Source organism: Anoplolepis gracilipes, chromosome 2, assembly GCF_047496725.1.
Source record: "Anoplolepis gracilipes chromosome 2, ASM4749672v1, whole genome shotgun sequence".
In the NCBI taxonomy this organism is placed as follows: Eukaryota; Metazoa; Arthropoda; class Insecta; order Hymenoptera; family Formicidae; genus Anoplolepis; species Anoplolepis gracilipes.
In genome coordinates, this window is record NC_132971.1 from 10418125 (window position 1) to 10620000 (window position 201876).

General features: G+C 32.6%; 15 protein-coding genes and 1 long non-coding RNA gene across 50 annotated transcripts in view; 9 read left to right on the top strand and 7 right to left on the bottom strand.

The window, feature by feature from the left end:
• The first annotated feature begins 1236 nt into the window (after nucleotides 1-1236).
• On the top strand, nucleotides 1237-47642 carry Ptc (protein patched). Of its 4 annotated transcripts, none has more exons than XM_072910620.1 (12): nucleotides 1239-2536; nucleotides 14966-15158; nucleotides 32179-32368; nucleotides 32720-32789; nucleotides 36516-36613; nucleotides 36829-37057; nucleotides 40977-41384; nucleotides 41516-42160; nucleotides 42461-43660; nucleotides 44116-44604; nucleotides 44748-44871; nucleotides 45282-47642. In XM_072910620.1, the coding sequence occupies exons 1-12, from the start codon at nucleotides 2336-2338 to the stop codon at nucleotides 45419-45421; spliced, it is 3987 nt and encodes a 1328-aa protein (XP_072766721.1). In that variant the 5' UTR covers nucleotides 1239-2335; the 3' UTR covers nucleotides 45422-47642. The 4 variants fall into 4 exon arrangements, with proteins under 4 accessions (XP_072766724.1, XP_072766721.1, XP_072766722.1 ...); XM_072910621.1 differs by having other exon boundaries at nucleotides 36847-37057; XM_072910622.1 differs by having other exon boundaries at nucleotides 36850-37057.
• Nucleotides 47643-50519: 2877 nt separating this feature from the next.
• Nucleotides 50520-51851, top strand: Cox5a (Cytochrome c oxidase subunit 5A). The gene is made up of 2 exons (XM_072886937.1): nucleotides 50520-50823; nucleotides 51456-51851. The coding sequence occupies exons 1-2, from the start codon at nucleotides 50622-50624 to the stop codon at nucleotides 51704-51706; spliced, it is 453 nt and encodes a 150-aa protein (XP_072743038.1). The 5' UTR covers nucleotides 50520-50621; the 3' UTR covers nucleotides 51707-51851.
• A 524-nt stretch (nucleotides 51852-52375) lies between these two features.
• Ewg (DNA-binding protein Ewg) lies at nucleotides 52376-63207 on the bottom strand. 6 transcript variants are annotated; one of them, XM_072886927.1, is made up of 8 exons: nucleotides 63070-63207; nucleotides 61243-61533; nucleotides 59856-59980; nucleotides 59161-59586; nucleotides 58559-58861; nucleotides 57634-57774; nucleotides 56576-56723; nucleotides 52376-54760 (listed from the first exon to the last, which is right to left on the bottom strand). In XM_072886927.1, the coding sequence occupies exons 2-8, from the start codon at nucleotides 61415-61417 to the stop codon at nucleotides 54429-54431; spliced, it is 1650 nt and encodes a 549-aa protein (XP_072743028.1). In that variant the 5' UTR covers nucleotides 61418-61533; nucleotides 63070-63207; the 3' UTR covers nucleotides 52376-54428. The 6 variants fall into 6 exon arrangements, with proteins under 6 accessions (XP_072743028.1, XP_072743030.1, XP_072743031.1 ...); XM_072886929.1 differs by lacking the exon at nucleotides 63070-63207 and adding an exon at nucleotides 62565-62701 and having other exon boundaries at nucleotides 61264-61533; XM_072886930.1 differs by lacking the exon at nucleotides 63070-63207 and adding an exon at nucleotides 62565-62701 and having other exon boundaries at nucleotides 58661-58861.
• Nucleotides 63198-65599, top strand: Coq7 (ubiquinone biosynthesis protein COQ7, mitochondrial). The gene is made up of 3 exons (XM_072886936.1): nucleotides 63198-63370; nucleotides 64823-64977; nucleotides 65062-65599. The coding sequence occupies exons 2-3, from the start codon at nucleotides 64827-64829 to the stop codon at nucleotides 65493-65495; spliced, it is 585 nt and encodes a 194-aa protein (XP_072743037.1). The 5' UTR covers nucleotides 63198-63370; nucleotides 64823-64826; the 3' UTR covers nucleotides 65496-65599.
• On the bottom strand, nucleotides 63816-70985 carry Shf (WNT inhibitory factor 1). Of its 3 annotated transcripts, none has more exons than XM_072886932.1 (6): nucleotides 70829-70985; nucleotides 70326-70568; nucleotides 68178-68366; nucleotides 65927-66079; nucleotides 64658-64753; nucleotides 63817-64558 (listed from the first exon to the last, which is right to left on the bottom strand). In XM_072886932.1, the coding sequence occupies exons 1-6, from the start codon at nucleotides 70983-70985 to the stop codon at nucleotides 64332-64334; spliced, it is 1065 nt and encodes a 354-aa protein (XP_072743033.1). In that variant the 3' UTR covers nucleotides 63817-64331. The 3 variants fall into 3 exon arrangements, with proteins under 3 accessions (XP_072743035.1, XP_072743033.1, XP_072743034.1); XM_072886933.1 differs by having other exon boundaries at nucleotides 63818-64558; nucleotides 68229-68366; XM_072886934.1 differs by lacking the exon at nucleotides 68178-68366 and having other exon boundaries at nucleotides 63816-64558.
• A 3749-nt stretch (nucleotides 70986-74734) lies between these two features.
• Nrg (Neuroglian) lies at nucleotides 74735-89383 on the bottom strand. 7 transcript variants are annotated; one of them, XM_072886920.1, is made up of 13 exons: nucleotides 87937-88076; nucleotides 86766-86841; nucleotides 85726-85858; nucleotides 83442-84857; nucleotides 82905-83365; nucleotides 82390-82746; nucleotides 82019-82277; nucleotides 81602-81922; nucleotides 81297-81516; nucleotides 81049-81205; nucleotides 80697-80969; nucleotides 80088-80180; nucleotides 74735-79824 (listed from the first exon to the last, which is right to left on the bottom strand). In XM_072886920.1, exons 1-12 carry the CDS (start codon nucleotides 87967-87969, stop codon nucleotides 80089-80091), a joined length of 3798 nt encoding a protein of 1265 aa, XP_072743021.1. In that variant the 5' UTR covers nucleotides 87970-88076; the 3' UTR covers nucleotides 74735-79824; nucleotide 80088. The 7 variants fall into 7 exon arrangements, with proteins under 7 accessions (XP_072743021.1, XP_072743020.1, XP_072743019.1 ...); XM_072886919.1 differs by lacking the exons at nucleotides 80088-80180; nucleotides 87937-88076 and adding an exon at nucleotides 89345-89383; XM_072886918.1 differs by lacking the exon at nucleotides 80088-80180.
• Nucleotides 89384-92201: 2818 nt separating this feature from the next.
• LOC140662850 (uncharacterized) lies at nucleotides 92202-95553 on the top strand. Of its 2 annotated transcripts, none has more exons than XR_012046183.1 (8): nucleotides 92202-92454; nucleotides 92610-92707; nucleotides 92893-93039; nucleotides 93202-93286; nucleotides 93396-93525; nucleotides 93602-93782; nucleotides 93887-93999; nucleotides 94098-95553. It is a non-coding gene; the product is annotated as an uncharacterized lncRNA (long non-coding RNA). The 2 variants fall into 2 exon arrangements; XR_012046182.1 differs by having other exon boundaries at nucleotides 92610-92735; nucleotides 94098-95552.
• A 4661-nt stretch (nucleotides 95554-100214) lies between these two features.
• LOC140662774 (scm-like with four MBT domains protein 1) lies at nucleotides 100215-104853 on the bottom strand. Its single transcript, XM_072886401.1, has 7 exons — nucleotides 104629-104853; nucleotides 103246-103658; nucleotides 103065-103154; nucleotides 102371-102882; nucleotides 101347-102197; nucleotides 100594-101246; nucleotides 100215-100450 (listed from the first exon to the last, which is right to left on the bottom strand). The coding sequence occupies exons 1-7, from the start codon at nucleotides 104672-104674 to the stop codon at nucleotides 100280-100282; spliced, it is 2736 nt and encodes a 911-aa protein (XP_072742502.1). The 5' UTR covers nucleotides 104675-104853; the 3' UTR covers nucleotides 100215-100279.
• An 874-nt stretch (nucleotides 104854-105727) lies between these two features.
• On the top strand, nucleotides 105728-124483 carry Lerp (lysosomal enzyme receptor protein). 2 transcript variants are annotated; one of them, XM_072887260.1, is made up of 16 exons: nucleotides 105728-105980; nucleotides 106251-106470; nucleotides 106558-106712; nucleotides 106992-107263; nucleotides 107771-107918; nucleotides 108028-108179; nucleotides 108277-108392; nucleotides 108485-108726; nucleotides 108811-109017; nucleotides 109139-109282; nucleotides 109628-109801; nucleotides 110099-110276; nucleotides 110360-110430; nucleotides 123585-123711; nucleotides 124034-124182; nucleotides 124258-124483. In XM_072887260.1, exons 1-16 carry the CDS (start codon nucleotides 105924-105926, stop codon nucleotides 124348-124350), a joined length of 2505 nt encoding a protein of 834 aa, XP_072743361.1. In that variant the 5' UTR covers nucleotides 105728-105923; the 3' UTR covers nucleotides 124351-124483. The 2 variants fall into 2 exon arrangements, with proteins under 2 accessions (XP_072743361.1, XP_072743360.1); XM_072887259.1 differs by having other exon boundaries at nucleotides 105729-105980; nucleotides 123585-123720.
• Nucleotides 111774-122156, bottom strand: Tl (toll like receptor). The gene is made up of 6 exons (XM_072887258.1): nucleotides 121796-122156; nucleotides 116484-116714; nucleotides 115037-116034; nucleotides 114639-114957; nucleotides 113885-114484; nucleotides 111774-113646 (listed from the first exon to the last, which is right to left on the bottom strand). The coding sequence occupies exons 2-6, from the start codon at nucleotides 116670-116672 to the stop codon at nucleotides 112516-112518; spliced, it is 3237 nt and encodes a 1078-aa protein (XP_072743359.1). The 5' UTR covers nucleotides 116673-116714; nucleotides 121796-122156; the 3' UTR covers nucleotides 111774-112515.
• A 287-nt stretch (nucleotides 124484-124770) lies between the features above and the next one.
• LOC140663237 (thioester-containing protein 1 allele R1) lies at nucleotides 124771-139802 on the bottom strand. Of its 4 annotated transcripts, none has more exons than XM_072887253.1 (28): nucleotides 139597-139802; nucleotides 136521-136603; nucleotides 135935-136127; nucleotides 135519-135743; nucleotides 134891-135141; nucleotides 134429-134587; nucleotides 134025-134196; nucleotides 133742-133933; nucleotides 133557-133658; nucleotides 133352-133485; nucleotides 132995-133115; nucleotides 132756-132899; nucleotides 132506-132625; nucleotides 132366-132420; nucleotides 130101-130320; nucleotides 128837-128954; nucleotides 128452-128638; nucleotides 128181-128341; nucleotides 127952-128090; nucleotides 127608-127726; nucleotides 127390-127529; nucleotides 127029-127248; nucleotides 126536-126913; nucleotides 126276-126428; nucleotides 126025-126200; nucleotides 125563-125734; nucleotides 125329-125431; nucleotides 124771-125195 (listed from the first exon to the last, which is right to left on the bottom strand). In XM_072887253.1, exons 2-28 carry the CDS (start codon nucleotides 136583-136585, stop codon nucleotides 124990-124992), a joined length of 4425 nt encoding a protein of 1474 aa, XP_072743354.1. In that variant the 5' UTR covers nucleotides 136586-136603; nucleotides 139597-139802; the 3' UTR covers nucleotides 124771-124989. The 4 variants fall into 4 exon arrangements, with proteins under 4 accessions (XP_072743354.1, XP_072743358.1, XP_072743357.1 ...); XM_072887257.1 differs by lacking the exon at nucleotides 130101-130320 and adding an exon at nucleotides 131915-132026; XM_072887256.1 differs by lacking the exon at nucleotides 130101-130320 and adding an exon at nucleotides 131915-132053.
• Nucleotides 139803-142289: 2487 nt separating this feature from the next.
• Nucleotides 142290-150667, top strand: Trf2 (TATA box binding protein-related factor 2). Its single transcript, XM_072911799.1, has 5 exons — nucleotides 142290-142426; nucleotides 144649-144937; nucleotides 145873-146123; nucleotides 146415-146509; nucleotides 148349-150667. The coding sequence occupies exons 2-5, from the start codon at nucleotides 144656-144658 to the stop codon at nucleotides 148585-148587; spliced, it is 867 nt and encodes a 288-aa protein (XP_072767900.1). The 5' UTR covers nucleotides 142290-142426; nucleotides 144649-144655; the 3' UTR covers nucleotides 148588-150667.
• Nucleotides 150668-152695: 2028 nt separating this feature from the next.
• Nucleotides 152696-159193, bottom strand: LOC140675834 (centromere protein I). Of its 3 annotated transcripts, XM_072910450.1 has the most exons (19): nucleotides 159063-159193; nucleotides 158036-158153; nucleotides 157836-157893; nucleotides 156736-156793; nucleotides 156471-156549; nucleotides 156190-156315; nucleotides 155886-156032; nucleotides 155635-155723; nucleotides 155395-155525; nucleotides 155138-155318; nucleotides 154918-155030; nucleotides 154667-154821; nucleotides 154307-154507; nucleotides 154134-154240; nucleotides 153718-153906; nucleotides 153508-153632; nucleotides 153316-153433; nucleotides 153084-153254; nucleotides 152696-152972 (listed from the first exon to the last, which is right to left on the bottom strand). In XM_072910450.1, the coding sequence occupies exons 2-19, from the start codon at nucleotides 158037-158039 to the stop codon at nucleotides 152904-152906; spliced, it is 2121 nt and encodes a 706-aa protein (XP_072766551.1). In that variant the 5' UTR covers nucleotides 158040-158153; nucleotides 159063-159193; the 3' UTR covers nucleotides 152696-152903. The 3 variants fall into 3 exon arrangements, with proteins under 3 accessions (XP_072766551.1, XP_072766560.1, XP_072766570.1); XM_072910459.1 differs by lacking the exons at nucleotides 156736-156793; nucleotides 157836-157893 and having other exon boundaries at nucleotides 152701-152972; XM_072910469.1 differs by lacking the exons at nucleotides 156736-156793; nucleotides 157836-157893; nucleotides 158036-158153; nucleotides 159063-159193 and adding an exon at nucleotides 156640-156691 and having other exon boundaries at nucleotides 152701-152972.
• A 1447-nt stretch (nucleotides 159194-160640) lies between these two features.
• Nucleotides 160641-171325, top strand: Ap-1sigma (AP-1 complex subunit sigma-2). 3 transcript variants are annotated; one of them, XR_012048496.1, is made up of 7 exons: nucleotides 160643-160881; nucleotides 160953-161131; nucleotides 161253-161361; nucleotides 161471-161608; nucleotides 166098-167340; nucleotides 167421-167707; nucleotides 167883-171325. XR_012048496.1 is itself a non-coding variant. In XM_072910498.1 (5 exons), exons 1-5 carry the CDS (start codon nucleotides 160879-160881, stop codon nucleotides 167925-167927), a joined length of 474 nt encoding a protein of 157 aa, XP_072766599.1. In that variant the 5' UTR covers nucleotides 160641-160878; the 3' UTR covers nucleotides 167928-171325. The 3 variants fall into 3 exon arrangements, 1 of the variants encoding a protein (XP_072766599.1); XR_012048494.1 differs by having other exon boundaries at nucleotides 166098-167707; XM_072910498.1 differs by lacking the exons at nucleotides 166098-167340; nucleotides 167421-167707 and having other exon boundaries at nucleotides 160641-160881.
• Nucleotides 171326-176440: 5115 nt separating this feature from the next.
• On the top strand, nucleotides 176441-194915 carry LOC140675354 (diacylglycerol kinase theta). Of its 9 annotated transcripts, none has more exons than XM_072909743.1 (18): nucleotides 176441-176576; nucleotides 182720-182799; nucleotides 183136-183241; nucleotides 183391-183611; nucleotides 183864-184035; nucleotides 186245-186388; nucleotides 187961-188092; nucleotides 188183-188317; nucleotides 188424-188541; nucleotides 188721-188908; nucleotides 189019-189231; nucleotides 189318-189452; nucleotides 189684-189858; nucleotides 189959-190278; nucleotides 190409-190697; nucleotides 190796-190955; nucleotides 191061-191168; nucleotides 191595-194915. In XM_072909743.1, the coding sequence occupies exons 1-18, from the start codon at nucleotides 176441-176443 to the stop codon at nucleotides 191688-191690; spliced, it is 2928 nt and encodes a 975-aa protein (XP_072765844.1). In that variant the 3' UTR covers nucleotides 191691-194915. The 9 variants fall into 9 exon arrangements, with proteins under 9 accessions (XP_072765844.1, XP_072765818.1, XP_072765827.1 ...); XM_072909717.1 differs by having other exon boundaries at nucleotides 192262-194915; XM_072909726.1 differs by having other exon boundaries at nucleotides 187961-188083; nucleotides 192262-194915.
• A 726-nt stretch (nucleotides 194916-195641) lies between these two features.
• The window catches only part of Dnaaf6 (Dynein axonemal assembly factor 6), a 6381-nt gene continuing 146 nt past the window's right edge, over nucleotides 195642-201876 (top strand). The window contains exons 1-5 of one of the 2 annotated variants that reach the window (XM_072910489.1): nucleotides 195642-196850; nucleotides 197957-198165; nucleotides 198653-198780; nucleotides 198975-199143; nucleotides 200603-201876. The exon at nucleotides 200603-201876 is cut by the window's right edge and continues 146 nt beyond it. In XM_072910489.1, coding sequence (XP_072766590.1) covers nucleotides 196736-196850; nucleotides 197957-198165; nucleotides 198653-198780; nucleotides 198975-199104 — 582 coding nt within the window. In that variant the 5' untranslated portion in view covers nucleotides 195642-196735 and the 3' untranslated portion in view covers nucleotides 199105-199143; nucleotides 200603-201876. Of the gene's footprint in view, nucleotides 196851-197956; nucleotides 198166-198652; nucleotides 198781-198974; nucleotides 199865-200602 lie in introns of those variants that run through there. The other variant, XM_072910483.1, reaches the window with a different exon arrangement.

A 201876-nucleotide genomic window follows, 5' to 3' on the forward strand; every position in this document is an offset into this window, starting at 1 on the left:
TGTAAATGAAATGTTATTTTAACTATTTGTAATCATTTCGTTTGTACTCGCCTTTCCCGTTGTGATAAAATTAGAAATTACGCGAAGCGAGGATTTAACGCGCAGCTTTGTAGATTTTTTTTCGCACATTTTAACTTGGTCTCTTGTTTTTTAAATGCTTGACATTATTCTGCATAAGATATTTCTAGATATATTTAAAAAAATTTATTCAAAGAATAATATTTTTATTAAAAAAATCTATTGTATTAAAAATCGCTTCAATTTATCAAAATATTGCTATTCGCGAAATCTTGTATCGCAATTTCTTATCAACCAGCGATTACACGAATATGCGTATGGATTCAAATACATTTAAGATAAAATTTTCCAAAAAAAGAAGTTGAAAGTTTTCGTCCATCTAGGCACCACTGTGTGCCGTGTCGATCCGCGCGTAACGCAGCTGTGTAACGTCATGTGCGTGCGTGCGTGCGTGCGTATGTGTACATCTCGCGTCTCAATGTGTGGGTAATGTTTTTGCTCCGAGGAAAAATGGGAACGCGTGTGTGGTCTAGAGTCGGCTCCCCTCGCTAGTCCCTGGGTATCCTAGCAACGCGGACGCCAAACGCCTCCGCCAATCGTCTCCGAGTCTCCGACACTTCGGTCCATCTCGGCTCCGTTCGGCTCAACGTCATCTCCGCGCGCAGTAACGCATCGATCCGTGGGTGGATCTTCATTCGCCATCCGAGCCTCGATCGATCGATCGATCAAATATGATCTGTGCGAAATATATGTAAAATTTCTCAGTTTATGGATTCGGATCCACTAATCGATCAATATAAAAAAAAACAAAAAAAAAAAAAACAATTTTCCATACTTAATTATATATATCGAGACTTAATTCGTCCTCTTTATTTTCATGAGGAAGAATGCTATAGATATACCATTTTAGTATACTTATAGTACATAGTATACAAGTATGCTAATATAGTATTCTTGTAAAATAACATTCTTGGTATATTATATCAATATAATTATGTATATTCTAAAAATATGAATATATACTAATATTTTTCTTAATATATGTCAGTATATACGTATTAATGTTTTCTCTTACGTATTGAAAAATAAAAATAAATTTTATACAACGCATCGCGAGACGCGCGAATGCAGGTAATATATGATAATAAATGTTGATATCGAAGATACGGGGCCGGGGCTCATGGCGTACGAGCCTGAATGTTTGCGCAGCCCGATCGAGCGCGAGCGCCGTTCTGGAGAAGGGGTGGGGAGGCCGTCAACTATGGCCGGCGCGGCAGGGCAGGCAGCAGGCAGGCCACGAAAGAAATGTGGCAGCGCGTTTCGCTTAGTACCGACTTAGACTGCTCTAAGTGGCGGTCGTGTGGACGCCGGCGCCCGTCGTCGCACCATTACGCACGAGTACGCATCACCAGGACGTATCAGGGGCCCACGCAGAGGGGCCCGTCGCACTCTGCGAACGCGTCCGAGCAGCGACGACGGCGGCAACGACGACAACAATAACGTTCGGTGGTGTGACAGTGTGACAACGAGCCGGGCCCTAAACGGGCCCCCCCCCCATCCGGCTATCCGGCGGATTACGACACGTGACGCGGGAAAAAAAAATTAATCGCGTCGCGTCGCGCGATACGTTTTCTTCGCTGGCGCGTTCTCGGCTCCGTTAGTGAGAGCAAGAAAAAGAGAGAGAGAGAGAGAGAGAGAGAGAGAGAGACGAGTGTTTATCGCGGGTAACCTAAAAACCGATCTCGTCGGCGCAGAGTACGATACATATATCGGCAGGACGCGTGCGCATGCGCATCGTGACACGCTATCCTCGTGCGCGAATTTCGAGCGAGGTCACGTGGTTATTGTACAAACCCGCGGACAGTGTTGGTGAACAAGTGCTCCCGAAAGGTGTTACGATTTCTCCAGCCAGTGAGTGCGAGGGTGAGCGTCCCGCGGGTCGTTTCGGTCCCACGTTCGAGTTCGCGACGAGATCGAGAGAGAGAGAGAAAAGAGAGACAGCTCCGAAAAGAATACCGCGCCCCGATTTCGAACCAGATCGTTCGAGTCCCCCTTAAAAAAAAAAAAAAAAAAGAAAAAAAAAAGAACCGATATTAAAACGTCAACGCGAAGTTATTTATTACCTCGAGGGTTGTCAGAGAACCTCTAGCAAGCCGCACAACGAGATCCGTAACGAGAGATCGATGAGAAATTGAAGATCGGTCGGTCGGTGAGAACGAGGGAGAAACGACGGATAGAAAGAGACGAAGGGGGCGAAGGTGAACGGGTTCGTAAAATCGTAACCGCGCGTGGCGTGCGGGCGAATGCATGACAGACCATGGTTTCCGCGTCTGGCCCTATATCCACAGGGATCCTAGCGGAACGCCCTTCTGGATCGCAGGGCCCGCGGCAGAATGGTGGCGCGGAGGATGAGAAAGACTCCAGGGCGGCGGAAAACGCCAAGATCCGGCACGAGTCGGATCTCTATGTCAGACCCAGCTGGACGGACGCTGCAATAGCGTTAGATCAGCTCCTAAAGGTGAGCCTTCACGTTGCATCGTTTCCCTTTATATAATTCCTCCTCGACTTCGCGACATCGTTCTATTTTTTTTCGGAACGAAAATTTCATCGCGAAAACAAAGTAATTTTCAACAAATTATCTTCTTTAATTTCTCCTTTCCATATTTCATTAAATTATCAACTATTTAATATTAAAAATTTATTACTTTAGTTTCTTACAAAATGTTAGTATATATGTATATTAAAATCTATCAGAAAAAATTATATAATATAATATATTAAAAAAATAATTAGAGCGAAAGGTATTTTTAAGTTTCCGACGTTTTCGAATTTTGAAATTTGGAGATTCTTTTTAATCGTATTTAAATGTGGTCATAAGATTCTTTTCATAATCTAAAAGGGGGATTATATAAACATAACTACAAACAAGATTATGCGTTTATGAACCCGAGCCTATTTATCCTTTCTTGTGCATGTGATATTTGTAACATACTAATTAGTCATGAATATGATTAAGAATGTATGATGTATTATAATCTGTAGATAGCAAGCGTCAAACAGATCAAAGGATCGATTGTCTAGTTTCATCGTCATCTAAAAGATTTGAAAAAGGGAGACAAAAAAAAAAAAAAAAAAGATGTTAAATACATATTTGTTAACCGAACACCTTTTACAAGGCATTTAAATCAAATTGTTCGATATCGTTTTTACTCACGCACGTGCGAATCGCATTATATAAAACAATATCTTTTTATTTCTCGTAAAAAAAGCAACCAATATAGCAAGTTTAGTTCCGCCTCACATGTGGCGTGGAAAAAGCGTATATATCGCGTAAAATTATCTTGGACGTTATTTACGCATGAAATACTACGTTAATGTTACGTTCTTCCGTGTAGATACCGGGACGGCTAATTAAGACGGTTAACTAATTTAGCGGTTCGCCGCGTCCGTGGAACGAGACTCGCTCCGCTCCGTGAGGTCTATTCTTTTACCCCAACACAACTAGATGTAGATAATAGCGCGTCACACGCACTTGTATTGCGGGATTCGGTTCTCCAAGGAGAGATAAGCGCATGAATTTGATGCAAATTATATTGGCCGTTCGCCGATAACGGCGCCGTTACTTCCTACCGGCGCGGCGGCGTCGTGTTATCTCCGATCGCTGATTAACGAGGCGCATTTTGACGATCGAGAAATGGGTTTTAACGGCGGTTAGCGCTCCCGACCCTTATCGTCGGCGAAGGGCCTCTCGAAAAGCGGTATTACCGATGATGCCGCAATCTGCTTGTGTGCAGCCACGACAAAATCATACTTTCCCAAACCACTCCTTCTTCTTCCCATCGCATCTCGATCTTGAATCGTTTCATTTTATCGCCTTGTACAGGTCGATCCGTTATTTGTGGTACAATTGAAAATGCAGGATTTCGTGTAAAAAATATAATAATCGGAAATGTGCGGGATAAAAGCTTTCAACGTACAATTTTATTTTCGAGAAATTTTTATCTGAAACATAGGCAGTTGTTAATAGTAAAATTGATTAGAGGGAAAGATTCGTTATTAAAAACCGAGGGGTTGGTCACTAACAGTTATAATGTACAAAAATTACCCTTTGATACGGATTACCCTTAAATTATACCTCGGATTATTTAAGATTACCTAATAGTATCTTAAATAAAAAATAAATTTTGAAAAAGAAATTTTACTTTAAATTATTTGAACGCTAAAGATTATTTAGATTTAGCAAAAATAACCTTGGATTAGCCAAAATTTTGCTGGGATTGCCGCTGAATTACCTAACCCTTGTACAAAAATTACCTCAGTGACCAACCCCTCGTTAAAAACCGTCTCGTGTTGAAAATTCTATCTCTTGTTTTGAAATACAAAAATTAGCCGAGCTCATCTCGATCTTGAATCGTTTCATTTTATCGCCTTGTACAGGTCGATCCGTTATTTGTGGTACAATTGAAAATGCAGGATTTCGTGTAAAAAATATAATAATCGGAAATGTGCGGGATAAAAGCTTTCAACATAGAATTTTATTTTCGAGAAACTTTTATCTGAAAGATAGGCAGTTCTTGATAGTAAAATTGATTAGAGAGAAAGATTCGTAATTAAAAACCGTCTCGTGTTGAAAATTCTATCTCCTCTTGTTTTTGAAACATAAGAAATTAGCCGAGCTGAAAGTAATATCGTTAATTGTGACGATGATAACCACACCGATTTCCGAAATATCCTCACGGACGCATGAGGTTTGAAGGAAGCTCGCGCACTGCGTTACGCATTAATAATTCGACACATACGCATATTCACAAGCACGCCAGTCTCTCTAGAACTACGCACTGACTAATTGTCTTGAATTTTCACATACGTGGGTGGCCCCGAGAAGCCGGTTCTTGAAAGTTTCAAATCAAAGGCTCGACTTCCTGCCGCGCAGGAGTCACAAATCTAAGACGTGTCATTCTTGGCACATCTTTTGTGCAACCGAAAACATCTTGTAGTATTTATCACTGGCAGAGAGATCGGGGGACTCTCAGCCGAACGAAAATGTGCGTGGCACGTGAACCGGACGATATTATTTTTCAAGAATGCTCGCTTCGATACAGGACAATCGCGGATACTATCATGTTCTTTTTTTCATTAATCGACTTTGGTAATTTTGACTTTTCTGCACGATTAGCCTTGCCATTACTTGGTCGTTTTTATTTATAAGCTTCAACATTTTCGCTAAGAGAATATTGTTTAAAGACAATTAAAGGCAATATTGATATTTCAAAGTACGAGAAGAGAATATATGCACTCCGAGGGGTTGGTCACTTAGGTAATTTTTGTAGAAGGGCTAGGTAATTCAACGGCAATCCCAGCAAAATTTTGGCTAATCCAAGGTTATTTTTGCTAAATCTAAATAATCTTTAGCGTTAAAATAATTTAAAGTAAAATTTCTTTTTCAAAATTTATTTTTAATTTGAGATACTATTAGGTAATCTTAAGTAATCCGAGGTGTAATTTAAGGGTAATCCGTATCAAAGGGTAATTTTTATACATTATAACTGTTAGTGACCAACCCCTCGATGCAATCCTTTCGCATATATGTATATTTCCCGTGTATTTATTTCGCGAGATTATTGCATATTTAATTTTGTTTTTGTGCACAGATATATATGTTTTAATTTAATATCCGTCATCTTTAATTTTGATTACGCTACATTAAATCCGTGTTGATGCTATTTTCAATTGCGTTCGACGTATCCCGGCCGATGGTCCGAGAAACGCGCACCTATAATAAGAGGCAAAGCGGAGTAGCAGGCCTCGCGAACTTTTTGCTCGCAATAATCGTGCTGGGTGGTCGCACGAGCGATTTCTACATCGCGGATGTACCGGGTCGTTTCGTTGAAATCGGTTACGTCTTCGTTAAAAGCAACTTTGCCATTATCGAATCGTAATTTGTAGCAATAATAAAAGTAGTAATTTTTATTGTAAAATTATTAAAATATACGCTCTATGTATAGTGATTTTTTAAAAATGTTTATGACATATTTATGCACGTAATTTTTTTTTTTTTTTTTTTTTCACATTAAGAGATGCAAAAAATTTAATGAACAATTATTGATATTCAAAAGTTAACGTTTCTTAATTGAATGAAAATATATCAATTAAATAATATTTTATTTGAATAGAAAGTAATTAAGTATAATTTTTAAACTGAAATTTTTATATTATACACAAAAATTGTCCGACGATTCATTTTTGTTGAAAAACTCGGACTCTCTTTACGCTGATTGGATTGTCTCACGAATTATCATATGACTCGCGATAGAGCGAAAGGATTTTCGGAGATTCCTTGCGATTGCACAATCGAGAGCGCGATCACCGATGAAGCAGAGAAGCGATGACAGTCGGGATGAGCGGCACAAAGAGACCAAAATTCGAGGTCGATGCTCCACTTTTCTTCTCGACGAGGCGGCTCTCGGTTGAAGAAGAGAATCAACCTCTTCGTGCTTCGCGTTTATGCCGAATGAGTCAGTGAGTCAGTGGCCCCGGCCTCCACAAGGCGAGCGTGCGTGTGTGTGGCGTGAGTGCGTGCATATGGAGACGTATGCATACGGGGTCTGTTTCCTTCTCTTTCTTTTTTTTTCTCCCTCTACAAAGAAGGGAGACTGACTCTCTCGGGAGGATTTATGTGCGGGATGATAATGGAACGTGATGAATTAGTTTCGTCGGGGAATATCGAAGAATACATGTGTGTATGTGTATGAAAGTACGGCATATGTTTCTTTGAAAATAATGATATCACCCTATTTTTATATCTTTATTGTATATGCTTTAATCTTCTGTGAGTCGACTTAATTTAGAGCAATTTGTTTGATAAGACAATTTTTCTATGCAAACATTGAATAATTTAATGTGGAGAAAGGAAATTTGATGAGAGAGAAAGAGAGAGAGAATTTATCAAAATTATTTGATTGTTTCTACTTTGTTAAATTAATTTTTTTTATCTTTTATTACTTTTACTACACGTGTACAGGGTGTCGGGTAATAATTGCCCGACCTTTCATGGGCAGATGGAGCAGGTCAAACCGAATAGAAAAGTCCTTTATCATTTTGCGATTTACGCAATAATTATTAAACTATTAATTAAAAACGCTCAGCGAACGATATTACATATACAATACAAAGTGTCCGGTAATAATCACCCCACCTCTCTAGAGCTGATAGAGCAAGTCAAGCTGAACATAAAAGTCCTCTACCATTTTGCGATTTTCGCAATAATTATTAAAATATTAATTAAAAACGTTCAGCGTATGCTGAGCGCTATATGCGCATATTAATATTTTTAATTAATATGTTAATAATTATTGCGAAAATCGCAAAATGGCAAAGGACTTTTACGTTCAGTTTGACTTGCTCTATCAGCCCTAGAGAGATGGGGCGATTATTATTTACCGGACACTTTGTATTGTATATATAATATCGTTCGCTGAGCGTTTTTAATTAATAGTTTAATAATTATTGCGCAAATCGCAAAATGATAAAGGACTTTTCTATTCGGTTTGACTTACTCTATATTACTGCCCATAAAATATTTTCTGTCCCATGTATCAGACATAAAAATGATTTTTAAAAATTTTTCTGCTGTGGAAAAATTATACATTTATGAATTTAGTGTGCGTGTGATTGATATTTAAAACGTTTAATCTTTTTTAATTTTTTGTAATGTAAATTGTTTTGCATAGCGAATGTTGATTTTTGATTCGTATATTAGGAAGATTCGGTGCAATTTTGCTTTTAATCAAACGATCCATAAACGCTCTGATCGAAATTGATTTATTCTCATTGAGAATGTGCAACTCGATCGCGCCGGATCAACCTTGGCCTTGCGTCGCATGTGATGCATGTGATGCATGTTTGCGCGCCCCCTCCCCCCAAAATGTTTACAGAATACGCGGATCCGTTATCATCATCACGTCACACATACTCGCGCGCGCGCGCGCGCACGCCAGAGTTCATTTACTCCAATTTGTTTATGTTCACCAGAGATTCAGCCACGTGTATGTACTGGCCTCGACCTGCTGCACTATCTCGCGTTCGCAGATATCTACGTATGCGTGCGTACACAGAAAGGACGTGTTGTTGCGGTGGGGGGGGGGGGGGGTGCGAGTTATTAGTACTCGTATGAAAAATATTTACCTAATTAAATTACCTTTTAATTAATTTTCAACGAAGTAATTGATTTTGTCTTCTTAAAAAGCAAACTGCGAGATTCTCTAGAGGTGCGTTTACGTTTACGAGAAATTATTATTAAAGAATTATTTTAATTATATATACAATATTTTTGGAATTTTTTATGAAAATAGAAAAATTATTTAACATAGCTTAATCGATTGAAAAATTTATTTAACACAAACATTTATTTTGGAAAATTCACAATTATTGAAAACTAAAACGTACACATTTTTTTTTATTTGTAAAATGGAATTCGTGTGAAAGAGACATATACACATTGTCAGGGCTTACTGTCAGTAATGACTTAATAGGATTTGGTGATTCGATGGCTCTAGCAATATTTCCGGGAAGAATCTTAAATACATATATCGCCGCATGTTCTACCACTACTGACAAATCCGAAAGACGATAGCCCATAAAGATCACGATCGAAGATAAACGCTGAATTCCAGCGGCACGAAATAGCGTATAGACGCGCTATACCGTAATCTGTATCTTAATTTCTGGCAACTTTGAAAGCGACCATCGTCGGTGCGGCCCACAATACCGGGCATTCACGCACGCGTGCTTGCGCTGCGAGCGTACGTGTGTGAGATTAAAGGGCGCCGACACTACGCGTGTATGAGAGAGAAACTTCCAACACTAATAATACCTACGAGAGGGTGGAGAGACGTGCGGCGCGCGTACCGCCTTGAAGGCGACCCGTGGAAACTTGCCCACGTACAAGGTGTCCCAGAATCACCGAATGTTTCACGTTGTAATTTAAAAAGAAAATTCAAGAAAAAGTTCAAGTAAATAATTATAATGTAATTTCTTTAAATTTACTATAAATAAAAAAAAGAATGTATGTGTCAGTTTCTCTTGAGAGGATTTAGGTAAATTAAAAGTTAATTTTTTTATTTTCGTTAATTCGGCAACGTCAGATTAAGAGAAATTGAAAGTTGAAATAGTTTATCTGAATATGAGATGTTTTATGAAAATAATTTATCTGAGTTTGTAGTGAAATATATATAATGCAAAATTTTTCTATTTCTTTCTTTGATTTGAAAATAAAAAATTAATGACAGATGATAGTTTCCCTTCAGTTTTCGTCTCGAAAGAAAAGGGAATTCCAAATTTACCGAACCTGTATATCGCTGAGAAAATAAGCCGTATTTCTAACAATATCTGCATACAGCGTGAGTCATGGAACAGGCGAAGTATCTCATTCTTCAGAGAAGGAAGATGAAACCCCTCTTCCGAACAGAGTTTAAATCTATTTTTCCTAGAAGTTCATCTCCTCGCCTTGCACGGCCCCAGGGAGAATGCGGTCTTTCTTCTTTCACGTAAAAACCTACATATCTCGCACACATACGTGTATTTATTTATAAACAAGGAGAAACTAAAAATGTCTCCATTAAATGTCTTTATTTATAGATACATTCTTTGTCTTATGCAATAGAATGATTTAAGACGATTCTGTCATCGAGTCACGATTGAAACATTTATTTTTTCTCGAAAGGAAAAGGTGAGGAAAGACGAAGAAAATGAGTCGTAAAGTTTCATTACCTGTCCCTTTCAGATCCGAATACAGATGTAATCAATTTTTACAAGTTTTCCCGTTTGGGTTTACAATTTTTGTAAAACGACGGGAAGCTTTCACGCATTTTTAACGCGTGAAAAATCTTAAAGAGACCGACCGTCACGCTTTTCATCAAATTTCATCAGTTTTGCCGATCCGCAAAGGAGAAGTGCGCCGGACATCGATGCACCTATAAGAGTCGGTCTGTCCCTTTCATCCTTGCTGAAGGATGTACGCCCACACGACCCGGCGTATCGTTCGGACGCCTTTCATCTTCCATCCTTCGCGCTTGTCCTCTGTACCTGCAGCTCCCGTTATATATATATATATAATATATATGTACATGTATATTCCTGGAATTTCAAATAGAGTTCTTGATGCTGTCAATTTTGTGTTACAATTCGTTTGGAGTCACAGTTTTCCTTCTGTATTCCGAGGCATTGACAGCTTCTTTAGCGTTATAACTTTATCCAAATTGAGAAGAGCGCTTCTTTAGATGGGATTTTTCTCAGCTTTTTCTTTACTTAAGATTTTCTTTTCGGAAATTTGAGTTTTTTTTTTTTTTTTTAAACACTTATTCCATACTGGTGGGTTATTTTTGTCCGTGATTTTTCGAAAACGAATAATCATAAAATAATATATTTAAATAAATTATTTTTCAAATTTATTATTTTGGTCTTTATTTAGAATGCTTAAAGAAAACATATAAATTTTTTTAGATTTTTTTGAAAACACTTTTACATATTAATAAACTTATCAAAAAAGGGTTAAAAGTTCTTTCAGCTCTTTGTTGATCTGAAAAGATTATTATTATCAATTTTCAGATAAAGAAAATATACAGCTGAAACCTCGCGTGTCTTTGGTTTTTATATATATATATATATATATATATATATATATATATATATATATATATTTACAATTAATTGCTAGAAACTTTTATTAATAATTTATCAAGAACTTTATAGGTTTGTGGGAAGAAGAGCGAAAATTATTAATTACATGGAGATTCTGTAAATGATGCGTATCGTATAGAGGAAGGAGTCGCGACCGAGGCTTGAAATATAGGAGGGAGTATTTGCGATGATCAAGAATCTCGAAAACTCGTTACCAAGTCCAATCTTTGGGTTTCCCTTTCGGATAGACATTGCCGTGGAATTCCTCGGTCGATTAGAGAGTCGGGCCAGATCGAGTTTCTTACTACGACACTTTCGAACCGTACCTACCACAAGAACCTCTTCGTTTATCCGGCCGAGCCGCGTGCGTAGCGTACCGCGTGAGTTACGTGCACGCGCATACCGAGTATCCTGGAATTCACAACATGACTGAAAGAAATTCCTCAAGCCGACGGTATTTCGCAAAATGTGTTAATTTTCAGAGTAGACGTAATATCAGATTTTTTTTCCCTTCCAATTAAAATATGAAATTTTAAAAACTCTGATATTTTCATAAGAAATAGAAAAATATTAATAATCAAAAGAATTGTAGAAAATAGGTATTACTATTATCTATTTCTGTATTACATACGTCTATTAGTACAATATATTAGTATAATTGGCGGACGATGTGTAAAAGAATCACAACGAAAGTAGAGGCGCGAAAAGACCCGACAAAGCGAGGAGGATGAGAGTGTTCAAGTGGTCGATCGGGCTCGTCTCTCTCTCGAGGAGGAGGAACACTTGCGAGAGAGACGAGTCGCGAGAGAAGCGAGGCGATCACCGCCGCCGCGCTTAACGAATTTATGTTACTTGTACTTTTAATGTTTTTTATGGCGCGACACGAGCTGTGCCGAGAGATAGCAGACAGCATAACAGGATCTTATGTCAACGACGGTGGTCTCCGCGCCGCGAGCTTGTAATATGTAGATACTGCCCAACCGCCGGCAGAAACCCCATAAGGCCCGCGGTGAGAGAGACCACTTACGGGAAAAAGGGGGGAACCGTCTTTGTCCCCCTCTTCCTCCTACCTCGTTTCCCTCTCTCGTGCGCTGCCACGTGTGTGCGTGTATGTGTGTGTACATGTGGACGTTATATAGACGTCTCGAGAGCGACTCGTGGCGTCTCGACTTCCTTTTACTTCTTCTTCTTCTTCTTCTTCTTCGTCCTTTCGGTTTCTTTCTCGAAACGGTCGGTGAAAATACCGGTGTGCGCTCTCTCGGTAGTATACAGGGTGTCTCACACTGCGCGACCTTCATTGCTAAATTTGCAGATGACCTTTAGAGTCGATTTTGCTTTTTGCTACAATGTTATTATGGTTGGTCATATATTTGCTCTTATATATATAAAAAACGTTTTTTATATAATTAAACCTTGAAATAAAATTCTAAATTTACCTATATTATTCGATACTAATTGCGATAAGAATGATAAGGACGCAATTGTATTGGAATAATGTCAAGTATTTTCTTTTATTTTTCTTAATTTCTGGATGTTTAAAAAATAACCTTTAAAATTTTATAGTATACTGTCTTTAATTACTTTTCATTTCTAATATTCTTGATTAGATTTTTTTTTTTTTTTTTAAATGATTTTCAAAGAAACTTTAAGCTATTTTTTACAGACTTTCCTCTAAACCTCTTAAAATTATGTATTCAAAAGTAACGATATTATTTTTCATTTAATAATTTCCATGAAAACATTTCTTTCATTTTATTTGAAGTACTATACATTTCCCATAAAAATTGTATATTTTTATTATATATTAATTAATATCATATAATATATAATGTATATTATATTTTTAATAGATAGGATCATATCTTATTATATTCAATATCGAAATGTGTGCTGCGTGTTGAGTATAATATATTTAAAATAGCGTGGTTTTGAATGCACACTACGAGTTGTAGCTCTTATAATCGTCATATAGATCTTTGCGAGGAAAGCCTAGGGGGCAAAAGTCACGCGGAAACACAACGTCGAAGCGCGCGTAGCGCGGTGGACCCCGCCGCGTGTTAGCGGGTCCCTTCGCGGCACACCATGTGGCGGATGTGGATTGTCCGCGCGTCTAGAATTACCCCCAGGGCCCGTGCAGCCGCAGGCCCGCGTCACGAGAGAGTTAATTGGCTGGAAAACCTTGCTATCCGATACTCGCAGCTACCGCCCCGAGATACGTGGCTGCGCGTAATCCATATTTTCATCTGTCAGCCGTTGTAAACGCGCACGCGCGCGCGTATATTGCGCTCAAGATAACTGTACCTCGCGGTGTGCAAAAGACGGTGTTAAACAGATGTAACGAGCGTAAAGACTTTTTATATTTTGATTAGCGGAAAGCATAATTAGATTTTTTTGATTTTTTTTAATTATAATTTTATTTGGAAAAATAAATATGTATTACGTAATAACTCGAGTAAAATAATTGTAATATATATATACGATTAATAATATATTTGCTATAAAAAATGTATGTATGTATATATAGCCATGGTTGCAAAAGTATTAGGCACCCTTAAATTTTCCGTGTTTTTTATTTTGTTAACAATATATAAATACTAAAAAGAGTAAAAAATTTTTAAAAACTATTGATAGCACTTTAAAGCTGAAATTTCAAGCTTTAAAATGATTTTTTAATTTATCGTTTGCAATAATTTATCGACATGTTTCAAAATTATGTATCTCGGCTAAAAAAATTGTAGGAAATTTAAAAAAAAGGATTTTGTAGGCAAAATGTTGTAGTTTATGGAACTTAACTTAAATTTTTTTATCGAGTTACAGAGTGTCAAAATTTTTTAATGTACTGATAACGCATTAAAGTTGCTATCGGTAATTAAAAAAATTTTGTATTTTCCTTGTTCTGTACTTAAAAAAAAAAAAACATTGTTGTGTTTCTTAAAATTTTATTGTATTTTTGACACTCTGCAGCTCGATAAAAAAATTTCTCTCGAAAAATTTAAGTCAAGTTCCATAAACTACAATATTTTGCCTACAAAATACTTTTTTTTTAATTTTCCTAAATTTTTTTGGCCGAGATACATAATTTTGAAATTAAATCTGTATTTTTCAGACATGTTGTCGATACCGGGTGAAAAATTATCGCAAACGAAAAATTAAAAAAACATTTTATAGCTTGAAATTTCAGCTTTAAAGTGCTATTGATAGTTTTTTAATCTTTTTACTATTTATATACTATTAACAAAATAATAGATAGGGAAAATTTAAGGGTGCCTAATACTTGTGACCAAGGCTGTATAATACTATGTGTCTTGTTTACAATTATTTATCACAGATCGAATAGAGTGTTTGCCTATTTATTTGTCGAACGAGAGAAGAAGCAGAGATGAGGAAGAAGCAGCCAAGCTCACACACAATCGACTTCTCTCTTTTCTTTTCTTTCTGGATTAGACATCTTTCTTTCTCCTCCCACGAAAGATAGGTATTGTTGCGGGTGGTCCATGGTACATATTGTCAGAGCGGCCACCAGGTAGTGTGGCAGCGTTGCCGCTTGCAATGTTGCAAGCGTAGCTTTCCCTCCCTCCTTCCTCATCCCCGGCTTCTTGTACGATCACTTCTCTCTTCATAACCTTTTCCCTCTCTCTCTCTCTCTCTCTCTAAATTTCTTTTTTTTTTTCTATTAATTTTATTTAAGCAGCGATAATCTCACTCTAAAAGCTCGAATCTAACCACCACATCCTCAATCCGTTCTCTCCTCCTTTCTCTTTCTCCCTATTTCTTTCTATTTTACTCTCACTTTATTTTCTCTCTAGTATTTTCGCCACTTATTATTCTACAAATCCACGCAATGAATTTAAAAGCCTCGACATTTTTGACCTCACTTTCGTGTCGGTGACGGGTGCATTTACAGATTTTTCTCAGAAACCAGCTGTATCCGTTCCTATTCCGCGTAACGTCAGAATTATTCTGGGTTACAGGTCGCATCAAAGTCAGATTTCATAAAGCTTATCTTGAAAGATGTATAATAGGACTATTCTTTATTTATTTATTTATTTTTTTAATATAGATTTAAAATTCTGATTATTCACTGAAATCACATCGATATCATTAGAGAAAAATGTGAATTTCTTTTTATACATCTTCGATTAAATTGGACAAGTATTTAATTGATATTTACGAGAACGTGATAATTCTTACGTAATAAAAAACACAATGTACATGACAATTATTCCGTGTGCAACGAGATCACAATTCTGATCTTTTTTTTTTTTTTCAGGGGAAGGCGGAAGGTCAAAGGTCAGCGGTGTGGATCAGGGCGCGACTCCAGGATCAGCTGAGTCAGTTGGGTTATTTTCTACAAAGGCATGCTGGGAAAGTGCTCTTTGTGGCTGTCCTCGCGCTAGCCACGTTTTGCGTCGCCCTCAAATCCGCACAAGTCAATAGTAAAGTCGATCAGTTGTGGGTGCAGGGTAAGTGACTATATTACACATACTTTATTTTCATCCCTCAAGACGGCATTGCTGCGTTCTTTAACGACAACAATGATACAAAAAAAAGAACTCTACATTTCCGTTATTTTCTGTCGATCTAAAGATGTGAAATATGTAGAGGAATTAAGATCACCGGGATAAAAAACATACGACGGAGAAATATTTTTTATCGCATTTGTATGCATATTTTTAAAATTTTATTTCATAATAATAAGTCTTGCAACTGCACATAATATTTCAAATTATTAAAAGTTTTAAAAATGAAAGAAGATTTTCCTTCAATATATATATATAATTTTATTAATTCCTCCGTAAGAAAAAAATAATAAGTAAATTGATACACAATTGAATTATTCGTTGTACGAAACCTGTTTGAAATGCGTGAAGAAAATGTAGCGACGGAGGGAAATGAATCAATGTGAGAAAATCGTGTCGAATAGCATCAGATGGATCGATTATTCTCGAGCGGTAAGCCTTGATTTTGCCTCTTCATTTGCCAGAAGCGCGACCGTAAATTTTCACGGCGCGCGGCGTGGAAAACGGGCGAGCAGAAGCAAGAAGGATAGAGAATAAATCGTCCGCGGGGAGGCACGAGGTGGAGGGGAGAAGGGGAGGAAAAAAGGAGGATACGCGTTGCGCTGGCAAAAAGAGGGAAACGACTCGAGCGGAATCTTTACCCCACCACGCGCTACATTAGTTGCACGCTGGGTGGCCCCTCTATATTTACCCATGGCCCGAACGTTAATTCGAACACCCGTTCCTAACTTATATATGACGGCGTGAACGAGGGCGGCCGTGAGGAAAAGTCAAACGTTTCGGGGGATTTTTTATTCCATTTGCATATAACGACGCAATAGCGTTCGATCATTTTATCGATCACAAATATGTTAAATCTATCGAAGTCTATCCACGTGTCTGATCAACACTCTATATATATTGGATTTTCGCACTTTAACCCTTATTCCGTACTGATGGATCATTTTTGTCTGTGATTTTTCTAACAACGTCTCAATTTCTCGAAAACAAATAATCATAAAATAATATATTTAAGTAAATTATTTTTCAAATTTATTATTTTAGTTTTTATTTAGAATGTTCAAAGAAGATATATATATATTTTTCAGATTTTTTAAAACACTTTTACATATTAATAATTGAAAATACGCTGACCCACCTGTACAGTTAGAAGGTGCTAAAAATAACAATACGGAGTAAGGGTTAATATTAGTATTAAACTACGGAGAATCAAGTGCGACACAGATAAAGCATAATAATACAACTGAAGCAGATTAGGAAAATCTTATATTTTATTTAAAAAATTTATTAATTTTCTGAAAAAAAAACAAACTATTTTATATATGTAAATTATTTTATTATTTTATTTTTATATATTTTTTCATACTATTTTTATATCACATACAAATAATCATAAAATAATATATTTAAGTAAATTATTTTTCAAATTTATTATTTTAGTTTTTATTTAGAATGTTCAAAGAAGGTATATACATTTTTTTCAGATTTTTTAAAACACTTTTACATATTAATAAACTTATCGAAAATACGCTGACCCCCTGTACAGTTAGAAGGTGTCAAAAATAACAATACGGAGTAAGAGTTAATATTAGTTATATTAAACTACGGAGAATCAAGTGCGACACAGAAAAAGTATAATAGTACAACTGAAGCAGATTAGGAAAACGTTAATATTTTATTTAAAAAATTTATTAATTTTCTCAAAAAACAAAAACAAATTATTTTATATATATACGTAAATTATTTTATTATTTTATTTTTATATATTTTTTCATACTATTTTTATATCACATATACGATATTAATTTGTATAGGTCTAATAATTATTTAAGTGCTCGACATACACACATACACATTTACTTTAGAAAAAAAATATTTTATTTAATAAAATAAATAATTAATATATTAATGCAGCGAATTATAAATAAAATGGTAACAAAAAAAAAATTATTTACAAAAAGATTTTCACGAAATTTGATACGATGATTAATTTTGGAAGACTTGAGATGTGCTCTTTATACTTGAGATGAATTTCTCGTTCAAACGGACATTCGCACCACAAATTGATGGAACATTCCGTTGGTCGGAGCTATAGAGAGAAGATGCCTCGTTGATGTCACGGGTAACTGTATATAGAGATTCTTTCGTTGCGCTCGACTTGGCACGAAGAAAACGCCAAGTCGTGTCCCGATTTTCGATCGGAGGGAAGATATTATCTTTGGGACCTCCTAGATTGTATTGTCCGAGGACTAATACGTCCTCGAGCGAACATTTCGACATTTGACTTTGAAACTTCACACCCGAAACAAGTGCTTTTCTCGTCAGTATTTATTCTCCCGGTAATAACGGAAAGCGGAAGATCAGCGTAAAAATCAATCGATCGCAAAATATGTATAAAATTCTTCGAGAAGATCTGTGGACAAACAGCTATGTCGAAAGTTAATAAATAAATAAAATAAAAATTTACGAATAAAATAAAAATTTTAATATTCTGGACGAAACTTTTAACTTACAAAATATGAATTTAGTATTTTAAAAAACTAAAAGCGTTTTGCGTAATGTGAAATTCATGAATGTCGAATACATGGCGTATTACATATTAAATTTATTAACTTTTGACGTAACCGATTTGATCCGTCCCAATTCCTTCTTAATTTCAATGGCTAAATTTTGACAATTCTCAATTCGAGAAAGAATTCTAAGAATTTAATGGATGAATTTTTTTTTTAGCAACAAACGTATTTGTTTGGAAATTAATAAATTAGAGGATATTTTTTCGAGGACAACCATACTTTAACGAACGCTTTGTACGTTGAAATTTTCCAGCGATTCGTTTCTCGGAAGCACGTTTCACGCGTAAAACCACCATTCTTTCCACCTTTCACGACCGACGACCGTTCAACGATCGGTATGCGCCCGATCGGTTCCCGCAACTATACGAAAGTCGCAACCCAATCGCCGTTGGCAATCACGGCGATAAACCCGCCGCTGTTAAGGATTTATAAGGATCGTTAAAGGAGGCGCGGAACGCGTTGGATTTGCGATCTTGGCCCGAGGCTCGATCTTCGTCTTTTGATATTTTTCTTTTTCTTCTCTTTTTTCTACCATTGTACGATTGCGTGGCTTGACGTTACGGCCTTCAAAGAATTTGTATTATTTTAATATTGCATAATAATGATACGTACATGTATGTATCATATTATCATTCTGTTGCATGACTTTTTTAAAAGTAGCAATTATGTATTGTATAATTTGATACATTATATATTTAATCTCTAATTAAATTTAATCTTTAGAGATTTAATATTTTAGAAGCTTAAAAAAATACAGCATTTTCCTGGAAAAAGTATTTAAATGAGGAAATATATTCTTGTAAAACAAAAAGTATACAGCCTTTGACAAATTTATTAGGCATCCTTAAATTTTCCGTATTTCTTAGTGTATAAATACTAAAAAGATTAAAAAATTATCGATAGCACTTCAAAGCTGAAATTTCAAGCTATAAAATGTTTTTTTCATTTTTCGTTTGCGATAATTTTTCGCCTAGTATCGACAACATGTCTGAAAAATACAGATTTAGTTTCAAAATTATGTATCTCGGTCAAAAAAAATTGTAGGAAATTTAAAAAAAAGGATTTTGTAGGCAAAATGTTGTAGTTTATGGAACTAGACTTAAATTTTTCGAGAGAAATTTTTTTATCGAGCTGCAGAGTGTCAAAAATACAATAAAATTTTAAGAAACACAACAATGTTTTTTTTTTTTTAAGTACAGAACAAGGAAAATACAAAATTTTTTTAATTACCGATAGCAACTTTAATGCGTTATCAGTACATTAAAAAATTTTGACACTCTGTAACTCGATAAAAAAATTTAAGTCAAGTTCCATAAACTACAATATTTTGCCTATAAAATCCTTTTTTTTAAATTTCCTACAATTTTTTTTAGCCGAGATACATAATTTTGAAACATGTCGATAAATTATTGCAAACGATAAATTAAAAAATCATTTTAAAGCTTGAAATTTCAGCTTTAAAGTGCTAACGATAGTTTTTAAAAATTTTTTAATCTTTTTAGTATTTACGAAATAAGAAATACGGAAAATTGAAGGGTGCCTAATAATTTTGTCAATGACTGTATTTTATACTTTAGTTATTTAAAATCGCGTCATAAATCAATTATTTCAAATATAGAGATATAATTTTTTTTTAACAATGAAACAATGAAACATTTTAATAATAATACATAAAATTGGCGTCAAGAAAATAATACTATAGTATTTGCAATTGTGGGAGAATATCAGCGGCCAAAAGATCAATCACATTCTGATTATTTTCTTCCGTTGTACGGTAGCGATTTAAATCATCCCTCGATTGTACGAAAGGACCTAATTCGTCGTCGTCCATTCCGGACGAGCGGCTCATGACGGCTCGATCCAGCCCTTCTGACAATGAAAAGACTGCGCCCGCATGTTCCGACCGAATACGACGACGCAAGTCACCTCACGGATATCCGGTATCGGATAAAGGCGCGCGCTCGCGCGCATACGTCGCCGTGTCGTAGCACCGGGCCCTGCTTTTGCTGAAGAGGTGCTGTATCCATTTAACGTCGCATAATTCTTACACCATCACTTTTCTTCATCGATAAATAATCGGTAAATAATCCACACGTGACGGACGAAACTTACTCTCCTCAGGAATACGGTTGACCTTTGAGCGGGAAACATCCTTAAACTCTTTCGCTGGATTCTAATAATATTACAAAAGAGTGGATATTTTCGACATTTTAGTACTTTCTAAATTAGTGTAATATGTAATCGTCAATTATTATATAATATTAAATCAGTCAGAAAAGTTTACAATTTTTTCTCGAGATGATTTCATAGGAGCACTCATTGATACATTTTGACATTAAACACGAGACGTACGTCTGTGACATTCAAGGAAGCCCAGCAACGAGAGATCGGTGAATGCAACTGCAACATCCGGTCTGCAAAGCGCGAAGTATCGGCTTTCAATCACCTGCTCACTCGTACCTATACCTATACGAGCACTTCCTTTCGTTCCGAATTCTTTGTGCTGTTCTCGATGTGAGAGAAACGGCGTAGTTCGAGTTTCCAAGCGGAAAATAAAATACCGTCTCTCTAGCGATCGATGTAGGAAAGCCATAGCAAAATAAAAGAAATTATAACAGAGCAATAAAAGAAGGAAAAATATTCTGAAAATAAAAAAAAAAAGTCGCGTATATCGTTTTCTACTAAATGTAGTATTTTTATTGTATCGTATTAAAAAAAGATATTCAATAAAATATTGAATGAAATTAATAGACGCAAAATAATCAATATAAGTATTTCGAGATGTAAAAATATAATAAAAATCGTTTACCTTGATTATTAATAAACATGAAATTGCCATTTACATTTTGTTCGAAGAAGAATAGTCTCGTTTTGATTGAATCGCGAAATCCGGTGAATTCTAGAATAACAATACACAAACGCGATTGCCGGAAGGTTAAACAGAAACGTGAATGGCACACGCGCTAATACATCCGTTTTCTTCTTTTTCTTCATTCGGACAACTGCGTGTGGCGGGAAGCGTTTAGCATTCACAGAGGGGAGACTGGAGAACAGTGCGATGGAAAAAGACGAGAATAGCTTATTTTACCTCCATCTCAGATAAGAGAGCAACAATATGTATATACAGGATGTTTCAAGAAAAATTCGCTTTTTCAAAATAATACAAAAAAAATTTCTTGTTACTTCCGAAATATTTATAACGTTCCCAAATTAACAAGCGAAAAATTCATTTACTCATTTTTCTTTTTTGAAAGAATTAAAATTTAATTTCTCTTATGAGATAAAAATTAATTATTTATATTAATCTTTGTTAGTATTTTAAATTATTCATACAATATCGCGCTTTAAAGTATTATATGTCCTTTAAAGATCCGAATTTAATAAATGCCATATTTTGTTTTCGTATTTTGCAAATTATTATTTACTTTATATATTTTTTTTTTATTTAAAAATGTCACGGATGCAATGAAAATTGCATATTTTTAAAGAATCATTCATGTGGATCGAGTCATTTTTTTCTAAATAAATCCAAGTGCGAATAAATGTAAATACTTAAAAGCATTATATTTAGAATTTAAGAAAGAAAAAGAGAAATGCAAAGCGATAAGAATAATCAGAGTAACAAGTAAATGTTCTGTAATTATAATCCCTATTCTTGATATTATCGTCCATTAGGTAATTAATTTTCTTTTACACAGTATACATCTATCTTATTTGTAAACTCGGTCTTATCGTACAGAGAACTTCTTGTAGCAACACGAAAAGATTGCAGCCTATAAATTACAATTTCTTCATAACACATTCATTACAGACATCTCTCATAACACATTCATTAGGGAATAATTTGCATTCACTGCCACTAACTGCAGGATGCAAGGTCGAAATGAGAGAACTAGGAGACACTCGTCAACCGGTCTTCCTCTCGGGCGCTTTAATATATGACTTAATCCAGAATTAGAGCCGATGTGAAGAAATTATACAGCGAGTGACTCGACACGCAGCGCCGAACAGAATTATTCACATATCGACGCACTCCGAATGCATACAGGGTGTCCCATATCGCGAGATCTTCCATCTTTCCCCGCTGTCTGACATTTAAAAAAAATTAAACTAACAGTACAAGATATGAGGTCAAAATTAAAATTAGGGTAGAGGGCCATAGTTTTTTAAAATGCAACAAACACACTTTTATTTTTGTTATTTTTTAATAGTGCTTGGCATATTATCTTCGCTGAAGCTTAAATTACGTAATATTATCGAAATTAAAAGGAAAATATTTCATAGAAATTTTATATTATCAAAATAGTACGACATAAGCATTGGCCATCTTAGTTAACTTTTAAGGAAAAGATGACCATAGTATTTATAAAAAAAATAGTGAAAACGAAAATAAAAATTATAGGTCATATAACAATTTACATATCTTTATAATATGTCTAACGTCGATTACGATAGCTTAACTGTCATTTATTTGACGTTATAACAGTTTAGTGGCCAAATAAAAAACTTTGCATGAAGATGGTCAAAAGTAAAAATATGATATAAAATTCACATTATCGATTATCTTTGATAATAACTAAAAAAGCGCACATGTAGCGATTATTGAAAAAATTACAGCCTATGGTCATCATATCCCCAGTTCACTCTATCCTTCTCTGATATATAATTGGTTTTCGGCGGTAATTTCCATTACGCGTAATACATTACAAAGTCGGAAGCTTACTAATTATCGCCCTAATTGTGTCGGGAAAAGCGCGGCAAAAGGTAAACAGTTTGTGTATATTATACCATTGCCAAGTTTCGATGTCTGTAATGCGTGCGATATCGTCGCGCGCGCGCGCGCACGCACGCACGCGCGTGTATAGCGGTCCACGCGCGTGCAACAATGTACAGCGAGTAAACAGAAGATGAGATCCTCTGTTTATACGGCCGGTCGGCCGTCCGTCCGTCCGTCCGTTCGTCCGTCCGTCCGTCGGTGCAACAACAACAGATTCCTGGTGGGTCTTTGGACGACGGTCTCTTCCAGCTCACTCTCGCCGGCCTTTCTCGCTCCCTTCTCCTCCCGCGTGCTCTTTTTCTTCCTCTCGGCTTCTCCTTTCTTTCTCTCGATCTCCCCCGGAGATCGTCTGCCTCTCTCACCTCTCTCTCGTCCACTGGAAGGTATGGAGGCCTAATGAAGATGTAAGCACTCGGGCCGGCCCTCTCGTGCACGGTCGTGCTTTCGTCCTCCGACCGTCCTTGTCGCACTAACGCGACAAGGCGGCTTCCTTGGCCCTGTACAGGTCTTTCCAAGTACGTCAAGTTGATGAGGCCACTTTTCTAGTTCCTCATCTCCGATAAATTATCATTTTCTGTGGCGCGATTAATTAATTAATTAATAATATAAATCGAGATTTTATATACATATATATAATTTGTAATTTTAATAATACCCGTCTGTCTTTCTTAGTAGCTTTATCTAATTTTATTCCTCGATATAGAACTCTTATCTTTGTTTATAATGTATTCCATTGATCTCTTGTAGATGAAGTAGATAAGAATGAGAGGCATATATCTGTTAAGTAAATTGATCGAACATAAGTACAGTCGGACCTCTTATCCTACGACAAAAAATCCTCTCATGCTACGACCGCGAAAGGGGAATTATACCCCCACTCTCAAATTTTTGTCGTAGGATCAGAGGTTTAAGGGGAAGATTCCGGACCGAAAATGTCGTAGGATAAGAGGTCCGACTGTACATTATCTTATTAAATTTCTATCTCCTTAATTAGACATTTGACAAAATCTAGTAATATTTTTTAAGCCTTTGGTATTTTTCGGACGTATAATCCTCTCAGGTTTCAATGGGATTAAGATTCGCTATCGCCTATTATAAGGGCACAACGTAAATAGTCCTTGAATGCAGCGGGTGTTGTTTACCAACCGTTAAGGAATACAAGATTATAATATTTCCGAAACGATCAGAGTAGATTTATTTTGTTTTAGACCAATACTTATTTAAATACATAATGTTATATTTGCAAATTTCTTTAATCATAATTGTAAACACATGTGTTAACGTAAAATCGACAGATTCATTGATGTATTGAATAAATAAAAAAATTAAATTTTTAAAAGATAATCTGTATACGATGCACTGTATATGTGAGAGAGAAATTAAAGTTTGATACGCAGAAAAGGCGGTTATCAACGACCGGTATTTATTATGATCCATTCAACTCGATCTTGCATATACAACCCCGTTATTAACGAGATAAATCAGCAGAAGAGATCGTATATGAAACAATAAATCAAAATAATATGCGATACTTTGTTTCTCGAGAAAAGCGTCTTTGGAAATTTAAAATTTCGTAATTTCTTTTTTTCTGTTTTAAACGATTTTTAACAGCATCGTGCCACAAGTCGAGTCCGTTTCAGCAGGTAGCTATCAAGAAATGAATGTGGAAATATGTACACATATACGTGTAATATTTTGTTTAAAAAATGGAGTAATCTTGATATTGACAAATAACTCATTCATGATTTTTTACTATTTTTTTTTTTTTTTTTTTTTTTTTATAGAATGTCAAATTTTATATTTATTATTGATAACATTTTCTGTGTTTCCTTCAATTTTATGTTTCAACAAAATTACGTTGTGAAAGTACATTAATCTTTTACGCATTTAATGTAACTTTGTTTTTCCCTCTTCACCAAGTTTGTAGCTTTAAAGTCATAACAAAGATGCACTTATTTCTAGGCTTTGCACCCTCAGAAAAGTATATAAATTTTGTATTTCGTATTTCATTTAAGCTACCTCTATGTTTTGTAAACTCCAGAATACGATCTGGCTTAAATAATATTTTTGAAATGAAACAAATCTCTTTGGCTGAAAGATGAATCGAATTTTCCGCGAAACGTTCGCGGATGAATGGTCGGTACTGTGTGGGATTGATGCGCGCTGATGACGGATAGCAGAGAGAGGAGTCGTGCAGGACGGAGAAAGGAAGCGTATACCGGGAGAGGGTGGACCAGCTACTCGGTATAGGAACTCTCCTGTGGCCCCTTTAACCGACTATTCCTGACGGAGTGTCGAGAGAGAGAGAGAGAGAGAGAGAGAGCGGCGGAGAAGCGAGCGACGACGATTGTGAGCGGCTGGCGCGGAAGGGGTCGGTCGGCAAAGGGGGCGAACACCGGGCCCCGCGACGAAGCTGACTCTGCCGCTCGACTCCAGCTCGACTCGGCTCTCGGCTCGACTCTCCGGAGAGAAGATCCGAGAGACTTGGCTCAGGCACGCAGGCCCCACCGCTGGTTGGCTGGCTGGCTGGGTTGGCCTGGCGTACAGAGAGAGCCCACCGGGCCACCCACCGCGACCATTCACCGGAACCGAGCCCCATCCATTCCCAGTGACTCTCATCTGACCGCGGTAGAGATCCGCGACTATGAAAGTTTCAGATAGGAAAGACACGGGGAGAACCGATCTGTTGATTATTCGCGGTAGAAGATGCTGTTAGGGGGAAATAATTGAGGAAATTTTTTTTAATCTAATTTGCTTTGTTGTAAATTGTCTAATTATGTTACATTTGTGTATATAGGGTAAACTCGGGTAAGATGGCCATAGTTTTTTTAAATGCAAGAAACACACTTTTATTTTTTTAATAGTGTTTGGCAGATTATCTTCACTGAAGCTTCAATTGCGTAATATTATCGAAATTAAAAGGAAAATATTTAATAGAAATTTTATATTATCAAAATAGTACGACATAAACATTGGCCATCTTAGCCAACTTTTAAAGAAAAGATGACCATAGTGACGGAAAGATGGCGATAACATTTATAAAAAAATAGTTAAAACGAAAATAAAAATTATAAGTCATATAACAATTTACATATCTTTATAATATGTCTAACGTCGATTACGATAGCTTAACTGTCATTTATTCGACGTTATAACAGTTTTTAGTGGACACGTGAAAAACTTTGCAGGTAGTCAAAAGTAAAAATATGATGTAAAATTTACAATATCGTTATTTCGAATAATATATGCACATAAACTGCTGTAAATATCGATTATCTTTAATGATGACTAAAAAAGCGCATTATGTAGCGATTATTGAAAAAATTACAGCCTATGGCCATCATATCCTAGTTTACCCTAATAATTTTATATATTTTTTTTATGTATATTTTTGCGCCAAAACCGCGGATTATGCAACATCAAAATTTCTCATATATAAGGAATAATATGATTACGCGCGTATGAATTTTTCAAAAGCTAAAGACTTTGGAAACAATTATAAATAATCAGAATGTTTAAATAACGTGGTTCATCCTATATATATATGTACGTATAAAATTCACTGACATTTGAATTCTGCTTGCGCAGTTACAGGAATGCAACAAGTGCTATTCCCGTTTCATATTATATGTTGAACGTGTAGCTATAAAATGTTTTTTTCTTCTTTTTTCTTCTGAAGCAAGTAACTCGCTTGTAATTTTCTGCATTCGACGATTACAGCTAGTATAAGAGTTTGAGTACAGTAACCTCGATTGTTTAATATTTTATTTCCAATCATATAAATATTTCACAATATATTATGGAAAAAATATATATTAATATTTGTACAATAATCAAGCAGCATATATTCTTGAAAGGAGAGATAAACTATTATATAATATCTACATTTCATCTAAATCAGTCATAATTGTTCGAAGGAAGAATAATTAATGCAACTATTTTATATAGTTTCCTAAAATTAGAGATACGCGAAAAATCGAATAAAATCAAACAAGATAAATATCCTTATCTGATAATTATCTTAATTAACGCGGTTTATACATTTGGGAATTTGTGTTTTCGTCGACCGATATTCGATGGAATTTCGTTATACAGGAAACGAGAAATTGTACGTCTGGAGGAACCGTTCATTAATCTTACGAAAAGGAAAGCGGGCGGCCACGCTCTTCTCACGTATGAAAGGAATTTCTAAGCATTTCCTCCGAAGGACTCGAAACGCGGCGACAACCAGCCAAGGCGTGTCGCGGGAACAAGAACCCCTAACGAGGCTGCGGCCACGTGGTTCTTACGTTTTCACACGCCATAAAGCTGTCCGCACTTATGCGCCGACCGGAGATGAATAGATCCGACTTTGATGTGAGGAACCATCGATCGATCTAGAATAAATAATTGAGATAGTATCAGTGCAGAGAAAGAGTATTTCAAAATCATTTATATTTATATTTATATTATATTTAATATTTATCCTCGTCTCTTACATTAAAAATTCTTATTTTTCAAACTGCATATTGGAATTGTTTTTGTTTTAGCGACTTCTACTTTTTTGATTCTTCGAAAAATAAAAGCGATTGCAATAATTAGTAAACATATAACTTTTAAAATTCTCTCATGAAAATTTTATAATTATTGTTGCGATTGGAAAGGGAATTAAAAATGAAGAAATTTCTGTAAAATATAAAATATTCAATTACAATTATATATTTTAATAATATATGGAACGTGTATATAAAAAAAAAAAAAACAAATTAAATAAGTCAAAAATTAAATATACATATTAATGAATAAAGTTAATAAATCTCGTTGTCAGAAATTTCAGTTTTCGATATGTTTTTAATTATTATTGAAATAAAGGGGGGCAGATTGATTTGATTGAACTAATGATTATATCAATTCTGGCGATATCGATTTAAATTAATTAACGCTTGAATATACAAGACAAGAGAACCGAGAGAGATGAAAAAAAGAAAAGCTCTCGAACTATATATATACATGTATAAACAAGGGGGGAAATTTGCACGCACCTGCCTCCCCTCTCTTCGAGAGGCATAGAGGAGACAGCGCTCTCGTTATGCTTTTCCTGGAGAGGACTTTCGAAACCTTCGATCTCGTACATCTCGATCTCACAATCCCAATAGTCGAGCTGGGAAACGTTATTCCCGACCTAATAGAGTTCTTTCCCGTACAGCAATTGGAAGATGCGATCGTTAGGCTTCACGATATCGCATTAACGTCGATGACTGACCCCCAGTCTGACCCTGAAAGAGAGAGAGAGAGAGAGAGAGAGAACTCCTCTAAAGAGAACGAGAGAACCCCCCCCAGGACTTTTGTGCCGCGAAGCGAAAGAGAGAATGTAAAGGGAGGGATCGTTGCGCGGGAAATCGGGACGTGTCGCGCGTATAAGATGTTCCTTCCCCCACCCATCCTTCCCGTCCTTCGGGATATGGGGAGTTTGCGGAAACAATAGGAGAGGAATGGTGAATGAGAGGCGCGCCGACAGAGCTGAAAGACGACGCGGCCATTCAAGACTGCCCCGGAGCGAGCGGGACCGATGCCGCGGAGAGAGGCCGCAATCACAGTAGCCGGAAGGGTGCAGATAGACGGGATGGGAAGAACGCAGTTTGCCGCTCTTCCCTCCCCCCCCTCCCCTTCCCTTCTTTCCTGTGAACGAGACAGGGACGGAGAAATAATTACAGAGACGTCTCGTCGATAAATCAAGCCCGGTGTTCTCTTTCCATCTCCTTCCCTCTTTCCTTCCGTCCCCTCCTCTCGTTCTCTCTCTCTTTCTCGCTGCGTGCTAGTCCCCCTCCCCCCCGCCTCTAAGCGTCTCCGTCGATGCGGCCCTTTTTTACTATCTCTCTCTCTCTCTGTCTCTCTCTCCTCCTCTTTCTTCCCCCGGCTTTCCACCGTTAAGCCACGTTTCTTGCTTCGTAGAGCACGGAGTAGTGTCTTTATTACGCTTGATGCTCGGCCGCATTCTACAGGCCGACTCACAAACTCACGAGCTCGCTGTCAGTTACGTCACGAAAGTTGTCACGCGAGTGACAGAATCGATTAAAATGATCGGAATGTTTGTCATACGTTAAACAGTAAAAACTATATCATTAGCGCTTTGCACTTTGTAATTCTCATATTACTGAACGAATAAAATTGATAATGAAATTATGCAGTTTTGAAGTAATTTCTAATCGAAATTATTATTGTCGATTTCCATAGAATTTCTCTAGTTTAGCTTTTAGAGAGGGGTGTGATTCTCTTTGAGAGAAACTTGAAACTATTACTGTTAGCTATACTAGAATTTGATAGATATAAGAAATGGGCCGCACGAAAACGTTTCACATCGATTTATTATTTAACAATTTTCATTTAAAACCGTGTGACAAGAAAATCACGATCTAAAAAAAATAAATTCCGCTAAACATGATTTTAACAAAAAATAAATTTTCCCGATTGTACACCTCGATTTGTTGTATACCATAACTAAAAAATTATCATTATTATAGTTGGAAAAATGCAATTATTCACGGACATGTTGCAGAATTCAGACCGTAAATAATTGAAAACCTGAAAGAAATTAAGCCGGAGATCCGTTTTCTTTCCAGTACCCTTATTACCTTCTTCATGGAGAATGAAGAGTATTTAAGAACTCTTTCGCCGGATGTAACAGGATGAAAAATCTCTAAATTTCGCATAATCGATACTTACTTTTCTTCAATATTTTCGTGACTACTGCCATTATTTTGCAAAACATCAAATATTGCTTTATATAATATATATTATTTAATTATTAGCTATTATTATATTAATTTGATATAATTTCGTATTTAGATTTTTTAGATAATTTTTATTTATCCTTTCCTTTAAATTTTCATCGAATCAATTATGGTATAAGATCTTTAATGTAATCTATGTTATATATATATTTCTTAAATAACAGATAACAAAAATAACTTTGAAAACGTAATTCGAACAGTATACTGTTGCATACGTATCTTGCAAAATCGCGTCGTCTTTTTTCTCTTTAACAAATCAAACAATAAATTTACAATTAATTTTCTTTATCAATTAAAAACAGCGAAATCGTATGCTTCTGTCACATTGTTAAAAAACAATTCATCTTCCCTTTTTTTTTTTGTATTTTGAATTTTTTCTACGTATATACACTTTCCCGATCGCGGTTTCGAATCAATTGATTTTTAATCGCATTTTAGGAAGTCGAAAAAAGTACAACTAGCCCTTACTCCGTATTTTTATTTTTGGCACCTTCGTATTTTCGATAAGTTTATTAATATGTAAAAATGTTTCAAAAAATCTGAAAAAAATGCCCTCTTTGAACATTGTAAATAAAGACTAAAATAATAAAATTTGAAAAATAATTTACTTAAATATATTATTTTATGATCATTCGTTTTCGAGACATTGAGACGTTGTGTTAGAAAAATCACAGACAAAAATGATTCATCAGGACGGAATAAGGGCTAGGAATGTTTCGTCGTCTCATAAGGAACTTGGCGTCGTCCGCAAAATGATTTCCGCGAGATCGCTGTTTGAGAACCACTTTTGCGCGGCGAGCAATACGGGTGGTCCACGGCGACCGCGTCGTGGCGGAACGAGCAAATACGCCGTCGGCATTTTTGACGGTGAAATCTGACTAGGTGGGATACCAGGGTACCCCGCGCGCTCGCGCGCGCAACGGCCATCATCCTCGTGTGCCCCTCGTCCATTACTACTACTCATATATATATACGGTGTATAACTCCTTTAAATCGCGCAGCGCGCGCGTCGTCGTTCCCCCGTAAAAACGACGACTCTCCGCGGCTTCTTATGTCTCCGGCTTCTTCAAATCGTTTATAAAAAGTAAGGGAAAAGAAAGAAAAAAGAAAAGAAAGGATGACGAGAGGAGAGATCCGTGCTGGATGATACTCATCGTAATTTCGAGGAAAAATATAACGTCTCTCTCGCGAGACGTCCACCTTTTTTTAAAACCACTCGAATTTCTTTCGACACTTTTTATTTTTATTTCGAAAGAAGAGCAGCTGTGATACTGTCAAATCACGAGAACGCTCCGATGTATTTTTTTTTTCTAAAGTTAAAGCTGTGCACGATGTCTCCCTTCCTGTTATTCCGGAAGTTTTCTCTTCGGAGGGTCGTCAGAGGCAAAGTATCGTATAAAGGACCCCGCGCAAAACCGCGGTAAATCTATTGCTTTCAGTGGATTTAGCTCTAACTTTGCTACTTTGTAGTTCAAGTGATGATGAAGTAATGCAACCAAGGATGATGAGGTCAGATAAAATCAAGTGAATAAACATAAGATTTTGACAATTTTTATGAAAACATAAGTTTTTACTTTATTATAATTCTACAATATGCAAAGGATTATCTCGCCGAGGCCTATTTCCAGCATCATTGATAGTATTAATGAGTTTTGTTGAGGGATATCGAATATTTTATTCGTACCGTGCATACCCAAGAAACCATAATATACTGGCTACATGTGTGTGTGTACATTATTTATCACAATCTTACCTTCGTTGGTTGGATTGGCCTCACTTGAGCACATTGTTTAAACAATTCCGACACACACGTAAAATAGTTATCTTAGATTCTGAGCAATTATAATAGTCTTGTTCCCGAATTAATTCGAAGAGCGGATCCTTCAGTTGCATCTAGCGCAGAACACTATTGTCGATTTTGATATCATTATCTCTACAAAAAAATTGGTTCATAGAATCGACACGATAATGATAACTTTTCATCAGCTCCACTTGAACTACAAAATAGCAAAGTTAGAGCTGAATCCACCGAAAGCCATTTTACCTAGGTTTTGTGCGGGGTCCTTTCTTTCCTTTTCTCACACTAGACGTCGGAATGGATTATAGTTTCACGTGCAATTACTTGTTTTTCGTATTTATACTGCTACGCTGGTATTTCGAATGTACAGAAGGGTACCTGTAATCATGTATATGTAGGGAAACCAATGAGCATGGGGTAGCAAGGATGATCTATGGCAGCCAGATTGCGCGAATCGTCTCCTCCCTCCGTACTTTGGACCGCTATTTTCACGACCGTTTCTGGGAATGTTTTATTAGTAGGCTGCCAAGAATTTTTGCGCCGGTACAAAGACGCACGAGGATACGTGTACGTTACGACACCGTCTCCGATGTTTCTCTTCGGAGAACTGCGCTGGCCGCAAACATCGTCCGCTGGAAGGCTTAAAAAGTCGTTCGACTGAAGGGACACGTGAATTTTGCGATACTTTTCTCTCCTTTTAATCTTCATAAAAATCTTAAAAAAAAACCCTACTCGTAAAAACTGAATTTTGAACACATATATCGCTCATCTTGTTCTCAGGAAGAATCCACTTCAAGGACGACTCTGTTAGTTCCAAGAAAAAAAAAAGCATTTGTCAAATAACAGCTATTAATCGAATAACTGAAACGAAAGATGATAGAAGAAAATACATAATGTTATAATACGGAGGAAATTAATTGAATAATTAATTGAACCGTCGCTCAATATAAGCTACATCCTCTTGCCGATGTGTGTAATATCGATTAATTTTATGATGCGATTGGAAAATTGAAATCCTTTAATTAATCGCTCGCTTTGCTTGCAGAAGGTGGAAGGCTAGAAAGGGAGCTGACCTACGCTTCGGAAGCGCTCGGCGAGGCTGCCCCCTCGACGCACCAACTCATCATCCAGACACCGAAGCATTCCGGAGTGAATATCCTACATCTGGCTGCGCTCAAGGAACATTTAGCCGTCCTGAAGGCTGCGACACAAGTTACGGTGCATCTGTTTGATATGTGAGTTCTCTTTTCCGCATATATATATATTTTTTTTTATTTGTATGAACAAAAATTTGATTTCACATGTTCACACACGTTTTCATATACATATAAGATTGTCAGCTTCCTAATGTATGTTCCACTCTATCCAAATATCGCTCTTTGCGGTTCATCGCACGCTTTGAGCATCGGTATATGATTTCTCAATTATACTTACTAATATTCATTTAGTTATTTAACATTTATTTTTGACGTATAGATTGTTTCACAAATGTACGTTGATAGTGTTTAAAATGTTTGCTTTGTAATTTATTGCTACTTGAAATTGATGCAAAACCAAGATCACGCGAATGTATGTGTCATTTGCAGCACGTGGAGGCTAAAGGACTTGTGTTACGCGCCGAGCCTACCTAACTTCGACCTGCACTACATCGACCAGGTAATAATTCAAACAAGCGTATATATACGACGTATACTCGACCGCAGACACGCGCATGTATAGCATGAATGGCGCGCGCGAACGCGTGTTTACGCACCGTCTCTCGGGATCCCATTAGACCCCTAGCGAAGGTACGAGTATATCAGCGCGCGCACGTGACACGTACGTGACGTGTGTCTGTTAATAAAGTATCAATATAGCTGTTGTTGTGAGAACTAGCGACATTGAAATCTTCAAGCGCGGTAAAAAAATCATCATCTCGTATTATAATTATGTAATTGTTAGCCTGAACCTTTTGTTAACCCTTTGAGTCACAGCGGGTCACCCAGAGACCCACCTAGTTTTTTATTGTTTTAACTACTTTTTTATCAACAAATACCGTATTTTTTGTTTCTACAGAGTTCTCTAGAACATCAATAAGTGTAAAAAAAATATGAACAGTCATTAATTGTTAATTGCAAAAATACCATATATAAACAAACAGTCAAAATTAGTACTTTTTTAAAAAATGCATTTTCTACTAATCTATTATGACAATAAATACGGCAATTTTTTTATAATCTTAGTACACTTTAAAGTATTTTTCAGAATTTTTTTTAGAATTTTTTTTAGAATTTTCCACCGTGTTGTTTTTGTTAAAGCCTCCTTTTTTTGATAAAAAAATATATAAAAAACAATATTTTCTGTTCTAAATTGAAAGTAACAGTTGTATTCTTTTTTAAATTTTTTCTCTGAAGGTTTTTTTAGATTGCAGAATCTGAATCTAAAGGAAAAAAAATTTAATTTCCAAAATTTAATATAGGGATCCAATATGACGAAAGTAAAATTTCTGCCATATCGGATCCGCTATCTTGAATTTTGAAAATCTGACAACGGATTCGTAATCAGCGACCCCAAAAACCCTTATATACCAAATTTTATAAAATACTGACAATTAGAAAAATTTGTGACTCAAAGGGTTAATTGTAATGGAAATTATCTCTTAATAGAGTTTATATCAAAAGTGTTTAATTAATACATTAAGAATTAACGCGATCTTATAACGTCTGATTTTTCTGAAAGAAAAATACCGATTAAAAGATTGTTTAAAATTTGTGACAGCTCTGTCACATTCGATGGCCTTCACCGTCGAAATATAAGATATGTGCACGTGCTTTCACATTGCTTCACACGCAACTAACGAGTAAAACGAGAATCGCGGTGAAGGCATTTCAAGAAGAAAAACTTGAATCTGGAGATTTCATCACGAATCAGCAATGTCTTACTTCCGGGACAGTATACAGATAAACACGTTCCGCGTGAGGGACTGCTTTCTTATGTACCGCTGAAACTCTCGTTAACGACCGAGAGAAAGAAAAAGAAATCTTTCTTTCGACATGACAAACCACGCGATACATATATAATTTTACTTTACTTTTTATTTCTAATTATTTAGAAAAGTAGAAATTTAATTCCAGGATATCTTGCGAAATTTTTATATCACAATATAATCAATCTAAGATTTAAAGAAGCACACTTAGAAATTTATTTTAACAAAAAAAAAAAAAAATCGGACGCGAGAGAATGATTTGTCTCCCGTAAACAAAATCTGATCCTACTAATATTCGACTCCGACATTAACGGTCGTCGCACGGTTTTTCTGGGTACTAGGCCATTACGAGGGCCCACCTTTGGGTTCCTGGAAACTCGAATAGGGCGGTCCACGTTCTTTCGTAACCCTCGCGCGCCTTACATCTGACGGCACGGGATAGGATCATCTTAGATTATACCTTGTATCTAAGCGCTATTTAAACAGCTCGGCGTGCTCGCGTTTCCTGAATGACGCTTGAGAAGCAATCTTGCCAAACTCGTAATTTGCATTCATCAAGAACGGGCTCTTCGCATCAATTCATCCGACAATTCGATTTACCTTTCGGAGTGTTTTTTTTTTTTTTTTTTTTTTCTCAAAGCAATACCAATTGAATTGAGCCGCAAATTTATCCCGCGTGTATCCCTAACATTAATCATGTTTTATGTACGATACTAATTTTCTATCTTTTTTCTATCAGGGTGTATACTCCCGGGAAAAACCTGGAAAACCTGGTATTCTCAGGGAATTTTATTATACCGTGAAAAAAATCATGGAATTCTCATGGAATTTCGTTAGGATTCAGGGAATTTTAAAAAATGTCAAAGAAGTACTTATTTTAAAAATTTTTTATAAAAATTTAAAATATTTTAAGTTTAAAATCTGCTTAAAATATATATTTTTATGTTTATGTCGAAAAATGATACGCTAAAATAAATAAATTTATTTTTAAATTGCATCTAAAAATATTGTAATTTTACCTGAAATTTTGAACAAAAATACCTGGAAGATCCTAGAATTTTTTAACAGAATTTGAGTATACACCCTGTCTATGGTCTCTGTTCTAATTAGAATCAATTATAATTGACAATTAGAAAGTGTTATTATTGTTAATAACAATAGCAATAATATATAGGTAATATTAATTTTTGATATCATTTTTATTTAAATAAAACTTGAAACTGAAAGAAAGAATAAGAATTTAAAAAATTTACATTAAATCTGTTTTTATTCAAATATAAATAAAAATAAAAATTTTTATGAGTGCAACTGTTATTTACATTAAATTTAAAGCTCGGTAATCAAATCAAAATGTAGAATTTGCACGGTGAAAAAATTTGTATACTGTATATTTCTCTCCATCTCGCTCTCTCGATATAAATCCGCTTATGCGTATCCAGCTACGCATGGACATGCAAGCGCCATATCGGTTGCATACGCGTGGGGCAAGGTTGCGAAGGGCACAGGACAAGGGAACGAGCAATTAGCGTTGAATAATGGCGCCGGCGTCCCGCTGCGGTATCGTGTCAGGTGCGGTTCGAGTCATTCCAGGCGAAAACGATCGCCAACTTCTCGGAACGGAGAAAGTGAACTTCTCTCCTCTCGATCAATTCCATCAGCTTGAAATGCAAGAAATTCAAAGAAATTCTAACTCAAGATCTAATAAAAACTAATTCTAAAAAAGATATTTAAATATATATATATATATATACAGGGTGTCCGGGAATAATCGCCCGACCTTTCATGGCCAGATAGAGTAAGTCAAACCGAATAGAAAAGTCCTCTACCATTTTGCGATTTGCGCAATAATTATTAAACTATTAATTAAAAACGCTCAGCGAACGATATTATATATACAATACAAAGTGTCCGGTAAATAATAATCGCCCCATCTCTCTAGGGCTGATAGAGCAAGTCAAGCTGAACATAAAAGTCCTCTACCATTTTGCGATTTTCGCAATAATTATTAAAATATTAATTAAAAACGTTCAGCGTATACTGAGCGCTATATGCGAATATTAATATTTTTATTACCGGATACTTTGTATTGTATATATAATATTGTTCGCTGAGCGTTTTTAATTAATATTTTAGTTTAATAATTATTGCGCAAATCGCAAAATGGTAGAGGACTTTTCTATTCGGTTTGACTTACTCTATCTACCCATGAAAGGTCGGGCGATTATTCCCGGACACCCTGTATATTTATATATTTATACTATGAGATAATAATTAAAGATTCAATTAATTAATGATTATATTAAAATGTGTTGTTCAAATATAAGTGCATTATCCAATTAATAATGATATTAAAGTATATTTATCTACGAGAGAGAGAGAGAAAGAAAACACATTGATATTCTTTTAATCTTTTGCAGATTTTTGACAGTATTATACCTTGCGCCATCATGACACCTCTTGATTGTTTCTGGGAAGGTAGTAAACTCTTGGGTCCTGAATTTCCTGTTCATATACCGTAAGTATATATTTCCAATTAACTTTTCGATTATTTATTTTTATGATAAATGAGAAAAAAGTGATATATTTTTAGAGGGTCAAATCTGATTTATTTTTCAAATTTCTATCTCAACATCAATGATGTCAATGTCTCGGTATTTACCTAATTACGTTAGACACATAAATCTTAATCTCAACATACATATATGGCTAATGTCTGACGAAATCATTTAGATCTCTCTTTCGGTTAAGCAGCGACAACAACAAACCCGTCCAATGGACGAACCTTAATCCCTCAAGAATGCTGGACGAGATGAAGAAGTTGCAATTCGGGTTCCCCTTTAAAACGCTCGAGGACTACATGAAGAGAGCCGGAATAACGAACGGTTATCAGAGCAAACCTTGCTTGAATCCGGCGGATCCAGAATGTCCGGAAACCGCGCCTAACAAAAAATCTCAACAGGTAAGATCCATCGACGTATATATTCGCTCAATCGTTAGAATCGCTCAATGATCCGTTGAACGATCTCTAAAAATATACAAAAAATGTCTCGGGGAGAATTTACGATGTCGTAGCGCGAAAAGTATATACGAGGAATGTACCGATCGTAAAAATATACACACAGTTTGCTAATGGGACCAGATTTGGGGCGCAAAAAATCCATGCTTTTAGCGAAAATTGTGAGCTGCAATTCGGACAAACGGACGTTCATATGCAGGATGTTGACCAAAAAAAGAACGCTATAACAAGATAATATAAAGACTGTCAACCGACGGCACATTCGTGCGTGCAATTCGCGTTGGGAATAACGAGTGAATGTTTGATATTCTGAAGCGGACACAACGGCCGCGAATTGATGGTCGCTTTGATGTCCAACCAGCCATTGCGCGGACATCGTCTACGATGAATATTTAATCGCACGTCTCTCTACGATCGAAACTCTTTTTGGCGATATTATGTATTCGCTTCGTTTGCTCGTCAAAATTTTTCCTACCAAGTTCTCACGATTATAATGCGAGTATACATAATTCTAGATTCTAGATCGTTTGTATTTTCTGTTTTTAATTTCCAACGGGAATATTCATCGAAAAAATAATAATGAAATCCAATCGCCTGTAATTTTCTCGGAAAAAAGAATAGAAATTTCTCATCTTTAATAATAAGAAAAAAAAAAAAAAAACAAAAAAAAAAAAATCTCAATTTAACGAATGCCATTCATGATGATCGGCGGTGATTTCCGGACGTTCGTCAAACGCGAGACAGTAAGATAAGGGGAGGGAGAGGCTCGGTTTAAATGAAAAGACAATTCCTCACGCGAAACGGCCGATGAATATGCGAGTCGCGTGGGCCTCGGCGCAGGAGCGGCGCAGGGAGGGGGGGGGGCGGGGGCACACGACGGCTCCCCGTTCATTAAAATAATAAAATCGAGTGACGTGCGTCATTATTGCGCTACGCCGGTGGTCGCGAGAGCACCACGCCCGGCCCGGCAGGTCCCATACACGTACACATACACACGCGCGTCGCATTACGCGGCCGTCATTTCGGTGTCATTAACATACGCACCGGCCGGCGTGCTCTGACACGTGCACAACGTGAATCGCTATGCGCGCGCGCGCGCGTGTGTGTACAAAGTTGCGTGCCCCACCCTTTCTTTTCCCTGCGGTTCTTCTCTTCTCCCCCCCCCCCCTCTCTCTCTCTCTCCATTCGCCTCCCTTTCTCTTTCTCTGTCTTTCTCGGACGCACATCTATTTCTATTTTCATAACGGATGTATGCGCGCTCTCGTACTTAAAGTAATTGCACTTAATGGCACCACGCGGTACGCATCGCGCGGCATGCATACGCTTCGGAATATTTCGAGTGTAGCTGCAGGCGGGGCACGTTGATCGGGTGTTTAAGTCAAGAACCGGCATCGGCGTATTCCACCGCGTATACACGGGGTGTCTCGAACACGGTGCCTCGCCGTCGCTTCTCGGCATCGATGTGTAACGACACTGCATTTCCTTTCGCTAATTTAGCGGAAATATTGTCGCGGAATTTATTTATGATTTTAACGTTGTCGATCAAGATGGAAATAATAGGGCAATTTTTGTTGGTTGGTTATTTTAAATAAAAATAAATTTTCTCAAGACACACACATACACACACACACACACACACACACACACACACACACACACACACACACACACACACACACACACACACAGACGCTGGAATTAAAGATACAAGCGCATTCGTTTGCACACACGTGTCTCTCTCAAACACATCGGAAGATATCGCCGATGACTCGACTACATCCTACACTCTTCTTCTTCTGGAATTACGTAACGGCCAGGTGTGAGGTAGCCGATTCGAATTGCAATGCAGCGATGATCGCGAGGTTTTTATTATATTTAGTATATATGTTTCCGCACGCGCGCTATATACAGGGTTTTCGAAAAGTTCGCAAACGGTCGAATATCTCGAAAATAAAACATTTTAGAGAAAAATGTTTGAAATAAAAGTTGTTTGGTTCGAAAAGCGCCATAAAATGGTCCCATTGGTTTGACCTTGGATAGTCGTTTGAAGGTCACATGAAGGTCACCATCAATTTCTTAAATGGGAAATCCTATTTTTTATTATTTTTTCTTGTAGTTTACCTCGAGAGCTTTCTAAAACACCATAATAAAACTTCTTTTGATTAAGTACTTTTCGAGTTATGAGACTTGAAAGGTCCAATATTTTGACATCAAATACGAAATATCTCGTAAAATAATAATTTTTTGATTTTTTTTAAAGAAACAACCATGTATTTTCTTTATGATTATTATTATGTGCTAAAAAGTATTAAAATAAGATAATCGAAAAATTAATATTTTACGAGATATTTCGTATTTGATGTCAAAATATTGGAACTTTGAAGCTTCATAACTCGAAAAATACTTGATGAAAAAATATTTTATTATAGTGTTTTGGAAAGCTCTCGAGGTAAGCTGCAAGAATATGCAAAAATATATAGGTGGTTCCATTTAAAAAATTCAAGGTGACCTTTATGTAACCTTCAACCGACTATCCAAGGTCAAACCAATGGCACCATTTTATGCTGCTTTTCGAACCAAACAACTGTTATTTCAAACATTTTTCTCTAAAATGCTTTATTTTCGAGATATTCGACCGTTCCCGGACTTTTCGAAAACCCTGTATATATATATATATATATATATATATATATACTCAAATATATATGCAATGACGCTCGACATCTAATTCGATTAGAATGACTGTTTCTGATCATATCAACTTGTACTGATTGCATTCAATTAATATATAGATATGCTTTTATAAAGTAGTAAAATAAGAATCATTTAAATATTTTTTTATCTTCTATTTATCGCGAGTTGTCAATTTTTGACAATATCTTAAATATTTTTATAATCAAACTCTAAATTGAAATATAATTTCACGAAGGTAAAATCTATCGAAGAGGAAAATCGATTGAAGAATATATTATCTCAAGTTAGTTCTCGAGAAGAGTCTTTGATTTTCAATAGCTCTAATCAATTGAAAGCCTGTAGATTTCTGGCTGCGGTTTTTGTGGTTGAAATCTGTGGTCCACGAAATTTTTGTAAAAAGAAAAAGTTGATCAAAGAATTGATATTCGATTCGAGAAAAGTAAGAGAATTTATTTGTGTTTCTACACAATTGGCGAAGGAAAACCTTTGCTCAAGATGTCCAGATACAGCAAAAGAATTCCGTTGTTGAGACCTCTATTCTTTGTCGCGTTGCGCAGGACGTTCATCTGTTCTTGCATGATATAAAGGACAAGCTGCCCGAGGCGGCTAGATCGCCCAAAGTCGCGGCTGGTATGCCCTTTTATAGGACTCTATAAAATCTCTCACTGTGGGGTCCACGGCACCCCGACTACCCTATAGGAAAGAACGTCGCTTGAATCGTCCCCTGCCCCCCTCCCCCTTCCTCTCTGCCCTTGTAATAATTTTTTACCGGTGGAATTCCTGGCGTGACTTGACACGATTCTGCCTTCGCAGTCACGCTCGAGAGATTCATAGATGAAAAACAAAATGTTGAGCAGAAGGGTTCTGAAGGTGTCAGATAGAAAAAAAACGTGTTTTAATCACGTGCGCTTGAAATTAAAATCACGCATGAATGATCGAAATTTTATTTAAATCTTACAATTTTTTATATTAATTATTAATAATTTTTGAACGCACGTTTCTCAAACGATGATCAGAAAATTCATTACAACACGTATCAGAAAATAGATATTTTATTTTTAGTTTTTTCCCCGAATTATGAATTCGATTTCTTCTTTTGTCGAAATATTTAATTTCGCTCAGCTTTTCTCATTTTACCTCCGTTCTGTATAAATGCTTTCTGTAACAGGTACCTGACGTAGGAGTCGAGTTGACAGGAGGCTGCTACGGATTCGCGGCCAAGTACATGCATTGGCCGGAAGAGCTCCTAATCGGCGGCGCAAGGCACAACAAGACGGGTCATTTGACTCGTGCGGCCGCGTTACAGACTGTAGTACAGCTCATGGGCGAACGGGAACTGTACGACTTTCTGGCAAACACCTACAAAGTTCACCATATCGATTGGTCACAAGAAAAGGCGGCCCAGGTGTTGGAAACTTGGCAAAGGGCTTTTAGCAACGAGGTGAAGAAACGGGTCAACATGAACGTCTCGACGCTATACAACCTGAACGCTTTCAGTACGACTACCTTGAATGACATCCTCGGGAAATACAGCGAGGTGTCCGTCATGAAGATCGCGATTGGAGGCGCGCTTATGGTTAGAACTGAAACTAATTGATTTATTATATAATTATTACGCTTGTGTATATGAAATTTAAAGTACTCGTTCTATTTTATTTATATTTAACATACACAAATAATTTTCTCACATATATTTTATTTTTACAGTTGTTATATTCCGGGATAGCCCTCCTTCGTTGGAAGGATCCGGTGCGTTCGCAGTCTGGAGTAGGAATAGCTGGCGTGATGTTGATTTGCGCTACGGTAGCTGCAGGATTGGGCTTCTGCGCGCTTCTGGGTATTCCGTTTAACGCCACTACGACGCAGATAGTGCCGTTTCTCGCACTCGGTCTGGGCGTACACGACATGTTCCTGCTGACGCACACGTACGCCGAGCTGTCGGTGAACGAGGTGCCCAGCGGCGAGCAAACGGGAGTCGTTCTCAAACGAACCGGTCTGTCGGTGCTGCTGACGGGTCTCAGCAATGTTTCCGCCTTCTTCGCCGCGGCAATAATCCCGATCCCGGCTCTCAGAACGTTCTGTCTGCAAACCGGTATCTTGCTGCTGTTCAATCTGGCTGCTATGTTGCTGATCTTCCCTGCGATGGTCAGTCTGGACCTGCGGCGTAGACGCTCAGGCAGAAAAGACATTCTGTGCTGCTGTTTACCGGCATTGCCCAATCTCAAGAAGAACAAATACTCGACGAAGAATAATGGCACAATCAAGCAAATGGTCACGAGGGCAATTCCACCTGAAAGACGAGAGACTTGTACTCAGATCCTAACATCGCACAATACGCAGAACGAATCTTGGGTATGAAATGACGTGCATGTATATGCATATGTTATAATATATACTGAATCTGATTCTATTTGAAACGAAAAGTTGCGAGGCAAAATATATTTTAAAGTACGAATTAATAAAAATTGAAAAAATTATATTGGCAAACGCATGTGCGTGATTACCACCACTTGGTAATACAATAAAATGAAAGAGGAGCTTACTTTTACGAATAAAATTAAACAATGGAAAAATAATAATGTTATTATTTATATATTTAAATCAAATTTAAATTATGAAACTATGTCTCTAAATATCTTTTCATTATTGCAGATAGGTGGACATATCGACGTGGAGCTGGAAAAGCAATGCACTGAGGAGGACGCTTTGACCGGCTGTTCTCAGGATGACTGTTTGAGTTTTTCCCTAACACAGCTCGCTGCCCGACATTATGCACCCTTCATCAGCCGACCTGCCACTAAAGTGTTCGGCATGATTGTTTTGGTCATCGTGCTGGCTGGCAGTGTATGGGAAGCGATGCGTGTACGCGATGGCTTGGACTTGACCGACCTGGTGCCACAAAACTCGAACGAGCATGCATTTTTGGCTGCCCAAGCGAAGCACTTTGGCTTTTACAACATGTACGCAATCACTGGACGAGACTTTGAATACCCAAACAATCAACGGTTGTTGTACGATTATCATGACGCCTTTGTGCGTATCAAAAACGTCATCAAAAATGATAACGGCGGATTGTCCGAGTTTTGGCTTGGTCTGTTTCGTGATTGGCTGAAGAATCTACAAGCAGCGTTCGATAAAGACTACAGCAATGGTTGCATCACTCAAGAAAGGTGGTACAAAAATGCTAGCGACGAAGCAATTCTGGCGTATAAGCTGCTTGTGCAGACCGGTTATGTGGACAATCCAATCGACAAAACTTTGATCGCCCAACAAGTGCGATTGGTCGATTCAGATGGTATCATCAATCCGCGCGCCTTTTACAATTACTTGAGTGCTTGGGCTTCCAACGACGCGCTTGCCTATGGTGCTTCACAAGCGAATCTGCGACCTGAACCACGTCAGTGGATCTATACTAATGACCATGAACTGAAAATTCCCAAAAGCATGCCGCTCACTTATGCACAGATACCATTTTATCTTCACAAGCTCACCGATACGCAGGAGATAACAGAATTGATCGGTAGTATTCGGAAACTGTGTAAAAGATTCGAGGAGCGCGGTCTGCCGAATTTTCCATCCGGTATACCATTTCTCTTCTGGGAACAATACATGGATCTAAGGAGTTGTTTTGGAATCGCTCTTTTGGCCGCTTTAGGCACGAGCGTCATCGTTGTCGGGATACTGTTGTTGAATATGTGGGCCACCCTCCTGGTCAGTACTTCTCTAGGTGCCGTCGTTCTGCAATTATTAGGCATCATGGGTCTATTTGACATCAAGCTGAGTGCTGTACCCGCCGTACTGCTGATAATCAGCGTCGGTATAGCTGTTCACTTTACGGTGCACATTTGCCTGGTAAGTGTAATTTAAAATAAACTTTTTATTAGTATTATTTTCTAAACTTAATTTTAGGCTTTTCTTTCTGGTTCTTTATTTCGGTCATATTGGATTATGATCAAAACAAAAAAATCATACAATTTCTTCAACAATCCTAAATCAAAATTAATAACCTAGTGCGGCCCGAACAAAACAAATATAATTTTATTAAAAATTTATATAATTAGACGTTTCCTTTTTGGGGCCATCTTCAATTGCGCCCTATGTATCGCGCAAAGTTTATTTGTCAATATTTATTTTCTACTGTTAATATTTCGCCTTTAACTGATTCTTATTGATTTTTTTCACAAGATTTGAAATAAAACAATTCGTTTAGATTTTGCGATTGTAATTTCAACAATCACATTAGTTGATACGTGCTAATATTTTTATCCACCTTGTACTTCTGCTAATATCACGTAAATCTTTTTCAGAGTTTCGTCACTAGTGTGGGAAGCAGAGATCGCAGAATGCGCTTAGCTTTGGAGCATATGTACGCTCCAATCGTCCATGGGACATTCACCATGTTACTTGCGGTGGCGATGCTTGCCTTCTCCGAATTTGACTTTATAGTCAAATATTTCTTTTTCATATTGTTATGCGTGATTGGTGTCGGCCTCGTAAATGGCATTTTCTTCTTCCCAATTCTGCTGTCTCTAATCGGCCCGTCAGCGGAAGTGATCCCGAACGATCATCCGGATCGTATATCTACGCCGACACCACCGGCATCGCCTATTGTTAGAAGATCCAAGCCTCCCGCGCCACCAAGGAGGTCTCACAAGATCGAGAACGCTAGATTACATGCCGAGCCGTCACTCACAACCATTACAGAGGAACCTAATTCGTGGCACAGTACGCAGGAGTCTTGCATCATTGTCCAACCGGAACTTAAGGTGGAAACCACGTCCACGTGCGGCAATCAGGTGCGTCAAAAAGTTGTTCTGACAATAAACTCGCGATCGATCAATCCGCATGGAAGCGTATCTTCCCTAATGAAGTGTAATTTGTCGCGCATCCTCTCCAAGCATGACTAACGAGCGTGTTCTCCTGTCACATTGACTAACAGAACTGTAGCGGATCGGACACGAGCGGGTCTAGTCGAACGTCACCGGTTCCATCCACTCCACACATTACCACTAAGGTCACTGCAACGGCAAACATCAAGGTCGAGGTTCACACACCATTAAGCAGTGAGTATAAATAATTTTAAAAAATTTTTTAATGTTCAAAAATGTCGCTTGATATTTTATTTGAGATTTAAACTAACTTGAAATGCTTTTTGTTTTATTAACATAATTGTGATCGGATTCAAACCAATTCGCTTTTATAACCGCGAACTCATTTCTTTTTCAACAATAGCTTCTTTAGAATCTTACTTTAAAAATTAGAAAAATCATGTATCGCTAAAACATATAACTCATTGCAAGCCTATAAAAGGGGATTCATAAAAACATGTAATGTGTATTTTTTTTTTAATTTTTCATACAAATACTACTACTTTCTCATAATAAATCTTTATTATATTAATCCTTAATTTGTTTATTATTTTAATAATAGCTTTACAAATCATGCTAAAATATTTTGGTTAAAATTATCCTAGGTGGAGTGGATCGTAGTGAAAAATGTCGGCACACTGGCACCAGTAGTCGAAGGAGCTCGCGCTGCAGTACGAACGTTAATGTTGGGGAGTCTTCCGGCTCCAGTTCTGAACCGGATTCAGACTCTAACCCAAAACATTGATAGCAAGAATCGGGGGGACCAGCAGCTACTGCTCAAGTACCACGCAAAGCGGGAAAACACAGAAGGCTGATTAGTATAGATTAAATTTTTCATTTCTTCTTCCTTCTTTTCTTCTGCTTCTTTTATCCGTTTCTTTCTCCCTCTTTCTTAAATGAATAATGCATGGTTGTCTTAATCGAATCTTAAAAACGAAAGTATTATAACGCACATACAATTGTATTTTTATAATGTATGTAAGTACTTTTTGGAAAACATTAATATCGCATGTTTAATACTTTTTATACCAAATTTTTTTAAAATGACAGAGACTTCCTATAAGAAATATAAGAAGCAAAAATTTTCTTTACAATTATATACAATATAATATAATACAATTTAATTAAGACTTAACATCAGGATCCATATTTATATTTTATACATATATTATAAATATACAAATTACGCTCTCTATAATGTTTTAAGTAAATTTCTAAAGTTTTTAATCACGAAAGAAGATAGATCTATAGGTATAGACATATATATATATAGATCGAGATAGATTGATGATGTAACCTGAAGAGTAGAGAGAAAGAGCAGGAAAAATCAGAAAAAGATTCAGTCTCTTACCTTACAATAATTATACATGAATGAGAAAAAAATACTTTTTGATTCTTCCCCTCTCTCTGTCTCTCCCTTTTTCTATGTCTCATTTTCTCTCCTTTTTCATCCTGGCCAGCAAAATGAATGTAGGACTTCCACTCGATCTATATGTATTATGTCTATGTGTGTGCGCAAAATTAAACTTTAAGCAAAATAAAATGAAATTGCATATTATTTTAATATTTCAACAGTGTATTAAATATGTGATAGTATTATGGATGACAATAATACACGCGTACAATTTTAATAAATAAACACTAGACTATTTTAGATAAATTTATTTATCTTAATTATTTGCGCCATGAGACAAGAGGATGGTTAGGGTCATATACTATCGACAAAAACAAAGACATTGTGAGATTTGTTCTTTCTAGATAATATATGACAGTATCTATTCTATCTCTGTTTAGTAAATGAAAGGCACTGATGTGTTAACATAACTTTAATATACATACTTAACTGAGAGAGAGCACTTATTAGCTGTATATATCTGTGTTGTTACAAGTATTTTTAATTAGAAAAATTAAGAATTTACCGCCATTATGTGCTATAAGGATATACAATGTTTTTCAAATGTAATTGTGAAAAAGTATTGCGAAGAAAATATCTCATCGACAAATGCGAGGGAACTTTCCGATATTACTATTTATTTTTTTCGATGCTAATACATATATATATATATATATGTGTGTGCGTGTGCGTGTGCGTGTGCGTGCGCGCGCGCGTGTGTGTGTATGTATATGTATATGTATACGTAATGTATGTATGTGACTACGAGCGATATACCGAATGTTTGTGTGTGAGACCTATTTATTATTTATTTTTATAATAATATTCGTCGGCGTTTTTTGCACGCGGATATACGTGTGCGAAACGGTGCTTGTACGATTTCGCGCACGAATCTTATGTTGACTTGTATAAAAATACTTTTATTTATATCTTACATAATAAGTTTATTAAATAAGTTAATTAAATAAGTGAGAATATAACAACGTTGGTACTTAATTTAATGGAGTATCCTATTCCTATTCTGATTCATACCTCTAATGTGTTGTGTATAAAAACCTGTGTATATAAAAATATATAATAGTACCAGTGACCAGTCACGCATATATGTGACACACGTCGCCACGTAAAGTGTGACACGCGCGAAATTATGTACAATATATTAAGCGAGAAGTATTTCTTTACGTCAAGTCAATTTTTGTATACATATGCGAGTACTCGAGATGTGTATTTAAAGCGGCCTGCGAGACGGCTTTTATAAAGCACGTTGTATAAAGTTGTATTTTATAAGTTCGCGGAAGGGAAAAGATAGTCAATATACCTCTAATATACGTATAAATTGCACCATGACTATTACTACAAACATAGTAAGGATCTAATTATTTTTGATGTAATGAATTTTTGTAACAGCGACTACTCTTCTTGTATGATTTATAATCCAATTTTTGTAAATACAATAACATTGTAAGAAGAATTAGTAGCTTTACTACCATCATAAATATATATAAGAATAAGCTAATATTAAGATATGAAATAAAAAATATTTTATTTTATTAGTGTAAAAAATTCACAACGCTGGATAAAATTTTTTTGAAATAAAAAGAAGCTGTTTAAAGAATATGCATCGCTGATTTCACTATACTACTCGTTTCACTTGAAAAGTATAATGCAGGATAATTAAAAAAAATTGACGCCTTTTCAGTCGCTTCTCGTGTTTTCATCACAAGACCAAACAAGTATCAAATCTCAACTCAAGATGTCATTGTCAATTTTATTGACCAAAGGAATGTTAATTAACGACGAGTTCACAGCAGATTAATGTTTCAAACTAAAAAACATTGGTTTTCACTTCTCATAAAACTCACTAACAAGTTTAAAATTAAATATTGCTTATGCATAAAAGATCTATATATTTTTGATAATGAAACAATAATTGGATGAGATTTACTTGTTTACAGTAGCACACAATGAGATTTTTTCAGTCACTAAATTCTATCTTTTTAATATTAAATTATTTACATATTTATTAAATTTAGCATAATAATATAGAAAATCTAGAATATTTTTCAGAATTTTTTAGATAATATTAAAATAGATTTATAAGCTATTCTTTCTTTAACATAATAATATAGGAAATATTATATTTGAAAAAATTTGATTAAAGTTCCTTATATATTTATATATACTTGAGTCTATATTTATATATATTTACGTACTATTTTGTATTCGTCGGTGCTTCTGTATATAAATATATAAAGAACATTAATCAATTTTTTTCAATATAATATTCTAGATTTCCTATATTATTATGGTAAAAAAAGAATAGCTTATAAATTTATTTTAATACTTATATTATGCTAAAGAAAGACCAAATTTCAGGGCTCGTACTCTTTCTCCTATCTCCTCTTTTTTCTCTTTTTTTATTGCTCTCCCCTTTTTCCCTCTATTTCCTCTATAATAATTAATATGATCAGCACATATTTGTCTTAAGAATCTGAATCGATGGAAACAATATTGAAAGATTCAGCTAAATCTATGACCAGCAAAATAATTTTTCAAGAATTTATATCGAGTCTAGAAAATCTCAGAAATAAAGAAAAAGAACAAAGAATCAAAGTTGAGAAATGAGAGAAAAAGTACAAAAAAGAAAATCTCAACCTATTGAGACTGAAGTAAACAAAAGGCTTAAGGTCTAAAAATAATTAAAAAATAAATAATAAAAAATAATTACTTTTAAAACGTGCCTCTACCTAACGCTAATACAATATAATATATGCCAAAGATAAAAAAAAATAAATTATAAAAATAATTATAAAAAAATTAATTTATGTTTATCATATATGTATTGAGTAATATAATATGAGTTATCATCTTTTAAATTACTTAATTAGTCATTTTATAAATATTATTATAAATATATAATTTTTAATTTTTTGCTTTTCGTTTATTTTTCTTGTCTTGTCTTCTTTTTTTTGTCTTGTCGAAAAGATGATCAAAAAGACATCTTTTTGTCGACTAAAATTAATTATGACTTTTAGAAGACACATATTTTAAAAAATGACTTTTTTTGTAGGTAGAAAGATATTCTTTTAGACATCTTTTAGCCCTGTCAGTAAGATAACTTAAAAAAGACATCTTTTCGTCATCTTTTAATTGTCTGTGCTATCTGGGGATTGTCTTAATAAGTACAGTCTTAATAATTTGTATATATATAATTTTGAATAAAAAAATTAATTTTTGTTCTATTTATAGAAATGTAAAAAATACGTTTCTTAAACCATGATTTTAAAAATGTTTCTGTTGAAACGTTTCTTATTGGTGCTTGACGGTTAAAAAATATTGGATACGTTTAGAAAATGTTTATAAAACGAACATGTGCTACCTGGGTATATATATATATACTTATAGGAAGTCTCTGTCATTTTAAAAAAATTTGGTATAAAAAGTATTAAACATGCGATATTAATGTTTTCCAAAAAGTATTTACATACATTATAAAAATTATATATATTTATGATGGTAGTAAAGCTACTGATTTTTCTTACAATGTTATTGTATTTAATACACTGTTGAAATATTAAAATAATATGCAATTTCATTTTATTTTGCTTAAAGTTTAATTTTGCGCACACACATAGACATAGTACATATAGATCGAGTGGAAGTCCTACATTCATTTTGCTGGCCAGGATGAAAAAGGAGAGAAAATGAGACATAGAAAAAGAGAGAGACAGAGAGAGGGGAAGAACCAAAAAGTATTTTTTCTCATTCATGTATAATTATTGGTAAGAGACTGAATTTTTTTCTGATTTTTCCTGCTCTTTCTCTCTACTCTTCAGGTTACACCATCAATCTATCTCGATCTATATATATATATATATATATATATATATATATATATATATATATATATGTCTATACCTATAGATCTATCTTCTTTCGTGATTAAAAACTTTAGAAATTTACTTATAACATCATAGAGAGCGTAATTTGTATATTTATAATATATGTATAAAATATAAATATGGATCCTGATCTTAAGTCTTAATTAAATTGTATTATATTATATTGTATATAATTGTTTAACCAATTTTTTTTTTACTATTTCTAAAATAATACATCAATTGTATTATTTTAAAGTTTTTTGATTTATATATAAATTATATATACGTGACTTTTTCATCAATTAAATCAATTTCCCCTTTTTTCATAAAAAAAATTCCTCTTTTCCTCTATAATAAAAAAAATAGGGAGTACGAGCCCTGAGATTGTAACTAAATAAATAAATATATTTTAACACTATCTAAAATTTTGAAAAATAAGATTTCTCTGAAATATCTGTGTTACTATTTTTCGAACAAAGTGTGTCTGAAATGACTGAAATTTAATTTAAAAGTACGCGCCGGAAGTTGCGCCATCTCGTGTCGCGAACGTGACTCGCTCGAGATTAGATGATTGTGGTTAACTTCCGTCCTGATCGGTTTACGCAACAGAGAGACGGTATCGAAGAGGAAGACACTTTTTTCGGACGAAAAGGAAATTCTCGAGCGAAAGAATGTTGCGCGTCGTAGCATCACGCGTGGCCTCGGCGATGGTGCCCCGAGTGACAGCCACCAGCCTTGTCGGCGTACAGAGCACCAGGGCGTCCCACGGTCCCAAGGAGACCGACGAGGAGTTCGACCAGCGATACGTCAACTTCTTCAGCCGCAATGACATCGATCACTGGGAGATTCGGAAGGCGATGAATGATCTGGCCGGTGAGCTTGTGTCTTTGATTAAATTTGTTCCTTTCGTCAATGAAATCGCAGATGACATCTCGAGCTAATTAGGACTTGATGCCTGTTTGCTTTCGTCTGGACGAAAATATTAGAAGTGAATGAAAAGATGTCAATTTCTTTTTAATTACATTGCATTATACTTTTAGTGAAATTATAGTTAAATCAGCGATGTTCTTTTAACAATTTTTTTTGGTCGATTCAAAAGCCTTTTTATCGTCAGCTTAGAAGAACACTGCACTTTTTCATTCAGTTTTAAATTAAAATGCAGTTAAAATTCACTTGAATAATATGACTCGTATATTTTCTCTAAAATCTTATTATTTTGTTATAAATATTTTCATTTCCATTGAAAAATAAATTCATTCTAAATTGATCGATCAAATCTGTTATAAAATTTACTTATGATTATTGAAATACCTGATTTGAAACAAAAATGGAAAAGATAAAATTAGGAGGAAGAATAAACATTAAAATATTAATAACAAATCATTTTTAATTATCCATATCATAAAATATAAGCATGATGATATTTTTTTATACAATCTTAGCCTTTTGTTAATAAACATGGATTGTAAAATAAATTTGTACTGACAATTATATATTTTATTCAGGTATGGACAATGTGCCAGAACCAGTAATTATATGTGCAGCATTGAGAGCTTGCAGAAGATTAAATGACTTTGCACTGGCCGTAAGATTCTTGGAAACTGTGAAAGATAAAGCTGGACCACATGCCGACAAAGTTTATCCTTATATTCTTCAAGAGATCAGACCCACCTTGGACGAGCTAGGCATTAGCACACCAGAGGAGCTAGGCTACAACAAGCCAGAATTAGCTTGTGAATCAGTATATCATATGTAACAGGTTAAAAGTTATACTAAATATTAGTATTTATATTCTCTTAGTTGCTGCTTCAGATGCATATGATAAAGAATAAATTATCAGCAACTTTCCATGTATCTGCATTATCAGCAGCATTGTTGAATAAAAAACACGATTGTCATAATTAATGTCTATCGTTCATGAAAAATCAAATATAATTTATAATAATGTACACAGAACTTGCGCCAGAATTTTAATTTAAAACTTAGTTACAAAGATATATCAAAAAAATTTAACCTTTGCAACAAATAATGATTTTACATTTTTAGTAAGGAAAAGTCTATTCCAAATTGCTTCAAGAAATTGTTCAAATTAAAATTACCAATTTTAAGATGGCTTTTGGATTATTTGAAGTGAAATGACGATACAATAACGTATTTACAAATTATACGACATGGAGATTGAGATATACAGCAGCAAAGTCATGTACACATATGTCTATAATTATCTAAAGTCGTAATACACATTTTTTTTTGTTTCTTGAATGACATTTAACTTAATTTATGCTCCGTGTGTGCTTTGTTACAAACAACAGAGGGAAAATATAACATGTTTATCTTACATACATGGATACTGATATATTACATCATTAATGTAGTGGCCTTGAATCTTAAAAAAACAACGCAACAATTAGTATCTAGTCATTATGATACGTTTTTAATAGTATTTATCTCTAATCTCAACTCTATTTCTTGCTATAATGTTATAAAAATCTCTTTGGTATTATTACACACGATTTCGAGGGCAGTTTATTGTTTCAATGTTACGATCTTTAATATAAATGTTATTATATAATTTCTCAACTCAACTTACACAATATTAGTATTAAATAAAACTAAAGAATAAAACTGCCGTTGCATATACAATATATTTATATAATGTATAGTATATACAACGGAAAAAGCAGAATAGTCAAAATAAATAAAAATATATATTTAAAATATGTCATAATTGAAGAGAAAAAACAAAATGATTAGAAAAAGGGACGAGTATAATTCTTTTGTCATCGCAACATTGAAACAAGATTGCACGCAAAAAATACACCTTTCATCACTTTAGATACATTATATAAAAATGGATTGATGATTTAAATACCATATGTGACACAGTCCGACTAGTTGATGTAAAATAGAATCCATTACTTTTGATTACCTTCAAATGGATCGAAGGGTAATATATATGTATATGAATCCTGGTTTTTACAATCGCGTATTCTGTTTTAAAAAATTAGTACATGATCGTAGTTTTAATAATTTTTGAGAGATTAACGTTAAAATAATTGTTCATAGAAATATAATTTACTACCTTTTTCTTTTATCGCATTAATAAAAATCATACAATTTACGATTCCCCTTATCGATTATGCTAATCAAAGCGAGTAATAGTAATAGTAAGTGGTGCAATATATAGGATTCTTGTAAAATAAGACTATGGACACACGCTTCTCGCGTTGGTGCGTTGAAATTTCAAATCCATTAAATTCTGGTTTTTTTTTTGTTCTTTTTTTGGAAAAACATACATCTTACATCCTATTTGTACCCGTCAGAAATGCTTAACTTTTTTTTTTTTCATTATCTCTACTATCGATTCTTTATGAATATATTACATATACAGGATTTTTTTTTTCATTCATCTTGACCATTTGACATCCTCGTTGCTTTTAATGCGATGCGAAATTTTTTCACATCATTTATAAAAGAGCAACGGATGTACTCCAAGCGATCGAGACAAATAAAACTCTGTATACTGTTACATAACTCTGCGATAGAAAAGGAAAATGATTGGAATTTTCTAATGATCGTATAAATTAAACACATGTAATAGTTTGGAAATACATTTCGAATTTAAACTTGATATCTTTAACTGTTTAAAACGGATCGGCCACGCGACTCGTTCAATGTCCAAATTTTTTCGTTCATCCACAAACGTTGACTTGATATTCATAGATGATGGAATATTTTGGAATCGAATTGCGTGAGTTTTCTCGTTTACTTGTAGGCATAACAAATATTCATAAATTAGAGAAGCTTTGTGTCTGTGAAATTTTGAATTACTTTGTGCTAAAGTGAAAATTGAAGTGAAAAGAAAAAAATAAATTTTTTCTCACTGCAATATTATGGAAGCGATGGAATTTTCACGCTTGCCATAATATTAATTATTGAATTAATTAAAAATAGATGTCTTTGGTGTGTATTTCACGTATCAACCTGGTTCTAAGACTAGACGAAAATACGTGCTTGCGCAATACCGGAAAGCACAATTGTATCGATGACTTTCCATTTTTCTGTGGAAAAAAACAATACAAAGTAATGTCGTAAATTACTCGCGAAAACAGAGACACATTCGCTCAGTGCGATGCGATAGACTTCTATGAAACTTAATACTAGATTTGAGAAATTGAATTGCAAGTGACCCTCAAGCATTTACGATGAATCTCGAGTACAAATACTCTAGACTAATCTTAATTCAATCAATATTATGCATTCGTCCATTCTCACTTTCGGATATAATCGCTGTACGCAGTCAGAGCAAGACACACTACACAAGTACAGTGACTCAAAGAGAAAAAAAGAACACAACATCAATCCATTACTAATTCTCTCACACTTTAATCTTTTTTTCCCCGTTGTATCAACCGCGATACGCGCGGGTGATATGGAGCGATTTCGGATTAACTAGATTATACACTTAAAACACGCGTCTATTCCGGGCTAGATACAGTTTGTTGTTGTTGACTATCCTCATCCTTAACAACTTCGGCCTGCATAGCCTTCGTCAGAACATTGGCGTCCTTCAATGATATCACTTGAAGGACCTGATGCTCTCCAGCGGCGTTTATCATGGTCATAGGGTGACCCTGTATAGCGACGGCCTCAATGGTGGTGTCACCGTTTCCTGGCTCTACCTTGGGCACCTGCACCATCGGCGTTACCACTTGCATCGTTCCGTCGCTCTGAATATTAGCCACCATAGTCTGATACATACTGGCGGACACTGGCACAGTAATCACTCCGGAGACTGAGACGGGATATCCTGAAACAAACACGCAGTTAATGTCCCGCGTACTATTCCTGCTCTGGAGTGCGCAGTGATTTATATTGTACAAACTGAAAAAGAGAATATATAAAGAGAAAATGATAAACAAATATCTCAATTATACTCACAATGCGACAATGTCAAGAAGCTGTTTGCAAAGCGCTAAAATCGAACCAACGATTGAATCTGTGCGTGATTATAAATCGTGTTGTTCGCACTACGAATTCTTTATATTCAGGACAAATTTAGCATCTATAGTAACAATTAAACTACTAGTTCATCATACAATCGAACATTGTATCGTATTATTTTAACCCTTAATTGACACCTGTTTCTCTTATGTTTAATTAATGTCATATCGTGATTATTTTATTTGCGAAAAGAAATGAATATTAAAAAATTACTTTTATCGTTATCGAGATGAATCAAAAATATAGATGACACAGGTTTTACAGGACTAGACGATAAGAGAGATAAAACAAAAATGTCTGTTGTGTGTCAATTAAGGGTCGAAAAGACAATAGAAGCAAAATCATATACATATTGCATATATATCAAACAATTTAAAGATATAAAAATAATATAAAAATAAAGATATAAAAATAATATCATTTACGTAACGTGGTGTGTGCTAAAAGAGAAAAACAGATTTAACACTTGATTTAATGCTGATAATTTGATAATTCTCTATGTGACACATCCTTTTAACTTATATCGTAATATAGAAACATAGAGTTAACGCTCTATCTAAGAAAACTAAGACATTTATAAGGGGCAGCATGAGTGTTTAAGCTGTTTGCAAATAAAACCTAAAATTTTAGGTATGAGAAATATCGAAAGCGCACAAATGCCAGCACAGTTGACACATTATTTATTTATTACAAGCAACTTAAACACAGGGGCTGCTAAGATGTATAAAAAATAATGAAACATCAACAAAAAATACTCTATGTACAGCAAGTTTATTTCTCTCCATTTAATTGAAGTTGGTAAACCAATCTTCAGTAATAATGATAAGTATAATCGTCGTAGAACATTTTCGTCATCGTAAAATTTTTAATCTTTCATTTTTAACCGTTTATGAAGTTGAAAATTTTAAGAATCCAATAGCGAGAGATATGTTTTTTTTATATGATTATCTATACATCATACTTTCTTTTTATTACTTGAGTCAATATTAAACTTTCTGTAAGAAAGTGCTTTGACATGTATAGCTACTGTAATAATTTCTTTTATGTACAAATGTGTGTTACATGCATTATATGTAGTATATGTATAAGAGAAGATTAATATATCTATTTATATCTATATGTATATAAATAAATGCTATTTTTTTATCTCTTAAAATTGAGAAAATTCAAAATGAAGTAGCGCCCAGACATGTCAAATAAATAATATGACCTAAATTATCTGTCAAAGTAGTAGAGCTTTCTTTAATTAATACTTTTATAAATTATTTTGTCACATATAAACACGCTTTTTGGATTCTTAAAGAACAGATTTTAAATAAAGCTGTGCATAGCTCCATTTATATAAAATTGCTATGGTATATACAATACGAGGCAAATACATAAACTCTATTCCACATCATCCTACTCCGTAATACAAAGTAGTACAACACATATAGACATAATTCCCGATTGGAGCATAGCAAACAGCATGCAAAGTAATAAAATAAAATAAAATAAAAAAAAAATATAATAATAATAATAAAAAAAAAAAAAAAAAAAAAAAAAAAAAAAAAAAAAACCAATTACTGCTCGATCATCTCCTGGCCGGCGACGGTGCAGAGCCTATAAAAAACTGTTTTACCGTGTCCATCTTCTCCAGTGAGGATGATTTGACCATCTTGACCTAATGTCGCTTCTGTAACGGTATTCAGATCAACGGCCACACTAGCACCATCCGTACTACCGGCTACTTCTGCTAATGCTTGCACTTCTCCTTGACTTGTATGAATCTAAATGCAATTGTAAACAAGACATAATCATATTTGTATATTAAATGTGATTAATAGTGCAAAAAAAGATTTAATTTCTTATTTATTTTATATTATTTATTTGTTCTTTCAAATTATATAACACATCAAGTGCGAATTTTTTTTTGTCCTTAATCATTAGATTTCGCAAAAAAAAAAAAAAAAAAAAAAAAAAAAAGAAGTAGAATGTTGAAAATTATTGTATGAATATATTTTATGAAATAAAATATTATATCTATATGTCTGAAATAATCCAATTATATTTCATATTGTCTGTTGCGTTAATTTTATTTTCTTCTAGAAATAAAGGTAATCTATATATATATATATAAAATTGAAAAATTCCTTATAAGTATCATGTTTAATGATTATCTATATAGTACCTGCGTTCAATAATTCCCAGTTAGGTCCAGCTGGGACTGGAAATCTATGTTATGCATATTATAGATTTCCAATCTCCACTGGAAATTTTCAAATGCTGGGAAAGATTTCGCACTTCCATTTAAATTTAGTTCATATTTATTGATACTTATATATACGAAGAACATGTTATTATAATAAGGGATATTATTTTGTTTTAGTTTCTTAAGTCATTTAATATTAAGGTTTTTTTTGTTCTGACAGCAGTCAAATTTCAAATTGTTGTAATTAAATGAGTATTGAAAATAGAATTATATGTGATTAAAATATTTTAATTACATATTTATTATTTATTATTTTTTACTCAAAGTAAATCAAAAGAAACAACAAACAATCTATCAAAGTTTTTTTACACTTCCTAAAACTGTAGATATCTTCTTAAAAGTTCCCTAGAAACTAGTGTATTATAAAATTCGTAAGACATACTATATGAAATTTGACATAAATATCAAAGTTCTTGAAGAATACTTACAGTAGCAACTCCTTGAACTTGAGCTGTTGTACCATCCGGCAAAGTAATGATCGGTGTACTAGGATCCACTTGTATAATTGAAACAGTACCATCAGGATTTGTTATTGTCTGCAATACAGTTGTTGGATATTGGGCTGTCATCTGTTGAACAATTATAGATTAGATAATTAAATTCGATATTATATCAGAGTTGCATTCCAAAATTTCATGAACTATCAATTTAGTGGAAGTCAAAATAACGAAAAACAGTTATCAAAATTGAACAAAGAAGAAACATGTAAAAAGTAGCATCTTATAAAGAAATTTACTTTGCTAAATATTATTTCAAATTTTAATACGAGGTGACTTTGCTACAGTTATTTCGTGTTTTCAAAATTATTTTACTCTGCTTTTTGAAACAAAATTTTGGAATGTAACTTTGAATTGAAGAACATTGTTATATACATTAATTTTCATTATAGTTCAATTATAATTTGAAAATATATATTAAATTCTATTAAATATTTTGCAATAAGTTGTAACTATTTTAGCATATCCTCTTTAATTGTAAGATTTAATAAAAAAAATGACAGAAAAAATAGTTGCAACTCAAATAAGGGAAACCAAACACAAAATGTCAATAGAAATCAAGACGAATCGTTTTTTCATAAAGCATAAATTCAAAATTATATCGATTCATTCTTTCTCTATAAGATATAAATATATCTAAGATTATATCATAGATTATGTAGAAACAACATAAATAAAGATCAAATTTTGCAAAAGATTAGAGATAAGAAAAATATTGATAAAATATTTTTTTAAATGTCAAAATAAAAATGCTGTATTGCAAAATTATAACTCAATAATCAGCAATCTTTAATATTTTGTGCAAATCTATTTTAAATTCTATTTTTATTTCGTTATTCACTCCATCCACTCCCACCTGAGTGGCAGTGGCAAGAGCTGTGGGAGACGCGGCAATGATTTGTGCTGGCGAAGAGTTTCCCTTAGATGAATCCGTGCTGTTGAGGCGAACAACTCCCACCGTCTGTTGCTGTTGCGACTGTCCTCCACTTTGCCCTTGACTCGACGAATGCGACGGATGTGATGAAGAATGAGGCGTCGCTTGTTGTATCAGAACATTAGATTTATCATCTTCTTCACTAAACGCCGGCAAAAGATCTTCCCTTCCGTGGAATTTATAACAATTTATTACAATCTGCCGTAGTGCGTGAGTCCACGAGATCTGAAATTAATCAAAGCAATATGTCTCGATTTCTTGTATAGATTATGTAATTCTATATAATCTACTTTAACTTTATTAAATTCTTTATTACACGCATAAAAAAAAAAAAAATAATTATTAAGAAATAGTTTCTTGAATGAAATTTAAATTCTTTTCCAAAGAGATAATTATTGACATTTATTTTCGTTTAATAATAAATAATGAAATAAATCTAGCTATATTTCAGATTAAAATTGAATTAAAGCAGTGAATATTATACAAAGAGAATCAAAACTATTCTCATCGATTTTTCGACATACCTTCTGCTTTTCGTCCTCTGATCGCGCGTCCATCCGGACATTAGCCCAAGGTAATTCCTTCGGCCACCATGGTGGTCGTGTACTATCTCTTCCCCAACCTGGTTTGCCTCTACCAGTGGAATACTTTAACATCAATGGGATAAAGGCTCTGAGTTGTGCCTGCGTCATTTTCTCTACCGGAGTTGGTATACCATCGATTATCAACGGTGGTAATTCATACAGTGTCGGATCCTCTTGCAAGGGTGGCGGTGCTTGTTGTGCAAGTGCATTTTCAAGTTCCTCCATGATAACGTTCCTTAGATTTTTTACTACATCTTCTAATGGTTTTGCTCCAAATACTTTGTAACTACTATTTGGTTTGCCCGGTGTAGCCACCAACACTACTGCTTGTTGTCCAACTCGCGTTGCAAATTCGTCAATGGTTTGCTGCAATAATACGTAAAATAAATATATTACTCTATAACAGTATATACATGTATACAATATATTAATTTATGATTTGTATACATTTTGACATTATTTTATTATATATTATATAAAGTATAAATATTAACTTTTTTATGAAAAATATCGAATTTTTATAAAAATCCTAAGCTTTCTATAAAAAAAATGGATATATAGAGCCTGTGATATATGTGTATATATATATATATATATATATAAATGGTACAAAATGATATCAATATTATACTTACTCTAAGTTTTCTTAAAAGCCTATTTTGCTGTCTTTTTCTGATGCTAGGATTAGTTTCGAAACTGTGAGGTCGTTTCCGTTTTTTGGCTGATACAATAGCAGCAGCCGCGGCGACGCCAACTGGTCCTAAAGATTTTTTAATGTGGGAGAAAACATTTCAATTGTTACAGCTCTATATCTCTTAATATGTCAATATAATAATAAAGAAAAAAGTTTTTCAAAAATAATTTTGCATTATTAATAAAAGAAAAAAGAATAAATTTATATAAAATAAAAAAGTTTATTTCAATAAATAACATTGACATATTAAAAGTATAAATGTACCTCTAACAATCAAACAATGGTGGTATGAATGATAATTAATTAAAACATGCTTGAAAAATTGTACAAAAAATTGTGACATTTGAAATAATTGCAACATAAAAATAATTGGAAGAAAAGTGAAATTTTGTAGATGCGTAAAAGAATTTTATAAGATATTGTCACACTGAGTCTATAGACAAGATAGAAAAAGATATAGAATTGCATTCACAGTTGAAACTTGAGATGAAAACACAACATGATGAACACAATTTGTCTAGGTTGTCTTATTTTTTGAGTTAAACTTGAATTCGTTTTTATAATTGCTTTTACAGTATGAGAAAAATATGATATTAAAACTGATTTTTCTATTGTACAATCAATCAATCTGCTTAATTTTACGATGAAGAAATGAAGATATTTTGAAAACTTTCAAGCTTCCATGATAAGACTGCAAGTTTGTCTCAATCAGTGATGAATATAATCAATATTAGTTATAATACATATAAAGCAAATAAAGATATAGCACACAAATATTATAAAAAGGTTTAAAAAAAATTGATAAACACAAATAAATTATATATTAATTATAAATATTAGCGTAGAATTAAAAAACATAGCACCGGGACAATATACATACTTTACAAGCACATAATTGCAAACAATATATATTTTTACTAGAAAGAATTTCACTTTGGAAAAAAATATTAAATATAAGTTTTATGTGCATAAATTTATAGAAACAATATTATGTTTATTTAATAGCTGATAAGTTTGATATGATATAAAAACAATTAATATAAAAAGATTTTTTATAGAAATGTGAAATAAGTTCGATATTTATAATATATAAAGGCATTGTTTTTTTCTTGTATAGAAGCTATGTTTAATTGTACAAAATACATAAAAGCTTCAACCCTTCTTACTTGAAGTTCACCGATCTTGATACAGGATGTTACCCATAATGCTAAACAATGCCTCGAGGACATTCTGCTAATCGTGCTTGATACGTAAATAAAAGTGATTAGGAATGAAATAATCACTGATTGAAATAAAAAACTGAAAAAGCAAAAAAAATGAGAAATCACCATTAATGTTTTTTTGCCAACCTGCTGCAGCGAGCTGGGCCGTGACGTCATCTCCCATAGCAGCCGAAAGGAGATCTCCTTCCTCGTAAGTTTCCGATCCGCTACTAGGCTCATCATCATCGTCGTCCGAAATTCTGTCCATCGTGCCAGTCTCTGCGTTAGGCAGAGATACCATCTTCTTCTCCTCGTCACCCGTTTTGGTATCTTGTATATTGAAATCACTCGTGATATAGAGGAAGTCGTCGCGTCGTCTCGATTTGGCAGTTTCAATTTCCTTTACATCACCTTAACCTGATGTGTAACAAAAAATAGTACTTTGTCAAAAATTTCTACATAAACAACTAAAGTTAAACTACTACAATGCTAAATGCATTTACGAATATAAAATTGTATTCGTTAAGGCTATCACAGACACAGATGTTATTCACAAGTATTATTCCGTGAAAGAGATGTGTGTTGCGAAAAAAACCTCGTCTTTAGAGCGTCGGCGAGCAAAATAAAAGCACGTGTTTCGCATTTCGGAGAAAACCGAACGGTACTACCTTTCGGTTAGGAAGAAATCACTTTTTTTTCGGACATGTAAATCTAAGTATATACACACACATATATATATATATATATATATGTATATATATATATATATATATATATATATATATATATATATATATATATATATATGTATATATACATTTCGCACAACTGATGAGGAAACGTCTGCTCGTGTTTGCCGCGAACGATGGGACACCTCTCGCGCGGAAGATATTTCCCCGAACGCATCCTCCCGACGGCGTGACTTCTGGGTAGCGCGTATCCACCCGTACGGCTCTCGCGAATACCGTCAGCACGGCTGATGCTATGCAAAACATCGCTGATATCGGTTCGAATCGCAGCAACGACGACTGGCGGTGGCGGCGGTCGCAACGGCAGTGTGGCGGCTGCCGCGTCTCTCCTCCTCCTCCACCTCCTCCACCTCCTCGTGACATTTCGCACGCAAAGTTGACAGACGGACAGGCGACAACAAGACAACGCGCGATAAAGAACGCGCGCGTATAAGGCAAGGGGCGGCGAGAGAAAGAGAGAAAGAAAAAGAGAGAGAGAGAAGAACGCAATGGGAACGCGAGAGAGCGAGGCGGAGAGGGAGACGCGGGGATATGCGCGTTTATTCGGGCCGATACTTTGGGGGGGCAATGAAAATGCGCAGGGCACACGCAAAAGAGACCACCACCTCCGGGTAGCCGCGGAGCTGCTCACGACGGCTGCTCGGTAACGCGGTAACGCGATGGAGCAGGCCCAGTGAAAATCGCGAGTTGCGTACGCACCTTGGTGTGTCCCGCGGAGAGTGGATGGATGGATGGAGATCAGGGAGGGCTCTCTCTCTCAACGTCAGGGAGAGAGCTCTCGTGTCTCGCGTCTCTCGCGGGGAGGCAGCGTGCCTCGGCTACGCTCTCGCACCACGCCCCGCGCTCGCGCTTATCATCACCGTGGCCGGTCCAGCAGCACACACCCGCGGACGCGTCTACGTCTACCTCAGGACGCGTGATGACAACGCGCGACAACGTTAGCCGCCATGGCCGGTATTCGGCGGCGGCGGGCGTATCGATCGGTACCGAGCGGGCCTCCATCACCACCACCACCACAAACACCGAACGGAACGGCGCCCGCGGTACTCGGCCATCTTGGGCGAGCCTGCGCGATGCAGGCCCGCCCGAGCAGACGATGCGAAATTGCCCGGATTTCGCGGACGCCGCGGACGCCCAGGACGCTCGACGCCGACCGCCCGATTCTCGGCCGCCGAATTTGCAGGGCCACCGCGCCAGGACTCACCGTTTCCTCCTTCAGGATCCGATAAACGGCAGCAGCGATCCGGGAGAACGCCAACGCCATATACATATATACAAGACTGAAGTAGTACGATTGGCGGGAACCGCTGGGGCACGCGTCATGGCGGACGGCGTACCGCCGCCGCCATTGGTCAGCGGGACACGTGACGCACGACTCTTCCTAATGTCCGACAACATAACCTTTCCGCTTTGGCTGAAAGGCTGAAGAGCTGAAAACGGAGCGGCGGCGGCCGGCGGCTCCTCGCTTCTCGCTTCTCGCTTCCCATCTGTAACTTTCATCCAAGGTGCGACATATGCCATACATTTATTCACGCGTCTCCGATCAACGCCATCGTCATTCTTATCGCCCTATTGTTATTGTCGTATCGAATGTCAATACAAACTTGTCGATTTCAATAAGTATTTCTTTCCACCATTTTTTTTAATTTATTTCATTCATTTTCTTCTTTTTATCTTGTATCCTTGTTGTGTATAAAGGAAAAGTAGAGTTTGCGTGAGTAATGAGAGATAAAAAATTGACCTTACATTTCACAATCAGTTTAATTGGTATGCAATCAATAAAAGATTGTGAAATGAGATCTGTGCCATGTTTCAGTATGATTCGTATGCACAAGTGTAAAAGTTATCACTTTTTCATATATTTAATTTTGATTTTTTTTTTTTTTTTTCAAGAATTTATAATAAGAAAGCTACATTTATTTTCATCTACATATATATTTTAAAACGTACACAGAGAAAAATAGCATAGTTAAAAAAAAAAGAAAAGTCCATCACAGACACTACTACGATGCTGAACTATTTTATATAATCATACTTTCTGACGTGATTAAAAAATACATTTTGTTCCTATTTTGTTTTTACAATTATTACACATCTACAATACACGCAAAGATACATAACTAAAAAAATATAATAATAATGTTATATAAAATGGCATAAAGCAGCTTTACATATCACATCTGAGACAAAGTAAATTAGAAACACACTAATGATCAATTGAAATTTCTTGGAATCTAAATCTCGCGATGTTACTCTTTTGCGTACATATTTGTACCTCTCTTTGAATTATTTTAATATCAAGAGATTCTTTCTCTAGCGATACAGACCATTGATTCATACATATTATAATTAAGGATAAATTATAATATGAACATAATTTGTCATAAGTCTGCAGATTTAAAATTGAGACATTAATTTGAAAGTATTAAGTTGATATAAAAAAATAACAAAGTATTTTATCAGTTCCTAAGCCCATGGTTTGTTCTTGTTACATAACTTTCCAAACCAACCGGGATCGCAGAGACATGTGTTGTCTGGTTGACAGGTGCCATTTCTACATGCTCTAGTACATGTTGATCGTTGCGGCGAGCGTCTGCCAATTTCACAATGATTACCTTTAAAACCCTTTAGACATCTACAAATATTATTGCCTTTGCATTTGCCTCCGTTCAAACAAGGGATGACACACTTGGCTGAAAGGGCAGAGAAATACAAACAAAGTTTTTTCTTCAATCATTAGATCTTACATAATAGCGATAACAAAAATTCTTCAAGTGTACACTTGTACTCACAGAATTCGCAGCGTAAACCAAAGTAACCTTTTGTACATTCACAGACATCCTTTTGCACACATTTTCCTCCATTTAAGCATTTCTCCCTACAAATACCTGAAATTTTATTTATTATCAATTTTATAATCATCGAAATACTCATTATACTTGATCTTTATTTTACAGAAAAATGTTACACATCAGAGGAGTGGGATTACGAATGGCCAGCACATCAGCAGCCACGAGCGCATCTGGCAAGATACTGGACTCGATAATAAGGGTCGACCATGCTGGTGAACTGGGAGCGGATAGAATATACGCCGGACAAATGGCCGTATTAGGTATAATTATCTCAAACACAAGAGAGATGTAGTATATGATGATGTGAATTGAGAGCACAGAGTTTCATACGCGAATGTTTATAGGCAAGACGACGGTGGGACCGACGATTCAACACATGTGGGATCAAGAGAAGCGACATCGCGCCAAGTTCGAGGAGCTGATCCGCAAATACCGGGTCAGACCCACCGTTCTTACACCGCTTTGGAATATCGCCGGCTTCGCCCTGGGCGCCGGTACCGCTCTCATGGGCGAGAAAGCGGCCATGGCGTGCACCGTGGCGGTAGAGACCGTGATCGTCGAACACTACAACGATCAGTTACGCACGTTGATGGAGAATAAAGACGGGAACGTAGACGAAGAAATACTTGAGACTATCAAGAAATTTCGCGACGAGGAACAGGACCATCATGATACGGGGATAGATCATGGCGCTGAACAAGCGCCTTTCTATCAAGCTCTAACAAATGTGATCAAATTTGGCTGTAAAACGGCCATATCCATCTCCAAGGTGATATGACTCTAAGGTGCATTCCTCGTTAAAGAATATCGTTATGTAGATATTGTAATTTATAATTAAAGTAAGGATATAATAAATTACTAACTTAAATTTTCTATAGCAAATGTGACGAGTTAATTTCATGATATCTTAAGTTTATTAGAACATTTTTCAATCTTTTCATGGACATGAAAAGTTGATTTTTTTTTTTTTTTAAATAATTTCAGGAGAATCTTTTAGGTTTCCGAGTTTTATATACCTTTAACATAAGATATTATAAAGAAGATGCATAATTTGAAATAGACGAAACGGATATGTAAAATCTAGTCTTCAAGTAAACCTTTATGGATCTAATGAAATTAGTCAGACATGTATTGAGATGATAAAAGAATCTATCTACTTGTATATGTAAGTGTGATATATTATATGTTAGTTTATACGATTTGTTATACCTCCTTCACAATAGGGTCCTTGATATCCTGGCGGGCACGAGCACACACCCGGTGCCGTGCAGTTACCACCATTCATACATTTTGGATAACAAAGCGCTTTATTACAATGAGGTGGCCCTAGATAACCGTCCGGGCAAGGACCAGGATTAGGCTCTGTAAGAAATAATATCAAAGTTAAAAAAAATATACATATATTGTATACTGCGGTACACACACCACACCCACACATACACACGTATTCAACAATTCAAATCTAAATTTCATTAAAAACAAAGACTATTCTAGTAAGATATCAAGAACGATTTAATCCGATAAAATAAGATTGTTGCATACAATGACACATGCGGATTTAATCGGATTTTTTTTTTGAAAACCGTGTGATAAGCCACGAAAATTGAGATTATATTTTTATTTAATGACTTGACAAAAGGAATAATTCAAATCTATATCATCTTATCTTATTGCTTGGGTCTTAAATGAATATTCTTAATGAAAAAAAAGAGAATGTTTTAAGGAGAATATTTTTATCGTTTAGTATAATATAGAATATATAATAAATTCGCAAAAAAAGAGAAAAAATAATGATATTGATTAAAAAAATATAAAAAGTGACTTAAATCTATATTTCTTAATTTCTTAACTTGTTTGAGGATATTGCATGAAAAGATTAAAATCAAGCGTGTATTTTATCTCATTTTCGTGGCACGCGCAAACTGTAATTCTTTTTTAATTAAATCTCACTTTAAACACACAAACACAATCTCAACAGCTTCGGTCAACGTGAAAGATAATTATTCGCGTTTGCACATTTGACATGCTGTGCTCCGAATTATCGCGATGTATTATCACAAAACGATTATGCAAACATCATATTCCGTCTGAATTCAAATAGATCAAAATAATAACGTATAATGTGGATTGTTATATTTGTTGATTTTTTTCTTAAATGTTCAAGATCCGTGATGATAAACTCGACCGGTCATTTTGGTCGCATGCACATGCTGCAAATAAATCCCTCGCGAAAATCTTAATATTATCAATATGTTTATGTAAAATATAATGTTTAATATAATGTATATATTTAACTTGATGATTGGCATTCAAAATGCAGGGATCGAGAGAGCTGAGGATAACACCAAGAAGGCAGAGCAGACTCGCGCGTTCTTTCGCATTAAGTAGGCAATTAGGCACTTAATTCATGATTCGCGGGCGACCAATGACTCGAGGAAGCGACTAACAAAGTGTCAAGCAAAACGAAAAATGAATGCTAATATAAAAGACATACAAGCACAAAAATCATTTGGTTGGATGTGAGAAATATAAACTAAAGCGAGTAATCTTGCATTGTCATACGACGATTAATTCTTCTCGAGTTGCGAAAGTTGTGCGTCTCCTGAAAGCAATATTTGCCAATATTTAGGTTTATAATATGAAAATTGAATTAACAAAGTAATTACAAACAGAGAATGTTCCATGTTCTAAGATAGCGTTATGATAAAATCTAGAACGAGTGGCTCATGCCTTCCGTTATACAAAAGATAAGCTTTGCAAAAGCGATTCAAATATCTAATTTGCAATGGGTCCAAATCAGTGTGTACGGTATGGTGAATTTGTGAAATATATCTAAGGAATCTAAGAAATAATTTGTTAAAAAAAATGTTTTAAAATTTATCTTTTTCCGTTTTTCCTTTGTAACGTAAATCTTTTTTACAGCTCAAGAGTAAACACATAAAAAAGAAGATACACGTAACATCCAAGTATTCAAAAAAAATATAAGCCAAAAATTAATCGATTCACTACTCCTTTCGACATTTTACCTGCGTTGGCATTAGACCAGGACCTCGTTCGTCACAATGTTCGAAGCTTCAACAGCGATTTCTTAACGACTTAACAACCGTAAATCTCTCCGACACGCCATGGAGCGAAGATTCGACGCGCCTACTTCGCACAATTATCGGACCCATCGCTCCGGTCGACAGGTAGGCAGATAGATGGGCTAAGGTAATCGTTATCATACAAGGTATCAAAATGCGTGCTCACACGGCTCTACAGGTACATGCAACGGCTGTCGATTAAACAAAATAAAAGAGAGGCAGTTGGAAATATATGTGAGAACCGAAAATTTTACGTGCGTGGTGTAAAACGGCACGTAGCTTCATTATAATCGAACACGTCCGACCGCCTCTCTTCAGGCAATAAAAAAGAGCATGCGGCAACAAATTAGGCTGATGAATTACTGCTGATACAGAACTGTATGTGCGAGCGAAGAGTTGGTGATCGTGGGCGCGACTGACGCACTCACCGCGCACGCTGCATTCTTTTCTTAAACGGAAACGTAGCGGCGTCCCGTTCAGAGGTATCCCGTTGCGCGACTCGATCATTAGACCGATCCCGAATTGCGCTATACCCTTGCCGGCGCAAGGTAGCAAAACACTAAACTCTGCAAGGGAAAAAAAGATAAAGATTATTGTATGTATGTACAGCCATTGACAAAATTATTAGGCACCCTTAAATTTTCCGTATTTCTTATTTTGTTAATTTGTTTAGTATATAAATGCTAAAAAGATTAAAAAACTATCGATATCACTTTAAAGCTGAAATTTCAAGCTTTAAAATGTTTTTTTTTTTTTCATTTTTCGCCCAGTATCGACGCCTGAAAAATACAGATTTAGTTCAAATTTATGTATCTTGGCCAAAAAAAATTGTAGGAAAGTTAAAAAAAAAGCATTTTGTAGGCAAATTGTTATAGTTTATGGAACTTGACTTAAATTTTTCGAGAGAAGTTTTTTTACCAAGTTACAGAGTGTCAAAAATAAAATTTTAAGAAACGAAACAATGTTCTTTTTTAAAGCACAGAACAAGGAAAATACAAAAATTTTTTTAATTACCGATAACAACTTTAATGCCTTATCAGTACATTAAAAAATTTTTGTAAAAAAACTCGAAAAATTTAAGTCAAGTTCCATAAACTACAACATTTTGCCTACAAAATGCTTTTTTTTTAAACTTACCTGCAATTTTTTTTGGCCGAGATACATAATTTTGAAGCTAAATCTGTATTTTTCAGACATGTTGCCGATACTGGGCGAAAAATAAAAAAAAAAAAAAATTTTAAAGCTTGAAATTTCAGCTTTAAAATGCTCTAAAATGCTAAATGATAGTTTTTTAATCCTTTTAGTATTTATATACTATTAACAAAATAAGAAATACGGAAAATTAAAGGGTGCCTAATAATTTTGTCAATGGCTGTATATGTTTCTCACACATGCTTGATTCCCTCCATCCAATCTGTATAAAAAAAAAATAATAAAAATATTTTGCATTCCGTTTAATACAGAGATATGTCGCAGGTTTTATCGGCCAAATTATTCCGAAAGAAATAATATAATGCAAAATAAGAATGGATTGATAATTTATCTAATCTATTTAAACTATTTATAGTATTTCGAAATTATATCAAAAATAACTCGTACAAGTCAGAATTCCATGAATTTAAAACGAGAATGCAAAATATATCTCCGTGCAAACAAGTAAAATATTTTTATTCTGTCAAATATTGGGTAAGATTTCACGCGCTGCGCGCCGAGACATCTTCACCTTTGGCTGTGTAAATATAAGGACTGCCGACGCGGTACTTCTTGCGCTACACCACAAGAGAGATTAAACTTGATGAAATATCTATAATTTCTTTTAAAAGCGCGAACATAGTTCATTGCCGTAATTTTAGAAAATTGTAAAACATCAATAATATATATATTCCTTAATATAAATATTATTAACTGAAAATTATCTCACTGCGCGATAAGAGCTAAATGTGTATTAGATTAGAGTTGGATATCCAACTCAAATCAAATACATTTCACCAACATCGGTTGTCCTCTGCCTCTTTAATTTTTATTTATTATTATGAATCTAAATACACTTCAACTGACAAACATGAAAATGCTATTAAACACATAAAATATGCTTTGTGCTTTACCATTGATTGACGTGAAAAATTATCGTATGAGCATTTCGTAGACAAATGCTTGACGCAATTTATGATTATTCAAACTTTAAATCATTCTATTTCAAGACTTATTGCCTTTGGAATGAAAAATTGCAGATAATTCTCTCGTTTAAGTCTCTAACTTAACCGAGGCTGAATTTTTGCAATATTTCATTTGCAAGATTTCAATCAAATTATTTCTCAAGATATTCTGATGATACACATATAGTATAGAAAAAAATATACATATATAATTTCTTAAAATGTTAATTAATAAATAAAATCACGCGGGCATAAATTCTTACGAAAATTACTTATATTCGTTGCTTATTCATACGATATAAACAATTTTCGCATTAGTTACAATGTTAAATTATATTGAAAGATGTACTTATTTTAAATTTCTGTTACCTTTCGGTCTCTTGGGCACCCGTCCTTTTGTCTCAATCGTGATGGATGGAGTTTTCAGGATACTCTCGTCGAACGATTTCAAGCGAAAAAAATTGTAATAATACTTTTTAGCTCCGGCCTTCCACGTGAAATTCACGTGCGACACCTCGCTCGGAATTATCGGCAATTTACTCTCGAATTCTGGATCCAAGAGATGACTGATGACTCTACCCTCTGCGATCGCGTATATTTCCATCGCCAGTCCTAGATTGATCATAAAAAATGCAAGTATGTATGTATATGCATTATGACATGTTTACTATTTTGTTATATAAAAAAAAGCACCGAAAGGTAAGGAAAGAAAGTTATTCTATAGTAGTATTTCGATGGTATACATTGCACTATTAAATTTCATTGAAGGTATATATATATTTCAGATATATCGCGACGCGTCACTTGACGAGAAAGATCATCGCAAAAGGAGAGGAGAAATGCAAGAAGGAAATCGCTCAAATAAAATGTACCGCTGAACATCTTCGTCTGCTGCTGGTCAATCCAGAGGGATATATCGGACTGCCTTTGCGCGCCGTTCCCGGAGCGATGTTTGTGCCGGGCGAGCGCGTCGTCCAGGAGCAGAACGAGCGCCGTCGCCGCGGCCAGGACGGCCGCAGCCGATCGCATAATAATCGTCTGCGACGAGTGCCGCCTCGGTGCCACCGCCAGGTGTTACACGCACGATACCGGTGTGGAGAGAAGGAGGAAGAAGAAGGACCGTCCTTTCCCCGTGGCAGTCGTTAAAAAAAAAAAGGAATAAGAGAAAAAAAAACAGTGCACAGGTAGATAGCTAACGCAGAGAGGGCAACGTTTCCCCGGCCGCTTATCTCCTGCGAAAGCGGAGAGCTCGCGTGCCGTCCGTTCGACGCGTGTGAAATCTGGGATTTCACGCCGTCACCGCGGACATCACTTGCGGTGCGGAGGAGAGGATCCTCTCTCCTACCCCTACCCCCCCTCCCCGTGATGTGAGGTGATTTCAATGCGCGGTTGTCCACCCTCTCGATCGATAAGGCAGCAGAGGGAAGGAAGAGATGATTCGCTCAGAGATGATCCCTCGAATGCGTGCGTGCGTGCGTGCGTGCACGCTTCGCGTACGATGCGATACGTGTGAACTGCGTCGCTTCGGCAGACTGACTGACTGACTGACTGACTCTCAATGAGAGGGAGGCCGAGAGACCCCTCCGTGAAGAGCGAGATAGAGATCTCGCAGACGGACTCGGGACTCGGGGGCAACGTCGGGGAGAGCGAACTCGGAATAAGGCTGCGTGCACAATGCCTTCGCAGGCAAGAGCGTCGCGCATCGCTTCGGTTTCGCACACGCTATTGTACGCACTATTTCATTCTTCCTACCATCTTGGAAAGATAAATTTTCGAAAAATTTCAGTAGTAAAATTAAGTAAATTTATTTAATTCTTAATCTAATTTTATGGAAGCTTTAGTTAATTTTCTTGTTAATAATTAATATATATGAGAGTTAACTTTTATAATGGATTAATTCAGAATTTAGACTTATATTAAATTAAATGTAAGAATAATGATATGACGCGCAAAAATAAAAATTTCTCATACTAAATAAATCTCAAAAATGTAAATTTCTTTTAATTTTGGATGCGCACATAATTGCAAAATTCACTTTTAAATTATGTTTCAACTGGAAGCTCAACTTTGTCAGAGTTGCAAAAGTATGTAAGTCTCAAAATTCAAATTAGTAAAAAAAAGTAAAAAGAAATCTTGCCGGAGAGAACCAGTCTTTTAATTGTCGGTTTTCCGCGCCGTCTCGTCCATTCTCTTTCTCTTTTGTGTTCTCTTTCCTCTTTCCCGTCCTTTATCTCGCCGACAATTGAATTTTACTTCCGTGTCGCGTAAATTTACCACATCTCACATATGTATTCTACACTCGACTCGCACATTATTAGATATTAAAATAATATTATTTCATCGAGGAAACATTGAATGCGCAACTAAAAGAAACTAAACGGTGGGGGAAGAGAGAGAATGTCTTTAATATAAAAAATAACAATTTTACTTTAAGGATTTTTTCCTTTCAGCTTTACTTATTTTTTTTTTGTGTTGTAGATGCATCAAGATCATATGTTAGCACATCGATATCATTGATATACCAAGAACTTATTCGCATGGTTCCCATATATGTATAATATTATACGAAAGATTTATAACGAAGCGCAAGAGTTGCACACCAGCATTGAAAATAAAGTCTGCATTCATCGATAATCTAAAATAGCCGAATTAAATTCTATTTCTAGACCAATCTACCGAATTACGCCGATAGATCCTCTTTAAGAGTGAATGAATAACCAATAGTAACCGTTGTATTGGTGTCGCAAAACGGGCTACCAACAGTGGTCCATTGTTATCTTACGCAGCTGAAAGGTCTCCATCTTCTTCCTATTTTATCCTTCTTCCGGTACGCACAATACGGCCGTGAATATGTTGTGAATGGTCACAAATTCTTAAACGCACGCTGAGAAATGTCCAACGATGGATATTGCAAGACGTTCTACGAAAGGAAAAGCAAAGGAATGTCTCCTACACAAAGTACATCGTAGATTCCTTTGATCAATTTTATCTCTGTAAACTATTTTTATAATTGTTACAAAATGAGCTGTATAGAAATGAGAAAAATCTGACGCTGATTCCTACGTTAATCGCGCGATACTTATTTCAAATCAGGAGGTCGCTAGGAGTTTAGGACTCCACATATTTTTACCTCGCTTATTCTCTCTGCGAAAAATAATACAGAGTTAAATTTTATCGAATAAGAAATTCGTGCGGTGATTCTCCACGTATATACGGCTCTCGGTGCAACTTCGCCTGCCGGCAGCGAATTCAATTAGGATTGCGCGGCGGTCGTACAAAAACATTCGATCAGGAATAAACCGGCAGCCTTTTTTTTTTTTTTTTTTTTTTTTGCCTGCCTCGCGGACGCTCTCTTACAACTCGTCTCGCTTTCCCGTGGACCATGTATATAACGCGTACAGGTTGCGTTATCGATTGTACGTTTTATCGTTAGGGACACTTGAGATATTTCCGATAGGACACGCAAACAATTTTCCTACTTGTCTCACAGAGTAGATTCTCTTTCCTTAATCGCAATTTTATCTCATAACGAAAATCTCGGCACCTTTTCGATAAAGATAAATCCTACAATAATTTTCTCCAAATTTGTGTGTAATCTAAAATCGAGCGAACTAATTTTAAAACGGGAAGACAATTGAAAATTATATACAGCATTTCTATACAAATAGAATATTTTTGTCTTTCTAGATTAAGGTGTGATTTTCAGTCTCTTCGAATGTACACTCAAAAAAAATTATCTTGCAACTTAAATAAAAATTTTCTAGGTGTAAAAAATTAACTGAAACAGATAAATTATTAGCAAATACCGTGATACTGCATATATTTTGCTTGCTTAATTTAAATGACAGAGACAGAATTTATATCCGTACTATTAGTGTAAATTTAGACAGAAAATTTTTCTGTGATGCCTATCTTTAAGGCCTATGTCAAGGACAATTATATTTTGTAATTAATATTTGGCATTGGGATCTAAATTTTATAGAGGTATTGCTGGAATATTGCTGTTACAAATTCTATACATGACAAAGAATATTTCTAACAGATACAAAAAGTAGCGATAAATTTTAATTAAGACATCTAGAAATCTATCTACATTGGCAAAATATTTTTTTGAGTGTATAATAACTGTGGATTCTCAAAATTTAAATATTCTTTATTTTATACCGGAGATTCGAATGATCGAAGAATTGCCGTTCGATGCACATGCGAATCGCAGTTATATTTCTGCGGACGGCCCCGATCGTATCTCCCTTTATTCTCCCTCGATCTTTTATTCGTCTGTGGCGCAAACCGCGACGAGGGAGAGAAAGAAAGGATCCAGAGTAGCTCGCAGAAGATCGAGAGAACACAGACGCAAAAAAACCCGTCTGGCATAATCACATTATCGGTCACATCTTGTTCGATTTCGCAGTTAGCGGATTTATCCAGGATGAACTTCTATATTTGAAGAGAACATAAATGTAATTGTTCGAGAATAATTTTAGGCAAACCGATACGTATAATCATTTTAATAAAAATAAAATAAAAGATATATTTATATACATAAAAAATAAATACGTGAGAAAAGAATTCGAAACTATATCTATAAAATATTCTAAAAATTAATATACATATAAGAAACTAAAGGTTATATTAAATTAAATTATATTAAATACTTCATTATTGGACAAAAATGACGAGTGAAGGGAATCGCTATCTCTATTGGATTTATTGAATGTAAAAATCGATGGATGGATCCGAGCTATAATGCTTCTCTTTGTAGATTTCCTCTTCGTTTATTCTTTTCTTTTTTTTTTTTTAATTTCATTGACATGAAAGTTATGCGGGCAAATGTCGAGATGCGCATCGATGCGCGTATTGTGAATGAAAGTAAACTTAAAAGATACAATTATATTCGCATATACAATATAGTGATCTCCGATTTCGGTATCTCGCTGCTTTCACGAAGAGAGACGAGAAGATCTCTCTACAGGGTGGTCCATCCAATCGCGCGATATTCGACAGCTCACTCATGCGTTATGGACGAAAGATGCTTGCACGATGAAAGTTAGGCCAATTTTTTTTTTTTGTGCCTTTTTATATCAATGCGCAAAACTTTTTCTACATAAGCGATTTTCTCTTCGCAATACAATCGAGTCGAGTTAAATTCGAAGCGTTATCAAAGCTGGATGGAGCGCCCTGTGTGCGCGTATCTCTAGAACTCTGCGGTCTTTTAAATCTCGTAGAAAAATTATGTCTAAAATTGTGACAGCCGATGTGAAGGAATGCGCTCGCTCGCTCGCTCGCTCGCTCTCGCTCTCTCTCTCTCTCTCTCTCTTTCTATAGCTGCATGTGTAATAAAACGGCGAAAAAAACACATCGGCACACTATTTAGTAAATATCAAGGTAATATACAATGAAAGACTCGCACGACGATAAGCGGGCACACGTTACATTATATATATGTCATTGAAATTCGTCATCCCTGTATCATTGACTCTTTTTTTTTATGGCAAACGCTCTACGTCTATGATAATCTTATAATGTCTTTAAGTAACTTAAAAATATCGAAAGAGATTCGGAAGTACGTTAGCGCGAGTGTATTATCAACGACCATGATATTATCCTCTCGCGTCTATCATTTAATAATAGGATACGATACAATCTCGATATGATATAATATAATATAATATAATATGATATAATATAATATCGCGATCAATTAACTTAATCGAGAATGAACACTTTGTGCATTAAGAAATAATTGAGATTTCAAAAGAGAGAGAGTCGCCGTAAAAAAAAAAAGAGTCAAGACGCTATAAATACTTTCGGGAATAACGTGTGCGGGCTCGTTGTACAATGAACACTCTTGAGTAGTAAATCACGAACAATTTTTCTCTCTTTGTCGACGCAACTTAATATCAAGCAGAGTAGTAGTATGTGGTAGATATTCTCTCGTCTTCCGTCTCGAAGGAGACACGAGATACGTTAAAATCGACGCACACATCGCACGCCGTAGATACGAAATCGCGCGTAAAGAAACACAATGTTTTTTTTTTTTTTTTTATACAAAGTACAAAACTATAAAAAAAATAAAGAAGAGAAATACAAATATTACAACGTACGAAGAGCTGCTGGTGCGAAAGTATTTGGAAGTTTTTATACATATATATATATATAAATATATATATGTTATAACATTATAGATTAACGAGTCTAAACTGATAGTTTATAATGTGCTGAACGAATGTGTCTCATTACATCCCGAGATAAAAATCGAAAGGCTAGCACAATAGAAAAATACTCTAAAAAAATGCGCTTCCGTGGTGTGTGTGTGTGTGTGTTTTTTTTGTGTATATATATGTCTTGTGACTTGGACATCGAGATTACCAAGATACGTCTATAATTTCAACATTAATTTCGTCATGGTTATTGCTAGCGCGATCATATATCAAGATATTGAGTCGAGAAAATCTTATGTGTCTATCTATTGTATAATTGCGATTTCGAGTAACAGTAAGTTTAAAGATTGCACAGTTGCACCTTCACAATTATATCGACGATATTAGATTGTCTCGTACTGTTAATATCGCAACCTTTCGCTTATATACTTATAAAGCTATAAACCAGGATCATGTGTGAACTCACAAGTGATTCCTTCGCGAATAAACGATTGAATATGACGCTGTTTATCGCAGTACGCAGTCTATAGCATCGTCACACAACCATCTACAAGATTCACGCTCTCTATTTAATTAAGATTTTTTTTTGTTTCTAATATCAATAAATGAATACTGGATATTATAATGGACGTATAATAATACGAAAACGCTCGTATATTATTGCGATATCAGCCGATATTGTGTAAGTAGAAAGAAAAAGTCTTAATCATCGTGTGACGTCCAAGTCACTTGTACAGGATGTTCGGCAAAAAAGACCGTAATAAATATATTTTTTTATCATATTAGAGAGAAAGATACTTTTGCATTCGGTATGTAAAAGGATATCTTTTATAAGAATTCTCGTCATTGAAGAAAGACACGGGCTAGTCCTGTCTGATATCAGGTGATGATATATCATTTAAAAGTACTATAATTCGTGATTCTTTGCGTTATTATACGTATCATAAATATTATACACTCTTTGTACCTATCTTTGTTTCGCTTTATCTTTGTACCTGACATATTTGCTCGCGACACTTTTGCAGACAACCTGTACATCGCATTGACTGCGTTAACTTAACGTTTATCTAAATAAATTTTTTGTACAAATTGTACTTAAAGGTTTAAACAAATTTTAACATCCCATACACTAAGTAATAATAATTATAGTTGCTCTGCTGTGTAATCGTCGCATCCTTTAAAAAATTACTAATAATATTAATAATAATAATAATAATTCATATATAATTAATATATATATATATCTATATAATATCTCTCTTTCTCTTTCTTTCTTCTCTTTTTTCCTCTCTCTCTCTCTCTCTCTCTCTCTCTCTCTCTCTCTCTCTCTCTCTGTATATATATATATTCATATATTTAATATCTTTATATATATATATATATTAAATAATCGTGTAGCATTAGCTTATAATTACTGGATAATAAAAATAATATCAAAAAAGAAAAAAAAAAGTAAACTTTCTCATAAAAATAAAAGGGTTTCAGTGTCGAAGCATGTTTCACATACAAAAGCAACAATTACTTATAGAGGCCTTGCGATTTTTGTTATCTACTTATATAGTGCATGTACAATCTCTCCTCCAATATTACTTTACCCTTTACTATATCCTTTGCATGTATCCTTACTTGTTTGCGCATATATGTATGTAAATATATATATATATATGTATATATATATGTATATGTATATATATATGTATATATATATGTATATATATATGTATATATATATGTATATGTATATATATATATGTATGTATATATATATATGTATATGTATATATATATATATATATATATATGTATGTATGTATATATATATATATATATATATATATATATATATATATATATATATATATATGTGTGTGTATGAGTTTGTTAATAATGAAAGAGTGTAAGTGCATGACAATTGTAGATTATATAATTTATTCGTTTAGATTTGGCCCTTTTTCGGCAGAGTAAAAATTGATCGCGGCTAAAGGATCTTAGAATAACCGTTCATTAGAAGATTAAAGTTAAAATCAGTCGAAGCCAGATTGTGACACTTTCTTTTACATTGTCCGTCAGTTTCAAGATTGCATGTAAATGTATAGTATTATTCATTGTGTTCATATATCGTTCTCCCGCTTTAAATTTAGATTTAATTTTTATTTATTAATTACAAAAACTTTAAATAATATGATCTTTTTACATAAATCATATATTCACTCTATTAATATATAAAATGGTAAAAACTTTCTATAGATATTTTTCTACTTACACTGTGCACCAATTTCACAATAAAGCTTTACTTATTCGAATGAAAGCATTTATCGCGAAGACTACGATTAATACGTTCCGTTTAAAGCATGAATGTTATTTTTACGCTTAGAAATAAGTAATTTCATTATCATAAATATTTTCCAATATAGGCACTAAGATTTAATACTTTGAATATATTTCAATATATATTTCAATATATATTTATATATATAGTCACTCGAATATAATATACTACTAGAATAAAAGATATTCTGTTAAAAATAGATTTTATTGTTTATCGATACAAGTATTTAATTGTCTTAAAAGAGAGAAAAATATTTTCTGCTTATACGCTTATGCCTAACAGTTCTGTACATATGTGATAGAAAATATTATATTTTTTTTTATCGTATTTATTTCTCTAAATTATTTCAATATATTGTCAAATCTCTCTTTATGAACATAATCCAAGTGGATATTACAAAATACTTTTGAAGAGCAATTTATAATTTAGCAGGAAAAATTTTCAATATGTGACAAAACTACTAGCATAAATATATATAGATAAGCAAATTACTTGAAAAGTGACAGATGTACAAATACTTGTATCAGATAAGCAATAATGTTTACTCTTAGCAGAACAAATTTTCAAATCTTTCTTGCAATTACAGCACTTGACGCTATGTTAAAAGATATAAATATGTCGATAAATTCAGAAATCAACGCGCGTCATGTTGCAAAACATTGGATACTACATGCAGTCTTAAAAGTATTTCACAAGTCTGGAACAATTCGTATACCTTGTCACCAATCGGCGTGTCCAACTCAATCTGGCTCTGTCAAATTACGATCAATGCTAGAATAGTTTCTACGATACTATTTCCATAAATAGCTTGCACGCTATGAAACACCTACAGTTTCTGGGTTTTATAATTAAAATAGAAACATACTCTTGTAATGTGTATCAGGGCTTGACAATGAAATAAAAAAGAGAATAATAATTGTAGCGAAAATTGATCTATTTTTGCTACATGTTCAAATATGCTAGTTAAAAAAGAAAGAAAAGAAAAAAGTTTCGGAATGTTTTTTAATATTTGAGGAATTCAAATAAAGCATCCGATTATTACAGATCGGAAATTTACGGATAAAAGACAGTCATGGTTTCTTCTATGAAAATTATGAAACCCAAAACCCCAGAGTCTAATTGGCAGTATAGTGTTGGACATTGCGCCCAGCGCAAGGTGCATAGCAGAGCTGCTGCAGTAGCTAAGGATCGGGCGGATCCTTAACCGTAACGAGAAAACGTTTTTTTTTTTCTTTTTCTTTTTTATGCGACTTTGATTAATATAGCTGCGGATGTTACACGTACGTGGCCATAGTACCAGTTGGAATTGATGGTGTTTCCTCTGGTCTACCTTTAGGTCCGTATTGTCCGATGAAGGATCCATCTTCAGTGAAGCGACCTAGAACAAACAAACGGATTCCAAACTTTGTACCGAATTCTATATTGCTCTTATACGGAAAATGTAGAATAGATATGAATCTGTGTGTATATTAAAATTTTTTGCTTTGAAATGACACACACTAATGGATGTGGTTAGAAATCTTAGCATGCAACTTGGTAAAATATTAAATTATGTATCAAATCCAACATTTATTTTTGTTTCGAAGCTTAAATGCAGTGGTTTAATAAGCATTAAAAAAAACATGTTTGTGTCAAACTTACCTTAGACTAGAGTAGCAAATGCTTGCGAATTTGGTTCCTGCTTACGATGTCGGCCATATTGACCAATGAAAGAACCATCTTCGTTCATGCCCTCTGTATTGATTCAAGCAAAATGTGTAAAGCAAATAAATAAAGTGTATAATAAAAATATAAATTGAATATAATAAGATGAAAATAAAAATCTAAGAGATAAAAATATAAATGTTGAAAAATAAATATAATTAGCTTATGCAATTGCAACTGTGTAATAATGAAATATATGAAAGGGAAAAGCATTTGCATGATGTAAAAAAAATTTCGTGACAATCTCAGCTGTGCTCACACTGTGAGATGTCGTTATTTCGTGCTACTTTTATATGAAAATATTCAGAAATTTGATATTGTCTATATCACAATAATTCAATAATACATACCCAAGCTATTTTATCATACTGTTGTAATACATATGCAAATGAATCTAATCAATCATCACATTTGATACAATCGAAAAACGAATTCGTGCACAATAAATATACTTTTAATTGTATATGTATATCACTAGACTTTTCTAATACTCTAATATTCCTGAGAGCCCTTATTGTGCAAGTTGTGTAAGATTGTATAACCAACCTGTATCACCGTCGCCATACTCCGCCATGGAGTCTGTGTCAGATTCAGGATGTTTACCATCCTGATGAGAAGACGATGCCAGGGACGCGCGTCCGCCAGCCGATTTAGTATCCAATGGTTGCGAATATTCGTGGAATCCGCCCTCTTCAGGGTAATCCCCACGACCGGCGGCCAATTCTCGCTCATGCACCGCATACTTTCCACCTCTATTTCGTTTAATTACGCAAACGATTATCAGCACTAGGAGGAGGATAGCGATCGCCAGCATCATTCCTGTCGAAATTCGTAGCGCTCTTTAGCATATGTCAGTCTCGCAAAAGTCCGTTTCAATAATGTTATTAAGAAGTATTACCTATAAACCAGCCAGCTGTCGCGACATTCTCCTTAGGTTGAATAATTGGTCCTTCACTGCTTGTCTCTACTTCTTGAGATTCGCTTTCAGTTACGTAGATTCCATCGACAGCAACAATCGACATCACGTAGATTTCACCGCTTTGAAGACCACGAACCTGTAAATTTTTTTTTTTTTGTTAAATATGCATAATCTTTATTTTTCATGCAATAAATATTATCTATCATTAGTTTACTATGCAAACTTACAGTGATATATTTCGTCAGATATTCCGGCTCAGTCGTCAAAGATATCGTTTCACCCTTAAGCTTATACTTAACGAAGAAATGACTACCTGGATTGCCGTTCAAATTTGGTAACCAAATCACTCTCACGTTTGAATATCCATTTTCCACTGGTATAGTTTCCCATGTAAATTGTGGGACGTCAGGTCGTTGAGACGGTCGTGTCTTTTGTTCGATAAAATAGCTACAAATATATATTAAAATTAAAGTATAATATTTATTATCTTGTAGAAATGTTACTAATATTTTTATGTTGTTGTAGAACTTACTCATTGCCTTCGCCGATTCTAGTTGTGGCACGTATGTGAACGCGGTATATTGTGTCAGGCCCTAACCCGGCTAATTTGGCAGTCGTGGCGTTTGGATTCAAAACATGCGGTTTCCTCTCGAGTAAAGTTCCTAATTTTGTGCCATTTACAACCTGATAATAGATTCTATATCCGGTTAAGATGCCATTTGGCTCTGCGGGTCGCGTCCACACGAGAAACAGAGCGCTGGATCCCATTGGAAATGCTTCTAAACTGAGTACTGTTCCCGGAACTCCTTCCGGTGTATCGAAGGACAAAGTCTCGGATGCAGGACCGGTGTATCTATATATCCCATAAATACGTTATTATAATGATGTAAAGTAGTAAGAAACAGTACAATTATCGAATACGTAGTATATATCCAATGTTTTTCATTACCTGCCGTTGTAAGCGAGTATCCTCACATTATTCTTGCTGTACGGGACAAACTTTGAGACCGTCACATGCGTTCTGTTGCCGCCGCGAATGTCAATCTCGCGCATTCCCTTCTCGCCTTCCTTATCTGTCCATGTCTGAATCTTGTATCCCTTTAGTTCACCCCTCACCGATTCTTCCGGTACTGGGCTCCACGATAGCTGAGCGGATGTGCTCGACTTTACCTGATTCAGTGTAAAATTACCTGGCGCTTGCAGAGGTACTGAAATGGAGTGATTTAAAGATATTATATCGTATACAATTATCGATTGCCAAATATAGTTGGCAATCTTAATGTTAGTTAATAATAAGATAATTTTTCATATAGATTATACCATCTTCTCCGGAATATCCGATAACTTCTTCGGCCGAAGTTTTACTCTCTCCTTTCTCGTTTATCGCGACGACCTTAATCTTGTATCTTTGATATGTAGGTTGATTTTCCACAAGCAAATTGTTTCTCCTCCAATCATTTAAATCTTGTATAGTCCATCTTTCACCTGGTATATCTCTCTTGTAATACACTCGGTACATAAATCTGGGAGCATTGTGCTCTACCTGCGGCATAGTCGTCCACGAAATAACTAAATTTTGTGGTGTGGTGCCTTTGCCAATAACATTGTCCGGATTTTTATAAGGGACATCCGGTAAAGTGGTACAAATGTCGCTGTGCGGTGATGGTAGAGATGGACCTGTTGTAAATACAAATATTAAAATTTATATTCTTGTTCCTTTAAAAACACATTACAAAGTCGCATTACAATGGCATGTAAAAAATAGCGACTAATTCAAAGCACTGAATTATAAGTATCATGCAATGCATATAGCTTTTTAATTTTCAAAGTCTTACCTATCTTATTCCAAGCAAGAACACGGAATGTGTAATTAGCCCACGGTGACATAGGCACTGAATATCTCTGCTCAGTGGCAGGAACGAAATCTTTGGATATTTCCCAAGTATCTGGCGTAAAGCTGGTATTGTATTGGATAGTATAGCGCAGAATGGGTGCTCTGTTATCGCCCATGGGTATCCATTGAACGATGGCTTCCGTGGACATGCACGTGATCCCGATTAATCTCGGTGCATTAGGTACATCCTGAACTATCAATGTCGCTTGCGCTCTCGCTTCGTCCAAATCAGTGTGTGCGACGCAAGTATAAGTACCGGAATCCAATTCGGTTGTCTTTGTGATCATCAGAGAATAATCGGAACTCCGTATAAATCTCGGTTCCATTTCGAAATCTATCGGTTCACCATTGCTCAACCAGTCTATGATCAGAGGTAGACTGGGATCAGTAACAGCATTGCACCTAAACGAACACAAAAAGGAAAGATCAAAAACAAAGTTTCTAATTTTATATAGTTTCAAGATGATTTTTCATTTACCTAAATGTGGCAGTGGCGCCCGCCGCGACTTCATAATCCTCTGGCTCATCCGTTATTCTAGTATGTTCTTTTACGACCAATTCGGCGGATGCCTTTACTTCGCCGAATTTATTGGAGGCGTGACACGTATAAACACCCGCGTCCAAGAATATAATGTCTTTAATCTCCAAATCGCCTGTGTCCAAAGTTTTGTAACGACCGCCAGTCAACTCTTGTCCGCTCCTGATCCACTTGACCTCCGGTTTGGGGGCGCCGAAAACGCGACATGTGATTCGCACGGTTTTGCCATCAACCGTGCTCATGTCCGTGGGCGGTTGGGTGATATCCGGATCAAGCGCCAGCACATTCACGTACACGTCTTTGTAAACGTATCCCAACGAGTTAGTGGCGTTACATCCATAGTTACCCGTGTCATTCTTTATCAGCTTCTCAATGATGATAGAATTCGACGTAACCCGCCGCCTGACGTTCGGCCGCGCCTCGGATATTGGTTTGCCATTGTGTATCCACTTGATCTCGGGAACGGGCACTCCACTAGCCTCGCATCTAATTTCCACGGTCTCATCTTCTGCGGCATTCACAAATTCTGGCTCGACCGTGAAATACGGAACAGCTAACACGTTCAAGTTCATCGAGTACGACTGAGCAGTGCCCACTCCGTTCGATGCCTCGCAAGTATACGTTCCCTCATCCTCGAAAGTGACGTGCTTTATGACGAGAGATTTGCCGTAGTTACCTTGAGTTATCCTGTCGCTCGGATTAATAAGTTCACCGTTTTTGCTCCAAACGATCTGCGGCAAGGGTGTTCCACCATATATACAATATAGCTCTACTTTTTTGCCACGCAGAGCGACCTCATTTTTTCTGCTGACATATTGTCTCTCAGGGTGATACTTGTTCTGGCCGGCGGACGCGCCTGTAGAAATTACATTTAGCAAAACCTTATTGCCTAATTTGTATTCGTTTCTGAACACAGATGTGGCAGCACAGGCATAGTAAAAGTCATCCGAGGCATCACCCCTCGTGACATTGCTGAACCAGAGATTACCCTCCGGATCCAGAGTCATTCTCGAGTTATTGATTGACTTGATACCACCGGTAATATCCTGAATTAACCAATAAACGTTCGGCTTAGGCCAGCCGTCGGGTGGTTGGCAGGTAAGTTTGAAGGGAGAACCCTCACTAGCGCTCACAGTTATCGGATTTTCATCTTTGAAAGAATTCAATTCTGCCTTTCGAACAAACACAGAGTTTGACGTGGCTATACCCCACTCGTTCTCTGCGAAGCATTGATATTGTCCTAGATCTTCGTCTCTTGGTCTTGAGATTACTAAAGTACCTCTACCAGGTTGTTGAGAAATACGATCATCATATGCTGGCCACTCAAAGTTTTTCCCATTTTTAATCCAACGGTATCTATAATATAGAAAATGTATATAATATCTTTATATTTATATAATATTTAAATATAACATTAGATTTTGTATGTTAATATATTTGATATATGTTATTATAAATCTTATATCTAATTATATTTAAATAAGTAATAATACTGTATGTATATTATATTCATACATATAAATCTCATACAGAAAATTACGACACACGTATAATACATTATGCATATAAAAAAGTTGAAAAAATGCATGTTACATAATAATGAATATACTTCTGCATACAAAATATCGAAGCAATATTTATAGTGTACAATGATAAATGTTTAACATCAAAGTTCTTTAAATTGAATAATTTTCATAAATTTATTTAAGAAACTGTATATAAAAAACTCTGTCCATATGTTCTTATGTTCATATAAGACAGATATCTATGTATTAGTGACGATTACTTCATACATCCTAAAGTTATGAGATCATCTTTGTAATTAAGAGCGGCCAGTTGTACCGACTGCACGAGATGAATGAGCTTGATTACTGTAAGTGCAATGAAACTTTACGAGTAAAAGATGTCTCCAAAGTACATTTTCCGTTCTTGAGCAATTTAGCGAAAGTGTCAGAATGTATTTACATAATAGCTATTTCCTTGATGGCATCTTAGACATTGTCTAATAGCGTCAAAGAATATGTCAGAGTATGCTCAAACTATTGACATAGAGATACATAAAAAAATATTTATTATATATTATATATAATAATATATAATGTATAATAAATATTTGTAATTCTATATACATATAACAAATAAGTTAGAAAAAAAAACAGATTTTTTTACTCTCTATGTGTAACAAATAAGCCTTAAAGAAAAAAAAAAAAAAACAGATACATACGTTGGAGCTGGTTCTCCTTCTGCTTCACATTCAATTAAAAATGGTTTATCATTCTCGTTGATTTTTGCTTGGACCACTTGAAACAACTGTTCATCTGTTGGTGGCTGTTTAGATATCCGTGGCGGCGATTGAACTAATAATAAAAAAATGTATTAGAGTAATCATGCTATTGAAAAAAAAAGTAAACTAGTAAAGAAGATAAATTACACGTATAATAACAAATATAATCTAAAAAAGACAATCTAAAAAAGACACAGAAAATACATTCATATTGCTTATATTTAATACAATGACTTTGCTATGATGATCCTAATAATTTTTAACTTTAGCTTAATTATAGTAAGGAGCAATTGCAGTATAAATTGATTGAAATTAATTAATATGTATGATAATAAAATATAGAGAAAATAAAAGCTCACACAGATATTATGTGGGAAAAAAAATTAATGTTCTTCAAAGTATATGTACAAAAATACATATACACATACAGGTACTTATTAAAAATAAAAAATCGATGATAGAAATAATCTTACAGATTGTATGTGTGTATGTATATGTATAAAGAGGGAAATTATATCCTGCATAAAATATAATCATAATAAAATTCACAGAGAAAATTTATAAAACATTGTTAGACAGTATCATTCTTTCTTTCATATGTTTTGGCAATCAGAGCAATCTATGCACAAATATGATTGTGTAGATGTACAAATATTATGAGAAGTGTATATTTAAAAAAATAGATAAATACATGTAAGTGTACAAAAGCATAGCAGCCTTATGTAAGGAAGTTTGTTTTGTACAGAAATGTTTTGTGTAAATAAAAATTACTCTTGTGTAACAGAAAGCACAATTATCTCTAACAATTTTTATAACAGTGTCTTTCACCTTCTACATAATCCGGGACACGTACTATAATTAAAAATTAAAAATTACAATTTTAATGGCAAAATTTATTACAATACTATAAAGTTCATATTATGTATTAATAATAATTAAAAAAAAAACTAATAAGAGTGATATAAATTATTTATACTCACTTATAGCTGATGTCCCCAGCACCAGGGTGGAAATAACGCACACAATAAGCTTCATGGTCACAATGTACTTGGAAAGCTAAAAAAAAAAAAAAAACAAAATGTTCTATTAAAAAGAAAAAAAATTAAATCATCATTAAAAGAAGAAACATATATTGTTTTAAAAATTATTTTCTTAGCGATGAAATTTTTTCGATTTTACTAAAACGGATAATTGATAAAATTTTCCACGTGTTCTATTCTATAATATTCGTAACACTTGTAACGCTCGACAAAAGCGACAACGTAGTGCGAGATTACTTACTAATTAATTACGCATCACCCTCCCCCCCCCCGTACACTTTTGCTATTACGGTAAATACAAAATTGCACGCACATTTATACGCAATGTACGTATATAACACGCGCGTGCGCCCAGGCATTTATGTATCGCCGCAAAATCGAAGCTGACCCAATTATATCTGAAATTTTCAAATTTGCCGGGATGTTATGACAAGGTGGTTGCTAATAGAGACGCATGAAAAAATGGGCGTGCACCGCGTCGCAAAAATTAAAAAAAAGAAAAGTCAATAATAAAGCAGACTCAACAAACAATGCCTAACACAAATATATACGCGGGTCGATTATCGATACGATTATTACACGAGGACAGGCCTAAAACGTCGGGAAAATAGGAGAAGAATTTGCCTAATTCGTCAACCTTCGCGTGAAAAAGTCGTCTCTCACCGACCGCAGCATCGATGACGGGACTCGTTCGCTCGATGATCTCACTCACCGTCCTTCGTCGCAAAATCTCGCGGGACGCGACCCTCCCGTCTGCCCGTCCGTCTTTTTTTGAAAAGGACAATTTTCACGACGAATCCTACGACGACATAGAACGCATAGTTTCGGAGAGAAATTCTCCGTTCTCTCTCTCTCTCTCTCTCTTTCTCGACGATAAACACACGACAGAACGTTGCGGCGAAAAACAGGAAGGCAGGGGCAGCAAAAAGCGGGCACACCCGCAAGATAGCATTGATCGCCCAACGCCGTCGGTATCCACCTACCCGTCTCTCTTTTTCTCTTTCTCTCTCTCTCTCTCGTCTCTACGGCTGTAATCGCTTTTCGTCGATCTCGTCTTGCCAATCGACCAGATTGAGGGCCGGTGATCGCCGATTAATAATCACAGACTCACCGATCTCGGGCGGTGCGTTACAGTATCCAGCATGTCGTCATCACCACTAAACCATCATCGAAAAACTGCGGAAACCACTGACTCGGATACGTAACTCGCCGTACGGTACCGTGCTCTTGTGCGTGTGCGTGTGACGTCTTGCATATGTGTGTGTGAGTGTGTATATTTATCGTATCTACTTATCGACGAAAGATAATTTATTAAACCGTTTTATCATTAGAGATTAGTCCGGCCGATGGTTAATATTTTGTAATTATAATATATTGGCGGTAATCATATACATATACATATATATTTATAAATGTTGCTAGCGGTAATTATATCAGTTTTATTTATTTAACTAAAAATTAATCAAGTGTTTCAATTTGCATATTAATAATAAATTACTGTTTTGAAGTATTTAATATTATTGGAATAACTCTAATTATATGCTTGTGACAGTTTAAATGGATATACTCTTATCCTACGACATTTTCGGCCCGGAATCTTCCCCCTGATCCTACGACAAAAATTTGAGAGTGGGGGTATAATTCCCCTTTCGCGGTCGTAGCATGAAAGGATTTTTTGTCGTAGGATAAGAGGTTCGACTGTATCTAATTATTTGTATATTGATTTCCTTAATATAAGATTATAAAACAATATTTTATATTGTCTGATTGTCCATCCCCCTGTTTCTTTCGTTCTTTTCTTTTTTATTTTTAAAATTTTTCCTACTTTTCTTTCTTTCTCCATACGGCACAGAAAGGCTAAAAGACATCTTAAAGATATCTAAAAAACAATGAGAAGTCTTTAAGTCATGTTTAAGTCATCTTTTAGGGACATATGCCCTGGGTTTTCTTTTTTACTTTTTCTTTCATCTCAATATTCTATTTCTTTATAAAAGGAAGAAAAAAGTATAAAGATAATCTAAAAAGAAGTATAAATATAAATAACTTTGTTAATGTTAAACTACTTTTGTCACTTGGAATTTTTCTTCCGCAGCCAGAAAACACTCTCAAGCATTCAAGATTTCAAATACGACAGACAGAATTTTGAAATGTCATATATAGGTAAAAATTCACACTTTTCCTTTAGGCCGGTTCAACAATAGCTGTCTACAATAGAATAAATCTGAAAGAGAATGGTCCTGCTCCCCGTTTTTGTTCAAACTTATAGCCAGTGTCGGTTTTAACATAACTGTCACCCCGGGCAAAAATGATCGTGGCGCTCCACTTAAGGGCACAAATATCAATTAGTAATTTTCAGTAATTAGCATGACTGCACATATGACAATTCGAAATTCTAAGTCTAAAAACTTTCTATAGTTTTACTCAGAACTAACGACGTGCACGTTAGAAAGTTGCAAAAGTTAATAAATCACAGTTAGACAGCTATTGTAAATATATATTACGACTATAGACAAACTTACTTTTTTAGTCGAACTCAAGTCCATGGTGGAAAGAATAAGCAAGGTGAATCATTCTGCATATCATGGGCGGAGCCTAAATTTTTAACCAATCTTACATTATCTCACAGATCAAAGAATCAGTGGGAGCTTTCCAGCAAGACACAGTGTAGCACAGTGTCCACTAGTGTGAGAGAGAACATATCAGTGTGTCTCACTCACACTAGTGGACACTGTGTTACACTGTGTTTTGCTGGAAAGCTCCCATTGTTGGCTATATAGAATCCCTATCGGCACACATGTTGTTAAAATGTGTTTATAAAAGATCCACAGGATATAAAAATATGTTTTAACATTCTATGGATTTCTTAAAAACATGTGTGCTGTTAGGAATTATGCTTTGAAATACTCCTTGATTGGTTGATTGCGCCCCTCTCCTTTTTAGACGACTGCGCACCGGATGATACAGCTTATATATTTTTTCCACCATGCTCAAGTGAGTTAGATTAAACGTTGAACTCGGCGAGGACGAATTTTTCTGTTCTATTTTGTGTTACTTCGTAATCGTTATTCAATTAGGTAAGTGTAAATATATTGAAGTTATTATTTTCTGTCTCGATGACTCATTGTCAGCAAAAGTGCTATGAAAAAAGAACAGATAAACATATATATGTTTTTTCGTCTCATGGTTAATAGATTAATAATTCAAATTACGAATGATGATTATGGGCGCCTTCATTTATGCAGCAGTCAGCGCAGCCGTGTGGACTATAGTTTAGAGTTTGTCTTTCTTCTACTACAGTCGGACCTCTTAGCCTACGACCCTCTTATGCTACGAAACCTCTTATCCTATGACAAAAAATCTTCTCATGCTACGACCGCGAAAGGGGAATTATACTCTCACTCTCAAATTTTTGTCGTAGGATCAGAGGTTTAAGGGGAAGATTCCGGACTGAAAATGTCATAGGATAAGAGGTCCGACTGTAATATGGAGGAAAAAAGATATGGACTCTGAACTGTATATAGTACATACACGTAGCTGCGCTGACTGCTGCATAAGGCCGAGTCTACAATAGCTGTAGTAAGCCTTAAGTCGTAAAAAATGAACCATTTATATTCATTATTCTTCTCTAAAGTCAATTGTAATTAGTTAATTTTTTACAGCTTAAGGATTACTACACCTATTGTAGACCCGGCCTAAACAAAAGCATCTTACGTGATTGATGTTGTGTAATATTAAGATTGTTTTTTATTCCTGCACTTCTAAACTAGTGCAGTAAGTTTGAATGAGAAAAAGTATATTTGTCCTATTCCAACTTATTGCACTAATTCAGAAATACAGGAATAAAAAACAAACCTATTTTTTATCAAATAGATTCAAAATTCTCACGATTCTTCTGGATTTATAAATAATATTCGAAACAAGATTTTTTTTTAAATGAGTTTTATGTTACGAAGATATTATAATATAATTTTTCTTTTTTTTAAGGAGAATACAATGGATTGGAAACAAGAGAGAATATTTCTTTTCAAAAGAGATTTAATTGCTTTGTCGCCGGATATGTGAAGGCTCACATACAAAATTTGGTTCGCATCAAAATTAATGCGCAAGTATCCGGTAGCATACTATAGTATTATCGACATGATATTAAGCTTTAACGGGGTAGAAGAATGGTTTTCTATATCAAAGCACATTTTTTTCTCCACAAACGCAATGCAAGCTCTAGGTGTTCTTATCTCTTATTGTAGAAAGAAAAAATTGGCTTAAAGGAGAAATAGCGTCCCGTTGCATAATTTGCTCAAGATTATATCCTTTTGACAAATGTAGAAAATGTATATTGTAGATAATAATAATAAAATTATACAATTTATTCAGAAACATGTTTTAACATTGTACGGATCTCTTATAAACATCTTTTAAACATGTGTGTTGTTAGGGATCAGTCTCTCTCATTTTACATTATATAGGAAATAAGAATAAATATAAACTGTATAATTTTATAATTAAAACATGTTTTAACATTCTATAGATCTCTTATAAACATCTTTTAAACTGTGCTTTTATAGAGATAATTATTGTTAAGAAAAATTTCGACAAGATTAAAAAAATATTTTTTTAATTAATAAGGAATTTTATAATAAATTTATGAATAATTATAATAAACTCAAGAGATATGTAATTTTTAAATTTAACAAACTTTAAGTGTCTCTTTTTATTTTCAATACACTCTTATTCCTTATATTTTCTTTGATTTCTTCCAAGATTTTTTTTGTATGCTCTGTATACTTTCTTTTTCCCTCAGTTTTTTCTATATCTTGTCTCTCTTCTTTATTTCTTTTATATAATATATATCTAGATATTTTTCACACACAGATTTATCATCCATCTTAAAAATTTATGCCTTTCTTTTTGGCTTCTTCCATTCAATTCACGCTCTTAAGCCCCTTGCACAATGCCAGGCAACAAGAAATAGGAACAAGGAATAAGAGAGAAATATCTTCTCTCTCTTTCTTTCCTACGTTATTCCCTGTTTTTTTAGTTTCGCTTTAATTTATGATCCTTGTTTCTTTTTTCCAAATCTTTAGGCTTTGTTTATACCAAGCACTTGATACGCGTACTAAGTACTATACTAGCCAATCATGGTCAGTCTTTTAAAGAATAAAATGGCTATGATTGGCCAGTAGTATTTAGTATCAAAATATGTCGGTGTAAACAAGGCCTATATTTCTTTCATATACTATTACTATCCTTCTAATTTTTTTTCTCTTACTTTTTCTTTTACTTTGCCACTTACATTGATCGATACCTAGGGTAATCAGTAAGATTAACCAATCGGAGAGGCCTATTTTGAATTGGCCAATTGTCGACGTGGGTGTCAAACTCAACCTAACCTAACTTGCATAAAATATATAAACATAACTGTTGCTGTTGATACCGGTCAGGCCAGGCCAGGCATCAAATTATGTGCTTTTTATAATTTATTATGTAGAATTCAAAGCACTTTTTAACTAAAAAGTAAAAGTGATTCAACTTTTCAACTGTACTTTTTTACAGAATTTTATTTACAAACTTGTCAGGATGGTGAAAAGTGAAACGAAACAGACATGTTTAAAATTTATTAAAAGCCTCAAATGTAAGCATTAATAATATGAACACATTTTATATGTATTTTTCTTATTTTTGTTTACGTTTAGATATATTTTAATTATTTTTTAAAAGTTATATTTTTATATAAAATTTATAACTTATAATTAATAATATAATTTTTTTAATTTCTCTTTTTTTCAGCAAAAGGTACAACAATGCCAGAATTTAATACGTTTCTTAACATTTTACAAGAGGAAGCTACCATAAAAGGATTAGATGATGATGTTCTCAATAAACTTGTAAATGTTGTTATAGATACAGATTTATGTTAGTATATTGTCAATTCATATATAAAATATATATATATTAACATATAATAGTATATTTTATAGAATATGAATAGTGTTATTTTATAAATACAAAAGGCTTGATTTAATTAAGTATTATATATAAATATTAAGTAAATGTTAAACTTTGATATTAGGTGCAGTTAAATCAGTATCATTAATAAGATGTTTAATTCCAAGACATAAATTGTCTGACGAAATAGCAAAGTCTGTAATTACTTGGTGTGTATCGTCGGAACAACTACCGCTCACTGTTTGTAATATTGTGATACAAAGGGTCTTAGGTATGTATAGTTATAAAATTGTTACACAAAAGTTAAAAATGATTTCATTCTTATTCTAAAACTATTTACATTAAAAATGTAATAATATTATTTCATGTGTTATTTATTCTAACTATGCATATATTTATGTAAAAGTATATTTTAAAAAATGTTGATGTTTAGGTTTATGGGATTATGAATTAGTAGATAGAAAAGTAATTAATATTACGATGTCTTCTTTTATATGATGTTGAAGAGAGAAAAATTGGTATGCATTTTTTACATATATATAAATACATATATTTGTTTATAATTTAATGTCCTTATATTTGTTTAGCATAAATCTATTTTGTAAGTAATATAAATGTACATTTTAGGAACGTCATTTAGCACGTCTCATTTATGTATTAACAAGACCAGAAGATGTTTCTCGCAGGGATGTCTTAAGATTATTAGCTCTGCAAAAAAATATTCTAAGCCTCCAAAACATATTGTTGCATTACTTTCGTAAGTATAGAGAGAATATCTATACTCTTGATAAAATAAATGGGAAATAATGTGATACGTTTCAAAACATTTGTAGCTTATTTAAGTCATATAAGCCAGAATTGGTGCCTGAGAAGATACAATCAGTGAATACAGAAAATGTGTGGAAACCTATACCCGAATTTATGCGATTAGCATTAGAAGATGCCAAAGATCGATTGGAGATCCAACATTCTCGTCAAAACGTTTAAATTCACTTCAACTGGAATGTGATGCAGGTATAAAAATACTTATGTATATATTGCAAATGTAATATGTAATATTATCATTGATTTTTATGTTATAAATAAATAATATAAATAAAAATTATTATTACACATAGAATATGAAAGTTTAAAAAAGGAAAAAGCCACTGTTGCCTTCTGTTGGTTATTTTCACATTGGTTCAAGTATTTTTAAAGATAAGGACGCAAAATCGATTTTTGATATAAACAGGTAAGAACAATTTATATATCTGAAATAACATAAATTTGTCGTTCATATTAATTTATATTAATGCATTTAGTATAAATATTAAATATTATGTATTTCAGCATAGATGAATTGGGAAAATATCATCAAAATGTTGAATTGCCATGCAATGCTATCTCACTCTTGGCTAATATGGCTGGTTATCATCTTCTTACATATGCAGACTTTCAATATCAAAGTAAAAGTTGGGTTGAGTAAAAAGTCATTGCGTATTTTTTGTATGTTTTTCAAAATCATTTTTTTTATATAAAGAACAAAGGTCAATCAATGATATATTTTCCGTTTTGTTCGATGACCTTTTGCCATCTTTCGGTGAGCTTCATAATTCCCCGTTCGTAGAAGGACCTGTCTTTATTGGCGAAAAACTGAACAAGGTGCTGATTTACCGCCTCATCTGAATTTAACGTTATTCCACGCAAGGAGTTTTGAAGAGAGCGAAACAAGTGGAAGTCTGACGGCGCAAGGTCAGGCGAGTATGCTGTGTGGGGTAACACATCCCATCCAAATTCCAATAATTTTTGGCGGGTCGCCAAAGATGTGTGTGGTCTCGCGTTGTCGTGGAACACAACTCCTTTACGATTGACGAGCTCCGGACGTTTCTGGATGACAGATTCGTTCAATCTGTCCAATTGCCGACAGTATACATCCGAAGTGATTGTTCGGTTCCTTGGTAGGAGCTCAAAAAACACCACACCTTTTCAATCCCACCACACTGAGAGCATAACCTTCCTCGGATGAAGTTCTGCTTTTGAACTCGTTTGAGGCGAATCATCACGCCGGGACCAAGATCGTTTGCGTTTCACATTGTTGTAAACAATCCACTTCTCATCACCAGTTATCATTCGTTTCAAAAAAAGGATCGTTTTCTTCACGTTTCATGAGCATATCGCAGATGTTTATACGCGCCGTCAAATGAACTTCTTTGAGTTCATGAAGAATCCAAATATCGAGCTTGCTTACGTATCCCAGCTTCTTTAGGTGGACATGAACATTTTTTTGACTGATCTTCAATGTTTCTGCAATCTCTCGTGTCGTGTAACATGGATTTGACTTGATCAATGCCTTTATTTTGTCGTCATCAACCTCGGTAGGCTTTCCTGACCGAGGAGCATCTTTGAGATCAAAATCACCAGCGCGGAATTTCTTGAACCAGTTTTGGCACTGACGTTCTTGTAGAGCATCGTCACCGTAAACTTTACGCAATTTTTCGCAAGCTTGACGCGCGTTCTTCCCTTTACTGAAGTAAAACAGTAAAATATGGCGAAAATGCACAGTTTGGTCTTCCATCTTCAACTTGTTGTCAAATCTTCAAAACTTAACCAAGTCGCTCAATTTTTTTTTTAGACTGAAGCTTAAACCGTCAGCTGTTAAACGATATATGATAAATATATGTGTGAATGACTAGTAGTGCCAAAACTGAACTAATGCCATCTGTTGCAAAAATACGCAATGACTTTTTACTTAATAGATTTTCATACAATCTGTATAATCTACTCATAAGAGGTATATGTGTATGCAATTTTAATTATAAAAATAAAAATATTTTTTATTTAATTACTTTACTGTCACATATACTGTTATAACAATATATTAAATATAAAATATACAAAAAAAGTTGCTATGTTAATTTTTAATGTTAATGATGACATGTTAACATTTTAGCATTTATATGGGAAAATGGAAAATTTTCCAAGAAAGAAATGAATAAATTCCTTTCAATGTCAATTGAATTACATACTCATTAGTGGATCAAGTCTTACATTTTCGGATTGAATACACTATGGGCAGTGACTTTAGCTTAAATCATAAAAAATTTGTTCAGTGTAAAAACAATATGTACAATATGAAGTTTATGACAAAATTCTACTTCAATTAATTTTAACAAATATGTAAATGTTATGGCACGAACAGATTAATCATGATTTAATAAGTTTGCAAAATATCGGCCATATTATATTGTATTCTGTTGTACTTAATATATGATAAGAAGGATACACTTATACATAATATAGTCTTGTATTAAACTTTTCACATTATTAATAAATTACATAAATCATTGATAATTTTTTTTCTATATAGTTTTATGAATCAATATTGCTTTCCTTTAGCTAATAGTATATAATAATATATTATAAATAAAAGACTGAAATTTTGTACAAATATGTCTGTGTATAATAATGCGAAATATGTGAGAAAGATAATACACTTTATACTATAGTCTCAATTTGTGTAATATTTTGCACAATATTCAATATACATGTTTATAAAAACTGATTTCTAGAAATACAATATATTCGGGTTTGCAAAATTGTGTGTAAAAATATTTTTTTTCGCAATACAGATGTTTCACAAATAAACAAAATTAAACATATTGTCATATCAAGAGATATTTCAGGTTTGCAAAAAAATAATAATTTATAAAAATGACATGTGATTCAAATGCACTTATTTTGTCATAAGGATACTATAAGTGATAAATAAATACTAACAAAATGTCAATGCGTATATATAGATGGCTAATAGAAAAAAAAACTAACTAAAAGAATCTAATATATCCTATTGCATTAATGTCTTTGTTTCAGAATATACAATTCCAGTCAGTATAAATCGAAAATAAACTCGCATTGAACACAATATATTCGTATTTCATATGTTTGAAACTCACATTATGTGTCACAGTGTTATATGATATATATATCATATAACACTGACCTAACTTCTGCATAATTTCTACAAAGCCTTTCTTATACATTCTTATACAGCTTTCTTGTACAGTTCTAAGTTAATGTCACCTCAGCTTCTTTTTTTTTTAGGATTAAATTTACGTAAATAAAATAAACTCATAATATGCGCATATGAATTTATGAATACTGCAAGCCAGAAAAAGAATCGTTTTTCTTCTTATTTGCCTTATTCGATATTTTTAAAACAAAATTTAACATTAATGTTTACATCTACAAAATACAGCCTAAGTATTCGCCCAAAAATATATTGGTATTTTTTTGCTTATTTCGTATAAAACATATCGATACTATTTATGATATGTACTCTAAAAATACAAAAATACATGAAAATTTATTACAATATATATATTGAAACAGAAATACTTAATTCGTACTTGTAGGAAATATTTCTTCTCAATTATTTAAAAACGGATGCATGTTTAAGATTTAACTTTTTTATATGATACTCTTACTATAATTACTATAAATACTCTTAATATAATTTTGTGTAGGAGAAAGGAGAGATTTACTAATGTTTATAAAATATTTTAATAAATGTGGATGATGCATATTTATATTGCATGATGTATATACTTATCATATGTGATAAATAACTTCTCTATCAGCATCTATATAATGTACTATACGTATGTAGATATTATATAGATGTGTTCTTTACCAATTTCTCTGCGTAAAAAATTTCGCTGATATAAACATAAAAAATATTTATGTATATTTAAAACATACTAATAAGTATTAAATTAATGTAGGAATATATGTATATATATATATATATATATATATATATATATATATATATATATATATATAATAAAGCTTCTCTTGGATAACAAAATTTGAGCGAAAACGAGCTGTTGGTAGCACAGAATTATATTAATATTTCCTGGTAATAATATCGTTGTTTTAAAATCAGAATGCAAACTTGTTTATTTTTCAAAAACTGTGTCATAAATCTTGTCAATGACTACTCTGCAAGAGAATAAAAGAAATGAAAAAATGTGCGAATTAGAGTGATTGTAATTATTTTATCAAATTGACTATTTTAGTTTTTGGCATCAGATTCACTTGTTCAAGAGACAGATAATTCTCTTGATGTCTTGTACAACTTTGGCAAAAATCGATATTATAACCAGAAAATAATGTATTTTCCAAGTATACACAATATTTTATGGAGTAGACTGTAATATTTGAATCACGATGTAAAATAAAATGACTTTTTGATCAAGAGAATACATCCTATAAAATATATGAATCATGAAAATAAGAATGGATACATATTTGATTATAGGCACTAGGAAAACTAATTGTTACGAATAAAGTCATCAACCATATAGATTTTATCTTGATCACTTTGTTTTAAATTTTGAATATCTATCTTTGGCACAATATTTTAATTAATTAAACAAAACCAGTAATAATTATACATGAGAAATAAAATAAAAACACAAATGTGTACGGGCTACAATTCACACATACATTTACATATGTACATACATATGTGTGTACACATGTACTTTTTTTCTTGAAACCTGTACCAATCACATTTGTTCAAAGAAGCATATATGAGTTTTGTCTAATGATATAAATAACTTCAAAAATTTAATCAATTTTATAATTAAAATTTGTTTTCTAGACACATCTCTATTCATATATGTATAGATGTTGAAGATATATCATCTCTACATACGACTTATATAAGTGTACAAATACAAATATAAATACATATTCATATTTACATTTGTGTAATACGCTATACTTGTATTACATATATATTTATATCTGTATTTATAATTTTATATTGTTAACAAAAATAAATATTCAGGGCATCGGCTTTAGGATCTTGATATTTGATATGTATACTTGATAATTACGTGTCTCTGTATACCTGTACAGAGTACAAGTAAGTATATATACGCATATATAGACGTTAAAAAAATTGTACAAGCTAAAACCAATAAAGTAACTGGTAACGACGCGGCGAGAAAATTTACATCCCTAAAATCTATCGACAGTGCGAAACAAAGTGATGCAACTGATAAGAAAATACAAGACGTAAAATCGAAAACGTCACCAGCGAAGGTTGCGGCAAAATCAAAGAGGGGAAAAAATTTTATACTAGAAAATAAATTACACGTTAAAAAGATAAGTTTAGCGAAAATAAATTACAAGCTGGACGTAATAATTTTAATGACGATCCGCAAAATGTATATAATATACACATGTTTAAATATATATATATATATATTTCTTTATTATATATATTTATTAAATATATGTATATAAAGAGTATATATAAAGTTTTAACATAAAATTATTCTATTGTGCGCGTTTTTATTTCAATCAAGAAAGTCTTTAACGTCTGAAGCATCAGCTGCTGAATTGAACGATTTAATACGCAAAATAGCAGCGCGACAATCTACCGAGAGTGAGACGTTAGTAATAAACTTGCTGAAGCCGGAAGACAGGAATGTAGACAAAGCAATCAGCATTTCGGCTCTTCAATACGAACCGTCAATTGGCACGCGTTTCATGTGTGGTTTGGAAAACGATATGATAAATCCGCCAGGTGAATCATATATACTTGTACATATTCGAAATTACTCCGTTTCTATAGACTCTTCGAGAAATAGAAAACAGATAAATAAAGCGAGATAAATTGTTTTATAAGTAAAACATTGATATCGCGAAGATAACAAATAATTTTCAAAAAAGGGAAAAGATTTATTTACACGATATTAAACAATCGTGTGATAGATAAAAAGGAAAGAATTTAAGATTTACAAAGCATAAACATTTTTTTTTTCAAAATTCTGGTGCAATATCATTGCTCTCTCTCTCTCTCTCTATAAATATATATATATATATATATATATATATATATATATATATATATATATATATGTGGAAAAATACTATCGCGCTAGAACTTTAAAAAAGAAAATATTTGCACTTTGTAAATTTTTAAATTCTTTTCTTTATATCTAATGTTATTAAAAAATATAAATTTTATATATAATATTATATATTTGCTTTACAAACATATTTCTACATAAGTTCTGGCACAATATCATTTTTCTTATCTTGTATATGTATGTATAAGAATAAATAAATCTAAATAAATATATATTTTAATTTTATTATATATTAATTTTATATACATAAATTTCGATAATCTTGTTATTTGTAATTTATTTACCTCTTGCTAATTTCATGGAATTAAAAAAAACTGATTGCTTCTTTTCTAGCGATAAAAACTGATAAAAATAAAATATTCTTCAATGTATAATTGAAAAGTCTAAAATGCAATTTAAATTTGTTAATTATTTATCTTCATGATTATTACATGACTATATATATATATATATATATATATATATATATATATATATATATATATATACACACACATATATATATATATATTATATATACTGTGTGCAATATAATTGAAAAAAAATCTTTTTATACAGAAGATAATTGTTAATTTTATTGCTAATCGATTAAACAACTTGATATTGATCAGGCTCTACTTCATGAAGATGTCGTAGAAGGAACGTAACTTTAACTTGCTCAACATGTCGACATAATTTCATGGCTAAACTTGTCCGTAATTTCATATGTTGAGTAAGAGAGGGAAGATTCAGTAGCAAAAATGCAAGACCATCAATTTCCTATGAATAACAGAGAAATATTATCATCAATATATAAATTATAATATAATCACAGATTTCTATGTATAATACATATATAGAAATTTGTGATAATAATTTTAAAAAAATTTAATTTCTAGAATTAAAATAAGTGTAATACTTACTTCCTCTTTGACGCGATATGCAAGATCTTTGCAGTCGCTTGTCTTTCTAAGATACCGAAATACGTCGTCTACACTCCAATATAGTGGATTCGAATCGAGCTTCCGAGTTTTTGGTCGTCGTTGCGTTTTTTGCATTCGCACGTATTCGGCATCTGCCTCGGAGCAATCAGATTCTATGCTCGTGTCCCAATCTCTCTTAATTCCTCTAGTGACTCCAGAGTTCTGATTAAATCTCGTTACATGTTGTTTAGAAGTTAAGTTAGGGGGACTGGGCAATTCTCTATCTTTTATTTTTCTATCATTGAACGAACTACCAGAATCCTCCGAGACATTGCTGGAAGGTATTTCAGTCTTAAAATCATCCGACTTATCGGATTTCTCCAGACCTTTCTGTATCATGATATCTATTTCCGAGAGCGGTTGCCTTCCATCAAAGGCCTCGTTAATATGACTTTCCGAGACATGTTTCGCCAGATCTAACGACATAAACGGCATCTCATCCTCTTGATCGTATTCCTCCTGAGCCTCCTTATGTTTGTTAGCCCATCTGCCACGACGCTTTCTACGTTTTCTACCCCAAGGTTTCGGCTTTTGCACCATAATACTTGTGTAACCTTTCGGTTTTCCTCTCTTTCCAGTTCCAACCGTCGCTGCTAAAAATATTAAGTTGTCGATAAAAACGCGTTCTACATATTAATAATTATAGTATAAGTACATTTCTATACATAATTTTTTTAGGATACTGTAACTTACTATATTTTGTTTTTGATGTTTTATAACATTCATCCGGACATTCATTTTCTGGTATGTGCAACGGACCAAATAAATTTGGGCATACCATTAATTTTTTACAGATACTTCTGCAAAAATCTGCTACCATGTCTCCTGACGTAACGATGGCCACACTTGCGCGATATGTGTTATTTTTATGCTTCGCCTTTAAAACCTCTAAATGATATCCAGGATCTGGTTTAGAATCGCATTGCAGAACTTTCAAAATTCTAGCGCTTCTATATCCAACAGAGACTATCATTGATAAAACTTCTCGCATGACCAATACAACTGGTCCAGGTCCTACTGATTTTGGAAGTGTAGCCAATTTTCCCTTCGAGATCATCGGACCCGTGAAACATCGGTAGTTAAAATATATCTTTGGACACCAGAGTGAAGATCGTGGTTCGGATATTGGTATGTCCAAAGAATTGGCTTTCTTCTCCTCCTTTACAAACATTTCTAGTTTTTTACAAATCTCAATGTAATTGTGTGGAGGTTTTAATGGATAGTGATTAGATTCACACCATCCTACAGGAAATATTTGCAAGGAATGCATGTCAACTATATGATCTGGCCGAAAGTAATCATAATTATCTAATTTTACCCACAACAGATTGTCAATAATTTTAGTAATGTGGGCGGCGCATATTATATGTTCGTGTTCCGGATCAACAGCCTCTAATCTCATTCCATCTTCAAAGCCCGCCTCAACGGCGCTCGCACGTTTGCTGAATAAATTTTCAGGTGCTGCATTAGCGTGAACAGTTTCCAGATAATCATTCCAATCAAAATCTTCAGTCTTTGAAGTCCAACCTTGTGGATGAGTAATCCTGCAACAGATCAAGATTGAGAAAATCATATATGTTAAGATCAAAGAATTATGCAGAAAGATATTGTAAAAAATATATTTTATAAATTATAAATAATGCTTATAATTATATAGAATTATAGCATAATAAATTACGAAAGACTGATATATTTATATTATTTACGTGATATTTACATGATATTGTGTTTTTGTGCCCAGCCAACTGGAAATATATATGGATGCTCCGCAGTACATAACCATGTATTATTCTCTGAATTATTGGCCACAAACGTATCATCTGATTTATCCGAACGTTCAATATACACATCAATATTTACAAGAAAATATATATCGTCAAATACTTTTGTTACAGTAGCAGGGCAGATCTTTGTTCGATCTACTGGATGTAGAGCCTCTACTTTCATTCCAGTTTTAAAATTATGTTTTGAATAATCTATATTATTATTAAATAATTCTTCAAGTAGTTCATAATCTTTTGGTTTAGATTCCAACAAATCTTTCCATTCTTCGTAAGTGTACAAGTCGACTATTGAGCCAGGTGGTTCTAAGAACCAAGTGGAATTTGATTTAGATGTAAATCCATATGAATGTAAACGCTCAGATGTACAAAATACCCAAAAATCTTCACGAAAGGAACCTGGTGTGTCATATCTCAATAAAAGACGTCCTCCAACGTTTTCAATAATCTGTAAAAAAAATCAAATATTTTTAGACATTGGAACACAAATAAATAATTATATAAGAATAATTTTCTCTTATTTTATAAAAGTTTATATTATACAAGTATTATTCTTATATTGTATTTTATAATACAGATTTTTTTTTTAATAAATACTTTTTTCAGAGATTTTTGCAATTGTGCTCTTACCGTAGCTACCCATAACTTATATGGATGCAAGACATCGCTTATCTCAATTTTCATACCCTGTTTTATCTTGTCTGTCATACTTAGAGCATCCTGTGTAAACAAAAGATAAAAAAAAGTATTTTATTAAATTATTAATTATTCTAACATAAAAAATTGTAAGAAAATATATTTAATGTCTTACCCCTGTTAACATATCTGGTGGAAGTGTACGTGCTGTTGTTAAAAAGTCAGGCAGCTTGTCTATGCAATCTCGTGATTTCTCAAGTACAATGTCAGGTGGTTCTAATTTTTTATTGTTTTTCACACTCCAACCAAGTTCATGACCAGCTTCTTTTGTAAGATTAAACCAAAATTCTAATGATCTATCATCACCACCAAAGTAGCGCAACCGTAATAAAGGTCCACAAGCCATAACAATTGAGGCTACCCAGTATGACAATTCTTTTTGATCATTATTCTTCTGTACTGGTACCTCCAATGACATACCTATCTCAATACTGTTTTGCAATGTCAACTCCACATGAGGAAACATAATTTGTGGAACTTCCATACTGCCTGTGGCATCAAGATAGTCTTGCCAAACAAATCCATATTCTAAAATGTAAAATTTAATACAAAATAAATAATTTTAAATTAATTCAAAAATTTAATAGCAAATTATAATTTTTATTTTATCTTGATAAAATTTTTAATTCCAACAGAAACATTTAAATTATAAATTAAATTTTAAATTATAATTATAAAATAATATGTTTATTAAATAAATATACCTATATTATAAAAAAAGAATGACACATATTTATTAAATAATACTAAAAAAGAAAAATATAATAATTTTATTTGTATTTATTTATATAAAATATTAATATTTTTAATTTATATTTTATTTATATGAAATAATAATTTTTTATTTATATTTCTTTAAATAAAATAATTTAAATTAAAAAAATATTTTTTTATTAAAAATTATTTTTACTTTATTTACAAATAACATTTATTTCAATACGTTGTCAAATTATTGTTAAAAATGATAAATTATCATAAATATAAAAAAATTAATTTATTATTAAATACAAATTAATATTTTTTATTGACGCGCAAAACGTTATCTTCTATATTATTAATAGAGAATAGGGGAATGTATATAGAAAGGTATTTCTAAACTAAATATAAAAAAGATGTACGAAATCAATATATTTATATGCTCTTAATAATTAAATATCAATTAGAAACTTGTATCTCAAGGTATGTACTAATGAGCACATTAATTTATCTCTGAAAAGTTCGTTTGAAAACGCGTTGAACTACCATGTTGTACCTGTATGTACATTATATATATATATATATATATATATATATATATATATATATATATATATATATATATATGTATATATAATATCTACCTTTATCAGAAACAATAGCGTTTAAAGTAAAAAGATGTGCAATAATTGTTATACTCTTATAATTACATATAATTGTTAAAGAACACGAATTTCATACGTTGTACGCGTTTTATGTGAAGAAAATTTATAAAACAAGCAAGTTATTAAAAAATGTTTACCTCCATCCTGCGATTTTTCTTGCACTCGATTCTCGTACGCTTCCATAATTTCTTTACATCACCTAATCCGCGAACGTGAAATAAATAATGAAATTATAATATTAACGGATCTTTAGCGGAGGACACGCGATTTGCGTACAAAAATAAATGGATTAAATCTATAATCGAAGTTACCCCTACGACTTTCCATGCGCAAATAAGCCCAAGTCCCAAGTTTCCTAGCGAACGAATTCGGTGCAATGATCCCAAATTGTGGGACGCATGCGCGTTTTTCTACACACGCATATTATGTACCCGCAAGCTGACCACGTGATCGCTGTTTGATAGACTCCATAATAACATTTTTTTTATTTTTTGTTACTATATTCAATGTTGCCATTAAACTTATATTTTACTTTACAACATTCTTATTATAATGTGTGATATTTTTTATGTTAGTCCTTTACATTTTTTATATATTTTATATTCAAAGAGAAAAGTTTTGTATATACATATATATATATATAGTATATATATATATATATATATATATATATATATATATATATATATATATATATATACTAAAATTTTTTTTAAGTGTATAATATATATTTATTTCTTATCGTTTATATAAATTATTATTGATTCGACGTTTATACTAATGAGGACCTATACACAGGTAAATTTGCATAGCCGCATAAATACATAAGGCAAAGAAATTGACCAATCATGTGAGTAATATAAAGAATACTACATATATCGTTACAGCTTTATACTAGACGTATGATTGGTTAATGATTTCTCTCTGTGCACAGGTGCATTATATACATATCTATAATTTGTCTGGACAGACCCTAATAAAACTGCTTAGTATCCCAATATAAAGATATAAAAACGCAAGAACTTTGATCGATAAAATCAAGTCCAATATAATATTTGGCCAAATAACGTTATCACGTTATTTGGCACACATAATTACGTGATCGATGCGATAACTCGGGAAGGGGGCAGCGTAAGGGGAGAGGCTCAGTTTAGGGGAAAAACAGCTGATTTGAGATAGTGGGAATCTTAGAATAGAGAGTTCCTGAATAGAGAAACTGCAGGTAGCAAATGAAAAGAAAAAAATAAAAAACATGGCACCGTCCCCTCCCTGTCACGTTGTTGTTGCTTCTTATCGCGAGTGATTCGAATTCTTGTCTCCAGGAATTATCGATGAAAGTTTCATCGTCTTTATTCTACACTTTATGTCGCGTGTTGCCAGTCATTGTAACAGACATCGAGAATGTAATGGGAAATACCTGATTCTGTAAACAATGTCAAAATTTGACGGATTACTCTTTTTTTATTCCTTATCGGCTGTTATCACTTCAGTATGTATATTTAATCATTTATCCTTTAAATATATTCTTGTTCTCACTATCATATATTTTTATACATTTTGATAAAAATAAACAACCTCAATAATTCATTTAGAAATATGTATATGTGTGTGTGTGTCCATCATTGATTATAAACTGTCAAATTTTGCTATCTATATTTGTTTAATTTAAAAAGCCATTATATCCTTTCTTTCCCCTTCAACAAAATTCTCAATTATTGTTGTCAAGTAAAAAAAAATTATTAATTGTGTAACCTTATAGGCTTTAACTGTGACTTCTTTTTGCGAAGTACCTGAACATAATTTAAGTCTTGTATATAATTTAACAAAATTGTCATCAAATAAAGAAGATGTTGTTATCAAACACGATTATCCAAATGAAACAATACGTATGCAGTTATGTTCTCCATTGATAAAGAAATGCAACAATCAAGATGGATATGCAATATGTCTAGTAAAGAATAACACAGAAAAGGGAATAGGTAATTTTTGCTAAAAGTTTATATCTTATTTGCTGCATTACATTACGAGTTTAAAAGCAATTGATTTCATTTTTATATACTATACAGGAAAATTTCCTCCGGAAGTTGATAGTAGACTTGGAAGAATATTATTTAACTTTACTGGTGATAATTGTTTATATAAAATCAAATATACAGTGCAAATTATTATACAATGCGATTTCGACGCAGAAAATAATTCACATCCTGAGTTATTTCCACATGTAAGTAATGAATTTCTCTTCTAAATATAATAGTATGAGTATGATCATTAAACTATGTAACATACTGAAAAGTGCACAAGTAAAAATTTTGCCCAATGATTTTGAGCTAACAAAATAATTAAGAGAGATGTTGATATTAAAGAAAATAGAATATTTGAGACAAAGAGCATTAACTATTAGAAACCAGCTATCTCTATGTTATTATTCTCTTTCCAGTATGTTATATTGTTCAATTATTCTGACATATAAGAATGAATTATATAATGATAATAATTCTAGGGGGATGGACAATGTAACTTATTTATGGTATGGAAGACAGCGTTAGCTTGTGGACCAAGATTCCAAACAAATTGTACAGTTGTCAATAATGGTTTACATTACGATTTAAGTCCTTTAACAAGGTCTTCGAATAATTATGTCATTCGTATGAGGAATGAGATGAAGTTGCCTAAAATAGTGTTAAATGTCTGTCAATCTATAATACGTCAATATGATTCTATGTGTCCAATTAAGTCAGGTGCTTGCCTAGACGATCCTGAAAAACTTAACAGGTAGATTAATCTACAAATAGATTTTTCATTAAAAGTAAATGGTAATGAGCATACACAAATATATAGAGTGTCTGATATTAATTGTATTACCTCGTGTACAGGTGAAATAATTAATGAGAAATTAATTATAAAAAATCAACCAATTTGCGCGAGTATAAACGTTATGTGGTTAGGTTGTTAAACACGCGACATTGAGACTATCAAACTTTTAATTATGTACTAGGCTTAATAACAGCTGTGTCTCTTTTCACCACGCTTATACTTGTGCGATTTTTTAAAATTAATTTCTTATTAATAATTGCGAAAATCGCAAAACGATAGAGGGTCTTCTCTACTTGGTTTAATTCGCTCTACCTGCACACGAGAGAGGTGATACGATTATTTTTGGACATCCTGTATAATCATCTTTTATTAAACACAACATATAACTTTTTTATGCAATAGCATAATGTGTGAATTTTTTTTTCAGAAAGTAATAATTTGTACCTCTGCTCTATATCGTTTCAGATTTTCGAGTTTAGGAGAAGTAAAACCTCCTTTCTTCAAGAATGGAAATTTACAAATAGAATATCAAGATGGTGCAATGTGCACTAAAAATATTAACACTACACATGTTAAAACAACCATCATATTTAAATGTATTTTGGAAGCCACGGTAAATATTAAAGAGTACATATAAATATATATACATGTAGACACACAACAAGAAAAATGTAGTTATAATGGAATGCGTTTGAAAATATTGAGATACTATTATCACACAGGAGACTATTCCAGAATATATTGGAGGAGGAGATGACTGTCATTATCAATTAGTATGGTATACTGCTGCAGCGTGCAGTATTGAGTCTCTACGTGAATACAGTGTTAAAACAGCAGGCAAATGCTCTATTACGAATCCAATTACAAATTTTACGTAAGAATTCGATTCCTTGATCTTATACGCGATTAATACTCGTAAATCTATAATACATTTATATAATTTGACTGTATATCTTATCATGTATCTGCAGATATAATTTGCAGTCATTGATGAACACAGATTTTACCGTCATAAATACAAACGGTATAACATATAAATTCAGAGTATGCGGAGCAGTTACAGATAATGCATGTGGAACTGGAACAGGTACTATACTATATATTTCTTACCATATATCAATTACATATATCATAATTATGAGGAATCTAAATTTCTTACTAAATTATTCTTACATATAGGAATATGCAATTCAAAAGACAGTACATCATTGGGCCGAGCTAACACAAATTTGACATGGCAACAGGGTGGCCCTTATTTAAATTATACCAATGGTAATTTATGCGAGAATGGAATGCACCATTATACAGTTATAGGTTTTTTCTGCGGATCAGAAGGATCGTTCAATCAGCCGTTGCTTATGGAAGATTATCCTTGTCAAACTGTTATACATTGGAACACACATCTAGCTTGTGAGAAAAGAGTAAGCATGTCTTTGTGTACTTCTATGCATATTGTATATTTTTATTTATTTCTTAACATAATGGAGAATTTTTTACTCGTTTAGATTAAATGCGCAACTAATAATGATGATGAAATTAATTTAACTCCTCTTATACAATCTAAAAATAATTATATTGTAAAAGCCAATGATACTGAGTTTCATATAAATATATGCCGACCGCTAGTCCCTACTCGAGGTCTAACATGTGCACATGGTAGTGCTGCTTGTAAAGTTTCAGTAACTTCAAATAATGAATATACCAATGAAATTGTAAGTACAAATATGTATATTATATTTAAGTAGTTATTAATATCACAATTAAAATATAAAATAATTTAAAAATTTTTATAATATATTAATTTTAATAATTACTAAAATAATAATTTAATAGAGTTTGGGATTTCCCGAAGAGAGCCCCATATTAAATAAAGATTTACAAATAATATTGCGTTATATTGGTGGATCACAGTGTCCAGAGAATCCAGTTAAATCGATATCTTCAAATTTCACATTTGTTTGTGATAATAATAATCAGGTAACAATATGTATAGATTTGATTAATCTTTATTTTTTAATGTGAAATCAATTTTTATCATTACAAGATTTTTTTACAACTAAATTATCAAATTACGTAAAGTCTATTTGAGAGGATAATAAAACTTTATGTTAACTATTCCTTCAAATTTTGCTTTTTAAAAGGTCTTATTAGTTTCTTTATCAATTTGATAATTGATATGTTGATATTTTTAATTGCAAAAAAAATAAAACTTGATAGTATAATAAAGGGATATTATTAAGTTAAAATCAGAGAAAGTTCAGAGAAATATATTTATAAAAGCCTTTTTTAAGTGATACTTTGCTAAAGTTTTTGTATTTTTAGGGACTTCCGGTATATAAGACTTATGTTAATTGTACTTATGTTTTTGAATGGAATACCAGTATAGCATGTGGAGCTGTGATAGGCGGCTGGACGCCACCTTGTATTATAAAGGACGGTTTTCTCTCGTATGAATATGATCTTTCTTTGTTATATAAAAAAGAACAGATACATCATGTGAGTCTAGTATATGTTCTATAAAGAGAAATTTTAAAACATTTTTAATATATATAGTATATTATTTATATAATGTATAATTAACAGTATATTATTTAATTAAATTCCTTTTTTCATTAATATAAAGGCTTTATCTACATACTATGTATATTCAATTATTTAATCTTCTAAATTTTTAATGTTGCCTTATTTTGCAACAATATAATAATGTATATACATACCTAATATTTACTAATATGACATCGTACGTTAGGAAATTATTATAAATATTATCAAAAATAAAATTACAAATTGTAGGTGAAAGGCAAACAAGGCAAAGAGTACAGTATAAATATTTGCGGTGGAGAAAAATATTGTAAGGGCTCCGCTGTATGTCATGAAGGCAATGGTTACGGATCGCTGAAGAGTGTGATTTTCGATTATAGCCGAGATGATGTAAAGCTTAAATACTCAAATGGCAGTAAATGTAACAACAGTAAGTTATTGATTATTTTGTCTTTCATTAATGTATTTTCATTTTTCAACTGTTTATATAAATTACATTTTATATTCTAACAGATTCCTATACATCCGAAGTAAGATTTATATGTAACGATTCCATAGGCATTGGTGCACCGAAACTGCTGCTGGTAAGTGAAAATTATTTAGAATTTTTTTTCAGTACGCAATATTTGCTGGTCAAAAGCAAATGAAATATTTTAGAGATAACGTTATCAAAGATAGCTAAGATACGCTTTAAAGAAAAATATAAAAATTTTTTAAATTTGGATTGAAATTTTTTTTTTATATGATGAATATATGTATCAAAATATAAATTTTTATTTCTCATTTATTTCTCCACATAATCTCTAAGTTAATTATGCTCAAATGTAATAAGAGTTTTAAAATTCTTTCTAAAAAAAAGTTTGTAAACAGTTCTAACAAATCAATTTACACGGCAATCAGTGAGCAAAAGTTGTTTGATTACTTAAACATTCATTAATAGCATTTGCTTTATAAAATTACATTTTTATTTATTGAGGTTTTATTGATTTTACTTATTAATCGTGAAATAATTTTTTTTAAGCGTATCTTACTTTCGGAATTTTTTATGCTAATGATTATAAGTACACAAATAGTATCAAAACTTTTTTCAACTCAGATTCAACTTAGATTCAATTATTTTCTAATAAGAACATCCATTATACTATTTCTCATACTTAAATTTGCAATCTTTAAAATCTAATATCTTTATGATAGATTTTTAACTTACAAATTAACACACATATATATATATATATATATATATATATATATATATATATATATATACACACACAATATACATACATACATCATAAACACATTTCATTGCATACATACCCTGCATATTATCAGATAACGAATTTTTTCTAAAGTATTTGACTTATAAGTAGATGTTTCTTTTTTATCATATATAAAGAATGAAAAAGTAATAAAAAATTATAATAAATTATATATAAAATTTTATTATACTTAAAAATTTTGCATGTTTTGTAATATGCTAATCTTACAATTAAACAAATCTCTAAATTATTTCAAAATTTGGTGAAAATGATGGAGAATATTATTGATAATTTGATATCTTGCATAAGAACAAATGTATATATAATCAATATATATTCATTTAAGAATAGATATTTAGAAAAAGCAGGGCATTTTATATTACATAAATATTTCTATTAATGCACAACATTAATAGAAATTATGCATAATGCATAACATGGAAGTATTTTGTAAAGAACAATTAATTACTAATTAATTGTTCTTTTGTTCGTCAGGTACTGTCTTAACTTAAATTATATAGGTTGTTTCACTATTACTGCATTAGCATTTAACAATTTGATGAAAAAATTAAGCATTGATACAGTAATAGAGATATGGAAAATCTTATATATGTATAAATTATAATATAGAAAATTATATGTACAAATCCTGTTTACTACTAATGCTATTGCATTATATGTAAATATATTTGATACCTAAATGCCACAATATGCTTTATAATATGCTAAATAATGTCAATGAGTATTTTTTTTATACGAACTACTTTTTAAACGATATACTGAAAACTTATAATATGTATTGTACACAACAGAACATAGCATATTTAAGATAACAAAATCTATAAAAGAAATAAACATTATATTATATACAAATATTATATAATAATTTTTTATAACATATCGTGTCGAAGCCAATTTATAACAATTTACAATCTTAAGTTGAAATCTTATGTAGCGCGTAAAGTTTAAATTCAAGTATACATTCCCCAAAAGGTACTTAAAAACTGGTAGAGTAATATAATAATATATAACAATATATTCAAAATATATATAGAACATAATATTTTATATATGAATTATTTAAGTGAGCTTTTTATTTCTGAAAATTAATTTCTCAGGAATTGATAAAAAAATGTATATAATATATCATGTTGACATTTATATATATAGATTCATCTTAACATCAGTCAGTTGCTTGTTACATTTATCTTGTCTTTTTCTTATCTCTCTTTTTCTATCAAGTTTGCATTCTCAATCATTTCATCTGAAGATTCTAAATTAAGATCAGGTTTTCTTTACGAAAAAAAGAAATTCTTAAACAAGTTGGGAGCATCAACACTGCATCTATCACAGACTGAACTATAAATGTGATCGTTCATTATTATTTACTATATTTTTATGCTTATGTTGTCAAATAATGTACTCCTTATTATCAATCGCAGGATCGTGTTTGTTTAAATGTTCTGGTGTAAGAATTATCGTTCCATTTAACTTACACGATTCTTGCGGAAGTTTGTTTGAAGGTAGCTGTTCCAGCTTCTTGTCGCATACAAATGTTTTAAACGTATCGGCGGGCGGTGTAGTATTTGGAGGAGTCTCGGGAATTCCAATCGGATACATAAGTTCGTTTTTATCTCCGTTTGTTCCAATATACAGTTGATGATTCTCAAAGATTTTTCTTCCGACCGTGCTACTCTTCCTAGGTAATTTGGTTCGATGCGGTAGCGCGTATCTCAATTTGTCCCAGAACCAAGGATCTCCCCATTTGACATAAGTATTCATACTTATGTATGCCTTCAATTCTGAATCTAAATCCTCTGTGGGACCGATATCGCCGTACAGGATCAATATCACTCGCGCTCGACCTTCGCTCAGTGCCTGACTATGAGCGGCTCGAAACTCCATCCTTCCCCAGACGCTCTCGAGGAAGTTTGGCGATAACACCACTATCGTCCGTTTCGAGTCTTCCACAGATCTAGCGATATTCGCCGGTATCCACTCGCCTGCCAACCAATCTCGATAATGAAGACACAGCTTGAACGGTATCGGGCCATTCTCCAACTTCGACACTAGTTCATTCACCACAAAGTCCTGATCCTTGTGCGAGTAGCTTACAAACGCGTCGTATAGCTTCTCCTTATCCAATTCCTCTTCCGTTACAAACCACAAACACCATTGATGCGCGAATAGCCACACTTTGATCTGTTGTTGATATTTGTAATAGAATAGTCCCAAGGTGCCAATAAGCAATCCCATCAGAGCGATCGCTACGCTCAGGCTGATAACCGCTGTCTTGTCAAACGGACAAAATTCGATCGTGGTCATCTCTGATACGGCCTTGTTCTTCCCGGGACACTTCACTTTAAGTAGATTGGGTACGGTCATGAGTTTCGTTTGAATGAAATTTAGGAAGTCGTTGGTGCTGCAATCGCATATCCATGGATTTTCGTGTAACGTCAAGTTAATTTTCGTAGAGTTTTTCAAGAACTCCATCAAATCAGGATTTAATATTGACATGTTGTTATTATCTAACTCCAAGACCTGAAACAGAGATTTTAATCTTAAATCTTAATCGCAAGGCGTAATATATTTTTTATTGCTTTATATTATACAGTAATCCGGATGTCAGATTAATTTCTGTAAATTTTCATATTAACAAGACAACTTTTTTACGTATTTTCGTGAATACTATATGTTTTTGAATTTCCCGATACTATTTCTTTTTTAGATGATTTTTTTTTTTTTTTTTTAATAAAATGATGTGTAAAGATTTACGCACCTCTAATGTTCTGGGCAGTTCGTCTAAAGAGATCTCAGAGATATTGTTGTGAGATAAAATAAGTTTTCTCACTGATTCGTGGTTTAAATTTTTCAAATCCGGCATTCGTGTGAACCGATTATTGGCGAAATTAAATTCGAGTTGCCAGAAATCACCAGGATTTTCCAGATCGCTCGGAACGCTAGTCAAATTTCTGTGAGAGCAGTTGAACATAAATATGTTGCCTTCTGGTTTCACGTAACAATCGCATATTGCGGGGCACTTAATATTTGTGTCATTCACCGCGCACATTAACGAGTCAGATTTTAATTCCGTAACGAGCCTGTCCTTCAGTTCCTCTGGACTTTGACAGGCTAAATTTCCAGGTATTATGTGAAAATAATTTTGCACGTTGGGATGCATTCTACCTTCGATATATCGTAAAAAGTCATACAGCTCGCAATCGCAACTTAACGGATTGTTGTCCACAAATATTATAGCATCATGATCATTCTGCTGAAATTCTGCGAGTCGTTCGGCACTGTGCAAGAAGATGTGCTCTATTTTGTTGTAAGTTAAATACACTTTGATACCGGTCGCTAAAAATTGCAAATCTTCGCTCTGCAATTAAAAAGAAAAAAAAAATGAAAGATCTATAATACGTGTACTATTGTTAAATTATTTTATTAACTCTGCCAATCGCATTTTTATTGTTTTCAGAATAATGTGTGTTTTTGTATGTACATGTATATGTGTTCTCCCAGATTATACTTACAGTTATAAAAGATATATTATTATATCTGAGATCCAATTTTCGAAGTTGCAAATTACTCAATTTCCAATCACTGAATATTTCCGAAATACTGTTATTGGCTAAATATAATTCTTTTAATTCGATGCAACTATAAAAAGGTGACTTGGTTCCGAATGCATCGTGATATTTGAGGAAAGTAGATTTTAACGTAAGACGATTTTTCGAAAATTTAGCAATTTTCAAATGTTGTAAAGAGGTGAAACTTTGATCGGAAATGGTCATCAGCTGATTTTCTTCCATATTTAATTCTTCCAATGCATATAATCCATCGAATACATGGCTGTAACATTAAAAAAAATTGGGCATTGATAAAAACATGAAAAACAATTATAGTTGGCATAATAACAGTGATAACGTACTTGGAAATGAAAGTGATGCGATTTTTTGATAAATCCAATTTTATTAATCGATTGGTATTTAAGAAAATGTTATCAGGTAATTCCTCAAGATCATTAAAAGTCAATATCAATTCTTTCAATTCTTTCAAGTCTCGGAATATTTGCACGGGCAAGGATTTTATATAATTTCGGCTTAAAGTAATATTAGTCAGCGAAGATGAGCCCCAGAAAAGATCTTCCGATAATATGATAAATCCATTCTTTCTCAGGTTTAGCACCTTCAGTTCTATTAAATTAGCGAAAAAACCATCTGGCAAGGTTGTCATATTTCTTTTATTTTCAAACAGAGTGAAGGTATGTAGTTTCGTGTTATTTCGTAGCAGATTCTTCGGTAAATGTGTAAAATTGTTCCGAGATAAATTGAGAATCTCAAGATTTTTCAACTTCGCAAATATATCTTCCGGCAAGCTGGTCATGTTATTCCTATTAAGATCGAGAGTTTTGAGAGTGACGAGGTTGTCGAAAATTCCCGATTGTAGCTCCGTTAAATAATTTTTCCACACATTGAGCAATGTTAGATTTTTCAGATTCTCAAATGTGCCCAATTCTATCGATTGCAAATTATTATCAGCTAATTCGATCCACTGCAATTTTGGGGTATGATTGAAAATTCCGCTGATTGAGCGTAAATTGTTATCGCGCAAATTGAGCCCCGTCAAATTGGTCAGATCGGCGAACAGATCCCTCTCTATATAAGACACATTGTTGCTCGATAAAGTTAAAGACTTCAGATTCTCGAAGCCGGCCAAATGTTGCCTTTTCAGAGCGAAACTCAAGTTCTTGTATGATTGGAAACTCAATTTCTCAACGTCAGTAACTCCTAGCGTTTGCGTAATTTCATGCAAAGTCCTGTTGTTTCGTAAATCGCACATGCGAAAGAATATTGATTTGATTTGATTTTTTGTCGAGGAAACATCCAAATTAAAATCTGTCCACTCCGGTGAGTTGATACATTCGATCTGCGTGGAAAAAAAATATGTTACATATATAAACTTAATTTATCTTTTATTGATAAAATTATATAATAGTGAAAGATGTAGGAGAAAAAGAAGGAGAGAGAGAGAGAGAAAACTTAAAGAAAATTTATATGTGCAGATTGAATTTTCAAGTTACAAGTCAATATCTTGTAACTGATTTAAAATATCCCAAAGGCTAATAATTTTTTAATTATCTAAGAAAATATGAATTTGTTTTTGAAGAAAATTATTTCATTAAATTTATCGAAAGAGAATTGTGATATAATAGAAAATTCAGAGATTCTGCCTTATATTATAGTTGATTGAAAATCAATATCTGAATTTATTATTCCTTTAAAATTCTATCTTCTTGAGTATAAATCGTTTAATTTTTAAAGTATAATAAATATATATGGATCTTTAAATGAATATAAAATTAGATAAAAACGTACCTCTATATATTGATGTGGCAGAATATTTACAAGGAAAGAGGAGTCGTTCCCCACTAAACAGTTTATTTCAAAAGCGTCCTCCCAATTCCGTGCGCAGTCGCATGCCTTATTTGTTGGGCACTGAAAGTCGCAGAGACTACTTACAGTGATAATTAAAATCACGAAGTATGTCTCACGACGAGTGATCATTTTTCGAGATGTATCGTAATTTTCTTTCTTAGTCTGTGACACCTGTTTAAACAAGCAAGAAAAAATACATTTTTATTACATTAACATATTGTCTTTAATGCATTTTTATTTCTCACGTATTTCTTACAATAAGTCACGAATATTAAGAGCAATATCGCAAAAATCGGAAGTATCGTGGTTTAGATAAATGTAACATTTCCTTTCTTTTCGAGATAAATTTATTGCATACTACATACTCTTATATCACACACAATATCGTTTATAACATAAATTATTCATAATTAAATATGAATTTTTACAGACATAAATAAATATATACTTTATATCTCTTTATATCTCTGATTATAAGAGAAAAAGCTTTTTAGTAATAAGAGTAATTTTGATCGTTTTTTATAATTATAAGCTATTATAAGCAAACTCAACATTTTATATTACAATTTATGGCTTTAACTAATCTCCGAAATTAAAATATTGTACGATAGTTTTGGGACAGCTTGTAATAATATTTTAATATCTTGTAATCTTATTAGAAACCATAAAAATCAAAAGAATCCGTTAAAAGAGCCAAAATATGCGTACAACGCGCGCGTTACACTCTTTATATAATAATTTAATTAAATGATTAATAAGAATTTTTAAAAATATTTGGTAATAAAACACAAATTGACAACATAATAAATCTATCCGTACAATTCTTGGAATTTCATTCCTTAATTAATTACGAGACATAATTACAAGCGGAAAATATTATGACAAAAAGCTAGACTCACGATTCTCGGTATCATAATCGAGCATCTCAATTTACTTTTTTAATGACGTATACATATATGCTTTTTGCATTCTGCATGTTATCGTTCAAAAAAGAAACCTTGGTATTCTTTATGCGTATTACTTTATAATACTTTGATATACATATATGATACTTTGTATTTTATATTTTATTTTTATTCGATAATTACATAATAAATTTCCAAATTTAATACAATAATTATTAAATTGATGTAAGAAATTTATTGCGGAAAATTGAAAATAGAATTACACATTTAAAATAATTTTTATCGTAATCTCATTAATGAATTCAATATTTTTAGTTTATCAAGAAATAATGTTTTTTTAAATATTTTTTTTCTGTTGAAAAATTGTGAAATTTTATTTAAATTAAAACTCTTTTTTTGGAAGATTAAGGGAAGAACTCTGATACGAATCCCTACTAATTGAAACTACCGCAATAGATGTAACTTATTTTCAATTCGTAGTAAAATAATCTGTCTCGCGTTTATGGTGAAAAAAAAATCAGCATTATGAACATATTTTTTTAGAATTACTGTAATAAATAATTTATTTTCAATTCGTAATGGTCATATATTTGCCGATAGCTTTAATTGTATTCCTAAAATAAAATAATCGGTCTCTCTTTGATGTTGAAAAAAGAACACGGCGCTGTATAGTATAATATGACCTGTAAAATATTGATTTGTATGATTATTGTAACGCTAACCGCAGGCTAACCTTATGCAAACATTCACGCTAAATTCGCAGAATTATAATCATCAAATAGCTGTTTTAAAATGTACATGAAAAGCTATCACGATAATTAATTTTTATTTGAAGCTCGGAAAAAGTACAGTAGCATAACAATATTTCTAAACTGTCAATCTTGATTTTGATAAAAGATTTTTTTGAACTTCAGTAAGTTTTTTTTTATTACATTGTCGAAATGTTTGTAAGTAGTTTTTGAAGGATTAAAAAATAAATGGTTTTTCGTGTAAACTGGATTTGTGATTTACGCAATTAAAAACAATATCTTTATTCATTTATTTAAATGTAAATGAATGAATTTGATCGTTTTGGTGTTAAATAGATAATTTTGATATATATATGAATGTATATATAATATATGAATATATACATAAATATATTGTACTATGCTTACTGTCTGACTATCATATCGAAAATGATACGTTATCAGTGTTGGATTTCTATAACTCATTTAAAAACTATTCTACGGAATTTTTTTAAACGTAGGTTTTTATATAATATTATCATATTTACTTTATACTATATTATAAATATAACGTAATATCTCTCTATCGTTATCTATACTATATTATAAATCGTAATTATAAGGTAGTATCGTTATGTGAATACATACTTGTGTGTGTCCGAAAATACGTCGTATCGTAATTGAAAAAAATCTAATTCGCTGATAAATCACTGATAACACGATAAGCGATGAGATATTAACACCTGTTAAACTGCATGCATTTAACAAACCAATCATATGCTCAAAGATATTATCCATGAAATTTCAATGATTTCTTTTCCCAAGATTGTATTTTTACAAAAGTCACTCATCCTGACTTCATTTTTGCAGTTAATTTAACTTGCTCAATTCTGTGAAATACTTGTATTTCCAACAATCAAGAAAGTTAATAGCGTAACAAGCAAAGGTATGCGAAAAAAGTCACGACTATTAAAATTGAAAATAGACTTTATTAGCCTAATTTTTATTTTATTTATACATACGTACGTGAAAGTACGAGACAAAAAATTCTTCATTCTTATCACAAATATTTATTAATAAAAAATAAAAATGTTCACGACTTTAATTTACATAAAAAGCAGTTTCTCAATTTCTTTAAAATAATTAAATCAGAGTGATTTTATCTCAAATTTAATAAAAAAAAGTAGTAAATTATTTCCATGCTAAATAAATCAATCGGATATATACATATTGCCGCAAACTTGTAGATTTTATTGTGTTTTCGTAGCATACGTAATTTCTGCGCAACAAAAAATAATATCATATTAATGATAACATATGATCTTTACATGCTGCTGTTTCCCAACTTCCTTTTTATGCGCATCCTCTGCGTTATATGTAACTATTTCAACACGAACCTATTTCTAAACGTGTACGTAAAATTTTTTTACAAGTAGGTTTCTCTTATAATTTCTTTTTGTGATTCGAAATTACTTGTAAATATATATGTCCTTCATTTTAATTAACTCTTATTAATATTGATATGGAAGAGATCGATAGACATGTTGATCCAAAGTTCATACGCAGTGCAATTATATCTCAATTTTGCGACTGCCCCTCTCTTTTTCACTTTCATCGTTCGATCGTGTATATCAGGTGAATCTAAATTATGCACGCATTATGTAAATAGCATTGCTTGAAACTGGTTGTCATATAAATGTCCCGCCATAAAATCGGGCTTTTCCCGGAACGCGTCAATAATCGACGTAAATAACGCTGCTAAATCATGGGCTTTAGAAATGCGGAATTTTGTCGATTCATTATCAATGAATATCGCGATAGTAAAACAAAAAAAAAAAAAAATAAAATAAAAAGAAAACATCGTACATCCTGGTCCGTGCTGCTCTACAACATAAACACGACGATTAATAACACGAGTTTACGATGCTTGGATCGTCCTTGGCGATCTTCAGTGAACGGGCTGTTTACGTCACACGAACAGGGCCCGATTTACTTGGACACATTTACGGGGGACGAGTTTCAAAATTTTTAATGTGTTTGTTTCGATTTTATATACATATATATATATATATATATATATATATATATATATGTATATATGTATAGATAAACTTGTTTTATCATGGTAGCACGTAAACGATAATTTCAATTATTTTCTTTACCTTTTAGAATTCCTGCACGAGATAAAGCAGGGAAAATACAGCCATTGACAAATACAGAAACTTTTTAAAATACCGATAGCAGCTTTAATGCGTTATCAGTACATTAAAAAATTTTTGTATTTTTTTTGTTCTGTGCTTTAAAAAATTATTTTTATTATATTTTATTATTTATTTATTTCTGAATAATTTGGCCGATAAAATCTGCGACATATCTCTGTATTAAACGGAATGCAAAATATTTTTATTATTTTTTTTTTATACAGATTGGATGGAGGGAATTAAGCGTGTGTGAGAAACATATATAGTCATTGACAAAATTATTAGGCACCCTTAAATTTTCCGTATTTCTTATTTTGCAAATAGTGTATAAATACTAAAAAGATTAAAAAACTATCGATAGCACTTTAAAGCTGAAATTTCATTACTTTAAAATGTTTTTTTAATTTTTTGTTTCTGATAATTTTTCGCCCAGTATTAATATGTCTGAAAAATACAGATTTAGTTTCAAAATTATGTATCTCGGCCAAAAAAATTGTAGAAAAGTTTAAAAAAAAGCATTTTGTAGGCAAAATGTTGTAGTTTATGGAACTTGACTTAAATTTTTCGAGAGAAATTTTTCTACCGAGTTGCAGAGAGTGTCAAAAATACAATAAAATTTTAAGAAACGAAATAATGTTCTTTTTTAAAGCACAGGACAAGGAAAATACAAAAATTTTTTAAATTACCGATAACAACATTAATGCATTATCAGTACATTAAAAAATTTTTGTATTTTCCTTGTTCTGTGCTTTAAAAAAGAACATTGTTTTATTTCTTAAAATTTTATTGTATTTTTGACACTCTGCAGCTCCGTAAAAAAATTTCTCTCGAAAAATTTAAGTCAATTTCCATAAACTACAACATTTTGCCTACAAAATGTTTTTTTTCAAACTTTCCTAAATTTTTTTTTGGCCGAGATACATAATTTCGAAACTAAATCTGTGCTTTTCAGATATATTGTCGATACTCGGCGAAAAATTAAAAAAACATTTTAAAGCTTGAAGTTTCAGCTTTAAAGTCCTATCGATAATTTTTTCATCTTTTTAGTATTTATATACTATTAATAAAATAAGAAATACAGAAAATTTAAGGGCGCCTAATAATTTTGTCTGTAGGTTCTCTTGTCACATATATGTAATTCAAATCGAGAAATTTAAGGGATAAAGTAAAAAAAATAAATGATAGGACGAAGCAAGTTCAGAAAACACAATGACCTTCTTTTGGAGCACAGATCTATTGATTAATAGATCTATAGAAATATATTACAGACATAAATAACGGGCATTTGATTAACAAGCACTGTTTATTTTCTTGAATGCGATTTTTTAAAAACTAAATCCGATCCTGTGCACGATACGATCACCGAGGCGGTGCCTGAACCGGTTCGTGGAAATGACGTCTATGCGCTGTTTACTTACCGATTTACAATATGGTAGATGATGCGTTACTGGACAATCATTTGCGGGTCTCACGTTATTTACCTTGCTTTTTCTTTTATCAAAAGCGATGATTAATTATTAATAACGATACCATAACATACAGACATTTCGAATATCACAATACGTGATTTTTCATACAACGGTTCTAACTACATTAATAGAAACTTTATTTTAATTGCACTTTATTCCCTTCTTCAGACGTAATTCGTTTTAAATGTAAAAGGAACGTAATTAACGATGAACGTAATTTATGGAACTGTCAAACCAACCGAACGACTGCGCTATCCGACACAGACTGAAGACTCACGACTGACTGCTCACTGGCTGAATGACAATGAGCGAGTGTATCCCCTCCTTTGATTTTCTCCCCTCCACCCCTTCCTTCTTTCCACTCTCTTTTCCTTTCTGTCTGCCTTACTCACTCTTTGAAATATCTCGCTCATTCACTCGTGTTGCTTTTCCATTTGTGTTTAACATCAACACTCTGCTTATCATTCAGAAATAGAGGAAGGATTCCTCTTTTTCTTTTCTCTCTTTTTTTTCCATACAAGATATTGCACTATATAAGTATATAACAACAGAAAAGCATAAAATGTTACAAGCGATATAAAATATTTAATAAAAAAATTCTTGTACAAAGATAATTTTATAATATTTATTTATTTATTAAATATTGACATATGACTCACATAATTTTATTCTCATGTATATATGACAATAAAAGTATGTGAGTCATATGTCAAAATTTAAATGAATATTATAAAATTATCTTTGTATAACAAGGATCTTCTTATTAAATATTTCATATCGCTTGTCATATTTTATACTTTTCTGTTTTAAATAAATTTGATTGGACATACACTTATATTTGATTAGCATTTATCTGTAGACAAGAAGGTAAAATATTCGATTGTATCTTGATGATATTAATATGCAAGCTTGGTAAAATTACTGATGATGAAAGAGGAAAAGTATCTCAACATATTTTTAATAACTCTCTTATCGAAATCTATATACATATATTATGCGATATATAAAAAAAAAAAGAGAGGAAAAGTTCTCTCTTTATAAAATATTTAGGTTTCAGATACTGAAGCCTTATTACTTTTCTCTATCTTTTGACGTAAAAATCACTAAGAATTTTTTATATTTCTTGAAGACTGATAATGGTTATCATCTATCTAAAATTTTTAATAATACCCTAGATTTAGCTCTCTATTTTACTTGTTACTTACTATAACTGACGTCAAAATGAGAGAGAGATTAACTATATATGATTTCATAATATCAACTTGAATTGATTTTTAGAAATTTAGAAATTTAAAATGAATGAAAAGAGAAATGTTCAAAATGTGAAGTTATTTTATTCAATTTAGAATATTAAATATTAGAATGTTAAAAATGTTACACAATATTATGTGTATACATAAAATATGAAACATATATATTAATTCTTTACAATTATCTTTAAAAAATATTTTAGTATCCTGCTTTTGTTCATTCGCCTTGCATACAACTTTCACGATTTAATTATTGATCGTGGTGTAAAATATACATTTATTCGCGACAGAGATGGATTGAAATAATATTGTTAAAGTCTATAATCTGTCATAAGCGATTAAGTGATAATCTGTGGATGGTTGTCAGATGTACAGCCGAATAAAATTAATACATATGGATATTGTTAATTCTATTATCTTATATAGTCTAATATCTTTTTCTCTCTCTGCGTCATTTTTATTTTTATTTTTTTTTTTGTGATTTATAGGAATCGCAGTGTAGCGCAGAATTTGAATGGCACACCGAAATGATCTGCGCGAAACATGCCAATTCTCGGGTCACGGATCGAGAAAAAGTGCCGTCCTCCGGAATTCTGTTGGTCTCTTCTAGTCACGGTAAACACGGTAATAGATTTTGATAGTATCAGATTATAAATGCGACGTTGATATCGAATTTGGAAAGACAGATTGAGACAAACGATAAGATTCTGGATAATTGAGATCTAAATAAGACGCTAAACAAAGCGACAGATGTATAAAATAAATTATTGTTTCTACTTTATTTTTGGAAGGTCGTTTGACGTACTTGTTTTTTATGGTGAAACTAGTAGGAATAAATTTTTGTCAGACAAAATTAATTTTATTCTACCCAGTTTTTTTTTACTTGTCTCAGTCTATCCTGCTGCAATGATTTTACAACTAATATTCTTGCTTACAGCTGGAGCGATAGCTGGCATAGTGCTAACTGTGATTGCGGTGCTGGCCGCTTTAATCTATTTCCGAAATCCGGAAAAAAGAGCATGCTTTCGTTCGTGGATAAATCTGCTTAGTTTCAGAAGAGGCGCAAATCGTGTCCAGTATTGTAGAGTACGTTTTTTCCTTTTATCTTTTTACGATCTTTTTATGAGCTGTCGCGTATACTTTGCATTTTTATCATCATAGGTCGATACGACTGAGGAGGCTAGGCTTTTGTTCGACGCTTCCGATCCCACGCAGTGTCAAACGGACAGCGACGACGATCTTCTGCATGCATAGCAAAAGAATGTTATTTTTGTTTTAAAAGAATAGATATTATTTAAAATTGTAGATATTATCGAATTACACTAAATTATAATTCACTTTCAATATTTTTCTGTAAATCGTCGAATATAAACCGTCTTGAAAGTCACCTGGGATAAAGTATGAAATTAATACATTTTATTAATTTTATTTGTATGCTACAAATCCCTATCTCCTTTTCAAGATTTCCTCTGCTATTATCCTTCTTTTTTTTATACATGTTATGATAAAAAAATATAAGTAATAGTTATTTTTTACAGTAGTAATTAATAGCTATATTCGCTATAATTAATAGCTATATCTGTTCATAGTATAAAAGTCAAAAATCTGAATAAACATTTTATATAAGCAACAGCATATTTGAAGGAATCCAAATGAAAATAACTTCTTCCCTAATAACAAGAAACATTATTAGGTTTTATTATAAACATAATATTATCAAGTAATTATCTTAATCTTACGTTAGTTTGATTTGGATATTCCATAAAAAATGGACTATAATACTTTATATTCTGTATAACAAGTACTTTGGTCGCAACTTATGCAGCTCCTTCACGTTAATTAGTTAGAGATTTAAGGTGTATAGTAAAATAATTATTCTCAATAACAATATAATTACAAATACTTATGAAGCAGTAAATAAAACGAGAAGAACGTGAGTTGTAAATATACACAAGTATAAATATGAGATGCAGCAGATACTGTAGCATTATCTTTCCGTTTCCCAGGTTTTGAAACACATATATCTTCACAATCTTCATCTTCGCATAGATCACATAAAGTTGTTTTTCTAGCTTCATAAAATACTCTTGCTCTTCTCGCTGCATGAAAAAATAGAAATATATTTTTTATAATCTCTACTTTTTTGTATTTCTTATATATTATTCTTATATTAGAGTATTATTCGAATATTTTTTTAATTAATCACATCAGTCAAATTAATCATATACTTACATGAATCATAATAATCGTATATAGAAACGGGAACTGGTTTCTGTTTAGCTACTTTATGCGTCCTAAACGCGGATACAGTAGGACAATACTCTTCCTTGACCATCTGTGAAAAAATAAATAATTTTCTTCTCAGATTTTACATACACACATAATAATATATTTCTTAGCATTTCTTTTGCAAACTATTGAAATAATTTATGGCAACTAGTTGATAAATTGCGATATAGGTTTTACCTTATCGAAATATAAAACCACCATTGTGTCACCATGTTTAGTTTCTACACGTTTTACATGCGATGATACTTCTAGACTTGGTAGAGAATCTCTGTCAACAGTGAAGCCGGAAGGTAGGCTTACTTCCATAACGGCCATATTACTCTCGTTTGCTTCTTTGGTTGGAACAAATCTGACAATGAAAAATTTGATAATAATTTTCGAATAGAATCATGCAAGAGAGAAACAGGGAAATAAATATTTTTGTTAGTCTACCTTTATATTTTTCAATTAAATATAATTATATTTAATTATTTTCTGCATGTTTATATTTCTTGTGGAAGTCAAAAATATATTTAAAATTAATTTTTTTTCTTTGCATAAACATAACAATTAGAATATTATGAGTACTAAAAAAATGCTGATATCTTTTTTTCACAGTAATAAAATTGATAAATTTGTGAGACATCAAGTCAGACATACCCCGAGCATATAGAGAGTTGTAAATAATTGGGATTTGAGTTTTTATCCACTTGAGGATCCAACGTAAATAATGGCCATGCTCCAGTTACGTTCAAATTATATTGATAGGAGACTTGCACCAGGACGAAACCTTTACCGGATGCTGTTATATTGACGAACCGCGTTTTCGCGGGTAACTGTAAAAAAACGCAAACGTGTTATAATCCATTCATTTATTGTGTAGTAAGAAAACGTAATTTGTTTCAACTTACTACATGTTTCTGGAGTACCATAGAATTGTCGCTATTTATGTTTATGTTGCCTTGGCCGTCTTTTCCGTATTTAAATGAGATTCGAACCGAGCCCGCGTCTTTTGACAACTTCTCAGCAAGTTTTGCTAATGCTTGAAGTCCAATCACGGTGTCCTAGATTATTTCACAAATACGAATTTTAGTTTAGCCTCCTAACATATACTATATATACTATAGATAATAACATTTTGCATTCACGCACTTTGAATAATTATGCTTACTTGTGTCGAGGCAAAGCCACCTTCTGTGTTTCTTTGTTTGACAAGCCATTTCATGACGGGAATCGCATCAGCGACCAGATTACGTCTGAGATATGAGAGCAAAGCGTAAGACGTCATTTCGACGTCGACAGAACGCGGTAAAGAGTAGTGCGGATTTTTGTCGTCTTTCGGAATAGGTTTGCTCCACCATTTGATACCCTGTTTTGTCGTAGCCATTGATTCCAGGAAATTAAACGCGGACGTCTCGTACGGATGCTTCGCCAAATTCAAAGCGTAGGCACACAAGCTCAACGCATACGTGTCATTTAATCCTTCCAAGTTACGAACGATGTAGTCGACGGCTTTGTTGATTGTGTTACGATATTTTGCTACAGAATTCTGCATTGACATTTAATTTAATTTTAATAATCACGAAAAATACAATTTCTACTTTAGATACAACAATAGTATTAAAAAGAGAAAGCGATACTGTATATATAATTATCTCACTCACCTCGTTTTCAAGGAAAGCGACGAGCGTGTACGCTGTTAGAGCGAGTCCCTTTGCAGCTCCACCCTGCATATCACGATGGCTGACCTTTCCCACTTCGGGGAAGGAGCCGTTTGGTGCTTGATTATTCGATAACCATTCTAAGGCCTCATTTATGATTCTGTCTTCGACTGTTATGTATTCCGCCGCTTGCTTGAAAGATTTCACTACGAAGGCTGTAAGCCTGGTAAACAAATTATATGTAAATTTTATGTGTATGTGTGTGAAGTGATTTATATCTTAATTCTTAAGATTTAAATTCCCGACGTATATAGATAGATACAAATTGTTAAACATAATGCCAATAATCTTATCACGCGCGTACCATGTACTCCCGCTAGGATCCGACATACCGAACGCGCTGAAAGAGCCATCGGTATGTCTGTAAGTTAATTCCTGCTGATAGCCAGTGTCCAGATATTTTAACGCTTTGCTCTGCACAGCTTGCGTTAATTGGTTTGTATTCTGTGTGAAAAAGAAATTTTTTTAAATTACATATTTGTGTATATGTATCATATATAACAGAAAAGATTATTTTAATACCTTGAGATAATTTAAAATGACGATATTCGGTACGAAATTCAACATATTCTGCTCGCCGCAACCAAATGGCATTCTTAATAAGTTTGCCAAGTTCGGGATACTGGGGCCCAAGATATCACCTAAATGAATAATACAGTTAAACATATTTTTTCTCAAAAGAAATTTTTTACAAAATAAATTGTACAATATAAATATATCATAAATCATAAATATTGTATATGTCGCGCTGTCAAGTTTATGTTTTTGGATACAGATTAAAAATTCTAGAAAAAATTGAAGAGAGAAGGAGAGCGGCGAGACATTGATTTAATTTTTAATTTAAATAATGTATAAAGCATTATTACCGACTGCAGAAATTTGTATGTTTTCGGAATCCAAAACTGCATTATTAGGTATATCGATGGTAATGTTTGCACCTGCGTTGTCCACATTTCTCAAATCTAGGAATACTGCTTCGTTTTTGTATTGTGTTTCTCCCTCAGCCTTGAAGCATAATTAATGATGTTTATATTAATGTATCGTCGTGAGTAATCGCGGGCGAGTAAAAAATAATATTGAAATAAATGTAATTACTTTGACGAGTAATTTTTGTTCGACAATATCGCCAGCCAAAACGCTGCGAGCTTCCGCCTTTATATTCATGTATCCTACATCCCTTGGAATAATCATGAATGATACACTCGAGCCGGAATTAGCTTTCACGTCCACCTTCTTCTTACGATACAACTCCAATTCTGAAAAAACATAAAAACAAATATGACAACTCACTCATATAAATTTATCATGGTTCAACTATAAAACTGACGAATAGATTATTATATTATTATCTCATGCGTGCACTTACTCGGTACATCGTGAACTTCGTTAGAAACTTCCGCATAGTCAAATTGTCCTCCATTATGTAGCAAAACCTCAGCTGTCAGATCTTTATCCATATAATTGAACACTACAATCTGTATTCCTACGATTTCTCCCCGAATTACTGAGTACGGCAAAGCCATAGATATGAAGAATTGTCTGAAGACTTTCAGCTATATACAGACAATAAACAATATTTTTATATACAAAATAATCTTATAATTATGACGACATCCGTTTTTTATTTCTTTTTTTTAATAATTTTTTTTTGCTATAACATATTTTTTATAAGCTATTTTTCTATGCATGCAGATTATGTGATTAATTCAATCTCGGAGACACAAATTGCATAGATGTGCATAAGTAACAACCTTTCTGGGTTCCTCTATAAGACCCAATCCGTACGCATCATTCATGGAGAATGCAGTCAGCACCCATGATGTGATGGAATCTGGTACATTTCGTCGTAGTTCAGTTTTCCCTTGATATCTACAAAAGTATATATATATATATATATGTATATAATTAATTCTTTCATAATCGAGGCGAAATTTTTAGTTCAATCAAGTATATATCTTACAGTTCTCAGATAATAAATAAACTATAGTTAATGGAGCATGTAAACGGTAATAAATAAAATATGCAACTAATAATGTACATACAATAAACACTGCACACTGATTCTCATCTCTGATAAATTTTTCAGATAGTGATAAAAGAGAAATTGCATTGTCGCGTTTTTCAAATAAAGCAACAATATGTACGATACAAGCAAGTGATGTAAAATGAAGAAAAAGAATCGTGTTATAAATTCTTAAATTTGTATCCTTCACCTTTATGAACGTACAGATACATGTTCTATGTAAATAGAGAACATTGTGTTCAAACAAGAATCGATTGCTCTTTTATGAATGATATGACACAAGACATCGTTTTTTTTATTGTAATACCTGATATACGCATGATGTAGGGGAAGCTATGTATATATAACATTTACAAATTACATTCTTAAGGAGATATAAGATCACACCTTTACCTTAATCAACTTTCATGTAGCGATAACTGTACCATATACAGTACGTTATTTGCAGAGTGATATACATATATGCAGGATGTTAAAAATATTAAAATACTTGCCCACTTTTAGCAAGTTCTTTACATAAAACAAGGGAATAAAAGCCCAAATATATGCAAATGTATACTCCGGAATAAGCATGTATTTTTGTGAGTTATATAATTGAGAAATTATAATCGATAATAATTAATAATATAAAATACCTATCTCGATTTACCGTTAATTCGTCATTGTTATCAAATCACAAAATACAATATAATAAAATTCGCGAAAAGATTTTGGATTAGTTGCAAGTAATTTTTCATAGGACCAAAATAATGTGATTATTAAATTGAAGTATTTTTTTCTTTGATACATAGTTTCTGATTTTTTCAAAAGTTTGTATGGACTGTTCTTTTAGTAAAATCTATTTCGCGTTTATTATGAATTAATGCTAAACACGTATGTAAAGCTACACTAGCGCGTCTGTTTTCACACACACACACACACATTACATCCTGTATATAAATTCATATACATAGGCGTGCATAAAACACTAAAAAAGTATACGAGATAAATACCCTGAAGAGAAGTTTGCAAAAAGCCAGGTGTTTAAGATGTCATGCATTAGGAATACACGGGGCTTATTCCAGACAGGGTATGGGATGCGAGAGAACGCGTAAGGACCTGCCAGCGGCGGTCTGGTCGCTAATCTGTGCGTGACAGGTGGACCAAGATCTGGTCGAAGCGTGGACACCCCATGAGGCGAGCCCGTTACTCTACCCTTGAGAATCTCCGGTCCTGCAATCCAATTCTGCGTATTGTATTACACCGGTCCCGAGCCTGAATCGGATTAAGGTAAATGTACTCAAATACGGTCAATACATAGCTATCTTGATAGCGTCAAGAATTTACCTTTTTCACCTTCACATACAATGTCACAGAACTGCCATCATTTTTTTTGGCTACAGAAATAATGATTTAATTTTTAACAAATCAATTCTTTCTTAATTAAAGAATAAAGTAAATTTGTTTTCTTCTATAGTAACAAATGAAAAAAAATTTTAAACTTTACTTTTATACATGAAAAGTTAATTTCTCGACGTTTTATAGGTCTTATTAATCAAAAAGTATCCTGATAAAAATCCTGATATTATAACACAAACTGACGTTCTTCTAACTCGGATTTATGATTTTAATGAAATAGTGACAGTTCTGGAACATTATTTTCAATATCATTACAGAGACACTTAACGGGTTATTCCATATCATGCGATTCGATAGAAAAGTGTTTCAAATTTGATAAAATTGATTATATATCATAAAAATTGAAAAGATCATCCAATTCTGCGAATTCAATTATTCTTGAGTGCATATGCCAATGTTTGTGAAAATGAAAAAATAAAAAGAATTTCAGAACATGAATGAAAATAGTTCACTTGGAATAACTCTAATGAATGAAAAATTAAATTTTCAACAACTAAAGGTAAAATTATAGATTTGTACAAGGCATAATTCTGTAAGATAAATGATATAGATATCTCATTCTACCAGTTCTGCATTTGTTATATCGTTTAGAGTCTTTGAACTCGCATCTATTACTGAAAGTTTTGCATTCTTTTCAATTTTAATAAATTAAAGACTCTTATTACACACACTACCGTATTTAAGAACGGTGAGTAAACTATCGTAAAGTGCAAGCAAACTTTATTCTGTCATTGATATTTATTATGCAAAAAAAATGATTAGAAGAGAATATTTATCCATTAGAATCATACGATTGGCGATAGATAGAGAATCAAATCTAATTTTCAATTATATTCAAGATAGATAATAAATTTAAAATAAAATATACTAAACGATACTTTATATATATAAAATTCAAGTATTGGAAATATTAAACATATAATTTAAATTATTTAAATAATATATATACATATTCACAGAGAGTGTTCCCAAATCCGTGCAAATTAATATCGCGGTTATGTGAAAGACCCTGAATAATTAAATTTTTTACCCATCACCATGAGTTATCCAATGCCATTTCCTACCGCAACAAATTCAATATGCAATTTCAATGAGCGAAGCGTTTTAGTTTTCCTGCATTATTTCATATTGTATGCATTTTAGAAATTAATATTTTCTGATGAAAGTATATATGAGTGTGCAGAGTGTGATGTTAAATTTTCAAGACGAGAGAGAATCACCACAGATTAAAATATAATGAGATAATTAGAGACACATTAGACATATAAGACATTAAAGAAATATCTACGATAGAAATCGATGTAAGAGAAACTGTCCAACTAAATATAATTAATCGCTTACTCAATTTATATAGAAATATAGGAAAGGATTTCTTATGCACAATAATTTATTATGTCATTGGTATTACCCAGCGTCAAGCGTTTGCCAAAGCCAAGTTTCAGGGAAATTCTTGCGAACTTTGACCTTCTCGGGCGGTAATGCAGCTGGGCCTGAGAATCCCGCAGCGGATGCATAAAACGCTTCATCAAAATTAGCTCTGTAGTATACTACACACATATAAGCTCGGTTAAAAAATATATCTATGTTATATCTGTGCACGAGACTGAAGAAAAAACAAATTGTATAATAATTAAGAAAAATAAATCGAAAATATAATGTTATTCTCATGCTATATTACAAATAAGAAAATCGTTTTCATATAATTAGTTACTTTATATATATGCCGTATATATTCTATAGTCCATTTAGAGATATATGTGTATACTGAAGAATGTGCGCGTTGCATTAGTATTTTACTGGATAAAATAAATTCAAAATATATTTCGTATTTTACTAGTGCTTATGCTTGTAATACTTACGAACAGGGAAGTTCTCGTGAACGTATCCGTTTGTCAGGATTACTACACCAGTTTTCTGATAAAAATATTGTTATCTTAATTCGGATAGCATCAAACAATAATGATAGATAAATATTTTAAAAAATAATAATGTATTTTACTTGAAACACGTCATCTGCCGTTCCTGAGCCAGGACTCCAGAGAGGACGGTCGAAAAACGAATTTGTGTACGGTGATGCTTTCGCCCTGTCATAAGATTGTAACTCCTTATACACTTGTTCCTGCAATGCAATCAGTGAATTAGTTCGTTAGAGAAAGAGAGAGAAAAATGCGTGAAATTTATTTAATTAATTACAATACTTTTTTATTTAATTAATTAATTAAAATATTACAGTGTTACATTTTACGTACGTAAGAGATGTCGTTTCCAGATTTCAGCAGAAGAGATCTCTGATCGACGCCTAACAATCCAATGAAAGAATTTGGTTTCGAAGTTATCACAAGATTCACACTTTCCCCAGGCATGACTTCGCCAGGTGTTACTTTAAGATCGACCTACATCACAAAATTTTATACCGTTATCTATATCTCATTCTCTAATATAGCTTAATATACATAAGCATTTTAAGAATAATTTTACGATGACTTACGAAATTTTGAAGTACTCCCGTGAGTTCAACGTCCAATGAATCTGCTATTACTTCTCCGTCCGTTCGCACGTAATATACAATTATATGCGCGGTAGGTGCCATGACGTATGTTGCCAAAAATCTGGAAAGTGTTTTTGTTTTACGTAAAATAATATCGACATTGATTGATTCTAACAGTAAGTTAACAAATTTTTAACTAAAGATTCAAATAAAAATTGTGCGATTTAGATCTTTAAAATAAAAACTTTCTATTCCAAAATTATTAATAATCATAAATTCTGGAAATTAGTTTAAAAATGTATTTTGAATGACTCGAAAGAAAAATTTAAGATTTAAATATTTTCCTATATAACTTACTTGAAGGATGTCGTGTACTTGTCTTGCACGTAGATCGATCCCGCGTCTAGAATGTCACCGCGACCGAGTATCTCGTAACTTACGTATTTCAGCGGAGCGGTAGAATTTACTTCAATCTCGATATAATTGTTCACCTTATAAAAATACAAGATATCGTAAGACGAGAATTGTCGCCGAAAAAAAATTTAAAATATATATCGTATACCATTGGCTTTTCCGTTTTTAAGACTGCTTGAATGTATTCGTTGCTTACGGACGTGGCTTGATTGGTCGCAGGAAACCATTCGTGAAGATTTAGATACTGTGCCTGCATATATAAATACATAAACAATTAGATTGTAAGATAATGTAAAGATAGAGAAAAAGAGGACTCGAGATTAATAGTCTTACCTCTATGTTAAGAGGAAAAGTGATATTATCTTTCGCTTTGGGTGGATATAAATCTAATTGTACCATGCCGTTCTTATCTAACATTTTTGTAATATTAAAATATTTCGCTCGATCGTACGTATATCCATACGCTATCAAGACATCGTTCTTGGTGTCTTGTACTGGCGATCCGTCATGATTTGTTAACTTAAGCTGCAAAATAATAGTGCGTACGAATAAAAAAATTTGCGTTTAAACTTGAGCATTTACGCCGATTAAAAATACCACAATAAGACATGCTTACGAAAGCAGTATATTTTAATCCCGGTTTGAAGTATTCCGACGTTTTTATTAATTCTATTGTATATTTGTGTCTATGTAGTGTTATTTGCATCGAGGTATTTTGTCTCCTAGCGGTTAATGCTTCCTCCACCACCACATCAATCATAAGAGGTCTTTCATATTCGTCAGTTAATCTAGAAAATATATATATAAATAATATAAATAAATAAATATAAATATATATATATATATATTTATATATAAGAATATCTGCTATGGAAAATCTACGTAACACATTTTAGAACACTATGACAGAAAAGTTTGTAAAAAATCAAGTAAAAATTTGATTCGATTTTTTATTCTGAGCAATAATTTTTTAAATGCTATAATATTTTTAGGCTGTATTTGATATATGTGCAATATTACCTTAATTCAGACAAAATGTCAAAATCAACTGTAACTTTTCCGTCGATAGGTAAGACTTTTCTTACGGGTTGTACGAATATCGGTTGAATGACACCAGAAAAGATGTCTGCGTATGCTGTTATCGTAGCCTCGCCTTTTACCGGCTTTCCATAGGTATACCTAAATTAGGTGCACTTACAAATGAATATCTTTGATCAAATTTTTCGTACAAATATTATAATGTAAGTCATCGTGTACACAATTTAAGTAGAATCAAGTCAAATTATCTCTGAGTTGATTAATATCTCATGAGACAGTATATCTTCAAAGTCTATCTACGGCTGGAAAAATGTCGGACACACGAAATTGAATTGTATCTTTATTAATCAACAAGGAACGATTAAAAAGACATAGTTTGTATAGTTTATCAATTTGTAAGTTTCTCCTATGAATCGCTTACTTTGCTAGAAAAGGATCGCTTACTTTGCGTGAACAGTCACCGCAACTTTTGATTCCTTGAATTGCACATGTTTCGGTGCATCAATTGTCACCTCAAAGTTGGGTAGAACATATTCCGCGACTTCAAATTCCTTTTCGAACGTCTGATCGCCCACATTGGCAACAATTTTCCAGTTTCCCAATACTGGTGATTGCGATAGCTCCAATTCACTGCTAAAGATCCCATGGGCGATTTGCGGTCGATTCCATTGTTTGATACGATTCCCATCGCCGTCCTGTAACAATTTTTTTTCTTAATATCTCAAAAATTCTATATATGTCTCCTTTACGCTATGTATAACCTAAACGAATCACTATACTGTGTCTTGTCAAAAAACATTATGATATTTATATAGTGACTGGCAAAAATAAAAAGACATCTTATTTTTAAGATTGATTTGTTTCATAAAGATAAAAAAATATTACAAATTTATCGTAACTAAAAATTTATTTATTTCTTAAATGTTTTTAATTTAAAAAAATTCAATTTTTTAATTTAATACTCTATTTCATAAAGATCATATATTTATAAGAGTGACAAAATAAAACTATTTTTGTCGGTCACTGTACGGACACACATGATTTTTATGAGAGCACTAAACTCATTACTCACAATGATATACACATCCGTCGGTCTCATAATACTTGGCCTCAACCTCGAATCCAATATTATACAGCGAAACATAACTTTGTGCCCGGGTTTATAAATCGCCCGATCGGTCTGGATGAAAACGGAGTAACTTTTGTGCACATATTCGATGTCTTTCGACTTGTGAAAATCGATACCTGACAAGCCGCGCGCTGTAAGTTTGTATTTTCCCGGCGTGATCTCGCCGATCTGACAGAACATAAATAGAATAAACAACATTAATTTCGTTATTAAGCACCTTTTTCAAAATATATTACTATCTTATATTTGTCTGCTACTGTATCTTTTTTTTTTTATTGTACTAAAAAAATTTCTTTCACATTTACTTTTTAATAAATAAATGAATCTTTTATATAAAAGTGCTCCCTCGCAATACGTACATCCAATCGTAAAATTTTAGTGGAGTAAGGCTCGACGACTACTGTTTGAGATATGTTGAATGTCCTTCCTGCATCGAGTTCTCCAATTAATTCGACGTATATCGTTGATGGTATTGATACGCCAGTAACACTTGCCGCTACATGATACTCTGAATCAGGCCGTACCACTTTCGGAGCAATAATCGTGTAGTATCTAGAGGAAAACAAGAATTTTTTAATAAAAATATATTATACAAAGCGATGTCAAAACTAATTATTAAATTCTGTAATCTGGGACAAAATTCGGGATACAACGTAACTAATTATTATTTAAAAAAGAGTGCTTTCTCATTGATGCTATTATATTATTATTATTATTATTATATTATTATCGTTGAGACATGAGTAGTAAACTAGCTGTTGAATGTATGAAAATTTATCTGACAATGAATGATAATGTATCTTATTTTCACAAATTGTAATACAATTATTTATATGAGATATCACATCTCATAATCATAATGAATATTTGTAATGTATATATATATATATATATATATATATATATATATATATATTGTAAAAATATCTATAGATATATACTTACGATTCTGTGGCTACATTTGAGATTATTCCCGAGAGCACTAGAATGCCCAGCCACGCATATTCCATGTTCCAAAGAGGAGAGATCTACGATAAAAAAATTTCAATTAAAGTAGTCATCAGTTATAATTGAAGTGTATCCGCTTAAAGGAAATAAATGTATAATTACTCGATTAATAAAAAAGTTAAAAATAAATTCACAAAAAATATTTTATGTGTATAACATCAATATGCGCGAAAAATCTGTTATTTATATATAATAATTAATTCCTAAAACTTTTCTTACTGATTAAAAATAAAATTAAGAAAATGTTCTCTCGAGAGAGTAATAGGATATGAAATATTAACAAATTGTAAAATAATGTACGATTTTTTTCCATAAATATGCGCGTCGAAAGTTGCGAGATTTCATAATATAAAATAGTGTCAATCAATCACAACATTTTTCTTCGAACATACATATTACAGAAGTGATAACTCGAGAACATGACGCAAATGAACATCGTAAATAAAACTCAAGAATGTTATATACCAAACATCGAGAGTAATTAGATGCAATTATGTATGTACGTAAGTGACACAATGGCACTCACTGCAGTATACAAGTGTCGAGATAATTATGTTGTCGTGTAATTTCCCTCCTTTTGCGAAATCACATTTCCTTACTGGGTTTTCCGGGAATTTATTGCGATAGCCATCATCATTAATTTTGAACAATCCGTGAGATTTGTAAGATAATTTGCTTTGAGAGAAAACAAGACACTTAATAATGGAACTGGAAATAGTATTTTCCGCGGTATTTGTACAAATAGCTCAGATCGTGACGTGAAATGAGAAACTGGATAATTCCAACAAAATATATATATATGGAAATTTTTGTTACATCCGTGTATTACATAATAACTTAACGAAGCCATTTTTATTCGATAAAACAGGTTTGCAAAGTACTTTGCTCTATCTAATATATTTCGCAAAAAAATAAAATAATTACGTTCATAGAATAAAATAAGAATACAAAATCTGTCTACATTAAAATTATTAAACGGATACGTTTAAAATTATTTTTTATATTTCTATATCTTTATCTTGCAAACGCAAAATATTAGTAAAATTTCTGCATTATATTTTAGAAGTTTGTTTTATCGCGAAAAGAGAATATAATAATAATGCAGTGCACTTTGAAGTTTTAAAACAAACGTTACATGCTTATAAATTATAAAAAAAAAATTGCTTCTAAATTGTATTCGAATGATATATTTTACACGAGAATGTAACAACATTCTCTTTCATAGTAAAACGAAGACAACTCGTTATTCATCTATTTCTTAATAATCATATGAACTATTGATAAACTCTGTGCTAGACTTTATTGATTTTGTGACTCTAATTGCTTACACTATTTGTAGACTTAATAAAACTGTCTTATATACAACATAGTATGAGATAGTAAATCAAATTTATAAAATGTATATTGTAAATTTTTATCAATTATAAATTTTTAAATTAAATTTAAATTTATAAAGAAAAAAATTTTTACTAAACTTTTAGTTTTAATTTTACAGCTTTAATTAGATTTCATTGCTTATCATAAATTTGTTATAGTTTGATCATTTATTATCCTCTTTCGAGATATAAATTAAAATATTACTCGTTTAAATTAAATACGTTTAATTGAAAAAGAGAAAAGTTTAAAAAAAATTTTGCTTATTCTTAATTTGTTAGATCATTTTTTTCTTTTTTTTTAAGAAATATGAATACCTATGCAATGTTAAATATTCTGAGCGAATGAGATCGTATTAACGCTGAGATTCGTAATATTAGGAGGATTCAATTGCAGATGTGAAACTTTTGCAGAGTGCTTTTTTTCAAACAAACAACTATTATAATTCTACTTTGCTACAGTTCTAATCACGTAGCAAATATTAAGAATGCGGAAATTATTATATGTATGTGAAAACATATCTATGTGCAGATCATTAAAATAAATTACATTTTTAAAACATGTATATGAAAATATTGATAATTATTCAGTTTTTTATCAAGTTATTCTTCATAAAAGTATTAATAAAATAATATAATAATAAGAGAGTGCGACAAAATATTTATTAAAATATTTTAATATAAAATAAAATTTGTTTAGATGTTCTGGCAATATTTAAGAAAAGATTTTTACATGCAATGTTATATTTTTATTGAATATAAGTATTAAAAATTATAGTTACTATCATTTCTGGAAATTTAAAATATGTTAAATAGACATGCTATTATTCAAGTAGGGTGTTCTATTTGTCGCGCATTATTTTTTTAACGACGATTTTTTGTTAGCAAAAACATTGAGTTATATAATAAAAATTTCAAAGTTATAAGCAATATATTATACGATTTTTCACTAACAAAACTTAAGAAAAATAATCAAATGAATAATAATATTATATTTTCCAGCTGAAAATTCACAAAGGTAAAGTTTATTATAATTTTAAACTCGAGGCCTAGTTTCAAAGATTGAAATGGTGAATTGGAAAGTTGTAATAATAATGATCTCTTTCGAAATTTTCACTAGGAAGAATCGACCTTATGCATTGATCAAAGAATCTGTCGTTGAAACATAATGCGCGGGAAGTGGGACACCCTGTATACGATAATGGAGCGAAATCCTCAACATGAAAGTACATATTCATCGTGAGCTGCTCCGTTTTCACACATATATTTACTTCCGAAATTTGGGAACATATAACATGATAGGTAAAACTAATAACATGAATTTTAGCTGCAACCTGTCGTACAAAATCTCGCCGATTAAATTCACCTATATAATTAGATCTGCAAATTGCTGGCTGCCGAAAGTATCGCGATTCGTCGCTACGACTTTGGCACGACTTTCACCGTGCGGGATCCAGGGCAACCGCGATGGAACGACAGCACAAATCAAATCCCGGCATCGTCGAGAGCGATCCCGAATGTCTGCGTTATTACGTCTCATAATCGGTAACATTGTTCCGAAAAGATTCCTCTGGCGAAAAATGACAGGAAGGTCGCGCGTCATCGCGCGAAATAAATTCGTGACTCTCTCGATGACTCACCCAGGTAAGAGATGAGATGGAAATCGTCCAACGAAGATCCCGAAGAATCGGACGATCGCGTTATCCACAAACCTTGTCGTTGTTTACCCGTCTTCGGGCGATGCGAGATGAAAACACGCAGAGAGGAGGACGCGAGCCGAAAAAATCAGACGAACCGAGCGGAGGCGCGTTTGCTTAACGGCGCAACGGTTAAGCAAGCACTGACGGCCACTACCAATCATGGTTGCAAGAAACCGGGCAGTGCAGGTTTCCCTTCCGCCCCCACTGTCTCCACCGTGCGCGCCCCGGTCACATCTTTACCGTTAATACATCGGCTTCATACGCCGTCCTCTTATTTCTGAAAGAGATCTTCGTATCTAGGAATTGTAATTTGGAAAGTCCAGAGATACTTGACGATAATCCAAAAGCTATTACGCTATATAGCTATTATCCTAGACTTTTCAGAGTTATTGTAGAAAATATTGTCCAATGGAACTAGTTTTTGGAGCAAATATATATATATTCTCTTTCCACAGTTTTTCTTTCACTAAATGTGCGATTGTATAACATTTGCATGAATAAATTCAATCGTAAAATTTTTTATGGATAAGAATTATTTTCACACTTGCAAACGAGATGGATATCTATAAAATTATATATGCTATTAATAAACTATTAATGAAGCTATTATGAAACGTATTAATAAAATGAAGTAAAAAAAGAATTGTTAATGTACGCTGTATATAAGATTCAATTCAATAATTTTCAATATACATACTCTCTTGCTTCGTTAAAGATAAAGATCTTTAGAAACATTTTAGTAGGGTCCTATGTGGTTGAAAATTTGAATGATGGTGGAATTTCTCAGTGGACAGATATGGACACGATTGATCTTTATATATACATCCTGACGCCTGTGACGTAATTTTAATATCCTCAGACAACACCTGCCGCTCATGGTGACTTTAATGCGTGTCCTGCTTTTAGCGAGAGCAGACGAGGTTACTGTACAAATAAAATGTAGGTCTGCAGAGAGATATTCTGTATTTTATCGGCGATCTCTTACATCACTGTAAAAAATATTGATTATTGCAGCAATTAAGATATGATGTTTTTGTATATATATTTCATTGTAATCTAAAACCATAACATCTCATTAATCTTGTCTCTAATAAGTATGTACAATAATAAATATAAACAATAATATCAAATACTGCTGTTAAAAAAAAAATAAACATCGTTCGCTTTATGCAAAAAAAAAATCTGCAAAATATAACATTTTGAAAAATGTTTCACAATTTACAAGATGTGATGACTTTGATGGACATGAATAATAAATTATTAGAGATTACGAATAAACAAAAAATAATTTATAATAACAAGTAAAACATCTGTCGATGTCAAAAACGTGATATAATTATTAATTAATATGTAATAATGTGTTCAAGTTACCGTTAATATTGTATAACTCTCTCTGATCTTTAAAATAAAATAGAAGCCTCTTAAAAAATAATACAATTAAATATGCTCAGTCATCGTAAAAAATTCAGCAGTATTTTTATTCCGACGCGATGATACATTTATGATCGATCCGCGTAAGCTTTGCATTTGTTGTCTCGAAAAATGTATCTTGTCAAAAGTGGAATAATCATGTTTTTTTTTTGTCATTCACATTGAATCATCAATGACGTATGTACAATCGAAAGTATCCTCGAGCTCGATATTCATCAAGATACATTCATGTCAGTTATTGAAAATAATCAACGCATGTTTATCTTTAACCGCTATTAGTAATAATTGTTTTTCATAATTTTCTTATTTTAATTTTAATATTAAAATACTTATCTATGTAAAAAATTATTTTAATCAATTTATCGAAAAGCGTTGAAAAAGGATTTAAAAACTTGTATACTTGGTAAAAATATATTTAATATATGTATATATTAAAATATTAATATTATGTGATTTAGAAAAAAATTTCTAAATCAAATAATATCAATATTTTAATATATATATATTAAATATATTTTGTCAATTTTCTTTAGATATTATTATATAGTTATACATAGTAGAACCATGCTCTAGTCTGACGATTTTTAAAATACTATATATAGATAATTTTGAACAACTGTCATCGCAATATAGATTTATTTTTTGTAAGTACGAAATATAATATATTTGACAAACCTGTTATGCCTTTTTTTTGTGCATGCGCAAGAATAGAGCATCCCGACAATTCAAATATATAATAATAAATCCTACTGTATACACTGTAAACAAGGAAGTCACGACACACTTTTATTTCTAATGACTTTTAACTTGTAAGAAAATAACGAACTCTTTTTAATTCTAACCCCGTAAAAAATAATTTATCAGACATGTCGATTGTGTTGATTGATGGGTTAAAAAAAATTTCTAAAGTTTTATCATTGAAGAAAATTTAAAGAGAAAAATATCCTATAGAAGGAATTGAAACAGCCAATCGGGATGCGGCTGACAATCCTGTCTCGTCACAAGAATGCACGAATGAGGTTGGCGCGACGAGGTTGTCGAGCGCGCCGATTGGCTTTCACGAGATACATTTTCTTCGACGACAGCCAATGAGATCTCTGCATCGGGCAAATTCCTATAAAACATCGAGGTTGGCCATCTATGTGTCAGCGAGCGATTCCACATTCCACGGTCGTCGAGTCGCTCGCTCGGTTCGCCAGTAGTCGCCAGTCTAGCGAATATGGCTGATAACAATGGCAGTGATCGTTGAGATAGCTTTGCGTTCTGCTGCTGTGTCAACTTGTCAACAGAGACGGTATCTCTGATCCGGGACGAGTGGCGCGCGACCGCTTGGCGTAGCGTAAGTACCGTTCTTTAATGCCATCCCCCGGAATACGGGGTTTACGGAACGTACACCGTCTACCCCCTCGTCTTTCATAGAACATTCTCGGGAGCGCACACATTCTTGTGGCAGTGTCGTTCCTCTCCAGCACCGCTGTCAATAATCGCGCTGCCTTTGAAAACACAACGCCGACTGATCGTCGACGAGGTTACGTCGCGTCCCCGGGAGGTTTAAAATCGCGCCCCTTTTCGCCAGTAGCCGCCCCCCACGTGCGAATACGATATCGAGCGTCCGTCCAGCGTCTCGATTTTTCTCCCAACGATCATCCTTCCTCTCGCGTAAGAGTCGTCGAATATTTCACTACCCTCTAATATTTTACCTTCCTCCGTAAGCTACTAATTCAAATGATATTTAAATCACATGTGGTAATTTCATTGGCTTGCAATAGTTATATTCGTATCGTCGTATTCCATATTCGCGAGTCGAGTCTCGACGTACAAAGGCGTCGTGAACGGATGTTATTTCTGTTGCACGGTAGTCTTAGCGGTTATTGAAATTGAATTTTAATTTATAATCTGTGCAACGTTTTTGTAAGCACGAGTCACAAACTTTATATGAATCAGATCGTTATGAGCTCATCATTCGCTATTTCGTTAATGACTGTCGTATTCGTATCTCGTTCTTGTCTGTTACGAGATTGTGTGTAGATCGACCCACGTGCGAATACAGCAACATTCTAATGAGCTGAATAAAATGGGAACGAGTAGAGCAGATTTTATCTAGAATCGATTAAGGAAAAAGAATTCAAAATATTAAAGATTATGTAGATATAAATTTATCGTAAAGACAAGAAGTATAATTTAACATTGATTAAAAAAAAAGTTTCACTCTCAAACCAAAAAAGAAACAAAATTAATCCATTCTTTGCCTGTTCTTTTCTTGGCCAAATTATTGCTAATTTTATGGAAAATATAATTTAAATTATATTTTCCACATACAAAATAGAAATCTATGTTGCAATGACTATTAAAAGTTATTAAGTGTTGTTGAGAATACAGTTGTATTTTTTGTATATAATTATATGTATGCAATCAGTAAAACTTTTTTTTTATTTAAATTCTTGTTTAAATTTGTAATGATATTTTTTACGAAAAAATATTGAAGCATGAATAGCTTTTAAATTGAATTTCATGAGATTGAACATAGAGAACTGTTTATGTGTGAGATATAAAATTTTAGAGACATAAATCAACTTTATTATTTGTACAATTTTGTTGAATATCAAATATTTTTTTGCTTTGTTGCTGATCACGATTATATGGGTTACAATTTTAACAAACTTGTCATAGTTTTAGTTGTTTCAAAATGCTTAAAAAATCGACAAAAATTTATATATACTTTTTGATATATATTTGTAGAAAATAATCACGTACAACAAAAGTTTATAAAGTTGATAAAAAAAAATTTAAACATTTTTCTTATTAATTAGTGTCTTTGGGATATGCTATTCTTAAAATATCAGTAGAATCAATATGACTCATATGTAACCTTTAAGATTTAGCTTAAGATTTAAAATTGCAAAATTAAGATACGAAACCTCTTAACAAAATTTTTTAGAAAACATGTTAATATTTAATATCAAATGTAAATTAGTAGGTCTTTTTTTCAAAAATAAGACGTAAGACTAAATATTAATTACATACATTAGTTACATTTTACATTATTTATTTTTAACTTGAGATTATATAGACTGTTGTAATAATAGAAAGAAATATTTTTTCTCAAATACAATCGGACCTCTTATTCTACGAAATTTTCGGTCCGGAATCTTCCCCTTAAACCTCTGATCCTACGACAAAAATTTGAGAGTGGGGGTATAATTCCCCTTTCGCGGTCGTAGCATGAGAGGATTTTTTGTCGTGTTTTAGGATAAGAGGTTTCGTAGCATAAGAGGGTCGTAGGATAAGAGGTCCGACTGTATTAAAAAATATTTTTTAAATATAAATTCAATTAATATTTTGAAGTTTGCATAGCAAATGATTTAGTTTTGCTAGAGTTATCAAATCTTGTTTATGTATTAATAACATATAAATATTTGAATTAACTGATATATAATTACAGATGTGTTACATGCAAATGCATATGTAGTACCTTCAATATCAAATTTAATAAAATTTAAATATGTAAATATAATAATACAAAGGTTATATCTTAAAGATTTATCTCATTATATGTTGCAGGTATATTATGGCAACTGCTATTCAAGAAAATGGCATGAAACCATTAACCAATAAATCGTTAAATCATGTAGAGAATGTTAATAATTTAGACAATGCAGAAGAAAAGGACAATAGATTGTTTGATGGACAACTTCAATCGTATATGGATCATGCCGAAACTCATGAGGAACCTCCTGAGCTCGATATCGTTATTAATAATGTAGTTTGTAGTTTTAGTGTAAGATGTCATCTAAATTTACGAGAAATAGCACTTAATGGTTCCAATGTTGAATACAGAAGAGAAAATGGGGTATGTTATCTGTTATATTTATATCACAATACGATAGCTATTACTGCATTATAAATTAATATCTTAGAACTTCAAAGCTGATAAAAGATGGTTTTTAAAGTAAAAGTTGTAGAGTTTTCATTGAAACATTCTATAATATTATACAATTATTATACAACTAAATATACCTCCTTTAGAGTGTATTTGGGGAGACACTATTAGCATGCTCTATTCTTGTACAACTTTCCATAAGTAATAAAGGTAGAACTTTTAATTCTAATAGCATCTTCTCAAACACACCATTATAGATTTCATTAAACTTTTAAATATCATTGTTTTCATATAATGATTTTGTCATTCTTTGAAAATTACTATAATTACTTTTTATATTTTGTTTCTTTTTTTTGTTGGGAACTCTTTTTCACAACTTTTTAAAAAATTTTCTTTTTTAGACATTTTCTGAGATATTTGACAACACTTACAATAAAATGTTCTTTTATATATATATATATATATATTAATTAATATTACTAAATAATTTATATTTATTTTCCAAAATATCATAATAGAAAACTTGTGAATAATTAAAAAACAAAAACTTTTATTACTTATCCTACTGGTTCTTTAAATACAAAAATTTAAAGTATGGTTAATCATGGAATATAATTTAAAAAATTTATAAAGTTGCTAATTTTAAAGTTACTGTTTTCTGCAATATTTTAAATTTTTAAATAATTATGTACATTATATTTCTTAAGATGATTATATATATTTATTTTTTCTGTATGCCCTTTATCTGTTTGTTATTTCTTGCTTACTTATATGTATATTAATATGTATTTATAGATACAAACTAATACAATTAGAAAATATAATATTAAATATATAATAATAATAAATAAAATATAATAAATACATATATAATATATGAATTTTTTTGTATGCAATATTTTCAGATGATAACAATGAAATTAAGGAGACCATACACTACAGCATCTATCTGGTCATCTGGCAAAGTAACTTGCACTGGGGCAACCAGTGAAGTTCAAGCGAAAATTGCAGCACGCAGATTCGCTCGTTCCCTTCAAAAACTTGGATTTAAAGTAAGATTTAATAACTATAGGGTGGTGAACGTATTAGGTACTTGTTGTATGCCATTTGCAATCAAGATAACATCGTTTTCTGTGTATCACAAAGAGAATGCAGAGTAAGTATACAACAAAAATATTATTAACTAATAATTATCTTATGATTATAAGAGAAAATTGTCTTGTTTAAAAAAATTATTCAATTTATTAATATACATTATAAATATATTCTAAAATTAAATATAAAATCTAACGCGCCTTTAATTTATTATTAATGCATTAATATTAGCAATTGTATGTGTGTATATATGTATATATGTGTGTGTATATATATATATATATATATATATATATATATATAAAATTGCAAATATACAATAATCATATAAATATTTTTATATGCAATATAGTTACGAGCCAGAATTACATCCTGGTGTTACATATAAGCTAAAGGAACCAAAAGCCACTCTGAAGATATTTTCTACAGGAAGTGTCACTGTAACAGGTTTGTATTAATTAGAAATATTTTATTATAGAGAATATGTTATAGAGAAAAGTAGATTTGTGGTTTTAATTAGTAATAATAAGTAATCCATTGTGATTTTTCTAATTCACCCCTTATTGCAACGTCTGTCGACCTAGCCCCCCCACCTTGTAAAAATAAAAAAACAAATACTGCAAATTTACGAGCTATTTATGAGCTTTCATATCCCGCAAATTAAAAATTTTGAGCTCGTCACACTAGGCAGGAATTTAATAATTTTGGTGGGGGGGCTGAGTCGACGTCGACTCAGCCCCCCCGCCCCTTAAAAATAAAAATATTCAATCGTTCTTTGCGGCAGAATTAGGAGCTATTTATGAGTTTTTAAAATAATATAATTTCGATTTTTGAGCTCACCGTTTTAACCCCAAAACAATCCTTTCATTATTAAAACTCAAGAGAGAACTATGCTTAAAATGAAAAAATTTAACACTTTTGCGGGTAAATATTGTTTATTGATTTATGAGCTCTCAAAATACGTGTATTTTGATTATTGAGCCGCAACCCCTTTATAGAAAAACCACCCTTCGTCTCCCCGGCACAAGAGAAAACTATACTTAAAATGAAAAAATTTAACACTTTTGCGGATAAATATTGTTTATTGATTTATGAGCTCTCAAAATACGTGTATTTTGATTATTGAGCTACGACTCCTTTACAATGAAACTACTCCCAAATCTTTCCAGCACAAAAGAAACTATACTTAAAATAAAAGAATTTATTTTACGATTAAATATTGTTTATCGATTTATCAGCTCCAAAAATACGAGCGATTTTGATTATTAAGTTACAACCTTTTTACAAAAATAATCACCACGCATCTCCTTCACATAAGAGAGAACTGTAAATTTAAAATGAAAAAAAATTATTATTTTGCGAGCTAGTATTTTGAGAGCTCATAAATCAATAAACAATATTTATCCGCAAAAGTGTTAAATTTTTTCATTTTAAGTATAGTCCTCTCTTGTGCCGGGGAGACGAGGGGTGGTTTTTCTATAAAGGGGTTGCGGCTCAATAATCAAAATACACGTATTTTGAGAGCTCATAAATCAATAAACAATATTTACCCGCAAAAGTGTTAAATTTTTTCATTTTAAGCATAGTTCTCTCTTGAGTTAAATAATGAAAGGGTTGTTTTGGGGTTAAAACGGTGAGCTCAAAAATCGAAATTATATTATTTTAAAAGCTCATAAATAGCTCCTAATTCTGCCGCAAAGAACGATTGAATATTTTTATTTTTAAGGGGCGGGGGGGCTGAGTCGACGTCGATTCAGCCCCCCCACCAAAATTATTAAATTCCTGCCTAGTGTGACGAGCTCAAAATTTTTAATTTGCGGGATATGAAAGCTCATAAATAGCTCGTAAATTTGCAGTATTTGTTTTTTTATTTTTACAAGGTGGGGGGGCTAGGTCGACAGACGTCTTATTGCAGCATAAAATAATATTAAAACTATAGAAAGAACTATAGAAGTTTTTTACGAAATTTTTCTTGCAACATATATTAAAATCAATAAATATTTCTGTTTAATTTCTTGTTTTTAATGTTGGAATTGCACAAAAATGGATTAAGAGCTTTAATTAAATTAAAAGAAACATAGCGTCGCGAATATATTATAAAAAGCTAAACATTTTATTTATACAAGTTTATATAAATCGTACATAACATTTATTTATACGGTTTATATAAATCGTACATAAAATACATTTATTCATTTATAACGATTGTTTTGAGTGCTATACTTAATTGCAATCAACAAAATCAAATCTACTATATAATAATCAGATATATATTATATGTTACAGCACCTAATGTTGCTGCAGTTCAAGCGGCAATTGAACATATTTATCCACTAGTCTACGAGTTTCGCAAGGAACGATCACCGGAGGACGAACTTGCGTTATCAACAAAAAAACGCAAGTTAGGCGCGAATAAAAAAAAATTGGACGAGTTCCTAGAAGACGAACCGGATTTTTCATACGAAAGTATGATCTCCGATGCAGAAGATGCGCCCGACGAAGATAGTGATGGAAGTTGGGACTGATCTGTTTTATTTTATCACCGTACTGTTAACTGTTATCTATATCTCGTTCTTTTGATAATAAATGCATATACACTGCTCTATGTACAAAAGTGTTATTGCTAAAAGTGAAGTGAAACGTAAATTCGTTTTCATAGTGCAAGAACTGCAAGTGTGTGAATGTCAGGGACAAAAGATATGCGTATATATACTTATGTGTACAGGTATACAGAGAAACGTAATTATCAAGTATACACATCAAACTATCAAGATCCTAAAGACGATGCCCTGAATATTTACTTTTGTTAGCAATATAAAGTTATAAATACAGATATAAATATATATGTAATACAAATATAGCATATTACACAAATGTAAATATGAATATGTATTTATATTTGTATTTGTACACTTATATAAGTCGTATGTAGAGATATATCTTCAACATCTATACATATATGTATAGAGATGTGTCTAGAAAACAATTTTTAATTATAAAATTGATTAAATTTTTGAAGTTTATTTATATCATTAGACAAAACTCATATATGCTTCTTTGAACAAATGTGATTGGTACAGGTTTCAAGAAAAAAAGTACATGTGTACACATGTATGTGTGAATTGTAGCCTGTACACATTTGTGTTTTTATTTTATTTCTCATGTATAATTATTACTAGTTTTGTTTAATTAATTAAAATATTGTGCCAAAGATAGATATTCAAAATTTAAAACAAAGTGATTAAGATAAAATCTACATGGTTGATGCCTTTATTCGTAACAATTAGTTTTCCTAGTGCTTATAATCGAATATGTATCCATTCTTACTTTCGTGATTCATATATTTTATAGGATTTATTCTCTTGATCAAAAAGTCATTTTATTTTACGTCGTGATTCAAATATTACAGTCTACTCCATAAAATATTGTGTATGCTTGGAAAATACATTATTTTCTGGTTATAATATCGATTTTTGCCAAAGTTTTACAAGACCATCAAGAGAATTATCTGTCTCTTGAACAAGTGAATCTGATGCCAAAAAGTAAAATAGTCAATTTGATAAAATAATCACAATCACTCTAATTCACATATTTTTTCATTTTTTTTATTCTCTTGCAGAGTAGTCATTGGCAAGATTTATGACACAGTTCCTGAAAAATAAACAAGTTTGCATTCTAATTTTAAAACAACGATATTATTACCAGGAAATATTAATATAATTCTATGCTACCAACAGCTCGTTTTCGCTCAAATTTTGTTATCCAAGAGAAGCTTTATTATATATATATATATTCCTACATAATTTAATACTTATTAGTATGTTTTAAATATACATAAATATTTTTTATGTTTATATCAGCGAAATTTTTTACGCAGAGAAATTGGTAGAGAACACATCTATATAATATCTACATATATAATATCTACATCTATATAATATCTACGTATAGTATATTATATAGATGCTGATAGAGAAGTTATTTATCACATATGATAACTATATACATCATGCAATGTAAATATGCATCATCCACATTTATTAAAATACTTTATAAATTGTAGTAAATCTCTCCTTTCTCCTACACAAAATTATATTAAGAGTATTTATAGTAATTATAGTAAAAGTATCATATAAAAAAGTTAAATCTTAAACATGCATCCGTTTTTAAATAATTGAGAAAAAATATTTCCTACAAGTACGAATTAAGTATTTCTGTTTCAATATATATATTGTAATAAATTTTCATGTATTTTTGTATTTTTAGAATACATATCATAAATAATATCGCTATGTTTTATACGAAATAAGCAAAAAAATACCAATATATTTTTTGGGCGAATACGGGCTGTATTTTGTGGATGTAAACGTTAATGTTAAATTTTGTTTTAAAAATATCGAATAAGGAAAATAAGAAGAAAAACGATTCTTTTTCTGGCTTGCAGTATTCATAAATTCATATGCGTATATTATGATGTTTATTTTATTTACGTAAATTTAATCCTAAAAAAAAAGAAGCTAAGAGGTGACATTAACTTAGAACTGTACAAGAAAGCTGTATAAGAATGTATAAGAAAGCCTTTGTAGAAATTATGCAGAAGTTAGGTCAGTGTTATATGATATATATAACACTGACCTAACTTCTACATAATTTCTACAGTGTTATATGTAAGTGTTATATGATATATATATATATATATATATATATATATATATATATATATATATATATATATATATATATCATATAACACTATGACACATAATGTGAGTTTCAAACATATGAAATTGTATATTCTGGAATCTGCAACAAAGACATAGGATTAATACAATAGGATATATTAGATTCTTTTAGTTAGTTTTTTTTTCTATTAATCATCTACATATACGCATTGACATTTTGTTAGTATTTATTTATCACTTATAGTATCCTTATGACGAAATAAGTGCATTTGAATCACATGTCATTTTTATAAATTATTATTTTTCTGCAAACCTGAAATCTTTTGATATGACAATATGTTTAATTTTGCTTATTTGTGAAACATCTATATTGCGAAAAGAAATATTTTTACACACAATTTTGCAAACCCGAATATATTGTATTTCTAGAATTCAGTTTTTATAAACATGTATATTGAACATTGTGCAAAATATTACACAAATTGAGATTATAGTATAAAGTGTATTATCTTTCTCACATATTTCGCATTATTATAGACAAACATATTTGTACAAAAATTCAGTCTTTTATTTATAATATATTATTATATACTATTAGCTAAAGGAAAGCCATATATTGATTCATAAAACTACATAGAAAAAAAAATTATCAATGATTTATTTAATTTATTAATAATGTGAAAAGTTTAATACAAGACTATATTATATATAAGTGTACCCTTCTTATCATATATTAAGTACAACAGAATACAATATAGTATGGCCGATATTTTGCAAACTTATTAAATCATGAATAATCTCTTCGTGCCATAACATCTACATATTTGTTAAAATTAATTGAAGCAGAGTTTTGTCATAAACTTCATATTGTACATATTGTTTTTACACTGAACAAATTTTTTACGATTTAAGCTAAAGTCACTGCCCATAGTGTATTCAATCCGAAAATGTAAGACTTGATCCACTAATGAGTATGTGACACAAACTAGCACATTTTGTTTGCATTATTAGACACAAAATACATTATTAATCATCGGAATTAAAGCTTAAACGAATAAACGAATAAAAACGTTGAACGATAAAACGTATTGTCGAGAAGTGTAATGACAAAATAAATTTTATCATATATTTAATTTTCAAGAAATGTGTCTAATAGAAATGTGTTTTGTTTTATTACATTTAATTTTTATATCAATATCTAATAAAATATAGCACATATCGCCGTGTGTATAGTTTTATCTACACTACTTGATCAATTTATGCTCAAGAAAATAAGTATGTGAGAAGTATCTTGAAAATATCTATTTTAAAAAAGATTTCACAAGAGTTATATCATAAAAAGAAACTGATAATATTTATAAAAAATGATTGCTTTTGCTTCTTTAAACATTTTAATTTTTTTAAATTTATAATCTATATATATATATAAAATATTATAAATAAAGGTTCTCTATAGAGGATTATATTGTCAATAGTAATTGATAATTATAAAGATCAATTATCTTACTTTCTATCATTATCGTTTGCATAGCACAAAAGATAATAATGGAATCAAATAATTGCTATTTATAATATCTTTTCCCATAATATGTACAGAAAATAAAAATTACAGATTGTCATAAATGATGAAAAGTACATACCGGCCTTATTAGATGTGAGAAATATTGGCATAATTACATATAGATTATAAATATTATATCTATCATGTATACAGAATTAATTAAAACTAGATTAAATTTTTTTCAAAATTTTTGGTAAGAAATAAATTAAAGCTTTTAAAATCATGTATTATTAGGGATGTTAAATAAAGTAATTTATAAAAAAAGTAATCTAATTTATAATATTCCTCTTCTTATTTGAATTATTTATACTTTGACATATTTTTTTGCAAGTACTGTCAGTAGCTATTTCAAATAAATTCTTCTATTCAAGTATTATAAATTTTTATTTATATATGATTGAGACTCAAATAACAATGCACATTAATTATCTCTTTTTGACAATATAATGTATATAATTCATAATTATATTATTATAGCAAGAAATTCAGTTGTACAAATAATATCTTCTTTCTTTTCATCATTTACATCAAATAGTTACAATCACCTTCTCATTAGGAATCCATCATCAATTGACGATTTGATCTTTTATCTTTATTATCACTCGTGAAATGCAGCAAGAAATTCATTTACTGCAGGATAATAATATAAAGCCATAGTTATAGCATCCTAGAAAAAATGCAGTCGTTTAATGTATCGAAAATACAGAGTTTTAAACTTTTATAATTTACGATACATACGCGCGAGTTGAAATTTAATAGCCAAATATTAAAGACATACCTCTTTTGTACTTATTTTTAGGCCTGTATTACTTATTGTATATCTGTAGGGTAACACAGCATAATGATTAAGAATATTCAGTAAGATATCTAAATCACAATCTCCCAGATCTTTAACCACTTTGTTCGAAAGATTACTCAGAAGAATACCATTCTTTCTGGCGCTGAAAGGCTGTTCAAAAAATATCACTTGTTTATCTATCTAGATACACAAGTAAAGTTTTCATACATACCTTGTCATACAATAACGCTCTATGAATATCATTTGCATAGGTAGATATAATGTGAATCCTTTGCTGATACATATCTGATGGCATGATTTGGTATAAATGTGTTCTCATTTCGCGATATCTGTATACAATATGTAATATAAGTCAAGTATCAGTAATAAAGAACACGATTAACTTGAAAATAAAAGGAATTACCTTAATAATAGTTTGCAAACTCTTGATAAGAGAGCACAACTTTTTGTAATAAATGCTCCATAGATAACTGCTGGTGGTGATAATGTCCACGTTGCTACATGGCTACGACTTTCCAGTGCACAGATCTTTGAAGAAATAAAAGAAATAATTAATAAGACATTTATCAATTAAATATTAGGAGTAAATTACTTGTAGTTTACTTTTACGTACGTTTTCATAAAATGTCAAAGCTTCTGATAAAAATATAACATTAAAATTGTGTATATTTAATCCAGAAATAATAAGATTTGTTGACACTGTTGCAAGTGCACATACAATTTCTGTTAAATCTTCTAATGGACTTTGTCGTAAAAAGTACGATGTATTCTGACATTGTTCTTCAAGTCCTTGTTTAACAAACTGTAATAAGATTATCTATTTACCTAAATTATTAATCCAAGTTTATTCTGCAAAATCAGTTTTCTATTGTATAATACATTTCTGAAAGTACATTTCTTCACAATGTCCATATATAACTCTTACGTATTTGTTTGTATCCTAATATTGTCTGTGTATGCGTGCGTGTGTGTGTATAAAAGATATAATGGAAATATTCTACAAATTGTAGAAATGTTAAAAACCCTTACCAAGTTTGTAATTAATTTTTGCAGGCATTTAATTATTTTGCATTTCATAGATAAACTTGATTCATAAAATATATTCTGAACATGTATCAGAATGTTCTCTCGTAAATCTAAAATTAATAAGGCTGTAATATTTCTAGCAAAATAATATTTAAATAGAACAACTTTATAGTTACCAGCCACTGATATAGAAGTCATCCATTGCAACAAATCAAGAAATTGTGGCAGATGCTCTCCTGTATTATAATATAAATATTCATCAAAGAACAGTTTAACTACAAGTATTTCCTCTTGCATATATCGAGAAAATTCAATTGTCATTGAAAGGAATTTATTCATTTCTTCCTTGGAAAATTTTCCATTTTCCCATATAAAAGCTAAAATATTAACATGTCATCATTAACATTAAAAATTAACATAGCAACTTTTTTTGTATATTTTATATTTAATATATTGTTATAACAGTATATGTGACAGTAAAATAATTAAATAAAAAATATTTTTATTTTTATAGTTAAAATTGCATGCACACATACCTCTTATGAGTAGATTATACAGATTGTATGAAAATCTACTTTGATATTGAAAGTCTGCATATGTAAGAAGATGATAACCAGCCATATTAGCCAAGAGTGAGATAGCATTGCATGGCAATTCAACATTTTGATGATATTTTCCCAATTCATCTATGCTGAAATACATAATATTTAATATTTATACTAAATGCATTAATATAAATTAATATGAACGACAAATTTATGTTATTTCGGATATATATTGTTTTTACCTATTTATATCAAAAATCGATTTTGCGTCCTTATCTTTAAAAATACTTGAACCAATGTGAAAATAACCAACAGAAGGCAACAGTGGCTTTTTCCTTTTTTGAACTTTCACATTCTATGTGTAATAATAATAATTTTTATTTATATTATTTATTTATAACATAAAAACCAAAGATAATATTACTTATTACATTTGCAATATATACATAAATATTTTTATACCTGCATCACATTCCAGTTAAAGTGAATTTGAACGTTTTGACGAGAATGTTGGATCTCCATTCGATCTTTGGCATCTTCTAATGCTAATCGCATAAATTCGGGTATAGGTTTCCACACACTTTCTATATTCACTGATTGTATCTTCTCAGGCACCAATTCTGGCTTATATGACTTAAATAAGCTACAAATGTTTTGAAACGTATCACATTATTTCCCATTTATTTTATCAAGAGTATAGATTTTCTCTCTATACTTACGAAAGTAATGCAACAATATGTTTTGGAGGCTTAGAATATTTTTTTTGCAGAGCTAATAATCTTAAGACATCCCTGCGAGAAACATCTTCTGGTCTCGTTAATACATAAATGAGACGTGCTAAATGACGTTCCTAAGATGTACATTTATATTACTTACAAAATAAATTTATGCTAAACAAATATAAGGACATTAAATTATAAACAAATATATGTATTTATATATATGTAAAAAATGCATACCAATTTTTCTCTCTTCAACATCATATAAAAGAAGACATCGTAATATATATTAATTACTTTTCTATCTACTAATTCATAATCCCATAAACCTAAACATCAACATTTTTTAAAATATACTTTTACATAAATATATGCATAGTTAGAATAAATAACACATGAAATAATATTATTACATTTTTAATGTAAATAGTTTTAGAATAAGAATGAAATCATTTTTAACTTTTGTGTAACAATTTTATAACTATACATACCTAAGACCCATTGTATCACAATAATACAAACAGTGAGCGGTAGTTGTTCCGACGATACACACCAAGTAATTACAGACTTTGCTATTTCGTCAGACAATTTATGTCTTGGAATTAAACATCTTATTAATGATACTGATTTAACTGCACCTAATATCAAAGTTTAACATTTACTTAATATTTATATATAATACTTAATTAAATCAAACCTTTTGTATTTATAAAATAACACTATTCATATTCTATAAAATATACTATTATATGTTAATATATATATATTTTATATATGAATTGACAATATACTAACGTAAATCTGTATCTATAATAACATTTACAAGTTTATTGAGAACATCATCATCTAATCCTTTTGTGGTAGCTTCCTCTTGTAAAATGTTAAGAAACGTATTAAATTCTGGCATTGTTGTACCTTTTGCTGAAAAAAAGAGAAATTAAAAAAATTATATTATTAATTATAAGTTATAAATTTTATATAAAAATATAACTTTTAAAAAATAATTAAAATATATCTAAACGTAAACAAAAATAAGAAAAATACATATAAAATGTGTTTATATTATTAATGCTTACATTTGAGGCTTTTAATAAATTTTAAACATGTCTGTTTCGTCTCACTTTCCACCATCCTGACAAGTTTGTAAATAAAATTCTGTAAAAAAGTACAGTTGAAAAGTTGAATCACTTTTACTTTTTAGTTAAAAAGTGCTTTGAATTCTACATAATAAATTATAAAAAGCACATAATTTGATGCCTGGCCTGGCCTGACCGGTATCAACAGCAACAGTTATGTTTATATATTTTATGCAAGTTAGGTTAGGTTGAGTTTGACACCCACGTCGACAATTGGCCAATTCAAAATAGGCCTCTCCGATTGGTTAATCTTACTGATTACCCTAGGTATCGATCAATGTAAGTGGCAAAGTAAAAGAAAAAGTAAGAGAAAAAAAATTAGAAGGATAGTAATAGTATATGAAAGAAATATAGGCCTTGTTTACACCGACATATTTTGATACGCGTACTAAATACTACTGGCCAATCATAGCCATTTCATTCTTTAGAAGACTGACCATGATTGGCTAGTATAGTACTTAGTACGCGTATCAAGTGCTTGGTATAAACAAGGCCTAAAGATTTGGAAAAAAGAAACAAGGATCATAAATTAAAGCGAAACTAAAGCCCCTTACACAATGCCAGGCAACAAGAAATAGGAACAGGGAATAACGTAGGAAAGAAAGAGAGAGAAGATATTTCTCTCTTATTCCTTGTTCCTATTTCTTGTTGCCTGGCATTGTGCAAGGGGCTTAAGAGCGTGAATTGAATGGAAGAAGCCAAAAAGAAAGGCATAAATTTTTAAGATGGATGATAAATCTGTGTGTGAAAAATATCTAGATATATATTATATAAAAGAAATAAAGAAGAGAGACAAGATATAGAAAAAACTGAGGGAAAAAGAAAGTATACAGAGCATACAAAAAAAATCTTGGAAGAAATCAAAGAAAATATAAGGAATAAGAGTGTATTGAAAATAAAAAGAGACACTTAAAGTTTGTTAAATTTAAAAATTACATATCTCTTGAGTTTATTATAATTATTCATAAATTTATTATAAAATTTCTTATTAATTAAAAAAATATTTTTTTAATCTTGTCGAAATTTTTCTTAACAATAATTATCTCTATAAAAGCACAGTTTAAAAGATGTTTATAAGAGATCTATAGAATGTTAAAACATGTTTTAATTATAAAATTATACAGTTTATATTTATTCTTATTTCCTATATAATGTAAAATGAGAGAGACTGATCCCTAACAACACACATGTTTAAAAGATGTTTATAAGAGATCCATACAATGTTAAAACATGTTTCTGAATAAATTGTATAATTTTATTATTATTATCTACAATATACATTTTCCACATTTGTCAAAAGGATACAATCTTGAGCAAATTATGCAACGGGACGCTATTTCTCCTTTAAGCCAATTTTTTCTTTCTACAATAAGAGATAAGAACACCTAGAGCTTGCATTGCGTTTGTGGAGAAAAAAATGTGCTTTGATATAGAAAACCATTCTTCTACCCCGTTAAAGCTTAATATCATGTCAATAATACTATAGTATGCTACCGGATACTTGCGCATTAATTTTGATGCGAACCAAATTTTGTATGTGAGCCTTCACATATCCGGCGACAAAGCGATTAAATCTCTTTTGAAAAGAAATATTCTCTCTTGTTTCCAATCCATTGTATTCTCCTTAAAAAAAAGAAAAATTATATTATAATATCTTCGTAACATAAAACTCATTTAAAAAAAAATCTTGTTTCGAATATTATTTATAAATCCAGAAGAATCGTGAGAATTTTGAATCTATTTGATAAAAAATAGGTTTGTTTTTTATTCCTGTATTTCTGAATTAGTGCAATAAGTTAGAATAGGACAAATATACTTTTTCTCATTCAAACTTACTGCACTAGTTTAGAAGTGCAGGAATAAAAAACAATCTTAATATTACACAACATCAATCACATAGGATGCTTTTGTTTAGGCCGGGTCTACAATAGGTGTAGTAATCCTTAAGCTGTAAGAAATTAACCAATTACAATTGACTTTAGAGAAGAATAATGAATATAATTGGTTCATTTTTTACGACTTAAGGCTTACTACAGCTATTGTAGACTCGGCCTTATGCAGCAGTCAGCGCAGCTACGTGTATGTACTATATACAGTTCAGAGTCCATATCTTTCTTCCTCCATATTACAGTCGGACCTCTTATCCTACGACATTTTCAGTCCGGAATCTTCCCCTTAAACCTCTGATCCTACGACAAAAATTTGAGAGTGAGAGTATAATTCCCCTTTCGCGGTCGTAGAATGAGAAGATTTTTTGTCATAGGATAAGAGGTTTCGTAGCATAAGAGGGTCGTAGGCTAAGAGGTCCGACTGTAGTAGAAGAAAGACAAACTCTAAACTATAGTCCACACGGCTGCGCTGACTGCTGCATAAATGAAGGTGCCCATAATCATCATTCGTAATTTGAATTATTAATCTATTAACCATGAGACGAAAAAACATATATATGTTTATCTGTTCTTTTTTCATAGCACTTTTGCTGACAATGAGTCATCGAGACAGAAAATAATAATTCAATATATTTACACTTACCTAATTGAATAACGATTACGAAGTAACACAAAATAGAACAGAAAAATTCGTCCTCGCCGAGTTCAACGTTTAATCTAACTCACTTGAGCATGGTGGAAAAAATATATAAGCTGTATCATCCGGTGCGCAGTCGTCTAAAAAGGAGAGGGGCGCAATCAACCAATCAAGGAGTGTTTCAAAGCATAATTCCTAACAGCACACATGTTTTTAAGAAATCCATAGAATGTTAAAACATATTTTTATATCCTGTGGATCTTTTATAAACACATTTTAACAACATGTGTGCCGATAGGGATTCTACATAGCCAACAATGGGAGCTTTCCAGCAAAACACAGTGTAACACAGTGTCCACTAGTGTGAGTGAGACACACTGATATGTTCTCTCTCACACTAGTGGACACTGTGTTACACTGTGTCTTGCTGGAAAGCTCCCACTGATTCTTTGATCTGTGAGACAGTGTAAGATTGGTTAAAAATTTAGGCTCCGCCCATGATATGCAGAATGATTCACCTTGCTTATTCTTTCCACCATGGACTTGAGTTCGACTAAAAAAGTAGGTTTGTCTATAGTCGTAATATATATTTACAATAGCTGTCTAACTGTGATTTATTAACTTTTCCAACTTTCTAACTTTCCACGTCGTTAGTTCTGAGTAAAACTATAGAAAGTTTTTAGACTTAGAATTTCGAATTGTCATATGTGCAGTCATGCTAATTACTGAAAATTACTAATTGATATTTGTGCCCTTAAGTGGGGCGCCACGATCATTTTTGCCCGGGGTGCCAGTCATGTTAAAACCGACACTGGCTATAAGTTTGAACAAAAACGGGGAGGAGGACCATTCTCTTTCAGATTTACTCTATTGTAGACAGCTATTGTTGAACCGGCCTAAAGGAAAAGTGTGAATTTTTACCTATATATGACATTCCAAAATTCTGTCTGTCCTATTTGAAATCTTGAATGCTTGAGAGTGTTTTCTGGCTGAGAAAGAAAAATTTCAAGTGACAAAAGTAATTTAAAATCAACAAGGTTATTTATGTTTATACTTCTTTTTAGATTATCTTTATACTTTTTTCTTCCTTTTATAAAAAAATAGAATATTGAGATGAAAAAGTTAAAAAGAGAAAGAAAGAAAAGTAGGAAAAATTTGAAAAATGAAAGAGAAAAGGACGAAAGAAATAGGGGGATGAACAATCAAACGATATAAAATATTATTTTATAATCTCATATTAAGGAAATCAATATACAAATAATTAGATATATTAATATTAAACGACATTTTTAAAATATGATTTTGATTGTACTTGATTGTTTTAAATTATTTTCCCTCGGATCGTTTATCTATTTATAATGTATTTTAATAGTTCAATTAAGATTAAAATATTTTACTATTTGTAGTTTAATTATTTGTATAATTAAATTACATAATTTTTACGTAATCATTTCAATTTATAAGCATTTTCGAAAATGCTTGACTGTCATTGGTCAATTTGCTTGCGACCTTACGTTCTACGGCCATTGTAGATGACCCAATACGCTAGTGAGCAGTCATGACGTGCGCTTAGTACGCAGGCGCAACTTTATCCCCACGACCGCCCGGCGAGAGTCTCCGATCCAACATGTCGTTGTAAGCCATTTATTCGATTAAGATTTGGATTCTCGAACGGGACAAATTCGGGGCTGGTGTGATTCTGAAAAAGTGCGCACGAATAATTCGTACGAATGTCGTCGATCGTTATTTAATTGGTGTTGAATCGTGAAAGATAAAGAACTGTGAGACGCAAGAGAGAAAGAAACAACAAGGTCGAGGCAACATGGTAAGTTTTATTCGTCAAGTAAATGTACGTAATACAGAATCGTCGTGACGATTTATTAATCGTTGTTGCAGATGCAATTTATGTTATTGTTCAGCCGTCAAGGGAAGCTCCGCTTACAAAAGTGGTATGTCGCGCATCCGGATAAGTTGAAAAAGAAAATCACCCGCGAGCTAATAACTACGATACTCGCGCGCAAGCCAAAAATGTCAAGTTTCTTAGAATGGAAGGACGTTAAAGTTGTCTATAAGAGGTACGTCATTTTGCGCGCACACAATTGATAATTTATTGTTGTTGAAATTTTACATTTTGCAAATGTGTGAACAATTCGTTTTTTTTTTATTTTTTATAAAAAAAATTTATTCACTTCACAGATATGCAAGCTTGTACTTTTGCTGTGCAATTGAGCAAAATGACAATGAATTACTGACTTTGGAAATTATACATCGATATGTTGAATTATTGGATAAGTATTTTGGCAGTGTGAGTATATTTATTAAAATAAGAAATGTTGTAATGTATTTTTATATACAGTGCACATTGTAATTTGTTATCCAATTGTAAAATTATAATGGAATTATAATATTAATAGGTATGCGAGTTGGACATTATTTTCAATTTCGAAAAGGCATACTTTATCTTAGATGAATTACTTGTCGGTGGAGAGATTCAAGAAACTAGCAAAAAGAATGTATTGAAAGCCATTGCTGCGCAGGACTTACTACAGGAGGTTAGTTACGGGGATGTACCCCTTGAATTGTAATACATTTTAATTTATTAACGGCTCGAGGTTGTACACACATACAGAGAGTTTTTTTTTATAGCCAGATTTGGTTATGAGAGAGATATTTTTAGATCATTTTATCTTGTTATATTGCTTCATTTACATTTAACAAATTCAGAACTCATTTAGCAGAACTATATTCAGGTGAAAAGAGTACAAATGGGAATTTTGTATTTGCATTATTGTATATAATCAATATTTATTGATTATAAATTAAAGCGATCTCTATTGCTCTTTCTTGCTACCCATGTGTCGTTTTCATTAAACGATTATGATATTGCAAGAATCAAGCATGCATAAAATCTATTTGAGCTAGGTGTATATATAGTTAAATTCTCCTTTCACTTCTAGCTTTTTCAAATTTAGTTTCTTTTTTACAATATTAATATATATTTTGATAAAAAAAATTATATATGAGAAATATTAAGAATCAGTATTAAAGCAATTCTATTTGATATATAATCACACTTACGTATTATCTATTAAATTTTGAAATTTATTTAACACCTAGTAACAATAGATTTGTAAAGATATAGAAATGAATAATATTACAGGACATGCATGAAGGCATTTAAAGAGATTAATAATTGCCTCTACAAAATAATTCGAATTTTCTATTTGCTTTAATCTTGCCTGTCTTCTTGAATATACACAATTATCTATAATAATGTACATATACCTTTTTATATAGCATATTATATCAGCTTTTGTTGATAATTTTCTGTGTGTTGTAATATTTGATGTTGCACGATGTGATCAAACAATATGTTAGCCACATTGAGTCTATATGTGTGTGTGTATATGTGTGTGTATATGTACCTGTGTGTGTATATATACAAACACATACACATATATTTATATATATAAATGTTGCCTGTATATATGGTATGTACATATTTATTATACACACTATGTTTATGAATTATTTCACACGTGCTCTTTTGCATACATAATGTGTATATATATAATTTGCATTACAGAATGTGGCAGAACCACATAATTTTCCTTCTTCTATGTGTTATTTTTCTTGTCAATTGTGCAAACGTCAATATGGATTGAGATGGTTTCAAAATTAATAATTCTTTTTGATTTTTTTTTTTGTACTTTATGAATGCTTTTGTTCTGAATATAACATTCAACTATTCTATATGACCAACTATTCTATCTTTTATTAAGCATGAGCAATATCTACAATGTGTGCTGTTACATATCGATAAAAAATTGTAAAATATAACAAGCTTAAATGTTAAATATTTTCCTAGAACACAATTTCGGACATGCTTACGCTTCTCGTTTAATCTTTATAAAGGAGCATGTATATTGTTAAATTTAATTTTTATTATTGATAAATATTTAAATATCTATGCATAATAGTATATTTATATATAGTGTGGGTACTATGTAGTATTGTTATGTAATTTATATACGACCAAAAAAATAGTTTTAAAACAGACATTTTCTCAAAATCTGCATTTACTAAGACATACGTAAGAAAAGTGTTGGTTCGATCTAAATTTTTGAATTTTTAGTAATCATAATTTAAATGAAAAAAAGTACAAAAAAAATATCTTTATTATCTGCTGAAGAACATTTTTATTCAGTGAAGACACAATATATATTTTATATAAAATTTATGCAATAGGTAGAGTTTACTTGAGTTTACTTATCTGTCTTGTCAAACGACATATAATTTTAAACTTATTTTCAATCTGCATGATTACACATATATGTGAAATTACTTTTCATATATAGGAAGTTGTTTAAATACTAATAAATTTGAAATCATAGGAAAGCAAATTGTTATGGAATAAAATTTGCAGATTAAAGATACATTTATTTGCATAGCTGTTGAATTGATGATACAAATAAATGAAACTATAAAATGAAAAGCAAAGTAATAATTTATATTCTACATTAATGTAACGTTACGATAATGTGTATATTATTTGAAATTTCTAAATAGATTATAGCAGTAATGAGTGAGAAAAGTTTCTTTAATATTTCATTCTGAATTAGAATTTTTGAAACTTTTTTAATTATTGAATTGTATATTACATTATTAGCGTATATTATTTTTTATGATAGGCCATATTTAAAAATAATCATCGTAGAAATAATATGAAGTGTCATTATTTTTCATTCTAGTCTATTGTTAGATTTTTTTGACAGAAAGTTACTTCTTTATAGAAAAATGTACATGATACCGTACATAAAGTTTTTATAACTCAAGAAAAATATTTTTAAAAAATATTACAGTTTGGTAGAAAAAAATAAAAAACTTTTTAATATTTTTTATGGCTTTATACACAACAATATTTGCTATTTTTCTTACTTATGAATGATATTGCTATACACATATGATGTGTCCTCATAATGCATAATATTTCTAAATATTGATATTTCATGTAATAAACATAATATTAAACAGACTTAAATATTATTAATATATCAAGAATTTCACAATCTTGCTTTAAAAATAAAATTATGTATTACATTTTTAGTAAGTTAATCGTTTTAACAAATTACAAAGAATTGTTGTTTAAAGTTAAAATATTAAAATTATCACGAATTATGAGAAATATTAATTGAAAAAAACCTTCATTAATAATAATACATGTAAATGTTTATAAAAGAAGGAATCAAACTATTAATAATACGTATACTTTCGTGTTATTTTTTCTTTAATACTATAACATGCTTTATGTAGGAAAAATGATACAAAGGGGGTCCCTATTAAGATTTTCATAATATATAGTGCACAATATTTTATTATTGTATTGTATAAGTTATTATCTAGACAATATTTAAATTGTGTATCCAAAAATTTGAGTGCTTTATGTCTTCGTATTTATGGTCTAAAAATTTTAAACCACGTGCATGATGTGATATTGGACAGAATGACATTAAATATTCTTAAAGCGAATGAGAAGAATTGTTACTAATAATCAGACTGCGAATTTGTTTAATCTACTGCTCGAGCATGGGTGACAGTCGTTATGCTGACGGGCGGAAAGAGCAGAAAGCGGAAAAAAATTGCGAATGCGGTAAAAGATATTCGCGCCCTTTGTATAACGGCTGTCATCGAAAATCGAGTGGGTGAAAACTCATTCGTGATCTTCCATTAACTGCCATATGATTATATGTTTATCGAATTTATACAAAAGCATGGCACCAATGCAATGATTTATGCACTAAGTACCTTTTGAAATAAGAATAAGATAATAATGATGTTAACGTATTATTGCCATATTAATATCTTAAATTTATTCACTATATTCGGATCTAGATTAATTAATTATTCCATAGATATGATTATGTGCGACACACAGCACTAGAAGTAGAATAAATGAGAAGTGTATTACTACGTATATGTTGCCGTTTATAGAGTGTTGATATGTACATGTGTGTGTATGCCTTCAAATCTAATAAATACTTTTCAACAATTGTATTCACTTTGTAACATTTGTCTCGTATATTTTTTCCAAATGATGTATCACTTATAAGAGAACGGCGCACTTTTATAAATTTAAATTGCCTTCAAACCGATGTGTATCGATAAAGCATGATCCCAGCAGGAATCATCCTCTCAAGCTGTTGCATCGGTTTTTCCCGGGACCCGAGAAAAGTGCCGGTAAAGTTTTGAGGAGTTAGGGGTACACTTGTCGTATGATAAAATTTTCTAGCGTGTTGATTGGCTTCGGGATAGAAAAACCGGCCCTTTTTTCGGGTCCCCGGGAAAAACGGATGCAACAGCTTGAGAGAATGATTCCTGGGACCATGCTCTATCGATACATACTGATTTGAAGGCAATTTGAATTTATAAAAGTGTGCCGTTTTCTTGTTAGCTTTACTCTTCAAGAAAATATTAAATTCCAGAAAGTTTACATAGTCTCATAAATAAAACGTCATCAATTTTCTTATGCAAAATATAAGATACTTAAATATGATGCCATTACTAAGAGTTATTATATAATTAAAATGATTGAAAACAAAAAATTGTACTTTTATTAAAAGAATTTACAGCAGATATAGCTATTTGAGAAAATCATTTTACATATAGGTTTTTGAACGAAATAAGGCGTCAAATTGTAAATTGTAAATAAAAACAAAGTACGCATAAATAACAATAGATTATTATTAACAAAATATGTTTGTTACCACTGTAACACTCTTCAAGATTTTAATGTATAACTTGTAGAACGAATACTACAATAAGACTCTTGTGTGTAGAGAGAAAGAGAATGAGCAGTGAGATTGTACATGTGAATATGTGATTGAATGTGTGATTTGTAATATCTTTCTATATTATAATCCTTTAAATGATTTGTATGTAATGTAATATTGCACAGTATCATATATGTTAAGTCCATGGTAAATAGGGACAAAGTAGAAGTTTAGCGAAGACTAGTTAGTTTTTCTTTGTTTGTTGTGGAAGGACGAAGCTGTGGAAGGTGCTCTGCGGGAGATAGGGCTTTTATAGGTACCCTATTGTTTGCATGAGCTTCACGGACAAAGTATCGACCCACACGATCAACCGAAAGACCAGAAAAGGCTTATCCGCTGCATGATGCCATTACGACTCTACTATATAAATACATAAAATTTCAAGTCAACTTTATACTAGTCATATGCAGGACGTTTGAGGCATCGTGCATTTTCTTTCGGTTGTAAGCTCTTTGACGAGAAATTGATCTTTCTGCGTGATGAAAATTCAATTTGGAGATTGATAAAGAAAAATTGAAAAAAAAAAATACTTATTTTTTTCTTATTTGAAAGCCTTGATTGTCAATATAAAGTTTATAATATTTATATAATATTTATAAAATTTATAGTATCGTGAGAGTTAAAATTCTGTCTTTGATCATCAAAGTGCATACAGATTTAAATCAAATAAAATATAAAATTGCATTAACCTATTTAGAAGTTTGAGAAACCATTTAAAGAAGATACAAAAAAATCGATTATTTATTTATGATTCGCAGATTCATTACTTAGAGCAAATAGTATACTACTCTTACAGTTGGCTAATTTATTAGCTTCTAGTGCTTGAAGTCGAGAGAAAATGTGCACGATACTTGGAGCATTCTCTGTATATGTTAATATATTTTTATATCGAGAAAAGAAAGTCGTCTCTTGCGTATAAAACAAAATGTTATGTTACTAACCAAAGGCTGAACTATATAGTTTTTAAATCTTGATTATAACTTTTAACATACATCTCGATAAGTAAGCGACGACAGTTACCCCAACGTACTTTAATCTTCAACTGTGGCAATAAAATTATTCTGTATATTAGTAAGTTATTTTTACAAAAGCATTGTTACACATGTGCTATACTGAAGTGCGTCGGTATTTAGGCAATTATTATATATAGAATATATATTTCTTACGTACTTCTATCTACTTAAAAAACACTATTTTAATTATTGCAAGTAATTCGAAACTTATCTTTATATACTTTATATATGTATATACACCCATATATTAAGCATCGTCAATTTTTAACGTATTAATGTATAATTAATTATACATTAAGTGTAAATCTAGTAATAAATATATCGAACGAAATTTTTACATTGTAAATATTATATGAAAACGAGCGCGTATACAACACCTTGTCTTATTAGCCTACGTTATCAGTTAAACAAACTCAGATGGAGATAACACACTCGATTAAGGTATCTCAAGTTTGTTGTTGAAGTTAATTAAGAAATAGATATATTTGCGAAACAAATTTTTTGTTAGCTATTTTTTTTAGCTGGATATTTCTTGTTATATATAAGCTGTCTCGCGCGATGTGAGCATATTGGGCTGAATATCGCATCCAATTTTGTCTTATCTTGTTGAAGAAAACAACACTCCGCAATTCGACACACGTTGCATGTAAAATAGGCAATTTTTTTTATTAGCGCTTAAGATTTCAATCGAGACAATCAATAAACATGCGCTTTGTGTGCCCACGCGAGTAAAGTCACTTGGTTATATGAAAAGGGTTCAGTTCACCATTTGAAGCTGCATCAAGAAGAGAATTTTATTATGCAGTAGGTACGTGTACGTTTATATATATACATATATATATGATATATATTTTTTCATTCTATCTTTTTTCGTAATGTGTTTATAAAGTGCAGCGTCAAAGTAATTGATCCCTGTTCATATTATTTGTTAGAAATTTTTCGAGCATGATGTCAATGAACTTATTCACTTGTATGTGTTACAGGAGGAGACTCCTCAAGGATTCTTCGAGGATCATGGATTGGGATAATATTCTTTAAAACAATACTTTGGCGTGCTTCGTCGTAAGTTTATACATTCCCATAATTATACTTTATTCAATTTCATGTTTACATCATGATTCATACTTGTTGTTACAAGAAATGCAGACTTTAGAAAAAGGCTATATATATATATATATGTTTTGCGTGCAGATACATATATACAATTATCAAATTTGTTATTTTACCAATTGCGTCAGATAATATAAATCACAGAAGTTTTAATATTTTTTTAGTTAAGAATTGCTTTTAAATGTGAATTTTTTTTTTAAACACCCACCGTCAGTTACATTTATACAGTTCTAATGAATTATCAATAGAGTAACATTGTACGTGTTCTATTATAGACACAAATTTCTTATCTACTCTCTATTCATCTTTATTCTACACGTCTCTCTAAAGCGATATCATATAATTGTCAGTTTGAAAATCGCTAGGCTCTATTTATTGAGCGAAAAAAAATGAAAATTTTGCAATTATCTATGTAACATTTTCAAATTTTTTTTATCCCATTTTTTTGTTCTTTTTGCACATAACAGGAGATAATTTCTTATGAAAATTTTATATAATGATACTAAATGTTATGTGAAAGATAAAAAAATTACATATTAATACACACATTTTCATATGAAATGTTTTCGACATATAATTTATTTATACACAGTCACTCTTGTTATAACGTAATTTGTTGTTAATTAGATATCGTATATTCTGTATTACTTATTGTTAATATATCGTTAATGAAATTATGGATGTGTTTCCTTGAATTTGAAATATAGATATCCTATAATAAGAGTATCCGGCACACATTTTTAACCAATATTAGAAAAAAAATGGGATATGTAATCTGTAATAATAAGGATATATTCTAGTTGAAATTAAAAAAATACGTAGCCTGTGATGGAGAGAAAAATAGGAATCGGTAATTGCATAAATTCTTTAACGATGATAGAGTTATCTTCATTAATGAATATATATTGAAGTTTGTCAAGCGTGAGTAGTTTTGAAAGAGACTAAAAAATTAAAGAGTCACGAAAATAGCATTGAAATATCATGTCAGTGAAAACTATAAATTTAACTAACATAAATTACTAATATAAATTAGTTTTGAAATTTAGCTTAAACCGAATACATTTCTCTCTGTAGATCTGTACGATTTAAATATTGACTCTGCTAATCTATATCACGTTTTTAGTATGCACTCATCTGCATCAGTTTATCGAGCCGTGCAACATATTTTTTAATGCCATGTTTCGATATAATTGACATTTTTCTAAACGTTTGTCGAATGAATCGCTCAAGTGCGATTTTATAAGTTGTCGATCCTAAATCACTTAAATTTATCAGATTGGATTATTTATCGATTGAAAGTTTGCCGAAAGAAAATCAAATATCGCATGTCTACTATCGACTCTTGTTTTTTTCTGATAGATCCAGGCTCGTTTAGAAGTATTAATATAGCTGTGTATTGTTTTTAACTCTTAACTATGTAAAGTGGAATATTATATGTAAGTTTAACATTATTCGTTATATTATTAGTTATTTATTCGAAAGATTGCTTCGATCTACATTTTAGGAAGAGTTCCATTCTCCTCGTAATTTTTTTTTCTTTTTCTTCTTGCTTCATTTTCAACGCTTATGAATTTTTGTCCCGTCAGAGACCGCACGGAGAATGCCACTCTTTTTGTGTGCTTCTATTTTAGTTTTCGTAAAAATTCCTGCACAGCCGAAATTTTGACTTTATCACACTATATTTTGCTCTATATATTTCGCATATTCATTAATAACAAATATATTTTAATCTGTTTTATTGTTTTCTTTCATACAAAAAAATCTGTAATTTAATAATTATATAATTTTTTAAATAAAAAAATACCTAATATTTATTATTTTGTTATGAATAATTTATTTTTTCTTTATTATTTCACAAAATGATATGTGATTTTTCGCGCCACGATCATAGTTAAGGGTTAAAGAATCTTTAGCTTAGCGTTTATTTTAATATGATTGTATTATCGCATACGTGTGTGACAGCGATACAAGTTTTAGTTAGGTTACTTGGCAATAGTTTATATTAGGAAATTTTAATGCGACATATAAATATATATATATATATATATATATATATATATATATATATATATATATTTATATGCCGCCTCCTTCCTCTCCTATATGCTTATTAAAGAGTTACATTTGATCGTGTATTTTTATGAAGCTTAAAGCGTGTATACGTGTAGCAAGATTTAAGAAGAGTTATCAATTTCCGTATCTAAAACAGTTGTTAAAATTAATCGAGATATTCTATAACATGAATGTTTGCACCGTTGTAAAATGTGCAATTGAAGTATACTAATGTGTATAAATTGAAGATCTCGATTTGTGCATTCATATTAAAGTACTTTTCATATTAAAGATCAGACAATAAGTTAAGCATATTCCTAAATATTCGCCTGTGTAATATTTATACGTTATCACTTATATATATATATATCCTATACATATCGAATAACATAAATATAATAGGATCTAATTTAAATCCCGCTAAAGATATTGGTTCACGTTTTTTAAATAAACCTTTTCATTTATAAAATGTTATTATTAAACATAATTATTTCTTTTTAAATATTGAAAAAGTGATATATCTTTTTTATTCAATTTTCCTCTTTTACAGATGTACATATACATATATATATATATATATTGAAATATAATTTTTGTCTTGTTATTATAGTATAAAAATTGAATTTAAAAGAAAGGGAAGAATATAATATTGTTACACACATGATATAAAAAATAGTTTGAGATATCTTATACCCACACACATTTATTACAACTTGATTAAGCGGGATGTACTATATATACATATATACATATACGAATATCAACAGTTAGAAATAAAGCGTTTAATTCGCGGCAACACATTTAAAATTATCCCAAATTTAATACTGTTTTATATAGTATATCTTTTATTTTTCGTTATGTAATCGTCAAAGCATACTTATGTAACAATCTAATATGCTCATTAGAGCATCAACTAACAAGGGACGTAACATTTATCCTTGCACCTTTGTAATTACATAATTAATCTGCGTAATACAATCGTAAATGTCACATTCGATTGCATTTAAGCTTTTGAATTCTGTGAAGTGACACAACGTGTACATATTTTATCAGACGCGAATCAAAAATAGTTAATAAGTTATCTTTGTTGCATCCCTGCGTCCTTGATACTAATGTTTGATGAAACGACAGGATTATAGAATAAGACTTTATCGATGTTAAGAATGTGAAATATGTATTATGTTAAGGCCAAATGTTGCATTGACACAAAAGACGATGCTTTGTGCTCCGTCCACAAATAAAATCTATAAAAACAGACGACATATCAATTGTGTCTGCATTGTTTTATTATTTTATCGAATAATCTCAAAATTATTTCTATTTAAATAAAATGCAAAATGCATAATAATATCTCTTTGGAAAAATGATAATTTTTCACGCAGCAAGAAGGAAAATATTGATTACAATCTTATTACTATTATCTTTGTTTCAATACGTTTCGTAAAACAGTAATAAAGATATCAGATCATGCATTAAAGATTAAAGATTAAAGATTGACTAATCAAAACAAGATGAGGAGCTAAATTTTTTTCTTCCGATTGATAAAATTTCAATCTCAATCTTCAACGCATAGTCTTCTGATACACTGGTTAATAATATGCTGTTGTCATATACTTTTGACGTATTTAATTTTTTACATTTTAATATTTAAGGAAGAGATGGTGTGTACTTTTTTGCAAAATTTCCAGAGAAAATTGTAAGGCGAAAAGAGAGGAGAGCGAGGGCCTCGACACATTCTGTTTTGCGTGCAATCGTATACACAATACACGCTTGAATTTACGCTCTAAAGCGCTAAAACTGTCATCGAAATTAATGATACGTTTCTAACACGCGCGACTCGCGCGTATAATTTAGATGCGTGCGCATGATTACAACGGTATATATAGTTTATAATAACGAATACGAACAGTTGGAGATGCACACATTTAGCGCGTCTCTCCCTCCCCCACAGTTATTGAAATTTAAACCCCGTTTCATTCACGTTCGATCGCACAATAGAACCGCGCGCGGCGAGATATAACTTCATAATGTCCATCAATGTAGCCATGTGCGGCAGACGGTTTAATGAATACAACGGACGTGACAGGGATGTGAAAATGCGTGCCACTCTCTCTCCTCCTTCCCTCTCTTCCGCTCTTTCCCTCACCCCCCCCCACTCTCTCTCTCTCTCTCTCTCTCTCTCTCTCTCTCGCTCTCTCTCTCTCGCCCTCGCGTGTGTGTTTCCGTTATTGAAAAATCCCGTCCGCCGCAACTCCCCCGATTCGCATTGTAACGCCGTGTATATGCAATCGCATATCCCGGACGTGTATCACGAATGCGCGCCGATGTTGCATAGTACAATGCGACGACGGGCGTCGCGACGATAATAGGCAGCATCCATTATCGAGAGGACGACGACGATTAAATGGAACGCTCTTTGCTTTCTGTATCACGCGGGTTGTATGTATTTTACACACACGTCCCCTTTTTATTTACGATTTAGCTGGGCGTTAAGAAAGATCGGAAGTGACGAGGCGGGATCAGGGTCGGAGGTATCTGAAATTCTAGGAAGAGTATCCGGGGTTTAAGGGGATAATGAACGAAATTGAAACGGTATAAAACCAAGATCTACATGTTATTATTATTATTTATTCAGAGTTCCGAGATGCATCCCCTCGAGCGCCTGTCTACCTGTTAATCGAATACATCGCAAGATGTGTAGAAAAAAAATCATATACATGTACGTGTATATTAATTAGATTGTGTAATGGCGAAGAGAGATATAAACGGGACGTCTACTCCCAAGAAAAGCATAAAAAATCTGGAATTCTCTTGGGATTTTTTTTGTACTGAAAAAATAAAAAAATTCTATTGAAATTAAGGGAAATAAAAGAAAATTTTTTCTTTGATAATTTTATTATTTTTCCTTCTATCGTAAGCATAGTCGGGAAGCTAAGTGAATATATGATTAAAATATATTATAAATATATTTATAAAATATATATGATAATTTATAAATTTTACTTATATTTATAATAATAAAATATATTTATATATAGATCTATTTTTACATTTATAAATTTAATGTCTTAACATGATATTGAATGTGCCGTATACATAATTTTTATTATAATTTTTAGTGATAAAAAAAGTGATAAAATTATGCGAGTGAAAAATTACTTTATAAAAACTATTCAATTTTTTCAATACGCTTGTATTTTTTTCTCTATTCCTTGTGAAAGACATTAGAAGAAACATATTTATTTTAGAAAATCTTTAAAATATTCTTTGTCTGGAATTTTGGACAGAAATACCTGTGAAAAATCAGAGAGAATTTTCAGAGAATTTTTTACAAGATTTTTTTTTAGTAGACATCCTGATAAATAAATTTGCAACACAATTCTAATAATAAGTCGCAGACGGAGAAGTGCATCGGAAATAGAATGGCTTCCCAAACTTTCGGGAAGGAAAAGATCGAATCTGATTATTTATCTATCTTTGAGTCTGATTACATACTGTCATTGAATGAATATCGGTTTTGGATTGTAAGCATCGCACACGCTGAAACAAGAGGATTTTATAAAAGAGAGAGACACAGGATCTATATATATACTTGAATATATAAAGTTGGCGGCTTGTATATACTCGTACATGTGTGTATATATATATATATATATATATATATATATATATATATATATATAGAGGTGACGAATTTTTTACAAGATTCGAGTAGACACCTTGACAAATAAATTTACAACACAATGCTAAGTTGTAAGAAATGGGGAAGTCGGCAAGAGATGAGTGACTTGCCAAGTTTTTCGGGAGGAAAAAAGATTAAGAGTCTGATTATTTATCCATTTTTCAGTCTGATTACACCGTCTTTGAGTGTCAGTTTTGGATCGTAAACATCGCACAGGTTGTAACGAGGGGATTTCTATACAAGAGGGAGACAGGATCTATATATACTTGAATATATAAAGTTGGCGGTTTGTATTACATATGTATATATAGAGGTGACGAATTTTTTTACAAGATTCGAGTAGACACCCTGACAAATAAATTTACAATACAATGCTAAGTTGTAAGAAATGGGGAAGTCGGCAAGAGATGAGTGACTTGCCAAGTTTTTCGGGAGGAAAAAAGATTAAGAGTCTGATTATTTATCCATTTTTCAGTCTGATTACACCGTCTTTGAGTGAGTGTCAGTTTTGGATCGTAAGCATCGTACATGCTGTAACGAGGGGATTTTATAAAAGAGAATCTATATACATGTATATATATATAGAGTTGGCGGCTTTCACGAGCGGCGGAGTCCACCGAGTGGCGGTATTCGAACGCGTTGCGCGAGGAAGAGGAAGAAGAGGACGGGAAGCGAGAGCGGGAACGGGGACGGGGACGGGGACGGGGACGGGGATCGCGCGTCGGCGCGTCGAGGCGGAAAGCGACGTCGACGTCGCGTCGGCTCCTCTCACTGACGTCGACGCCATCGCCGTCGTCGTACTGTCGTCGACGTCGGGCATCGTCCCGATCGCGTGCGTTAATTTCACGTTCGATTAACGGGGTTAACGACGATCGCGATACACGCATGTTACGACGTATACGATGGCGCGCGAATTTGTGAAACAATAACAATCCGCGTTTAATACGCGACACGCGCCTCGACGGCGACAGCGGTTTCCCGGACTGACGTAGACACGCGCGCTCGTCATCATCGAGGATATCGATAGGAGATATCGTTCGCGTCGTCGAAACGAGAACGTTTAAGCCTTGTCCGGTAAAAGGACGAGAGAGAGAGAGAGAGAGAGAGAGAGAGAAAGAGAGAGTGAGAGAGAGAGAGAAAATTGGATCCGCGTGTCAACTCGTGCTCCTGGCATAAGCGACGTCATCATTTCAAGCGACGTCAAACGTCGCGGACATTTGGACTTTGGCTCAAGCCGACGAAATACGAGAGTGAGAGAAAGAGAGAGAGATAGGTCGGAAATAGATATTGAAAATTAGAGACGTAACGAAAAAGAGACGTTCGAGCATCGCGAGACCCGACGAGGAAACACGCGCCCCGTTTCTTTCCTCGTCGTCTCTCCTCGCCATCGTCATCGTCAGTGCTGGAGAACGAGGTTCTTCTGTCCCCTGGTAGAAATTTTATTTCGCGGACTTCCAAAATTCCCCCGGATCCGTGTATGTGTGTGTGTATATTGTTTCTCGGTGAATAGACAGACGGTAAAGACGCTCGATAGTGGAAAGATATTTCGAGGAGAAAAAAAAATCGTTAACATGAAAACGGCCTACTTTCTTCGAGTAATGAAGCGTCGCGCAATTTATGTTTATACGTGAGAATATAATCGGCAAAAGAGAAAGAGGGAGAGAGAGAGAGAGAGGAGAGCACGCCCTTGACAGCTTCTTCGCGCTCGGAAGAGGGCGGCTCGGATCATTCGGCCCCCATATGACGCCCCACTTAGGCCGCTAGGGCAGCGCATCCGCCACTGGCCGGTGGCGGTGACGAAAAGGGGCTGATGTCAGTGCGGCCACTCGGCGGCGTTCGCTCGTATCAGAAGCAGCAGCAGCAGCAGCAGCAGCAGCAGCAGCAGCAACAGCAGCAGCAGCGGCGGCGACGGTGGCGGCGGCTCATCGGATGCGCGAACGCGATATCGTACGCATCGGCGTCGTACCTCGTACGTGGTGAGCGAGATACTCGGCGACGAGAACAACAGCATCATCGGTATCGGTGTCAACGACAGCGAGCGCTACAACAGCAACAGCAGCAGCAGCAACAACAACAACAACAACAACAACAAGAGAAACAACTACAACATCAACAACAACAACAACAACGACGACGACGACGGCGACGACGGTGATGCTCGGCGGTGGCCGCGAGGAGTTATCAGTGACGCTCGGCAGTGGATTGTCGACGACGATCAACGACGGCGACGACGACGCATCTGGCGCTTGCGATCGTGGCTGCCAACGCGTCGCCCGTGCCGAGCCCGAGCCCGAGCCCGAGCCCGAGGCCGAGGCGCAGCTCGTGGAATAATGCGTGTTAGGCACGACGACGACGACGTTAGCACGACGACGAGGCGCCGCGTTACGACGGGACGACGACGACGGTACGACGGTGCGACGTGCGGTGGGTCCGCGACGTGCTGCGGCCAGATACGACGACGACGATCATCGCTACTACTATTACTACTACTACCACCGCTACTACTACTACCACCACCACCACCGCTCTTACCACCATCACCATCATCATCGCAGCTGCAGCAGCGCAATTATGTACGGTTCCGAGATCACGTAGTGTCGGGCGTGTAATTATGTTGTTGTCATCGTCGCGCGGCGCGCCCTGCGTAGCTTCACGGTGAAAATCTGGCGTGAACGGTTCCGCGGTGGAACGGGGAATATGGCGTCGGTCTCGGCCGAGACTCCAGCCAGCCATGGGCACAGCTTCAGTAAGAAAACGTTTCACAAACCGACGTACTGCCATAGCTGCACGGACATGCTCTGGGGCCTCCTACAGCAGGGGTACATCTGCGAAGGTAAGGACCGCTTTCGCGCAATTTTCAAATCAACGTCAGAGCCAGGAGCGTCGATAAGAAAGAGAGAGAGAGCGAAAGGTGGGTAGGGAGGGGGAGGGGGAGAGAGAAGCGCTTATTATGCGCTCTGGGGATAGATCTCGGCAAGCGCCACTCGGACGATCGTTGCAAAGTAACGATGGCTAGAATTTGCAATATTTATGTATATATAAATAAATAAATAAAGGTCCAAAGAGAGAGAGAGAGAGTGGATGGAGAAAAACGTTGAAAACGATGGCTTTTCTACAGTACATCCGCGTACGCATCTTTGTCTCGTCCACGTCGGAGGATGCGCACACTGCTCCACGCGAGGGGCGAACATGCTCCAGAAATACTTGCGCAATCTCGAGAGATTCAGGTTTCTCAAATTTCTTTTTTTTTTTTTTTTTTTTTTTTTTTTTTAAACCTAACACGGAATGAATTCTTCATCCTCGATTTGTCTCTTCGATCAGTTGGTCGGTGGTGTTGCGAAAAAAAAAGGATGATGGATCTCTCTGTCTCTCTCTCTCTCGCTGGACCTTTAAAATTTTTAAAGCGAGCGCTTTCGTACATACAAAAAGAAAAAGAAAAAGAAAAAAAAAAAAAAAACGAAACCGCGAAGTCGATCGATAAGCAGTCCACCGCTAACGGAAAGATACCGCGGCCAGAAAAATCTCCTAGAAATCTCACGCCGTGTCGCGATTCCGAATGTGAATGACAGACGCGGCGCGGCGGGCGGTTTTATTCAATCGGGTCAGGGTGTCGCGTTTCTTCCCCCTCGGTGGAAACCTCGGCGAAAGTCTCCGGGCATTTTAGCGCCTCTCGTGAACACGCGCCAGCCGTGAATCGGTGCAACAGAGAGACATACAGATGAATACACGGATAGATAGAGAGAGAGAGAGAGAGATTTGTGTCGAGAAAAACAGAAAGAGGAACCTGGAAAGGGTTGAGGGGGGAAAGGAGGGGGAGGGGGAGACGACGGCGTACGCAGATCGCAGAGGGCGCGAGCGCGAACGCGCGCCCACCTTTCACGAGCATTGATCGCGAGGGGTGGGGTAGTATGGCTGAAAGACCACGGATAAGGTTGCCGGAGTAGAGGGTTCAGAGGGGATTGCGAGGGAACGGGAGAGAGAGAGAAAGAGAGAGAGAGAGAGAGAGAGCGCGGACGCTCGGCGGCACCGGCGGCGAAGAGGGTTGCCCCAAGGTGGGGGTGAGAGAGAGCTCGCTGACGGGTAAAGAGGCGTAAAGGACCTTCGTTGTAACGCGAGCAGAAACGAGCCTTGTGTCCGAGCTGTCGCACTCTTTTGGAATGTTCGATGAAGAGAACTGCCTTAGATGTATCGAGCGTTATTCGGAAAGAGGGGAGGGGAAAAAAAGGGGGGGGGGAAACGTAGTAGCAGAGTTTAGATCATTTTGTCGTATCTCTTCTGAAAGATGAATTTAATTGCAGGAACGTAGGGCTGTACATAAAATATAAGAGTGTGCGCGTTAGAGATATATTTAGCATCTGAAAAAGGGAAGAAAAAGAAAACGTAATAAGAGTAAAAATATTCATTAGAAACTGCCTGGCTTTTATAGTCGCAAAAAAAAAAAAAAAAAAAAAAAAAAAAAAATGGGAGACATAAGGGTAAAAAAAATTTTAACCACGCTGCTTACAATTAGATGCAGTTTGTAAAAAATCGTCCAAAATGATCACTAAAGTTACCGCTGTTTTATTTAAAAAGAGTTTTGCTATTTTATTGCGAATTTATTATTTGGCCATCGTGTTCGAAAGTCAATTATAAATGTCTTTGTATAATCGTGTCACATCTCCTTTTTTTTTTTTTTTTTTTTTTTTAAATTTAAACTTCGGCAGAATTTTAAATTCCATAACTAATTCTATTTCAAAAATTCTGATAATTAAATATAAAAAGTAAGGCTTCATAAAGATACACGTCGAATATCGAATATCAGCTTTACATTTTTGTTATACAAAAATTGGTAATCACTTTTCCATTTTACAATCGGGATCGATTTGAATATTTTTTGATAAAACTTTCAAAGAGTAGTATCTACAAGTTAAAAAAATATTTCCAAAAAAATCTTTTACATTTACATTTACGGGAAATTTTTATTATTACTGAAGGCAATTTTGTCGTACAACGTTAAATTGGCTGCCCATATATTTAGACCATCATTTTTAGACATTCAGACCATTATTATTTTGATTTAATCGTAAAAATTCTTTTTGAGATGTGTCAGAAATTTTTGGCAAGAGCCAGATGTCCATCCACCATATAAAAATTTTTGTAATACAATGCTAATTTCACAGTAGTAGAAGATGAAGTGTTATATCTCTAAAGCCATTGTTAAACCTTGCTACAATGTATTGATCGCTTTACTGTCGGTTGCTTTAAATAAAGTTGTTGTTTTTATGTCTGCAAATTATACTTAGTATTTTGTAAGTTTATATATATAAATCCAATCTACGCGAGATAAGATTCTAATAATTCTCTTTATAACTTATTCGAAACACAAATTCAATTCTTATTTTTTTAATCTCACATTTAAGATTTGGTGCTTCTCGAATAAATAATTGAATGAATAAATATCTTATTTGTTCAACGTTAAATATTTTATTTATCGAACAATCATGATGATATATTTGGATATTTTTTTTTAGTAAAATCTTTTAAATATTTCATGATTCTGTGTTTGAATGATAACTAGTGTTAACGATAATTGGAATGCTCATAGGTTTTTTATGCTAAGAAAATTGACAGTAATTTTTTAACGTTTTATTTTTATAAACTAAATTTGCAATAACTTCCTACATCATCAACAACACTGTTCTACTAATTTATTTTAAATAATAATTACCAATATATTTGCAAAAAAAGAGCTAAAGGTCTCGATTGACACATCCAAATATCATATATATATGCGTGACATTCCGATTTACATTAATTGTTTATAATAACAACGTTATATAAGAATAGCGAATGTCAGAATTAAACTTTACGTCGCACAATTTTAGAAATATAGTTAGCATATACCGTGAAAAAAGTAATTTCTTATATTAATTGAAAAACATTATGCATGGGAATGCATAATTTGCATTTCTTTTTAAAATATATAAAACAGTAGTGGCAAATGTGATAAGATAAAACAAAAAGGTATGTCATGAAAAATACAACTTGAAGATTTAATAAATCTTTTGCACTCTCACGCGTAATAATCACGTACGATATTGTGCAATAATAATTATTTCAATATATTACATTAGTTAATGCTTTATTATCATTATATGCGTGGGTAGTAAAACTGTAATACTATGATGAGAGTCATATTTTATCTAAAAATTATATTACAAAAATTTTATTTAAAAAATAATATATTACATATTAACGGTTATTAAAAAATGATTATTTTAATTATATTTATTTATTTTATTATTTAAAGACATTGAGAATAATAAATATATATATATATATAAAATTATGTAAAGCTTTTGAAAAGCGATAAATTTTAAAGAGCAGAAACATTATTTACGAAATAGACACTTCTCTCTGTGAAATACAAATGTCAGAAGAGTGAACATCTTTTTAAATAAGATGTCAACCGTTATACATGATTTGAAAATAGCACACACATGTATACATTGAATTTGCTATTATTAATATCAAGCAAAATTTACTTATTCTTGTAGTATTTTTTTGTTAAATTTTTCCTGATATTTTTTACATTATAAATAGAGAAATATGTGAAGCGTCATATACATTAATTTAACTAACAATATTCACAGTTATTAATCATATGTTGTAGATATCAAATCTTAAAGCTTGCCTCTTATAGCAGAAACGTTGACAGTAACTCACACAGACTCAAGAATAAAAGAATAATAAAGAATTATGTTTAATTATATATATCGAAAACGATATCAAATTCTCCTTGATTTATTACATAAATAACGTTACGATCAAATATCAAAGTCTATTGTAAATTGCACTGTGGTAGCACGAATTAAATGATTTATATAAAAAACGATTCTGCACTTTTTAAAAATCAATAGATGTAGTTATTGTCATTTTTCGTACTTTCTTGTGTAATTTTTTTAATAATTTAATTGCTATTCTTTTTGTACATAAATATGTTTATTTATGTACATTACATTACATTACATTACATTTATCAGATAATATATTCTAAAATAAGCTTTCTTTTGTATCCATATAATTTTTTATTATATGGATATAAATATTTCTTCTTGTTCTGTACTTTTTTATAAATAATATCTCGTAAAACAACAAAAATTAATTGCAAAAGTACAGCGAGTGCTGCCATTATTATCAAAAGAATCGTACATAACTGTTAAAGACAAGAGATTTATACACAATTGATTTTAGACATGAGAGTTTAAAGTATCATGTGTTATAATTTCATCGTATTGTTTTAGATTATGTTTAGCGTAGAAATATATCTTGATGGAGAAAATATTTTGCAATACAGATCAGTGTGTGTACTACATTTAAATTTTTATATTTTTTTTATGTATGTAAAAAAATTGGAGGAAGACAAGATTGTAGTACAGACGATTAATATTATAATAGATGAGATCACTCTACGAAATTATTGTGATGTTTTTCCTAGTTTTTCAAAACAATTGATTTGTTGTTGCTACGCTCAGAATTATTACAAATATGATAATTAAAAATAGTGGAGAAAAAAAATATATACTTGTATAGTATAACGAAAACCGACACACGTGTATACTTGAGATACACGTGATTGTCGAAAGATCGATACAATATATTAATTATTCTTTCTTTCCGAGATCAAATGTGATTTAAAACATGCTTGTCTAGTGCATTTCTTATCTTTAGTCTAACTTTTGAGCGATTCTCAAATTCGATTTAGATAAAATCGATAACGTCGATAAATTCGCGAGAGGTAGACTTTTTTTTTATCTATAATTTTGAAATTTAGAAGAACATAATATATGTTTTTTCGAAGAGAACAAGAAAGATAAATAATAAAGAATAAATGTGATAAAGTTCACGATTAAATATATGTGCGTATATTAAAGACTAAAAATACCGTGTTCTTTATATTAGATACTTAATGGTGCCGATTTTTTCTTTGTAAGTAAAAAAGTTTATACAAATTCATCTGAATTTAATAAAACTGTAAGCGCCATAAGTGCCTCCACATTTATTAGAGAGAGAGAGAGAGAGAGAGAGAGACACTTCTCGTATATAAAATACTTTGTGTCTTTTTTTTTTTTGTTGAAGAAAGCGTGGTGCTTGAAACAAAATTTAAAGGGACATAGATAAACAAATTTCCTTTTTTTTTTCTAGGATAATAACGAATACTCTTTTTCGATTTAAACTACCCACTCGAAGAGTTAAAGTTAACCCGGCATTCGTGGTCGATCGTCGATGGTAGCTGATGGCGCCTTCTTAACGAAGCGGATGCACAGTACTATTTCGGGCCGCACCTGCGCGTCGATGCGACAAATTTCCCACATCTTGCCTGATTAGCGTCGCAAGAGCTGCGATAGAGCTCGATCATTACCGCTCTTGCGAAGAATACGACACTTGTCGCGTCACCCTACGTCCTTTTAACGGATAATGATATGCAAATCATGGTGTTTCAATCATGTGGCGATTATTTTTTGTCAATTCTAAGATACTTAATATTAAGATTGATATATCAATAAATATTATTGACTCTAAATTTATAAATAGTCTTCACATATTGAGAATCTGTCAAATATTTTCTGAAACCACTTTTTTTTTTTTTTTTTTTTTTTTAAAGAATATGTAGATAATAAATTCGAAAGAACAACTTGTGTAGAAATTTGATAAATTGTCACGTGGATATTGGTGAATCGCAATTAACGATGAAAGTATGAAATAAATATGTAGAAATTTTTACTAACACGAAGAAATCGCGTTTGATTCTCGATGTATTTACTTAGATCGTGAAAGGTCAGAAGATCTTGTTATAAATTACGATATGAGTGGCTCGCATTGATTTACGTTATGGTGTACACATTACCGTTTAGTCGGTAAATCTCTTGTATAACAATAAATTTTCTGTATATATTTCTCTTTTATTCTCAAGTCCTTTTTTTTTTTTCGTTGCAGTGTGTAACTTCGTGGTGCACGACCGCTGTCTCAAGGCCGTCGTCTCTCCCTGCTCCAGCATCGCGGCAAGCCTGATTAAGGTAGGATAATAATCAATCTCCACAGCAACGCACGATTAAACCGCCTATATGCATAAAAATATAACATCTATATTTACCGATTTCGTTTCATTTATGTGGCAATAAAAAAGCAAAGCTTTTTCCTTCAGGGATATCACGAAATAAATAATTAAACATCGCAGTAAAATAAGTAGTGTAAATTTTTAATTTAAGAAAAAGAAAACATAGAGTTTATAAGAAATGATACTTGCTTATTGACACTGCAGAGATTCTTTTTTGTACCTCGGGATCTTATATCTGTCACGATAATATATATGTAATATAAAATTAATAGAGCGTTTCTTTATTATGTTATAGAACCCGGTTGCACACTGTTGGTCCGACCAAGTACATCATAGAAAAAAATTCTGCAACGTCTGTCGGAAACGTTTGGATGATAATAATCCATCCATACACTGCGAAAGTGAGTTGAAACTGTGTGTCCTGTCTGTGAAATTTTGAATCGTTTTATTAGCTAATTATTGATGTCTTTAATAAGTATCTTTGTAAATTTATATAAAGATTCTAAAAAGATAATACGCCAACTGTAAATGTATATTTGTTTGTCGGTAGTATGCGAGTACTTCGTGCACATAGAATGCCAAGATTTCGCGGTGGCAGACTGCAAAGAGAATGCCACGTACTTGCCTGGGAAGGACCTGTCAGCAGTGAAGCACACTCATCACTGGCGGGAAGGCAATCTTCCGAACAGCTCTAAATGCGCCGTATGCAAGAAGAGTTGTGTTACTGCCGAGTGCCTTGCCGGGTTTCGTTGCGAGTGGTGCGGCATGACGGTAAAAACAGATTTTATATTCACGTATTATTTTTTTTTTTTTTGCTTTTGCGTATCGTTAACGGAATTAGTATTGTAGAGTATAGAGTTGAAACATTGCAATGCAAATATATTTAATTTTTTAAACGGAATACATGAAAGTAAATAACACTCTTGTATAAATAGAGGTAAAAGCATATTCCGTTAGCATGACTTTAAAGTTCATCCGTTGAAGAATAAAGACTTAATGATAAATTTTGATTTCGTCTCTCAGTCGCACGCGTATTGTTACAAGAATATTCCCCAAGAATGCACCTTTGGTAACTTGGAACCAATTTACCTGCCGCCACATGCAGTTAGTATTCCGCGTACCGAAGTTCCCATGGAAGCCATCATTGGAGTACAAGTGCGTCGTAAAGAAGTTTCGACTCGTGAGTATTCTTGCCGTAAGTGTCTACCGTGTAAATACGGTGTGCGTGTTAACAGGTAATTAGAATAATGGAATGAGGAATTGCGTTTTATCACAAAATTTGCGTCGCGCAAAGGCACTTCAATGTCTTATTAATCGGTTCCACCGGGAAATATAATTTGAATATTAAAAATTAATTCGTTTTAAAAAGAAAAAAAAGAGATAAGAGACTAAAATGAAAACTTTTGTAATAAAACAGATTCAATAATATAGCCGCGTACAAAAGTGTCAGTACTGACAAAAGTGAAACTATATCTTTAATTAGTATCATAAAGAAAAAGAAAACACATGTTCACATTGATAATTACCAATGCACGCATTTATCTATAGATACATAGCATAATTATATTATATTAGTTTTGTGTATGTATGTCACATTAAATATACTATTTTCTTGAATTACGAGAAAGATTTTATGTTTCTTTACGAGTAATATCGATGTATCAGACTCAGATAACACATAATGGCAAAAATGTGAAAGCTTTGCTGAAAATGTGTCCGTTCAATTGAATTTTTCACGTGTTAATTATCGCGTTTTTCACTTGCACCGTGACTTTCATTATCGATTAGCACTTTAGAAAAGTTTCTTCAATTGATCTCATTCTTGCATTTCGGTATTACCTATTGACACAATCGATTATTTTCACACCTGTGTAAGTCATACGTGTATGAAATTTTATATCTATTTTTACTATGCATAGCACCTGTACATGTATGCAAATGTGCACCAATGATTGGTAGCAAAAGATATTGTACATTTACATACTGAAGTCTAAAAGAGAATGTATAACAAAACATTCCTTATACATTTATATATATTTGTAGAAGTATACTCTTGTAAAAGATATAACCAATTTTTGGAACATAAATTTTTTTTTGCATGAGTTTTATTTTAGCACTCACTCACACATATACGCGTGTATAAATACCGTCGGTTTTGTAAACATATATCTGTTCTTCCTTCTTTTCAGAGCATGCAACGCGCGTTGACTTTCTTCGATATGTGAAACGAGAAAGACTCTATCTGTATTCTAAAGGATTATCGCATCAAATTTTCATATTGTTTCGTTTTGTCACAAACCATAAAATATGTATATTTATATGAAATATTAGTCAAAGATTTTAGTCATCGATTTAATATATTTCTCATATTTTACATATAAATATGTATACGTACTTTTACATTTGCTATTTGCAGTTTCTTGCATTCTCAGCTTTCCATATATTTTTCCAAATATCCTTTCTTATAAAAGCTATCAAATTTTTAAAAAATCCTGACTTTTTTCATAGAAAAATAGAAATAAAATAAAATAATTTCTTACACAATATACTTCTGTGATTGTTAACAATCTTTGCATATTGTTGATATGCCTTGAATTCATCTGCGCACAGTGCGTTGGATGCAGGGAAATTAGAAATGAATTTTTGGATTATATAAAGTGTGTGACTGTGCTATCTATAATCATTTCAACACTCACAATTCTATATTCAATCATTTGTATCATCGAATATATCACGTGAGAATTTGTTGTAAAAATTGTGGTGTCACTATATAATCGTGTATCATCATTTTAGCTGAAGAGTTGTATGAAAATTTGTCTGTTGTATAAGTCTAGAGGATTATATGACGTACATATACACTCTATGTGAATCTTAAGCTGCGTAAATAAATTTGTTAATTGTTCTCGACAATTGAAATCATAATTTTTTTAGCATTGAAGCTACATCTGTTAGTTTAATTACGCGTTTCCTGTTTACAATATATTCGTAAACTATTTGGCTTTTGTGGCTGATTGCTCTTATTAAACGCTAATTTCAATGTTGCTTTTAATAGACGTCAAATATTTAAATAGATACAGCATCTTCTTTTTCTAGAGCTTCGTAATTAGATTATTATTATTGATTAGAGAAACATTGACATTTATAGAATAATATATCTTCACGAAAAAAAAAATACAAAAGAAGCTGAAAGTAGTGACATTTTATTATATTTTTTTTAATTAGAAGTTTCGGACGCTATTCGATATGGTAGAAAGAAAAAAAAAAAAAAAAAAAAACACGCCTGTTCTAATGTAATTATAAGTAAATTTTATAATGCGAAAAAAAAAACAAAGATAAATTTTATAGAGTTGAAAATTTGTGGTAACCGATTAAAATATTCGGTTTACCTTTGCTTCTATGTGAAGATAACATCGGAGAGCAATTCGATTTCGCTGAGAGTGAGCAAAATGGGGCTGCAGGCCGCCTAGCCGAAGCTTTGAGGCGCCTTTCGCTAGTTTTGCCACGTAGCTGCCATGGAAATTGTCATGCTTCCCCTCCTTATGTTCGAGGTATCTAGAATATTATCATCCTCAGACATTCATCTGTGTGAATGTACTCAATTCTAAGATGTACTTATATCGTACAAGACTGGAGAGAAATTGAAATATATATGCTGTAGTGCTGTCGTCACTCTGGCTGTTATTATCTCTCTATCTCTACGTGTAATCACTTACTTAACATTTACGACTGAGAGAAAGTGCTATATTAAAAGACACAATCATATTTATTTCTACATTTTTTTAAGTTTGCCTAACAGCAATGCAGATATTTAGCTTTGTGCTTCTATTATATTTTTTTCGACATTAATATCAAATGACATTTTACTGCTACATTATACAAAAATATATATATACACATTCTATGTGAGCTTATAAAGTTTAAAAATGTAACGTAATGTATATAAATCTTTCTAATATAATATCTCTAATCTTGTACTTATTACGTGTTCGTTTTTAAATCATACGCGTATGTAACAATATGGCCAATATATATACATACATATATATATGTATATATACATAAAGATAAATACATAATTTTGTAAAAATTTGCCAAGCACTTTTCTCGATAGGTAATTCCTTATAAATTAAGATTATTCTTCATCTTTCGTTCAAGATATTTATCTCGATTCAATTGATATATCGTTAATGAGCAATATGATATTAGGAACTTAATCTTAAAGAATTAGGAAACAATGACATTTCTCAAAAGCATAATAAATACATTGTATATTGAATATATACATATACATAATAGGTTGTCACGCGACATGCATTTACATAAATATCATGATGCACCTACGTTTTTTATGGATGTTATTTTGTTACTGTTTACGTTTTAGCATGTATGTATGTCTCGCTTCAGTGCATGCACTGTCATTCAGCCCACTGGATGCTATGAGATTCCATGATGCTTATCACTCTACTATGCAGTGAAATGAAGTTCAAGAATACTACTGACTAATTCTTCCTATCGTGTGTGTGTTCTACAAATCTATCGATAAATATTCGATGGTAAGAGATGCGTAATTTATTCTTGAATAATAAACAGAGTCGTTTACAACATTGTGCTCTTTATATTTTATACATTTGTTTTTAAATTCTCATGCATTACTGTTCTTAAAGTGCCTAATTCAAGTGCAAATATTTTTATATACAACAAATTTGTGATTAATTTCTTTGCTTTATACATATACATATCGAAAATTGACATTTAAATTTTCAATATAATTAATAATAATGAGAATAATATGAAATAATAAATAATGCATGATATTATAATTTAAAGATGGAATTGTGTTACTTATCAGAAAATAAATATTGCAATTTAAATTCCATGTTATTTTTAATATAAAATATTTTATAACGTTTTTTCGAAAGTAAGATTAAGAACTCAAAGAAAACTACCATTAATGTTATCTGAGTAATGTAATAAATTTTTTGCGTCAGAGTTTAGACAGCGGAAGAAGATGTATTATACATTTAGATTGTATGTTTCATTTAGATATTATATTGTGTAATTTGTTATTCCAAATATATTTTCCAACATTCAAAATATGTGATCTTTTTCTGTGTTTATAGCACGGAGCACATCAGAGGAATTTGGTAGCGACGCGAGGTATCATGACAATGGAGAACCGACACAGGGTGCAGCGCATGGCCGTGATCCGCGTTCTCCTAAGGAGAAAGAAGATAAAGAAAGAGGTGACGAAGGTATTTCAATACAACTTCCGATTAATGGTTTCGGAATTTTCTCATCTTTAATCTCCGTGAATCTGCTGTTTTTTTTTCTTAATATTACAGAGATGATTAAGGTTTACGACGGCAATAGCTCCTTGAGGCGAAGAATATTTCGGGTGATTCCGGTACCCAGGCAGGCTACGACAGAGCAGGTTCTCACGTTGGCATTGCGCGCATTTCACATCACGAAAGATCCTAGTATGCACAACATGCGAAAAATTTTACATATAATAAACATACAAATCTCTTGTCAAATTTACTAATCGAATCAATGTATTTTTTTCTTTTTTCCGGGAAAATTCAGGCAACTTTTACTTAACCGACCTGTATGCCGCGGAGGAAACTGAATTGTGTGACCCGACGCCTGTTTTAAATTTAAATCGCCAAGAAGGCAAACGTCCGGCTGTGTTCTTACGATTTAAGTAAGTTTATACTATATTTATCTAAATTGAAAAAATATAGAGTTTCACTTTTTTTATTACAATATCTTTTAAAATTAATATAGTAGAAATATTATGCAGTATACTAGTAACAGTTGAACTATATCTCTATATGAAAGGCAAAGAAAGAATTTTGATGCAATATTGCAATATAATTTCAGAAATAATGACAGTGGGGAGGTACGAGTTTATCCCGGCAAATTGCAGGTATCAGAGTCATTCTGTATAGTACCTGTCACCGAAGCAACAACTGTTGCAGACTTAATAAGCGAGGCACTCGAGAAGTTTGGTTTACAAAATTTTAATTGCGATGACTATAGGTGCAGTGAAATTCTTTTAGACCGTGGCGGTACGTTTTTATTCAAGTCTAAAGTCAATTTATTATTCAAATATTCTTTAAGAGTCTGTGTCTTAAGTGTGTTATTGCACGTGATATAAAGAGAATTTTATATGTATCAGTGACGGAAAGAGTTTTGTCCTGGGACGAAAGACCTTGGGATATCGTTAAGAAGCTGGGGAAAGATTCTATTAGGCAAATGGAACTAATGCGGTTCTATCTACAATTAAAGCAAGATCCCCATGGACCCAATTTGGCTTTATTCGTGGGAAACTTGCCGCCAAATCAGTCTGAAAGAAATTATGAGAATATATTGATAGAATTATTAGGAAAAGGTTGGTCTAACTTGAAAAAAGTAAATATATACAGAATATATATATAGAATAGAAATAACATGTGTGGATCTTCCTGAACTTTTTAGAAAATAGGTTCTCATTAATTGGCCCAATTTATTATGAATACGGTTCGATGGTCATTATATACGAAGATTCGAATAAAGCGGTCAGAGCATTATATACGTTGCGAGAGTCAAAATACGAAGACAAGCATCTTCTAGGTATTTATGGCATATATTTTCATCTTGCTTTTATAGTTTGACGACAAACTGGCTGCACATATATAAAATATTGCATATTAATTGAAAAGCAAAAATAAAAGATTGCTAATATAGTATAATATAATTGCACGCATATATACACATTTGAATTTTTTTTTGTCTACTTGTTAGTTTTAATGAGAGATATATATTGGAAAGTTTGTTTAATTTGATTCTGTTTTTTTCTACAAGTAATGCTTTTACCGAGTATCGAGCCAAGTATGGTACCATCGGGTGTTCAACCGTTGCTCGTGTTTGTAAATGTAAAATCTGGCGGCTGTCAAGGGCTCCAGCTAATTTCTAGTTTTCGTAAACTGTTAAATCCCTATCAGGTGTTTGATCTCGATAACGGCGGACCTCTCCCCGGGTAAGCGAATCGTACATTAAAATGTTAATGTTAATTGTGTATTAATTCTACACAATTTCGCGAAAGTGATTACTGAATACACGTGTTTCTCATGTTGCAGGCTTTACGTTTTTCGCAACATAAAAGACTACAAAATATTAGTTTGCGGTGGCGATGGAACGATAGGTTGGGTATTACAGTGTTTAGATAATGTTGGTCAGGATAGCGAGTGTTCTTCTCCTGCTTGCGCTATTGTACCTTTGGGAACGGGAAACGATCTTGCGCGTGTACTATGTTGGGGTTCAGGATACACGGGCGACGAGGATCCGTTAAACTTGTTGCGAGATGTTATTGATGCGGAAGAAATAATATTGGATAGGTGGACCGTAGTTTTTCATTCGGAAGAGAAGGAACAGACTCAAGTAGTTTGTAACGCTGCAGGTAAGAAATAAGACTACTTTTTTTTTTTTTTTTTTTTTTTATTTAAAACATCACAAAAGAACTTCGTAAATTGAAATGAGAAGAAAAAAAATGTCGCATTATCGGCAAATAGCGTTGTATCATGTTACAGGCGCTGTTTCAACAAGCGAAGACAATACGCAAATATATGTAATGAATAATTATTTTGGCATCGGCATCGATGCAGATTTATGTCTTGACTTTCACAATGCGAGAGAGGAAAATCCTAATAAGTTCAAAAGCAGATTACGAAACAAAAGTGTATATGTAACTATGGGTTTACGTAAGATGGTCAGACGTAAGCCGTGCAAAGATTTACATAAAGAAATTCGGTTAGAAGTAGATGGTAAATTGGTCGAATTACCGCAAGTGGAAGGAATAATTATTTTGAACATTTTAAGGTAATATTTATGAAATCCTTTTTTTTTTTTTTTATTAAAAAAGAAAAGTTATTTTATGCGCTAATTTAAATATCTTTTTTTCTCTCCTTACATTTTAGTTGGGGTTCTGGTGCTAATCCTTGGGGACCAGATACCAAAGAAGATCAATTTTATACACCAAATCACTGGGATGGTATGTTGGAGGTTGTTGGAGTTACAGGCGTTATGCATCTTGGACAAATACAGTCGGGTCTACGTACGGCTATGAGAATAGCACAGGTGAATTAAAATAATAATATAAAGATTTTACTTTCTCTTTCTTTCTATTTTTCTATAGAATATATTAGTTTATTCTTATTTGTGTTGTTTTATTTTAATTTCTAGGGCGGACACATAAAAATTCATTTAAACTCAGATATACCTGTACAAGTAGATGGCGAACCGTGGGTTCAGAGTCCTGGAGACGTTGTAGTCTTAAAGTCTGCGCTCAAGGTAATATTTTGACGTGAGATTTTATAAAATCACCTTTTTTCCCTCATAATTCTACAAAAAATAACGAACAGAATGTAACGTAGAATCATTTTTTATTCATCTAATGCGAGGCATATCGATATTAATGCACATGTAACCTTCCCCTTTTAAAATCCAACGAATGAATGAATGATGTAAATTCATCTCTTACTCTGTTTGAATTTAAGTAGAATAATGAGGCGTATATACGTTCTTGTGGCACGTACATTTTTTTTTAGGTAGGAGCATCCGTATGTATTAGTTTGTAGTATCTTTTGTTTCACACTATATAAAACTCTATGTATTTTCTCTGTAAAAGCGTAACCTGATTGCTGATACCTATCAGCGCATGCTTTCCTCCCCTAATCGCACTCGACTAATATCTCCTTGTTCCTTTGTTCACTTCAGGCTACCATGTTGAAGAAAAGTAAGATCAAGCGTCGCAATACCGAACCGTCGATTCTACCTGCTAATGGGGAGGGGGGCAAGAGCACGGACGAGTAATCCAACCATACCACAGCTCACAACTGCTCGAACTCTTTAATCGAGTATTTCGTTGAAGATACGCGACATCTCTCAACCTAGATTTCTCGACGCGCGTAAGCAGCGCAAGAGAGGAGTCTCGGTGTGACAAATCGTGCCGTCTATCTCTATAAAGCGATTTATTTATACAACAAAAAAAAGAAAGAAAAAAAAAAGATCCGGTCCCTCCTCGTTGATGCATGTAAAACCGATCAACTCTCCGTAACACCTTGTCGATGCCTCGATCCAATGCAGCTAGCTCGAGCTTGTGTCGTAATGTGTGGATTTAGACGCATTCTATCGGATAGTAGTTAGTTAGTTTTGCGAGAGTAAAAATTTTTCTTCTCTTTTTCCTTCTTTTTTTTCTATACATATATATAAGTTGTTGGCCCTGAGTTCGCAATCTCTTTCTCTCTTTCTCTATACATATATATACATATATATATTTCTACCTCTATTTCTATTTATATACTTCTATTTTGTCAGCGACATTTTGACTGACATTTTTATCGATTGCTCCATTGTGCGATCCCTTGATCCTGTCCCTTCCTAGGCTACGATGCTGAAGAAGACTAAGGGTAAAATGAAGCGGCGTAATACAGAATCCAGTATGCAATTGGCGCTTCAGGCTGCACCGTCGAGCGATCCGGACGAAGATATCTTCTAAGTGAATAAACATTTAAAGTGAAAGTGATTCGAACACGCTGCGATAACGGCAGGAGCACGTAGCCATATAGAAAGAACTCGATCGATTAGCGTACGTAATAAAATAAAATCGGCCTCGAAATCGTCCGACAGCGGGTTGCGCTGCACGAACTTAAAACATAAGTACTTACAACGCGAGAAGAAAACACACTGGTAAAAGAAGAGTATGAGGGACAGGTAGATAAGGTTTTCGAGTACACTTGAGACACACACGCACACACACACACACACGTACATATATACAGCATTAAATCCATTATCGACTCAATAATGATTCTTAATGTTTGTTCTTACATTAATAAAGAAACTAGATCTCATTTTTAAATGTTAATAATTATAGTACGCGTAGCTTATCAATCAATATTTTTTTAGTAAAATTATAATAGATTTTAACACACATAATAGCGCACACACATACACACAAAACATACACGCATATTAAACAGTATTGGAGGAAGCTACACGTACGCGAGCGTAGCTTATGACGACGTTAATTTATACTTACGTTCCAAGCTTGATAGTGTCAAAGAGAAATGGAAGTATCGTAATGTATATTACGTTTCGTATGGTATTTTACCAGTTTAACACAGTATTACGATACGATACGAAACGTGTATCGCGGGATATAAAACGCAAACAAGTCAGTTGTTAATAATATATTATATATATAGAATATTTATGATTAAATATTAATATATTTACATAATATTATATTAGTATTATACGATATTAAGTTGTGATAATTGTTATGTATCTGACTGCTGGGCAGTCTGGAATTCGTCGAAAACCAGTGGCAGTCAGAGTTCCCTAGGATATGGTTAATAAGAAAAGAGGAGATAAATTAATGTAACTTTCGTAACGATAAGAGAGACCGCATCGCGGGCTAAGCACTTTGCCGATCCGTCTCTATACAAGCGAGAAGATATATATATATATATATATATATGTATGTATGTATGTATGTATGTATGTATGTATGTATGTATGTATGTATGTATGTACGTATGTACGTATGTACGTATGTACGTATGTACGTATGTACGTATGTATGTACGTATGTATGTATGTATGTATATGTATGTATCTGCGATATGCGCGACGTGACGTCGAAAGAGTCGGATTGGCAATGTACTGACTTGACAGGTTCCAGGTAACGACGACGAGGTTTTTGACCGAGGTGCATACACCGCCAACATACATTCCACACTGTAACATGGCAAAAGAATGCGAAACACAAAAGAGAAAAAAAAAAGAGTACGGAGAGAAAGAGAGATGTATATTTATAAACTATGCCAAAGAGAAGAAGAAGCTCTTGTAACATGCTAACGTGTACTTAAAAAAAAAAAAAATCGTCGGAACGCGTCGTTTGTACTTGAGCATTCGTAATTAACGAGCGACGATTAGGACAGGACCACGCGAGAGTCCAAGGCGATACTTGTTTCTCGAGCTCCCAAGGATCCGCATATCCCTTGGCGCGTCTCGTCTCGTCTCGACTCGACGAGTGTTATCACTGATCGCGAACGATCGTTGATCGAGCACACGAAAAACAAGCAAGCACAACACACACACACACACACACACACACACACACACACACACACACACACACACACACACACACACACACACACTCACACACACTCACACTCAGATGTACTTTTACCTGATTTCGCTCTCTTGACATACAAACGGGGGAGGGGGGTGGGGGGTACGTTCACGTTGGACCTTCGCGTTGGCATCGTGCGATTTAAAGAAAAAAAAAAAAAAAAAAAAAAAAAAAAAGAAAAAAACAAAGACAACTTCGGTGCCAAACAATTGTACATAATATTATAAAAGTAGGGACTTAAAAAAAAAAAAAAAAAAAAAAAAATAAGATGGATTACGCGCCAATTAATCGCGATGGCATTTAATGCGACGGAAGAAAAAGAGGAGAATAGCGAGTGAGGGGGGGAGGGGGAGTACTTAACGTTAAGAGTATCTTCGGGGAGGGGGAGGGGGGGAGAGAAAGAGGAGACTCTTTTTGAATTACGTACGTTGCGTTGTTTCGCGTAAACGTTATAAAAAAAAAAGACAGCGCGTACCTTTGATACATGAGAGTAATCAAAGGAGGACGATATAGGACTCTTAGTACGCTTTTAGTACGCGCTGTGAACTTAGTTAATTATCTAACTAGACCTCTCTTGGATGTGTCTTCGATTATGAAAAATGATTATCAAAAATTTAATCACAACACACACTGGCAACCAAATTTAAATGGAGACCATCATGCCCGGATGATTGATCAGGCCTCCATGTGTCACAACCTGCCAACGATGTATACAGGCTCGGTTATTCGTGTTATATCCGGTGTATCGACATGAATAATCACATCTACGGCAGATTGGAGAGAAAACATTTGTTAATCTGACCAAACTATAGTATATTTGCTGTTGCTATAAAAAAAATAGAGAAACAATAAGCTATGAACAATCTACGTATAATAAATCAATGTATGTGCTATAAGACCGGTTGTTTCTTTACTTATACTTAGAGATATCCTTTTTATATTTAGTCCTATTATTATTATTATTATTATTATATTTATATATGTAATACTCTATAGATTATTTAATTTGTTAAATCATTGACATTTTGATTCACGCTTATATATATATTTTTGTTTTCCAATTAAATAGATCTATGATTTATATCGCAAAGAAGTTTCTAAATATTGGCAAAAAAATAATTCAGGATAACATATAAAATTTAGATTGATTTTTAAGATCTAGCTGAGTATTTTATTATAATTTATTTGGAGTAATTTAATGTATAAATTGCATCAATAGTATTATTATTGATGAACAATTAGATTTAATATGTATATATGTACAATTGCATTATTGTGAGAATATCATTTTAGTTAAATGTAAAATTTTAATTGAACGAATTATAATTAAAATTAAATTATATGCAATAAATTAGAAATAAATGTAGTAAAAAAAGATTGTCAGAGACTTCTCTCCGATTGTATCACACATAGAATATATCATTACATGACATATATGTTTTAAAAATTTCTCAAATTTTAATTAATTAAGATTAAGATTAAAAGAATATCAAGTCACAAGAAATACAATATATTTATATTTTTATATTTATTGACTTCTCAGGACGAAATAAAGAGATAACATTGCATTTTGTATTTTATAGTATTATAGTCTATAATTTCTAATTGAAAAAAGTGAAAATGTCAAAATATATAATGAAAGAAAAATGAATTATTAATTTTTTTGTACGAAATGAAGAAAAAGTATTTGCTTGAGTATAAAATGAAAAATTTCTATTATGTAACTCACAGTGAAAGAAATCTACGAGCGGTCATATTTCGCATTTTTCGCGGTATGTTTATCTTAGCACGGATACACACCAAATAGTGGTTTTATCGACAGTCGGAAAATGACCATGGTTATTTATGGTAATTTATGGTGATATACTAAACGATGGTCGGTAAATGTCCCATAGAAGCCATCTTCTCTATTAGAACGGATGATATTTACAGAAAGTTAAAATTATGTAATTCGATTGCTGTTACACAGACGACAGGTACATTGGACAGATGTAAGTTTTACTAATTGATTTATTTTGAAAGGCTAATATTATACTCACAAGCAAAACTCTGTTTACATACGTCAAGCTTCCTGCTCTTCTCTCAAGGACACGATAATATTCGCAAGATTTATTTTTGGATATCAAACATACACGATAACGATTCTAATGCTTATTATATATATTTCCTATTTCTTTATATTTATAGTTCTACGTATGTTTCTCTTTCTTTTTATATTATTTCGTTAAAGAATTTTAAAAAGTTTCTTTATGGAATCTTTAATGGAATTATATATGCGATATTTCCGTGAGGCTTAATCACAAAATTCTATGTAATTTTTTAATCTTTTATAAATTAAAATCTCTCTCATCTTTTTCTTTTTCTCTGTTCAGCACACATTGTTGGGATCTATTGACATTTTTATTTCCATCTCCGTGATGTATAATGAAATAGAATTTTATGTTCAATTAATAATAAACTGCTATTTTCTTTGCGCGATATGTCAAGCATAGAATTTTTCGAGTCAGTTCAAATTGACCGCTCTTATCGGGAAACTGCAAACGCGTTACTATAGCAACAACAGTTTGTTGTCATCGTAGGGTGTGACATTCAGCGCTAGGAGTCTTTCTGTCTCTGTTGAATTTTCAGTAAATAACAAAGATGGAAGGACGGTTTTAGCGGGAAGAGCGTCTCCCGCAGACACAGTCATAGCGTGAATTATCCATAGCGCATCGCCATGGATGGTTGCTTCGGTCCGAGGGATTTGCAGGCGTTACAGAATTTAATCTGCCCGGCCAAGGATGATTCCGACGTGGAGGACGATTTACCGCAAGCGGCCGCGAGAAAGTTAGGTGGGTTTACGCTTATAAAAGCGATTGATTATGGAAGTAAAGTGAAATTTGTTATTGCTACGCGCCAGCCAATTTTCCGCGAGCAATTTCAAGCTCGCTTCCGCGAAACAAAATCTCGTTGTGTTTAATTTAAAGTATTGTTTGGAATATTATTTCTGCCTGAGAGTAAACAGAGTTGCAATTGTATGTAATATATATTAATTTGGCTTGCATGCAAAACAGCAAACATAATATGCACGCGCGGTATTTTTGTGTACAGAGTGTCTCAAAATTATTAGATATTTTCTGAAAAAGGTTTTTTTTCTTACTGAAAATAACTTCGAGTTATAAGCGAATAAAAAAAAGGTTGTTTATTAAATTTAATACTTTGTGCAATTAAAAATTTAACAAAATTACATTTTTCTCAATTAATTTTAAATTAGATTTATTTTGATAGAATTTTAATTTGAGACTTAGAAAAAGGTATAATGGAGAAAATTTGAAAACTTGAAAAAAATTACGATTTCTTTCAACATTTTCACTAACAAATAGGGAAAAAAATCAATTCCAAATTAACCAGAAAATTTGCTATTAAAAAAATATTCAAAAATTTTGGAACACCCTCGAAATATTCGTGACATTTCGGCATTTGGTAATTATTTATATTATATAAATTTTATAAGTAATCACAGATTTGAAATTTGTCGATTTACAAAAAAGTCGATTTGTAAGAAAAATAAAATAAAATGAAGAGAATTTTTTAAAATTTTTAGTTTAAATAGATACTTATTATACTATGTCTTTAAATAGATATTAATAATAGAAGATGGCATCACTTTCTGAAAGAATATACGTAACACAGTAATTAAATATATGTTGTATAAATGCTGACAATAATTAATCCTAATTAAAATTCATTGCGTTAGAATATTATCCGCTACATAATGTTACATAGTTATAAATCATTATTATATCCGTTTTGAAGTACAGTTAGATAACTTACATTTACGTATTGCGTTTCAAAGTAATATTCTATTACTAGTTCAAAGATTACGTAATCTTCATTCGTTCATTGTTCGGGAGATAGAATGACAATTAACAGATTGAAACTGAAATATTTGTTTTAGGACCGGGTGATATCGACGCCTCGAGCGATCCTTCCCAGGATCTTGCAGCAACAGGACCACATGCGCCGCTTAAAGGTGCCGGCGATGATATTTGGCATCCCTCGGAAGCACTTGATACTCGAAATGCGCAGGATTATGATCCCAGACAGATGCCCGAATACGAGATGAAGTTCAAACAAGCAGTGACGGCGGAGGATGTTTATCTGGGAGTAAATATTATATCTACTTTCTCCCTCTCAATATAAAGAGAATAATTTTCGAATTAAACAATATTCACGTTTGACAGTTTGCATACACGTTATAGTTTGTTTTTTTTACTGTAGATTTAACGCAAAAATGGCTATCTTATATTCTAATTTTTAAGCCCATTAATTTTTTGATGAGAGTTTAATTATCATATAATACACGCATAGAAATTAATAAATTACAAAATAGATAATCAATCTTTGCTTCCAAAGAGATATTAAAATGGGTATTTGTAAATTTTTTCTGAGAAAGCAGAATTAATTAAAAGAGTAAAAATAATAAAAAAGGATTCGATATATAAAACAATAGATATATATATTTAAAACTTTTCGTTACTCTTTCTCAAGTCGAAGCTTTACATGTAAAAAGTGAACACAATTTGTTCCGATCGACACATTACGTGTAAATCGCACTGTAAGCGGCCTTAAAGATGGACGAATTGTTATTTAGATGAGCTTTAAAACGCCAAGTACGGCATCCTGCGAATGGCTGTCGGTGTTGGTGAAATTGCCTCAGGAAACGCGGGAAAAGGTGGAGCTCTCCGTGGAATCCGAAGCGATCGACGTGCGCAGCTCAAGGTGAGACGGAAAATTTATGGCTGTAAGTTGCATGGTAGAAAGAGAGCGAAACTCTCGTACGTCGCGTCCAAGTCCGATCTAGCGTTGACTTCGACAAGCGTGCGCGTGCTTCTACTGTCTTTGACAATTTTACGAGAGGCCGTAAATCTCTCTATCTGCCCGGCGCACGTAAAACTAAGTCGCAATTCTAACAGATATCGGCTGCATCTACCGACACCGCATCCGGTGGATCCCAACGCGTCCTCCGCCAAATGGCACAATGACACTTCTACTCTGGAGATCACCCTGAGGCTTGCGCGCGAACTGGATAACGTGAACTTTTGATTTCGGATTGTCTCTAGATCGTCGGTTCAACCTATCAAAGTAAGTTGACGCGGTTTTATTATCCTCGAGAGTGCTTTAAATTGAGTAATTAAATTTTGTTGACGGATTCTGTTCTAACACGCAAGTTTGATTTGCTAAATATCTCTTTACTACAAATGCATTGTTCAGAGTAAATAATTATTTTCTTCATCTCTTAATAAATATATAAGTATATGCTATTAATAAAATTAAAATATGTCTAACTAAAGTAAATATTTTTTATGTGTGTGATTTAAATGAGGAATAAGATTTTCTTATTTTCTATATATGTGTGATTTTATATGTCTCTGCGAAAAATCTTTTATTTTACTTTCAATTAAAAAATATTGTGCTCATATCTTCATATCAGTAAATATTCAATATTACTGTTGCTTTTCTTGCACGATGGCCTAACGATATAATTACCGGCGCATGATGAACGATGCGCAACGATTCTATACGTAATTTGCCATTCGCTAGGAAATTAATATCGTATAAAAATTGAAAATACCTTGAAATACACATCTTGAAATTTTTATTCTAGTTTCTCTTGTGAAAATCATATATTTAAAGTACGAAGTATATACGAGTATAAATTTTCTCACGAACTATACCGTTGTAAATACACATATACATCTGTTATAAAAATGTACACAGCTAAATTATTTTCATGACACGTGATCCCCGTTATATGAGCGCGTTTTATAACGCATACAAGGAGAGAGAGAGAGAGAGAGAGAGAGAGAGAGAGAGAGAGAGAGAGAGAGGGGGAGAGAGAAAGAAAGAGAGATGAGATCTCCGGTTTATCGAGAGATAGTTTATCATAAATCCCGTTATATCCTGATAGATTTTTCTTGCAACCTCGCGCCACATGGTAGCGAGTAATCGGCAACAAAATTGTATTTACATTTTGTGTAATGCCGTATCCTTGATTACGTCACGCTCATGCGCTCGTTATGCGATATTAATTTCCCTGCGAATGGCAAATTACGCCTATAATCGTTGCACATCATTCATCGTGCGCCGGCAATTATATCATCAGTCCATCGTACAAGAAAAGCAACAGTAATATTATTAATATTGAATATGCTGAATATAGATAAATAACTAAATAGGATTAATCGTTGTAAGATAATGTCGTTTAAACTGATACTAATAATACTTGAGAGATATTTCTGAGGTCTCACAAGGAAGCTATTTTAAAAAGTCGAGAAAATATGCTTTGTAACTTTTTTTGTGTTTTCTAGAAGATGAAAGAATTTTAATTATATTACGTATATATATATCTTGAGTAGTATAATCCTCTAACAGTTGGGGCCTAATTTATTTTAGGATAAGTGAAAAATGATATTTGCACGTATGTTTGACAATTAAAATTAATTAATAGAATGAGATAAAACATGCATTTTTAATTTCTTTTTTTTTAACATAATCTAAAGAATTACACTCAATAATGAAATTGTTTGCGCTCACATTTCAGTTTCAAGTGTTTGTTTTTATAAGCGAAAATTTGTAACGAGAGATCGGCGAGGATGTGCAGTCGAGAAATGTATATAGTATACACGTGCAAATATCTTGGTATTAAACTCGATTATTGATTTCTCGGACATATTCCGAATACATATTTGTTTTGTTTTATCGATTGCACAGTATGCATTACCAATGTTACATATTACGTTGCAAATTAACCATTACGAATTGTAAGTTATACTACACAATTGAAACAATATACATGAATGACGGATAGATTCATCTGTTATCTGGTCGTGACAGCAACGATAAGAGATACTTTGACAAGCTCGAGTCTCGAAACGCAAAGCTTTATGGTCAAAGGGCAGGATTACGAGAATGTAATACGTGCTTTATAACGTGAAACCAAACGAACGTTTTCCCACAGTTTTTTTCTGCTAAGAGCATTTTGTTTCATCTTCTATCTCTTTCTTTTTTTTTCATACACATGAATCAGAGTGAATCAAAGTAATCGCATTTTTTATGCTGCTTTTTTTAAAAATCTAATACATTGTTATACATGTACCATTTAATGTATAATAAATTAGCGCGTTCTCTGCATGATTCTCGCGAGTCGACAAACGGCATGATCCGCTCCTAATTAACCTTGTCAGAACTTAATTAGTCCTTGATCATAGTTCGTTAGCTTCTTGTCTCCACTTTAATTTCCGGTGACTAAAGTTTTTAATTTCGAAATGGCGAACTTAGTCATTACTATCGAATAATATTCCATTTATCCTTTTTGCAGAGAGGATTCTCCGATAGATGCGTTGTTTTCTTATGCGTAAAAAATTTCATTGCCTTCAGAAATTATCCTATGAATTTTACACAGCTTTTTCTTTATGTTTAAAACCCTTTTCTTCTTTCAAGAAACCGGAAGATGTTCCATAATTTCCGGTAGATTATTGCTCGATCTTTTTTATCGCATTTCGGGAGAAAGCTAAATTTGTGAAAATAACATTTAATACAGAAAGTATAATATTTAATAGTAATAAAATAATAACACGATAAAAATATTTTTACAAATTCGATCCAGTCGAGACTGACATGAAATTTTATTTTATTGTCTTAAATTTTATACAAGTATTGTAAAGAACAACGGTGTACAAAATATACGTGCTGTAATGATTTTACAAGTGTAAGCTTTTCTGCTGACTGCCGTGCAAAAATGCATTTATTTAAGACAAGGGAAAGGTTACAACAGCTGTAACACGGAACTGGCTGCATTATGATAGGTTCTGGATA

What these genes read in the sequence shown, in the direction of transcription:
- Ptc (XM_072910620.1), top strand. Translation starts at nt 2,336, where the DNA reads ATGGTTTCCGCGTCTGGCCCTATATCCACAGGGATCCTAGCGGAACGC. An exon ending in GAATTTCCTGTTCATATACC is followed by an intron (nt 36,614 to 36,828) that starts GTAAGTATATAT and finishes GAAATCATTTAG; the next exon opens with ATCTCTCTTTCGGTTAAGCA. An exon ending in CTAACAAAAAATCTCAACAG is followed by an intron (nt 37,058 to 40,976) that starts GTAAGATCCATC and finishes TTTCTGTAACAG; the next exon opens with GTACCTGACGTAGGAGTCGA.
- Cox5a (XM_072886937.1), top strand. Translation starts at nt 50,622, where the DNA reads ATGTTGCGCGTCGTAGCATCACGCGTGGCCTCGGCGATGGTGCCCCGA. An exon ending in GGCGATGAATGATCTGGCCG is followed by an intron (nt 50,824 to 51,455) that starts GTGAGCTTGTGT and finishes TATTTTATTCAG; the next exon opens with GTATGGACAATGTGCCAGAA.
- Ewg (XM_072886927.1), bottom strand. Translation starts at nt 61,417, where the DNA reads ATGGTATCTCTGCCTAACGCAGAGACTGGCACGATGGACAGAATTTCG. An exon ending in TTGGCAAAAAAACATTAATG is followed by an intron (nt 59,981 to 61,242) that starts GTGATTTCTCAT and finishes AAAAATCTTTAG; the next exon opens with GACCAGTTGGCGTCGCCGCG. An exon ending in CACTGGAGAAGATGGACACG is followed by an intron (nt 54,761 to 56,575) that starts GTAAAACAGTTT and finishes TGTTTGTTTCAG; the next exon opens with GATATCCCGTCTCAGTCTCC.
- Coq7 (XM_072886936.1), top strand. Translation starts at nt 64,827, where the DNA reads ATGTTACACATCAGAGGAGTGGGATTACGAATGGCCAGCACATCAGCA. An exon ending in CGGACAAATGGCCGTATTAG is followed by an intron (nt 64,978 to 65,061) that starts GTATAATTATCT and finishes GAATGTTTATAG; the next exon opens with GCAAGACGACGGTGGGACCG.
- Shf (XM_072886932.1), bottom strand. Translation starts at nt 70,985, where the DNA reads ATGCGATCGGCTGCGGCCGTCCTGGCCGCGGCGACGGCGCTCGTTCTG. An exon ending in GGTGCCCAAGAGACCGAAAG is followed by an intron (nt 68,367 to 70,325) that starts GTAACAGAAATT and finishes TTTCCCTTGCAG; the next exon opens with AGTTTAGTGTTTTGCTACCT. An exon ending in AGGACCCTATTGTGAAGGAG is followed by an intron (nt 64,754 to 65,926) that starts GTATAACAAATC and finishes ATAAAATTTCAG; the next exon opens with GTATTTGTAGGGAGAAATGC.
- Nrg (XM_072886918.1), bottom strand. Translation starts at nt 87,969, where the DNA reads ATGCTGGATACTGTAACGCACCGCCCGAGATCG. An exon ending in GAAGGAGAACCAGCTCCAAC is followed by an intron (nt 84,858 to 85,725) that starts GTATGTATCTGT and finishes TCTATATTATAG; the next exon opens with ATACCGTTGGATTAAAAATG. An exon ending in GTATGGCGACGGTGATACAG is followed by an intron (nt 79,825 to 80,696) that starts GTTGGTTATACA and finishes TGTTTGTTCTAG; the next exon opens with GTCGCTTCACTGAAGATGGA.
- LOC140662774 (XM_072886401.1), bottom strand. Translation starts at nt 104,674, where the DNA reads ATGGAAGCGTACGAGAATCGAGTGCAAGAAAAATCGCAGGATGGAG. An exon ending in CACCAGATATGTTAACAGGG is followed by an intron (nt 103,155 to 103,245) that starts GTAAGACATTAA and finishes TTGTTTACACAG; the next exon opens with GATGCTCTAAGTATGACAGA. An exon ending in AACATCAAAAACAAAATATA is followed by an intron (nt 101,247 to 101,346) that starts GTAAGTTACAGT and finishes TAATATTTTTAG; the next exon opens with CAGCGACGGTTGGAACTGGA.
- Lerp (XM_072887259.1), top strand. Translation starts at nt 105,924, where the DNA reads ATGTCAAAATTTGACGGATTACTCTTTTTTTATTCCTTATCGGCTGTT. An exon ending in ATCTAGCTTGTGAGAAAAGA is followed by an intron (nt 108,727 to 108,810) that starts GTAAGCATGTCT and finishes TTACTCGTTTAG; the next exon opens with ATTAAATGCGCAACTAATAA. An exon ending in TTCTAGTCACGGTAAACACG is followed by an intron (nt 123,721 to 124,033) that starts GTAATAGATTTT and finishes TCTTGCTTACAG; the next exon opens with CTGGAGCGATAGCTGGCATA.
- Tl (XM_072887258.1), bottom strand. Translation starts at nt 116,672, where the DNA reads ATGATCACTCGTCGTGAGACATACTTCGTGATTTTAATTATCACTGTA. An exon ending in CGCATCACTTTCATTTCCAA is followed by an intron (nt 114,958 to 115,036) that starts GTACGTTATCAC and finishes TTAATGTTACAG; the next exon opens with CCATGTATTCGATGGATTAT. An exon ending in AACTGCCCAGAACATTAGAG is followed by an intron (nt 113,647 to 113,884) that starts GTGCGTAAATCT and finishes TCTCTGTTTCAG; the next exon opens with GTCTTGGAGTTAGATAATAA.
- LOC140663237 (XM_072887253.1), bottom strand. Translation starts at nt 136,585, where the DNA reads ATGGAATATGCGTGGCTGGGCATTCTAGTGCTCTCGGGAATAATCTCA. An exon ending in GATCCTAGCGGGAGTACATG is followed by an intron (nt 127,249 to 127,389) that starts GTACGCGCGTGA and finishes TTTGTTTACCAG; the next exon opens with GCTTACAGCCTTCGTAGTGA. An exon ending in TGGTACTCCAGAAACATGTA is followed by an intron (nt 126,201 to 126,275) that starts GTAAGTTGAAAC and finishes GTTTTTTTACAG; the next exon opens with TTACCCGCGAAAACGCGGTT.
- Trf2 (XM_072911799.1), top strand. Translation starts at nt 144,656, where the DNA reads ATGGCAACTGCTATTCAAGAAAATGGCATGAAACCATTAACCAATAAA. An exon ending in TATCACAAAGAGAATGCAGA is followed by an intron (nt 146,124 to 146,414) that starts GTAAGTATACAA and finishes TATGCAATATAG; the next exon opens with TTACGAGCCAGAATTACATC. An exon ending in AGGAAGTGTCACTGTAACAG is followed by an intron (nt 146,510 to 148,348) that starts GTTTGTATTAAT and finishes TATATGTTACAG; the next exon opens with CACCTAATGTTGCTGCAGTT.
- LOC140675834 (XM_072910450.1), bottom strand. An exon ending in TATTATAGATACAGATTTAC is followed by an intron (nt 156,033 to 156,189) that starts GTTAGTATATTG and finishes CTTTGATATTAG; the next exon opens with GTGCAGTTAAATCAGTATCA. An exon ending in CTTTGACATTTTATGAAAAC is followed by an intron (nt 153,633 to 153,717) that starts GTACGTAAAAGT and finishes ATTTCTTCAAAG; the next exon opens with ATCTGTGCACTGGAAAGTCG.
- Ap-1sigma (XM_072910498.1), top strand. An exon ending in GTTAAAGTTGTCTATAAGAG is followed by an intron (nt 161,132 to 161,252) that starts GTACGTCATTTT and finishes TTCACTTCACAG; the next exon opens with ATATGCAAGCTTGTACTTTT. An exon ending in TGGATAAGTATTTTGGCAGT is followed by an intron (nt 161,362 to 161,470) that starts GTGAGTATATTT and finishes TAATATTAATAG; the next exon opens with GTATGCGAGTTGGACATTAT.
- LOC140675354 (XM_072909717.1), top strand. Translation starts at nt 176,441, where the DNA reads ATGGCGTCGGTCTCGGCCGAGACTCCAGCCAGCCATGGGCACAGCTTC. An exon ending in GATAGAATTATTAGGAAAAG is followed by an intron (nt 189,232 to 189,317) that starts GTTGGTCTAACT and finishes TGAACTTTTTAG; the next exon opens with AAAATAGGTTCTCATTAATT. An exon ending in AACGGCGGACCTCTCCCCGG is followed by an intron (nt 189,859 to 189,958) that starts GTAAGCGAATCG and finishes CTCATGTTGCAG; the next exon opens with GCTTTACGTTTTTCGCAACA.